Below are 286,254 nucleotides of genomic sequence, written 5' to 3' on the forward strand. Positions count from 1 at the left end.
CTAAGAACAAATGTCACTGAAGAAGGAGGGAAACCCAGAGACTGTTTTGCCCTAGAAGCAAAATAAGAATATATTTTAAGGAAACATAAATCTAATACCGCTCAGAGTAAAATAAAAACAGAAGTGACTGTTATATCTGGCAGAATGGAAACCATTAGTGATTTGGAAAAGAGGAATCTCAGGGGAAACGGATTGAGGAGAAAATGTGGGGTAAAAGACTAATCAGCAATTATGGTCAACTCAAGAAATGTTGTTATGAAGGGCAGCAGAGAAACTTGCCTGGGGCTGGAGGGAGATATGCGGTCCAGATATCTTTTTGTCTCTCTTAAGATAGGAGCCATTATGGTGGATTGTTTAATGGTGGAAATAAACCATGAGAGAGGTAGAAATTGATTATACATGTGAGAGGGGATAATTTCCAGAGCAAAGTCCTTGAAGATGCAAGATTTACATGGGTTCTAGAACACAAAGAGAAGGGCTAGCCTTCAAAATGAACAACACTAGATCCATGGAACTAGGAGGTAACTCACATACAGAAGCAGACTGTAGTTTCAGTGGTCCTTGTCTGCTTTGATTTTTTTTTTTTTTCAGACGGAGTCTTGCTCTGTCAAGCAGGCTGGAGTGCAGTGGCACGATCTTGGCTGACTGCAACCTCTGCCTCCTGGGTTCAAGTGATTCTCCTGCCTCAGCCTCCCAGTAGCTGGGATTACAGTCATGAGCCACCATGCCTAGCTAATTTTTGTATTTTCAGTAGAAACAAGGTTTTACCATGTTGGCCAGGATGGTCTCGATCTCCTGACCTCATGATCCACCCACCTCAGCCTCCTAAAGTGCTGAGATTACAGGTGTGAGTCACCACACCTGGCTTGAAATTAGTTTAAAAAGAGACACAGAGAGAGAGAGAGAGAGAGAGAGAGAGAGAGAGAGAGAGAGAGAGAAGAGAGAGAGAGAGATGAAAAGGAGAGCAATGAGCCAGGTGGGGTGAGGACTGTTTATGTCTTGACTCAAGGCAGGCCTGGGCTTCACATTCTTTGACTTTCTGAGGGGAGGACATCTCCAAGAAAAAAAGTAAGAGAAGCACAAAGCAAAATGAAAGGAAAAAGCCAAGAGGATTTGTCCCAGCCCATGAACTGCAAGTGCATTTTAATCTTAACCCAGGAATGCTCAAGTCTGAGCACTCGAGTAGGGCCGCAGTGGACGTAAGAGCACAGTTCTCAGCTCATTCTCCATATGTACATGTGGGCTTTTTTACCTGCTGGAAGTATCCACAGGCGTCATTAGACTCTCAAAGTGAGCATGACTCCAAAAAGTCAAGAGCCATCTCAGAGGTCGGAGTGTGTTCCCTCTAAAGTGGAGATGAGCAAAATCACAGTCAACTGCACTATGCTATTAATGATGATAACAATAATAATGATAATGGCTGATATTTACTGAGTGCTTTCTTCCTTTTTTGTGTGTGTGTAAGATGAGGTCTTGCTCTGTTGCCTAGTCTGGAGCGTAGTGGCACAATCGCAGCTCACTGTAGCCTTGAACTCCTGGGCTCAAGCAATCCTTTTGCCTCAGCCTCCCAGGTAGCTGGGACAATAGGGACTAGGTACGAGCTACCATGACTGGATAATTTTTTTTTTTTAATTTTGTAGAGACAGGGGTCTCACTTTGCTGCCTAGGCTGGTCTCGAACTTCTGGCTTCAAGCAATCCTCCTGCTTTAGCCTCCCAAAGTGTTGACATTATAGGCCCCAGCCACTGTGTCTGGGCTTTATTATTTTCTATGTGCCAGATCGCATGCAAAAGAGAACATGCCCTGAGCAAACACTGTGAGCAGTCTGGCCTGTGTCACTGAAGTGTCTCACAAGAAATGAAAGAAAAGGCATTCCATTTTAAGTATCAGTCTTTGGTGAGTTGGTTACCATGAGTCCTTTCATCAGAGACCAACCAACTCTCTGAATCACCAATCAAATTTACTTTCAGGACTTACATAGTTAACTTCCCTTTGGTGACCACATTGATAGAAAGTAACCAAGTGAGGCCTCTCTGGAGTAGTCACCCTGTCTCTGTAAATCTATATCTTATTGGTTGCTTCATTAGGTTGCTTTCTTCAAAGTATTTTCTTTCAATGGCAATTTACCCTGTGAGGCAAAATAAGTGAGTACTTCATATAGAAAATGAAAATAACATTAAAATTTGAGATTTTTGGTTGGGTGTCCTGGCTCATGCCTGTAATCCCAGCATTTTGGGAGGCTGATGCAGGAGGATCGCTTTAGCCCAGGAGTTCAAGACCAGCCTGGCAACATAGTGAGACCTCATCTCTACAAGAAACTAAAATGTGTGTGTGTGTGTGTACACACATGTATATATACATGTATATACATAATTTGAGGTGTTTAAGATACGGGGACAATTTGGTTATTTGACTTAATCTATCAAAAACTTCTAGGTTTGAGATACCCTTCTGACAAATCATTGATAAAATATGAATTCAAAATTTGTCAAGATTTTTAGATGATAAAATCCAGCTTTAGTAAGCATATAAAGAAACTCACGCTCTTGTACGTTGCTAGTCAATTAATATTGTAAGGTATATTGCAGAGTCAAAATGAGGAAACTGAGGCCAGTGTGAGAAAATGAGAATTTAATTTATTCAGCTCCCAGGCGAGGTTCTGTGGTCCGGGAAGGGGCCAGAGAAGTCGCACTGGGCTTCTCAGGGCATAGGGTTTTATAGGGAGTGGAGGTAATTGATTGGTCTTTAGGGAAACAAAGAGCAGACAGTTTCATTGGTGAGGAGGGTTGACTGATTATTAGGGAAACAAAGAGCAGACAGTTTCATTGCTGAGTTTCATTGGTGAGGGGGTTTGATTGATCACTAGGGAAACAAAGAGCAGACAGTTTCATTGGTCAGGGGAAGTTAAGGTGCCGATGGGGCGAGCTACCATTGGTTGCCAGGCGGGACTACTGGTGGATTGACTGGCTGGGGAGGTCAATGTTAAGCTGCCGTTGGACAAATTTTTGGCAGGCTTTTTAAATTTTGAAGGGGTTGAGTGAGGAATGCAGGAGTGGGTGTGTGGAGCCAGCATAGAGAGACCGGCACGGGGAGAGATAAGTGTGTTAGCACGGAGAGGCCGGCACGGGGAGAGATAAGTGTGTCCATTTAGCTCCCGGCAAGGCAGCCGGCCTTACAAATATAATAGCAGTATTTTTTTAATCAAATGCTTAAAAATATTTATACTTAGAAATTTTCTTTCTAGGTTTTTTTCTTATGGTGTAATTACTGTTACAAATAGAGCTATATTTTTGGGGGTATTAATTAAGTTAAAGATATTATTCTGAAAACAATCTGTAAGTATTCAATAAGAGATTAGTTTAATTATTATACATCTGTACAATGGAATATAATGCAACCATTAAAAATTAGTTTGATCAGTCAGTCACACCACTGGAAAAAAAAAAAGAAAAAAAGAAAAAAATTAGGTTGAATATTTAATGACATGAGAGGATATTAGTGGCCTATTAAGAGAAAATAGTTGGCAGGCTCAGTGGCTCAAGCCTGTAATCCCAGCACTTTGGGAGGCCAAGGCAGGTGGATCATGAGGTCAAGCGATCGAGACTATCCTGGCCAACATGGTGAAACCCGTCTCCACTAAAAATACAAAAATTAGCTGGGCGTGGTGGCATGTGCCTGTAGTCCCAGCTACTCGGGAGGCTGAGGCAGGAGAATTGCTTGAACCTGGGAGGCGGAGGTTACAGTGAGCCAAGATTGTGCCACTGCACCACTCCAGCTTGGCACCTGGTGACAGAGTGAGACTCAGTCTCAAAAAAAAAGAGAGAGAGAGAAGTTAAAAACTGCATGCTTGGTATGACTCAATGGTTTTGAAAAATAAATGGGAAAAAAATATATATGAAAAAAGATGAATTCATAGCAGATACTGATAGTTGCACAAGGATAGACATATAGGTCAAAAAAATAGAAAGTCCAGAAATAAACCCCTACATTTATGGTCAATCAATTTTGAACGAGGCTGTCTAGACAAATCAATGCAGGTAAAGAATAATCTTTTCAATAAATGGTGCTGGGATGACTGGATATTTATGTATAGAAGAATTAAGTTTAACCCCAACCTCACACTTACCAAAAATTAAATCAAATGGATCAGACTCTAAGGTCAGAGCTCAAGTTAGAAAATCTGTAGAAGAAAATACAGGTATAATTTTCATGACCTTGAGTCAGACAAAAGCTTCTAAGATACAAAACTAAAAGTGTAAGTGACAAAAGAAAAAAACAGATAAATTAGACTTTGTCAAGTTAAAAACTTTTGTGCTGCAGGTGATACACTATCATGAAAATAAAAGACAATTCACAGAATAGGAGAAATGATTTGTAATTAATATATCTGATAAGAGACTTATCAGATATATATATCCAGAATTTATATATATCCAGACTATATCCAGAATTTATAATGAGGTCATAATAACTCAATAGTAAAAAGAAAAATAATCAAATTTTTAAAAGGACAGAGCATCTGAATAGACCGTTTTCCATAGAAGATACACAGATAACCAGTACATGAAAGATGCTCAACATCATTAGTCATTAGAGAAATGCAAATCAAAGCCACAATGAGATACCACTTCACACCCACTAGGATAGCCATATATATATGCACATATATATGTCTTTCATTTAAAACAATTCTTTCACACATGTGTATATTTATATGTATGTATATATATACACAGTTGAGACAATATAAAGGTTGTCAGGATGTAGAGAAATTGGGAGAAGTTGGAACCTTATACATTACTGATGGGAATGTAAAATGGTACAGCCATTTTGGAGAATAATTTAGCAGTTCCTCAAAATGTTTAACGTAGGGATACCATATGACCCGAAATTTTAGTCTCCTAGATTCTAAGAGAATTAAACACAAGTATTCAAACAAAAACCTGTACATGAATATTTATAGCAGCATTATTCATGACAGCCAGAAAGTGGAAACAACCCAATGTCCACACAATAAATGGATAAACAAATTGTTAAACGCATACAATGGAATACTATTCAGCCATTTAAAAAAATTAAGTACTGATACATGCTACAACATGGAGGAATCTTGAAAACATTATCCCAAGTGAAAGAAATCAGTTGCAAAAGACCACATACTGTGATTCTATTTATATGAAATATCCAGAACATGCAAATCTCTAGAGACAAAAAGTAGCTTGGTAGTTGCTTAGGGCTGAGTGGGGGGAAATGTGTGTTAGGGGAACTGGGGAGTGATGCTAATAGGTTTCTTTTCGGGGCGATGAAATGTTCTAAAACTAGGTGCTGATGATGGTACAACTCTAAATACACATAAAAAATTGAGTTGTACGCTTTCAATGGATGAATTATATGGGATGTGAATCTCAATAAAGCTGTTGAAAGTGTTAGTAGTAGTTATCTCCGGATGGTGGGCTTGTGTTTTCTTTTTGTCTTCATATATATCTTTTAGAATAAAAAAGTGTTTTTAGTTGTAAGAAAAAAGAAAGTTATTGGTTTTAGTGGATTATCTCAACAAGGCAACAGAGTTAAGCAGAAAGTTTCAGGGGTTTGAGAGCATTCTTAAGAGCATTCTTTTTTCTTTTTCTTTCTTTCTTTCTTCTTTTTTTTTTGTGAGACAGAGTATCACTCTGTTGCCCAGGCTGGAGTGCAGTGGCACAATCTCGGCTCATTGCAATCTCCACCCATGTTCAAGCGATTCTTTGCCTCGGCCTCCCGAGTAGCTGGACTACAGGTGCATGCCACCACACTTGGCTAATTTTTGTGGTTTTTTTTTTTTTTTTTTTTTTTTGTAGAGACAGGGTTTCACCATGTTGGTCTTGAACTCCTGACCTCAAGTGATCTACTGGCCTTGGCCTTCCAAAGTGCTGGGATTACAGACATGAGCCACTGAGCCCCGCCAAAAGTTAAGAGTTTTATAAAGTATCAAATATTATCATTATTATCACATGAAGTAAGAGACTATGTGTTCTTAGAAAGGATGAACATAAGCATTTGCAAGAAATATTCAAGTTAAAGATTTTTGGTTTTAATTTTTATCGGTGAAGTCAGCATTCTGAAAAACAGCAGGAGTTCTGCAGAGGTGCTTAGAATCAGAAATGAGGGTAGCAGCCTTCAGTTTTATATCGAAGAGTGATTTCATTTAAACACAAGATCTGGAGTTTTAAAAAGGGGGGAAAAAGTGGAGAATTCTAAATTGGAGAATTTAAAAGTGAATTCTAAATTCTTGAATTCTAAAGTGGAGAACTGGAGGCTCTTCTATGGTGAGGCAGGCAGACCCATAGCTGGGCTGAAACCCACTGTCAGGAGTCTTAGCTGTGAACCATAATGGCCCAAGTTTATAAGAGCCAAGGATGTAGTTGTGTTTGTATCCCTTGGAGATTAGATGTAAGCAAAAGGACAGTGATGGGGGTGGGAGGAGAGTGCACTTGGGGTGTATGTTTGTCCTTATAAGCAAATGTACGATCAGATTTTTCACTCAGTGTTATAATGCAATAATTATTTTGGAAGAAAAATTTCACACTGGGGCTATATCAGAGTTTTTCACAAGGATTTCCTGCCTGTTTCCTGGGCTGTCTTACTCACTCGACTGTAAAATCCTTGAAGGTAAAGACTCTGGATTGTTTACCTTTGTGTCACCAGCACCTTAGCAGTACCTGTCACAAAAATATTTGAATTACTTACAAGATTTAATTATCTGGCAAGTTACCAACAAAATGGTAGAAAGCATTAGCAGGTGCCATTGGTGGATTTTTTTTTTTTTTTTAGATGGTGTCTTGCTCTGACGCCCAGGCTGGAGTGCAGCAGTGAGATCTCAGCTCACCGCAACCTCCACCTCCTGGGTTCAAGTGATTCCCCTGCCTCAGCCTCCCAAGTAGCTGGAACTACAGGCATGCGCCACCACTTGAGTAGAGATGGGGTTTCACACATACTGATCAGGCTGGTCTTGAACTCTTGACCTCATGATCTGCCAGCCTTGGCCTCCCAAAGTTCTGGGATTACAGGTGTGAGCCACAGCATTAAGCCCATTTGCAAATTCTTTTTGGAAAATAATACAACCAAAGGGAGCTCCTGGCCCCAGTATTCTCCATCTTAAACATTCTCATCCCTACACCTAGAGTTTCCGTAGTTTTTATAAAGTTGAGTTATTCAAAAGATTGTACTGTAAACCTGGATAGCCTGTTTTTCTGGAAGGTCACAGTTTTAAATAAATGTGCCATTTGAATTATTCCTAAAATAACATTTCAAAAAAGTGTTGCAAATATTTTCTGCTTTGAATCAGATTTTGAGAAACGTGAAGATGCTACATTTTCTGAGTCAAACAAAATTTTACTATTAATATGGCTGATACATCTTAACCTAATTTGCTTTCTACAAATAGACAAGTATCAATTTGTATATTTTCTTAATTTTCATTTTTCACCTTGTCACTAAAAAAAATCAGTAGTTTACTATTTAATTGCTTTTTAAAATATCATAGTAGTGTTAAAATAATCATAGTAGCATAGTAGTATCATATAGTAGGCTGTGGAACTGATTTCCTTTCATATGTAGAAATTGAAAAATGAAAGTAATCAATAATAATTTTACCTAGCCTTACTTATGTTCATCTTACATGTACATAGATTTCATAATGACCAAAAAAAGAAAAAATCTAAAATTTTCATGGATTACTTTTGGAGGATGCTAGGGAACCAACTTATAATTTTAAAATGTATATAAAAAGAATCAAACAACTGTCTGACCTTTCTGTATAAACTGTACCTCAAGGTAACCATTAGTTGATGAAACAAAGTTTTCCCTATGGGGATATTCTAGCTAATAAGTAAAGCAGGCATAATAGAATTGGAATATCACAGTGCTGTAATCTCTAATGAAATAATGAATGCAAGCAAAGATCACCAATGATTGCTAAAAGCTGACAGAGAACTTTATAGCATATGCTTTTTTAGCTGACAGAGAACTTTACAGCATATGCTTTAGCTTGGCAAAGCCTAAATCCACTGATCAATCAGCATCACAGAAAGAGGCAACCACATATTCTATGTCTCTAATGAAAGTACACAAACCACTTACAAAGGATCTCACCAAAAAATTGAACCTAACTTAATTGAGCCTCTAGATGTATCCATTTACAGAAAATATAACAGACAGAGGAATCTTTTAAACATCAGTGGGATGCAATTAGCAAAATGCAGACTGTGGGAAACCTTACAAGAAAAACAAACACATTTTGAGGAAAAGAGAGTGAGAGTGACAGAAACAGAGGAGGAACCCATAGTTTAAAAGAAACATATTAACTAAATGTAGTATGTGATCTTTATTTGCTTCCTGATTCAAAGTGATGGAAAAAAAAATTCAAGACAAGAAGCTCTTCCCTACCAAAGGCAAAAACAATATCAAAAACCCCTCTCTTACCGGCTTTTGATGGTGTGAATCTTACAATTATAGAAGTGTGCTTTTTAGTTAAATCTTTTTGTCCTGAAATGAACACTCCTAAGAGTCAGCACATTAAACCTGTCAGTCACAAACTTTACTGAGTTTATGAGCCTGTTTCTCAAGGGCAGGCATTAAGATGATGATTAAAAAAAAAAAAAAGTCTCCAGAAAAGAAGAGATAAGATAAAGATAGAGAAAACTCAGAAATCAAAGCAGTCTCCCTCATCCAGTTTTTCTTTCAGTGATTTCAATTACCCATCATTAACCACAGTCTGAAAATATTAAATGAAAAATTCCAGAGGTAAACAATACTTAAGCTCTTAATTGCTCTATTTAAATTTATTTAGAAACTTATCTATAATTATTCTATTTTATTATGTCATTGTTGTTCATCTCTTACTGTTCCTAACTTATAAATTAAACTGTATCATAGGTATGTATGTATAGGGAAAAGCAGAATATATTACTACCTGTGGTTTCAGGAATCCACTGGGGCCTTGGAACCTATTTCCCTTGGATAAGGGGTGACAACTGTATGTTACGGAGTGGCCCAATGCACTTTCCTTTTAAGGTTACAAGCTGAAAGTTACATGTATCACCTCTACTCATGTCTCATTGGTTTGAACTGCCACATGGCTACACCTACCAGTAACAGAAGTGGGAAACATAAGGATTATTCTGAATAGCCATGTTCCTGGATACCAATTCTCTGACTCCAGAAGAAGGAGATAATACGTAGAAGTGGACTATTGGCATTTTTTGCTACAATAACTCAGAAAAAGCTACGTGACCAGATTATCATAATGGTAATGTGTTCTAAACTAAGCGTTTCACTGAAATACCCAAATACAAGTAATATGTGTGTGATGGATATTTGTCCTTGACTACCTAACATCCGTTCACTCCACTTTCAGTAACATCCTCATTTTCATATGAGAATTCATTCTCCCTCACTCTCAGCCCATGGGGCTCTGCAGGTATGACTCCATTCTCAGCTCTGCGTTGACTTGTGACCAACTCTAAGAATGACTTGTGACCTAGCCTAGCCAGCCAGAACTTCACATTCCCTAGACAACAACGACTATTTCAAGAATGGGCACATGACTTCATTACAGCTGCGAGGAAAACTGACTTGCTTTTAAGTTTACAGCCATCTTGCTACATGGACCCTGATAATAAGACCAATTTTATGTTATTTTATTTTTTAATTTTAATTAATTAATTTATTTTTGAGATGGAGTCTTGCTCTGTCACCCTGGCGGAGTACAGTAGCACTATCTCAGCTCACTGCAACTGCCACCTCCCGGGTTTCAAGCGATTCTCCTGCCTCAGCCTCCCGAGTGGCTGGGACTACAGGCACACACCACCACATCCAGTTAATTTTTATATTTTTACTAGAGATGGGGTTTCACCACATTGGCCAGGATGGTCTTGATCTCTTGACCTCGTGATCCACCCGCCTTGGCCTCCCAAAGTGCTGGGATTACAGGCATGAGCCACCACGCCCGGCCGTTATTTTACTTTTATCCTAGGATCCAGGCATATTTGGAGTCCGCTCTGCACTCTACACTGGGGCTTCTTCGGCACAAGATCCAGTAAGCCCTCCCTCCTCCTCCCCACCCCTTTTTTCTTTACACTGGTGTTTTCTGTAAACCTACAATAGAAAGAATCCTAACGAATATATTTTTGACCATTTCTAAATCTCCAAAATGTAAAATTATACAATTAAGAATTAAAATCATTTTTTAAAACCAAGTGAAATATCTGACTGTCCTATGTATTTACATGATAAGTTATTATCATATTGTAAAGAAACACAAAGCATCATTGTTCTACTCTGTATTTCCAAAATTTGAAGCACTGGTCTGATTACAGGCTTCAAAATCTAGTTCAAGAATTCAATCTCACACATTGCCAAGTAACATTACTGTAGATTCGAGAGTTTAAAACTTTGTTCATTATCAAGAATTCAGCCTTAAGTTCTTTTTGGAGTGAAATAGGAATATAAATAAGTTAAAAAAGTCATCAAGCAATTTTTTTCTCCTTCAAATGTCTTATTTTCTAAGAAGTCAATCTCTATTTTCACACAGACTCCATATTCTCATCCTGTAGTACTTTAAAAGCACAAATATTTCTTACCACTTAGAGTGAATAAATAATTCAGAGTAACATAATATCAAATGTAAGATAGAACTAATCAAACATCTTGCCCCTTGAGAAGTATCTTTGAAAGAAAACACTGAGGGACAATTTTATGGATTCCTGTACTTTTTCCAATAATGTCAAAACAATAAGAAACATTCATATTTCATCTTGTCTTTTTGGAAAAGTCCCATTTGATCAACAGGGTAGCTCTGGTGTTCAGTAATGCACATGAAGCCCAGACAGCTCCTGCACTTTGCCAGACAATAGAATATATGCTAAAAGGAGCTTAGAGGTCTTCTAGCACATCTTCTCTAGGGAATGATCGCAGCAGAATTATGCTAGAAATGAGAGATTTATCTCACTTTAAAGACCAGCGGAGAAAGGAATTCCGTTCTTTTCTTAGCAATCCATTTCAGTGCTTAACAAGCCTCACAAGAAATTTATCGAGTATATTTTATCCAAATCGTTTGAACTGAATTTTTTCTTTTATCAGTGAAAATAGAAAGCTGCTAATGACTGTCACCAGTGTGAGAGCACTTCATATATTTCGACATTGTAAGAAAAAAAAAGCTCTTATTTATGATGAATATCTTAACCCCTTTGACCTAGTAGTTCTCAGCTGGGGGCAATTTTATCTCCAAGGGATAGTTGACAATTTCTGTAGACATTTTTAGTTGTCACAGCTGGAGGGGGAATGCTACTGGCATATTATGGGTAGAGGCCAAACATGGTGCTAACCACTCTACAATACACAAGACAGTGTATCACACACACATGCAACAAAGAATAATCCCCAGATGTTAAAAGTACCAAGGTTAACAAACTCTGCTGCCTTTCCCTTTCCTCACAAAGTTTTATTTTCTAGACCCTTAATAATAATTTAGTTTTTTTGAGATGTAGTCTTGCTCTGTCACCCATGCTGGAGTGAAGGTTCACAATTTCAGCTCACTGCAGCCATGACCCCTGCTCCTGCACAACCAATCCTTCCACCTCAGCCTCCTGAGTAGCTGGGACCACAGGCACTTGCCACCACGCCTGGCCAGTTTTTGTATTTTTTGTAGAGAAGGAGTTTTGCCATGTTGCCTGGGCTGGTCTTGAACTCCTGGGCTCAAGTGATCTGCCTGCCTCTTGGCTTCCCAAAGTGCTGAGATTACAGGCATGAGCCACCGCACCTGGCAAATTTTAATTTTCTTTGAGTCTCCTCTCAAACTTAAATTAGATTTGAAGCTATGAATTACACATGGGCCTGATTGTTACTGAACATTAAGGACAAATTTCTTCATAATTCCTTCAGTCTGTGATTCTTGTTAAGGAATAATTAAAAGTGACTATATACTGCGTGAAGGTTATAGACACAGAACTCTCTGGGGATATAGATGATCCACATCAAATGTTCTAACCTAAGAGTTTCACTGAAATCCTCAAATACAAGTAATATGTCTGTGATGAACATATGTATTTTGATGAATTATAGGGGCATACCCAAAGCCAAATAAGATTACCACAATATCTGAGACTGATAGGAAAGATGGGCTGAGTGTGGTGGGAGGAGAAAGCTCCCTTTGATCTTCTTCAGCTACAGCCAAAGAATAAGAGTGACAGAAAAAGGAGGTCTCCCGAAGCTCACTCTTACAACTCCCAATGAAGGTGACCAAAGAAAGGGATGGAATAAGCCTTCTTAGCTTCAAATTTATTTGTGGCCTAGGGATAGGTATTTAAGATAACTTTTGGCCAGGTGTGGTGGTTCACACCTGTAATCGAAGCACTTTGGGAGGCCAAGGTGGGCAGATCACGAGGTCAGGAGTTCAAAACCAGCCTGGCCAAAATGGTGAACCCCCTTAGCGGGATGTGGTGATGCACACCTGTAGTCCCAGCTGCTCAGGAGGCAGAGGCAGAAGAATAGCTTGAACCTGGAAGGAAGAGTTGCAGTGAGCTGAGATCATGACGCTGTACTCTAGCCTGAGTTACAGAGCAAGACTCTGTCTCAAAAAATAAAAATAAAAATAAAGATAAGTTTTGGTGATTCTGAACTTTTCTAATGTTAATTTCAAATCTCCTATTTCACAATAATACAGAGCAGTAAAAGCCCTTTAAGTGCACAGATTTGTGAGTCTGCTTCAAAATAGCAGAAGCAACCCCCTTTAAGGCAAATCATGGAAAAAATGGATTTCCGGAAGAAAAACTGGGCTGACCATAGCTAGGAAGAGAATCAATCTGGGAGAGTCCCTGAAATGTGCAAGAAGAAATTTGGGATCCATGCAGGGCTAATGCTGGGGTTGGAAAAAGTGCTTCATGTCTTCAAATATGGATGCTGAGTTCTGCTTTACACAGTGCTTCACTCATGAGAGCATTTAATACATGTTTTTCTGATTTTGATTAACGTTTTGCTTCTAAGTACTGCTCTTAAATTCAAATTATAGCTTTCCAGAGGATAAAAAAAAAAGTTGAAGAAATATGCTGAGGTCTGCATAGAGATCAAATGACCATTCCACTGTAAAACCATAGATTCTGCCATTTGTTGGGTTTTCGTGCCAGGTTTGACATTTTTCACGCTTGATGTCTACATACAAACATTCACATTGGAGAGTTTGAACAAAAATCACTTGGTTGGTTTGAACTCTGTAAGGAATTTATAAAATGTTCCTTGAAATTATAGTTCCAAGTTTGCTTGGAACTATACCCAAATCTCATCTTTGAATTATAATCCTCATATGTCAAGGGAGAGACCAGGAGGTAATTGAAGCATGGGGGCAATTTCCCCCATGCTGTTCTTATGATAGGGAGTGAGTTCTCATGAGATCTGATGGTTTTATAAGGGGCTCTTCCCCTTTCACTCAGCACTCCTCTTTCCTGCTGCCTTGTGAAGAAGGTACCTTGCTTCCCATTCACCTTCTGCCATGATTGCAAGTTTCCTGAGGCCTCACCAGTTATGCTGAACTGTAGTCAATTAAATCTCTTATCTTTTTAAATTACCCAACCTCAGGCGGTTCTTTATAGCAGTATGAAAGCAAACTAATACACTCACAAAGACTTTATTTGCACACTATCCATTTAGCATGAAAAATGATCTGGATGAATATGAAAAACAATTAATTTCAAATTTATGTAAGGAAAAGATGGCAGCTTACTGTCTCTCACATTCTCTCTCCTTCCAGCTCCATCTTGACTCCATCTGCTGGGGCCAATCAGTAGGCAGGAGGGACCTGGAAGGGGAGACTCATACACCTGACATAATGGTGTCTTCACAGTGGGCAGGACAGGAACTGGGGATCAAAGCAGGATAGTCTTGACCTGAAGATCTAAAAATGGTGGTTGCTGGCAGCTGGACCCTCTGGTGGTGCCATGATAGTTGACCTGCCAAGAAGTCGATTTCTGCTCTAAGTAAGTATATGCATTCTCCCTGACTGCAGCTGCTGGGGAAGAACAAGATTGAGGCCAGGAGAACATGAGATCAGGGAGCTTCTTTTCTTCCTGAAAAAACTATCTGCTATTATACAACATGAAACATTCAGAGACCGCTGTCTTTCCACCCTCTCAGGACCAGTGACACTGAAGCTACTTCCAAGGTACCCAAAACCAGAAAGAGAAGGAGCAAATTGAACAGAATAAGTCTTGTCAGAGTTGCTGAAAGAGACAGATGATAACTTGTGCAGCAAGAACAAATTAATAAGAACACCAAGAAGGTCTAAGAGCAGCACAAAAGAAATACTCTGGAGATAAAGAAAACCATAATTTGTCATACTCTAAGTGTAATAATATAATAAAGGCCAGTGCTGAGAATAAAAGTAGAAGCCTAGAAAATCCAATGGAAGAAATATGTCAATTGACAGAGCAGAAATACGGAGGGATAGAAATTATCTCACACACACAGACACAAACCAAAGATCAGAAATTTGGAGGATAGACCCTAGAGGATAGATTCTAGATAGAGAAAAAAAAGCAGATGGAGCAGGGATAATAGTAGAAGACAATATTTTTTTGTTGAAGAAAGACCTGAGTCTACAAATTCAAAAGGCTCATTAAGTTCCCGGCAAAATTAATGAGAAACGTATCTAAGCATATGCTGGTAACATTCTTGAACTTTAAGACAAAAGGATATCTAACAAGTTCCAAGTGGTGAAAAAAAATGATTAAACTGAAAAGAAAAACAATCAGACACGTAATTTATCTCCGACTTTGGAGGCTAAAAGAAAATGAGGCATACTCTACAAACTACTGAGAGAAAAAGACTACAATCCAAGAATTCTGTATTAAAGCAAGTGATTTGCCTGTCCGTGTGAATGATATTTGTAAATATACAAGGACTCAGAAACTATATCACAGACATGCCATCAGTTAAGAAAAATATTTAAATAACAAATGATTAATTTTTTTTTTCTTGGGACGGAGTCTCACTCAGTTGCCCAGGCTGGAGTAGAGTGGTGTGATCTTGGCTCACTGCAACCTCTGCGAGGGTCAAGTGAATCTCCTGCCTGAGCCTCCCAAGTAGCTGGTACTACAGGCATGCCCCACCATGCCTGGCTGATTTTTTGTATTTTTAGTAGAGATGGGGTTTTGCCATGTTGGTCAGGCTGGCCTGGAACTCCTGACCCAAGGTGATCCATTCATCTCAGACTCTTAAAGTGCTAGGATTACAGATGTGAGCCACTGCACCCAGCCATAACAAATTAACTTGAATAAAACTTTATATATACATATATATGAAGTATATAAAGTGTATACATATATAACGTAGAAATGCAATTAGTTATCTGTCACTGCATAACAAATTATCTCAAAATTTAGTGACTGAAAATAACAATATGCATTCGTTATCTCTGTTTTTGTGAGTCAAGAGTGGCTTAGCTAGGAAAGGCTGTCTTGAAGTCTCTCACAGAGATGAACTCATGATGTGGGCCCAGGCTGCAGTCACTTGAAGGCTAAACAGGAACTGGAGGATCTGCTTCCATGGTGGATCATTCATACAGCTGTCAAGATGTTTAGTGTTTGGCAGGAAACCTCAGTTCCTCTGCAGGTGGGCCTAGGGCTGCGTGAGTGTCCTCATGATATGGTGGCCAGCAGGACTCAGAGCTGGTTATCCACAAGAGAGGAAGCCAGGTGGAGCCTCGGAGGTTGCACAGTATCATTCAAGAAACAAGTCACTAAATCCACTTTACGTTCAAGGAGAGGGCAATTAGATGCCACCTTTGAAAGGAGAAGTGTTCAAATATTTGTGAACATATATACATAGCAAATAAGCACATGAAAAGGTGTTCAGTATCATTAACCATTGGGAAAATGCAAGCTAAAACCACAGTGGGAGTTTACTACACACAGGTCAGGATTGTGAAAATAAAATTTAATCAAAGCTGGAACAATTTGAGCAACAAAATAAAGTAGTACTGGATTATAGTAAAATAGTGAAAACACCAGATGCTGGCAAGGATATGGAGAAATTGGACCACTCATATTTTGCTGGTGGGAATGTAAAATGGTACAACCACTCTGGAAAACAGTTCAGTAGTTTCTTATAGAACTGAACAAGCAATTACCACACAACCCAGCCATTGCACTCTTGGGCATCCATCCCAGAGAAATGAAAATTTATATTCACACAAAAACCTACACATAAATATTTATAGCATTTTTATTCCTACTGGCCCCAAAACTGGAGCAGCCCTCATGTCTTTCAGCAGGTGAATGACTAAACAGATTGTGGTATATGTTCATTGTAGCATTATTCATAGTAGCCAAGATCAACCTAAGTGTTTATGGATAGATGAATGGATAAAGAAAATGTGGCATATACATAGAGTGGAATACTGTTCACCCATCAAAAAGTAGGAAATCCTGTCATCTGCAACAACACAGACGAATCTGAAGGACATTAGGTTAAGTGAAATGAGCCAGATACAGAAAGACAAATACCACAGGATCTCACTCACATGTGGAATCTAACAAAGTTGAACTAATTGAAGTAGGGAGTAGAATGGTGGTTTCCAGGGCTAAAGGGGTTGGGGAGTCCAGGCACAGTGGCTCGTGTCTGTAATCCCAGCACTTTGGGAGGCTGAGGTGTGCAGATCATGAGGTCAGGAGTTCGAGACCAGCCTGACCAACATGGAAAAACTCTGTACTAAAAATACAAAATTAACTGGGCGTGGCGGTGCGTGCCTGTAATCCCAGCTACTCAGGTGGTTGAGGCAGGAGAATTGCTTGAACCTGGGAGGTGGAGGTTGCAGTGAGCCGAGATCATGGTGCTGCACTCCAGCCTGGGTGACAGAGCAAGACTCTGTCTCAAAAAAAGAAAGAAAGAAACAAAAAGGGGTAGAGGAGATTGGGGGGATGTTGGCCAAAGTATACAGAAGTTCAGTTAGCCAGGAGGGATAAGTTTTCAAGAGACCTACTGTACCGCATGGTGACTATAGTTAATAACAATATATATTGTATACTGGAAAATTGCTGAGATTTTAAGTGTTCTTGCCCCCCAAAAATGTGTATGTGAGATAATACATATGTTAAGTAGCTCAATTTAGTCATTACACAATGTATAGACATTTCAAAACATCATCCTCTACATAAAAAATATATACATTTTGTTTCTCAATTAAAAATTTTTTAAAGTTGTGGTATATCCACACTATGGAGTAATACTCAGCAATAAAAATGAACAAACTATTGATAGATACAACAATTTGGGTGAGTCACCAGGGAATTATGCTGAGGGAAAAAACCCAATCTCAAAAGGATATATACTATATAAGTTCATTTATATGACATTTCTGAAATGAAAAAATTTTAGAAATAAAGAACAGTTTAGTGGCAGCCAGGGGTTAAGGACAGGTGTAGGAGGTCAGTGTCATAAAAGACCAGCATGAAAAATCACTGGGGTGGTGAAACCTTAGTATCTTGACTATGATGGTGGATACACATGGAATAATATTATACAGAGCTAAATACACACACACACACACACGCACACATACACACACACACACACGCACACATACACACACACACACACAAATCAATACAAGTAAAGAAAACTGGGAAAGCCTGGACAAAATCGGTGGACTGTACAATGTCAGTATCCTGGAGCGATATCTAATACTGTACTGTAGATTTCCATAATGTTACCATTGGGGAAATTGGACAAAAGGTACAAGGCAGCTCTCTGTACTATTGCTGATAACTGCATGTTAATCTATGATTATCTCATTACAATTTCAATTAGAAATACATAGCTTCTGAGTTTCTATTTTTATTTATATTAATTTTTTTTTGAGACAAGGTCTCACTTTGTTGCCCAGGCTGGAATGCAATAGCGCAATCATGGTTCACTGCAATCTTGAACTCCTTAGCTCAAGCGATCCTCCTGCCTCAGCCTCTCAAGTAGCTGAGACTACAGGTGTGTGCCAGCATGACCAGCTAATTTTTAAAATGTTTTTTGTAGAAACAGGGTCTTACCGCGTTGCCCAGGCTGGTCTCAAACTCCTGAGCTCAAGTGATCCTCCCACCTCTGCGGGACTTTCCCAAAGTGCTGGGATTACAGGCATGAGCCACCGCACCTGGCCTGAACTTTTAAAATATTTCAAAGGGCATGAAAAATGAGAGAAATAAATGCCATGTGTTATTGAAGATATGTAGCTATATGTAGACTGTCTATCCATCTGGAAAAATAATACAGTCAGACCCTATGTCATATTATGTAAATTATACCACATAAATAGAAGAAATCATTAGCTTCATCTTTTATGTATGTTTGTACCATGTTATTTTAGTTGTTACTAGGAGCATGGGTTACTGCTGTAATGTTCAAAAAATCAAATAGATAATTTTTTTAAGTCAAGCCAAAGCTTTCCCTTTCAATACCTCAAATGTTTACCACAATCTGCATGGAGTGCACATATCAGAAGAATATGCGAAGTGCCCATTGTGGAGACAGTATACAGGCATATATTCGCTTAAAAATTACTTTAGGCTGGGTGTGGTGGCTCATGCCTGTAATCTCAGCACTTTGGGAGGTCGAGGCAGGCGGATCACCTGCAGTCAGGAGTTTGAGACCAGCCTGGGCAACATGGTGAAGCCCTGTACCTCTAATAATACAAAAATTAGCCGAGTGTGGTAGCATGTGCCTGTAATCCCAGCTACTCGGGAGGCTGAGGTAGGAGAATTGCTTGAACCCAGGAGGCAGAGGTTGCGGTGAGCCGAGATTGCGCCATTGCACTCCAGCCTGGGGAGACAAGAGTGATACTCTGTCTCAAATATAAATACATATATATATATATATATATATATATATAACTTTAAGGAACATAACATAGAAAGAAAATAATACTCAAATTTAGGTGCAGAAATATGTATTTAAGCTCATCTTGAAAGAATATGGGACAGCAACTGATAAAATATAAAGCAAAGCAATGCTCCCTAATGCAAAGCAAGAAAGAGACTGACTCAACGTGGATGGGAATATGACACTGCCCGTAACACACAGCGGTGACCATTCAGGCCTGTGGGCACTACCTGTATTAGTTCAGACGGCCACAGCACCAGGAAGAGCCAAACTCATCATTTAAGACGGTTTACCGAGGCCTGCAGGAAGACCACCAGGGCCTTAGGTAAATTGTAAAACAGAAAAATTTAAGTGCATTCCCTTTCTCTATGTCTTCCCCTTCTCCACACTCCCATTGCCCATGTCATTGGATGTAGAAAGAGATTTTGTTGTCTGAACACTTCAGCACCATCCTCAAAGCTGTGGACGACAGGTAACAAATGTGCCTGTGTTTAAAAGAGAGATGTTATGTACATTCATGAAAGGTCACCGAACCGATCCTCATTTTTTGTTTTTTGAGATATGGTCTCACTTTGTCACCCAGGCTGGAGTGCAATGGCCACATCATGGCTTACTGCAGCCTCAACCTTCTGAACTAACAGATCATTCCACGTCAGCCTCCCAAGTAGCTGGGACTACAGGCACACACCACCATGCCTGGCTAATTTTTGTTTATTTATTTATTCATTTTGTAGAGACTCGTATTGCTTTGTTGCCCAGGCTGGTTTTGAACTCCCAGCTTCAAGTGATCCTCCCGCCTTGGCCTCCCAAAGGGCTGGCCAAGCGGCATGAGCCACCACACTGGGCTCCTGATCTTTAATAGTCACTACTATTACTCATTTCCAAGTCGGTAAGAAAAAGAGAGCTTTATTAATGAGCATCTTGGTACTAAGATAATTCACGTGATTAGAATGCCATATTAACATGCTTCCTCTCCACCAGCAAGTCAAAAGAAGCAGTCCCACCTGGAAAGGATCCAAATGATCTACTTTAGAGAGCGGCGCTATCTACAGGAGAGGAGACTGGCATCTCGTTTTTCCATCTGGAAGCTGGATGTCTTGCTGCCACAATGAAATATAGGAGCATTTGGGGAGAAAAATGTCTCCAGGAAATTGGGTCGTACAAGATAAAAGTAGAGACTTAACTCTCCCCTCCTAGGGTGGGAACCTAGCTAGAGTTGCCCATGGCATCAGACAAAATTTTCTAACAAGCCAGCCCAGATTCTTAAGAATCGCTCTTTCCTCTGAGTTTCATATTGCTGATTGGCAATGAAATAAAATATTCTGTCCCTTAAGTACCCTCAGACCACAAAGCCTAATTTTCAGTTGAAAAATGTGGTCACCCTACACCTAGTCTTTCTACTTTCTGTTACCATTTATTTTCATGTTTATGGCCTACATGTCACTACAAATTCCTTGACGGCAGGGTTATTCTTCTTATTTGTCTCTTATATACCCAGATTTAGCATGCAGCCGATTCTAGGTAAATGTTTGCTGCTGGTGTTTATGTTGCTGGTAACTCAGTTCTTCCCTCTTCCTTTTCTACAGTCTTTTCCCACCTCCTTTCTGGGGACCTCTCCCAAATGCTTGTTGCACTTACGTTAACTTCCTAATGGACTGGGAATCAAAACTATAGGCTTACTGTTTTACCAGTGATCTGTGGGCCAGGTTTCTGGAAAGGCTTTGTTCCACTTTCTCTGTTTTCAAAACAGGAACAACAATATATTTTCCTCTGTCTAATCACTAAGCATATTAACAGAATCAAATGAGATGATGTGAATCGTGTTACTCTGTAAATCTGATTATGTATTATTAGCCCTTTGCAAGATCATTTCTGGAGAGATACAGAAATAACTTATCTAAAAGGATACTAGCTTCTCACAGGGTTTTCTTTTTTATCCTCTTATCAATCTAGAAATCAAGATTGACAAGATTTTAGTCCTTTAGGAATGAGATAGCTGGGCCATGAATCAATTATGACTTATTTCAAGGATTTAAACAATGTAAAGAAAGCTTAGCTCCAAGGCTTCTCATTCTCTAAAGGTTAAAATTTGTATCCTAATTTCCATTTCTGGAATCTCTATTAGTCACAAGGAGGAGTCTACTGTGCCCTATTTTAGCAGAAGGCAGATTAAGCACACGATTGAAATTTGCTCTCAAAGAAAGCAAATGGCCATATTTTTATCTTGAGAAACTACTATCTTGAAAAAAAAAAGAAAGATAATAAGATTATCTGGTGGATTTTATTTGCCATGTTAGTGCTCTGGATGATTCAGGAAAACAAGCCCAGAAACTGAATTGTCTAGGTTATTTGTCATCATCTGAATCTGAATTTGCTTATTCCACAGATAAATCAGCCAACCCTTCATTTTCCAGTTGGTTGTTTAAAAGTAGGGCAATGAGTCTAACATCCGATTTTTCTTCTCTGGTAGTGGAGAGTACAGGGCTCTGACCTCAGCTAGGATTGTGGGGGTGCAAAATCGGAACTGCCTGGGGTGAGGTGAAGAGCAATGGGGGCCTGAGGTGGGGGACCCAATGAAGGAGTCTCGGGAAGCAAAAATAGAGAGCAAAGAAAGATCAATGTCCCGGACAAAGGGCCACTGGATTCCAAACAAACATCAGCAACAGTGCACACAGGATGGAGTGACTGATGACAGAGTGTGTGGGCACCTGAAAGGGCAGCAGGCGGAAGGACATTGTACACGGTGCCTACTTCTCAGCACCGTTAGCTGCTGCAAGTCAGAGCCTGCACCCCAGGCTCCGAGCAGCAGCCGTCACTTCACATAATACGTTCCCAAGCAGAACTGAGATTATCTAGTGATCTCCAAAGTACCACAGAGAAGTCAACTAATAGAATCCTTGCTAATGTGTTCGCTCATTCGTTCCTTCATTCAACCAACACTAATCGAGTGCCATTCTATGCCAGATCTGCTCTGAGCTATTAGGATATGGCAGCGAATGACACATGTGGAGCTTAGAGTCTAGTGAAGGAAGACTACAACTACAGGCAGTAACTAACAAAGCTACGTAGTATTTCATATGTAAGAAGATATTAAGGGCTATGGAAAAAATTACAACAGGATAAAAGGTATTGACGGTGCCAAGAGTGGAAAACATTTGCCATTTTCAGCAGAATACTCACTGAGAAGGGGACATTTGAGCAAAGACTTGAGAGAGGTGAAGGAGTTCAGCATGTGGATATCTCAGAACACAATGGTCCACGGTGTTCCAGGCAAAGAGGACAGCCAGGTCCTGAGTCAGGGAGGTGCCTGGTGTGTTGGGGGAACAGCAAGGAGACCAGTGTGGCTGGAGGTGAGAGAGTGAAGAGGAGAGGGTCAGGGATGAAATCACAGAGGTAAGGAGGGGAGCAGAGTTGCGGGTCACACCGGGCCTTCTAGGTCTTTAGAAAGACTTTGACTTTTGATCTTCAAGACACGGGGAATTGGTGGAGGTTTTTGCAGCAGAGGAGTAATGTGATCCGATTTAGCATTCAAAAGGATTTCACTGGAAGCTGTATTAAGAAGGGACTGTAGGGAAACAAGGGTGAAAGCAGAGACTGGTTAGGAGGCTTTTGCGTTATTCCAAGGGAGAGAGATGTCAGTACAAGTGATGGGCAAAATTTAACCTGCTGTTCCTCAGTGAACAGTACATTTGGATATTGTGCCTATATTGATTCTTTTTTTTTCTGTCACCCAGGCTGGAGTGCAGTGGCACAATCATGGCTCACTGCAGCCTCCACCTCCCAGTGTTCAGTGGGAGGTTGTGCTCAGGTGATCCTCCCATCTCAGCCTCCCAAATATCTGGGATTACAATTTCTTCATGGCTCAGGCAGTCAGCAGGGTTCACTGAGACGGGGCCTGGTGATGAGTCAAGCTAAAGACCCAATGGTAAATTGATGAGGTCTATTATAGAATCTAATAGACGTCTAAACACAAAGCAAAATATTCAAAATATCTAAATATCTCATCTGTATTTTCTTATCTCTATCTATATTTCATCTATATTTGCTTACTCATTCTTGTTGGGGAGTTCCTACTTCTTTTTACTGTCATATTTGCTGACACTTCACATGTATTTTCTGAGGTATTATATCCACAAGTTATCTTGAATCTCAAGAACCCATATGATGAACAGAGTCTGGAGCAGCATGGGTCTTGCACCTCTTCCTACCTTTATTCTTCCCTCAGAGCTGCTAGGTTCACCCCAGCTGGCTGATTTCAGGACCCACCTTGTGGCAGGTGGAAAATACATGGCAGGAAGACTTAAAGCTGGACCCAGATATCCTTATGGAAAAAAGACCACTGCAAGAGCTGTCTAGGGCCTGTGAATGGGGGGTGAACTAGGCAGGTATTCCTCTGGTGGGAGATGCCAGCGCTGGCAGGAACCAGACATGCATCACCTAAGACAGGCTGCTGTGGAATTCACATTGCCCCAGACTGTGCTGAGGAGGATCCATTGTCTGAAGGTAGTGATGACTCAGTTTCTGATGCAGCAAACGTCAGTGATAAAGTGAATCCTCTGGATACCAGCAGTGACAAAGGATTTCATCTTCTAGAGTAAATGATTTTCTTGCTTTTCACGATTAATAAAAGATTAAAATCTTTTATTAATTATTAGATTTTTGTGACCGATTTTCCTCTACTACGTGGAGTGAAATATCAGCTTTTTAAAAAATTCACTTAATTTTCTCTTCTTTGCTTACTAGTATCTAATGTGACATATGAAGGAACATTACAACATAGGAATCTTTTCTTTTCTTTTCTTTTTTAAGACAGAGTCACTTTATTGCCCCAGCTGGAGTATAGTGGTGCGATATTGGCTCGCTGCAACTTCCTCCTCCATGTCAAAGCGATTCTCGTGCCTCGGCCTTCTGAGTAGCTGGGACTACAGGCACATGCCACCACACCTGGCTAATTTTTGCATTTTTAAGTAGAGATGGGGTTCCCCACGTTGGCCAGGCTGGTCTCGAACTCCTGGGCTCAAGTGATCCGCCTACCTCAGCCTCTGAAAGTGCAGGGATTACAGTTATGAGCCTCTGTGCCTGGCAGGGAATCTTTTAAACATTTTCTGTTTTTATAATTCTTGTGACAAGTTCTTTTTTACTGTGATATTTGTTAGTCTACATGTACCGAAGTCTGCCAAGCAAGAATCTTAGATTTTAAACATCAGAAACAGACTTTAGGCCAGGCACAGAGGCTGACCCCTGTAATCCCAGCACTTTGGGAGGCCAAGGCAGGCGGATCACCTGAGGTCAGGAGTTCGAGACCAGCCTGGCTAACATGGTGAAACCCTGTCTCTACTAAAAATACAAAAATTAGACAGGCGTGGTGGCAGGCACCTGTAGTCCCAGCTACTCCAGAGGCTGAGGCAGGAGAATCACTTGAACCCGGGTGGCAGAGGTTGCAGTGAGCCGCGATCGTACCACTGTACTCCAGTCTGGGTGGCAGAACAAGATTCCATCGAAAGAAAGAAAGAAAGAAAAAGCAAGCAGGCAAGCAGGCAAGCGAGCAAGCCAACTTTAAAAAACATATCTGTTTCATCTACATGGGCTATTAAAACTTCATGCAAACATATATTTATGTTGATGCTTTTGGTTATGAATATTTGCTGAAATTACTACTGGTATTTGTTTTGATAGCATTTGTCTTATAAGGCTTCTATTGCTCAGTAAACATATGCGTTGTTGCCTGTTACCTACCAATATTCCACATTGCAAATATATTTCTTTTTGCTAAGGGAGTTTATACTTATTTTAGGGTTTAGTCAACTATTACTGCAGGTCTAGAACCTAAGATTGTTGACTTTGGATTCCAATATTCTCTGTATTGCATTTACATGAATAAAATAATGTTTTCTTTTATTTAAAAAAACTTTATTTATTTATTTATTTATTTTTTGAGACAGAGTCTTGCTCTGTGGCCCAGGCAAGAGTGCAGTGGCACGATCTCGGCTCACTGCAACATCCACCTCTTGGGTTCAAGTGATTCTTCTGCCTCAGCCTCTTGAGTAGCTGGGACTACAGGTATGTACCACCATGCCCAGCTAATTTTTGTATTTTTAGAAGAGACGGGCTTTCACCATATTGCTAGGCTGATCTTGAACTCCTGACCTCAAGCGATCAACTCACCTCAGCCTCCCAAAGTGCTGGGATTATAGGCATGAACCACCATGACTGGGCTATTAAAAAGACTTTAAAATGACCCTCAATACATGTATTAATTAATTTTTCCAAAGAAAGTTTTCTTTGTGAAATTGGAGCACGTCTTATATGGCGGTAAGCGTGGTGGTTTGGGGAAGGAAATCCTGCCATAGCCATCACATTTCCAATAAATTCTCCAAATTTAAACAAATATAGGAATAATTTTACATCATTTACTTTACTTCTAATTGCTTATATTGGAGGTTTTCTCCAAGACCTCTGAGAGAAAATGTAGATTACTCATCATATGGGTCCCACTCAACATTTTCATAGAAATTATCAGGGCATTTAACATTTTTTTTACCAATTTATAGTTATTAGAGGTCAAACTGCTCAAGCACATAAGACTGGAAGATATAATTTGCTCATGTTTACAAAAGTTTTAAGTAATAGGGGGTTGACATGGCAATACATAAAAGTAGGAATCATTTCAATGTATCCCATATGATAGTGGCATTAAATAAAAAGAATATCAATTAACTAGTGAAAACAGTCTTTTTGATGTTTCTGCTTTTTAGAATATAAAATGACAAATCTACTACATTTGCTTTTGTATAACAAACTTTCTCTTTAAATATAATATGCAGTCACGAAAGTGTACAAATGAAATGTATGGCTCAATGAATTTTTATGAGGTGCATTTTGATAACTTCTGGAAGGCATCTTGCTGACCTCTAAACACGAGGAGGCTAACTGACCACTGCGCTCTACAATTCATTATTGTACCTGGGATGAGGCCACCCTCCCTGGGGCTGCTCACAGTCAATGACTGTGATACTGAGGCAGGCCTGTTACTGGGAGACACAGGTCTTCCTTGATGGTCAGCTTAGACTTGAGGACTCCCCAGCAGTCTTGCTGAATCTTCCCCTGACTTCATGATGGTCTAGGATACTTCCACCCAACATATCTTCCCTCTCTCTTTTACTGAGAGTCAGACTTGCATGTGGCCACTCTCTCAGTCTTTCCAGCTCCTTCTCTATGTTCTCACACAAGCATTTTCCTAAGAAAAGCCTTGAACATTTAATTTTGTGTTGGTGTCTCCTTCTTAGAGAACTCAAACTAACATATGAACCCAACTATGTAACCAGCCCCAGATCAAGAGACAGAATGTAACCAGTATCTTGAAAGAGCCCTTTGTGCTTCTTCCTAAAAATTACAACACAACCAACCCTCTACCAAAGGTAACCATTATCTTCACTTTTAATTCCATAGATTAGTTGTGCCTGTTTTCGAATTTTGTATAAATGAATCTTACAGATTGTATTCTTTTATGCCTGTCCTCTTTAATGCAACATTATGGTTGTGGCATTCATCCATGCAGTTATACATAGCAATATTTCAGATAGATTTTTGTGTCTTATTCATTCTAGTTGTTATTGATAGGAGTATTGATCTACCACATTAAGGTGATAGTGAATGTCCTTCACTAAATTTGTATTTAGTAACTGTAGTGCACCAAAGAATCTATCACCTAAAGAGTACTTTGTTAAATAAATGAGGTCTATTTACGTCTTCACTGACTTAAAAATGAAGTTTCATTGACTTTTACCTTTAAACGAATGTAAATCCTTGGAGAATGTGCACGTCAGCGTGGGACTTCAAATAGAAATGAAATAGACTTCAAAAAATGCTTTATATTATATAAGTACAAATAATTCACAATGTAGTGTGCCTTTCAGCAGCCTTGAGTTTATTACTCCAACCCAGTAAAAATGCTCTCTTAAGATTACTAGTGACCTTATAATTGATCACTTTGATACTTTTCAGCCCTTATTTCATTCGATAATACCGAATAACACTGTTAAATTTGGCCTATGTCTGTCTTGATAAGTAGTGAACTGAAACCTTGAATAGGGTTTGGATTTATCACTGATGGCTTTATGTAAAGAACTATTTAAACACCCTTAAGAGTCCGGTGTTTGTTTACTTGAGAAGCTGTTTCCCAAAACAGAATCTGGAATGACGGGGAACTATCTTCCTTTAACCTGATTTACCAGCAGCAATGTTATATTCACTATGAAGCTAAAGAAGCATCAGCTGTAGGGACACTCACTTGTGTGAGCCCTTTCCAAGGCCCTTGGAGAAGCAACATATGCTCCTGGTCAAATGTTTTTATAAAATTTGAACAAGAAACATTTTTTGGTATTCTTTTTCTATGAAGGTCTCCCCGACACCCCATCCCTATAAAATTATGGGAGCTTCAAATCTATGTGAAAGCCGACTCTGACACTGTCCCCCTACAAACAACAAACTTTAAAAACATCTGCTGCTCTAATGAACTTGCCTTCACTTTAAACAAACAAACAAACAAACAAACAAAAAATCTGCATTGGAGGCCGGACTTGGTGGCTCACGCCTTAATCCCAGCACTTTCGGAGGCTTAGGTGGGAGGATCATGAGGTCAGGAGTTCAAGACCAACCTGACTAACATGGTGAAACCCTGCCTCTACTAAAAATACAAAAATTAGCTGGGCGTGGTGGTGTGTGTCTGTAATCCCAGCTACTGAGGAGCCTGAGGCAGCAGAATCGCTAGAACTCGGGAGGCAGAGATTGCGGTGAGCCAAGATGGTGCCACTGCACTTCAGCTGGGGCAACAAGAGCAAGATTCTGTCTCAAAAAAAAAAAAAAAAAAAAAAAAAAATCTGCATTGTACACTACAAGGGAAAAATGACAAATCAACAAGCATGGGGGAGATGATAACACCCTTTCTCAGCGACTGATACATAAAGCAGACAAAAATCAGAAAGATGTTTGAAAACACAATTAACAAACTTTACCAAATAAACATATATAGAATCTTGCAACAAATAATTAGATAAACTGATTCTTTCCAAGCACACATGACACATTTATAAAAGTCACATAAAATGACAAAATAAAAAATTTTTAGCAAATAGCAGAGAATTAATGTCATACATAGGATGATCTCTGAACATACTATCATTAAGTTGGAGTTAGACATCATTAACCAAATTAACAAAAATGGATAACTACAAACTCCACACATTTGGAAATTTAAAAATACACACCTATTAATTTGCCAAAATTTTGACAGTTTTGACTCTGGGTGTCAAGATTCATTGAGGATGTTTGAAATTTTTCATAATTAACACATGCTTTTAAATGATTCTCATGTCAGCCGGGCGCAGTGGCTCACGCCTGTAATCCCAGCACTTTGGGAGGCCAAGGCAGGCAGATCACAAGGTCAGGAGATCGAGACCATCCTGGCCAACATGGTGAAGCCCTGTCTCTACTAAAAATACAAAAATTAGCTGGGTGTGGTAGAGCGTGCTTGTAATTCCAGATACTTCGGAGACTGAGGCAGGACGATCACCTTAACCTGGGAAGCAGAGGTTTCAGTGAGTCGAGGTTGTGCCACTGCACTCCAGCCTGGCAACAGAGCAAGACTCCGTCTAAAATAATAATAATAATAATTCTCATGTCAAAAAAAGAAGTAATAGGCTACCAGTAAAGGACACTCAGAGGTAATCTCAATTATGAAAATAAATGCGAAAAATAATAGTTCATACCAGAACTGATAATATTCACCATGATTAAAACAAAATAAAAGCTCTTGGAGTAAAAAGGAACTTCCTTAATCTGATAAAGGTTGTATTCCAAAACCTATACAGACAGGATACTCACTTGTGAATTTATACATATTACTTTTAGAGTCAGGAATCATCCATGGAAGCCTGTAATCACAATTTATATGCATCATTGTACTGGAAGTTCAGGTCACAGCAGTAAGACAAGTCTAACAAGAAAGGTATAAAGACTGAAAAGACAGAAACTAAATTATAACAATTCACAAGTTACCAACTATCACAATTAGCATAGAAAATCCAGAGAATCAATAAATTATTAAAACAATAGAGTTTTAAGAAACTGAACTGCATCTACATATATCAGCATAACAGTAGCAAAACCCTTAAGATTCTTAGGGTAAAACTAACAACAACAACAAAAAAAACTCAGGGACCTTTTAGAAAACAATTCTGAAACTAATTGAAAGAAATGAAAGAAAACCTACATAAATGCAGAGATATACTTTGCTCATTGGAAAATTCAATACTGTAAAAATGTCCATTCTTCCCCAATTAATCTCTGAATTCCTTGTAATTCCAGTGCAAATCACTACAGAGTTTTGGCAAGTGAATTCTGAAATTTATATGAAGAGATGCTTTTGAAGAAAAAGAACAAGGTAGAGGAATTTCTCCTATCATATAAGAATGCATATTATAATTAAGCTTTACGTGATAATAAAGACTGTGGTATTGATGCAGGGATAGGAAAATAAATCAATAGCATCAAATAGAGTTGCAAAGAGGCGCTTCGGGAACCGCGGCTTAGGTGCAGACATGGCCAAGTCCAAGAACCACACCACGCACAACCAGTCCCGAAAATGGCACAGAAATGGTATCAAGAAACCCCGATCACAAAGATACCAATCCCTTAAGGGGGTGGACCCCAAGTTCCTGAGGAACATGCGCTTTGCCAAGAAGCACAACAAGAAGGGCCTAAAGAAGATGCCGGCCAACAATGCCGAGGCCGTGAGTGCATGTGCCGAGGCCGTCAAGGCCCTCGTAAAACCCAAGGAGGTTAAGCCCAAGATCCCAAAGAGTGTCAGCCGCAAGCTCGATCGACTTGCCTACATTGCCCACCCCAAACTTGGGAAGCGTGCTGGTGCTCGCATTGCCAAGGGGCTCAGGCTCTGCCCGCCAAAGGTCAAGGCCAAGGCCAAGGATCAAACCAAGGCCCAGGCTGCAGCTCCAGCTTCAGTTCCAGCTCAGGCTCCCAAAGGTGCCCAGGCCCCTACAAAGGCTTCAGAGTAGATATCTCTGTCTGCCAACGTGAGGACAGAAGGACTGGTGTGACCCTCCGGGGCTGCCATCTGCATGGGGCTGGGGTCCTCCTGTGCTATTTGTACAAATAAACCTGAGGCAGGAAAAAAAAATAGAGTTGCAAAATGAAAACATTTATGCATGGAAACTGTACATGACGTTACAAATCAGTGGAGAAAAGACAAACTTTTCAATGATTGGTGCTGGAAAAAACCAATTAATCATATAAAAAAACTAAAATTAAATACCTATCTCACACAATCTGCAAAGGAAAATTTTACGTCTAATAAAGACAACACAAAAGCAAAAGGGACAAAAGATAGAAATAATCAGTCACAGAAGAAGAAATAAAAACGCTCACACTCACTTTTAATTCACTTGTAATCAGAGAGATGCAAATTATAACCAAAACGAGCTAGCATTTCATCCTACCAGAAAGTCTGATGATACCAAATGCCAGTATGGATGTGAAACTGGAGAAGCCCATACACTGCTAGTGTGAGCTTAAGTCGGATCAAACACTTTTGAGAGCAATTTATATATATGTGTGTGTATATCTTTGTATATATAGAGAGAGATTTAGGTTAAAGATGCACATATTCATAACTCTTAACAACACTTACATGTGCTCAAGAAAATAAGTACAAGAATATTCTAACACTGTTTGCAACAGTGAATAACTAGGACACCTAAATATCCACTAGCAGCAAAATGTATAAACAAATGGTGGTGTATTTGTATAAAAGAATGCTACCAAGCACTGGAAGTGAGTGAACTTGAGCTAAATGTGTCAACATGGGTAAATCACAGCATTGAAAGGTAGTATGACATCGTTAATAGGAAATTTAACATGTCAGTACATGTTTTACTTACTACACATTCCTATATAAAAACATTATAAAAAGGAAAAACATTTAGTGTTTGTGTGTATGTAATAGTGCGTACACGTAAGGTCGAGGGTGAGGAATCGAATGGAGAAGAGTGTACAGAAGATCTCTTTCTCTTTCGCTCTTTCTCTCATTCTCTTTTCCTCCTTCCCTCCCTCCCTCTCCCTCCCTCTCTCTCTCACTGCTGCAACCTCTACCTCCTGGGTTCCAGGGCGGGTTCCAGGGGTTCTTGTGCCTCAGCCTCCCGAGTAGCTGGGATTACAGGCGTGCATTACCATGACCAGCTAATTTTTGTATTTTTACTAGAGATGGGGTTTTGCCCATGTTGTCCAGGCTGGTCTCAAACTCCTGGTCTCAAGTGATCTGTCCACCTCAGCCTCCCAAAGTGCTGGGATTACAGGCATGAGCCACTGCTCCCCTCCAGAAGGTTTCAATTGCATCTGTAACATTTTATTTTTAAAAGTTGAAGCTAAAAAAGAACAAAATATTCAGATTTGACAAAAGTCAATGGTCAATACAGTATTACTTTCTGTAAGTTTTAGTAAGCTTGAAATATTTTAAAATAAAAAAATTAAATACAGTAGAACCAATATGGACTGATTTATACCTTCAAATAATTACATTAGTGTCTTAATATGGTAATGACATTGCATGATGTTAGAAACATTTTTCTAACATTTTCAACTTGATTAAAGATGTCTTATGAAATATTGACTTAATAAGAGTATCTTCTTTTCTTCACAGCAAATAATGAAATAATTTAAAATCAAGCAGTACGGGCTGGGCACAATGCCTCTCGCCTGTAATCCCAGCACTTTGGGAGGCCAAAGCAGGTGGATCACCTGAGGTTAGGAGTTCAAGCCCAGCCTGGTGAACATGTTGAAACCTTGTCTCTACTAAAAATACAAAAATTAGCCAGGCGTGGTGGCAGGAGCCTGTAATCCCAGCTACTTGGGTGGCTGAGGCAGAAGAATCACTCCAACCCAGGAGGCAGAGGTTGCGGTGAGTCAAGATCATGCCATTGCACTCCAGCATGGGTGACACAGTGAGACTCCGTCTCAAAACAAACAAAACAAAACAAAACAAAACAAAAACAAGCAGTACTTGCTGAAATTGCTTCACTAAAGTAAAATAATGAAGCCAGCAGTGTTTAGCGAAAACAAGACAATGACAAAGGAAAAGGTGAAATAGGCCGAGGGTAGAGCACAGGGATAGAGAGAGGACCACTGCTGAGCAACCAAGAGACAGGATCCAGGGCAGAAAGGACCAGAATTAAAAGGGGTGCATGCCCAAGACCAACAATAAAGTGACTACATTGGAAAGAAACAAGTCAGCCTGGGCAACATGGCGAAAGCTCGTCTCTACTAAAAATACAGAAAAGTAGCCGGGTGTGCTATCGCATGCCTGTAGTCCCAGCTACTCAGGAGACTGAGGTGGGAGTATTGCTTGAGCTTGGGAGGTGGAGGCTGCAGAGAGCAGAGATCGCACAACCGCACATTAGCCTGGGTGACAGAGCAAGAGCCTGTCTCAAAAAAAAGAAGAAAAAAGAAAAGTAACAGAGAGTAATAATTTATTTACTTATTTTTATTTATTTATTTTTTTGAGATGGTGTCTGTCTCTGTTGCCCAGGCTAGAGTGCAGTGATGCCATCTTGGCTCACAGAAACCGCCGCCTCCTGGATTGAAGCAATTCTCCTGCCTCAGCCTCCCGAGTAGCTGGGATTACAGGCACGTGCCGCCACTCCTAGCTAATTTTTGTATTTTTAGTAGAGATAGAGTTTCACCATGTTGGCCAGACTGCTCTCAAACTCCTGACCTCAAGTGATCCGCCCGTCTCGGCCTCCCAAAGTGCTGGGATTACAGGCGTGAGCCACCACACCCAGTCAATTCTTTATATAACTATAGAAAGTAATTTAACCAGCCTGGCCAACATGGTGAAACCTCGTCTCCACTAAAAATACAAAAATTAGCCGGACGTGGTGGTGCATGCCTGCAATCCCAGCTACTTGGGAGGCCAAGGCAGGAGAATTGCTTGAACCCAGAGAGATTGTCTCAAAAACAAAAAAAAAGTAAACTAATTTAAAAGGCAGACCCAGATGCTGAATGTGATTTGATTTACTTAGACTATAGTATTTTACTGTGCCTGTTTTCTTCAACACTCTTATTTCAGAATGGGGAAACTGAGTCTGAGTTAAGCACATTTCCCTGTGGTTAAGTGTAGAGCTGAGAGTAAAACTCATCCCCTGGAGGCCCCTTGTTGCAGTGATTCTTCCACTTCACTGCACTGCCTGATGTTACCAGGGTCTCCAACATGCCATGCTGGGCTGCTGGGTGGGAGTGCGGTGTGAGAGGGAAGCACCAGGGACTCCCCAGGGCAGGAAAACTTCAAAAAATGATTGCAGCAGACAGACAGAAACAGAGCCTGCTTCTTAGGCCTGTATAGTCCTCTTCTGTTTTTAACCCTTTAAAAAAGAGGTTTGTGGGACATGCTTCTCCTGTTTTAGGTATTTTAATAGACAAATGATATGAGAAATTTAAAATGGGGAGTTGAGACTGAAAAATGTTGAGAACGGTTATACTAATCTATTCTTACGCTATTTTTATTTTAGTTTTTCTGGCAGAACATTCTCTATAACATATTCCTTGTAATCCAGTAGAGAAAGTATCAAAAAGGAATCTTCTCTAACTAGGCCCTAAAATAAGATTACAACCCACAAAAGAGGAGCTGGTCTATAAACGGGTTCTATTATGATTACTCTGATTTCCCTTTTTAAGTGTGAATTATACCACATTTGAACAGTAAACCTTGGCTTTTAATGGTTGTTTGATGTTTCTAGCTAAAAGATGGTTATATATATATACACACACACATATATATGTATTTTTTAAAAGATAACACATATATAAAATATACGTGTATATAAATACACATACACATATATTTTACACATGTGTATAAAAACCAATCATACTCTTTTAAAAAGATACATATATAAACTACATATGTGTATCTCCTTTAAAAAGATATACATATACAAAATATATATATTTATATACACATATAAATATATATACACATATATAAAATATATATGTATATCTTTTTAAAAGATAACATATATTTTAAAGATGGTTATATTTTTAAAATTGTTTTTTAAAATTTACTTCTCTGGGGATAATGCTGGGTCTGTTTTATTTTTATTTTTGTAGAGACAGAGCGTCACTATGTTTGGCTGGCCTCAAACTCCCGGCCTGAAGCAGTCCTCCCACCTAGGCCTCTCAAAGTGCTGGGATTACAGGTGTGAGCCACTATGCCTAACCTGGTTACATGTTTTAAGACAGAATATGAAATTTAAAAAAACAAGCAAACAAAAACAAATTGGTTGTGTGATACGCTGAACTTTAAGTTTCTCAGTTTTGCGAAACTGTAAAAGCTCATTATTTCCTAATGAAATGTATATGACCAAATAATTTTTTATTTATAAGAAGTGTGATATATAGGAAGATGCCCAGTACATTTTTGTATGTTTCTTTCCATGCCTTTGAGTTTTCCCGATAAACTTCACTAACAGCTCTAGCAATTTCATATTTAGCTGGTGACAGACTCAAGCATTAAGTGGCTGACTTGACTCATGAATGAGTCTTTGTTTGAGCAGAGAAGTTGTACTGCAGTGAGGGCACTGTCCTGCCCAACACTTGCCATTTAAACCTCCCTTCTCTGAGATTTATAACTTGGCTGGAACACTTTATTCATCATACCACTCGGTGTCAAAGGATTACTTTTTATAAATTCTAAAAACACACACACCAAGTAAAACAAATCGAACATTTTATAAATGGTAGAGCCTGATTTTCACCCTTTATAAGTTGTGCTCTCACTTTTTGGAGAAAGGTTGCAATTAGGGAAGTGGGTGTTTCAGTGAGACCTTGGATTAAAAACCAATCATACTCTTGGCAAGCATTTGTTATGTAACATAGATTTAGTTCCATTTGGAATCTAGCAAGAGCTAAGACATTTGTTTGGAAAAGTGTGGTAATTTGTTTTCTTTTACAGCATTTCCTCTTAGAAAAGGTAACTGAGATCCTACTGAATCAGTTTAAAAACTGATTGTGGTAAAAATCACTTAGTGTCTAAACTGCAATAATTAATATATTTTTTAAATAATGCAAAACTCAATTTATAAGAGTTTCCACAAAACTGTCAGTATCCACTAACATGTTTCAGAATTCAAAAATGAACTGGCCTATGGGGTCACTTGGCCCGTCTTTCCACCAGGCAGGACTATCCCCTGAATTGTTTCCTTCAGCATTTTCTCCAGTGTCATAGAATGTCTAAAGCAACTCAACACAGTCCTTTGAATTATAATTGTTTTTTTGCAGTTTTCTTCAACTGGAGCAATGCTGAGTGGAAATGATTTTTTTAAATTGAATGTGCTTTTAATCTTCATTAAGAGATTTAAAATGAAGGCAGTGAAACTTTTTAAATGTTATTTGGGAGTCAGAGTTAGCCTGTATGCAACTTACAGACTAAGCAGTGGTTCAAACTTTTACCATAATTAGTTATGTTTCAGAAGAGATAGCTCTATATAGTCATGCTATAATGAGATGCTTCTGTAACACGTAATGTTTTGAAAATGTATTGTTTTATCACATACAATTATTCCATAACATGCTATACTATCTAAGTATTCAGCTAGCAGTGTTTGGAGAATAATAATTTATAGAGTGAAAGAATTACCTCAAGACACAATGCCTATTACAGATGATGGACCCTAGAGGATAATTGCTGAGACATTTATTGAAAACAAGAGACAATTAAAATGCTTTACTTGTGTGAGTGATAGGAGTAAATAAGTTGAAAATCATAAACTACAAACATATCCTCTCTTTTATAAGCATTGAGTTCTAAGTAGAATAGAAATTGCTATTCTATAAGCAATTTCACCGCACCAATGAAAAACTTTTGAAAAGAAGTACAAATGGCTTTTACTTTTGTATTTTCAGCTGTTCATCTCTGTCAGCAAGTTTTCATGGCAAAATACATTTTGTGTCTGTGGATCCACTCTTTTTGTTCTGTTCATGAATAAAAATCAACTAACATAATCTGACTACTTAAAATCACTGTTTCTGTAGTATAGTTGATTTTAAACATTCCCTGAAGTTTGACTGTAAAATAACTATTTCCCCAAACAGTTCATTTGAAATCCTTGGGTTGCCCACCCGAAACAGGCACAAAATAAACGAAAAGGCTGCTGGAGGATTGGGAGGAGTAGAGAATCTATTACATACAAATATGCACCGTGGAAGTAATTTGGATGGAGGAGGTGGTGGTAATATGTAATAATCAAAACTGTTTCCTTTTCACGCATGCACAAAAAAAATCCAGACCAATTTATACAGCTCTTTTCATTGCCATCTGATTGGGAAGAGAAAAGGAACGGAGAGAGAGAATGGGGAGGAAAACAAGGGTAAGGACAGGAAGGTAGAAAAGTAGGGTTGTAAGGAGAAGGTCTGGTGAGGCAGGTGGAGGAGCAATACAGAGAGGGCCATTTATTTGCTTCAGCGCTAATGGTGGAGAGCAAACTACCGTCCAAGTGCCATCTCTGGGAAGTCTTTTCTGACTCCTCCTCCTGACTCACTGGCATATCCCCTTTATTAGCCATCTATTGCTATTAACAAATTAACTCAAAACTATCTCACACAGTTTCTGAGTGTTGGGAATCCAGGAGCAGTTTAGCTGAATCACTGTGGCTCAATCTTTCATGAGGTATTGGCTGCACGGGCGGCTGTCTGCTGAAGGCTTGACAATGACTGGAGGATTTGTCTCCAATAATGGCTCCCTGACATGGCTCTTGACAAGCAACCTCAGTTCCTTACCAAATGGGTCCCTTCATAGGCCTCTTGAAAAGTCCTCCCAACATGACAGTGTGATTATTCCCGGGGCTTGGCAGGGGTGGGTACTTCCACAGAGAGTACGAAGGAAGCTGCAATGCCTTTTATGGCCTGTTCTCCAGTGACTACGTTATGGACGCTATCTCTTATTTTTTTAAAAAATTCTTTGGAATTGTGTTCCAATTCCTTTCCCTGGGAGGTCCAGCCCTTGCTCAGGGAAGAGGAATCAGGCTCTACCTTTTGAAGAGAGTATTAAATAATTTGTAGACATATTTTAAACCATCACATCACTTACACTGCCTGGGTTGACAGAGAGGTCCTGCTCACTCGTGTGGTATAGTAGCATACACATTTACAATATCAGTTCTCAGCTCATCGGTCTTTTATTCAATTCATAATAAAAACTGCTGGTAGAAATAATCCATACAAACTAAAAAGGACAATGGCCCAGATTGCATAAAGTAAAAGTTGTAATAGATAAAAAGTTTTGCTTGGAGAATCACATCTTTTTAACACAATTAGAGCTATGAAAATGTGACTGAGGAAAACTGAATTTGTTAAAAATAATGGCCAAAAAGGAAGATTTATGATAGCAAAAGCTCTTGCTGTTAGAATTTGATGTGGACAAAAAAAGTTGTGCAATACAATAAAATCTTTATTGTAAATTGACATGAAACATAACTAATCTGTCACACAGAAATAGCTGTTAAAATTTAAAAAAGAAGAAAAAACATAACCAATTCCAATAAAAATATTCTCAGTAAAAAAAAAAAATTCTCAGTAAAATAGCAAAAGAAAATGGAAAAATGAGAACAGTGTAACTGCAGAGTAGAGAAAATTGATCAAAGAAATTAGCCTAATGGTGCTCACCCTAAAAACACTGTCTTCACAATCAACATATTCGGTAAAATTCTGGTTTAAATGTTTGTGTTGGTATAGAGAGTTAAAATGTTCTTGAGATCAAAACAGAGGTGTCTAAATATCTCAGGAGACGAAATTTCTGTATCAACACATGTATTCATTGATTATATGAATATTTATGTATTCAGTTATATAGCCTTTTGGGTGGGGGTGGCAGTGGAATAAGGGCTTTTCTAAGGTTGACATCTAAGGTGGAAGTTTTAAAAGATTGATAGACTTGACTATAGAAGAACAAATGCAACCCAAAATGCTAACAACACTAACACTGAAAGAGAAATGATAAACTTGGAAAAATTACTGCATTTCAGAGACAAAGAGTTGATAAACAAATTTATCCACATCTAAAAATAATCAAAGATAGATGTTCAAGGGTATTCTTCACAGTGTCACATTTTTATGCCATAAAACCAAAAATCCAGGAAGAATGAACATATCCTTAACAGGTGTTTTGTTAAAATTAGAAAAAAAAAGGATGTATCCCTGTAATGAAATTATATTATGCATTAAATTTATGTTTTAGGTGAACATTTCCCAATAGCAAATGATATTAGTAATATTGTTTTATGAAAGAAGTTATAAATGGGATATACAATATGATACCATTTGGGCACAAATGAATGGAAGGATATACAAATGATATCTGTAAGTAATGAAATTATAGATGTTTATTTCCTCCATTTGCTTTTCTTTTTTAAATTAAATAAATGAATAGAGATTGCTTTCATTATTAGGAAAAAAAAGTGTGATTTTTTAAGTATAAAAAATACACTCAATTGTGATTAGAAGACATCTAACTTTATTTGTAGTATTGATGTAGGGTTCTTCAAATTATTTATACTGTTTTTGGTCAAGCATGTTGGCTCATGTCTGTAATCCCAGTACTTTGGGAGGCCGAGGCAGGAGGATTGCTTGAGCCCGGGAGTTTGAGACAGCATGGGAAACAAGTGAGATCCTTGTCTCTACAAAAAAAAAAAAAAAAAATACAAAAAATTAGCTGGCCATGGTGGCTTGCACCTGTGGTCCCAGCTACTGCAGAGGCTGAGGTGGGAGGATCGCTTCAGCTTGGGTGGTTGAGGCTGTAGTGAGCTGTGATTGCACTGCTGGACCCCAGCCTGGGCAACAGAGTGGGCACCTGTCTCAAAACAACAACAACAACAACAACAACAACAAAAACAAAAAACATTTATACTGCTTTTCCTCTTCCTGATTAAAAAAATAACATACTTTTACAAAAAGAAGCCGGCTAAGATTTGGGTACAGGCTGTAACTACTGCCACTTCCTTTTCAACTCTGCTAATCCACTTTTCTACTCCAATCTCCCATTCCTACCCTCACTCTGAAAAGTTAACCAGACTAGCCAAGTGGCTATGGAAGGTAAAAAATAGTTAAATGATTACAGGTATACAACCTGCTTGGACCAACCCCTTTATGTGAATATGAAAGAAAACATAGAAGGCTTGGTATGGGAATAATGGTTTACTATTAGCACATGTCCAGGCAGTCTTCAATTTCCAATTTTGTTAATAAATAAATAAAAATTTCCTAGTTCTATTTACACATGGTTGTTATTCTGAATTGTATTTCAAATAGCGGTAATTATTCTAGATTGTGTTCACTAATTTCATGTAACAAAAATGTTTTAAAATACAATAAGAAAAAAGAGAAAAAATGCACTGAGAAAGGGGCTTAAGCCGATTTTAAATGGATTAGTAAAAGCACTAGAGTATTTCTTCTGGTTTTCAAGAAACCCTTTACGTTGGACTTGTGAAGGGCTGGGTCAGCACATTTTTACCCCACTAGGCTTTGTTGCTGCTGTTGCTTTGCTTTGCTTTCCAATTCCTGCTTTCATTTTGAATGATCTAAAAGTAAAGTGTTTCTCATATGGCAAAAGTAACATTCTGAGTTATCCAAATTCTATAAAGAATATCATTTTGGATGCCACAAGCTTTTGCCTTTTAAATTCTCAACGTCAAGCTATAATTTTCCCTTTCTAGTTTTATCCAGAACCTTTAAATTAACAGCATAAGAAAGTAAACAGGAAGTTACATTGCTCTGATGCAGGAAAGTAGGAGGAAGATGGGGAACAGATGAGAAAGCTAAATCAGGAGAAGGACACCACCACGTTTTGTTTCTGTTAATCAAAATCATATATTCAAAATCCTCCTGGTATCCTGACTAAAAAGATCAAGTATCAAAATGAAGTGTAATATATTTTTCCAGCTGTCTATAGGTCATAATGAAAGGAAGAAAATGACCATTTCCTCTGATGCAGTGATGGTTCAAAACCTATTTAAAAAGAGGTCCACAAAAGTTAAAGCATAGCTCCTAATTAATGTTTCAGAAGATTTGATTTTTGTTTTTAGAGACTTAAAAAGAAAGAAAATTTAGCCCATATGCTATGAGTAGTTCAAATACCAACATATTTGAAACTACAACGACTGTTTCCATAGCAAATATGATACACAGAGATAACAGATTTTTGCTTTGTTTTTCTGAATGCTACTAGGAGCCAGTTTTGTTAAAAATGCAAATCAGTACTAAGTCACTTAGTTCAGTTAATTAGAGCAATGACCTCCACACTCTGGGACTTCACAATGCAACCAAGTTTCTTGAATGAATGAATGAATGAATGAATTGGAGAGAAGTGAATATAAGGGTATTAACTTTTTCATTTTACTAAAGGAAACTACACAAAAGCTCAGTTAGTATCTACAACAACTGTCATTTCATAAGAGAAAGGACATTTTAACAGAAAAAAGCAGAAAGAAAATTATCTCATAATAAAAAATAGTCCAGAGGAAAAAAATCAGGTATATTAAAAAATCACTACATTTTCTCATAATACATTGAGTAAGACATAATAGCTCTGTGTTTAGGAATCACTGGGAACCACTCAGTACAGCATTAAGGAGATCAACGTTCCATTTTTAATTCCCATATAAGCTAGTCAAGATATATTGATCTATTTCGTGGCCCTAGAATGCATGTTAGTACGTATTGTTTTGTTACCTGTTAATTCACTGATTTTTTCGTCTATTCAAGAAATACTTGGCCGGGCGCGGTGGCTCATGTCTGTAATGCCAGCACTTTGGGAGGCTGAGGTGGGCAGATCATGAGGTCAAGAGATCGAGACCATCCTGGCCAACATGGTAAAACCCCGTCTCTACTAAAAATACAAAAATTAGCCAGGCGTGGTGGCACGTGCCTCTGGTCCCAGCTACTCGGGAGGCTGAGGTGGAGGAATCGCTTGAACCCAGGAGGCGGAGGTTGCAGTCAGCTGAGATTGCGCCACTGCACTCCAGCCTGGCGACAGAGCAAAACTCCGTCTCAAAAAAAAAAAAAAAGAAATATTTGCTGTGATCTCTTATATAGTAAGCACTGCTAGTGAAGCAGAATAAGATTGTCTCTTCCTTTATGGTGCACAGAAAGAAGTGCAATTCAAGACAAAACATACTACAAGAGAGCACAGATATATCGGAGAGCAAAGAGTGGGGCAGGGAAAGCTTTATGGAAGAGGGGGCATTAAAGTCATTATTGAAAGGTAAGAAGATTTCCATAGCTCATGTTGGGTGCATGAAGGGCATTATAGAGAAAGGTTAACAAAGGCCAAACCAATAAGCCTTAGAAAGGCTTAAATATGATGAAGGTCCTTAGAGTCGTTTGGCTTGATATGTATAGGAGGATACTAGGGAAATATGAATGTAAGGATAGGACATTTTGTATTGGATCTTCAAAATCAAGGCAAATGTTTATATCTGGTAATCAATGCATAGCCACCAAGCTGTTGAGTGAGCAGTTGAGTTCAAGTTCAGGAAAGATTCCTGAACTTGATTTCAGCAACCATTAGTTTGAGTGTCATTTCTACTCTTTATCATAAAAGCTTGAGGTCTTTCTCAACTTCCATTTTTCATCTATAAAATGAGGCTAATCTCTACCGTCAAAAAAAAATTTAGACAAATTTAGCAGAGTTTATTTGAATAAACAAATGATTCATGAATCAGAGCAGCACCCTAAACCCTTAAAGGGCCACAGGGTTCCACTTAACAATGTGTGCAGTTTCACTCAACAGTATTTATAGACAGAAAAAAAAAGTGACATACAGAAATAACCTGATTGGTTACAGCTTGGAGTTTTCCTTATTTGGACATGTCTCAGCCTATTGCAGCTTGTGATTGGCTGAAAGCTTGGTGGCTATGATTGGCTGAGATTCAGCTACTTGTTACAAGAATATACTCTCAAGTTAGATTGCAGTTTGTTTATATACTTAATTAGGTTGCAGTTTGCTGTGTATGGAGGCAGCCTTAGGCTAAATTTAACACTAAGTTACATGCTATTTTACGATTAATTAAATAAGATTCAGTATGTGAAAGGCCTAGTACAATCTCAGACACATGGTCTGAAATCACTAGTTTGCTGACTGGATATTTGTTGAATCCTCAAAGTTGGGTTTAGAAAGATTAAGGTGTTAACGTGTAAGTTCAACAAAGAGGAACACTGGGAGTATATGAGAGGAAAGAAGATATTTGTGGGAATGGAAAAGGGTACATGGAAGTGAGAGATATTTGGATTGCTTGCATGGGGTGAGATGAAAGAAAGGGGGAGCTCAAGGATGACACATTTTAAGCAGAGAAGAGTGTCTTACTAGAATTTGGGAGATTGGGACTGGAAGCCTAGTAAGAGGGAAATCTCATGAGTCTGCTTTTGATCATGTTGAATATGAAATCCTAGAACTATATGTGGGTGAAAATGTTCAACAAGCTTTAGGAAGTTACTCAGAGGGATCAGGAGCTGAGCTACAGATTAGGGAACCACCTGCATAGAGATGAGAGTCGAAGCCAGAAAGAGATCACTGACAGCCAAGTTGGGGACGGTAGAGGACAGAGGGAAATGAGGATGGATGTAGTTGAGTAGCTGCCCTACTGGGAAGGCAAACAAACAAGGAGGTAAGAAAGGCAGTAGAAAAGGGATTTGAAAAATGATAGAGAACCAGGTGCCCAAGGGAAGACCCTGGAACCACAGAGAGAAGATAGTTTTAAGAACTCCTGCCTGGGCAAAATGGCAAAACCCCATCTCTACTAAAAATACAAAAACTAGCTGGGCATGGTGGTGCCCACCTGTAATCCAAGCTGATCGGGAGGCTGAGGCAGGAGAATCACTTGAACCCTGGAGGCGGAGGTTGCAGTGAGCCAAGCTCGCACCACTGCACTCCAGCCTAGCACCTGGCGACAGAGCAAGACTCTGACTCAAAAAAAAAAAAAAAAAAGAAAGAGCAGCACTGGAACCCAGAGTCCAAACTCCTAGCCTAGTGCTTTTCTTGTTCTTTCTTTTCTCTCTTTTTTTTTTCTTTCCTCTTTTTTTTGAGACAAAGTTTCACTCGTTGCCCAGGCTGGAGTGCAATGGTGTGATCTCGGCTCACCACAACCTCCGCCTCCCAGGTTCAAGTAGTTCTCCTGCCTCAGCCTCCTAAATAACTGGAATTACAGGCATAGGCCACTGCACCCGACTAATTTTGTATTTTTAGTAGAGACAGGGTTTTTCCATGTTGGTCAGGCTGGTCTCAAACTCCTGACCTCAGGTGACCCACCTGCCTCTGCTTCCCAAAGTGCTGGGATTACAGGTGTGAGCCACTGCTCCTAGCCCCTGGTGGTTTTTCTGTTACCTCTCAACACCCTAACCAGCCTTCAATGATGTTAAAAATAATAGAAGCTTTGCCCATTGTTGGAGGCTAAGGGCGCTTGGTTTGAGTAGGGGATTAATCAAGGAAAATGTTTTAGGAGTCTGGGAAAATACGGTGCTATACCTGGACACCTGAGAGCAAGGTTTCTCTGTTTGGTTCAGACACTGACTCACAGTGTGACTCTGGAAAGTTATGTGGCCTCACAGTGTGTCAGTCGTTCCAGCCACACACTTGGCATCATACTACATAAGCCTCGCTAGAACTATTGTGAAGGTTGATGAGGTAATCCTTATAAAACTGTGCTAACTATTCCAATGAAAGCCACAAGTGTGTCTAGAAATGATAGACTGTCAGATATACAGCACAGACTCTTCTATCTCATGTTGGTTTATTAGAGGTGGTTATACTTCAACCAACTGAACCTCTTATTGCCCTCAGCTTAGCATTCTCTCTCCCCTCTTCACCCCCACCCTTGGCCATTCTTAACCTGGATGATTTGAAGTTTACTTATTCTAGTCCCTTGAGTTTCAAAAGGACGTGAGGTCTTCACCACTTAATCAAGTCCTCTGCCCCTTGGTTTCTCCAGCCACCAAATGAAGATAATAATAGGGACTGTGGTGAGAATTAAATAAGTTGATACAGAATAGGAACTGCTACATAGAGAGTGCCAAAAACTGTTAGCTGCTATTAGTGTAACTAATTGAAAGTGAATGATAGTATATGTAAATATGTCTTCTATTTAAGAAAACAATGTGAGGTCTTACTGTAGTGCTTGCTGGTTTAGTACTTCTTTGCTTCTGAGGGGACACACTAAATTAGACACCTATAGGTGAAATAACAAGGCTTCTCACCTATGGAGGTTAAGACATGACCATGAAGGAGAGCCGGGCTGCTCAGGCCATAGGGTTTCCAAGCGTTCTTACTAAAAATGTGCTTCTTCAGCTGTCTGTTTAACATCGCATCCTCAGCACCAAGGGGCTCTATCAGTACTGGCTGATGAATGAATGAATAAGCTTATGACTCTATCAGACAGAAATGGAGGATAGCCATAAGAAAGGAAGTCTGGCTGGCATTTTGAATTCTCCAGGAGAAAAGAGAGAAATACATTTAAAACAGAGAGAAGGAGGGTTGTCTATGTGGGAATGAGGGTAACTGTGGCTTGATGCACTGAGCCCCTAGGCCTGGAGATAAAGTAGAGGGATAGCTGTGCATTTGGACAAGCAGGTCCAGAGAACCATTGGGTTTTGTTTTTGGTTTTGTTTTGAACAAAGTCAGATATCTTAAGGGGAAGTGGAGAGCATTTCTTTTTGACAGTGATATTCTGCAGAGATTTCCAGGTTTTAAAAGGATCATTCTGAAGGTGACACAAAGAACATCCTATTAGAGTGTCTGTCTCCCTGAAAATGAATCCTTCTTCTTTGTACTCAGGGTGTTTCCCTCTTAATAATAGCCTCCTACCATGACCCCAAGTTGTTTCACAGCCTCCCTGAAAGTAAAAGCTGCTCATTGTTTAGGCATTTGTTTTTTCCTATTCCTAAACATACTCCTTCCCAGTTGGGGTTCTAGTAATGCCATCTCTACTAAATGCATCACCACTGAATCAAGGAACAAGTTGGAACAACTTACTTTGTTTCCTTCTCTTTCTTGTTCATTTAAGTTAACATAGTTTTGAGTGAAATCCAACAAGTATTTACCCAGCACCCATTGAGAACAAACTACTGTGCTAGGTCACATGCAACATTAAGGTGATTAGGGCATGATTTCTGGCCCTGAGAATCTTGTACTGGCTTGCAGATTATTATAATGACTGGTAAAATGTTTCAGTATCTCTCTTCAACCTTCCTGGGCTATAGGTTTTCCCTTACATGATTTATGTGCTCTAGAATTCAGTCAAAGTTGAATTTGAGAACATTAGGTTCAACAGAAGTCTCCAAGAAACATTCCCAATCCCTCCACCTATATATAGTCTGTCTGCACTTTTTTTTTTGAGACAGAATCTAGCTCTGTTGCCCAGGCTGAAGTGCAGTGCTGCGATCTTGTTCACTGCAATCTCTGCCACCTGTACTCAAGTGATTCTCGTGCCTTGGCCTCCTAAGTAGCTGGGATTACAGGTGTGCACCACCATGCCTGGCTAATTTTTGTATTTTTAATAGAGTCAGATTTTCGTCAGGTTGCCTGGGCTGGTCTTGAACTCCTGACCGCAAGTGATCCACCTGCCTCAGCCTCCCAAAATGCTGGCATTACAGGCATGAGCCACTGTGACTGACCCCTGACTGCACTTTATATCTCTTACAGCACTTACCACTTTTACATTGTATTATACATTTATTTATGTACATGTTAGCCTCCATGATCCGGAAAGAGAGCAGGCACAGGAAAAACTGCCAGAGGAGTGGAGCCCGAAGACCTGTGCTTGAATCTGAAGCTGGACTCAGATATGAATCAACCATGAAATCTTGGCTGTGCCACTTTGCAATTCTCAGTCCTGCATCTAGAATTGGAAGACAATAATAATGCCTACTTCATAAAATAGATATGGAAATTAGTTATATGAACATGCTTTGTGAACTGTTATCTATATGTTAATTTTATTATCCCCCATGTGATATAGCAAAGGGCTTTGCCCATGAGAAAAACCCTATTAATATTAATTAAATTATTGAAAAAAATTACATCAACCACCCTGCGGCATATTATTGTTCTCACATTATTTTCGTATCCCACATTGTTAGCAAGCCTTATCTATTGTGCCCTACTAGGTTTAGGAAAGAGTGTTTATAGGGATTAATCAGAAATAAAGGGACCTGCTTCTTGACTGCGCTTCCCTCTTAAATAGTAGGGTACAAAGCCTCTCCTCTCATGCATCGTGTATCTTGTTTCTACCTTGAGGGTTGGTAACAACAGGGAGGCCCTAGTTGTTCAAAGCATGGGCTTCGGAGTAAGACAGTTCTAGGTTCAAATCTTGGCTCTGCCTTTAGTATTTGTGCAAAATAAGAGTAATTAAAATTTTTGGTTGGGTGCGTGGCTCATGTCTGTAATCCCAGCACTTTGGGAGGCCGAGGTGGGCAGATCATGAGGTCAGGAGTTTGAGACCAGCCTGGCCAACGTGGTGAAACCCCATCTCTACTAAAAACACAAAATTAGCTGGGTGTGGTGGCACACACCTGTAGTCCTAGCAACTCGGGAGGCTGAGGCAGGAGAATCGTTTGTACCTGGGAGGCGTAGATTGTAGTGAACCGAGATCATGCCACTGTATTCCAGCCTGGACGATGGAGCGAGACTCCGTTTCAAAAAAATTTTTTTTTTTTTCCTGAGCCTTAGTTTTCTTATCTGTATAATGAAGATAATACAGGATTTTATAAATATTAAAATTAGATAATGCTAGGGCTTTGGGAGGCTAAGGTGAAAGGATCCCTTGAGTCCAGGAGTTTGAGACTAGCCTGGACAACATAGGGATACCCCATCTCTACAAAAAATAAACAAAATTAGCTGGGTGCAGTGATGTGTACCTGTAGTCCCAGCTATATGAGAGGCTGAGGTGGGAGGATTGCTTGAGCCTGGAAGGTTGAGACTGCAGTGAGCCATGATTTCTCCATTGCATTCTAGCCTGCACAACAAAGCAAGACCCTGTCTCAAAAAAAAAAAAAAAAAAATAGGCTGGGTGCGATGGCTTATGCCTGTAATCCTGGCACTTTGGGAGGCTGAGGCTGGTGGATCACTTGAGGTCAGGAGTTCAAGACCAGCCTGGCCCACATGGTGAAACTGTCTCTACTAAAAATATAAAAATTAGCTGGGCATGGTGGCGCACGCCTGTAGTCCCAGCTACTCTGGAGGCTGAGGCAGGAGAATCTCTTGAGCCTGGGAGGCAGAAGTTGCACTGAGCTGAGGTCTCGCCACTGTTCTCCAGCCTGGGCCACAGAGCAAGACTCCATCTCAATAATAATAATAATAATTTAAAAATAAAATTAGATAATGTGTTAAAATGAGATGTGAGGAGCTAGTGATTTAAGTAAGCTCAGCGTGTGTTAACTTTGATAATATTCACATGTAGTCCATTAATTGAGCAATTATACTATGGGGCTGGGCACCATATAGGTGCTGGAGATATACCCTGCCATCGTACCATTAATGGGGAAAACAGACAAGTAACTGATGATTGCCACACGATGTGACAAATGACAAATGCTTTGACAGAAATAAGAACAGGGTGCTCCGGGAACAATAGGAGAGGTACCTATGTGACAGCCCTAACTGGAAAATTGTCAGCAGCTATCAGGGAAGGTTTCATGTAGGGAGTGACTACTATGGAGTCTGAAGGTACAGTAGGAGTAAGCTGGGTGGACGGAGGATCCACCCTGAGCAAGGAGTTAGAGATCTGAGAAGGCATGTTCATTGAAGAAAAAAGCAGTTCTGACAAAACGGCTTGCAGATGCCAGATCACAAAGGACGTCAGCTTGCTTTGTGAAATAATTTATGCTTTTTTTTTTTTGAGACAAAGTTTTGCTCTTGTTGTCCAGGCTGGAGTGCAGTGGCACAATCTCAGCTCACTGCAACCTCCACCTCCCTAGTTCAAGCGATTCTCTTGCCTCCTGCCTCCGGAGCAGCTGGGATTACAGGCATGGCATGCACCACCACACCCGGCTAGTTTTGTATTTTTAGTAAAGACGGGGTTTCTCCATGTTGGTCAGGCTGGTCTCGAACTCCCGACCTCAGGTGATCAACCCGCCTCGGCCTCCCAAAGTGCTGGGATTACAGGCGTGAGCCACCGTGCCTGGCCAAGAATTTATGCCTTTTTCTGAGCGAATTGATGGATGTGTGCACTCTCACTTAGAGATAAAATTTAAGTGGAGAGCATTGAGTTAAGAAAGTATCTAGGTATCATGAAATTAACACAGGTTTGGAGCCTCCACAGATCCTCAATCCTGGTTAAGTTCCTTGTATGAGTTCCATGTATGACCTAATCAACTCACATCACCTCTCTTCCGTGGACAATCAGCAATGACATGTACCCCTCAGGGTTATTGCGAGGGCTAAATGAGATGGTGCAGGTCAAATTCGCTGCAAAGCTCGTGTCACATAATGATCATTTTAATAAATATCAACTCTCTTCGCTGAAGCACCGTGTAAGTAGAACATGAAAGCTATTGCCAGGCCTCTCTGTCTCTTCTCCCTTCCTTCCCTTTCCTCTCTCAGCAGTGCAGGCAGCAGCAGCCAAAAGCCAGAGACGTGGAGGATGTCCACTGAAGCGAGTACTCCAGAGCGATGATTAAAAGGCAGCCGCCCCGAATCCTGGGCGCGGGCGGGGAGCGAGGCTGGGCATGCTCAGTGGGCAGGCGGCGGGAGGGAAGCGGGGCGGGGGCGGAGGCGGGGGTCGGAGCCGAGCGAGGGCGCATGCTCAGTCCCCGCATTTGCTCTTCGGTCCAGTGCCGCAGCCGGAAAACCGCAGCGGCGGCGGCGGCGGCTGAGGGGGAACGACCCAGCGGGCGGCAGAAAGGAGGGCAGGAAAAAATTACAAGGACAGATGTGATAAGACAGGAACTGCGAGCTTGGAATTCGCGGCCTCTCCCAGGCCACTACCTTCGCCGTCAGCAAGGGACGAAGACCGGGAGGCGGCGGCGACGGCAGGAGAAGGAGGAGACGGCGACGGGAGGGAGCGCAGAGGAGGGGACGGGCCGGCGGCGGCCTGCGAGCCGCAGTGATTTTGACGTTTTCCGCCGCTGCGTCTCCCGCGGGCCCCGGCCGGGCTGCGCTGGGTGGGCCACCCCGCCCCGCGCTCCCCGCTCGTCCTGCTCGTCCCTCCGCCCACCCGGGACGTGAGGGGTCTCCCCGCTCCGAGGAAAGGGGAGAGGGAGGCGAGGGCTTGCGGGCTGTGCGATGGCAGGGACATTTTCCACAACGTGATTGTTGAAGGCAACCCCCACCTCCCTTAAAATTCCGGGCCCTTCCAGCCTCCACCCTCCCCCAAGCCCGTGTGACTAAACCGAGACAAAGGGGAGGCGGCCTCGCTCACACGCGCGCTCGCGGGGCGGGTGGCTCGGAGGGGCGCGGGCGCGGGGCGGACCGACGGACGAACAGACGGACGGACGGACGGAGACGGCGCCGCCACATTCCTATGCCCGGGAGCGGCGGCGGCGGCGGCTCCCGCGGGAGGCGGCAGGCGCGCGGCGCGGACAGCTGAGCTTCTCCTCCCCCGTCGGCGCTCGGGCGGACCTCGCCCGGGCCCCGATGGTTTGAGCTTGCCTCTCCCTCCCTCCCGACCCCTGCGGCGGCGAGGCCACGCCATGTGAAGGTTAGGGCCTGGACATCCCGAGGAGCCACCGTGAAAGATGGGGGATGCTGCAGACCCCAGGGAGATGAGAAAGACGTTCATTGTTCCAGCCATCAAGCCCTTTGACCACTATGATTTCTCCAGGGCCAAAATCGCCTGCAATCTGGCCTGGTTGGTGGCCAAAGCCTTTGGGACAGGTTAGTGGTGTCACCCCTTCTCTCCCCCTCTTCCTCCTGATGTGGTCCACATCCCGGTTTTTGTTCCCGATTCTCGAATCCCTCTCCATGCCGGTCTTCTCGTACAGGTACAGGGAGATGATGGGAGGCTAGGAAGAGGAGAAAGAAAGGAGAATAAGGAAAGCAGGTTTGGTCTTCAATGAAGGGCCCGTGAATGGTCAGGTGGGATTTGGCCAGATTCCTTTTATTGGATAGCAGAAGTGTTCCCTTCCCCGCCCTAGTGAGCAATTTTATCATGTTTTTACATAGAGTGGTTTTAATAGAGTGGTATTTTCTTCATTGTGCTGCATACATTTCTGCCTCAGTCAAAATTGTGATTACACCACCAAGAATTCTGAGTTGGTTTCTTTATTATTGCAAGAAGGTGGATGGTGCATAGTACTATATTGACTTTGACATTTGTAATGATGGCTGCTATTCAGGCTCTATCGGATATAAGGTGGCCTGTGTCGAGTGCAGTATTAATTTTTGCTGTTACTCTTTAAGGCTGTATCAGCCTTCTGCACACATTTTAGGTTCTTACTAAATCAGTTATTTAAAACCGATGTTTAGTTTGCTGACTGTAGGGTGCTATTTTCATTTCATATTATCAGTGAGGCATAGTGTTTTTTCCAAATGTATTTTGGCTTCATAAATTAAAAGAAACAAAAATTCCAAGAAGAGTTTTTTGAAGGCATGTGCTGTTGACACAGAAATTGAATAGTACAGTAGCAGTTAAGCACTCCCTCCATAACCCCGTCTTTGCAAAATAACAGGAAAAGGGCCTCCCGTTGTGATTCTTTAGTGTTGCTTTAGGAGCCCATGTTGTGAAATGCTGCAAAAATTAGGGAGCTGCTTTTCATTGGAAGATGCTTCTGTAATTTGGTAACTTTTAAGAGTAATTTTCCAAGATTTCTATTCCCTTGTTAATGAATTTTAGATACATGCAATATTTGTTGAAAAGTTCCTTAGTACTCACAAACTTCCAGATGTTAAATATGGGTTTTTTTGTGGGGAGGGTGGCTAATTTCCAATTTTAGGACTATGTAATTAATGTTTTGGTAAATGGTTTAGTTCGGTTTTACTGCTCAAACTTACACACAACTGAGTATTTTCAGGACTTACACATCCTAGTTAAATAGTAGATTAATCTCAGTGTTTGGGAAATTATTTGAATTTGTTTTTGGGGAAACTTCACATTGATGTGATTTTATGTTTATGGCAGCCTTAATTTTACTTGAATTTTCATGCTTTGATATTAAACTGGCATCAGGAATAAATGTAATAAATCCTTTTCAAATAATTTAAATTTTAAACATCTCTTTGAAATTAAATGTCTAGTGTAACTCATAGGAAGAAGCACAAAGTGTTACTGCCTTTTTATGAAAACATTCTGGCACCACTGATATAAGCAGTGAGAATAATAGATGTATTTTGGTTTTAACTTAAGCAGCACACTGAAGCTAGTATCTATTTACATGGCAAATGAAGGCTATTTAAGTGCTTAGAAAACATGGAAAGAGGGAAATTTACATAGTCACCTATGTGGAAAAGTAGTATGTATGAAGTGGAAGGCAAAGGGATTAAGAGAAGTATTTTCTTTCCATCTGGAACTGAGAGGACACTTATAGTACAGATGTCAAAATTTTGCTGTGCGTACACAAAGGACTAGAAAATGGCCTACTTTCTGGATATGTGTCAGGCAGGTTGGTAGATTGTGGACCACTTGAACACATTGAACACACCTGAAGAAGAAAGGAAATGAAGGGAATCTGGTATCGGTGGAATCTGATGTCTGCCAGGCACTCTGCTGGATGCTTTGCATTAAGTTGTACGTTAGGGATGCATAACAACTCTCTGATGTAGGTAGTGTGTTCCCCATTTAAAAAATATGAGGAAGTCAGTGCATAGAGAGGTTAACTTTCCTACTATCACAGTGTTAGTAAGTGGCAGAGATGAGTTTTGATTTGAGGTCTGACTCCAGAAGGTAATAAAATATTGGTGGAGGTGGGACACTCCTGTTATATATCCAGCACTCTGAATGCATTGCTTCATTTATTCCTGCAGCAACCTTGTAGATACTGTTCTCATTTTGCAGATAAGGTAACTAGCTCACAGATTAATTTGCATGAGATTAAACATCTGGCAAGTGATGTATTCTGCTTGTCTGCCTCTGAAGTCTTTGCTTATTACTCTATACCATTCTGCAGAGTAACCCTTTTATCTGCAAGTGTGAAAAATGTGCACATAGTACCTATTGAAGTCTAACATTTTTTCTTTAAAAACTGTACAAATCTTAATTTATTTTCAGATGTTTTAGATTATATTGTTGGTTATTACTTTTGCCTTGGCAGCAGTTGGAATGGATGAAAAGACTGTATTCACATGGGATGAAAAACAAGTTTAAAAGACCTTAAGTGACTTAGTAACAATATATTAATACATTATTTAGAATGTTATGTTTGTACATTTTGTTTACAACAGTCTTTATCAACAGTCTTTCAAAAGATAAATTTATATGTGGTGAATAGAAAAAAATTAGGAATTTTAATTTTTTTTGGATGTAAATATTATTTATTTTCTGCAGATACTCTTGTGCAGGAAAGGTTAATAGACAGTATATTTCAAAGATATTACCTAATTATATTCAGCTACTCAAAAAATTAGCCCAGCTTTCAAGTATGGTTTACTAAAATCACTCCTTTAGCAATGACATACAGGGTCTTCAGGCACTGATTTGGTGTTTTCTCTTAGAAACTTTCTAATTTTTGATGTACTGAAAAAGTAGTCAATTTTATAACCATATATTGTAAAAGTCTTTTAAAATGATAGCTTTTAAATGACTATAAATAAGTTGTGAACAGAGAACAAGGTAATTGAACTTAAAAAAAATAAACACTGGTAGTGTAATACCTAGAAAGCAGATATGGAATATTTACGTAATTTGAAGTCTTATGTCAAGAGCTTTGAATCATTTTCTTCTCTTTACAGTAGTATTACAAAAGTATTACAGATAGCCCAAATTTTAATAGTTTATTTTGTGGAAGAATGCAGATACATTAAATGTTTGATTAAATGAAGAATAAATTTTTATAGATGAATTTGAAACAGTAAATAGATCATCTAAATTGCAAAGGAGGAAGAAGTTCAACTATTTGTGTCTTTTCTATATTTGAAGAGCTTAACCCATTTAAACAAAGATTTTACTGAATTTTCTTTAAATGTTCTGTTCCTTTAATTCCTTTGGGGGAAATGATAGGTGCAAAAGCTCTTGTGACACTCTTGCTAAATTCTTGAATTTGGAATTCAAGGCCCATTTCCTAGTGTCAGTTTATCACTTCAATCTTCTCAACTGTTATTCCCCTTTTTATCCTAGTTTAGTGATATAAAATATTTCCTATTATAAATATACCTCGTTACAGTTGTCTGTCTTAACAGATCTTGCTGTCAGAGTCCTATGTAAGATCTGACTCTTGTGCATACATGAAGATTGTTGAGAGTAGTGGGTAGCATTGTGGTTAAGACAGACCCGCAGCAGAGCGGTCCATTTGGGACATTATTGCAGTAGTCTGGGCAAGAGATGAGGTCCTTTGTCTTTGACTTTGTAGTCAATAGAAGAATTTATAAAACCAATATGGAAAAAAAAGAGAGTTCATCAAGTCTTGAAGTAGGAGGGGGTATGATAATAAAGCTGCTAATATAGGCCAGGCGTGGTGGCTCACGCCTGTAATCCCAGCACTTTGGGAGGCCGAGGCTGGTGGATCACCTGAGGTCAGTAGGTTGAGACTAGCCTGACCAATGTGGTGAAACCCCATCTCTCCTAAAAATACAAAAATAAGCTGGGCGTGGTGGCAAGCACCTGTAATCCCAGCTACTCGAGAGGCTGAGGCAGGAGAATCGCTTGAATCCGGGTGGCGGAGGTTGCAGTGAGCCGAGATCGTGCTGTTGTACTCCAGCCTGGGCGACAAGAGCGAGACCTCATCTCAAAAAATAAAGTAAAATAAAATAAAGCTGCTAATACTTGTTGAGCTCTTACTGTGTCTCAAGCACTTTACACATACTGTATCATTTTAATCCTTACGACAGCCTTATGAGGTGGAACTGCTCATTCCAATTTTACTGAGGAGGAAAGTGAGGCCCAGGGCCATAGGAACTCTTCCAGAGTTACCCAACTGATGGAGTTGGGATCTGAACCCAGGGAATTTGATTTCAGTCTATACTCATAACTACTGTGCTCTATGGGTAGAAGTCAAAAAAATGGAAAGGAGGCAAATGATAGAAAAAATGTTGCAGAGATTTAATCTCTAGTATTTCTAAGTGACTGGGTACGTGGGAAGTGGTTTAAATGAAAAGGGAATCTATAAGAAGACGAGGTTACCTGAGGTTTTAAGAAGTATGAGGTTACCTGAGATTTTGAGATTTGGTGATTGACAGGTTGAATTGCGATGCCATTGACAGAGAAGAAAGTGTAGTAACACTGAAGCCCTGGAAGGAGAAAGTTTAGGAGAATGGTCTGATTCAACAGCGTCTGTGTGTTTAAGCTGTGCCTTTAAGAGTTTATGCTTTAGTAGGGAAGGTATGATAAATGTATAACTATAGTAGAGGTCGGAAATAAGATAAGAGGCATATAATTGGAACTATGACAGTCAGAGGGAGATTGGTGGGGGTATGATACAGTCGAGTGGCAGTGGGGAGGTCTCTTCCAGCCTCATCAGTGGTCTGTGAAGGAAGGCCTCTCTAGTGGCGGTGGCATTTAAGCTATATCCTGAAGAGAGTCAGGCTGAATGGAAAATAGGCATTGTAGATGGAGGAAATGGTTTGGGTGTAGGTATGGAGTTGTGAACCCCAGGTAGTGCTAATGAACAACATAGACCAGATTGATGGGATGAGGTTTATGTAATGAAGCAGTGAGAGAGCCAGCTTGAAAGACAAACTAGGACAGAATTGTGTGAAGGGTGAGGTGAAGGAATTTGGTATTTATTTAGTAAATTATCCTAAGCACATTGGATTAAAAAGAAAGAAAAACTATTAAGTTTATTAAACATGTACTTTGTGCTAATTACTCTTCTAAGCATTTTAATATGTGTTATTTCTTTTAATTCTGAGTGAACATATTAAGTAGATATTATTTTTTTATTTGTTCTAAGACTCTAAAACAGGATTTCTCAACTGCAAAACTATTGGCCAGATAATTCTTTGTTGTTGGGGTCTGTCCTGTGCATTATGGGATTTTAGCAGCATCTGTGGCCTTTACCCACTAGATGCTAATAGTGTTCCCTACCCCTACACCTACTCCTACCCTGGTTGTGACAACCTAAAATGTCTCCAGACATCTCCAGATGTCTCCTGGGGAGCAAAAGGAGCCCAGGTTGAGAATCACTGCTATAAATATTATAAGACACACTATTGTGATCCAAGAAGGGTTTTTTTTTTGGTGCGTTGACGTACAAATTAATTATAAGACATACCGGTTTCACAAAGATTCAAGTTGAAAATAAGAATTTAGGAAATATATGATAGTTTGCTCTTTTTTAAATAAACAATGAGACAGATTTAGAGGTGTTAACTAACTTGCCCTTGATCATACAGCTTGTAAGCAGTGGAAACAAAATTAGAGTCTAAGCCTTTGTGATACTGAAATTTGTATCTTAACCTCTGTGTTGTACTCTTCCTGGATTTTTATTAGAGATGAGGTTGGCCAGGCTGATCTCGAACTTCTGGGGTCAAGTGATCCGCCTCTCTCAGCCTCTCAAAGTGCTGGGATTACAGCTGTGAGCCATTGTGCCTGGACAATGATAACATTAAAAATAGATTGCTGACCATGTAAACTTACTTTCTAATTTACATGTTTTCTAGAAATTTGTCTCATATCAGATTTTGAAACAGCAGAAATATTTTCTATTATCTACCCTTTAAAAAAATAGATGCTAGAGCTCTTGATTATAGATTCTTGAAAATTTACTGAGTTAAAAATATTTTTTAAGTATGTATACAGGTACAGATTCAAAACTTAGAGGTATAAAAGAGTAGACCTTGTGAGAAGTCTCCTTCCCACCTGGACCCTGAGCTACTCAGTTTCTATTTCAAGCAAGGTGATATCACCAGAAGATTTGTTTTTAGAAAATCTCTTGGAATACACTTAAAAATGGCTAAAATAGTAAAGTTTACATAATGTATATTTTACCACAATTTTAAAAAAGATGTCTTGGAAACAGTGGAAAATAAATTGGAGAAGGACCAAGAGTTATGAAGGAGGAAACCAGTTGGGAAGTTATTATGGTTCAGGTGAGAGATGATGGCGTCTTGAATGTGATGGTGGCAGTGCGTATGGAAAGAAGCGGAAGAATGAAAAGGATAAAGCTTAGTGATTGATTGGATATGTGGAAGAAAAGGTGAGATCTTGGGAAGTGTTAAGGTTGATTCTGTTTGATGAGAAAGGGAGCAACGGAAGAGGGCCAGTGTATGTGTTTAACAGAAAGGGGTCAAAGAACCGTATTGAGTTTGAGGAACATATAAAATGGTGGTGTGTGCATTAGGCCTGTGGAAATTCATGTATGGAGCTTAGAAGACTTTAGGGATGAGAACTATAGGTGGTAATTAAAATTTAAAAAGTAGGTGACTACCAGTCACAAGTCACTTGTTTGTTTTGTTTTGTTTTTTCGAGACGGAGTCTTGCTCTGTCACCCAGGCTGGAGTGCAGTGGCGCCATTTCAGCTCACTGCAACTTCCACCTCTCGGGTTCAAGCAATTCTCTTGTCTCAGACTCCTGAGTTGCTGGGATTACAGGCGCTCACCACCACACCCAGCTAATTTTTTGTGTTTTTAGTAGAGATGGAATTTTCACCACATTTACCAGACTGGTTGTGAACTCCTGACGTGGTGATCCACCCGCCTTGCCCTCCCAAAGTGCTGGAATTACAGGCGTGAGCCACCTCAATTGGCCATCACTTTTTTTTTTTTTTTTTAAGAGATAAGGTCTCACTGTCACCCAAGCCAAGTGCAGTCATGTGATCATATTGCAGCCTCAAATTTCTGGTCTCAGGTCATCTTCCTGCCTCAGCCTTTTGAGTAGCTGGGACTACATGCCTGGCTAATTTTTTTGAAAATGTTTTGTAGAGATGGGATCTCACTATGTTGCCCAAGCTGGTCTTAAACTCCTGGATTCAAGCACTCCTCCTGCCTCAGCTTCCCAAAGTGTTGGGATTACATGTGTGAGCTACCCTACCCAGCTGACTGCCAGTCTCTTAGAGGGAGAATTTGGAGAAAGAAAGGACTCAAGACAGGCGAGCCAACAAAGGGGATAGGCATAGAGTAATTAGAGAGAAAAAAAGAAAACCAGGGCAATGTGGAGTCTCAGAAGACAAGGGAAGAGAACATTGAGGATGAAGGAATATAAGGTGTAGTGAGAAAGGTTATGCGAGAACTCTCAAAGAGATCCGTTGGATTTAGCAAGAAGGAAGTTTTGATGACTTTGCTGAGAACATTTTGAGGGGAATATAGAGACAGAAACATGATTAGGTTGAAAGTAAATGGGAGATTGTATCAGTTATGCTGTCCTCACTTGTAGTAACAGAAAATCCACCTCAAATTGGCTAACAGTAAAGAGGATTAAAAAAAAAAAGGAAGAAAAACAAGATTTATTGTTTATGAAAAAGTCCTCAAGTGGGGTGGGCTTTGGTTTTGATTTCATCAGGGCCATAGCTTCATTTCTCTGTGATTCTTTTAGCTGCACCCTTGTTCATGTGTGGACTTCATTGTCAGGCTGTCTAGTATCATGGTAGAAAATGGCTGTAGTGGCCAGGCATGGTGGCTTATGTCTGTGATCCCAGCACTTTGGGAGGCCGAGGCGGGCGGATCACAAGGTCAGAAGTTCAAGAGCAGCCTGGTCAACATGGTGAAGCCCCGTTTCTACTAAAAATACAAAAATTAGCTGGACATGGTGGCACACGCCTGTAATCCCAGCTACTCTGGAGGCCGAGACAGAAGAATTGCTTGAACCGGGACCCAGGAGGCGGAGGTTGCGATGAGCTGAGATCACGCCACTGCACTCCAGCCTGGGCTACAGGGTGAGACTCCATCTCAAAAAAAAAAAGAAAATGGCTGTAGCATTTCTAGGTCTCATATCTGTGGTAGGTACCACACCGTTCAGAGCTCTTCCCTAATGAAAGTTCTACACTCTTCTCTTGCTTTTTTCTTTCTCTTTAAACAGACAGAAGCATTGATTATAGAAAATCTCAAATATATACAGTAACAATAATCTTTCTTGTATCCATCATCCAGCCTCTGCATTCATGAACTTATGGCCAATCTTGATTCATCTCTAAACACCCCCCTTCACTGTCAATTATTTGAAAGAAATTCCAAACATCATGTCATCACATCTATACATATATCAGTATGTATTTCTGTAAGTCCGCTCCCTTTTTTAAATGTAATCATGGCACAGCTATCACAGTACTGTTGCCATCACAGGATTCCATACCATCAATACTAGTATTTCTGATTGTCTCGTAAATATTTTTTATTTTTATTTTACAGTTTCATTGTTCTAGTCAGTATCCATCTAAAAGCCATGCTTTGTAATTGGTTGATGTCTCTTTACATTGTTTTTTTTTTTTTCTTTTTCAGGTTTACATGACCAGAAGATTTTTTTTTCTTTAAAGTATAGGCTCCTTCTCCATCTCATTTTATCTTCCTTGTAGTTTATTTGTTGGAGAAACCAGACTATTTGTCCTATAAAGTTTCCCACAGTTTGGAGCTCCATTATATTAACAAGTTTCTGTTTGTCCTCTGTATTCATTATAAATTGATAGTTGGATCTAGAGGATTGATTACATTTACTTTTTTTTTTTTTTGGTATATGTTATAGTTGGTATGTACTTCTACCACAAGATACTTAATGTCTGGTTATCTCTCTATCATGACTTCTCTATTTATTAGCTGGAATGCTGTTTTAAAAATAATTTTCCCTTTATTATTTGATTACCCTGAGTGCTGTGTGGGAAATCACCTTGATCCAATGGTAGCCTCCAATCACATGCCGTACAAAACTACCGTAGAGCAGAAAGCTCACAGTACAACTTAAAATGCTCAAATTATGTGATTTGTTAAATCAATTTATGGTGAGAAGCAAGAGGAAAGAGATAGGATGGGTTACAACACTTAGGATAAGGTGCAAACAAAGAGGAAGGACCACACTCCCTGAATCCTGCAGTATATACTGTTCATATGTCCTCTCTCTACTACACTAACCTTCTCTGTTGATAGTTTGATCACCAGGACCAGAGCCGAGGTTTGAACAAAGAGGCCCACAGGGACACAGACCAGTGCCACACACACTTGCTCTATTAGACAGACATGGGACAAGGAAGCCTGCCACAGCTGTAGCTTGCCGTAAGCCTGGTGATAGCCATGGGCTTTGTGTTCTTTGGGCAGAGGACACATGGGCCAGAGTGGCATCAACAATGGGTAGCTGAATTAAGGACTCATGAATATTGTGCTCATGTGTTCATTGACTCTTGTTTAGTGTCATGCATATTTACTATGCCATGAATATCTAGTACTTTGTATATTTAGTGTATGGTGAATGTTTAATACATAGATGCCTCATAAATATTAGATATCTTGTTTTCCTCATCCCTTTCTATGTTAATGTATGTGTTCTATTAACTGCTTACCTTTATTTAACACATTCTATCAATTATATGTTTAACAAACTTTTAAAACTAGCTCCTTTATATACTTAAAATATCTCCAAACATTTCACCTACATTTTACAAACTTACTCATCTTTTATAGTAGAATTGAATAGTCTCAAAAGTAAAATTTTATTAGACTGAGGTTCAGGGAAAACAGGATAAATGCTATATTCTTTCTCTTTACTGGGGAGAAATTAGACCATAACTGAATGGATCACTGGCCCCTGAGAATTTGAAATGGGGTTAAGAAAAGGGAGAAAGAGCATTCCAAAGCAAGGGCTCAGAACGTACAGAGGCTCTGTAATAAAAGAGAGCATGGTTTCCGGGAACTGAATGTGACTGGCAGGGATATGATCATTCCATTCTTGGAGGCCAGAGGAAGGATTTTAATCCTTAGAGAAGTCATTGGAAACCCTTGGGGATAGGGCTGGTGTGTGTGACATGACCAAATTTGCTTATAGGAAATAAGCAAATTCTGGCTACAGTAGAGAATGATTTGGAGCGCAGAGCAGAGTGAATGTGGAAAGATGAAATTCGGAGTAAATGTAGTAATTAAGATTAAAAAGTGTGGGTTGCCTGAACAAGCGAGAACCAGAACCTGGAGTTTGAAATTGTGAGAAGGGGAAGACTTTGGACTGGATTCTGTAATGGATTTTTTTTAGGAGTTAAAGGAGACAGAGGCAATAATGATGACTCTTAGGTTTCTGGTTTGTGCAACCCCATGGATAGTGGTGTACTTGATTGATGTAGGGAACACTGAAAGATCAAGTTTGGGAGAAAAGATTGGTTTGGGGCATTTTGAAGTTTCATAACTTTTTTTCAACATAATTTCAAATGTATAAGAATAGTATAAAGAATTCCCAAATAATTTCTACCCAGATTTACCAACTGTTAATATTTTGTCCCATTTGTTTTATTCTCTCTCATTCCTTTTCCCTGCCTCCCTCCCACACACATACATATATACTTTTTTTTTTTTTTTTGAGGTGGAGTTTTGCCTTTGTTGCCTAGGCTGGAGTACAGTAGTGTTATTTTAGCTCACTGCAACCTCCACTTCCCAGGTTCAGGCGATTCTCCTGCTTCAGCCTCCTGAATAGCCGGGATTATAGGCGCCCACCACCATGTCCAGCTAATTTTTTTTTTTGTATTTTTAGTAGAGATGTGGTTTCACTGTGTTGGCCAGGCTGGTCTGAAACGCCTGACCTCAGGCAATCCATCTACCTCAGCCTCCCAAAGTACTGGGATTGCAGACGTGAGCCACTGCACCTGACCTTTTTTTTTTTTTTTGAGACAGAGTCTTGCTCTGTTACCAGGCTGGAATGCAGGGGCACGGTCTTAGCTCACTGCAATCTCCAACTCCTGGGTTCAAGCAATTCTCCTGCCTCAGCCTCCTGAGTAGTTGGGGTTACAGGTACATGCCACCACACCCAGCTAATTTTTGTATTTTTAGTAGAGACAGGGTTTCACCATGTTGGCCAGGCTGGTCTCGAACTCCTGACCTCAAATGAGCTGCCTGCCTCGGCTTCTCAAAGTGCTGAGATTACAGGCATGAGCTGCCATGCCCAGCAATGTATATATAACATGTGTATGTGTGTGTGCATACATATAGGATATAAATATATATAGTATTTCTGAACCCTTTTAGAATATCTTAGAGATATTGTACCTCACTCTCCTTGAGTGTGTATCTCCTAAAATGAAGGATAGTTCCCGAACATAATCTCAGTTAAAAATTGGTAAATTTAACCTTGATGTGATATCATTATCTAATTCACAGCCCATATTCAGATTTGCTAGTTGTTTTGATTTCCATTATTGCTATTTTGTTTCCCAATTCAGGATCATGCTTCACATTTAGTTGTCATGTCTCTTAAGTCTCCTTTAACTTGGAATAGTTCTTCAGTCTGTATCTTTCATAATACTAACACTTTTGAAGATAAAGCACCAGCCTGGGCGTGGTGGCTCATGCCAGTAATCCTAGCACTTTGGCAGGCTGAGGCAGGTGATCACTTGAGGTTAGGAGTTGGAGACCACCCTGGCCAACATGGTGAAACCCCGTCTCTACTAAAAAATACAAAAAATTAGCCAGTGGTGTATGCCTGTAGTCCCAGCTACTCGGTAGGCTGAGGCAAGAGAATTGCTCGAACTCGGTGGGTGGAGGTTACAGTGAGCTGAGATTGTGCCGCTGCACTCCAGCCTGGGCAACGGAAGTAAAACTCCATCTCAAAAAAAGAAAAAAAAGCACCCTTAGCTGTATGCTGGCTGGATTTTAAGCCCCTTTCTTAGGCATTGTCTTAGCTCTTGCCAAAATTTTGCCTTGTGAGTCTGGTATAGACAGCCAGTTCTCTGCAGAAGCTGACTGGGTACCTCCTGTGTGTTCCTCTTCTCTGTTCTGGAGTTTTGGGCCCTGATTTAGCAGATATCCCCCTCCACCCTTGGTCTAAATGACTGGGACAATGATGCAGTCCTTATGTGGGTACTGGTATTGATAGGAATACCTAGAGAGTAGGAAGAACAACAAATTACACAGAGTCCTGCTCTCAGACAAGAGCTGATGGAGACCCAGGGACTGGAGACCATCTCCTAAACCCTTACTACTTCTGCCCACTGGTGCTGCCCTACCTTTGGCCTTCTTCCCTCTTTCCTACTTCCCTTATCCTCTCTCTTCCATTCACTCCTCCCTGCTCCCCTCTGACAGACCCACTGCTGTACTGCTCTTGCTGTCACTGCCACTACCATGACCACCAGCTGTCTCTGCGTCAGCAGATGTGCCCTGTTGCCTCTGTATAGCACCAGCCCTGCATTCCCCAGGAGACTTGGGCAAGGGTGCCTGAGAGGCACCCAGAGACAAACCACTTGGCAGCCAGTCAGCCCCAGAACAAAGATACTCAGACAAATGAGTCTCCTTACTCCCCATGTCTTCCAAGATCAGAACAACTTGACATACTCCCTCATACATAGTGGTGCCAGGAAGGCAGGGGAGGCATGGGAAATCTTCGTTGTGTTGATTTTTTCCCTTTATTAAAATATACTTCTTATAAAAACAATAGGTCTGTTATTTTATAGACTGTCTCTAAATTTGGATTTGTTTAAGGTTTCTTTATTCAAGTTAGAATAGGTTCAAGTTATAGAAGCCTGATAGACTACTGCAGAAGAGATGTTGTATTCTCAGTAAGTCATATCAGGGGACACATAATGTTTGTTCCAGTATAGGTGATGTTAACTTTGATCACTTGGGCTAAGTAGTAGCTGCCAGTTTTCTCCATTATAAAATTATTTTTCCACTTTAAATTAGTAAGTAATTTATAGGGAGATAATTCAAAATATCCTGTTCATTAATCTGTTACCTACCATTTTAGAATACAGTAATGATTCTTGCCTGAACCAATTATTGCTATTATTACTATCCTTTTTTTCCCCATTTATTAGTTGGTATTCTACCACAAGAAAGAGCTTCCTTTTTAATTTGTTATTTATTTGTATCAGGATGGACCCATTGAGGTGTGTTTTATTCAGTGGGTTATAATTCTTTATTATTTATTCTGATGCTCACATTTTCCCAGTTTTAGCCAATGGCATCCCCTTCCATCTGGATCCTGTGTTCTTTTGACATGGCTCCATTATTTGTTATCATTTCCTTACTTTCCAGCACATACACACAGAAAAGATGTTCTAAGCATATCTTGTACTTTCCGTGCTCCAGCCCTGGAAACACTTCTTCAAGGAGCCCTGTTGCTTTTGGTGGCAAAGGTATTAGAAACCAAGATATAGCTGCTAGACTTATTGCTAACAGTGTTATTTAGCAGACAGATAGCAAACATACACATATATACATAATGTATAGCTAAATCTATTTCTTTTGCTGTCCATGTATATAAAGAGATATATATCTGAAACATCATGTGTTTATACTGACACTTCCCATTCCAACCAGTGCCACAGAGTTCACTCTCGTCTTTCCTTTTTCCATGTTTGTAGCTTCCCTGCTCACTGAGAAACCCGGCTTCCATTTTGAGTTAGGTGTCTTTGTGACACCCAAGTGAAGAGCTGAGTAGGCTGGTGGCTTATAAAGATCTGGAGCTCAGAAGACGTGCTTTGGCCTCATAGGGTAATGGGAGGAGTGGAGGTGATAATTTAAGCTCAGGAATGCTGTACTACACTTACCACGTTTGGTAATAATGTGGAGGGCCGGAGGAGCTAACCTTTAATTGGTACCTTCTTTGAAGGCAAGGTTCTGTGTAGGTACTTGTGTACATTCTTTTGGTAAATATTTGAGTGCGTGCTGTGTTTCAGGTACTAGTGACACAGGACAGATAAGTGTCTTGCTCTCCTTGAGGTACCTTATAGTGAGAGGAGGAAGATAAATAAACATAATATTATGGGATAGTAGTAATTGTTCTCTAGAGAATTAACCTATAGTGAGTGATTGGGCGATCAGGGCAAGTGTGTTTGAGGAGGTTACATTTAACTGAGATCTGAATGGAAAGAGCCAGCCATTCATCCAGTTAAGGGGAGAAACATTAGAGGCAGAAGACCTCTAGTGCACGGGCCAAAAGGTCTGAACCTGGCATGTTCTAGCAAAAGCAAGAGTTGGGTGTTCGGAACATAGTGGCCTGTGGGAAGTGGAGGAAGTTGAGGTCAGAGTAGGTGTAGGCAGCATATTTGTAGAATATGAAGAAACTAAAACTCAGAGAAGTTAATTACTGAACTCAAGATCCTGTATCAAGTAAATGATTGGGCCGGGCACAGTGGCTCCTGCCTGTAATCCCAGCACTTTGGGAGGCCAAGGCAGGTGGTCACCTGAGGTCAGGAGTCCAAGATCAGTCTGGCCAGCATGTTGAAACCCCATCTCTACTAAAAATACAAAAATTAGCTGGGTGTGGTGGTATATACCTATAGTTCCAGCTACTTGGGAGGCTGAGGCATGAGAATCACCTGAACCCAGGAGCTGGAGGTTTCAGTGAGCTGAGAGCAGGTACTCCATCCTGGGCAACAGAGTGAGACTTTCTCAAAAAAAAAAAAAAAAAAAAAAAAAAAAAGAAAAAAATAAATGGTAAAATTAGGACTCAACCGAATCTTTTGAAATCTAAAGCCTAAACTTTCTCAAAGCCCAAATTTTTACCAAATTTCAGAATGAATGTAGGTAGTGAATGTAGGTAAACTGAAAACATACTTGTTTTTGGGAGGGATTGCTATCACAGAAATTAAGAGTGGCCCAGAGAAAGCTAAAGTTTTTCAAAGCATGTACAGGGAGTAAATAATGATTACTAGTGCAGAATCAAGTAGTAAACTTGAGGGGAGATTTGAAATCTGGGCGTACTTTCTGGAAAAGCCTAGTGACTAGAATTTTTTTTTTAATAACATTTTTAAAAATTCATCGGATCTTTGTTTACCATGTACCAGGCACTGAGTTAGACCCTAGAGATCCATATCATGTTAAATAAGGCAGACATGATCCTTGCCCTTTGGTCCTATATGAGAGTATTCATGTTAGTACATCCTTGTCAACAGTGGGTTTGCCATTTTGATAACTTTCTTTGATTACTGGTACTATGAAGTTTTAAATGTTACTGATCATCTTTATGTCTTTTGGTTGATTTCCTTTTTTTTGTTTGTTTGGTTTTTTTTGAGATGGACTCTTGCTTTTGTCACCCAGTCTGGAGTGCAATGGTGCAATCTCAGCTCACTGCAGCCTCCACCTCCCGGGTTCAAGTGATTCTCTGGCCTCAGCCTCCTAAGTAAATGGGATCACAGGCACACACCACCACAACTGGCTAATTTTTGTATTTTTAGTAGAGGCAGGGTTTCACCATTTTGGCCAGGCTGATCTCGAACTCCTGACCTCAAGTGATCCACCCGTCTTGGCTTCCCAAAGTGCTGGGATTACAGTCCTGAGCCACCTGTGCCCAAATATTATTTTGGTAAATACTTGAGTGCGTGCTGTGTTTACTAGTGACAGAGGACAGATGAGTATCTTGTTCTCTTTGAGGTACCTTATAGTGAGACGAGGTAGCCATCTTTTGGTTAATTTCAGGTTCAGAATCTGTGGCTTACTTTCAATTGGAGTTCTTTGAAACTTACAAGTTCTATAATAGTAATTATTTTAGAAACTGTTTTTTAATTTGGAAAATAAGGCAGTGTCCCCATGATTTAGTGTGATGATTTCTCTGAAATGCACTCCCCTCTTGCCTCCTGCCCCTTTATCGTTTTAAAGAAATCTGTGTCACTTGCTGAAATGTGGCTGCAACTGGTAGGTAACCCAGTTTTATAGAAAATTGCCTTGAGCAATACTGTCTTTGCTCCCTCTACCTGTATCTCAAGCATTTCAGGTGTATGTTAATTTCAAAACTTAGATCTAGTCAGGACTTACAGTAACACGATTAAGTTATGTTCTGCTTAAGTCATGGTATACAAGAAAAACTTGTCTCTTACCCTTTGCAGTTCTAGCAGTGGTATTTCACTCAGCCTTTCTGTCAGTATTAATTTCTTACTTTTTGTATTCTGAGGTTAGGGAGAGAGTGAAACCTCTTATCTTTGATTTTGCTGTTCATTTTCTAATTTGCTATTTCAGTTCTTTTTTTTTAAATGTGGTACAATTCCAAACTGTTTTTTTAAATAATACTCTTGTGCCATTGGTAAAATGATAGTTACTTTGAAGTTTTAAGTACATTTAGCTCTTGAAGACTTGTTTTTAAAATGACTTGTTTCATATTCAATATGAAGTTTTACATTCTCTTGAGTGTTGAAAAATCTGTTTTTGTTGTATTCTTGAAATAGTCTTTGATTTGCTATGGATCCTTCCCTTTTCCTTGCATTGGGGTCTTTTTAAAACTTACCCTTTCACAACTTAGGTTAGTGGGTGTGGTTTAATGAAATGGAAGCAACCCCTGGTCACTTGTCTTCCACCTTCCATCCTTGTGATGTTAGCAAATCATTATTATGTTTGAGTCTGTTTGGCAAGATGGTATAGAGCTAGAATTGTATACTTATCAGCTATGTGCCCCTAGGCAAGATGTCCTTTCTTGAGTTCTTTATCTGTAGAATAGGGTAGAAGGGTTGTCAGGATTGAATGACAGAATGCATGTTTAGGACAGTGTCTGACAAGATATTATAAAGGTCACGTACGAAAATGTATGTAAAAGCAGTAAGTAAATGCTAGGTGGATGTATAGGTTATGATAGATAAATCTGTAATCCTGATAATGAGCATTTACTTTTCACAGCTAATATTTAGATGCCAGATAACCTATATTAGCCATTTTTTTATTGATACAGGAAATAAAAATCCATTATTAACATTTTTTTGTAGTTATCTTAAAATCAAATAATTTTCCTTTTACAATTGTTCTACTAGAAGTTTCTGTTTATTTCGTACAGTACTCAAATGTAGATGAATACCAGCACTACATTCTGCAGTTTAAAACTGAGCTTCACCATCATGCTGAGGCAGCTATATTCAGTTTAAGGCCGGCTCAATACTGGGTGATGCAGTTATGAAGAAAGGAAAATGTTTTCAATTATTAAATGAGGATGATATTTTTAGATGTCACCAAAATCCCAAATTGATACATCCACTCTTGACCTCTTTCCAGAGTCCTATATCTCCAGCTGCTTATTGGATATTTCCACTTGGATATTTTTGCTTTTATTTCAAACTCAATACGTCTAAAACAGTTTTCAATCTTGCCTTTGGAATTGGTGCTGCCTCTGATTTTCATTTTTCTATTAGTGATATCACTGTTTCCCTCAAAATGTAGGCTTGGTTATTCTTGATTTCCATCTTTACCCCCCTCTTTGCTTTATTCCTGGGTATGTTTTGTCTTTAGCAGTTGGTCTCTTATGTTCTGTACTTTCCATTTTTGCTATTGCCTTTGAACTTCATTTCCTTATCTCTGTACAGTAATTGTCTATCTCTGATTTTTATAGCTATCAATATTAAATACCAGATTGTTTCAGAACATCAGTCTTAATGTGACACTCTCCTGTGAAACTGTCAGCACCTCCTTGTTAGCTAGTATACCAAGGCCTTGTGTTTAAAAGATAAATGCTTCTTTCAAGTCTTCATCACCAGCCTCTCCCATTCCAGCTTTGCCTCTTACTGCTTTCTCACATGAACCCTTCTCTCCACCCAGATTGTTCAATTTGGTGTCTCTTCACATTTTTTTACCCTCCTCTTTCTCTCATCTCTCTCCTTACATTTAGAAAGGCTCTTTTTTCTGACTAAAATTCTGCCTATTCTTGCAATTCTGTTTTTTTTTTAAAGATGAAGTTGTGTACCCCCAGTGTGATGCTCCCCCTTCTGAACTTTTCAGTACTTAATTGTTTATTTCTTTCATTTGGTGCTTAATCATTTCCTCCTTAGTATTGTCTCTAATTTCTGAATTGCTTAACTCTATCTGTCTGTCTGTTTAGAGTTTTGTAAATTACTGGCTCCTTGAGGGTGGAGAGATTATTTCTAATTCCTTGAGTTCCTTAGAACCATGCTGGTATAGAAAGTGAACATTCAAGGCTGGGCACAGTGGCTCACACCTGTAATCCCAGCACTTTGGGAGGCCAAGGTGGGTGGATCACGAGGTCAGGAGTTCGAGATCAGCCTGTCCAACATGTCAAAACCTGTTTTCTACTAAAAATACAAAAATCAACTGGGCGTTGGTGGTGAGCACCTGTAGTCCCAGCTACTTGGGAGGCTGAGACAGGAGAATCGCTTGAACCCGGGAGATGGAGGTTGCAGTAACCTGAGATTGGGCCATTGCACTCCAGCTTGGATGACAAGAGTGAGACTCCATCTCAAAAAAAAAAAATAAAGAAAATGAATGTGCAATAATTATTATAATATTGTGTGATGAAGATTTTTTTTTTTAGTAGTAGGAACTTTTTAAAAAACATTAAGGTGAAAATTGTTAAGGAGTATATTCATACTTTGTGAACAGATTTTTCAAAGTACCAGTTTTGGTTAGTACTGTGGTGTTGTTGAGCTTATATTAAAGCTGCTTATTAGGAAACAGCTAAGATCAGTGATGGGATCGCTGGCTTCAGAACCTTACTTTCCAGAGAGAAGGCAGGTGAGGGACTGGCTAAGTCTCAGGACAGAGCTATCAGGTTCTATAGTTGCAGCTCCATGTTAACCTCTAACTCAGAAGCCCCACCTCTGTGGGACATACCTCATTCTTGTCCTGCTTCCATGAGAAGCATTGAGCCCAGGTAAGAAACGGAGAGGAAGAGGAAGAGATACAGAGTAGAATAGGCAAGAAAACTTGTAAAACACTGAGAAGTTATTTTGTTTCTCTTGTTTGTTTTGGTAATTTTGCTGCCATCAAATACATATGCCTGTGCTTAAGTTGATTTGGGAGCAGACTTTGGAAGTCGGGGTGGACATTGGAATAGTAGGGTTAGCATTCTTTTTTTTTTTTTTTTTTTTTTTTTGAGACAGAATCTTTCTCTGTTGCCAGACTGGAGTGCAGTGGTGCGATTTCGGCTCACTGCAACCTCCACCTCCCAGGTTCAAGGGATTCCCCTGCCTCAGCCTCCCGAGTAGCTGGGACTACAGGTGTGCGCCACCACGCCTGGCTAATTTTTAAAAATACATATATTTTAGTAGAGATGGGGTTTCACCTTATTGGCCAGGATGGTCTCAATCTCCTGACCTCGTGATCCGCCCACGTCCATCTCCCAAAGTGCTGGGATTACAGGCATGAGCCACCGCGCCCGGCTAGCTTGGCATTCTTAAAGGGAAGCGGCTAGCAGGAAAGAAAAACTTTGGAGGAGATTTTGGTTTCCTTCCCATCTCCCATTTCTAAACTACTACTTGTGCCTTAGTCTTACTTGTCAGTTGGGTGCCCAGGAAGTCTTTCAGGTAGGATGGGGAGTGGTCAGTGGTACTGTGGAGATATCAGTGGTTTACTAGTGTAAGGGATTTTTTAGAGTAGATCTCTCCTAAACAATTGCTGTAATTCTTTCTCAGTGGTGTCAACAAGCTAATAAGCACAAAGGAAGAGATGGCAGGAGTCTTGAGGCAAAGAGATAGAATAAGTTAGGCAATCTCTGTTCCGTAGCTCATTAGGTATAAAACTGGGCAAATGATTTTGTATTCTCAGTTGGCAAGGACTAGCGGTCTCCTGAAATACCTATTGTGGTGCATTTCCATGTTGACCTCTTGCTTGTGAGGAGTGTCATTGAAATTAGTTTTTGGAATCTTAGAATTCATTCTGTAGAGCTGACTTATGAATGTGGGAATACTTTGCCAAGAGCCGCTAGACTCAGAAAACTTTTCTCCTTGTCTTGTAGTCCCTTTTTGGCATATACTCAGAAAATAACTTCTGTAAAGGAAATTTGTATCTTTGTCTCATTCTAGATTATATGTCAAGGTCTAATGAGTCATCTTTTCAGTTAAAAGGTTATTGCTATTTTTTTAGAGGGAATCTTAAATTTTATGACATAAATAATAATTATTAAATAAATTTTGAGTTTCTTTTGATAAAAGTCTTGTAAGAGAATTTTTTCCATTAATCTTTATAGAAAATGTGCCAGAGGAACTTCGAGAACCATTTTACACAGATCAGTATGACCAGGAACACATCAAACCACCTGTTGTTAATTTGCTTCTGTCGGCTGAACTATACTGTCGTGCTGGGAGTCTCATTCTCAAGAGTGATGCTGCAAAACCCCTTTTGGGCCATGATGCTGTAATCCAGGCTTTAGCACAGAAAGGTCTTTATGTCACTGACCAGGAAAAGTTGGTAACTGAACGAGATCTCCACAAGAAACCCATACAGATGGTGAGTCTTTATATACCCAAGATTATTTTAAGTTTGAAGTATATACTTTTGAGTGTGAATGATATACTGTAAAACAGAGGGAAATGTTTTGAAATTGGATTGTGTTTTTGCCTAGAGTTTAAAAATCATCTTTTTCTTAACCTTGTTTCCAAATTAGGAAGATTTTAACTATTTTGGAATGTTTGATGCCATCTAATACCTGGGAGAAACAACTACATAATTTCCAACTACCTTAATGTAATTTTAATTAAAAACTTTTATTTTTTCCATCGTAGAGGCTAGCAGATGGTAAATGCATCCTTGACTTCATTATTAAGAAAGAGTTGAGATTAATAAGTGCTCATTTACGTACTTAAATAACTTCTTGGTAAATTTCTGCATATCAGATATTTTCGTTTATTTAATAGCTTTGAACTCATTCTTGTAGAGAACACAGAATGCCTCTAAGCTGGCCTGGAGCAATCATGCAGGAATTCTCTCATACATAGGTAGTCTCAGGAGACATAAATCTAAATGTTTAAGTTCATAGTTTCACAAATTGTGGACATCATCAACAATGATATTAGAAAGAAAATTAATTTTTCATACTCAAATTATGTCATAATTTGATCAAAGAGTAGTAGTCCTGCTTGGGAGGAAGGTAAGGGGTATATTAGAAAAGTATATTATAAAATTTATGAAATTATGAAATTTAGGAAAGTGAACAAAAATTATTTATTAAATCTATTACTAAATGAGATGATGACCTATTTTGTTTTCTGCTTTTTTCTTTAACTATTTTAATATTTCTAAGTAATGGTAAATAATGTATCAAATAATTTAGTTAATGAAATTTAGTTATAGATTTACAGTACAGTTTTTAAGGATAACTAGAATGTTTATTATGCAGTATGAGATTGTCGTCTTTCATCGATGGCTCCAGAATCACCTTATAGTTACTCTCTGACTTTGGCATACCTGCTTTGCATACATATCATATGTGAACAGTTTGCCCACACCAGGCATAAGCAGAATCTACTTAGGTGTGTTTTAATTGTATACTTTCAACTTTTGTCACAATTTGATTTAAAGTTTTTCAATTGCTGTGGCATTTTGGTTGATGATATGTAATATTACTATTTTCCTGAAACCCGTGTGAGAAAATTTCTCAGATTACTAGTAAAAAGTTGTTCCTTAAGAAACTATTTTTTTTAAGAGTAAAGTAAGAGTTAATGTAATTTATCAGGTTTTTTTCCTTGCTTTTTGGGAAGTATCATGAAAAATAGTGTGTTTAATTGTACTGAATATATTGACCCCTCCCCTTTCTACCTCTAAATTATCTTAAATTTGGGATATTTTATTTCTGTATGCCAGCCTTTTGGGAAAAAAAAGTGTGGTGGTAGCAAAAGATCATCCTGATTTTCAAGAAATAATGTTAGTACTAATTCTTTTTCATCAAAGTCTCAGACAGTATGAAACTTCCCAGTAAAATAATGTATATGAAAACAGTAATTCTTAGAAGAATTTACACTAAACTGTTAACTTTGATTTCTTCTGTGAACTGGGATTAAAATAGGATTGGATAAATAAATGATAACTTTCATTTCTTATTTGATATATTTCTGCACTTAACATTTTTATATGATTTTACTATTTTGAAATTTAAAATGTAGAGCAGAAATTTAAATTCAAATAGAAATTATCATTATCTGAAGTAACATTCCTTGTATGTATACTATTTCTGATAGTTAAATTTTTAAAGAGAAATAAGTATCCTGCTTTTAGCCTTTAAACAGATGTAGGAAGTAAGAGTAAATATTGAAGACTTCTCTGAATGGTTAAATTCAAGTATCCCGTAAATGGCGATTCAAACCTTTAAGTTGTCTTTTCTATATTTCCTTTTAGTTATCAATCTTTAAAAAGAAAAGATGTATGACTAAGGCAAGTTTGACTGATAAGCATATTGTATGATTAATTCTGGGTTGGAGATTGAGATTGAGAGGAATGTTTTTGTTTTGAGAAGTCATGTGGGAGAGTATTTTTTGTTTTTTGGAGACAGAGTGTCACTCTGTTGCCCAGGCTAGAGTGCAATGGTGCGATCTCAGCTCACTGCATCCTCTGCCTCCCAGGTTCAAGCAATTATCTTGCTTCAACCTCTCGAGTACCTGGTATTACAGGCAAATGCCACCACGCCCAGCTAATTTTTGTATTTTTAGTGCAGACGGGGTTTCACCACATTGACCAGGCTGGTCTCGAGCTCCTAACCTCATGATCTGCCCATCGTGGCTTCCCAAAGTGATGGGATTACAGGCGTGAGCCACCACACCTGGCCATATTTTATGTTCTATATATCCAGCTGACCACTGACACCTCCACTTGAATGATTTTTTTTTTTTTTTTTGAGATGGAGTCTCACTATTAACGCCTGGGCTGCAGTGCAGTGGCACGATCTCAGCTCACTGCAACCTCCATCTCCCAGGTTCCAACAATTCTCCTGCCTCAGTCTCCTGAGTAGCTATTACAGGTCCCCGCCCCCCCACCCCCCAATTTTTGTATTTTTAGTATAGACAGAGTTTCACCATGTTGCCTAGGCTGGTCTCGAACTCCTGACCTCAGGTGATTCACCCGCCTTGGCTTCTCAAAGTGCTGAGATTACAGGTGTGAGCCATTGCTCCTGGCTGAATGATGTTTGAACTAAAAATCTAATGAGGAAGAAGACTGGGAAAAAAACTAATTAGCATGAAATAAGTGCTCTAATTTTAAGGAGGAGACATTGGGATCTTAGAGGTGGATGTGATCATCTCTGCTAGGGAGGATCAGGGAAGCCATTATAGGGTAGAATGATAAATGGGATTTCAGTAGTTGGGAAAAGGGATAGGAGGAGAGTGGTAACTGGGTTGAAGGAATTGTTTGACTCGAGTTTGAACTTTGAAGGTATGTTAAATATTAGAAATTAAAGTATTAACTGCATGGAGGAATCAATGTGAGATGAGGCTAAAAAATAATTTAGAGGTAGATCAAGAAGAAACTGTAAGTGTGAATTAAGGATTTTTAACTTTTTATGGGTTACAGGATCATGGAATAGATTTTCATACTATATTGCAAAACACCTGAAAACACTGAACTGAACCACTATACTGTCAGCTTAGTGTAAATAATTACTGCAGTCTATTAATTCTCAGATTTTATCTGTTATTTATGAGAATATTAAGTAGTTCTTTTTTTTTTTAAGACGGGATCTCAGTCTGCTGCCCAGGCTAGTGTGCAGTGGCACGATCACAACTCACTGTAGCCTCAACCCGCAGGGCTCAGGTGACCCTCCCACCTCGCCTGCTGGGTAGCTGAGTCTTCAGACGTTCACCACCACACCTGGCTAATGTTTTAAATTATTTTTGTAGAGACAGGGTCTCCCACCTGGGCGTGGTGGCTCATGCCTGTAATCCCAGCACTTTGGGAGGCCGAAGAGGGTGCATCATTTGAAGTCAGGGGTTTGAGACCAGCCTGGCCAACATGGTGAAACCCCATCTCTACTAAAAATGCAAAAAAAAAAAAAAAAAAAAAAAAATTAGCTGGGCGTGATGGTGGGCTCTTGTAGTCCCAGCTACTGGAGGTTTAGGCAGGAGAATCGAGAAGGTGGAGGTTGCAGTGAGCCAAGATTGCGCCACTGCACTCCAGCCTGGGTGACTGAGCAAGACTCTGTCTCAAAAAAATAAATAAAATAAAAATTAAAAATAAAAAAAGAGACAGGATACTATGTTGCCCATGCTTGTCTCAAATTCCTGGGCCATGCTTGGATTACACCTGGCCTGTCCGGTAGCTCTTTTCATTTAGTTTAGTGTGTGCCAGGCAGTGCGCTTACACTTGAACACTCTATCTTACGTAATTTATTATTATTTTTTTTTATAAGACGGGGTTTCACCATGTTGGTCAGGCTGGTCTTGAACTCCTGACCTCAGGTGATCCGCCTGCTTTGGCCTCCAAAGTGCTTGGATTACAGGCGTGAGCCACCATGCCCGGCCTACGTAATTTAATTCTTACAAAACTCCAAGAGGAGAGGGTTATCCCTGTTCTGTTGATGAAGAAACAGGCTTTGAGAACATAACTAAGATCACAGAGCAAGTATAGTAATAATGAGGCAGGATTCTGAAACATCTCTGCTTTAACTACTTTTTTTGTTTTTTTCTTATTTTATTTCTCTTTTATCTGATAACAGGTTAAATCCTATGTTCTTAACTACTAAGTTGTATTTTTGTCTGCCTAGGTAATAGGTAGATGAGAAGTAGTGAGGTAGAAGGAAATAGAAATGGTGTGCTACCCAGAAATCTGCTTGGTGGTTTGTTTGAAATCTTGGTAATTTGCGTAGGCTTCTTCTCAAAGTAATTTACCCACTCTGTTCCATTTACCCACTCTGTTCCTGTCTTAAAGGCTATGTTAATTCCATGTACCTTGGGAGTAATTATAGCAGTTAAGTAGAATGACTGCTAACAGCTGATAGAGTTGTGACAGAGTCTGGGTGGATATGAGTTAATTGATACAGTATTTAAGAATGTGCAGGCTGGGTGCGGTGGCTCATGCCTGTAATCCCAGCACTTTGGGAGGTTGAGGCGGGCGAATCACTTGAGATCAGGAGTTTGAGACTGGCCAACATGGTGAAACCCCGTCTCTACTAAAAATACAAAAAAAGTTAGCTGGGCATGGTGGCACACGCCTGTAATCCCAACTACTTGGGAGGCTGAGATGAGAGAATTGCTTGAACAGGGAGGCAGAGGTTGCAGTGAGCCGAGATTGTGCCAGTGCACTCCAGCCCAGGCAACAGAATGAGACTTTGTCTCAAAAAAAAAAGAGAATATGCAGAGTAAGTCTCTAGTCTCTAGTTACCATTATTTTTGCTGGATACACAAAATGTATCAGGAACAGAGAAACCAATCCAGGAACTCTGTGTTGTCCGTTTTTTTTTTTTTTTTAACATATCAGTCCTATTTGGCAGCTATGCTTATGAGTTTCCATGGTGTCACCATCTGTTGGAACTCAAGTGTAATTTACTCATGTAGAGATTTGTTAAAAAAAAAAATCCTTTCTCTGTTTAAGAAGAGGATTATATAAATGTAATATTGTAATAGTAGGTGAGGAGACATTAATTTTTGATCACCCTTGTATATGAATGGCTTGCAAATTTATAAGCCAAACCTATCTTTGAAAAATTAATTAAATTCTCATAGATGTTGTTGAACAGGGTTTTCTTCTTCATGCACAGTGCTGGAACTCAGTTTTCTGTTTACTACTCATCATGTGCCTAATTTGGATTTCATTATTTCTAGGTAACATCTACACCTCTGTTACAAATTCACATTATCTTTCAATACCTTAAAACCGTGTTTATCGTGTTAGAGTTATTCTTATTTGTAATCATTTATTTGGAGCTCCAAGTTTACTTTCCCATAGAAATAACTTGCTGAATCATACTTTACTAGATGACCTCACAAAGACTCTTAATAATAAAAGTGAGCTGTCAGACCATTTATTAATTTATTTAAGGAGCTTCTGCAGTGTTCTTTGTATTTTCTACCATGATTAGAAAGAGTTCATGTCCTTCAGTGTCTCACTTTCTATCAGGGTCTTATAGAACACTATCCAATGTTTTAGGAGTATAAAGCCATCAACTCTGTACTACATTTAAACTGAGTTGTGAAGGATGCGAAGGAGTTTGCCAGGTAGAAATGAAGGCTATGTTGGACGGTATTGTATATGGGAGTGTAAGCGGATGTTAAAAGGCAGTGTGAGAGCATGGTACCCTCAGGTCAGAGGAAGCAGCTTGGTTGTAGCATTAGTACTAGCTGCCTTTTGAGGGATGATAAGAAACGAGATCACAGAGTTAGATAGGGACAGGGCATGAAGGGCCTTATATGCCATGCCAGGTGTTTACGTTATCCTGGAAGTGATGGGAACCCTAGTGTAGGGTTTTAAGCCAGAGGGGATCATCAGATTTGTGTTTCAGAAAGTCACTGTGCTGTATCATAGAAGAGATACCACTTCAGAGGCTGTTGACATAGCTGGAGGCCTGAACCTAAGGTGCAGGCCATGAAGATGTATTAATAAGGTTGAGTGGGAGAGACATCTTTAAGGCAGAATTGAGATGATACCTTGATTATCAAGAATTGGGAGATTAGGAGAGAACCCAGAATGGGACTGGCAAGAGATATTTTATCCCTTATGTCAACTCTAATTAGTTAGTAGTTAACTACTGGAAGGTGGGAAAAACTAGCTCCTTGGTTTTCACTCTGTTCCTCTGGGAGCCTTGGGGTCTAGATAACTCTCTTTCCTATCCTGTGTTGCTCCTGGTGCTTTTGAACCCTGATAATTGTTACCTAATAATGGTGGACAAAAAAAAACAAGGGACAGTTTTATAAGTTTGAAGTCTTGAGATGCTATTGCTAAACCTCTTATTTTTGATGAGAAAGATAAAGGCTGCTCTCTAAGTCTCATACTAAGTTTCTCTTTTCTTCTAGAAAAAGAGTTGAAAAGAGATTTTCCCCCACACACCAAGCAAGGGGTGTCCGCTAATTCAGTTCCAATATTATCTATCTGGAGATCGTATCAGATCAGTGTCAGATCCCATAGGTTGAGGGCTTAGTCCCCAAGACTTCCCCATCACCACAACAGTCACAAGCCCAGGCCTCTGGAACTTCTGACTGACCGGCTTCAAGTTGGGGTTCCTGTGACCCCCTCTTTGGGTTCAGTTAATTTGCTGGAGCAACTCACAGAACTCAGGGAAACTCTTACTTACATTTACTGGTTTATTATTAGGGATATTGCAAAGGATTCAGATGAAGAGATGTGTAGGGTGAGGTATTGGGGAAGGGATGCGCCAGCCTCCAGGAATCTCTGTGTGCTTAGCTGTCCAGAAGCTCACTGAATCCTGTTCTCAGTTTTTTGAAGATTATAATCTGGGCATTCCTTTTCCCAGGGTACAGGGTGGGTCTTAAGACCCACAATCAGAAAGGCAGGAGTAGGTTAGAGTCCTGCCTGGGGGCAGGTGAAAGGAGGGCAGGGGATTCTGTTTCTGGAGGCCTAACACACCCAAGATTATAACAAAAGACTGTAGCAAGGGCTTTAGAAGTTATGAACCAGGAACTGTAGATGAAAAGCAATATATATCATAACACCACAGTGATCAGGTCGATGATTCTGCCCTATCACATCTTGGAAGTTGTGAGGTGTGGGATTAAAAAGGTGCAGTGTGGAAATGGAATAGGACTGAAGGTGCAGAATTACAGGGATGACGTGAGGGATGAGGAAAATTGAATATACAAACATTATTAATGTAATGTGTGATACAGGTGGTGGTATTCTTACCCTATAGATGAGGAAACTCATCTATAACTGACTCCGAAAGGTGAGTTAAATTGCCCAAAGCCAAACAGGTAATAAATTATGTTCAGATATAAACTTGGATCTGCTGATTCCAAAGCCCATGCTTACCGTGTTTATGCCATATGGCCTTCCCAAACCAAAACAAAAAGTCCCCCTACTATTTCTATAGTACTTAATAGCTTGTAAAGCATGTATACATAATTATTATTTTCTGATAATAACCAGAGAAGGCAAATGGGGCAGTTATTACCATCTCTTTTTTTACAACTAAGGAAACTTTACGGATGGGTTTATTTAGTAGATACTTATTCAGTTCTTAGTGGAAAGAGATGTAAGAAAGAAAAAAATGCCTATCCTCTTACTTCTAACCCAGTGCTTATTCTACACATTTCCTGTCTTTGTGGATTATACCATGTATTGATTCTGGAAAGACTAGCAGAGAATATGAGCATGGAGTAGGATGTCAAACAATGAGAGGGGATAGCAAAGGAGGGGACAGGAAAGCAGGGCGAGAATTCCAAGCATAGGAATAGAAGGGAGAAAAGGGGATTGTTTTGGTGACCTGACTAAAGCATTCTTTTCTCATGTAAGAGATATATCTCATTTAGTGACCACTGACAGGAAGAGATTTAGATCTACAAAAATAATTTACTTTGCAAAGTAATTTTTTAATTTAAAAAATATTTAGGATTAATTTTTACATTGTTTTAGGAAAATAGAACTTGAAGTAACAGGCTTTCAACAACACATGTGAAATGAAAAATACTATATTCATTATAATGTTTAATGTTCATTATATTAATAATCTTTTTTTTTACATTCTCCTTTAGTGATAACATTTTATATTTTTTAAATTGAACCAAGTATTATGCCTGGTACAAAAGGGCTTGATAAACTAAGTATTAATTTCTGGTCATAAAGAGATGTTTTAGACAAATTGGGGAGGTGGAGAATTCCTTATTTTTCCAGAGACCATATCTATGCTTCTTACTTTGCTCTTGGCCATTGATGATTGATCTCAGTATTAAGAAATCAGATGTAAGATGGGCTGATTAGATTGTTTTCTGGAAAACTGGAAACCCAAAGGGAGGGATAATCGCAGCACAGTGATGGAAGGTGGTTGGAACCACCCCGTCTTACAGAAGCAATGCCCTAGGGAGAAGTCTGTGAGCTGCTGCTGAAATACTGGGGCTGCTCAATTTCCATGCTTCCTGAGCTTAGTGTTTCAGCTCTTCCTTAGATTCTGTGAACTACTTTAGTGTTCCCTCAGTAAATTAGAGCTAACTTAACGGTTAGATTCTGTTGCCTGCCATTAAAAAACTGTAGCTAAACAATAAAGAAAGAAAAAGCCACCTGTTGGCCATTTTTACTCACTTGAGGACAGATTTCATTACAAAAGTGTAGTTTTAGAGCTTAAAGAGACCCTAACAATCATCTGGTCTCGAGTTTTGAAATTCTCTTAGCTATGACTCACAGTTAGGAATACATTTTACTTCAAGATCCACACCTAGTTTACCTAGTTACACATTAAATATTACAGAAACAAAAGTACTTATCCTTGTAACTTAAAAAAAAAATTCTATTTGAATAAAAATATGGCTTGTGACCAACTAAATTGACTTTATGCATGACCCACGAATGGATTATAAACCCATGTTTAAAAAATACTAATGTAGGCTGAGCGCGGTGACTCATGCCTATAATCCCAGCACTGTAGGAGGCTGAGGTGGGTAGATCACTTGAGGCCAGGAGTTTGAGACTAGCCTGGACAACATGGCGAAACCCCGTCTTTACTAAACATACAGAAATTAGCTGGGTGTGGTGGTATACACTACTTGTAATCCCAGCTACTTGGGAGGTTGAGGCACGGGAATTGCTTGAATCCAGGAGGCGGAGGTTGCAGTGAGCCAAGGTCGTACCACTCACTGCATTCCAGCCTGGGTGACAGAGGGAGACTGTGTCTCAAAAAGAAAAATAATAAAAATAAATAAATTAAAAATACTAATGTAGTTAAATTGCTTTATTTTATAGAGAAGAGTGGTAAAATGACAGTGTTGGTACTAGAAACTAAATACCATACCCATGTTTTTCTTTAAAAATGTATTTTCATTTTCAAATTATCACAGCAACTATTTGTTTGAAAAATTTGTACATAGACTTATTCCTTGAAATTATCTAATCTCTATGGCATACTACTGCCAGATTAATTTTCCTGAAATATCATTTTGATATCCAGCTTATTTCCTAATTCAAAAGCTTTTAATTATTTTTTGACTTAAAATGCAGTATATACTTTGGTTTCAGACATACATCCTTTTAAATTTGTCCAATTTCAGAGATAGCAACTATAAGTATGAGGGAAGAAATTGCTGCACACTTTGTCCATGAGTTAGATCATTCACTTTTGAATAGTGAAAGTTTTTTTTCTTTTGTTTGTAATCTTATGTTTATAAGAGACAATTCAAAGTAACAAAAGCTAAGATACTTAGGGGGTTGTCTGATATTGGAGACCTGCCAGCAATAATTTTTATGAGTATAGAAGATGAATTAAGCATATATTAAACATGACTTTTCACTTTTTAATTTTTATTTATTTATTTATTTTGAGAGAGAGTCTTGCTCTGTTGCCAGGCTGGAGTGCAGTGGTGTGATCTCAGCTTACTGCAACCTCCGACTCCTGGGTTCAAGCGATTCTCCTGTCTCCGCCTCCCAAGTAGCTGAGATTACAAGTGCCCACCACCACACCTGGCTAACTTGTGTTTTTAGTAGAGATGGGGTTTCGCCATGTTGGGCAGGCTGGTCTTGAACTCCTGACCTCACATGATCTGCTTGCCTCAGCCTCCCAGAGTGCTGGGATTACAGGTGTGAGCTGCCACTCCCAGCCTCATCTTTTAAAAAGATAAAAGATTTCTATGCATTCATTGCAGATTAATAAATTTAAATAGATGGTATATTATAAGGTGAGTTAGCTTCAGTGTCTGGGACCTGGTCTATTCTGGAGTAATAATGTTCTCCCAGTTTAAATATCTAAACTAACAGTATACACACACATATAAATAATTGGAGTGGCTGGGTGGAGTGGCTCAGACCTGTAATCTCAGCACTTTGGGAGACCGAGGTCAGATTGCTGGAGCTCAGGAGGTCAAGCCATGATTGTGCCACTGCGCTGCAGCCTGGGCAACAGAGCAAGACTCTGTCTCAAAAAGTAAAAAATAAAAATAAATAATTGGAACACAAAGTTGAGATGTTTTAGAAGGTTTGGTATTAAAACTACGTATTTTTCCAATTTGCAAAATACAGTGTAGTGCTGTAGAACAGCGGACAGTCACAGCGGTTGTCTGTGGCCAGCCATACCCCAGTGTGTGTTGAGCAGATTGATGCCCCAACACTGCCATGATATGGAACCATTTTTGGAATTTGTTAGGTTATTTGTTAGTGGTGAAGCAGATTGTTTTTAATTAATGTTAGTGATATGATTTAATAAAAGAAAATAGATGATCATTAAAACAAAAACTTTAGTAACTGTCATTTGGTTGCTTGCTTGTTTTCTGATAGCTGCATAAATGAGCTTCTGTAATAGAAAAAAAAATCTTTACAATACTCATTCCTTCTGAGGCTGTACTGTTCCTTGTTTTAAAAGAGTGTAGAATGAGCTGTGTTACAAAGTGCACTAGGTTACAAAGCTCTCCCAAGGGCTGTCTTTTCAAGAGATTCTTTTGCTATACTTGTAGGATTGTGAGAATACTGATTATTGTTTCCCTGAAGCTAAAAATGTTAGTTCGTGGTAAGCAAACAAGTAAACAAATATTTAAAAAGTAACTAGAGAGTGGTGAAAGCTATGAAGAAAGTAAAAGCAGGATAATATGAGTGATCTGAAGGAATGTGTTATTTTATTATAGTTAGAGTGGCTAGGAGCGGTCTTACGCAGGAGATTATATTTGAGCAGAGATTTGAAAGATGATGAGGAGCCATTTAGGCAAAGATCAGAGGCTAGCGTATTGCTGACAGAAGGAATAAATACAAATACCCTGTGTTAGTATATAATTTACAAAATAAATAAACTTCATGGCTGGGTGATAAAAGTCCTACTAAGAATTTATTGGAGGTAACATCTTCAGGAATTTGAAAGTGTAGAGTTATATTTATTTACCATATAATTTGTGTGATAGTAAGTACTTGACTCATTCAATAAGTACTTGGTAATGGGATGTAGTAATGAGAAGACAGACCAAGCCCCTGCTTTCATGGAGCCACTATTTTAGTAGTAAAGATGACCAGTAAACAATTAAGCAAATTGTAACAATTTCGGAAAATGGTAAATGTCGTAAAAAAAATAAATTAGTAAGGAGCTACAAGGAGTAAAACATGCTCTTTTCATAGGAGGTGGTCAGGGAAGGCCTGTCTCAAGAGTTGACATTTGAACTGAGTCCTAAATACCTGAAGTAACCAGCAGATGATCTGGAAAAAGAACATTCCAGACAAAAGAAATAGCAAGCTTACTGGCTCTGATATAGGAGGAGTTTGGTATGTTTCAGGAACTGAAGGAAGGCCACTGATTTTGGTAGTGGCAAGATTGATAGGGAGAGCGGTAAGGGATCTAGTTAGAGGAAAAGATTGTAGCCAAAGCAAGTAAAGCTCTATACCCCAGATTTTACTGTGAATGTGCAAGGATTTCACTGGAGGATTTTAAGGAGGACAATGAGTTTATCTGGTTTACTTTTTAAAAGTTTCTTCAGAATCATTAAATGCCATAATAATAGTTTTGGTATGATAGAAAAGCTTCCTTTTTCATGAATGTCCGGGTTTTTTGTTTGTTTGTTTTTTGAGATGTAGTCTCACTTTGTTGGCCAGGCTAGAGTGCAGTGGTGCAATCTCAGCTCCCTGCAACCTCCACCTCCCAGGTTCAAGCAATTCTTCTGCCCCGCCTCAGTCTCCCAAGTAGCTGGGATTACCAGTGCACGCCCCTGCACCTGGCCAATTTTTGTATTTTTAGTAGAGATGGAGTTTCACCATGTTGGCCAGGCTGGTCTCGAACTCCTGACCTCAGGTGATTCACCCCTGTCAGCCTCCCAAAGTGCTGGGATTATAGGCATGAGCCACCAAGCCCGGCTGGAATGTTTGTATTTTAATGTAGTAACATTATAGTAAAACAAAATAATTTGGGAAAAGACTTGATGACAAGTATATAACTTTAGTAAGTACAGAGTGCTATGCCAATATTAAATCACTGCTTCATCAAGGCAAAAGCTTTCAAGGATCTTAAAAAAGAAAGAAAGAAAGAAAGAAAAATCACTATTTCTTGCATAGTGAAGCAGGGAGTCAACATGAGTAATAATAATCCAGATAAGGACATTCAAAAGCTTTTTTTTTTTCATGCCAAAATGTTTTGCCAACCTTATTAAAAAAAAAATTAGTTGTTTTTGATGTTGAAAATGCATAGCTTTAGATGTTATAACCATAGTATTTGGTCAGGGAGCTTGGGAACATTTTAATTGTCCTTCTACCCAGCCTTCAGGTTGCTTTGTGGAGAAATACTTGAGAGAGAACTAGGCACAGAAAAGGCAAAGAAGACAACATATTTTAGCGTTAGCTCAGGTTAGGTTCCAACCCCTGATGTAGAAATCTGGTAGGCGAAACTGGACCAAGAAAAAAGGCTTTTTGTCCTGAGCTAGAATGATCTAGAACCAAGTGTAGTCATAGATATCCTTTATTTTCCTGCGACAACCAAACGTGGAACTTACTATTCCAAAAATAGGGTCAATGGTCATCCTGCCGGTTTCAGAGGAAGAAGAGCTCGAGGGCAAGAGAGAGAGAAACCTGGGCAGGCTTGTGCATAGGAAGGGCAGGAAAAGATAAGAGAAATGGGCATTGGTGGAAGACTGGGGAGAAGAGTGAGAAAAAAGGAAGAAGGAGAAGTGATGAGAAAGGAAGGAAAAGAAGGAGCTAGAATGGGGAGGAGACAGTTGCCAGGCAGGTGCTTGCCTCAAGACCCCTTACGTGGAAAATCTTCAAAGGAGAGTGAAAGACAAAACACCCCAAGTTTTCGCAGGGCTCCTCTTAATACCTTATTTACTGATCATAAGGAAGAGAGAATGAGAAAAGGATGACCAACCCTTCCCCTGAGGGAGTAGGTCCTGGGCTTATCAACACTGCAGCCACATGGGAAGATGGCAAAGAAAAGGTCATGACTCAGCACTGACCTTTGACTCCCTTGAATATACTAACCCTACAAAATGTGGGGCCCGGGCTGTGTTTTGGAGTCATTCTTATTAATATTTCTTTTTCCTAGATATGGAATAAAGGGATGGACCCCTTTATTCCTCACGGTGCTTAGAAAAGTTACTTCCTTCCCCTTGAGCCAACTTTATAATGAAAAGGATTTAGATGTTTTGATTTTTGTCTATATAATAAAGTTACTTCAGAAAAGCACATAATGGGAGGAAGCATGGTAGGACATCTAAAGAAATAGAATGTTGCATTTATCTCTAATTGCCTTTTTTTCCTCCCTGGTAAATGAGGAGAGAAAATGGTATTGGAACAAAGTGCTAAAAAGTACTAAACAACACTTTTATGTCTTTAAGTGTTTCTTTTTCTAACTTCTAGGAGTCATTTTTAGGAAAGATGGATGCCTGTAGATTTCAGTTTATTTTTATATAATGGAGCCAAAGTGAAATTCTTCAAGTTCTTAATAGGAAAAAAGGTGTACTTTACTTCTGCCACCCAGCCAAGGCTAACATATATTCTCTATATATGCATTCTCTATATGCATATATAGAAAATATATATAAATATAAATATATATATTCTCTCTATATATTTATAATGTAGTCTATATTTTAAAATGTGATTTTGGAAATAAAAAATTAGCCAGGAATGGTGGCAAGTGCCTGTAGTTCCAGCTACCTGGGAGGCTGACGTGGGAGGATTGCTTGAGCCTGGGAGGTAAAGGCTGCAGTAAGCTGTAATCATGCCACTGCACCCAGCCTAGGTTACAGAGTGAGACCCTGACTCCAAAAAAAATGTATGAGGCCAGGCACAATCAGTGGCTCACACTTGTCATCCCAGTGCTTTGGGAGGCTGAGGCCAGAGGATCACTTGAGCCCAGGAGTTCGAGACCAGCCTGGGCAGCATAGTGAGACCTTGTCTTTTTTTTTTTTTTTTTAAGTGTGCTTTTTATAGAATCAGAAAACAATTTTATATAGAATCTTATTATATAGAATCAACTCCAAAAGAGGAGGCCATATTTGTCATTGTATTCCCGGTGCCTGGCCTAGAGAAGATGTTGAATCAGTAAACAAATAAGACATATTAGTGAATATTTTAATTAAGAATTAAATGTATTTTTTAAGAAAAGAAAACCATTCAGAATTATTACTGAGAGAGTGGTGAAGGTTCTTTGTTTTGTTTCTCCCCCTAGACATTTGAATAGAATGAGCAGTAATTATTAAAATACGTATTTATTGAACTTTGAGAATTAAGTGTTTTGGGGGAGGCTCCTGAATACCTGGAGTTTATACGAAAATCTAATTAAGTGATTAGATGGTTTGTTTTCTACTTTATCATTTTAATATAACAAGTACCTTTATATTTTCAAATACCCTTGGGGAAAAGAGTGTGGACTTTGGGTTTCACTTAACCGATGGTCACTTACTTGACTTTCCTCTCTACCTTTGCTTTTTATGTCTAGCTGTGTTGTTTAAAATTTAACAAATAATTAGTCATTTAAATATATAATACCTACATTTTTACTAGTTTTTCTCATGAAGTGAAGCATGATTGAGATATTAATACTGTAGATCTATTTTTTTTTTTTTTTTTTTGAGACGGAGTTTCGCTCTTGTTACCCAGGCTGGAGTGCAATGGCGCGATCTCGGCTCACCGCAACCTCCGCCTCCTGGGTTCACGCAATTCTCCTGCCTCAGCCTCCTGAGTAGCTGGGATTACAGGCACGTGCCACCATGCCCAGCTAATTTTTTGTATTTTTAGTATAGACGGGGTTTCACCATGTTGACCAGGATGGTCTCGATCTCTTGACCTCGTGATCCACCCGCCTCAGCCTCACAAAGTGCTGGGATTACAGGCGTGAGCCACCGCTCCCGGCCTTGTACTGTAGATCTATTTAATACCAATGATATACTTTAGAAACTAAATACAGCTACAGTAGATTCTAGGTTGTTGCTCTTTTTTTCATTATATATTAATTGTTGCATTGTATTGATCTAGAAGTCTTTTAATTATATGTTAATTAAGAATTTTATTGTGTGGAGTCAAAGCCATTTTTTGGAAGATCAGATAAAATCCAAAGAGTAGCTATGACATACGGCTCTTGGTGTGGGGGCCGGGCACAAGGCGATGAACGAGGCCAATCAGATTCTTTGCCTCAGAAATCTGAACAAATCATGGAAGGAATTTGCTCGTTAGCAAATTGGGAAATTAAGCAGAGTCACGACGTAGAGTTAGGACTGGAGGAGCTGTGAGGGAAACCATGGAGTTTATGATGGGGAGGGTGCCTGGAAAAGCTTCGTAACCATTTTTCCATATTAATCAATATGTCTACACCATGATTTTTGAAGGCTGCACAATATTCTATGATATGAAAAGCACCACAGTTTATTTGCTCCAATCCCTTGTTGATGAGTGTTTAGGACCTCCCCCGAGCAAAGTTTTTATTCACAACAATAACATCATCAGAGTTCAATTTTTAAAAGATAGAAAAGACTGTGTAACCTAGGCTAAGCAAACTGGGTATGTTTTGTAGTGACCTTTACTGACATAGGAAAAAGTGAAGAGGAAGGAATTAGGGTGGGGGAAATGGCCATGGTAGAGTGCAGAGATAATACATTCAGTGTGGGACAGGTTTAGGATGCATTCAGGACACCCAGGAAAAGCTAGCTAGGGAGGTATGGGCTGGAGATAGAGATCTGGGAATCAGGTGAGAGTAGTGGTTATTTGAAGTCATGGAAATTGTGATGCCCAGGGAGGGCATGTTTTAGAGTGAAAAGAGAAGGCCAGGGACAGAACTGTTAGAAGCACAGATATTTAACTAACGTGCAGAAAATACTGTGGAGAATAGTCAAAGGTGTAGGATATGGAATTGAACACTCTGGGTAACATCTGAATCTTCTTGTTCCATGAAATGCCTATTTTTTTTTCCTGAATTTTTCCCCCATTTTGCTAGTTGATCATGTTTTTGGTCTTATATCTCAGATAGGGAAACTATCTTAACAGTGTGTTTAACAACTATAGAATATCAGGATATATTAAGAGTGATCTCATAGATTTTTCATAATTTTGAAATAAAAATGGAAAGTTCTTGAAAATTGTTTTAAAATAATGAGGCAGACAGGTTCAGAAATTCTTTGACTATTTTGACATTTTAGTATTTGTAATAAATACTATGCATAGGTACCATGTGTCTACAATAAGCCTTTTCTTTTTATTAATAGAGTTTATGCCATACCATTAGTTTCCGTGTCACTAAAAGAATATAAGAATGTTATTCAAGGAAACCTGAAAATGCAAGGAAACTAGTTTTTTTGTTTTTATTTTGTTAAATAGCATTATTGGTAAATAATAGTATTATTTATTGAATTGTTAATGTTTATAACAAAGCTTTCTGTGCTCTGGCCATATCTATGTGTAGAGGCAGTGAGGTGTGGGTTAGGTAATGTTTGGTCTCTTAGTTCCACCTCTAAGGCATGTTAATGTGGTAATTGCTTGCCAGCACCAATGGTCTGGAAAGAAATGGGTGGCTTCTAGATACTTGGTAGGTTGGAGGAAAGGTGTTCATACTTACTCTGCTGTTAGAGTGTCTGCCATAGATATTTATGTTCAAGTCTCGTGAAACTCCCTGCTGTTTCTCAGCTGTAAATTGTCTTTGTAGTTTATACAAACCTGGGATGGCTACTTAACGGGGGGGATATCATGAGTTTCTTTTTACTCTTTCTCATACATAGTGCTTGGCAACTGAAGCCTGACTGAGTGGTAGAGGTAAATTAGGGAACAGTTAGGATTATGTCAAAACCTTGTGTAGTTCGGTTTCATTTTCTTCTAATAAAACTAGTGCCATGAGGCACATTTTTTTATACACACCCAGCTGAAAGAAATGTGCTGTCAAACTTTTTTTAGGGAATTTTTTGAGTGTTAATTGGAGCTTTTACTGATGGTTATTTTTATGTGATAAAGTATATTTCAGTGAATTTAATATAACTTGTTTTGGATTTTTAGATTTGAAGAACAGTTTTTGGCTCAGGACCAAATATGCCTGGAAAACTTTCAAATCTGGAAAGCTATAAAACACAAACATACTTTGAAGTATGACATATGTGACTGTTTAAAATATACTAGGAATGTCTTTATTGGTTAGCAAATGAAAGAACATAGCTATCATTTTTATATTGTTGGCATAGGGTAGCAGCAATTATGTTGAGTGGTGGTGGACAGGCCTGAGCTGCCTTATGGAAATTATCATAAAAATAAATTTGCCCAGGTCACTATGGTTAGGACATTTGAAAAATACATATGTTCTGTACTTAAATCTTGATTTATTGAATATAATCATCTACTTTAGTGGGTTTTCTTAATAAAGTCCATGTTGTGTACTCTTGTTTTGTTTTTTTTTGAGACAGGATCTCGCTCTGTTGATCAGCTTGAAGTATAGTGGTGTCATCTCAGTTCACTGTATCTTCAACCTCCTGGGCTCAGGTGATCCTCCTACCTCAGCCTCCCAAGTATCTGGGATTACAGGCATGCTCACTATACCCGGTTAATTTTTTGTATTTTTTGTAGAGACAGGGTTTTGCCGTGTTGCCCTGGCTCGTCTGGAACTCACGGGCTCAAGCGATCCTCCCGCCTCGGCCTCCCAAAGTAGTAGGATTACAGGTGTGAACCACTGCCTGTAATCTCATGATTACATCATGTATGCTTTTGATAGTTACTGTTTTTTTCCTGCTTACATGTCTTTGATGGCTCATTGGCATTTCCATTATTAGTGAGCCAGGCACATGAAGAAATCTCCTAATTTATTTCCTTTAAGTGTTAATTGATATAACATTTTGGGGAGAAAATATAAAAATAAATGATTACAATGAAGTTTGAAAATTATCTTCAGATTTTATTCGTTATTGTAATAAAATTATTCTGTAGGCTAATTTGATAGCCATACAGTCAGTGACTGTATAATGCCTTAAGTAATAAAAACACTGAAAATCTTTATAATACTGAGAAATTTTTAGAGCAGTTTGATATACATCTCATTTGATGCTGTGTGTGGTAAAAAATGAAGTATTATCCCACATTCAACAGATGAAGAAGATGAGGGTAAGTGAAGTCCATTGATGTCCTAAGGTCAGAACTTTCTTTTTTAAAAATCAACTTTATTAAGGCATAATTTACATAAAATGTACCCATTTAAAGTAGTTTGAAAAGTTTTGACAAATGTAATGCACTCTTATAAATACCACTCCAGTTGAGATACAGAATGTAAGCAGCCCCCCAAATTCCCTTGTGCCTTTTTGCAGTCAGTCCCGCAGCCCCACCCCACTTCAGGCATCCATTAATCTCAGTTCTGTCATCGTAGATTAATTTGCCTGTTCTAGAATCTCATATAAATGAAAGCAAACTGTATGATCTCTTTTTTTACTAGATTCTTTTGCTCATATTTTCAAGATTCATCCATGTTGTTATGTGTAGTTTATTCCTTTTTATTGCTGAATATTCCATTCTTTGAATACCACAATTTGCTTATTCATTTACCTGTTGACGGACATTGATGCTGTTCCTAGTTCTGGTGTGTTAGAAATAAAGCAGTTGTGATTTGTATGTAGACATGTATTTTCATTTTCTCTCTCTTTTTTTTTATTTTTGAGACAGGGTCTCTCTGTGTCATCCAGGCTAGAGTACAGTAGCAGTAGCATGATCACAGGCTCAACCTCCTGGCCTCAGGTGATCTTCCCACTTCAGCCTCCCAACTAGCATGTACTACCATGTCTGGCTAATTTTTTTGTAGAGACAGGGTTTCACTGTGTTGCCCAGCCTAGTCTAGAACTCTTGGAATCAAGTGATTTGCTTGCCTCGGCCTCTCAAAGTATTGGGATTACAGGCCTGAGCCACTGTGCCCAGCCTTATTTTCATTTCTCTTGGTGGGCCATATGTATGACTATTAAGCTATCAAGCAATTTTCCAAAGTGGTTGTACTTTCTATTTCAGCACCAGCAATACCTAAGTGTTTCAGTTGCTTCACTTCCTTGCCAACACTTTTGCTATTGTCAGTCTTTTTAATTGTAGACATTCTAGTGTGAATTAGAGTCTCCTTGTGGTTTTATTTTGCATTTCCCTGAGGACTAACAGAATTTAGTGTTTTTTTGTATGGCTTATTGGTCATTCATACATCTTTTATGAAATGTCTGTTTAAATATTTTTCTTAATATCTTATTGGGGTTTTTATTTTCTTAGTAACTATAAGAGCTCTTTATGTATACTGAATACAAGTCCTTTGACAAATACATGCATTGCAGATACTTTCTCCTAGTCTGTGGTTCACATTTTCTTTTCTTTTCTTTTTTTGAGACAGGGTCTTGCTCTGTTTTCTAGGCTGGAGTGCAGTGGCATGATCATGGCTAATTGTAGCCTTCACTTCCTGAGCTCAATCAATCCTCTCTCTTCAGCCACTTGCTGAAAAAAAAAAAATTTGTGGAAACAGGGTCTCACTATGTTGCCCAGACTTGAACTCCTGGGCTCAAGCAGTTCTCCTGGCCTCCCAAAGTGCTGGGATTACAAGTATGACCACCATGCCCAGCCTGTGTTTCGTTTCTTTGTGGTGTCTTTCAGGAATTTTAAATTTTGATGAAAACCAGTTCATAATTTTTTTCTTTTATAGTTAATACTTCTATGTCCTAAGAAATCTTTCCTTGCCTATATTATGGTTGTAAAGATTTTTTCCTTGTGTTTTCTTCTGGAAGTTTATAGTTTTAGCTTTCTCATTTAGGATTATGATTCATTTTGGATCAGTTTTTTTTTGTATAGTGTGGTTGAGGTTCATTTTACCCTTTCTTTTTACTTTTTTCTTTTTAAGATTATCTAGTTTTTTTTTTTTTTTTTTTTTTTTTTTTTTGCAAGATTATCTAGCAGTCTTTATTGAGGACTGTTGTCTCCCCATTGACTGACTTTGACACCTGTGTCTCTTCCATTGATTTAGATGTCTATTAGGTTGTGTCACACAGTCTTGACTTATGTAGTTTCATACTAAGTCTTGAAACCTGTTAGTGTAAGCCATCCAACTTTGTTGTTCTTTGTCAAAATTGTTTAAGTTATTCTAGATTATTTGCATTTCTATATAAATTTTAAAATCAACTAGTCAATTTCTATTAAAAAAAGCTTGCTAGGATTTAGATTGGAATTGTGTTGAATATATAGACCATTTTGGGAATAATTGATATTTTAACAATTTGTGTCTTCCAGTGAAAACATGGTTTCTCTTCTCATTTATTCTTTAATGTATTTCAGCAGTGCCTTACAGTTTTTAGCATATGACATTCATATGCACTTTGTTGAATCTTACTTTCATATTTTTGATTTTGGTTATAAATGGAATTGTGTTTCAGATTTATTTATTTATTTTTTTTTGAGATGGAGTCTTGCTCTGTTGCCCAGGCTGGAGTGCAGTGGCGTAGTCTCGGCTCACTGCAACTTTCGCCTCCCAGGTTCAAATGATTCTCCTGCCTCAGCCTCCTGAGTAGCTGGGATTATAGGTGGATGCCACCATGCCCAGCTAATTTTTTGTATTTTTAGTAGAGACAGGGTTTCACCATGTTGGCCAGGCTGATCTCGAACTCCTGACCTCATGATCCGCCCCGCCCCCCCAACCTCCTAAAGTGCTGGGATTACAGGCATGAGCCACCGTGCCTGGCCTAGATTTAATCCATAAGTTATTAATTGCTAATATATAGAAATACAGTTGAATTTTGCACATTGATTTTCTTTTTATCTTGTGAACTTGCTATATATACATTTATTCCTAGTATATTTGTGTGGATTTGTCAGAATTCTCAACATAAGCATCATGTTGTCTGTGAATAAACAGTTTTACTTCTTCCTTTTCACTGTGTATGCTGTCTGCTCCCCGCTTACTGCACTGTCAAACACTGACAGACAGTGTTGAGTGAAAGTGGTGAGACCAGACATTTTTGTCTTATTCCTCATCTTATCGGGAATCTGTTGAGTTCTCGTTGTTAAATGTGATATTATCTACAGGATTTTTTAAGATGTTCTTTTTCAGGTTAAGGGAGTTCCTTTCTGTTTCAAGCTATGAAATGTATGTGTGTGTATGTTTTTAAAATCATGAATAGGTGCTGTATTTTTCAAATGCTTTTTCTGCTTCTATTAAGATAAACATGGTTTTTCTCATTTATCCTGTTAATATGTGAATTACATTGATTTTTCAAATATTAAACTAGTCTTGAATTCCTGGAGTTAAACTCAGTTGGTCACAATAAATTATCTCTTTTATATCTTACTAGGTTTAATTAGTTAATACTTTCTCAAGGTTGTTAACAGCCATGTTCATGAGAGATACTCTTCTTTTCTTCTCATTTCTTAGTCTTATGTTAGCATCAGGGTAATACTATCTTTATATAACAAGTTGCAAAGTGTTCCCTACTCCACTAGTTTCTGAAAGACTTCACTTAAGATTTCTATAATTTCTTCCTTAAATGTTGGGTAGAATTCACTAACTAGGCCACCAGGGCTTGATGGTTTCCTTTTTTTTTTTTTTTTTTTTTGAGGTGGAGTCTTGCTTTGTTGCCTAGGCTGGAGTGCAGTGCCATGATCTTGGCTCACTACAACCTCTGCCTCCTGGGTTCAAGTGATTCTCCTATCTCTGCCTCCCAAGTAGCTGGGATTACAAGCGCCCGCCACCATACCCAGCTAATTTTTGTATTTTTAGTAGAGATGGGGTTTTGCCATGCTTGCCAGGCTGATCTCGCACTCCTGACCTCAAGCGATCCACCTGCCTAGGCCTCCCAAAGTGCTGAGATTATAGGCATGAGCCATGTTTTCTTTTTTTGAAACAGAGTCTTGCTCTGTCACCCAGGCTGGAGTGCAGTGGCATCATCTTGGCTCACCGCAACCTCTGCCTCCCAGGTTCAAGGGATTCTTGTGCCTCTGCTTCCCAAGTAGCTGACATTACAGGTGTGTGCCACCATGCCTGGCTATTTTTCTTTTTTTTTGCATTTTTAGTAGGGGAAGAGGTTCACCATGCTGGTCAAGCTGGTCTCGAACTTCTGACCTCAAATTATCTGCCCACCTCAGCCTCCCAAAGTGCTAGGATTACAGGCATGGGCCACCTTGCCCAGCCAATTGTGATTATTTTATACCTTTTTTTTGAAAGAAAGAAAGAAAAAGAATAAAGAAGACGAAGAAAAAGGAAGAGAAAGAGAGAGAGACAATGAGAGTATTGCTTTCTTGCCCAGGCTAGAATGCAGTTTAGTAATGGGTATTGAAAACCTCTTTTATACCAATAATTATACTTGATGTAAACAGGAAGGAATAAGGGAAGAAAATAACAAACGAACAGCCAACCAATATTTCATTTAAACCTATGAAATGCTATGCGATTACTGAGGAGTGATTTACTTCCAATTATGTAGTCACTTATGGAATAGGTGTGAGGTGGTAATGTATGTTTTATGTATTTGAAGTGGAGAGTTCTATAAATGTTTATTAAGTTTACTTGTTCCGGGTCTGAGTTCAAGTCCTGGATGTCCTTGTTAATTTTCTGTCTCGTTGATCTATAAAATCGTTAGCTCTTCTTGTTACATTGATCCTTTTGCCATTATGTAATGTCCTTCTTTGCCTCTTTTGCTCTTTGTTGCTTTAAAGTCTACTTTATCAGAGGCGAGAATTGCATCTCCTGCTTTTTATTTATTTGTTTATTTTTACTCTCTGATTGGTTGATAAATCTTCCTCCTTCTCTTTGTTTTGGGTCTTTATGTGTTGTTGCATGTGAGATGGGTCTGGATGCAGCATACCAATGGGTTTTGGCTTTTTATCCGGTTAGAATATATATAACTTTAATACTGGCATTTGATGCTAGCTGGCTGTTTTGCCCATTAGTTAGTGTAAATTTTTCGTTGTGTTAATGTTCTTTTCTTTTTGATATATTTTTGGAAAGGCTGATATTGGTTGTTCCTTTATATGTATAGTGCTTCTTTCAGAAGCTCTTGTAAAGCAGGCCTGGTGGTGGTGAACTCTCTAAGTACTTGTTTGTTCGCAAAAGATTTAATTTTTCCTTCGATTATAAAGCTTAGTTTGGCCGGATAGGAAATTCTGGGTTGAAAGTTCTTTTCTTTAAGGATGTTAAATATTGGTCCCCACTCTTTTCTGGCTTGTAGGGTTTCTGCTGAGAGATCTCCTGTAAGTCTGACAGATTTCCCTTTATGGGTAACCTGACCTTTCTCTCTGGCTGCCCTTAGTATTTTCTCCTTCATTTCAACCCTAATAAATCTGGCAATTATGTGCCTTGGGGTTGGTCTTCTTGAAGAATATCTTTGTGGTGTTCTCTGTATTACCTGGAGTTGAATATTACCCTGCCTTGCCAGCTTGGGAAAGTTTTCCTGAATGATATCCTGAAGAGTATTTTCCAACTTGGATTCATTCTCTTCATCACATTCAGATACACCTATCAAACGTAAATTAGGTCTTTTCACATAGTCCCGTATTTCCTGGAGACTTTGCTCATTCCTTTTCATCCTTTTTTCTCCAATCTTGTCTTCTCGTTTCATTTCACTGAGCTGGTTCTCGACTTCTGATATCCTTTCTTCTGCTTGATCAATTCGACTATTTAAACTTGTGCATGCTTCACGAAGTTCTCGTGTTGTGTTTTTCAGCTCCATCAATTCACTTATATTCCTCTCTAAATTGTCCATTCTCGTTAACATTTCGTCAAACCTTTTTTCAAGGTTCTTAGCTTCTTTGCATTGGGTTAGAGCAAGTTATTTTAATTCACAGAAGTTTCTTATCACCCACGTTTTGAAACCTGCTTCTGTTATTGGAACACCCTCGTAATCTATTAAGCCTTGTTCCGTTACTGATGAGGAATTGTGATCCCCTGTAGAGGGAGAGGCATTCTGATTTTGAGTATTCTCTGCCTTTTTACGCTGATTTCTTCCTTTCATTATATATTTATCCGTCTGTTGTCTTTGTAATTACCGACTTTCTAACTAGGTCTCTGAGCAGACGTCCAACTTTTTGATTCCCAGCGCTGAAATCTGAGCAATCCACTGCGCCGGCCAAAATAGCGGTGTTAAGATTGATGGTGCTTTTCTGCCCGGGAATCTCCGGAGTCTGCACCAAAAACTGGCACGCTAAGGCACCAGCAAAACTGCCGCGCCGGCCACAAGAGTTGCCCTGGCGACATGTGGGGCTCCTCTGCTGGGAATCTCCTGGTCCGTGAGCAACAAATATTCGTCTGAAAGTGTGGCGTCCTCTCGTTCTCTGTGCTTTCACTGGGAACTACGAGCCCGAGCTGCTAGTGATCAGCCATCTTGGATCTCTATTTTATATCTTTTAAGACATTTGTCCATTTCATCTAAATATGTCAATTTATTGGCATTACATTGTTTATAATATTCCTTCATTATCTTTTGAATATCTATAGAACCTGTATTGACATCCCTTTTTTCTTTCCTTATGTTATTAATATGTATGGAAGTTTATCAATTCTGTTAATCTTTTCTGAAAACCAGCAGTTTGTTTCAATTTTTCAAACTAATTTTTGCTTGTTTTTTGTTTCATTGATTTTTGCTGTTTATTATTTCTTTTCTTTTTCTTATTTTGGCTTTTAAAAACTAGTTTCTTAAGATGTACTCTTAGGTCATTTATTTTAAAGCTTTCTTTTCTGATACAAGCACTTAAAGCCATAAATTGTCTTTTTTTTTCTTTTTGAGATGGAGTCTTGCTCTATCACCCACGCTGGAGTGCAGTGGGGAGATCTTGGCTCACTGCAACCTCTACCACCCAGGTTCAAGCAATTCTCTTGCCTCAGCCTCCTGAGTAGCTGGAATTATAGGCGCTTGCCACCATGCCCTGCTAATTTTTATATTTTTAGTAGAGATGAGGTTTCACTGTGTTGACCAGACTGGTCTCGAACTCAACCTCAGGTGATCCGCCCACCTTGGCCTTTCAAACTGCTGGGATTTCAGGTGTGAGCCACTGCATCCAGCCTAAGCAACAGATTTTCAATGTAGATGAAATAGCCTTCCTTTAGAAGACAATGCCATGTGGGACTTTCATAGCTAGAGAAAAGAAGTCAATTACTTGCTTCAGTGCTTCAAAGGACAGGCTGACTTTTATGTTATGGGCTGTGTGGGCTAATGTAGCTGGTGACTTTAGGTTGAAGCCTGTGCTTGTTTATGATTCTGAAAATCTTAGGGCACTTAAGAACTGTGCTAAATTGACTCTGCCTGTGCTCTATGAGTAGAACAACAAAGCCTGGATGATAGCACCTCTGTTTATAGCATGGTTCATTGGGTATTTTAAGCCCATTATTGAGACCTTCTGCTCAGAAAAAAAAAGATTCCTTTCAAAATATCACTGGCTTGAATGCTTTCATGCCTGCTAACACAGCATCTATTGTGTGGTTGATGGGCCAGGGAGTAATTTTGAGTTTCAAGTCTTTTTATTTAAGAAATAACATTTCCTAAGTCTATATCTGCTATAGTGATTCCTCTGGTGGATCTGGGCAAAGTAAATTGAAAACCTTCTGAAAAGGATTCACCATTCTAGATGCCTTTCATGATTTATGGGAAGAGATCAGAATGCCAGCATTAACATGAGTTGGGAAGAAGCTGATTCCAACTCTCAGGAATGACTAAGGGGTTCAGTACTTCAGTGGTAGAACTATATGCAGATGTGGAAATAGGGAGAACTGTAATTAGAAGTGAAGCCTGAGGATAGGACTGAATTGCTATAATCTCATTATCAAACTTGAATGGATGAGGACTTGCTTCTTATAGATAAGCAAAGTGGTTTCTTGTGATGGATCTACTCCTGGTGGGGATGCTGTGAACATTGTTGAAATGACAAACAATGGATTTAGAATATTGTATCAAGTTAGTTGATGAATCATAGGCAGATTTGATAGGACTGACTCCACATTTGAAAGAAGTTCTGCTGTGGGTAAAATGCTATCAAAAAGCATCATATATTATGGAGAAATTTTTGGTGAAAGAGGAGTCCATCAACACAGCAAGTTTTGTTATCTTAAGAAATTGCCACAGCCATCCCATCCTTCAGCAGTCACCACCCTAATTGATCAACATGGAAGAACCAAGACCCTCCACCAGCAGAAATACTGCATTTCACTGAAGTCTCGGGTGATTGTTAGCTTTTTTTTAGCAATACAATATTTTAAAATTAAGTTAGGTACATTGGTTTTTTTAGACATAATGATATTGCATACAGACTACAGTATAGTATAAGCATAACTTTTATATGCATGGGGATACAAAAAAATTGTGTGACTCGGATTATTATGCTGCTTGCTTTATTGCAGTGGAATGGAATGGAACCTGCAACATATCCAGGGTATGCCTGTAGTTGGAATCATAAAGAATGTAGCCTTTTCAGATTGGCTTCTTTTATTTAATAATGTGCATTTAAGTTTCCTCCCATGTATTTTTATGATTTGATTGCTCACATCTTTTTAGCACTGAGTAATATTTTGTTATCTGAATGTGCTACAGTTTTAAAAATTCATCTGTCAACTGAAGAATATTTTGGTTGCTTCTAAGTTTTGGCAATTATGAATAAAGCTTACATAATCATCTGTGTTTAGGTTTTTGTGTGGACATATGTTTTTAGCTTCTGTAGGTATATACCATGGAGTGTGATTGCTGGATCATAGAGTAAGAATCTGTTTAGTTTTGTAAGAAACCACCAAACTGTCTTCCAAAGTGGCTGTATCATTTTGCATTCCACTAGCAATGAATAAAGTTCCTGTTGTTCCACATCCGGTCCAGTATTTGGTGGTATCAGTGTTGTGGATTTTGGACATACTAATAGGTATGTAATGGTATCTCATTGTAATTTGCATTTCTCTGATGACGTGACTTAGAACATCTTTTCGTATGCTTACTTGCCATCTTTATATCTTCTTTGGTGAGGTGTTTGTTAAGGTTGGCCTGTTTTTTAATTGGGTTGTTTGTTTTCTTTTTAAGAGTTCTTTGTAAAAATGTTTTGGATGACAGTCCTTTATCAGAGATGTCTTTTGCAATTGTTTTCTCCCAGTCTGTGGCTTATGTTTTCATTTTCTTGACACCCTTTCGTGGAGCAAAATTTTTTATTTTAATAAAGTCCAGCTTATCAATTATTTTTTCATGGATTGTGCCTTTGGTTTTGTATCTAAGAAGTCATTGCCAAACCCAGTATTTTCTAGATTTTCTTCTGTTATCTTCTAGAAGTTTTACAGCTTTGCACTGTACATTTAGTTCTGTGATCCATTTGAGTTAATTTTTATGAAGGCTGTAAAGTCTGTGTCTAGAGTCATTTTTTTTTCATGTGGATGTCTGGTTGTTCTAGCACCATTTGTTAAAAAGACTGTCTTCTCCACTGCGTTGCCTTATTTGCTTCTTTGTCAATGGTCAGTTGACTTTGTTCATGTGCATCTATATCTGGGCTCTCTCTGTGCTGTTCCAGTGATCTGTTTGTTCTTTTGCCAGTACTACAGTATCTTGATTACTGAATCTCTGTAGTGAGCTTGGAAGGTAGGTAGCATCAGTCCTCTAACTTTATTCTTCTTCTTCTTCAGTATTGTTTGCTATTCTGGGTCTTTTGCCTCTCCATATAAACTTTAGATCAATTTATCAATATCTACAAAATAACTTACTGGAATTTTGATTGGGATTGCACTGAATCTGTAGATCAAGTTGGGAAAAACTGGCATTTTGATGATATTGAGTCTTTTTATCCATGAACATGGAATATCTCTCCATTTATTTAGTTCTTTGATTTTGTTAATCAGTTTTTATAGTTTTCCTCACATAGACCTTATGCATATTTTTAGATTTACGCTTAAGTATTTATAATTTGGGGGTGCTAATGAAAATGATATTTTGTTTTTAATTTCAAATATCACTTGTTCATTGTTGGTATATAGGAATGTGATTGGCTTTTGTATGTTAACCTTGTATCCTGCAACCTTGCTATAATTGCTTATAGCTTAAAGTCTTCATTTCTCTTTGATTTTCACTTTTCTATTGATATATCCTCAAGTTCAGAAATTCTTTACCCAGCCGTGTACAGTCTTCTGTTACAGCCACTAAAGGCATTCTTCATTTCTGTTACAGTGTTTTTGATCTCTAGCATTTCTTTTTGTTTTTTTCTTAGGATTTCTCTCTCTGTATATACTTTGCTCATCTATTCTTGCATGCTGTCTACTTTATCCATTAGAATCTTTAGCATGGTTGTTTTAAAATCCCATACTGATAATTTCAGCATCTCTATATGTCTGGTTCTCATGCTTGCTGTGTCTCTTCACATTGTGTTTTTCGCCTTTAGTATGCCTTGCAATTTTTTTCTTGATAACTAAAGATGATGAACTGGGTAAAAGAAACTGTTTATAAATAGGCCTTTAATAATATGGTGGTAGGGTGTGGGGGAGAGGAGCAGCATTCTATAGACCTATAATTAGGTCTCAGTCTTTTAGTGAGTCTATGCCTCTGGACTCTGGACTTCATAATGTTTCTCAGGTTTTTTCCTCCCCCTTTAGGTGGGATATAGGAAGGCTAGAGGGAACTGGATTTGAATGTTTCCCTCTCCCAGATCAGTTAGGCTTTGAAAGTAAAAGGTTAAGCTCTGGTTAAACCTAATCTCTTTCTCTATATGTAATGGGTAATTTGATTTTCCTTAGCTGCTTTTAAGATTTCTTTTCTTTCTCTCTCTCTCTTTCTTTCTTTATTTCTTTCTTTTCTTTTCTTTTCTTTCGGAATTTGGTTATGTTGTGCATTAGTGGATTTTTCTTTGTGTTTACCCTGTTGGGAGTTTTAAAGCTACTCATATCCATGAGTGTATAGTTTTCATCAAAACTGGAAAAATTTCAGCCTTTATTTCTCTGAATATTATTCCCCACCACTATGTTTTTTGTACTCCGTTTATATAACTGCTTGCTATTGTCCCACACACAGGTCAATGATGAGGCTCTGTTCATTTTTTTTTAAGGCTTTTTTTCTTTTTGTGCTTTAGTTGGATACCTGAAGTATCACTGGAAGTTGGGAACAGGAAAATCTGTTATATTTACAACCTTATTCCTGTGGTCCTTTCAGAAGTGTATTCTGTTGCAGTTAGTGCCTGTGATTATTATTCTTTTCCTTTAAGATCCTCTTAGAGATTTACTTTTTGTATGAGCTAGTTAGATATGTTAAAAATTAAGTTAATACTGAGTTTGGTCAATATGGTGAAACCCTATCTCCACTAAAAATACAAAAATTAGCCAGGTATGGTGGCACGTGCCTGTAATCTCAGTTACTCAGGAGGGTGAGGCAGGAGAATTGCTTGAACCCAGGAGGCAGAGGTTGCAGTGAGCCAAGAACACGTCTGCACTCCAGCCTGAGTGACAAAGCAAAACCCTGTCTCCAAAATAACAATAATAATAATATAATAATAATAATAATACTGACTCAAAATAATTTTTTTATTTATGCCATATGACGTGAGTTCTTCTTTTTGAGACTATGAACTTTAATTTCCTTAGAATTTTAAACATACATAAGAAAGGTAGGTTAAATTGAGAAAATTAGTCTGCCCATGATATTAAAAGATTTAGTACTTCAATTTAATATATTTGGTAATCCTAAAAGCATAAATGAGAGAGTTTTTGTTGAATGTTCAGTGTGAAGCTGATGTATTTAGATTTACAAACGTGTTTGTATTTCATAATCTGAAATAATTGTTATCTTAAGACGTCTACTGGAATACTACTCAGCAATAAAAAGAAATAAACTATTGATACATATAACCGCTTGTATGAATACATATAGACTTGCTAAGTTTAAAAAAGTCAATCCCAAAAAGTTACCTACTATATAAATCCCATTTATATAAACATTCTTAAAATGACAAAATTATAGAAATGGAGAACAGATTAGAGATTGCCAGGGATTGGGGATAAGTAGATGAATTTACAGATCTCAATATTCTTGTCCCACAAAACTATGTTTACAAGCAAGCTGTTTTTCAAACCAGCGGCCAATCAAAGATCACCTACTGCTCTTTGTTCTTCTTATATAGAACAGTCGTCTCTTCTCACCTTATTTTATTATTATATTTTATGACATTAATATTTTGGAAAAGTGCAAACAGGTTGACTTGTAGAATATCCTGTAATCTTGTTATGTGTGTTTCCTCCTGATTGAATGCTATATAGATGGTGATGTATACTTTTGACTGAATATTATCAGGACACATATCATGTCAATTGGTCCTATAATTGGTGATACTCTGTTCGCTTTTCCCTTTGCTCCAATTGTAATTAAGAAGCATTATGTCGAGTGATACTTTGAGATTAAATGTATATTGTTTGCCTGTAGCATTCCACCTAATAGTTTTAACATCTATTGATGATGTATGCCTGAATTAATTACTGTATTGGTTGTTACATTATGATAATTTTATAATTTGTTATTCCTTTTATATTTCTTAGCTGGCATTCTTCTGTAAAGAAAAGCTTTCTTTCTCTCCTTTCCCCTTAATGATTAATACTCGAGACTAATAGATACTTTTTTTTTATTCATTGTGTTATAATTCATTATTGTTACTAGTCTTTTTTATACTTATGTGAGCCCAAATTTGGCCAGTGATTATCCCCTTCAAGCTGGCTTCTATATCCTTTTGACATATTCCCATTGATCTTCGGAAAATTTTTTATTTATGACATAACCAAACATTACAGATTCACTTTCTTCTTTCCCTGTCTCTGACCTGGAACCAGCCATTTTCTGTGATGCCTTGGGTTTATATTAATGGGAAATGTTATTTAGAAACCGTGATCTGGGGATAGATGTATTTATTGCTGCTGCTTTGGTGTTACTGCCAGGCACTTTCATCATGACAATGCCAGGAGAAATATATAATCATAAGTTCTTACTGCTGTCTCCATAGGATTCTTCCATATTTGAATCTTAAAATGAACATCTGCCCCATGCCCCCTCCCGGAGGTATGCATTCCCAGCATATTGCAGTTCTTGGCTAGGATCAAGTTGTATTGCCTCCTGTGCCTGCCTTAATCTGGCTCTGCTGGCTGAGATCCATGTCTGTCTGGATTATCTCAGCATTCATTGTCCATTCTCAGATTAGAGTCCCAGCCGCATTTGCACACTGTGGTTTTGTGCATTTTTCAGGATGTATTGTGGCAACCCCCAGCCATGTTGATCATTCTACCTGGGCAGTCCTCATTACCTCCTGGTTATAAAGTTGTATGGCTTTTGAGTGATTTATCCTAATCCCATTCTTGACATAAACCGTGTTATTTTTAGGGCATGAAATGCGTTGTACTATTATTGTCACTCCATTTTATAGTTGAGGTATTGAAGCACAGAGAAAATAAGGAATTTGCCAAAAATGACCTAGTTAGTAAGTGGCAGAGTTGGGATTAAACCCAGGTACTCTGCTTAAATTGCTTTTGCTAACCTATGCTACTAGACTGTAGGATTTATGTGGGGAAGTAGAGAAGACCTGAAAAGAGTGATTATTTTAAGATCTTAAAGAACGTTAATATTATTTAAATAATCTTGGACTTGTTTGGTAGGCCTTGGGAAGTCACTGAAGGCTTTTGACTGTAGTAGAGTGATGTGCTTGGCAATGTCCTGTAGAAAGGTTAATAACTTGTAGCTGTGAAGGACTGTGAAAGCAAGATTCCTGGTAGAATGCTATTCTTGGGCCTCTCTCTAGAGATCTAATGAATCAGTTTCTAAGATTTGAAGCCAGGGAATTTGTTATCTTTTTGATGATCGTCCATATTTGGAATGACTGCTCTAAACTGTTTCCTTTGTGCACTGCATTTATTTGACTGCTAGTATGCAATTCCTGTATGTGTCCATCCAGTAGAGTCACATTAAATGCCCTTAATTTGCCCTTTGAAGTTACATATAGTCCAGATGAAGTTGATGAATCTGCTCAGGAGCCATATCTTTCATCTGTCTGGGTTTTGCATTTTAATAGATGTTTGGTCTGTACGGTTTTTTATATATGTTAAGTTTGCAGTAAAGCTTAATATCAGTTTGTTTGAGCAACATCTTGGAAACACTTCTTCCTTGGGTAGTATGATTACTAAATTCACCAAATGCAAATGACAAGATGTAAACCAGATACTCATCTACTTGTACATAAACAGATGAAAGAGAACTCTCAACTACTTCCTTGTCTGTAATATTTGCTTCCTAAAAATTTGGGTAGAATTAAATAGCATCTAAATCAGTATCAGTGTGCTGATGGTCACATGCTAGCCATCATACTTCTTGACTTGCTCTCTATACTTCATTCATATATCTAACCAGGGAGGTCCAAATAAAATAAAAATAGCAGTTTTGTGCCATCAGTTGTTTAACCATATGTCATGTTGTTAAGATTTTGAAACTCTTCAGAGAGGTGTTTTGAATCTCATGAAAGTCACCCCTCTTGCCAGGGCGGCCACATGCACAGTTCCACCTGGGTGTAGCAGAGTAGCAGTGGCACTCTTTGGTCTTGATTATGTTTAATACAGATTGGATATAATAGCAGTATGTCTGGAACAGCAATGCCGTAATCTTCTTATAGGTTACTACTAAAATATTTGCTGTTCAGTGTATATTCCTGACCTGTATTTTAAAAAAATCAATTGGCCATAGATACATGGGTTTATTTCTGTACTCTCAATTCAGTTCCATTGATCTGTTTTTATACCAGGACCACATTGTCTTGATTATTGTTGCTTTCTAGTAAGTTTTAAAATCAGGAAGTATAAGTCCTCCTACTTTGTTCCTTTTCAAGATTACTTTGGCTATTGTGAGTCTCTTGAGTTTTAATATGAATTTTAGGATCGGTTTGATGAATTTTAGGTCAGTTTCTACAAAGAAGCTTCTTGGGATTCTGATAGAGATCCCATTACTTCGTACACTAATTTGGGAAAGTATTGCCGTTCCAGTAGTATCTAGTCTTCTATCTATCAATATGGGATGCCTTTCCATCTATCTTCCATTTCTTTCAACAATGATTTTTAGTTTTCAGAGCATAAGTTTTAGACTTCTTTTAATGTATTGCAAAGTATTTTATTCTGTTTGATTGTAAATGGAATTGTTTTCTTAATTTCATTTTCAGATTGTTTATTGTGAATATATGTGTTTAGAAATGAAATTGCTTATTGTAGATTGATCTTGTATCCTACAACCTTAGTGAACTCTTTTACTGGTTCTAATTGTTTCAGCGGATTCCTTAGGATTTTTTATATATAAGATCATGTCATTTGCAAATAGGGATAGTTTAACTTCTTTCTTTCTGATCTGGATGCCATGCCAGATATTTTTTCATTACTGCAATTTGAGCAGTATTATTATTTTACCAGAAAAAAATAATTACTCTCAATATGTGGTTTGATAAAGTTTCTAGATTCTTTGGGTTATTTTTTATTTATTTTAAATCACTATTGGAAATTTTACTATGCAAAATTGTGCAGTAAACACCACAGGATTTATGAAAAAAGCTGGTGAGATCACTGTTTTCTTGTTTTAAAATATAAGGAATCTAATAAAAATGGTGGTACAATTTAATGGTTAAAATATACATACATACTGTAATATGTATGGCATTTCATTTTGAAAAAAGCTGTTTTCTTGTGGAAGTAGCATTAAAGGTCACAGCACATGAGTTACTGCGAAGTGTCCTGTCTGAAATAGGACAGAAAGTGATAACACCAGAGAACGTTATAATACCAGATGAGGAAGATGAGGGTATAGTTCATATTACACATGGTGAACTGAAGTAAGTGGTAGATGGCTGAGATGTGTATGCATTTATATATTCCTACATGTCTCAGTACAGCTGTGAGTGAGTTTTTGCATTCACCTAGTGTTTCTGGTGAACAAAGCTATGCATAAACAAACTGCAATTCATGTTATACTCAGATTGTTCCCTAATATTCCAGTTGCATTGAAGCAAATGTGTATTTTCAAAACAGAACTATTTCTGTCAAATATTTGCTCCTCTAATTGGAGCAAAAATGAATGCCAAACTAATTCAGTTTGCAAAAATTTGCTTTATACAAAATTTATCCAGAAAAATCCCTCTAGTACTAAAAGGCAAGAACATTGTAAAATATCTGAAGGTTATTAAAGCTTACACCATCTAAATTACATTTAGATGAGTTACCCATAAGCTAAAAGCTAGAGTCAGATGGCAGTATCTAAGATGAAATCTTGAGAATCGATGGTATCCTTGTTTTCTTTCTCATAATCTCTTTAACTCGTCTTAGTACTTATTTATTTGTTCTGGGAACAAATTTGAGCTTTGAGAGGTAGGAGGACAGTGCTTGATGTGTTAGCAGCTAGTACCCCCTAGCTTAGCTGAGCTGAGGAGAGTAATAATACTATGGTGGTAATAGCAAGGTTTTTATCTCTGCAGCCTTATAGTAAAACTGTCTTGGTTTAAAACTGGATTGTATTTTAACTAAATTCCGTTTTGAACCAAGATAGTTCTATATAAGCATGTCTTTGGACTGGAAACCTTGGTTTTAGTTTATTCTTGAATTGTCAGTATCAGAAGTTTAGAAATAGTAATTCAATGTGTTGTAATTCATCACATACTTCTTTGGCAATAACAAAAGATTTATTGTGAAATACTGGGGCCAACATGGAGGAATGGCAAGTACATGAGCTTTGATAATAGACTGGGGTTTTGAATCCTAGTTCTAACTCTTACTAACTCTTTGACCAAATGTAGATACTCATCTTGAGATTTCCTAATTGATAAAATGATATATCACCTCAGTAGGGTTGCACATGGTGTTTTACTTTTATCTCCATGTAAATTAAAGATAAATGAAACGTATGGAAAACTGTTTATATAAATAAATATGTAAAATATTTTCTAAATTGGAATAACTTTGAAAAACTATAGAGTATAATATGAATATGTGGTATGTACCATTTTAGCAGAATAACTAATCCCTCATGTTCGTGATTAAGTATTGTATTTCCTCTTAAATCCCTGTGGGAGTACTTGGGTATAGAAGGCATTCTAGCCACTTCATTAGTCCAAGACCTAAGTTCATTTTAGGATCTTTTTTTTTTCAGTTCTGTGTCTAAATCTGATGCAGGAATAATAAAAGCCATGCAGTAGTAGAACTTCTATCTTAATTTATGAGGCTAAGAAACTTCTTATAACACTTAAAAGCTTTCCTTTCTTTAATAGGTTTAACCTTCATTTCTAATACATAAATGTAATTTATATTTTTGCTTAGACTCCACTGGTTGCAGATGATACAAATATAACCCTTGTAACATAGATATAGAAGCTAATGGTGGCCTTTGGATGGTACTTCAGCTCTCACCTGGTAAAGTCCCTGGGATTCCACATTCCCTAAATCCTTTGCTTTTCGTTGAAATGCCAAGTAGCTCTCCTGTTTTTTCTTCCATAACTAGAATTCCTACTGCTGCTCTTAGATGCCATGCTGTGCTCTGCCACCTGGTGGTCGCAGTGTACACTGTTATTTCTGTTGCTGCTGCCGTTGCCTACTACTGCAACACTGAGAGTCAAGGTGCAGAGGTTGGGATTCAGTCTGCAGGTGTGATGTTCGGTGATACGGGCTCTGGAGGCAGAGTTCCAAGTTTGAATCCCTAGATCACTGCCTCCTTGCTGTGTAACCTTGGACAGGTTATACAGTTTTCTTATCTGTAAAATAGGTATGGTAATAGTGTTTACCTCACAAGATTATTTTATTAAATTAACTTTATACAAATGTTGAGAACATTACATGCTGAAAACAGTAGGTGACACATGACAGTGTTAGCTATTGGTTTTTCATTTGTTTGTTTTTTTGTTTTGTTTTGAGACAGAGTTTTGCTCTTGTTGCCCAGGCTTGAGTGCAGTGGCACAATCTTGGCTCACTGCAACCTCTGTCTCCCGGGTTCAAGCAATTCTCCTGCCTTAGCCTCCCGAAGTAGCTGGGATTATAGGTGCCTGCCACCACACCCAGCTAATTTTTTAGTGTTTTTAGTAGAGATGGGGTTTCACCATGTTGGCCAGGCTGGTCAACTCCTGACTTCAGGTGATCCACCTGCCTGGGCCTCCCAAAGTGCTGTGATTACAGGCATGAGCCACTGCGCCCAGCCAGCTATTGTTATTATTCTGATCTGAATGCTTTAGGTAAGCAATTAAATGCATATATTTTATTTGGAGCTATCATAGCTCCAAACTGATTGATTTTAGCCTTGAGTTTATTTTTTAAAATCCATTATGTATATACTTCCTGTTATACATAATTTTAAATTATCACTATCTCATATTGTAAAGTTAAGAAGTAAAAAAAACACACACACTAAAATGTAAGTGTTCTTAAAGTGAGTGAATATCATGTGGAAATTACTATAGCACAATAGTAGAATTTTTTAGAAACTTGTTTTTTAAATTTAGGAAATTAATCAGTGAAATGAGCTTTGTTCTGAAAATGTATTATTAATTGTACTTAGTGTTTATTATCCCAGTTCTTGAAGTAAACTATAGATTTTATTTGTGTTTCTTACATACTATAACAAGGTAATTTCTAAGTTTTACTTTTATTCATTCATTTTCCCTTTCTGGTGTGTGTGTGTGTGTGTGTGTGTTTGTGTCTGTCTGTGGTATTCAAATATTATGATGGTATGATATTCTGCTTTTCTTGTTTCTGTTCTGTTCCCTTCTGTTTCCTTCCTTTTTTATATTTTTATTTATAGATATAAAACATTGTTATAGGATGGTATTGTTTTTTGCACTCAATTTTATATTGTACATATTTCCCTTATTGTTAAATAGTTTAATATATCATAAATTACTCATTTTGATTGGATATTGTTTTCTTTTTGTTGTATAATATAATAATGGTCATTTTTATTCATATAGCTTTTTTCTCCTCATGTATTTGTAAAACAAATTGCCAAAAGGAGTCTTAAGAGTACATGAATGATTTTGTGGTTCTTGAAATATTTTCCCACATTTTTATCCAAAAGCATTGTGCTTTTTAATGCTATGAAACACAAATTTACTAATCCTATTAAATACGAATTTACTTTCACCCATAAAACATTGTCTAGGAACAAAAGTGAAAAAGACAGGATCCCTGCTCTCCAGGGCTGGAGTATAATAGAGAGGATACATACAGATGAATGACTAAAGAGAAAGGCAGCAACATTGTGAGTCTGAAGGAGGAACTGGGATAGTTAGACAGTAGCAGTGTAGAAAGTACTTCTTAAGAGGAGATAGAATATGAAAATATGGTTTAAATTTGAAATAATTATTGACACTAATTTTTCTGTCTTCTGTGTTATGTTTGTCATTTCCGAAACGTATTGTTTTACTTTGTAACAAAATGACCTAACTCCTGCCAACTGCATGATATGGTAGAAAGAGCACACAGGTTTGAACAAATTGCTTAATTGTCTAAACTTCAGTTTCTGCACATATAAAATATGAAGGATACTTCCTTTAGAGAGTTTTGAGGATTATAGAAACTGTATTTTATCTGTTTTCTCCAGCCTTATTTTAAAAAATATTTGAAATGAAAGGGCTAATATATTAATAAAGTATTTAGTACAGTATATGACACATAAGTTAGACTTAGTAAGAAGGAGTCACCATTGGTTTTTTGATTGCCAATGTTAAGCATTCTGCTTTATACAAAGCCTCAGCTTTCCTGTAAATACTGCTAAGTTTTCTAGAGGCTGGAACCGCACCTCCTAAAGGATCAGAATTCACTTCCTCAACCTCCGGAGTAAACCCAGCTCTTCAGTCCTTTTTTTTTTTGTTGTGTTTTAGGTTTTGGGGTACATGTGAAGAACATGCAAAATTGTTGCATAGGTACACACGTGGCATTGTGATTTGCTGCCTTCCTCCCCTTCACCTATATCTGGCATTTCTCCCCATGCTATCTCTCCCGACCCCCCACTGTCCCTCCCCTATTTCCCCCCAACAGACCCCAGTGTGTAGTGCTCCCCTCCCTGTGTCCCTGTGTTCTCATTGTTCAACACCCACCTATGAGTGAGAACATGTGGTGTTTGATTTTCTGTTCTTGTGTCAGTTTGCTGAGAATGATGGTTTCCAGGTTCATCCATGCCCCTACAAAGGACACGAACTCATCGCCATATTATGGCTGCATAATATTCCATAGTGTATATGTGCCACATTTTCCCTGTCCAGTCTATCATCGTTGGTCATTTGGGTTGGTTCCAGGTCTTTGCTATTGTAAGCTGTGCTGCAATGAACATTCGTGTGCATGTGTCCTTATAGTAGAACGATTTATAATCCTTTGTAATCCAGTAAGGGGATTGCTGGGTCAAATGGAATTTCTATTTTTAGATCCTTGAGGAATCGCCACACTGTCTTCCACAATGGTTGAGCTAATTTACATTCCCACTAACAGTGTAAAAGTGTTCCTATTTCTCCACATCCTCTTCAGCATCTGTTGTCTCCAGATTTTTTGTAACCAATAGGCTGGCTTCTTTCCTTCCTTTTCTTTCTTCAGCCCCTGCTAGTTGCCAGGTATCATGTTAGATGTAGGGAATAGGAAGATAACTGAGATAACGTCCTACACTGTCTACCTGGAGGGATAGAGTCACATGTCAGAGAAATCAGTGGTTCTCAACCCTGGCTGCTCATTAGCATCACGTGGGGAAGCTGTTTAAAAATACCAGTGCTCATGCCGTACTTTAGATAATTTAGAAGTCAATGCAAGCAGAAACAGTATTCTATAGGACCCTATACTCATTGATAGGATGAGTGAGTCTTTTGATTGGAAAGAGAATTGGAAAAAGCTTCACAATTAGAGTAACATTCAAACCAATGACAAAACTTTGTATTGTTAAGAGGACAAAAAGCCAGGGCACAAAAGCTTGAAAACTGGTAGCCGATTGGAGAAGGAAGTGGTAGATTATAAGGATAGACTAACAAGTACAAACCAGCTAATAAGAAAGAAACTTTACCTCTGTTAAGGAGTTCAGACTTCATTATGTAGAAAATGAGGTAGACTTTATGAGAGAATGATATGATGCAGTCTCTGATTTGGAAAAAAACCATCTAGCCGCTAGTTTATAACATTGTCAAAAAAATTCTAGATGGAATTAAAGTTATAGAAAAAATAGTGGATAATATTTCTATATTTTGGGGTTAGAGAAGACCTTTATAAACATGTTATCTACTCCAAAGCCATAAAGGAGAACATTGAGATTAACAGATTTTACCAAGTAAATATTTAAAACTCTACAACAAAAGGTACTCTAAAGTTGAAAGTCTAGAGACAAACTAGGGGAAAGTGTTTGCTACCTGAATGACAGAAGGCTAAAGTACCTAATATATAATGAGTTCTTACATATCAATGAAGAATAGGCAAAAGAGTTGAGCAGGTAGCTTTCCAAAGAAGAAATACAAATTGTTGCTAAAGCACATAAAAGGATGCTTATCTTCAGGAATAATGAGGATTGTAAAGTCAAACAAGAGTGGGATCTTTTAAACTTTCATGTTGATACAGATTTTTAAAAGTGAATAATATCTAATGTCAAAAATGTATAGAAACAGGCTGATAACATTGTTGGTGGGCGATAAGTTGGTGTAACCTTTCTAGAGAGTAGATTAACGATTATCTATCAAAACTTAAACTGTGGTTGTCCTTGGAACCAGTAACCACAACTAAGAATTATCCCTGGGGAAATACAATGTTGTAACATTGTTTGTAATGCCAAACAGTGTAAATGTATACATACTTGATAGGCATTAAACTTTTTTGTAGGAATATATACTAGACTGAAGAAACTGCTGGAGGAGGGGCACTTTATATACTTACGTGATGTTTGGGATTTTTTTTAGAACCATCTATAACAGTTTTTGTGTGTCCTAGATGAATTAGATGAGGAAGAAGTTGGAGGCAGGAAAATCAATTAAAGAACTTTTTTTGCCTTGTTCAGGTGTAGAAGTATTTTGGTCTGAATTGGAACTGTGACAGTCAGAATGAGGAAGAGGGAAGATTTGAAAGATATAGAATCTATACACTTTTACTATGTGGGTGGGAAGAATGAGGAAGGACCATCAAAGATGGTTCTGAAGTTGGTAAGTTGTATTACTGAGTAAGCAACTATGACATTAAAAACATAGGAAAAACAGAAAAAGAAGCATCTTTGGAGTCGAAGATAATGAGTATTTTAAATATAGATCCTCAATAAGTATTTGAATAATAAATTAGTTTGGGTCAGTTAGCAAATCTTTAGCATGTACAATTTATGCTTTCTTATTAAGGCTTCTGTGGTTTTTCTGCTGCTTGTTAAGAGATGTCATTAACATTTCAAAATATATAAACAGCAATTTCTAAGTATAATTTTAAAACTATTTTTTCTTGTTTTATGTTTTCAGAGTGCACATTTGGCCATGATAGATACCCTCATGATGGCTTACACGGTAGAAATGGTCAGTATAGAAAAAGTGATTGCGTGTGCTCAACAGTATTCAGCTTTTTTCCAAGCCACGGATCTGCCCTATGATATCGAGGATGCTGTCATGTATTGGATAAATAAGGTAGGATTATACTCACTTGAGTAAATTGCATCTCATAGCCAGAAAACATGAAATTCTAAATTGTACATTGTCATTTCATTACTCTTTTTGTTTTAAATCAATGTGCAAACTTAAGTTGTAAAATATATTAAAATTTCTTTATTAAAAAAAGCTTAAAATGATGAAAATAGATTTCTATATACTCAGCAATATTTATAATTACTCTTTTTTTTTTTTTTTGAGATGGAGTCTTGCTCTGTCAGCCTGGAGTGAAGTGGCAATATCTTGGCTCACTGCAACCTCCACCTTTCAGGTTCAAGCAATTCTTGTGCCTTGGCCTCCCAAGTAGCTGGGATTACAGACATTTGCCGCCACCACAGCTAATTTTTGTATTTTTAGTAGAGATGGGATTTTGCCATGTTGGCCACGCTAGTCTCAAACCCCTGGCCTCAAGTGATCCACTGGCCTCGGTTTCCCAAAATGCTGGGATTATAGGCATGAGCCATGGCCCCCTGCTAATATTTATAATTACTCTTATTAATTAATCTTGTTCATAGCAGATAGTGACAAAATTCAGAACACTCCTAATAGTGAACTATACAGTGGGTGTTCAGTAAATACTTTTTGAATTCATTTCAAGAATGAAATAATTTTCTTTCATTCCAATTAGAGGATTCTTAGGTTTGCTTGAACAATTTGCACTAGATTGAATTGATTGTGGATTCCTCTTCTTGGAAATTTTTATGGAACTGTGATTTGTGCTTTGAAGATGCTTAAATTGTCAGCTTATCTCCCTTTGCCAATTTGACTAATTAATTTGTCTTGATCCACTTTCACTTACAATTGTCACCCAAGAGAAAATTAAACCTTATTTGAAGACAAGCACTAAACAGATTTAAAAGAAGTTATATCTCCATGTATCCTTTCTTGAAAGCTTGCATGAAGCTTGTAATAAAAAGCTAAATGTAAACACCACTATTACAGCTATCTTCATTCTCCATGATATCAGTATCATTGTAGAAGGACTGTTTAATACTTTGCCGCTCTGGAGTTCCTTTATTTCTTCATCTCTAGTAATCTTTTCCCCACTCCTTCTCGGCTATAGAGAATCACAGTCTCATTCTAGACCTGTTCATCTTGAGAAAATATGCAACCTTCACATCTCATTACAGACTTCCCATTCTTGAACAATTTCTCCTATCCTCCTAGCTCACTTGCTTTAAATATTAATTTTTAAAATGTTCAACCTCATTATGACTTCCAAACCATTGAGCCTGTTAATTTCTCACAATCTTACTGGACTTCATATTTGTCCATCTAGAACTTAGATTTTTGTAAGTACTGTCAGTTCTTAATGTTTCCCCTTCCCTCCCTGTTACTCATTTGGTAACAGCTTAGATGGTTTAGCTCAGTTACCCATTTTATTTCTAATCTGCACTTGCAGAGGCAAATATTGCTGAAGAAATTTCCACAAGGAAGTTGGTTTCACTTAAAGTTCATGAGCACAAACTTCACATAGACACTCAGCCACTCACTGCCAGTCCAACAAATGTGTCCCCAAGTTTGCTTTCCCACGCTTCGTGACAACTATTTTACCCCTTTTTCCTCTAATTCTCAGACCTTCTGTAACCCTTTCCCTACTACTGTCAGCTAAATTTGCCTTTTCTTTTCTTGAGACCTTTAGGTGGGAATTGTCTTGTTTTTATATTGGCAAATCTGTAAACAGTTTTGCATCAGCACTCACTGCCTTTCTTTTGTCCTACTCTTAGAATGGAGAATTTCCCCCCTCACATCAAATGTGAGTTCTCTGCTACTTCCCTTTTTCATGGTCATTCGTCCTCTGCTTCAGTTCTTACATTTTAATGTACATAAGAATCACCTGGTATATTAGTCCAGGTGATATAGCTATAGAGGCTAAAGAATTCCAGGTCAAGAGGCCACTGGTGAGAGCCTTCTTGCTAAGTGGGGACTCTGCAGAGTCGTGAGGCAGCACAGGGCATCCCATGGCTGAGCATGTTAGCTGAGGTCTGTCTTTCCCGTCTTATAAAGCTGCTAGTGATAGCCCGTTAATGCATTAATATGTGAATTGGGTCTGCTCTCATAACCCAATCACCTCTTAAAGGTCCCACCCTTCAATACTGCCACAGGTGAGATTAAGTTTCAACATGAATTTCAGAGGGGGTGCAAATATTGAAACCATAGAACCTGGGCACGTGTTAAGATGCCTGATCTGAATGAGGTGTCTAGGGTGGAGCTGGAGAGTCTGCATTTCTAACAAGCTCCAGGTGATACTAATGCTGCTGGTCTGGGACCACACTGTTATTCGTTCACTCCCACATTGTCTGACTCTTGCTTCCTACTGAATCATTCTCATAAGAATACAGACCTGGGCTGGGCGCAGTGGCTCATGCCTGTAATCCCAGCACTTTGGGAGGTCAAGGCAGGTGGATCACCTAGGGTCAGCAGTTCAAGAGTAGCCTGGCCAACATGGTGAAACCCTGTCTCTACTAAAAATACAAAAATTAGCTGGAAGTGGTGGCAGGTGCCTATAATTCCAGCTACTCAGGAGGCTAAGATAGGAGAATCGCTTGAAGCTGGGAGGCAAAGGTTGCAGTGAGCCAAGATCGTGCCACTGCACTCCAGCCTGGGCAACGAAGTGAGACTCTGTCTCAAAAAAAAAAAAAAAAAAAAAAAAAAAAAAAAGAATGCAGACTTGGAGGCCAGGTGCAGTGACTCATGCCTGTAATCCCAGCACTTGGGAGGCTGAGGCAGGTGGATCACCTTAGGTCAGGAGTCTAAGACCAGCCTGACCAACATGGCGAAACCGTGTCTCTACTAAAAACACAAATACTAGCTGGGCGTGGTGGCACACAGCTGTAGTCCCAGCTACTTGGGAGGCTGAGACAGGAGAATCACTTGAACCCAGGAGGTGGATGTTGTAGTGACTCGAGATTGCAGCACTGCACTCCAGCCTGGGCAACAAGCAAGACTCCGTCTCAAAAAGAAAAAAAAAAAACAAAAAAAATCAGACTTGCTCTAGTGTCTTCCATCCTAAGAAACAAAACTTCCCCATCCAAATACAACCCTATTTCTCCATACAACAGGGCCTCTCAAAAGTTGTTTGCCATTTCTTTAGCCTACTCTCATCTCTCTGCCATACCCATTCCTACCCTGAAATTGTTCCTAAGGCGAATGAATTGAACCAAAAGAGTTACTTCTTAAAGAAATTGTCCTAGTCTGTTTGGGTTGCTATAACAAAATGCCTTAGCCTAGGTAGTTTATAAGCAACAGAAATTCATTGCTAGTAGTTTTGAAAGTTGGGAATTCCCAGATCAAGGTGCTGGCAGATTCAGTTTTTGGTGAGGACTTGCTGTCTGCTTCAGAATGGCAGCTTCTTGCTGTGTTCTCAAATGGCTGAAAGACCACTGTGCTCTTTCAATTGCCTTTATAAAGGAACCAACCCCATACACCAGGGCAGAGCCTCATGACTTAATCATGCTCTGAAAGGCTCCACCTCTTTTTTTTTTTTTTTTGAGATGGAGTTTTTTGCTCTTGTTGCCCAGGCTGGAATGCAGTTAGCTCACTACAACCTCTACCTCCCAGATTCAAGCGATTGTCCTGCCTCAGCCTCCCGAATAGCTGGGATTACAGGCACATGCCACCACGCCTGACTAATTTTTGTATTTTTAGTAGAAATGGGGTTTCACCATGTTAGCCAGGCTGGTCTTGACCTCCTGACCTCAGATGATCTGCCCACCTTAGCCTCCCAAAGTGCTGGGGTTACAGGCGAGAGCCACCTCACCTGGCCATCACCTCTTAATATTAACACATTGGGGATTAAGTTTTAAATATGAACTCGTGGAGGGCAAACATTTAGACCAAAGCAAAGGCCTCGTCTGATAAAACCATCTTTTCTAAAATAGGTCTTCCCGCTCCCATTATTTTCTGCTCACATTTTAATTAATTTATAGTGTTTACCAATGATTTTGTTGTTGTTGTTCTATCTCCCCTGTTTCATGAGGACAGGAATTATTTTGGCTTTGTACTCCATTGTATAGTTAGCTTCTTAATACCATATCTGGCACATAACAGTAAATATCTGTTGAATGTGTAATAAATGAGTGGTGCTTTAAAATGTTAATTTGTGACCACTTTGCTTTTTGGACAGATTCAGATAAAAATTTATTTAAAAATGAAGATATTTTCTCAGTGGGGAAAAAAAATAAAAACAAGGATATTTCCAAACTGGCAGATCAATTATGACTCTCTGACAATGAATTAGGAAGTATTTGCTTTTTAACTTAAAAAAGAGAATGAGGCTGGGTGTGGTGGCTCATGCCTGTAATCTCAACACTTTGGGAGGCTGAGGCAGGTGGATTGCTTTAGTCCAGGAGTTTAAGGCCAGCCTGGGAAACAAGGTGAAACCCTGTCTCTACCAAGACAAAACAAAACAAAATAAACAAAAAAACAAGAATTAGCCAGGTATGGTGGTGCACACCTGTGGTCCCAGCTATTCGAGAAGCTGAAACGGGAGGATTGCTTGAGCCCAAGAGGCAGAGGTTGTAGCAAGCCGAGATCAGACCACTGTACTCCAGCCTGGGTGACAGAGCAAGACCGTGTCTCCATAAAAAAGAGGCAGGTGGGTGGTGGTGTGGGAAATGAAAATACTACAAAACAAACAGATAGAAAACATTATAAACTTTCCCAGGATTTGGTCCTGTCTTCCTCCTTTCCCCCAGTAGGTAAAGAGACCAAAATGCTTAAAGATACATGGGTGTTACAAAACTGCTTTTAACACATATATTACCATGATAGAAAATATGGGGCCACGTGCAGTAACTCATGCCTGTAATCCCAGCACTTTGGGAGGCTGAGGCAGGAGGATCACCTGAGGTCTGGAGTCCGAGACAATCCTGGCCAACATGGTGAAACCTCATCTCTAACTAAAAATATTTTTAAAAGTTAGCCAGGCATGGTGGTGGGCAGCTGTAATCCCAGCTACTCAGGAGGCTGAGGCAGGAGAATTGCTTGAACCCAGGAGTCAGAGGATTGCAGTGAGCCAACATGGTGCCACTGCACTCCAGCCTGGGTGACAGAGTAAGACTCTGTCTCAAAAAAAAAAAAGAAAGAAAATATGAATGATTTTGTCAACGTGTCAGACAAAAACTACAATCTTCCTGTTAGGAACACCTGACATGCTTGATAAATATAATTAGAAAAGTTTATACCGCAGAGCTGAGATTACAGGAAGAAAAGGGAATTACCAGATGCCAGAAACAAAGTAGGGACTGAAAGTTTTGGTGGCTAATGGCATTAATATTTTCTACAGTGCCATGATTAATAAATTTGAATTTTTATTGATTGTTACTAAAGTGACCTTAAAATCATTAATTCAAAACCCAAAATTATCTAAAGTCTTCTCAATAAATAATTTATGCCCCCTGTAGACTGTTTTAACTATTTTTGAATTATGGACTGTTTGAATAATCTGATGAGAGATAAATTAGGCTCTCTCCCCAAAAAGTTTTCATATGCCAACATTTTGCATGTGTTTTAACTGGCAATATGACTGCCCTAAATTCCCCCATGATCATGGACATGTCTGAAATCACACCTTGAGAACTTGACTCACAATGTTATTTATTGATAATAAAAACTTTAATTTTAGGGGAAATAGTTTTCATTTACTAGTTCTAAAATAGATTGCAAAATTTTTACTTGATATTATTTTGTTTCCTAAGCATTAAAACTGACATTACTGAGTACCTTTTTTTCCTAGCACTCCAACAATTCCTGACATATAGTAGGTGGTCAACAACTATCTGATAAATTAATGAATTCTAGAATATCAAATAAGCACCCATAAACTATTTTTTTCTGGTTGTGAAACTGAAATTTTCTTTGAGTGAGACTGATATTTGACATCAGGGCTCTGACGTGTTATTTTATTGTTATATTTGAATATAAATTCAAATTGATATTTTTATATTTTAAGGTAAATGAACATTTGAAAGACATAATGGAACAAGAACAAAAATTGAAAGAACATCACACAGTTGAAGCTCCAGGAGGTCAAAAGGTATATATGAGACTATATATATGTTCACATACTTGTATTATTTTGGAAAATGTTAATAGTTGTGTTTATTAAATTATTTTTTAGTGGTGTTAATTGTACCCCAGAAAGCCATGCTGTAAACACTAAGTAAATAGAAGTAAAAATGAAGGTTAATTGGATGATGGGGTTTGTAAAAAACATTATTAATGACTAGAACTCAAGTTCTGAGGTTCTTTAGTCAAAAATAACAGTTTGTCTTTCTTTAGTAAAATGTATAAAACAACAAGAAAACAATTTTAAATGTTCAGCCTTTATAATGGCTTGCAGCAAAACCAACATTTGACTAACATTTAAAACAATATTCCCAGAATTTTGCCGGGTGCAGTGGCTCATGCCTGTAATCCCAACACTTTGGGAGGCCAAGGCCATTGAATCACGAGGTCAGGAGTGAGTTTGAGGCCAGCCTGACCAACATGGTGAAACCCCATCTCCACTAAAAATACAAAAATTAGCCAGATATGGTGGTGTGCTCCTGTAATTCCAGCTACTTAGGAGGCGGAGGCAGGAGAATCGCTTGAACTCTCAGCAGAGGTTGCAGTGAGCCGAGATTGCGCCACTGCACTCCAGCCTGGGCGACAGAGCGAGACTCTGTCTCAAAAAAAAAACCATATATATAGTATGTGTCAAAGAAAAACATACATATATATGTGTTTTCACATATATAAAAATATATATTATGTATATAATATATTTTTAATATATATTTTTATATATTATATATAATTACATATTTATATGTATAATTTTATATAATGTATATACTTACAATTTCAAAATGTACAGTATGGTTATTCTGTGAAGAAAGAAGAAACATTAACATGGATTTATTCTTTAAAAATGTTCAAACAGACTTAGAGTTTTCTTCTCTGAAAACTCAGTTGTGTGTTTGTCGTATGTTAAGATCAAAAGTGTATTTTCTACGATATAGTATATCATATGTCTTTTAAAATGTATTGTAATTGGAGCCCTTTAAACATGTTATATAGTATTAGAATTGAGGTAGTAGAAATTGTAATAATTCAGAAACCTTATTCTCCATTTGGATTAAAATTTCTTCATTATTACACAGTACTTCTATTATTTTGGGTGTATTCTTATTCTGTTAGTCACTGATATCTCCATAAAAAGAGAAAGGAGGAAAAAGGGAAGGAAAAGGGAAGCTGTTCTGTCTCTTATCAACTTTACAATAGAAAAATTCTACAGAGAACCACCTACAATTTTGTCTTAATTTGATGTTTTGGGATCACAATGCTTTCCCCCATCTGGTTTACTGACTGGCTCCCGAAAATACGATTTGTGCTTAATCCTTCATCCTAACTTTGTTGAGGTCCTTTCCCCTAAAGGTGGATGGGAATGGAATTCTCCTCTTTTCCTATCCCCTAGATTGTTTCATTTTCATGCTCCTGCCAATTTCTGTCCTTGACTCTTCCCTGTTACGCCCCCTAGTCTGTTCTTGTCACCTTCCTTCCCTGTCTCTTTTTCATACCATAGGAGCTGAAACTTTTGCCTTGGAGATACGTACAATTCTGCCCCTCAATTTTGCTCCTTGCTTTTGTCAGTAATAAGGTTGAGGTGGCATAATTCTAAGTTATAAGACTAATGAAATTTCTCTATAGAAATCTCATTTATTATATATGATGGTTAAATTCTGTCGTATTGCATACATATTGTGAACCAAAAGCGGATTTTATATGATAACAGAGGGCCCAATAAACATTTTTTTAATGAAAAAAATGCCATTTGTATTTCAAACAACCAAATAAAGTGATCTTGAAGAAAAACAAACTGTATGGAATATAGACACTACTTGTATTACATGGGTTTTGCTTTTTCACAGCACTTAGCTCCATGCAGTTGCACGTAATAACTGTACAACCAGTTTTTGTTGAATTTGTGACTTAAGTGAATAAGTAAATGATTGTGCGAATTATTTTTAAATATTTGAATTAGTATACATTTTTAGTTTAGCACATACATAGCATTTACCCATTAATTTTCAAATGAATTTTATCCTTTTTTCCCCATTGTTTTTGAAAATTATATCATTGTGAAAATAAGGGTTAATTTCACATAATCTTACTGTAGGTTCAGATGTCGTCATTATGAAGAAACACACTATCACAGGATAAACTAGGAAAAGGAATCTTGCTCTGTTACCTAACAGTGGGATTTTTGGCGTTTGAACTATGTACTTGGTTTAGCTGGAAATATTATCATTCCATTCTTGATTTTTAATTCTGTAAAAGCAAAATTCACACTCCTTTTCTTCTTTTACAAATGAGAGAGAAAATAACTTGTTCTTTCTTGTTACTATGCAGTTGGTAAGAAGTTGCGACTCTTTCCATCTACTTCAGCCAGCTTTTCTAGCAGGAGCCTAGCCCTGTTGTCTATTGCTTGTCCAGCTATAGACAGAGTCCATGGTATTGGATAATAAAATATCTTACCTTTTGTCCTTACCTAACTACTCTTAACTCAGATGTCCAATAGAATTTGTTTTATGAAATATCTTTTTATGACTATACTGTTGGTAAAATATGTGCACATGTTGAAGAATACTTTCACTATATATTATTAGGGTTAAACTGAAATGAAAGATTTCAAAGTTATTTCTTTAGGATATTAGATCCTCTGATGATGTATTTCTAATCATTAGATTGGTTGGTGTCCTAAGAGAAAGGCATTTTAAATAATGTCATGTCCTAGGAAAATATTTTGTTTAAACAGTTTACTAATGTTATTTTCTCTTTTTTTTCCCAAGTTGCTCATTTTGCTTCTAATACTCCTTTTGACTGTAAATTAGGGTGTCCAATTAAATTTGAATGCCAGAGAAACAGCAGATAATTTTTTTTTTGTATAAGTTGCACAGTTGTCTTGTATTGTGTGAGCATCTTGTATTTATTTGCTAAATCTGGCAACCGTACTTGAAAGATTTCTGAAGTTTATAGTGAAGATGACATTAAGTCCAACATTCATTCCTTTGAAGAATTTGTATAAAGTACTATGGTAAAATGAGTATTGCATATAAAGTCAGAGTAGTTCTGCCACTAAATAGCTTCATGATCTTTACAAAGGCACTTGACCTCTCTGGGCCTTGTTTTTGTTGTTGTTTTTTAATCTGTAAAAATTAAAAGATTGGATTAAATGGTTTCTAAAATCTGTAATTTAAAAAGATGCTCAGTTTTTCCCTTCTCAGTACATTAAACATGAGACAAAAACAAAAGGTTGGCAAAAATAGTAAATAGTTATCATAGACTTTTCTGTATGCGTATTACATACAAACGTATATTACTAGTAGATTTATGATAACTGTTTGCATGAAAGATCTAGGAATGCCTTCTACAGGATGTGGACTTTTAACAGGGCCTTAGAAGATTTCATGATACTATGTCATAGGGAACAATATAAGCAGAAACACTACGTTGCAAGTGAAGCCACATGTGGGAATTACTGAGTAGACAAATTTGGCAGGATCAATTTTGAAAGAGCTATGAATTAATGAGTTTGTATTCTAATACTAACTACGTAGAGAGTGAAGTTTAATGTTTCTAAACATTTTTTTTTGAAATGGAGTTTCGCTCTGTCACCCAGGCTGGAGGGCAGTGGCATGATCTTGGCTCACTGCAACCTCGGCCTCCTAGGTTCAAGCAATTCTTGTGCCTCAGCCTCCCCAGTAGCTGGGATTACAGGCACGCACCACCATGTCTGGCTAATTTTTGTGTGTGTGTGTGGTTTTAGTGGAGATGGAGTCTCACCATGTTGGCCAGGTTGGTCTTAATCTCCCAACCTCAGGCGATCTGCCCGCTTTGGCCACCCAAAGTGCTGGGGTTGTTAAGTGTGAGACACCACCCCAGCCAGTGTTTCTCAAAGTATTAAAGATACATGTTTACTCAGTGTGGCATTTGCTACTTTTTTAAAAATAAATATTTGTGAGGTATTTTACACGGGAGTAAGAATTAGATGAAGGAACTACCTTTGGAGAAAAGATACCCACAGAGCTCTAATTGCTTTTCACTTTAAGATGTATCTCAATATAGGCTACACTTTCCCCTGTGGGAGAGTAGGTAAATGCTTATACCTCTTTGCCTGATTATTCAGCCCTTATGAATTTCTCCCTCGACTAAAATTCCTTAGCAATTAAAAACTGTAACCCACTTTTTTCTCCCTCAAATGCTGTTTCTTCAAATAGTACTATTTGAGAGGACTCTGAAGTAAAATACATTTGGGAAATGCTGTCTAGTCTCTGCCCCTTTAAGAATGTTGCCATCCATTTTAGTACATTAAAGGCCCAGTCAAGGAGACTGTCTAGCCATTTCCAAATGATTTTGATCTTTGAACTGTTTTGTGAATGACTTTTACTAGCATCCCATAGAATTAGTGTTCTTCAGTGCATACTATAGAAAACGATAATTTGTAACCTATAACTTTGTACTTGTCTATTTAATATGTATATAAATTTATAAAACACTCAATGTTCAAATACAGCACATCATTCTCAGATACATCATTTCATTTGACTCTTAGATTTACCTTGATTTTATACCATTATTTTAGTTAACAAACTGTGAAGATATGGCCTGCCTAAATTAGATAATTTTTGTTTTGAATCCTACCCCTTAAGATTCTGTTTTATAATTATAAATCTATCCATATGTAGGCTTCTTTTTGTTTCCTTTTTGGAGACAGGGTCTCCCTCCGTTGCCCAGGCTGGAATAAAGTAGCAAGATCATGGCTCACTACAGCCTCGATCTCCAGGCTCAAGCAATCCTCCCACCTTAGCCTCCCAACTGCTTGGGACTACAGGCATGTGCCACCATGCCCACCTAATTTTTTTACTTTTTGTAGAGTCAAGGTCTCACCATGTTGCCCAGGCTGGTCTCAAACTCCTGAGCTCAAGCAATCCACCAGTCTTGGCCTCCCAAAGTGCTGGGATTACAGGCTTCTGTGGTCAGTGCTAATTCATTTCTTTTTTTTTTCAATCTTCTTCATATTAGTAGGGATGGGGTTTCGCCATGTTGGGCAGGCTGGTCTCAAAACTCCTCCAGCGATCTGCCCACTTCAGCCTCCCTAAGTGCTGGGATTACAGGCGTGAGCTACCGCACCTGGCCTTTTTAAAAATCCCTATTATCGACATATCTTTTCTCTTTCATAATAATTTACTTACCCTTACAGGAAACACAACAATCTAGAGTATGTCCCTGTTCTATTATTAACTCATTTAGTATAGTGAAGAGGACTTGTCATTTTAAACATTTTTTTGAATTCAGAGATGGTACCATGGTTTTCATCTTTACGTAAGAGTATGATAGCCGTTAGAGTTCTCAAACAGTTTTATAAATTAATAGTCTTATGCATTTGGACACAAAATCCTATAAAGACTTGGATTGGTATAGATCTAATATAACTTTTAAGGAACTTTTATTTTATTTTGAAATAATTTCAGCCTTACAAAAAGTTACAAGAATAGTAAAAAGAATTCTCGAACTCTGTATTCAGATTCATCAGTTTTCAGCAGTTTGCCACATTTCCTTTATCATTCTGTCTCCCTTTCTGTCTCTCTCTCTACACACACACACACACACACACACACACACACACACACACGTAAATTGTTCTACCACATTTGAAAGAAGGTTGCATATATCATGTCCCTTTACCCCTTAATACTTCAATGTATATTTCCTAAACACAAGGCAATTCACTTCTATAACGATAGTACAGGTAATTAAATGTCAGTATAATACTTTATGTCCCCATTTTATCATTAATTTATTTAGTTGTCATATCCCTAGTCTTCTTTAAACTGAAGCAGTTCTTTAGCTTTTCTTTTCTTTGTGGCCTTGATATTTTTGGAGAATCAGGCCAATTTAATAGAATATTTCTTAATCTGGCTTTTTCTAATATTTCTTCATTATTAGATGAAGGTTGTGCTTTTCAGGCTGGAATACTATGTAAATTGTGTCCTTATCACAATGTGATATCCAGAGGTACATGATAGCTGTTTGCCCATGCTAGATAATGTTCATTTTGATGAGTTGATTAAGATATTCTCTGGTTTCTTGACTACATGGTTATCAGTAGTCCCCTAGTCCCCTTTTATCCTCAGAGAATATGTTCCAAGACCACCAATGCATACCTGAAACCTCAGATAGTACTGAGCTCTGTCAACACTGTTTTTTCCTGTACAGTAATGGGCAGGTAGCATATAGCACATGGAATGCTGGACAGAGGTGTGATTCCCTTCCCAGGCTGGATGGAATAGGACAGCATGAGGTTTCCTCACACTACTCAGAACAGCAAGCAATTTAAAACTTATGAGTTGTTTATTTCTGGAATCTTTCATTCACATTTTCAGACCATGACTGTGAGTAACTGCAGATAGCAAAATTATGGGTAAGGGGGGACAGATATATTATGTCTCCTTTTATAATAGGTAATTTGAGAGGAGTTAAGCCTGTCTTGAAAGTTTCCCCTCATCCTAGATTTAGAATTCATTGATTGTACCTACCTGAATTAATGTACTATGATGGTCACAAATTTATAATTTTCTAACTCCTTCGTTTATTCCATGTTTATTAGTTAGCATTCTGTTATAAGCAAGTTTGTCCTCTTCCACCCATCTACCTGAATGAGCTAATGGTTTCTTATTATATGTAATGAGTTATAATCAGTTTTTATCCATATGTATTTACTTTTCAAATTATGGATTATTTTAGATTTACAGGAAAGTTTCAAAGACAGTACAGCTTCACCCAGTTTTCTCCAATGTTAACATCTTACATAATTAGAGCCCATTTGTGAACAGTAAGAAAGTAACACTGGTACATTATTATTGAGTACATTTACAGACTTTTTTTAGATTCTCCAGTTTCCCACTAATGTCTTTTTTGAGTATTTGTCAGGCGTTTTGTAGTGTTCCTTAATTTGGGTTTGTCTGATGTTTCTCATGATTAGGCTGGAGTTACAGGTTTTTTGAGAAGACTACCGGAGATGTCATATATCACATCATACATTGTATGAGGGGGCACATGACAAGAACATGATTATCACTAGTGATACTAACATTATTTAAGATATATCTCTTGGTTAAGGCAGTGTTTGTCAGGTTTCTCCATTATAAATTTACTGGTTTTCCCTTCTTATTTTTGGAAGTAGGTCACGAAGTCCATCCTACATTCTAAAGGAGGGAAAGTAAGCTCACTCCCTGAAAGGGAGAATGCCTGCATATACTATTGAGGATTCTTCTGTAAGGAAGATTTGTGTCTTCCTCATTTATTTTTTACATTCAGTCATTTATTTATATCAATATGGACTCGTGTATTCTTATTACTATTTTATACTTGGGTTATTATCAAATACTGCGTTATTTATTTTGTTGCTCAAAAGTTCACAGCATCAGCCATGAGAGCTTTTTTGGGTTGGGTTTGATATCTCTTGGGTATTCCCCAATCCTTTGTTTTTTGAGTACTTCCTTACTTTCTGGCACTACAGGGTGCTCCAGGCTCATCTTGTTCTCTTTGACCTAAAATTAGCTGTTTATTTATTTTGATGCTCAAATGGTCTCAGATTTGACCAACAGGAGTCCCTTCAGACTGACTCCTGTGCTTTTGATATGCCCCCATTCATCCGTCTCTTTTTTCTTTGTGTTGCTTTTTTTTTTTTTTTTTTTTTGCCCCTCTTTACTTAATTTCTGGCTCAACAAGATATTTCAGATTCATTTTGTAGCTTCCTTGCCATGGTCCTAAAAGTCAGCCACTTCTTCAAGAAGTCTTAATTCTTTTTGATGGAAAACAGTATTTAGCAACTGTAAAATCTGGGCACTAAGCGGCTCATTACTACAAGAATATCATTACTTCTAGGCCCTATTTCAGTAGACAGAGTTCAGAAATAAAATTTTAAAAATACACAAACATGAGCTAATATACAAACCTCCAATTCCAGTTAAACTCCACAGAGTTCTTCCTTGCTTCCCCTGTTCCATATGGGACTTCCCCTTCCACAGTGAGAACTCAGGCTTCCAAAAGTATTGATATATTTTACTTATTTGCTCAATCCTACAATACATATAAAATAGTTTCAGAATTGCTATACTCATACCAATATGAAAAATAACCTACTGGCCGGGCATGGTGGCTCACCCCTTTAATCCCAGCACTTTGGGAGGCCAAGGCTGGTGGATCGCTTGAGGTTCTTGGATCACTGAGGTCAGAAGTTCGAGACCAGCCTAGCTAACATGGTGAAACCCCATCTATACCAAAAATACAAAAATTAGCCAGGTGTGATGGCACACGCCTATAATCCCATCTACTTGGGAGGCTGAGGCAGGAGAATTGCTTGAACCTAGAAGTCGAAGCATGCAGTGAGTTGAGATGATGCCACTGCACTCCAGCCTGGGTGAGAGTGAGACTCTGTCTCAAAAAAAAAAAAAAATAAGCCTACTAAGAAGAGTTTAAAATTTGTTTGCGGTTCTTTTTTTTTTTAGACTAATAGTATATAGTCAAAGTACCATGTTTTTAAGTTGTTTCCCTCTGCCCCCACCTTCACTGTGGTTATATTATTCCTTTGAAATACATTTGCGTTAATTGGTTTCTGTATTCATTCCATTTGACCCCATCCTTGTTGACTTTTGTTTTTTGAATATGTAGAACATTGACGTAATTCCAAAAGTCAGAACTATATAAATGGTATACTCAGAGAAGTATCAGTGCCTCCCCTATCTCTTCTACCCCTTACCTACTCCACGTGTACTCCCGCCAGCCCTTCTAAATGGACCAAGCACATATGTGCATGTTTGTTTCTCCTCCTTTCTAACACAAAACATATTCATTATTTTGTACTTTTGCTCTTTTCAATAATGGTATATCCTGGAAATCACTCCATACAGCCCCTAGAGATCATCATTCTTTCCTTTTTTTTTGGAGATGGAGTCTTGCTCTGTTACCCAGGCTGGTGTGCAGTGACACAATCTCGGCTCACTGCAACCTCTGCCTCCAGGGTTCAAGCGATTCTTCTCCCTTAGCCTCCTGAGTAGCTGGGGCTACAGGTGAGCGCCACCATGCCCGGCTCATTTTTGTATTTTTTTGTAGGGATTTCACTCTATTGGCCAGGCTGGTCTTGAACTCCTGACCTCGTGATCCACCCACCTAGGCCTCCCAAAGAGCTGGGATTACAGGCGTGAGCCATTGCGCTGGCCTATCATTATTTCTTAAAGCAGCATAGTGTTCCCTTGTGTATATGTGCCGTAGTTTCTTCAACCACATACCTATGTGTAGGCATTTAAGTAGTTTCCAGTATCTTGCAATTGCAAATTGTGCTACACAGAATAATGTTATAAGTGACCTTTGGTATTTTTGGATATGTATTTTCAAGGTAAATTTCCTAGAAGTTGGATTGCTAGATTGAAGGGTAAATGCATACTCTATGTACTTTTGTTAGATATTGACAAAATCCCCTGCAAAAGAGTTTGTACCATTTTACATTCCATCAGTGATTCTGTACAACTTTGGACCTGTAACAGTTAAGAGATTAATTCTAATGGCCAGGTGTGGTGGCTCACACTTGTAATCCCAGCACTTTGGGAGGCCGATGCAGGAGGATCACTTGAGGTCAGGAGTTCAAGACCAACCTGGCCAACATTGGTGAAACCACTTCTTTACCAAAAAATGTAAAAATTAGCCAAGTATAGTGGTGCATGCCTGCTGTTCCAGCTACCTGGGAGGCTGAGGTGGGAGAATCGCTTAAATCTGGGAGATGGAGGTTGCAGTGAGCTGAGATTGCACCACTGCCTTCCAGCCTGGGTGACAGAGGGAGACTGTCCTAAAAAAAAAAAAAAAAGATTAAATCTAACAAGGTAACAAGTCATGCAGTGACAAGTCACAGCCATGATTAACTCCCCGAAGGACTCCCAACTTCTTGAGGTCTCCAATAAAGACCACACCAAACCAGTATCTTTCTAGAATGGCCTGAGAGCACCTAGAGGTAGTTCAGGAATTATCCTACCTTTCCAGAATGTTGTAGATACCCAGAGGAAGACAGGAACTATTTGGAGGATATTAGTGGCAGGTCCTAAAACAACTAGCCAAAATTTAGGGTGAGCCAAACATGTATTATAAAGACAATTGAAAAGAGTACTTGAAATTAGAACTATTCCAGAAAATCTGGACTGCCTAGGTTGGCCCCCTTGTCAGTGGAAACTTAATAAAAGTTTTTTCACCTGTTATCCATGGTTTTTAAAAAAACATTTGTTTCTTGCCTGGTGGTCCTGGTAAAAAGGAAAAAGAGGGGGAAAAAAATCCTTTGTCCTTATGATTATTTACATCTTAAAACAGAATTTGATGTTGCAGTTTGCCTAATTCTTTCCTGAAAACCGAAAGGATAGTTGCTGATCACTTCAGAAATGGAATCATTCTTCAGCAAGGAACTTACGCTATGTATTTGAACTTTTTGAAGCATAAGTATATAAGTATGCATAGTATAAATATTTATTTGTTCTTTTAGTACATTTACTTTTTAAAAATTTCCTTCAAACAGCCAGTCTGTGGGCTTCCATTTTCCCCTAAGAGGATTGCTGTTACCAATTTAGATCAATGGAGGCGCAAGAGAAAGGCCAGAGCAGTCTGAATTAGTAAAAAAAAAAAAAAATCCAATTATTGCATACTTTACAAGAAATACGGAATGACTTGAACCATTAGAGACTCCTTTGTACACCTGCTGTTAGGAAGAGTCCACAATGATTTCTTGTTATCACCAGTTTCTATTTAATGGGTTCTTCTAGTCCAGAAAACAAAAAAATCCCTGTCTTTTAAAATTTCCGTTACAAATTAGAAAGCCTGGCACGTTTTCAGTGGCTTCCTGCTCTTTGGTCCTCCTCTTGTACTTTCTGTGGCTATTGTAACTGCAGCTGCCAAAAATGTCCCGTTAAATGGAAGATTTAAATACATGCCACAAAATTACTGAGGCTATTCTTTCTATTGCTATAAGAAACATTTTATGCTATGTATCAGAAGCTGGTATATTTCTGATTCTTCAGATGACATTTTTCTAATTGTTAAAGTTCTTGAAAATACTTTATTCATGTTTTTCTAAATAATCTTATTTTTCTGTTAATGTATACAGGAAAAACTTTCTACATAGAAATTTTGAGTGTGAATTTTAACTCAGGTCCTATTTACTTTGGTTCACTTCAACAAATATTTAATCAGAGCTAGAAATTGTTTTAGCAGATACAGAGGTAAACAATCACAAATTATTAATTCATGTTATTTGAAATTATGGGTTTATTATATTTGCTTTTTTAAAGAAGAAAATTAGGTTCTTTGGGACAGCCCTAGATAGTAAACTTAATAGGGTTTGTATTCTGTTTATGTGAGTAGTTACTTGCTTAACTGGTAACAATTGCCAAATAGGTTTTTTTCTATTAATTAAAAGAAACTTTTTATATAGTGAAAGAAAGGATCATCTTGATATATTCTATATTATTCTTTGCTTTATACTTGTTTTTATTGAAATTATCTTTCTACTTTGCTTTTTGGGGGAGAATATTGCTTTATCAGTTATAGTCTACTAATACCTAAGAACTAGATTGCAAACCTAGCTGTAGAATCTTTTTACTTCCCTTTTGTGACATAGATTTATTTTTTAATGTGATATATGATTCCAAAACTCAGAAATAAAATTTTTGCTGCTAAAGTATACAGCATATTCTAGGTATCCTAAACTGGGGATACCTAGTTTGGGGAGAGGAGAGATACAGGAGAAGACGGTGGTCTTTATCATTAGCAACCTATATATTTTAACTAAACTACTAACATATGAAATGTCATGAGAACTATAAACTTGGAACTCCACTATCAAAAGCTTTACTATAATTTGTTAACTGAAGATAATTCTGATGAATTTTCCCCTTACCTTTTGCTTTCCCCTTTTTCCCCCACCCGCTGCTTCCTCTGAAGTCTCCTTCCAAATGGTTTTGGAAACTGGTTCCAGTAAGTTTGCTCAGCTACTTCAGTTTGCTCTCCGGAATTGTAATTGTAGAATGGTATTGTTTGTCTTGCTGGTAAAGTTGTTTTATGTAACTCTGTTAGTCACTGAATGGAGATTGGATTTTAAGGTATTTTGTCATGTACTATGGAAAGATAAAAGATGTAGCCAAGGTTTAGAAGTTCTAAAAATAATTTAAAGGGTAAACATGCTATTGCTAATCTTGTCAGTATTCACAGACTATCAGTAAGTAGGATAAAAAAACTTATGGGTGTAGCTTCTCATTAATTTAAATAATTTTAGTAAATATGAATTTGAATTGCAAGTCTAAATTGTCTGCATTTAAAATCATCTTTGTGGGCTGGGTGTGGTGGCTCATGCCTGTAATCCCAGCATTTTGGGAGGCTGAGGCGAGCAGATCACCTGAGGTCAGGAGTTCGAGACCAACCTGGCCAACATGGCGAAACCCCGTCTCTACTAAAAATACAAAAATTAGCTGGGTGTAGTGGCAAGTGCCTGTAATCCCAGCTACTGAGGAGGCTGAGGCAGGAGAATGATTTGAACCCGGGAGGTGGAGGTTACAGTGAGTCAAGATCGCACCACTGCACTCCAGCCTGGGGGACAAGAGCAAGATTTCGTCTCAAAAAAATAAATAAATGAATAATTAAAAAATAATAAAAATCATCTTTGTGGCCAGGTGTGGTGGTTCACGCATGTAATCCCAGCACTTTGAGAGGCCAAGATGGGAGGATTGCCTGAGCCCAGGAGTTTGAGACCATCCTGAACAACATATTGAAACCCCATCTCTATTTTTTAAAATTATCTTTTTGACAGAATTGTTTCCTTTTCAGGTTGAATTGTAGATGACACTTCACTTTTTGTGTGATTTAAAAAGCAGGAGGTTTTCTGTGACCTCACCAGTAGTGGACCAAAACCATATTCTGATTTGACTTAAATTAAGATTGATCTTTCAGATTTAAATATGGGGATGGGTGTGTTAAACCACTTAAGAACTATTTTACACCCTCAGGAATAAAACTCTGATTTAGAAATATACCATAATAGCCGATGCGGTGGCTCACACACATAATCCCATACTTTGAGGGGCCCAGACAGGCAGATCCCTTGAGCCCAGGAGTTTGAGACCAGCCTAGGCAACTTGGCAAAACCTCGTCTCTACAAAAAATACAAAAATTAGGCAAGGATAGTGGTGCAATTGTGGTTCCAGCTACTGAAGAGGCTGAGATGGGAGAATCAGCTAAGTTCAGGAGGTCGACGCTGTAGTGAGCCATGATCGTGCCACTGCATTCCAGCCTAGGTGATAGAGTGAGATGCTGTTTCTTAAAAAAAAAAAAAAAAAAGAAAAGAAAGAAAAGAAATATACCATAATGTTGAAATATAAAAATATAGGGTATTCAATCTAAATGCCAAACTTCTAAGTTTGCAGAAAGAAAAGGCGTGTTTCCATGCAGTGAGTTTATAAAGCATATATAAAAGTCTCTTTCATGAATTGCAGATGAACCTTCTGAGAGTTGCACATAATGTCAAGATTTAAAGTTGGTTTACCTAATATATCTTCTAGAATATAATTTTTAGGAAAATGTTTTGGCATGCCATTCATAATTCTCTGATTGTCTAGTCTAAACCATAGATATGGCTAATGTCATATAAAGCTGTGTGTGTATGTGTGTATGTATGTGTACATGTGCTTGTTTGCACACACTTGTACAGAAGTGCTACTTTGCAGGAGAGAATAGAACAAATCACATAATTCAGTTCTTTGTTCCATGACCCTGGGTGCTTGGCTCAGTCCAATTGAGGTTGTAGGCAGAAAACAAACTTAGTCCCAGCCCAATTTAGAGGATATCCAAGAGGCAGACTGTTTTGATCCTAGATAACCAAAGAAAAGAGTGTAAGGATCTGGAACAGTAATAATTGTGAGAAAGGCAGCTTAAGCCTAGAACATACCACTGTGCTGGTTGATTTCTTTTTTCTTTCTTCCTTTCCTTTCCCTCCCCATGGTTGATTTTAAACTGTCTCTTAGCAGCAAAGTGAGTAATTTTTCTAAGGATTATGTAAAAATCATAATCAATTAAAGAATCTATATAGTACCTGCAGGTAATTTTTTTCTGAATATAGTTACCCCTGAATTAGGGATGTACTCTTAAATACAGAGTCTATTATGCACTAATTAATAAGAACCTTCAAAAATCTTCAAGAGGAAAACACGTTTCGTGAATTTTGTCCTTGGGTAGCCAGTGAGAGAAATGCAGTAATAAGTATCTCCTTCTTTATTAATGCTGATGCTTTTCTGAGAGATAGCATTGAAAAGAAATCTAACTTCACTACCAAATGTTAAGGGTTCTCTTTCAATAAATTTTTATTTTTCTATTTTTATTCTCACAAAAGTGTTTTATCTCATAATTATATTTTAATCATAAAATATAGAGATGACCAATTTAGATGGAATTAGAAGAAAATTTAGTTTTGATAACCTTTTAAAAAACTATCAGTAACTTACACATTTTGCTAATAAATACTTTAGTGTGTACATTCACTAAATCTTCGGCATTATTTTTCTTGGCTTTAGAGGAGCTAACAGCTAGTAATAGCTGACCTTTATTGATTGCTTGCTGTGTGCCCAGCAGGGTGCATAACACTTTGTGTCCATCATTTTACTTAATCTTCTAGTGGTTCTATGAAGTCAGTATTATTACCCCAGTTTTCAGATGGAAAATGAGAAATGAGAGTTTAAGTAACTTGTCCAAGATCACAAAACTAATAAATGGCAGAACCAGGATCTGAATCCCGGTAATCTGACCCAAGACTTTTTTGTTCTCTTTACTACTTTTACAGCATGTCTCAGTTTTTAGAGAACTATTTTAAAACTTTCTAGCCACACCAAGCAATCTTTAGAAAACAAAGGTTTCTTCTCTGTTTCTGAGGGGGAGCAAGAACCCATATACTTGCTCAATTATTAGTTCAATGAAACTTAAGTTGAGAGGGTTTGTTTTTTTTTACTTTCAAAGTTGTTAACTATTTGTGCTGCCTCAGCATTTAAATGATAACCCAGAATGTCTTGGCGATACTATTCCAGTTCCTCAAATTTCTCTTAAGAATAGTATATTCTTCTATCTTCCCCCTTATTTTGATAACTTTCTACTTGAATGGTATTCTTGCTCTTCCCATATAAGAACTTTCAGTCTAAATTAAGTCTGACTTTGAAGTAGATGAATTTTATTATCTTCAAAAGAGGAAAACTGATTATTTGGATGCACAGTGTTCAAAATCTGTTTTGTGATGCTTTTATATTGAAATATTTAAGCTAAATGTCATAAATTAGCAGTATGTTAAGTATTGAGCTTCAAAACTATAGCTGTTGTCGTGTGTATTTAACTTTGGTAATACCTAGCGTTATTTAGAAAAAAGGAGTATTGGTGCGTGGTCTTATTTCTCATGATTTATTTTATTACTGATACGTTAGAACTTATGGTACTGTTTTTCTTCCTGTGCATTGCTTAGTACTTATTTATTTTCATGTCTTTTTTTTATATTGTAGGCTCGTTATAGGAAAGAGCAAACATTGCTTAAGCAACTGCCTTGCATTCCATTGGTAGAAAATTTGTTGAAAGATGGGACAGATGGCTGTGCGTTAGCTGCCCTTATTCATTTTTACTGTCCTGATGTTGTCAGATTAGAGGGTAAGTGTTCCAGTTTAATATTTCTGAACTGTAGACAGATGGTAACCAATATTTAAGACAATATTATTTTGCCCTCCAGCCTAGGTAACAGAATGAGACCCTGTCTCAAAAAAAAGACAACAGTATTTAATAAGTAATGAAGACTTTTTAAAAAAAGAACGTTTATATATAATTCTAAGGGAGGTAGTTTAAAAAAATAGTGCTTGGTTTCTAAGTCTTTCTGTATAATGACTACTATATTTATAAATGTATGTTTGTTAACCAGAATTGTATATTTGTACTAATTACAAGATGGATATGAAATATTTATCAAATTAATGCAAAGTTACCACCTTGCTCTTTTCTTATTTGAAGATATTTGTTTGAAAGAAACTATGTCTTTGGCTGATAGCCTGTATAATCTGCAGCTGATTCAAGAATTTTGCCAAGAATACTTGAACCAGTGTTGCCATTTCACCCTGGAAGACATGCTCTATGCTGCTTCATCCATAAAGGTAAATTAAATTATTCCTTTTTTCCCTTTGCTTTGTTAAAATATGTTGTTGTTATTTAAAAAAATAATAATAATACAAGACCAGGCACAGTGGCTCATGCTTGTAATCGCAGTACTTTGGGAGGACAAGGTGGGGGGATGCTTAAGCTCAGGAGGTTGAGGCTGCAGCAAGCCTGGGCAACAGAGCGAGACCCTGTCTCAAAAAATAAGTAAATAAATAAACTTTTAAAGATAAAAAATAAACCATAGAACAAGATAGATAAATGACCTAGCAACTTTAAGTTTATAGATCAACTATATCAGTCAAAAGAGCTTTTGAAGAAACAGTTTTTGTTTTATTTTTATCTTTATTTTATGTTTTTGAATACACTATTATTAGCTACAAGTTTCTTTTATAGTGTAAAGCCAAACTTAAAGTCATATACACAATTGGCCAGGCGTAATGACTTGTGCCTGTAATCCCAGCACTTTGGGAGGCCAAGGTGGGCAGAACTTCTGCCTGAGCTCAGGAGTTTAAGACCAGACTGAGCAACATGGTGAAACCCCATCCCTACAATAAATACAAAAATTAGCTGGGTATGGTGGCATATGCCTGTGGTCCCAGCTACTTGGGAGGCTGAGGTGGGAGGATTGCTTGAGTCTGGAAGGCGGAGGTTGCAGTGAGCTGAGATTCCACTGCACCCTAGCCTGAGCAACAGAGCCAGGCCCTGTCTCAAAAAAAGAAAAAAAAAAATCATGTACAAAATTGATCTGTTGTCTTAACATTTGCAAAATAGAGAATAAGCCATTAAATGTTTCTGGACCATGCTTACAAATAGTAAGATTCTTTATAAATAGTGAACTTTCTTTTTCTTAAAGAATTTTTAATTTTTAATTAAAAAATTAATTGAAAAGTAAGATTATGTACTAGTTAACTACCATTATGGATTAATATGTGATATGTATAGTTACATGAAATGGTATGGTATCCTTGAGCATTTTTATGTGTAGAATGAGTCATTGAACATTAAATTGAAATTTAGTTTATTCTCACTAGATTATATATAATTGTTCTTTAGCTATCAGACTATCTGAAATTTGTCACTTTTGTTGTCCTTTGACTGTTGGCTAATGTATGCTGTCAGATTGTGTTAAAAGAATACAGTTTCACCTGGATAGTATTATTTTCTTAATTTTAATGAATATATTTTATTTACATTTGATGTTAAATGTTAAAAATAATAATCATGGCCAGGCATGGTGGCTCACACCTGTAATCTTAGCACTTTGGGAGGCCGAGGTGGGCAGATCACTGAGACCAGGATTTTGAGACCAGCCTGGCCAACATGGTGAAACCTCACCTCTACTAAAAATAGAAAAATCAGTCAGGTGTGGTGGTGTGCACCTGTAGTCCCAGCTACTCTACAGGCTGAGGCAGGAGAATCACTTGAACCTGGGAGGCAGAGGTCGCAGTGAACTGAGATGGCACCACTGCATTCCAGCCTGGATGACAGAATAAGACTATATCTCAAAAAATCATCATCATCATCATCAGGAATAGATTTTTGAAAATCATTCCATTCCCAATTTTGAAAAGTTGTGTTATGAATACTATTATTTGTAATACTTCAAGAATTATTATGCTCCAGATATTATTTTAGTAATATTAGTGTTGTATTTTATGTGAGTCAATAATATAAAGTCAATTCAGAAATCAGAAATGTTTTCTAGTTGAGCCATATTAATTTATGAAATACTGAACTACAATATAAAAACTTGAGGCTAGGAGTCGTGGCTCATGCCTGTAATCCCAGCATTTTGGGAGGACAAGGCAGGAGAATGGCTTCAGTCCAGGAGTTTGAGACCAGCCTGGGCAACATAGTGAGACTTTTATCTCTACAGAAAATAAAGTTAGCCAGGCATGGTGGCACACACCTGTAGTCCCAGCTACTCAGGAGGCTGATGTTGGAGGATTGCTTGAACTTAGGAGGCTGAGGCTGCAGTGAGCCATGATTGCATGACTGCACTCCAACCTGGGTGACAAAGCAAGACCCCGTTACCAAAAACAAAACGAAAATCATAGGGGCTTTCTCTTTTAATTCTTAAAGGTTAAAAAAAAAAGTGTTTAAAATAGTAATTTATTTGAAGTTCAATATTTGCTCTTGCTGAAAACATGGTGGGTATCATATGCATGTTACATAAACTCAGGCAGACCCCGTGGATGCAGTTTTTGTTCTGGTAGACCATTTGAAATAGGAAAACTAACTGGATACATCTATTGCTTTTGAAGAATTTTAGGATTTGTTTGCAGCTACTCTAGATACCAAGCATCACATGTGCATCATTGCCCAAGCCCTAATTTAAGACACTGTCTGAAGAAACTACAGAATGCAAGTGTGTAAAAGTTACTAAGATGAAAAGAAAGGAGCATTAAACAAGTTTGTCAGAAAAATATAAAATGGCCAAAATTGGAGATTATTATAACTTTTTTAGAACATTTCAGGACCCACAGTAATATTTGAAAAATATTTTAGCAAGAAGCTATTATGTGCTAGACACTGTGCTGGGCCTGGGGATTTGGTCATTTATTTATTCATCAACAGATATTTACTGAGTATCTCCATGTGCTGGACCCTGTTCTCAGCTTTGGGGATGAAGCAGTAAATGAAACAGCAGGGTAAATGATAGAGCCAGTGGGAAAGGCATTTCCAAAATAAGCCACTACTCCAACTGACCCGAAGTTGTACCCAGTCTCTTGTGTCTGACGTATCAAAAAAAATATTTTTAATTAATGTTGAAGGTTTACACCCTTGCAATTTATATCAGAATGAAAGTTAGGAGATATCATTTCCATATATATCTTGTAATGTTTTTTCTGCTCTTTTCAGGCAATATCAGAAATGTTAATTTTTGTTAATACCAGAAAAGGCATTAACAAGATATCTACATTGTTTATCAGCTAAAAATTTAAATGCTACTTCTATAATCTCAAAGGAAAAAAACTGACTCACTAAATACATGGAGACATAAAATTTGTTTAATTTGGTATGTGGTATACTTTGGACTTCCAATACATAATATACACTCCTGATGTTTAGATCAATTTTGTATGGGTATGATCCATATAAAAGTATTTTCTTAAATTAGGTATATTTAAACTAGATGATAATCTACAGAAAAGGCTTTGGTCACTTTCTATATTGTTTACTTATTAGAACCAAAGCTTTGACTTCATTTGAATATTTTTTTTGAATTCAATATTATTTTAAGCTTTTAGCTAAAGTTCAAATGCACATGTCCAGGTTTGTTACATGGGTAAACTTGTGTCCTAGGAGTTTGTTGTATAGATTTTTATTTAATCACCCAGGTATTAAGCCTAATACCCATCAGTTATTTCTCCTGATCCTCTCCCTCCTTCCGTTTCCTTATTAGATCTTGTGGATAGGCAGCAGTTTCTGTTGTTCTCCTCTTTCTGTCCATGTGTTTTCATCATGTAAGTGAGAGCATGTGGTATGTGGTTTTCTGTTTTGGCGTTAGTTTGCTAAGGATAATGACCTCTAGCTTTATCCATGTTGCTGCAAAGAACATGTTCTTGTTCTTTTTTATGACTGCATAGTATTCTATGGTATATATGTACCACATTTTCTTTATCCAGTCTACCCTTGATGGGCATTTAGGATGATTCCATGTCTTGGCTATTTTTTTTTTATACTGAGTCAGAAAATTATTTTAATAGTTACAAAACTTTTATTTTTATAGAATCAGTATAAAATAGCAGTTGATTTCTCCATAATTATCAGAAATATGTATATTTGAGGTCTTGGCTAAGTGGGGCTGAAATCAGCAAAAGGTCTTGGACTGGTGGCTCAGAAATCATCTTAGGAAGCACACCCTGTTGATACCTGTCATGCTTAGCTCTTATGAGATGATGTGGTCCTTTAAAAAAAAAAAAAAAGTATCTCTATTCATTCTTTGGAGGCTTGAGGTGAATTCAGCAGTGTTCATTAAACACTTTCAAGCTCCTGTCATTTACTACTTCAACATTCAGTTCTGACTGCATCCATTTCAACGTTGTCTGCTCTTTTCTAAGTTGTTTTAACAACATTAAAGTGTCCAGATTCTTTTCTCTCTCTTCTTGGAGGTTTTTTACTACTTCTGACATCTGGGCTATACAGTTTTTTATGACTCCGTCTCTACTGGCATGAGCTGCCATCAAAGACTCATAAAGTTGTTTACAGGTTTGGCTGGCATCAGTTTTCCCTGCAAAGGAAGCTGTTGGAACCATAGTGTTTAATTCATGTACTACTCTGTCATCAGTTGTCCTCATCACCTTGAGTAATTCCTGGAACCCGGTGAACTCACAGTTCACACCCCCACTGGGTGCCGCCATATTGGACTTGGCTATTGTTAATAGTGCTGCAGTGAACATACACAAGCATGTGTCTTTTTGGTAGAACGATCTATGTTCCTTTGGGATATATATACCCAGTAATGGGATTGCTGGGTTGAATGGTATTTCTGTTTTTGGGTCTTTGAGGAATCACTACACTGTTTTTCACAATGGTTGAAGTAGTTTACACTCCCACCAACAGTGTGTAAGTCCTAGGAGTTTGTTGTATAGATTTTCCTTTTTCACCACAACTTCGTCAGCACCTATTATTTTTTGACTTCTTAATAATAGGCATCCTGACTATTGTGAGATGGTATCTCATTGTGGTTTTGATTTGCATTTCTCTGATCATCTGTGATATTGGGCTTTTTTTCATATGCTTGTTGACCGCATGTATGTCTGTGTCTTGTTTTGAAAAGTGTCTGTTTATGTCCTTTGCTCACTTCTTAATGGGGTTAATTTTATCTTGTAAATGTGTTTAAGTTCCTTATAGATGCTGGATATTAGACCTTTATCAGATGCATAGTTGCAAAAATTTTATCCCATTCTGTAAGCCCTCTGTTTACACTGTTGATAGTGTCTTTTGCTGTGCAGAAGCTTTTTAGTTTAATTAGATCTTATTTGTCAATTTTTGCTTTTGTTACAATTTCTTTTGGCACCTTTGTCATGAAATCTTTGCCCATTCCTATGTCAAGAATGTATTGCCTAGGTTTTCTTCCAGGGTTTTTATAGTTTTGGGTTTATATTTAATTCTTTAATCTATCTTTAGTTAATTTTTGCATATGGTGTAAGGAAGGCATCTGTTTTCAATCTTCTGCATATGGCTAGACTGTTATCCCACCACCATTTGTTGAATAGGGAGCCTTTCTCCATTGCTTGCTTTGGTCAACTTTTTCAAAGATCATATGGTCATAGATATGTGGCCTTATTTCTGGGCTCTCTATTCTGTTCCATTTTTGTACCAGTGCCATGCTGTTTTGCTTACTGTAGCTCTGTAATATAGTTTGCAGTCAGGTAGCATGATGCCTCCAGCTTTGTTCTTTTTGCTTAGGATTTCCTTGGCTATTCAGGTTCTTTTTTGGTTCGATGTGATTTTTAAAATAGTTTTTGTTGTTGTTGTTGTTATTTTTAGCTCTATGAAGAATATCATTGGTAGTTTAATGGGAATAGCATTAAATCTATACATTGATCTGGGTAGTATGGCCATTTTAACAATGTTGATTCTTCCTATCCATGAGCATGGAATGTTTTTCCATTTGTTTGTATCATCTCTGATTTCTTTGAGCAGTGTTTTGTAGTTCTCCTTGTAGAGATCTTTCATTTCCCTGGTTAACTGTATTCCTAGGTGTTTTATTCTTTTTGTACCAGTTGTGAATGGGATTGCATTGCTGATTTGACTCTCAGCTTGACTGTTGTTGGTGCATAGGAATGTTAGTGATTTTTGTTCATCAATTTTATATCCTGAGACTTTGCTGAAGTTGTTTATCAGCTTAAGGGGCTTTTGGGACAAGAATATGTAGCCTTATGACCATCTTAACTAAAAGAAGGAAAGAAGAAGCTTTTAAATGAAATTAATTTGGATCATTCCTGAAATATGGTGACAGATTTATTGCTTTTTAATCGTCATAAATTTAGAAAGACATAATCTTCATGAGCTTTAATTACTGGGAAAATTATTTCTCACTGTACTGACACCTTGTGGCCAAATACAGTACAATTATGTTATTAGGATGACTATCTTACCAAAGTCCTTAAAATATTAACTTACTTTCTGTCAACAGATAATTATTGAGCACTTAAGCAGTATTTTTCCAAAATATAGTCAGCTTTCAGTTAACTATGCTAGTAAAATGGAACCTAGCACCAGTACTTAAAAACCAATTTTATTCTTTGGCTTTAGAAAGTATACAATAAAGATAAGTTTAAGGAAAAAATACAAAGCACAGTAATCTTATTACTCAGAAATATTCTCTGTCAATGTTTTGATGTTTTACTGACTGTTCTTTTTTTAATGCATAGATCCATTCATTGTGCATTCATTAAATAAATATTTATTGAGCATCTATCATGTACCAGGCACTGTTTTAAACACTGAAGATATAATGATGAGGATAAGCTTTGTCTTTTTAGACCTTATAGTCTGGTGGGTAAGATGAGGAACTCTGGAGAATGTAGTAAGAGTTGAATCTGGAAAGACAAAAAGGGACGCCACCAAGTAGCCTCTAGTAAACCACAGTAAGATTCTCTTTACCTCACGAGTATGGAAAGAGAGTTGCATTTTGAAAAGTTTATTTTCTTAACAAGCCAAAGAAAAAGCTATTGTGTTCGAAACATGGCAGAAACATTTGAATCAGAGCAATTATGATAGAGAGAAGTTGGCGGATTCCAGAAAGATTTAGGATGCAAAATCTGCATGCTTTGGTGATGAATTGGACATGGGAAGGAAGAGAGAAGAAGGTGTCAAGGATGACTGCTAAGGAAGAGAGAAGAAGGTGTCAAGGATGACTGCTAGGTTTCTGGTCTGCACACTGGGATAGTGTTGCCATTTAGTGAGATAGGACTGCAGTAAGATCACATTGGTAGGGAAGGTCACTATTTCAATTTTGGACATAGGCCTTTGAGATAGCCAAAAGAAAATACTCAGTAGGCCACTGCATATGTAAGTGCAGTCAGTACCTTTGAGACTCATTTAGTAGCTGATGGACAAGGCATGGCAGTGTTCCAGAGAAGGGAGAGATCAGGAATATGAAATGCAGCTGAGAGGTCAAGTAAGATGGGAAATCTGTTTGATTTAGCAACGTATGTACATCATTGGCGACTTGAGCAATAGTTGTTGGGGAATGATATGACTCAATGCCAAGAGTGAAGTAAATTAGAGAGTAAAAGGGATGAAATGGAGAGTATCAGTAGAGGCCTGTTCCTAAAAGAAGTTTGTGTGAAGAGGCAAAAAGATGGGGACGTGGGGAGAAACTAGAGAATAGTTATTGAGTGAAGGTTTTGTTTCATTTATTTTGATGGGAGGGATTTGAGCATGTTTAAAAGACAAATAGGAAAAATTCCATTGAGAGGGGAAGGGTAACTGTGTAGGAGAGAAAAGTAAGATTGAGAATATAATGGCACTTACAGCAATTTGGTTGGAATTGGAGATCATTATTCTAAGTAAAGTAACTCAGGAATGGAAAAGCCAAGCATCCTATGTTCTCACTTGTAAGTAGGAGCTAAGCTATAAGGATGCAAAGGCATAAGAATGATACAATAGACTTTGGTGACTCAGGGAAAAAAGCAGGAGGGAGGTGAGGGTTAAAAGACTGCATACACACTGAGTACAGTGTACACTGCTTGGGTGATAGTTGCACCAGAATCTCAGAAATCACCTAAAGAACTTACTCGTGTAACCAAACACCACCTGTTCCCCAAACACCTATTGAAATAAGAAATAATTTTTTTTTAATGTAAAGTTTCTGAGGAGTCAAGCAGGGATGAGATCCACTGCATAGTTTTTAGGGATTATAAGCATTCTCATTACTTTTTTAGTCACAAATATTAACAGCTGCTTCAATTAGTATGTATCCGTATATCAACATTCTAAAATTCTGAGAATTTACAGTAAAAGCAAACAGTGAAGGTAAAGTAGAAACCTACTAAATGCTCTTCACCACTGTGCATTATCTTCTGTAACACTCTAGACTCTTGCACTCAGCCACCTACATAACACAGGTCCACATAAGTGTCCAGTGAACATCTCTAACAGTAACTCTTGATTCCTTTTGTTACCTGTTTCTCCCAGTCCTCTCCGTCACACTATTAGTTGCCCAAGACAAAAACCTAAGAGTCGTCACCCTTGATTCTTCTCATTTCTTCACTTTCTTTTTATTTTTGTACAGACAGAGTCTCACTGTGTCACCAGGCTAGATTGCAGTGGCACGATCAGCCACATCCTAGGCTCAAGCTGTATTCCTGCCTCAGCCTCCCAGGCAGCTAGGATGACAGGCATGTGCCACCATGCGTGGCTAATTTTAAAAATTTGAATAGAGACAAGCTATGTTGCCCAGGCTGGTCTCAAACTCCAGGCCTCAAGCAGTCCTTCCTCCGTATCCTCCCCAAGCACTGGGATTACAGGCATGAGCCACTGTACCCAGCCTCTTTTCTTTACTTTTTGCATACACAATAGCCTTCCAGAACCATCAGATGAGAGATGGTATTTGAAAGTCACCAACTTAAATATGAGAAACAAAACCAAGAGAATGCATGCACTTTAATGGAGAGCATATAGAGTTTAAGGATTATTCATAATTAGCAAGTAGGAAGAAGGTAAGACATTAGAAAATAACCATATCCAGGATAATCTTATGAAATAAGACCTCACTTATTAAATACTAACAAATTTGATAGTTACTATTTTATTAAATGCCAAGTGCACAAAATTTAGAAAACATATTTAAATACTTATGAAAACAGATTTTGTACAGTTTTTAAAAATTTACCAAATGCCTAAAATTGAAATAATCCTTAATGCTTATAGCATTTATGATAGACACATTTTAAAATATAAGCTTGTAGTAAAAATGTGCTTTTGAGGACCCTTAATCTTTTCCATTAATTTTAAGCCATTTAAAAAATTATTTACATTTTAAAATAGAATAATAAAAGGTAACATTGTTGACTTATTAATAACTTTTCAAAATTAGGTAGATACATTCATTGCATAAGTAATGTTTTATACATTTCCAAATTATTAAATACTAGCTATAAAAATTCAGAGTTTTGGTGTTATTTAGCACCTGGATTACTGTTGAGTTTAGCATTATTGAACACATACATATACTGTTTTTTAACAATGTATCTAATTAGTTTTTGGAGAAATTTCTAGGGATCTGAGTAGAGCTTACTCAGTGATTTTTTTTTTTTTTTTGAAAGTGATAACCCCTCTTCAGAGTGTCAGAGGATTGAATAACTTTTTAAGTTGCCTGTATTTACTTTGGAATGAAAGTTTCTTATATATTATCTGAGCATTCTACACAGTTAGAGATATTCATGCCTGCTGGATAAATTGGACCGCCATTTTAGAACTATGGACCAAATCATCAGCAAAGAGGTTTTGAATAGTTGTTGTAATTTTTACGCATAAGAGTTAATATTCCATCCCATGTTTAATAGCCTGTAAGTGAATATATGCCAGTGATGAATGAATGAGATTTAAACCTATGTTTTAAAACAATAAAATTCTGTTTAACATTAAGTTTTACCTAATGTAGGCTTTGTCTTAAATTTCCTATATAGAGTAATTATTTGGTGTTCATGGCGGAACTGTTCTGGTGGTTTGAAGTGGTGAAGCCGTCTTTTGTACAGCCTCGTGTTGTTCGTCCTCAAGGAGGTAATCAATCTCTTTAATTTTAAATGTTCCTATGAACAGAACAAAGTGGAATGTTGACATAACTTCACCTGGTTACCTTTTTAGAAAGCAGACTATTATTATTATTATTATTTTAGATTTCAGCTGTTACCCTTGATAGATTCTCCTAACCTCTTAAAATGGTTAGAAGAGGAGAAACAGGAAATTGAGAGAATGGCTTTAAATTTGACTCATGATGTGGAGCTTTTAGCTTTAACTGCTCATTTCTTTTCCTTGCATCTTTTATCCCTACCCCAGCTTTTATTTCCTTTTAGATTCTTAGTTTTTAACATTGTGTTACCCAGAATCCTGCAAATTATTGTTTGGCAGGTTTGGCCTTAACCTGCAACTTGAATTTGCCATTAAACCATAAGAATGTTTGTATATATTTTTAAACCTAGTGGATTTTGTGACTGTTATAATATAATGAACTATTGATTATACATAATAAGAATAAAACTAGCAAGAAATAAGGGGGTTACTGTAAAGACCCCTAGATATAAGGAACAAAAAAACTTACTAAATTTTCTGTAAAGCAGAATTTCACGTAGCAAAACCAATTTTCTCTTGGCTCCCATTATAAAGCTAGTGGTTTATTTCTACAGGGAAATAAATGATCTTAAATTATAAGCTTAGCCCCACTAAAGAACTTTCTTCCAGCATAACTTATGGAACCATTTCTTTCTGCTACCAATGGCTGCCCCACGCAACACAAAACATGCTTATTGTATATCTCAAATACTTAGCAGCTTTCCTTGGCTCCAGAGTTTGTTGTTTTTGTAACTGCTATGGTTACCTCTACCCTTCCCACCCTGCAACCGCCCGAAAAATAAAAGAGAAAGAGATCAAGAAGGAGGGAAAAAAAATGTAGCCAAAGGGGAGGCATATTCTAGTGAGTACAATGAACTTACTTCAGGCAGCTCACTGCATCTCAAGCAAAAATCTGTGACATAAGCAATAATTCTCGTATCGCTAAGCTTCTTAAGGCAGATTCTGAATATTGAGTCATTATATAACATTATGTAACTTCTTTACTTGCCTATAAAGAAATTAAGATGCTCCCTAAGGCCACTGAATAAAGTCAGATATTCTTAGTAATTTTCATAACCAATATTTGCATAATTTTAAAAAATATTAACAGGGTTTTCACTACATTGCTTTCTGTGATTTTGCCTGTGTAACCCACTATTCAAAATATCAACAGCTGTTGCATCAGATCTCAAAGTAAAAAAGTAAATTGAGTCTTCCCCCAGAGTTTCTTATAAAAATGAAAGTATATCAGCAAGTTTAATTATTTTTTAAAGAAATTCCGTTTTTCTTTAATTGACCAAAATACCAGCTATTTCATAAAGAAGCAGAGCTGACCATATGTACCTGAAGTTCTATGAAAGCGTTGACAAAATTAAACATTCAAACCTATTTTTATTTTAAATATATGTATTTATTTTATGTTAGGCTTTTTTCCCCCTAATTATCCTTAATCAGATGATTTTTTTAATTAAGATTTTTTTTTTTTTTTTCTGAAATGGAGTCACACTCTGTTGCCAGGCTAGAGTGCAGTGGTATGATCTTGGCTCACTGCAACCTCCACCTCCTGGGTTCAAGCAATTCTCCCGTCTCAGCTTCCCAAGTAGCTGGGACTATAGGTGCACGCCACCACACCCAGCTGATTTTTGTATTTTTAGTAGAGATGGGGTTTCACCATGTTGGCCAGGATGGTCTGCATCTCTTGACCTCGTGATCCGCCCACCTCGGCCTCCTAAAGTGGTGGGATTACAGGCGTGAGCCACTGTGCCCAGCCAAGAAGAAAGCTTTATGCCATGATTTCTCAGTATGTAGGAAGGGAAATAGAAGTTTAATTTTATTATAAATTTATTTATGGTCCAGAATTTTTAATAGAAATATGCTAATTTGAGGATCTTTTTAAAAATCTTTTATTCCAGCTGAACCTGTAAAAGATATGCCTTCAATTCCTGTCTTGAATGCTGCCAAACGAAATGTCTTAGATAGTAGTTCAGACTTCCCTTCAAGGTAAACTCAATAATGACTTTACTTTCACTATTTCTATTCTACTTACTAATGAAACCAAGTAACATTTTATTGCATTAAATAAGGTTTTTAATATTTTCAGTTGGATTTTGAACTGTTATAATTAACTTGCCCTATTAAGGCCTGTTTTAACTGAAATAAAATTGTAATATACATTGAAATGAATGTTTTTATGCACCACACTGAAAAGTGGGAGAATATATTCTAAGTTCGCAATAACCAACTTAAAACCAAACTTTTGATGCATAACTTGTTCATAGTTGAGAATTGCCTAATAGGTAACTCTTAGCCCTCGGAGGGAAATCTTGAAATTCTATTAGGATTTTTACATATTTTCTGATTTTTAAAATCTTTGAAGGTTTTTTCCTGCTGACTTTTTTTTTCTGGTTTGGATAGCTATTGAGAGCTCACAGTGTTACCCATACAACTCGTGGGTTTGATCTCTTGGCAGATGGCAGTCCAAGAAGACAAGAGGTTTTATTACTTGCAGCAAGTACGGATGACACCAGAATAATTCCCCAAAGCAGTGCCCCCTCAAACAAAGGTGAAAATAGGGCTTTTAGCAGGCTGGTTAGCTGAGTCGTGTGCAGAGGTGGAGTAAAGGCAGTAAAGGTGCAGTCATCAGTCAGCTTCTGGCATGTCTAGAAAATGGGGAATAAGCTCCTTCTTGGATGGGATTTTTTAGTGTGGGTAATAGCAATACATCTCCCACTCAGCCATCTCTGCATCCACCCAGTTTGTGTCATTTTTGTTTTGTAATATGGGGTTGGGCTGCCTCCTGGAACTTTCTGAAATAACAAAAATCTCAAGGTGCCACAGTTACATGTGCGTACCTTTTCACAATGTATACCCGAAAACCCAGGGACCCTTCATTACAACAATAGAATATTTATTACAGTATTGAATCTTTAATGTTTTAGTACATAACATTAGGAACTAAATTGAAAGAAAAGTAAAAATGTCCTGTCATTTAATACCTAAGTAATCCTGACTTCTCACCCAAGTGTATTAGGGATACCCAAGTATGATAGGGATATTAGTTGGTTTAAAAATGTATTTCAGAGCTTTTTATTTATATTTATTAGAACCTACAATTTATATTGACTCTGGACTCCCTAATCTGATTTTTTTAAGCTAAAAGTACTATCTTTTGTGGGTTTATGGAAATTCAGACACATTAAAAATACATTTTAAAAATTATGAGTAAAACATTCAAAGTAATTTCCGTATGAGTTCTTGGCTTAACAGAAAAATATGAAATTTAGCAGTGGCACGGTGGGTCAATGGTAGCATTTCCTTCCTTGAAGATTTAGAAAACACTCAGTGTTCTAGGTCACCGCTCTTACTCTATTACATCTTTAAAGTTCACTTTTAAAGAAGAAAGTAAAGCTTTCCACTCGAAGAGTAGATTACTCCATAATTATTCTAGGAGCCTAAATGGACAATCTCCCACATTTCTGAAACATGTTTTAATTCATGTCCTCTGAAAGACTCATTTCTTTTCTGTCTCTCAGACATGTCAGTGGCTCATTTTTCCTGTTTTTCCCAGCAGAAACTCTTTTCATAATGCAGACGGATGTCTACATTCTTTTCCTTGAAAAATTATTGTGTAGCCATTATTCTAGGCTATTCTGGGTTCCTAGTCATCCTCTCATTTCTGTGTCTCCATGTGGTCCATTGTAGTTCTCCAACACTGTAGAACTTTTGAGAATGAATTGAAGTATTTTTACTCTTCCTGGGTATAATGTAGCCACGTCTACAAATGCTAGTGCACCTAAATAATGATTTTATAGAAAGAAAAAACAAAGGAAGAAGACAGGCAAAGCAAAAGATGTTTTCAGCAGCTACACCACATACTTGGCTACCAGCTGTTAGACAGACTTAGGTCCATGAACAGAGAAGCTATCAGGGTCTTTGACTAGGGTTTATTGTACCTATAGGTTTTAAAGATTTAGATTTGACCAAAATATTTCAAATTGGTTTCATTTTATGTTTTTCTATATCAGTTTTTATGTTTATAAAATGAAAATAATTCATCATTTTTCACAAGGACATTGAGATGTATATGAAAGTACTTCAAATTGTTTGACTAAAAGGCATAAAATAGATATAGATGCATACTGTAATCACAGCCATTCTTTGGTTTAATCAATATGTTTCCATATTTTTAAAATGTAGGCTATAGAATCAGAGGTGATAGTGTTGTTTCTAACTTCAGACATTCTACATAAAATTTATATTAAACAGCTAAAATATAACATTTTACATTTATTTTCCATTGCAGTGGGGAAGGAGCTACATTTACACAGTTTCATCATCATTTGCCTTCTAGGTATTCACGTCCCCAAGCTCATTCTTCAGCCTCAGGTAATATATTTGAAAAAGCCTAGGAAAATACCCTTTTAAGTAGGTTACCTGGGAAGTGATTGAGAGTAAATACAAATAAACAAATATCCAGGGTTTTGTTTTGTTTTGTTTTGTTTTGTTTTATTCTGAAAAATGGCTATTGCAACACACTAAAGCATGGTTGGTTTCACTGTGCTTGCTTTTCTTGATAAAGTGATCTCAAATTCTCCATATGTACCTACTTAATTTGTATTGCTATTAATTAATCCTCAAAGACGTGAAATCTAAGTTGCTGTAAGTTAACTTTTTACGTGGTTTCAATGGCTTTTTCTTTTTTGCATTTGAAGGAGGAATTAGAAGGTCTTCATCTATGTCTTATGTTGATGGCTTCATAGGGACATGGCCCAAAGAGAAAAGGTAAACAAAGAGAATTACTTTAAGTGTATTTAGATCATTAAGAAATGCAAATTGTGTCTGTCTGTCTTTTATTGATAATCAAATTGCTAAGACTTTTAATTAGTTCCTAAATTTGAAAAAGGCTGTATAGTATAGGCAGATGATAGAGAGGTGAAAGAGGCTAACTTTAAAAAGTAGCTAGATAGCCCTCCCCTTCCCTTGAAGACAGTGTGATTATGAGAACTGGGGAAAGAAAGGAAATGTAATTTCAAATAATTCTTATTAAATGATACTAAAAATCATTTCTTTTCTAGGATTTTTAAAGGATTTTTCTCTTTAACTTTTTTTTAGATCATCAGTACATGGCGTATCATTTGATATTTCTTTTGATAAAGAAGATAGTGTACAGAGATCCTCTCCAAACCAGGGAATCACTCGTTCTATTAGTAATGAAGGACTTACTCTGAACAACAATCGTGTATCTAAACACATTAGGAAAAATTTGTCCTTCAAGCCAATAAATGGAGAAGAGGAAGCAGAGAGCATTGAAGAAGAACTTAATGTAGATTCTCACAGTGACCTCAAATCTTATGTGCCCCGTAACACAAATGAACTAAATTCTAATGAGAATATTCATTACAAGCTTCCAAATGGAGCTTTACAAAATAGAATACTTCTAGATGAGTTTGGCAATCAGATTGAGACACCAAGCATTGAAGAAGCATTGCAGATAATTCATGATACTGAAAAATCTCCTCATACACCTCAGCCAGACCAAATTGCTAATGGCTTCTTTCTTCATAGTCAAGAAATGAGTATCCTAAATTCAAATATCAAGCTAAATCAATCTAGTCCTGATAATGTAACTGATACAAAAGGTGCCTTGAGTCCCATAACTGACAATACTGAAGTAGACACTGGAATTCACGTTCCTTCAGAAGATATACCTGAAACTATGGACGAAGATTCTTCATTGAGAGATTATACTGTAAGCTTGGACTCTGACATGGATGATGCATCTAAATTTCTTCAGGATTATGATATACGAACCAGCAGCACCAGAGAAGCTTTGAGTCCTTGTCCAAGTACTATCAGTACCAAGTCTCAGCCAGGCAGCAGCGCTTCTTCTAGTTCCGGAGTTAAAATGACCAGCTTTGCTGAACAAAAATTCAGGAAACTGAATCATACTGATGGAAAAAGTAGTGGAAGCAGTTCTCAGAAAACTACACCAGAGGGCTCTGAACTTAATATTCCTCATGTCGTTGCCTGGGCACAAATTCCAGAAGAAACAGGGCTTCCACAGGGACGGGACACTACCCAGCTGTTGGCCTCTGAGATGGTGCATCTTAGGATGAAACTAGAAGAAAAGAGGCGTGCTATAGAAGCCCAGAAAAAGAAAATGGAAGCTGCTTTTACCAAACAGAGACAGAAAATGGGAAGGACAGCATTCCTTACTGTAGTGAAAAAGAAAGGGGATGGGATTTCCCCTCTGCGAGAGGAAGCAGCGGGTGCAGAAGATGAGAAAGTATATACTGATCGGGCAAAAGAAAAGGAATCACAAAAAACTGATGGACAAAGGAGTAAGTCACTGGCAGATATAAAAGAAAGCATGGAGAATCCTCAAGCCAAATGGCTAAAGTCTCCAACTACACCTGTTGATCCTGAGAAGCAGTGGAACCTGACAAGCCCCTCAGAAGAAACTTTAAATGAAGGAGAGATTTTAGAATATACAAAATCCATTGAAAAGTTAAATTCATCCCTGCATTTTCTACAACAAGAAATGCAACGCTTGTCAATTCAGCAGGAGATGTTAATGCAGATGAGAGAGCAACAGTCTTGGGTGATTTCACCTCCACAACCCTCTCCACAGAAACAGATTAGAGATTTTAAGCCTTCTAAGCAGGCAAGCCTGTCATCAGCCATTGCACCATTCTCCTCAGACTCCCCTCGTCCTACTCACCCATCTCCACAGTCTTCTAACAGGAAAAGTGCATCTTTTTCTGTTAAAAATCAAAGGACTCCTAGGCCAAATGAGTTAAAAATAACACCTTTGAATCGAACCTTGACACCCCCTCGGTCAGTGGATAGCCTTCCTCGGTTAAGGAGGTTTTCACCAAGTCAAGTTCCTATTCAGACTAGGTCATTTGTATGTTTTGGGGATGATGGAGAACCTCAGTTAAAAGAATGCAAACCTAAAGAGGAAGTTAAAAAGGAGGAACTGGAATCCAAAGGGACTTTGGAACAGCGAGGACATAATCTAGAAGAAAAGGAGATCAGACCTTTTGAGTCAACAGTCTCTGAAGTCCTATCACTTCCTGTCACAGAGACTGTATGTCTGACACCAAATGAGGACCAATTGAATCAACCAACAGAACCCCCTCCTAAACCCGTTTTCCCACCCACCGCTCCAAAAAATGTTAATCTGATTGAAGTTTCCCTCTCAGATTTGAAACCCCCTGAAAAGGCTGATGTACCTGTTGAAAAATATGATGGAGAAAGTGATAAAGAACAATATGATGATGACCAGAAAGTATGCTGTGGATTCTTTTTTAAGGTGTAGTATTAATCTGCATAGTTTTGGGCATCTTCATTAGATGAGTGTGGTCATGTTGGATTTTTTTTAGTTGACATGCTTACTTCTTTCAACAGCAGTCTCTTTTGATACAAGTCCATCCCCGTGGACTATAGTAACATTCGAGCACACTGTGGTTTCCAGTATGGACTCAAAGCTCTAATAAATCCTTTTATCACATGTTTAGATATATTCCTTGGTTTTGCTCCTCTACTGCTCTTTCTTACTTTCACAAAAGCCTTTTAAAAATTAAGCTACCCAGATCTCTTCAGAGAGTGATCGCATTTTGTCTCTTAATCATGTAACACTACCATTTTTTTTTAACAGAATGCTACTCTAGACACTAATAGATACTAAAATTTACTGTCTAGAGACTGTTCCTTGCAGAGAAAGGAAAACAAAGGGGAAGAAAATTATTAGTATAAAACAGGCAGTACCTCTGTTCCTTCGTTTCTATTCCATTCATTTCCATATCTTCACCACCCCATTATTCATCTGTTGGACTGTGGTTACTGCTTCTTGACTGGGCTGTCTGTCTCTGATCATGCCATTCCATTCTTCATACTGTTAGAGATGATTGTTCCAAGAGCACAGCTCCAGCTGAGTCTCTTTCTAGTCAAAAATCTTTCCTATTGAAAAGAGTTCAAACCCTTCAGCATAACATTCAGGGACTTTCACAGATTAACCTAAATCTTTTTGTTTAGCTTCTTCCCCAGTACAAAATAAATAACTTTATTTTGTGCTGTTCTTTAAGATTAACTTCAAGCTTCATCTAAAGCCTTATAATTCTTTCAGTTGAGGTCAGATGTTTCCTCATTTGTATATCTATTGTATCCTTAATATACTCATACCTATGTCCTGGAGTTTTCAACTATTTCATATGATTTACTTTGTCTCTTAGACCATGACCTCCTAGAGGTGCTGCATCTTTTTATCCCCATAGTATAGTAAAGTGTCTGGCAAGCTGCAACATAAGTAATTTGATAGATGAAGACATATATGAATGTTTGAACTAATTGCTTGAATGGTATCTTCTGACTTTCTCTCTCTTAAATCTCTTAAGTCTGTCTCTGGGTTTCTATACAAAGCTTGTTGTTTGTACCTCTTCCCCTTGTGATTTTTAGATGCTTGACCTGAGGTACCATATATTTTAATATTTATAATATTTGACACTATGTTGTGAATATATTAGACACCAAAGAAATGCTTATTGAATTAAACATTGGCAAGAACAGTTGACAAGGAGACATTAAGACAGTGAATCACTTCTACAGCAGCTTGTTACTTTGCTAAATTCTGAAGTATTTTGGAAGCCCCCTGAGAACTGGGCTGTCCCTAAGGATTCAAGTAGAAACTAGGGCAGGCCCAGGAGGCCTATAGATAATGAACTAGCTCTCCAATTAAAAGAACTGTAGAAGAGAGTATAATTACGCCCATGTTTTCTTCAGTGGAAAAAGATTTTAGTATAGTTCAGAACCTATCAAGCAAACTCTCAGTACCTCAACTTAAAATCATTCAGCTGTAGTTTCATTTATATGATATAACATTGGTTGGCTAATTTTGAGGTGTTTTTACTTGAGATCTTTTTAATGAGTTTATATTTTAAATATAATTTAAATGCAATTTTAAAAATTAGTGCGGGAACTCCCTACTGTAAGTTATTAAGTTGGGGTTAAAAAAATCTTTTGTGTTTTTTTGTTTTTATGGTTGTTCTTTGCAAACCTCATAGGTTTTGACAGCGTATAATTAAGTAAGTTTGCATGTCCTCTTTTACTGGATGGAACTGTTACCACTGTAGTTCGGTTCTTCCTTCATAATTTCTGAACCACGTCCACATTCAGAAGGGTTGTAATGGAGAGTTCAAACTTTCAGTTATAAGACTAACCATAAAATGTGACTATAGCAATTGAAAATGAGAATACTGGTACCTTAAATATTTCATCTTTTTCTTTTTTTTCTTTTTATGTTTCATTTTCAATAAAATTTGTTCTTAGGATGATCAAAAAGCAGAAAATGATATGGCAATGAAACGGGCAGCTTTGTTGGAGAAAAGATTAAGAAGGGAAAAAGAAACTCAGCTCCGGAAACAACAGCTGGAAGCAGAAATGGAGCATAAGAAAGAGGAAACAAGGTAAAGGAGATTGTTGGGCCAGTGCTAGATCTGAACTTTAATGATGATGCATGGGCATATTTAGGAAAATTCGGTAAGTACTCAAAGGGGTAGTTTCTCATTAATCTTTATTAACAGATTTTTTTCAGAGAAGTTTATAGTATAGACAGCTTGATCAATGCTACTTTTTGGTGCTTTGTAGAAATCAATTTATTTTCCCAAAGTTTAAGGCATCTCATGGTAAAGTTCTCTAGAAACAATATAAATAATTAAATGTTTTAAAAACATTTAAATAACTTTACTGGGGGAGATATACACACACACACACACACACACACACACACACACACACACACAACCTAAATTATCTCAAATACCTTTTAATTTTTTTCTTAATTTCTTGGGCTCTTCTTTCCCGCCTTCATTTATTTATTTGTTTGTGCTTAATCCCATGTCTCAGCAGAATCATCAAATACCTTTTAAATGAATCATTTATTCCCCAAGGTGATGAAATAGAATTTTCCCTTTCACATCAAATGCGTAAATCCTTCCCGTGTGATTTGTCTTTGGTGTGCAGAATAAGAACTGTAACCACTTGATTTCTTAGGCGTAAAACTGAGGAAGAACGTCAGAAGAAAGAAGATGAGCGAGCACGCAGAGAATTTATTAGGCAAGAATATATGAGGCGGAAACAACTTAAACTAATGGAAGATATGGATACAGTCATTAAACCCCGTCCTCAAGTAGTAAAACAGAAAAAACAGCGACCAAAATCTATTCACAGAGATCATATTGAATCCCCCAAAACACCAATAAAGGGTCCTCCAGGTAACATAGCTTATTATGAAGAGTCTGTTCATAAAAAACACCAGCTTGGTTGGTTTGTCATACTAACTTGGTTGTACTCTGATATGCAAAATTGGATACACAGTTTGAGATTATGCATGCTCCTTTTTGGAAAACCAAAATGAGCAAATGAAGTTTTTGATAAATTAAATGTGTTATGTATGCATGCATATATTCAGTAGAACAAATGTGAATGCTAAAAATCAAATTTAAATATTAATCTTTTAGGGAACTCTGGCCTGAACTATTAATCTCCCTGAACTATTAACTACCCTTTACATACTTACAAATTTAAAGAAATGTTATATGCATGAAATGTACAAGAAACATGTTGGTACAATAAGGAATGTAAGATCAAGAGTTCACAAGTCCCTCCTTCAAATATAAATGGTTGAAAATCCAAACTTACAATATCTGGAGTTGAGAGAGTATGTGTTTTTTTGTTTCTGTTTTTGTTTTTATTTTATCCCCTTGGCTCTTTCCAGAGAGTATATGTTTTTTAAAAGTCAATATGCATACTCATTATTATTATTATTTTTTGAAATGGGGTCTCACTCTGTTGCCCAGACTAGAGTGCAGGGGTTTGATCATGGCTTACTGCAGCCTTCACCTCTCTGGGTTCAGGTGATCCTCCCACCTCAGCCTCCTGAGTAACTGGGACTACAGGTGAGTGCCACCACACCCAGCTAATTTATTTGTATTTTTTGTAGAGATGGGGTTTTGCCATTTTGTCTAGGCTGGTCTCAGACTCTTGGGCTCAAGCAATCCGCCAGCCTTGGCCTCCCAAAGTAGGATTATAGGCGTGAGTCACTGCGCCCAACCATACTCTTATTTTTAAAAAATCTTGGGGGAAGGGATAAATATTTAAAAAGAAACAAAAAATCTTCATTAAAACCAAAAATAATACAACATTGACTGTGTAGAGAGAACTCTGTCTTTTCAAGCCTGTAAAACTAATTGATAAAATTTTCTACCTAGGATTTAGATACTTTAAAATTTTTTTCTTTTTTTTCTTTGGGATCACAGTATCATGTCTCACATTAACATTTTCCTTTTTGAATGGAAGTTAGTTTTATCATTGTTTCCTAAAAGTAGGTTTCTTGCTAATTTTAAATAAATTGTATATATATGCATGCAAGCATATTATGTGTTTAAATTAAAAGCACAGAGAAAAGAAAAAGAAACTACAGAAGCTCAATTTTTATATGCTGGTGTTATCTAATGAACAGACTCTTTGCTAGTTGCTCCTTTTAAATTTCTAATTTTGTTTTTATTCAGGATCATGAATTTATCGTGTTTTTTCAGTCTCTAGCCTTTCTTTGGCATCGCTGAACACAGGTGATAACGAGAGTGTGCATTCAGGCAAGAGGACACCAAGGTAAATCCATAACATATGAATACTTTTATAGAAAAGAATATCGTACTTGTAATTATACAAACTCCAAGTAAAAACTCTTTAGCGTTTTTAGTTTATATTTTATAATGAGCAAATTATAATCACAAATTTTTCTAAGCTTTGCTGACTTAGGTCTATTTGAGTTTCTGTTAAAAGAAATGATATAAAGAAGTCTATTCATCTTGCAGTGCTTTTTATCTTTTAGAATATAGAATATAGAATTTAGAATATAGATAATGTACTTTTTATAAGCTATGAAACATTAACAGTAATTATACATCAGTAATTACTAATATGATTAGGATTAAATCACAGTCAGTAGAATGAGAGTTCCACCTTCTCTAATGTATATCCCACTAATACAAGGAGGGTTTCCCCATCAGAGTAATTCCAGAGTGGGTTGCCTATGACTTAGGAACGATCTCTTTTGTATTTTCTTTCTCTCGGATATAGATGAGAAGCTAAACGTCAGTATTTCATTACCTTATACTGTAATACGTGTATCAGAAAACAACATTTCTAGTGACAGTCATCATCTTAGAGTTCTTATCTTTGTATTACCATCCTTTTGTTTTATTTGCTAATTTTCCCATTGAAAAACATTCATTCTTTCAACAGATATTTATAGAATGCATACTATGTTCTAGGAACTTGGATGTGTAGCTGTGAATAAGACAAACAAACAAACAAATCTTTTTTTTTTGAGATGGAGTTTTGCTCTGTCGCCCAGGCTGGAGTGCAGTGGTGCGATTTTGGCTCACTGCAACCTCCACCTCCTGGGTTCAAGCGATTCTTCTGTGTCAGCCTCCTAAGTAGCTGGGACTACAGGTGTGTGCCACCATACCCGGCTAACTTTTGTATTTTTAGTAGAAATGGGAGTTCCCCATATTGGCCAGGCCGGTCTTGAACTCCTGACCTCGTGATCCCCCTGCCTCGCTCTCCCAGAGTGCTAGGATTACAGATGTGAGCCACCGTGCCCAGCCTCATCATATCATGTTTAGGCCGTTGGGCTGAATTTTGGTTGGTACTTTCACGTATACCCTCTGGCCCCCATTTTTTCTCCGTTTGAGACATAAAATGTATTTTATTTTCTAATTAGATCAGAGTCTGTAGAAGGCTTCTTATCTCCAAGTCGTTGTGGCAGTCGAAATGGAGAAAAAGACTGGGAAAATGCATCAACAACTTCTTCAGTGGCTTCTGGAACAGAATATACAGGTTAGTGTTTCTACAATTTTAGAGAAACATTTGAATTTAACACTCATAAATGGAGGCTGTGCTAAAGAAAATTTTATTGGCTCGCCTTTGGGTCTTAAACACAAGCAGCTAATAAACAGTGAACACAGGTGTTCACTTTCAGGTAGTTCAGTAAGTTTCTGACAAAATCAGTGATGCCACTTATATCTCATCCCTCTAACCACTGTTAGCCATTTCTGTATAGGTCGGGTCTGAAGAAGTTTTAGAGAAGTTCTACATAGTTCCTTAGTACTGAATAAGGCTAGAATCCACAAAGTCCTCTCCCTAATATTGGGATTTCAGGTATCCAGAATTGTGCACCTTTAGCAAGTATTAAGAGGCTCTAAAAGATAAGAATGCATTGAATCTAGGAAGGTATCCAGCCTCACATATCCCCCCAAGTCCTCTTCTAGCGTCTAGGTAGGCATGATGGAAATAAAAGCAATGAAGAATAGAATGTGGGTTAAGGACACTTCTAAATAAATGAAGCAGGAGAGAAATCAGAAAAAATGTCAGCAGCATGTTGAGAGAGAAGATAGGAAGGCCTGGGAGAACATGTATGGGGAAGAGCAGAGGGGAAAGGAGATTGCTTCCATCTATCCATGATTGAGTGGAGTGGAACCCTATAAAGGCCTAAAGAGGGTAGAATTTGCTAGAGACTCACTCTGTGGCTTTTAATGCAACCTCCTACAGCCAGTCTGACAGCCTTTAAGGCCTGGGATTTGACCATATTTCCGTGTTACTCCCTCTCCTTCTCTGTGTTAATTTAGTTGAACAATCTGAAAAAGAAAGGTTTTTCTTGCCTTTTGAAAAGGCTTTAAATTACTCACAGACCCATTCTACTCCAAGCTAACCACTAACCTTATAAATTTAAGAAAGAAGATTAAATAGGCAGTATGACAGTTATAGCAATATTTTATTTTTAGTACTGCTCTCACAGGGCACTCCAAAAGGCCATAGGAACATTTTCCAGGTGTATCTCTGGGTGGATAAAACAATGTTTTGGTTGGATTGCAGTCAGTAAGAGGCCTTTAAGCACAGAATTCATTCTTCTATTATAGTATTTTTGCAGTGTAGGAACAGTTACGTCATTTTAAAATAGTATTTCTGATGTAGGAATGTTATTTTTATTATTGTTAAATCCTTACCATAGGACCAAAGCTCTACAAAGAACCCAGTGCAAAATCCAATAAGCACATAATACAAAATGCTTTAGCTCATTGCTGTTTGGCTGGAAAAGTAAATGAAGGTCAGAAGAAAAAAATACTGGAGGTAAGCATGTTTGCATGAAAATTACATTTGGCAAACTGTAGGAGTCTTTTATCCATTCAAGAGAATGTACTGAGATTGGCCTAGAATTTTAACAGCAGGCAAAAAGATCTGTAGCTAGATATTTTAATTATTAGATTTAGTTCACTTTCACATTGGGTTCTGGAAGCTTGGAGATTTAATTAAAGACTAGCAATAGGCTTTAAAATTTGTCATTGCAATAATGTTATAAAATGTGACTAAGAAATGTAACATAATTCTATCAACTTTATTCAGCAAAATAAAGGGTTTTTATTGGTGTGTTATATTTTTTATTTTAAAGGAAATGGAGAAGTCAGATGCCAACAACTTCTTAATCTTGTTCCGGGATTCAGGATGCCAGTTCAGATCTTTGTATACTTACTGCCCAGAAACTGAAGAAATCAGTAAACTGACTGGGATAGGCCCTAAATCTATCACTAAAAAAATGATTGAAGGACTTTACAAATATAATTCTGACAGGAAACAGTTTAGCCACATACCCGCTAAAACTTTATCTGCCAGTGTTGATGCAATTACCATTCATAGCCATTTATGGCAGACCAAAAGACCAGTAACACCCAAAAAACTTTTACCCTCTAAGGCATAGAAGTTGGGAAATATTTGCTTCAGAACATTCATGGTAAGTTTGCACTTCATCTTTCCTGCCTATAGAAAACCTTTCTAATTGCCAACAAGACTTTTATTAATTAAAACTGGACATTAAGCTCTGTTGTCATGAACAACTGGAATGTAAACCACAGTATTTTGGAGTGCAGAAGATTCTCTCTAAGGTGATAAGTCCAAGTGATGAAGGAAATGTTTTAATTCACAAATGGAGATTTGTATGTGTTATCAGGTTCACCTGCTTGATATTAGATACATTGAAGCACTGAATTTTCATGGATATTAGTTGGATTTATCGTTGAAATACGGTTAAGATTACAAATTATGTGTTTTATTTGTTGCTTTTTTTTTAACTTTTTAATGTATAGTCTTGTCTTCAGATGGTTTATTTTGCTATTTTTCTCTCCTGGGGGTTTATCCTAAGATACCTTTGTATTTTGTTTCATGCGGAGATCATGAAAGTAGGAAACACACCTTCAGAAGTAACTCGCACCTTTCTTATGATGTTAAGAGAAACACTAGTGTTTAGTTTTACAATAACCCTCATATTTTAATGGTGTTACAGAATTTGCAAAAATTATTCTGCTAAATATTTACGACTCTGTATTTATTATTCACTCAAGTATTAACATTCTCTATTAAATAAGAGGAGGTGTTGTAAAGAGCTGCTAGGTTCGCTTTAAACCACATGAGCTTAACCAAGAATATGTTACGAGAAGTTGCTGATTAAATCAGTGCTGTTTTGCCATCACTTCTGGCCAACTCAGAATAATTTAGATTGTTCTTTTAGCAAAATAGCTTTCTATTTCTTTAAAGTGAGTCACTTTATAAGTTGGCAGAAGTGAATGACACTTTGAGAGTAGTCTTTCCGTCTGAAGATCTAAGACTTCCTGAAACAAGTTATCAAGAAGTCTTTACATTATATTTATAACTCATATAAAAATTATATTTAGAATTTTTAAACATGTACAAAGGGCTACATTTTAATTTTAAAATAGCTTCACTTTATTTTACTTATATTGGGTTTTTCTTCTTCGTTTTAATCCTTTTCAAGTGGATGGCTTAGATTAAGTATACACTTGAAATCTCCTCCACGTGATCTTTGTTCTTTAGCAATGTATACCAGAGGGTTAGTTGGGGAAAAACTTCATTCTCAGGAAAAGACTTGAATGATTATGTGACCCTGTTATGTTTCAGTGTTGTGACAACTGTGTAAACTAGGGGGAAGACAGTATTGTATCATAAATGAGATGCGTAGTTTGTTTTCTTTCATGGGAAGTAGAGATAAAAATATATACGTTTCTCTAATTGAGTTGTTTAGAGAGAGAACTAATGTCTCATATGATGTATTTACTTATTTTAAAAAAAAGAATAGGAATGAGATGTCCCTGAGCTGTACTTTTCTATTATTATAAGGCCTGTAGGCATCAGTGCATCTGGGTTATCAACATTTTCTCAAATGCTGTCAATATTTTACTGTAATTTATGTTCTTATATTTATGTATATTTGTTAAAACTGTAAAAAAATTTCAGATTTTTTTCCAATACCTGTGCAAGATACATGTGTAGCTCAAAACTATTTGTGATCTACTGTTTGCATGTAAGAGACCAGGATATGTAACTCTTATATTTTAAGTGTATACATATTGTGTATATAATATGGGTATTAAAAATGGGGAATTGCACATTTTACCTTTTAGACAACAGTTTCTATCACAATTAGAAGGAAATGATTGTCAAATACATGTTTAGATTAAAACCAGTTTTAAAAAGTATAAACGAATATAATCAAAATGTGAATAGTAGTCAAAAGGATATTAATTCATAAGCATTTTACATTACTAAATTTGTTCATTTCAATTAACTAAATTTCCCTCATCAAAGCAATCTTTATGATCTTACTTGGCTATTAAATGAAGAAAATCAGATGCAAGACAATGGAGAAACTATTTAAAACAAAACAGGACCACCCTTTATTTTTAATCTGTGTGTGTCCAACAGGTGAATTGAATGTCTATGAGGTCTAAAGGTAGAATGTGAATATTGCCACAGAGTTCATTGCTCTCAGTATAAGATTTTACTTTATTAATGCAGAAGGAATATGGATATATTTCTTTAAGTCTGCAGATTTTTTTATTATGGTGCAGCTTTTTTTTTTGAATTATGTTTTTAAAATTATACAGTTGAAAAAGATGACATTTCATAAAGTCTGGGGATTTTCGTCAACCTTACTGAAACACACTGGTGCTTTCATCATCAGAGGTCAAATTATTATGATAACTATTCCATTAAATTTGCCAAACATGTGTCATGGTTACCAGTGCGGCCTGTCAAATTCTGCGATTTGACACAGCTTTGGAAAGCTTTTAGTTCTTGGTTTTTCAATTTTGTATTAGAATGACTGTTACAGTTTTATTTGGCTGTTTAAAGCCAAATTCAGCTATTTAATTACGATTTCATGGACACTGTTGAGCAATGTACAGTGTATGATGTGCTTACCTGTCCACTCTAGAGCATTGCTTACAGGTTTTTTGTTTTTTAAGATGCTGTGCTGTAAAATACTGTCATATTTGCTATTCCTGGTACAGTGTAGTTTTTCCCCTTTCATTTGAATAAAAGCATGGCACCAAATGACTCCTTTTCTGTTTCTTGAATAAAATGTAGTTTCTGGTAAAATTATTTGAACTTGGGAGAACTCATTATGTAGGCCTGTCCCCTAACCTATGTTTAAATTTAATCACTTGAATATTCGTAAGAGGCAACTTGAAATAATTAGACTTTTAAAAATACTAACTTAAGGCAGTGTTAAAAAGTCTGTAACTTTCTATGGTTAGCTCAGACGATCTACATAGTATGATTTATAAATGTGCTTATCGTACATTAATCTTGCTCATATTAATTTACTGTCTTTTGGTGAATCGATAGTTAAGTTGTACCAGAATTAATGCTCTATGTCTTTGAAATTGAATGGCCAGTGAACTCACTGATCTAGAGTAGCCATGAGAAGCTAGTTCTCGACCATTATTTTGTATGTTTCACTTTGATTTTGCCGATTCTACTTATTCAGAACAGAAAAAAGAAGTGTTTTTTAAGAAAAAAGATACCTGATAAAACTATAAATAATACTCATCATGCATAATTATATACCTGAAGAAATATCTGGTTAGTAGACATTTGTAGTTCTCTACCTTGGGACCTTTTTGGTAGGTTTTGTAACTTCAGAACACAGCTATACTTCCACAATATTTTGTAGTACTTTAATTTTCAAAAATAAAAATATTTAACCCTAAGACCCAGGCAACATTAGAAAACTGTACACAAGGCCATGTACGGTGGCTCATGCCTATAATCCCAGCACTTTGGGAGGCTGAGACAGATGGATCACTTGAGGTCAGGAGTTTTGAGACCAGCCCGGCCAACATGGTGAAACCCCATCTCTACCAAGAAAATACAAAAAATTAGCCAGACGTGGTGGTGGATCCCTGTAATCCCAGCTACTTGAGAAGCTGAAGCAGAATTGCTTAAACCCAGGAGGCAGAGGTTGCCGTGAGCCAAGATTGTACCTCTGCACTCCAGCCTGGGTGACAGAGCGAGACTCTGTCTCAAAAAAAAAAAAAAAGAAAAGAAAAGAAAAGTGTACACAAATCCTAGAGCCCCCACACAATAAGAATGTATTGCCTTATGACTGAAATTGATACCTCTTAACTAGGGCAGAGGAAAATATTCTGTAGTGAATAGGAACAGACGCCTTTATTTCATAATTTGTCTACACAGAAAGAAAGAATAAAAATTTAGCAAAGGAAATGTAGCTGTAATGTATGACCTAGGAATTGGCTATTGGAAAAACACATCTATAAAATGAGTGTGAAATTCTGTCATCCCTCAAGTATATAGATGCTTGAGAAATAGATATCTTCTTAAAACAAACAAATGAGATATTAATGATTTTGCCTAATTTGACGAGGGTGGGGGAAGTACACAGACTGGCATGTCAGAGTTGCTCTTTAAATAAGGAGATAGAATCGAGTTTCAGTCACTTCCTCTTTGCCCCTGTGGGCATACAGGTCTTCTATCAACTCAAGGCCACATGCTTAGACAACAGGATTAGTTTTGTACATGTGTTTAAATCACTGTGGTATTCATAACTGGGGTTATCTCCATCCTCAGTAGCTTATATATGTCAGGAAAATAGGGGCAATTATTACTTTCCATTGAAGAGGTGAAAAGCAAAGTAAAAAAATGTTTTAAGACCCACTAAGATTTTTTTTTTAACACATTAAGCAAAGCCACTGTGGTACCTTAGGCTACTAATGCATTTGATTCTTAACCCCAGACTGTTGTTTCCGGTGGTTGAATCTGTGATTCAGCCTTCCATAGGTGTTAGAGGCATCCCAGGGATAAAGGACACAGGTGGCATGTTGGCACGTGTCGTCTGTGGCACCTCTGCTTCACTGTTTTGTTCGGCTGCTGTGATTCCTGGCAGACCCTGTTATTCATCCTTCAGGTTTGTGTGTTTATATAGAAAAGGAAATGTGGCTCTCAACCCCCGAACAAAGAAGTTATCCACTTAAATATTGCTTCGTAATTGAAAAAGTTAACTTGCTTTGCTTTCTCTTTTAACTTACTACTGCCTGGGAAGAGGTGAGCATCTACATCTCCATTTTACAGATGAGGGAGATGAGGCTTTAACAGGTTAGTAGCTGTCCTAGGGACTCAAAGCTAGTAAGTGACAGCATCACAACTGGCGTCTAAGCCTTCTGGTTTCAAATCCCCTTACTGGGCCATATGGTACAGAGTTTTCCACTGCATTGTACATGCTGTGGAATAAGAGTATTTCAAGGTTCACAGCTGTACCAGTTAATAATGTATTTACCATGGGTAGAAACCAACCTCAGAACTTGTAGTTAAAGTGGATTTTGTTCTCTTGTCCGAGACTCTTAACTAGCATCAACAGGACAACAGCTAAAATCAGAGTTACGCTTACCTACTGTTTAATGTCTAACTTAATAAGGATGAAAGAATGGAGAAACTGCAAACGTGGTGAAAACAAACTGATTATGGTAACACGTTGATCAGAATTATCTAGGAAATAGTTATGAGATGAAAGGGGCTAGCCAGGTCACAAAGATAAGGTCTCTTCCGTCAAGGAACTCTCTTGAAGTGGATGCCGTTAGACTTTTACAAAGAACTGATACACTGTGTGCTGTAATAGAGGTACGGAACCAAAAGGGAAGGACAGATCAGCCCTTTTCTTGTCAACAGTAAGAGGTTCTTGTCCATCAAGAAAGTTCGTGTAGTAGATTATCTTATTAAAACTGACTCTATAAAGAACTTAAGACTGCTCTTCCCAGGGACATTGTCTGCAGGCACTCAGAATGGTCCAGCATTTGACATACCATCGTAGGCATTCCTACAATACAGCCTCTCACAAAATTAGGCTGCCCCAACACCTTGCTGATAGAATTGTTTACCTTTTACCAAGAAAGTTGGGAAAGCACCAAAATCTCCCTGTGGCGTGTGCCGAGGCAGACTTCGGAGGGGTTCGTGCTGTAAGACCTCAAGTTCTATGAGATTGTCCAAAATAAAGAAACGTGTCAGCAGGGCCTGTGGTGGTTCCATGTGTGCTAAATGTGTTCGTGACAGGATCAAATGTGCTTTCCTTATCAAGGAGCGGAAAATGGTTGTGAAAATGTTGAAGGCGCAAGTACAGAGTCGAGAGCTAAATAAAAAATGAAACTTTTTAGTAGTAAAAATGAAAAGACTTGCTGTATGAAAAGAAAAAGAACTTAAGACCATCTTACATTGTCAGCCAATAGGATACCACATCCTAGTTTTCTTTTCTTTGAGATGGAGTCTTGCTCTGTCACCCAGGCTGGAGTGCAGTGGTGCAATCTGCTCACTGCAACCTCCACCTCCCGGGTTCAAGTGATTCTCCTGCCTCAGCCTCCCAAGTAGCTGGGATTACAGGCGCCTGCCACTACGTCCAGCGAATTTTTTTGTATTTTTAGTAGAGACTGGGTTTCACCATGTTGGCCAGGCTGGTCTCGAACTCCTGACCTTGTGATTCGCAACTCCTTGGCCACCCGAAGTGCTGGGATTACAGGCATGAGCCACTGTGCCTAGCCCTAGCTTTCTTTAAATAGTGAATTTTGAATTGCAGCGACATCAGTTCTGTTGATAGGCCGTGAGGTCCTAATTTATGATTAGAACAAAGCTAACTGTAAACTGCATCCTCTTTCTTAGCCAGAGGCTAAGTACAGATATTTTTGTATACATTAGGAAATTAGTTTGTGCTTTATCCTTACAGTCTCAACACAATCGGTATTCAATAAATATTCATCAAATGAATACATGAAAGGAAGATTATGCACTCCTGGTCCAAAATTCAAAATCAAATTCAAAACATGTTCTGATTTCTGCTAGGTCACCCCTAATTTCTTACTACAGATATTTTTGCCCCCAAAATAGAAACCCGAGGTTGGCTATTCTGCTCTGACTCCCTCTGGTTCATACCCTTTCAAAGGAGCCAGGTGCAGCTTGAAAATCTGAACAATTGGTCACCATGACACAATGATGTACTGTTCCCTTTTGCCTTCTCTCCAGCTCCTCTCACAAATTATGGGCCAGTCTCAAGGCTCAGTTATTTATGTTCTGCTGCCTCCACTCTTTTTCCAAGAAGGCCTTCAATATCAGCTTCAACTGACACCTCCATTCAGAATCTACATCTCTAGCCCTGAAAGCTCCCGCTGGGCCCACTCATGCATCTAACTCCTTCTCAGCATTTTCACCTGGGAGTTCCAATGTCATCCTCAACTCAACCTGTTTAAAAACCAAAAGTAAACCTGATTTTACAGCGTCCCATAAAATCAACTCTCCTTCCTGAGAGCCCAGCCACCAAGACTGGAACAAAGGTCTTATCCCTTCCTCTCTACAGAAGACAGCCTCATGTCCAGACAGTCACCAAATCCTATCAAATATTTGTACTTTCAAACTGCACCTCATCCCTGCTGCCACCAGCTTCAAGTCTAGGCACCAAAAGCTTATGCCTCACTCTGCAAGAACCTTCAAGTGGTCTTTCCCTAATTCGATTTCACCTTCCAAAGTATCTTACAAAATCTAACTTTCTTAGACTGATCTTACAGTTCAACATTGTTTTTATTTTGAATTGCAGGGAGAATGGGGGTGAGGTGTTGAGGCGGTGGTAATCTGTTCGGTGCTTAGAACCACTAAAGGTGGTTGATCCTGTTTTTCAGGCTGCTCCTATACACAGACCTTTTCTTCAGAAAAGCTGACCTGCTTCAATCTTGATAGAGGTCAGGATTTCACAATCTGCATCATATCAAAGTTATTTGTACATTAGAACTAATCTCCAATAATGTATAAACTTCCCGTAAGGATGTACCATGTCACATTCTTTGTATCTGTTAGATTACCCGATAACAGTGCCCCACGGTAAGAAGGGTCTGTTTACAAAGTCAGTTGGAATCAAATGTGATATTAAGAGTTGGTTTTGGCCCAGGCACAGTGGCTCATGCCTGTAATCCCAGCACTTTGGGAGGCCGAGGCGGGCAGATCACTTGAGGTCATGAGTTCAAGACCAGCCCGGCCAGCATGGTGAAGCCCTGTCTCTACTAAAAATACAAAAACTAGCCAGGCATGGTGGCACATGCCTATAATCCCAGTTAGGAGGCTGAGGCAGGAGAATCACTTAAACCCGGGAGGTAGAGGCTGCGGTGAGCCTAGATTGCAGCACTGCACTCCAGCCTGGGTGACAGAGTGGGACTCCATCTCAAAAAAAAAAAGGGTTTCACTAAGATCAGTAGCAGGATCACAGCACTGTAGAGGCTGCCCCAGCCAATGCCAAGGGAATGCTGCCAAATTCCTGCTGCAAATACGTGGAAATTTACATTAACTTTCTGTGAAATCACTGAAAAGTAATGGCAAATCATAGTTTAGAAGCTTCTGTGGGCAGAATAATTGCTACAAAGAGAAAATGTTACTTCCTTTCCAAACAAATTTTGGGGCCATTTTTATATTGGGGACGTCCCTAATGCTTGCCTTTTAAGTTTCTGATGAGTTTATTTTTTACCTTTAAAAGAACCCTTGAGCTACAAAAACCTGCAGTGGAAGAAAGGAGTCTCACTTTCCTTGAAAGCTACACTCTTCTCCAGCCGCCCCACCCTTTCCTGACTCCTTCCCCCATGTCCCCTAAAAGGCAACAGTGACCTCTGGGGTAGATGGGTGGCCCTGAGACAATCACACAGCTGCAGGCCATAAGGCTTTCACATTGAGTCATCGTCTTAGCAGTGTGGGCTGACGCGGAGTCTCATGTCTAACTCAGATGGCGTCCTTTCCCAGCTACCCCATATTTAGTACCTGAAAGTTTCTGAAGTGAATGAACATCTGAAACGTTCTGCAGGGCCTCTGGCATCCAGGGTGGGGCTCCTCATCTGGTGTGTGCCAGCCCTCCCTTAGATGGTGAGGCATGTGGTGTGCGCGCATGCGTGCGCGCGCGTACACACACACACACACACACACACACACACACAGAGTCTCAGGGCTATGCGGTCTATGGGAAACCTCATCTTGGTAGCCAGTCAGTAATGGTGAATAAAATAGAGGACTCCCCATTCCCAGTTCAGTGCTTATCAATAGAGGTTGTAAAAACAAGGAGATGTGGCTTTGCAAGATTTTCCTCACACTCAGGACTCAAGTTACTGTTTACCTCTCCGTCAACCGCAACTGACTTGGCATAAGGCCACCTGTCAGTCAGTGCTTCAGTCCTGTCAGCAGTTTCTCTGCAGCATCCAGACTGTCACCTTGTTGAAATCACCATTAGGGTGATACCAGGCACCAGGCACTGCGGTGGTCAAATCTTGAAGACCTCCAGATTGGGAGTCTCTCTTTATAGATTCCCAGTGCAATCCCCGAAACATTTACTGACCACCCACTATGTGGAAAGAAAGCACCATGGCCTGGACGGTAGGCGAAGCAGTGCAAGCAGCTGAGTCCAGCAGCAGGATCGCAGAAACGAGCCATTCTTCGTGATGCTGCCAGCCAGGGAGCGGAGTGAGCCCATTAGCTCAGACCCAGCATGGGGAGCAGCTTCCACCAAGGGTGCCTCATTTGATCTTCACAACACCCCTATCAGGTAGATATTATCATCCTATTTTAGGGTGTGGAAACTGAGATCATACAGCTATCAAATTATAAAGCTGACACTTAAACTGGACTCTGACCACTAATAATCTGATCTGCATGGTCACTGATTAGAAACAGACAAAATGACATATAAGGAATTGATACTGGCCGGGCACAGTGGCTCACACCTGTAATCCCAGCACTTTGGGAAGCCAAGGTGGGAGGATCGCTCAAAGCCAGGAATTTGAGACCAGTCTGGGCAATATAGTGAGACTGTGTCTCTAAAAAAAGAAAAAAGAAAATAAAATTAGCCAGGCATGGTGGCGAGCACCTATAGTCCCAGCTTCTCAGGAGGCTGATTCAGGAGGATTGCCTGAGCTGAGGAATTTGAGGCTGCAGCGAGCTGTGATGGCACCGGGCTACACTGCAGCCTGGGCAACAGAGCAAGGCCCTGTCTGTAAAAAAAAAAAAAAAAAAAAAAAAAAAAAAAAAATTCGTATCATAAATTCTGTATCACAACACAGAGCAGGGTTTTAAAAATATATTTTAAATTAAATGATGTTAAGAAAGCTGGATAGCAATTGAAAAAATCGATTACACACTAGGTAAATTTTAAAAGACTAATGAAAATTATTTTTAATGATAGTTTTACATTGTCAAAGAGAAAGTAGCATTCTAAACTCTGAAATTGCTAACAGCAACAAATTTGACTATATGAAAATATAAAACTAAAAAAATAGCTAAGAAAAGAATTTGGAAAAACATTTGAATCAAGTGGAATGAATAATTCATTCTAAATATTTAGTTTTACAATTAAGAAATATAGATTATAATAAATATGTGAAGGACATCATTAAAATGGTTCACATAAGAAAAAATAGATTTTTCATCTTATTTATAATCAAGTGCAAACTGAAATGAGATGCCATCTTACCTCAGTGCCTATTACTGTGGAAAATCTATGTTACCGATGGACACCTCTGACGAGACTGTGTTCAGTCTTACACTCTCATACAATGCCAGTGACGTTCTAAATTACTAATCACTGTAAACATTTGTATCGAGCAATCAAAATTTTTGTAGCCTGGATCAATACAAGGGCATCTATGTAATGAAATCAGTATAAAAGAAAGAAGTCCTAAGCGCAATTATTCATTACAAATTTCTATAACAGTTTAAAAAAATATATCAGAAACATCCTCCATGTCCATATTTAAGGGTTTAGAAAATTAAGCAGCATAGACTAATGTGGATCTCTATGCTATTGAGAAAAACAGACAATACTGTGTACACTCCAATTACAGATAGGACTTTGAAACAGCTTTGTAAAAAATGTGAAGAATATCTGAAATGTAATTTGAAGAACAGAAAATCTAAAAACAATGGGATTTCGAATGAATTCTTTACTTTTGAAAACATCATTCGCTGGCTAAGTCTGGTTGTGTTTCAGGAGCGAGTCCAAGATGACGGCTTCTTCTTTGTTCTGTAATGTGATTAGATGGCTTTTATGATTTAAAAAAAAATGGCAAATTAACTTTCCTAAAATGTTAAGGTTCTTTGTACAGAAAAATTAAAATTGGAAAAAATACGTTATAAGAACTTATATATAACCTGTAAAGGGGCAGAAATAAACCTACTCCCAAAAACAATTGAGCTTAAAGCACTGGATATTTATTTGAAGTATCTCCTCTGTTCTCAGGCTTGTGCTAATCACCCTGATGGATAGAGAGATGCTCCCCTCGCCCTGAGAAGTTCATAATCCCATGGGCAAGGCAGGATGAAGACACGGGACAGTCGCCCTGGTGGCTCCAGCAGTGCAGAGAGAGGAAGAAGTCCTGTTAGGGATGGAGGTCAGAGAGGCTCCCCAGGATGGGATGAAGGAATAGGGAAGACCGCTTCCGCTTTGGCCACGCCTGTGGGAGCGTGGCCAGGATTCTCAGCCAGGGAAGGTGTTTCTATTAGCTGACTTGCGTGTAATCCTGTGGGGAGTCCTCCTGAGGGGTGAAAGAGCAGTAATGTAGAGTTGGCCTTTGCCACTGAAACCAGGCTGGGCACCCTGGGAGGCCAGGCCCAAGGCAGTGTCCCTGGCTGTAACCTTTGCTACTTCCTCCCATCCAGACAAGTTCAGTAAGGCCCACGGACAGCACCCAGGCCTCAGCAGAGAAAATTCAGCATAAGCTGTGGGCCACAGACTTCCCTTGGGTATGAGATGACGGCCCAGAAAGCAAGTATCTCTGTTTTTTAAATAAACAACCTACTTCTACTTCCCCTCAACCCCCTTCTTATAGTCCCCTTTGGTCTGCTTGCCCCATTCTTTGTTTTCACCTGGCGGTTTCTCTACTGTTCATCTCCAGCTTTCAGGATCACTCATGCTTTCTCAGCCTCAGACTGAGGTGTGCTGGAGGGGTGAAGTCCAGCAACACTGGGCCTGTCTCTGATGGTCTCCGGGCTCTGGCAGGCAAGCGCTGCCCCTGCCGGCCTTCTAAGGGAGGAGGCTGCAGCCCCCTACTCCACCCCGGATGTGGGCACCACTCACCAGCAACCACATGCCCAGACATTAGAAAAGCAGCTCTGGGGTGGGTCTTCAGGGGAAAACCAGGCCCGGAGGCCGAAATGGCTGTGAGGGGAAGGTCCAGACCATTCATTCCCTGCCCTCTTCCCTGCCCATCTTGTAATTGGTGAGGGAGAAAAATTCTTGACAGGAGCAGCCTAACCACTGCATACCAACTCTCTGTGAGCTCTAGGACCAATTTCTTTTTTTCTTTTTGAGATAGAGTCTCGCTCTTTCATCCAGGCTGCAGTGCAGAGGCTCCATCTCCACTTACTGTAACCTCCGCCTCCCGGGTTCAAGCAATTCCCCTGCCTCAGCTTCCCGAGTAGCTGGGATTACAGTTACTCGCCACCATACCCAGCTAATTTTTGTATTTTTAGTAGAGATGGGGTTTCACCACGTTGGCCAGCCTGGTCTCCAGCTCCTGATCTCAAGTGATCTGCCTGTCTCGACCTCCTAAAGTGCTGGGATTACAGGTGTAAGCCACAGCGCCCAGCCTCTAAGACCATTTTCCAAATCCTCCCTGGGATCTCCGTGTGCCAGAGAGACCCTGAACAAGGGTGACCTTATGTCCCAGTTTGCCCAAAATAGCCCTGGTTTATGGTCCAGGTTAATTGCGATAGGGCCCCTTTCACTCTCAGAAACATCCTGGTTTACGTGGTAAATTATTTCGTTACCCCATCTCAAACCAACATCAAACTGAACACATACACACATGCGCCCCTCTGTGTTCTAGGCAGTTAAGGGGATGGTGTCCATACAGTCCCTAAGCAGAGGAACCTCAGGCTTATCTTTGACTCCTATTTGTGAGACCTGTGATGTTACAATTATCTCTTGAATATATCCTCTCCTTTCTGTCCCCACTGCTCATGATCTAGTTCAGACAAATAATTACAACTTACTGTGGGATCTCCCTGGCTTGAGCCTCTCCCCTCTCCACAGTTCTGCCGGGGATCTTTTCAAAACACAGATTGATGCCTCCCGGCTCCCCATGACCTTTAGATTGAAATCCATATCCCTTCACGATCCTTTCCTGCTTCATCTCCTGCCCCTTCCCCCCGCTTTCTACCCTGGACTCTGGCAGACTGCTTGTCCCCTGAAAAGCCCACATTCCTCCTCATTTTGGTATACTTGTTCCCTTTACCCCCTCCTAGTCTGACCCTTTCCTCTCTTTTCTGCTGCTCTTATTTGACTTTCAACTCCTTCCTGGGACTGATCTCAAGTGTCACCTCCTAGAAAGCCTTTTCTGATTCAGCCTTCCCATCGGAAATGATCACCCCCCCACTCCTCGAATCCCTGAGAGGACCTGGCTTTTAACATTTACTACAGTTTAGACTCCTGGCATGTTGGCCATTGCACATTCTGCTTAAGTAACCATCTCTCCTGCCTACGCGACAAACGGCTAAGGTCAAGAATGGCATCTCTTGCAATGCCTGAAACAATGCCTGCTTCATGGAGGAGTTCACTGTTAACAAGTCTGAATCGAACAAAATTGATAATCCACCTCAAATTTTCCACACCAGGTTGCCCAGCACATCAGCCCCTCATTCCTGGGGACACTGGGGACAGACTCAGAGGGCGCATGCACTGTGACATCGGTTCCACCACAATATCTTGTGGAAGGGATATCTGCTAAGAATTCAGATGTAAGTGGCTGTATGCCTCCTTCAGCAGAAAGAGCAAGCTTTTCCTCACCCATCCTGTCCTCCTCAGGTCCCACCGCCCCCTTCAAGGTGAGACTTCACTCCCCTGCCTTACTCTCAGTTTCCCAGTTCACAAAGGACCTTGCCGCCTCCAAGCTCCTGACATATAATTTAGGACAATGAATCTGGTGTTTCATTAGGTGTCATCTTTTGAACTGAGCTTACGTCTGTGTTTGGCTTAATAGGTAGGTTTTGTAGGATAGAGAAGACAGGGAAGAGCCAGATGTGGGTCCCAGGTTTCACCCCGTTCCAGCAGGATGATCTGAATACACACCTTCCTCGCTACCTTAAAACCCTTCTGCATGGCTTCATGAGGATCTGATTGGGTCAGAGGAGCCACTCTTGGGATGAAGACACTAGCCCCACATCTCAGGACACTAACAATGACTTGAGTGCCCAGGGCAAGCTCCCCTACCCACCCAGATCTGCTGTGTCCTGGCAGTGGACTCTTTCCTAGGAGACAGGTGTTTTTGGGGTGGGGCGTGCCTTAGGCTTCATACTCTTATAAAATCCCCGGGCTCTGTCTTCTCACCTCTAAAACCAGAGAAAACAGCAGCCGGTGGGTGCCAGTGGGTGCAGGTGGGTGCCGGTGGGAAGGGGCGAAGTGGAGGCTGAGAAGAGATTAAGGCCGTCGGGCACCCACCACCTCTTGCAACCCAACCCTGAGACAGTGGAGCAAGTATCCCGATTTCATGAACAAAGAAAGTGAACAACTAATAGAGGCATGGGCCGTGCTCCTACTGGGAGGCAGGGCAGGTCTCCCAGCCCTGAGGACTCTACTCCCGAAACTTAGTTGTGAAGCCCCTTCTGCCTGTCCCTGCCCTTACCCCTCGGGTCAGCGCCAAATCGGAGGCCACCATCTCTCCCACAGGAGCCCGCCCCTCCCACCCCACCACCTCCTCCCTCCCCTCTTTCCTGCCCACCCATTTGCCTCGGCCTGGGGTGGCAGGAAGGGAGGTGCTGGGTCCGGGCGGGCGTGAAGAGCAACCCCCCCACCCCTGCTCAGAGCTGCCGCCGCCTGCGCCCAGGACTGCATGCCGCGCAGGCCTTGTGGCCAGGCCATGGCCCCCACCGAGCCCTGGAGCCCCAGCCCGGGGTCCGCGCCCTGGGACTACTCGGGGTTGGACGACCTGGAGGAGCTGGAGCTGTGTCCGGCCGGGGACCTGCCCTACGGCTACGTCTACATCCCCGCGCTCTACCTGGCGGCCTTCGCCGTGGGCCTGCTGGGCAACGCCTTGGTGGTGTGGCTGCTGGCCAGGAGGCGCGGCCCTCGGCGGCTGGTGGACACCTTCGTGCTGCACCTGGCGGCCGCGGACCTGGGCTTCGTGCTCACGCTGCCACTGTGGGCCGCGGCGGTGGCGCTCGGCGGCCGCTGGCCGTTCGGCGAGGGCCTCTGCAAGCTCAGCAGCTTCGCGCTGGCGGGCACGCGCTGTGCGGGCGCGCTGCTGCTGGCGGGCATGAGCGTGGACCGCTACCTGGCCGTGGTGAAGCTGCTCGAGGCGCGGCCGCTGCGCACCCCGCGCTGCGCGCTGGCCTCGTGCTGCGGCGTCTGGGCCGTGGCGCTGCTGGCCGGCCTGCCCACCCTGTTCTACCGGGGGCTGCAGCCCCTGCCCGGGGGCCAGGGCAGCCAGTGCGGGGAGGAGCCCTCCCACGCCTTCCAGGGCCTCAGCCTGCTGCTGCTGCTGCTCACCTTCGTGCTGCCCCTGGTCGTCACCCTCTTCTGCTACTGCCGCATCTCGCGCCGCCTGCGCCGGCCGCCGCACGTGGGGCGCGCCCGGAGGAACTCGCTGCGCATCATCTTCGCCATCGAGAGCACGTTCGTGGGTTCCTGGCTGCCTTTCAGCGCCCTGCGGGCCGTCTTCCACCTGGCGCGTCTGGGGGCGCTGCCGCTGCCGTGCCCCCTGCTGCTGGCCCTGCGCTGGGGTCTCACCATCGCCACCTGCCTGGCCTTCGTCAACAGCTGCGCCAACCCGCTCATCTACCTCCTGCTGGACCGCTCGTTCCGAGCCCGGGCGCGGGACGAGGCCTGCGGGCGCACCGGCCTCCTGGCGCGAAGGATCAGCTCGGCCTCGTCGCTCTCCAGGGACGACAGTTCCGTGTTCTGGGGCCGGGCCCAGGCCGCGAACACTGCTTCGGCCTCCTGGTAGCTGCCCCGGGCCGCTGGAGGTGGGCGGCAGTGGAGCACTGAGAGGCGGGGAGAGGCCCCGGGAGGGGGCCTGAGCTCCGCAGACGCGCCTGTCCTGGCGGCAGCAAGCTGCTCCGGCCGGCCTCGCATTGCCTCGCGCGCTGCCTGGACTCCCACTGTTTCCTCCATCAGCTTCCCCGGAACCTCAGAGCGATTGAACTTCCCCAAACCAGGCTGCTGAGACTAGCTGTTCCCTCTCAGCCTGCCGGATACCTGAGCTAATTTTGTCCCGTCCAAGATAGCTGTTAAGAGACGGAGCAGGCAGCAACTCAGAGACCCGCAGATTCACCAAGTAGACAGAAGGGAAGTGAGTTCCCTTCTCTGCCGCATCAGGAAGAGCACAGACCGGAATATCTAACCCAGACCCCCAAACACCACTCTTTGTTTCTGGCTGTGCTTTCTCCCTCCCACAATAAACTTTGCTTTCAGAGAAATACCTTCTCCAAGTCAGACCCCCTGCCCGTCTCTCTCTAAACCCAGGAGTTGAATCTGGTGACACTTCTCCCCCTGTGCAGCCGCAGGACTCACCCTGGAAGTTGTTCTGATCTTTCACTCTGGACAGAAGATCCTGAAGTCTCTCACCAGGCGTTCAGATTCTCCATCATTCAGCCGGGGACTCCAAAATCTTCTCTGCAAATTCACCTTTCTTAATAAACACTCTTGCTAGCCCTGTCTTGACAGCCGTCTTTACTTGAGCAGTGGGAGTGAAATGCGTTTCAGGGGGCGGGTCGCACACTGGGTGAGACAAAACTCAACACAGTAGTTGAGGTTGACCTCAGGATGCTGAGGATTGGGGTGATGTCTGGAACTATGAGAGCCGGCTGCATTCTGCAGGTGCAGTAATCCCACAGGAGGCAGCAAATCATTTATTCTTATTTTTAAGGACAGTTCACATTTTGAAAGTTACAGAAAGAAAATGTATTTGTATAGGGCGTCTGCCAGCCAGGTGTCACCTCCAAGAGAAGATGTGTCATTTTTTTCAAATGTATGCCAGGCCTTTTTTTTCTATCTTTTTTCAGACCTTCCAGTACAAATTTTGGGGATTCACCATTTTCTGACTCTGTGGTTTCTCCTTTGAGGTTTCTGTAGGGCTTGGAAATTCACTGTTTATACTTTTGATTTAAGAGGATTTGGCCAGCCGGCACCGTGGCGTACACCTGTAATCCCAGCACTTTGGGAAGCCGAGGCGAGCAGATCACGAGGTCAAGAGATCAAGGCCATCTTGGCCAACATGGTGAAACCCCATCTCTATTAAAAATACAAAAATTAGCTGGGTATGGTGATGCTTGCCTGTAGTCCCAGCTACTGGGGAGGCTGAGGCAGGAGAATCACTTGAACCCTGGAGACGGAGGCTGCAGTGAGCCGAGTGGCACCACTGCACTCCAACCTGGCAACAAAGCGAGATTCCGTATCAAAAAAGAGAGGATTTGGCCTAAAGACATTTCAGTCAGTGCACATCCTAACCAGATCCCCACAGGCCAGTCATAATGTCACAAGCACTGACGGAAGGGGTGGCTGTGCACACAAATCACCACCTCAGTGCTAGGTTGGGTCTGAAGCCTGGCATTCTGTTGCAGGCTATCCATCCCATCCCCTCATCGAGTACCCCTGCATTCTTTTCAGCATTTGGAGCTGCTGGATTAGAGCAGATTGAACATCATACCCCACTTTGACCCCACCTGTCAGCTCTCCTAGGTGAGCCTGCTAAAAAGTGGGTCTCTGCATGTTCCTCCCATATACTCCAAGAGAGGCAAGCCCTGCAGCCTATGAGGCCACCTGTGCCAGCAGGACACATTTCAGGGGCTTTGGTGTTTGAGAGCGTGGTTAAGTCTTGACCCTTCCTATCCTCACTGTTGTTCTTTGAGGCAAGAAGTTATTTTTTCATGGGGCTGAGACCTCAGAATTTCCAGGACAGGGAAGCTGATTCTCATCTGGGTGTGTGTGTGACAAGATCTCAGAGTACAGAGGTGGCACTTTTCTAGGGTATTGGGACTGAGCCCCCACCTCCACCCCTGCCAGGTTTCTGCTTCTGACTTACTGACTGGTTGAGTTCCCTGAAAAAACAGACAGGAAGAAAGGCTTCTCCATGCCCTGGTGGGTTTTCGGCTCCCCTCCTGCAGCAGCTATTGAAACTCAGCATTCCCCTCCTGCTGTGGAACTCTGTGCGATGTGGAGAGACAGTCTCCACCCTTTGTTTGAGTAGATCATGGAATCGATCTACCATGTGTCCCTTGGAAATGTTCCCTTAAATTCAGACAAAAATGAAAGAGGACCAGTGAGCTCCTGTCTCCCACTGGGGAAGATGAGGCTCAGATTCAGCAAGGAACTGGTTAAGTGAGCATGCCAACATATATGGCCAGTGGGAGTAGATTCCTTTAAGAAGTAATTGTCAATGTTTACCAAGAGCTTTAGAACTTCTCATATCTTATTTCTTTAAAATGTTTATACCCTTTGGCCCGGTAGTTTTACTTCTGCCACTCTCTTCTTAATACTACAGTACTAAATTTAAACGTTTATGCACTGAGTTATAGAGGTTTTTAAAGAGTTAAACCTGAAAGGAAACAACTTTAATATCTAACAATAGCGTAGCGTCTTTGTTAAGATGAATGACTATCATGCAAATTTAAGATGTTCTGTAGGACTGTGGGCCCCACAGGGTCATGGGGTGGCCCTTATGCTGTGCTGAGGTGCAGGATCTGAGAAGTAAAGAGACAGGACACTGAAGAACTGGTGAAGAGCATCTGGACTTGGGGGGCCAAGCCACCTATGAGCGGAGATAGGCAAGGCCCCGAACACGCAGAAGCATCTGTATTTGTTAGGTACAGGCAGGGGGAAGGGTCATAAGTGAGGTCATCATTTATAGGCTTAGTGATAGAGCATACATAATCATGTGAGTCTCAAGCGAGGGGGCCACCCCATATGTCACCTGGGCAGAGAGGTGAGCCGTGCGCAGTAGGGGGCCATGCCATGTGCAGTAGTAGAGGGATGTGTACAGAAAAGGAGTCTACCCCCATTAGGTCACCGAGGCAAGGAGGTGGGCTGTGTGCAACAGGTGTCGTGCACCACACTTCTTATCTGGGGACTGGAGACTTCAAAGGATTTCTAACAGAAGGATACTGTAAGCCAGTGCAGTGGGAGCTGACAGACTTGTGCTCTTCTCTTAAGATATTTATGGGAGGATTCTTTGAGCTAGCACAGAAGCGAGAAAAGACCGACAGGGTGTACACCTGCCGTGACTGGTCACACCAGAGGGGTTCTTCTCCCTCGGTTATTTCCAGGATCTCAGGCCTGAGGCCTACTTTCCACAGGAACTGGATGCAAGGTACTACAACTCCTTTATCAGGAGGAGAGGTTCTTGCTCCAAGCCTGCCATACAGCGTAGCCCTTTCAGGCAGGGATGCCACCGCCTGGGTCGGTGGTTCTTGGCCTGGTCTGACTGTTTTCCCATGTACTGCTTCTGTTCTGTGACTGCTCTGGGCATTCCTCCTACTATAAACTACTATATGGTTATATAGAAGGATTATATAAATCAGCACTAAATGTGTCAGTACAGCTCCGACTACATCCGTTATATGATTACATAGAAAGATTATGTGGAACTAAGTATGCTAGATATAAGTACTAAGTATGTTTATATACGGTAGATATAAGTAAGCGGTGAGTTGTACTTCAGGCACTAATCGTGCCTGGGGTCTGCACGGTTCTTCCTTGGTGACCATGGCGGATGTCACTCACATGTTCTTTAAAGAGAGATTGAAAAATGTTGATGATAAATTAAAAGGGAAAGAAAGGTAAGATCTTATCTGTTAAACACACCCACACACTTCAAGTCTGGAGGATGTAAAATGGTTAGCACTGGTTTTGTTAAGTAAAACATAACATGCTTCACAGTCCTTTTGATAAAATGATCTTTTGATCAGACGCAGTGGCTCACGCTTGTAATCCCAGCACTTTGGGAGGCCGAGGCAGGTGTATGACAAGGTCAGGAGTTCGAGACCAGCCTGATCAACATGGTGAAATCCCGTCTCTACTAAAAATACAAAATTTAGCCGGGCGTGGTGGTGGGTGCCTGTAATCCCAACTACTTGGGAGGCTGAGGCAGGAGAATCGCTTGAACCCAGGAGGCAGAGGTTGCAGTGAGCCGAGATTGTGCCACTGCACTCCAGCCTGGGCGACAGAGTGAGACTCCATCTCAAAAAGAAAAAAAATCAAAAAATGATCTTTTGCTCTTTTATTTCTCATGGCTCAAGTTTTGAACACTACAGGTATATCTCTTTTCTCTAGGTGCTAATGGAATGCCATCAATTTATTTCTTTGCTCCTTGCTTGCCTCTCCCATCAGAATGTGAGCTCCACGCATGCAGACAGTTAGGCTGTGTTCCCAGTGCCTGGAACGTGCCTGTGCATCGCAGGCACTCGCTCGCTACCTGTGAATGAATGATCATCAGGGCCATGTCATGATATGAAATGATGTCATAGAATGTGAAGAGTAAAAGGAAAGCTATTGGATTTTATGTGTAACAGCTCTGTCTTATTAAAGGACTTACAAAAGAAAGGCTAGGAAGAAACACGATAATCATTAATGATAGTGATTGTATTAGAGGAAGTAGATTACAGATCCTTTTACCCTCTCCATTTCTTTATTCTTAAAGTTTCTATAAGCTTTTTTTTTTTTTTTTAAAGAGAGTTTTGCCTGCAATCATAGCTCACTGCAGACTCAACCTCCTGGCCTCAAGCGTTCCAACCACCTTGGCCTCCCAAGCTTTGCTGAATTACAGGTATGAACCACTGTGTCTGGCTTTCTAAGATTTTTTTGTTTGTTTGTTTGACGTAGAGTCTCGCTCTGTCACCCAGACTGGAGTGCAATGATGGGATCTCGGCTCACTGCAACCTCTGCCTCCCAGGTTCAAACAGTTCTCCTGCCTCAGCCTCCCAAGTAGCTGGGATTACAGGTGCCCACCAATTTTTTGTATTTTTAGTAGACACGGGGTTTCGCCATGTTGGCCAGGCTGGTCTCGAACTCAGCCTCAGGTGATTCACTCACCTCAGCTTCCCAAAGTGCTGGGATTACAGCATGGGCCACCATGTCTGGCCCACTATAAGCCTCTTTTAAAAGGCAATTAACAGATAGCGGTGAAGCTGCCAAAGCGCCGGAGCTCAGTAACCAGCTGCCTGTCCGTGGCCACCTCGCTCAGCCGTCTTGAGCCTCAGTTTCTTCAGCTAAACGAAGAAGATGATAATATCTGCTCAGACTGCCTCACAGATCAAAGGAAATCATCTTGAAAGTACTTTGTAAGCTGTGTCGTTTTAGACAAACACACTGCAGGAGTTTTAGACAACATACCCTCAGGATTAGCTTCCTCCAGGCCGGGCTACCCCCTCCCCATCTGTGTCGCCTTGGAGAGGAGACAGGGTGGAGCCGCTCTGGGTTTTCAAAAGGTCAGCATCTGGGCCAAGGCTGGGCACTTTGGCTGTGTGTGATTCTGATTTGCTTCTTGTGACTAATTCTAGGCTTCCTCCTCACCTTCCTCAACCCCATGGGTGCTTTCTTGGGGCACAGTGTGGGAACTCAGGGCCCTTGGGTTGATGAGTGATTTGGGGAGTTCAGCAGAATGGCAGAGCTCCAGGGGTGGCACTTGGTGATATGACTCAACCCCACGCCATTCTGAAGGCACAGTGAGGACTCTAGACACTTTTGGGGACATCTTGCTTGTTAGAGCTTACTGGGTCTAACTCCCTGTCCTACCTGGGCCGAGTGGCCGCTAGAAGTTCTTATCCCATCACCCCCAGCCTTCGTCAAAAGGGGCAAATGATGAAAAGACCAGGAAATGCTTGGGAAATGAGAGGAAAGGAGAAAGTAGCGATGTGAAATCACCCTTCTTCTTCATCATCATAAAAACCAAAAAGTATTTATTGAGTGTGTAACTAATTACATCTTCCATGAAAGTGGGCACTGCCTGAGATTCATATTTACATTCACCACAAGGTTTTAGGGCCAGAAGCTCATTTGGTCCATTCTGAGAACGAGGTCCCTTCTGAGGGCCAGAAATGGGAGTCACTTACAGTAATAATCATCACTTACAGTAATAATCATCACTCACAGTAATAATCATCACTTATACTTGTGTAGCATATTGCATATTTTTTTTTTTTGAGAAAGAGTCTTGATTTGTTGCCCAGGCTGGAGTGCAGTGGCATGGCTCAACCTCCCAAGTAGCTGGGATTACGGGCGCGTACCACCACGTCTGGCTAATTTTTGTATTTTTAGTAAAGACGGGGTTTCACCATGTTGGCTAGGCTGGTCTCCTGAGCTCAAGTGATTCACCTGCCTTAGTTTCCCAAAGTGCTAGGATTACAGACATGAGCCACCACACCCAGCTGCAAATTTTTTAAAGCACGCCAGGCATGGTAGCTCACATCTGTAATCCCAGCACTTTGGGAGACTGAGGTGGGAGGATTGCTTGAGCCCAGCAGTTTGAGACTAGTCTGGGCATCATAGTGAGACCCTGTCTGTAAAAAAAATAAAAAATGGCCAGGCGCAGTGGCTCACGCCTGTAATCCCAGCACTTTGGGAGGGCAAGATGGGTGGATCACTTGAAGTCAAGAGTTCAAGACTAGCTTGGGCAACATGGTAAAACCCTGTTTCTACTAAAAATACAAAAATTAGCTGGGCGTGGTGTTACATGCCTGTAGTCCCAGCTACTTGGGAGGCTGAGGCTTCACTTTAACCTGGGAGGCAGAGATTGCAGTGAGTCAAGATCACGCCACTGCACTCCAGCCTGGGCAACAGAGCAAGACTCCATCTAAAAGGTAAAACTAAATAAAAATTAAAAAATAAAAATTAGCCAGTTGTGGTAGCCTGTGCCTGTGGTGCCAGCTACTTGAGGAATGGAGGTGGGAGAATCGTTTGAGCCTGGGAGATAGAGGCTGCATTGAGCTAGGATCACGCCACGATACTCCAACTTGTGCTACAGAGCGAGACCTAGCTCAAAAAATAAAATAAAAAGTACGTACATGTGATTTTATTGATTGTCGTGACCCTGTGGCAGGCAGGAATAATTAGCTTTGCTTTATTGCTGATAAAACTGAGGTTCAGAAGTAAAGTGGCTTGGACAAGGTCACAGACCAGCAAACAATGCAGCTCAACCCTTGTCTCTCCCTCTTGCCTTCTGTCACCGCTGCTACCCTGTCCTGCATGACACAGAGGCGCTGTCTCCATTTCAGACCTGACTCACGCCCGGTGACTTCCTGACCCAGGCTCTTTCTTAAAAGTTTGGAGGTTCCTCCCGCCAGCCCCTGGTTATTAAATTTATACAGCTTCTTTGTTTAAAAAAAGAAGAAAAGATCAAAGTGGAAATTATAAAGAAAAACATGAAAACACCTATTATTCCGTATATATCAAAAATAAAAAATCTATATAAAAATATAAAAATACTTATGTGCACATTTTTCCAGCTAAATTGGGATCAAGCTATGTAATCTAGATACACTAAACACTGAGTCGATTGTGCTCCCAAGTGTAGACACAGCACCTAGACACAGTAGGCAGTCAGTAACCATTTGTTGAATACGTATTATCTACATTATTTTGTAGCCACTTTCTTCACTTAATAATATGCTGTATTTTACCATATCATTACATATTATTCTAAAACACATCTGTAGGACTACACTGCATCACTAACTGTAAACTTGTTTATTGAACCAAGCCCCTAAACTTTTTAAATTTTTTTTTTTTGAGACGGAGTTCCTCTCTTGTCATCCAGGCTGGAGTGCAATGGCACAATCTTGGCTCACCGCAACCTCTGCCTCCTGGGTTCAAACGATTCTCCTGCCTTGACCTCCCAAAGAGCTGGGATTACAGGTGTGAGCCACCACACCTGGCCAGTTTTTTTTACCCTTATAAATAGTTCTGTGTTGGCCTGTAATCCCAGCAATTCGGGAGGCTGAGGCAGGAGAATCACTTGAACCCAGAAGGTAGAGGTTGCAGTGAGCCGAGATGGCACCATTGCACTCCAGCCTGGGCAACAAGAGCTAAACTCCATCTCAAAAAACAATAATAATAATAAATAAATATAAATAATTTTGTGTTGACATCTTTATTCAGAAATCTTTACATTCATCTTTGATTCCTCAGGACAAATTCCTGGAAGTGAAATTATTAAAGATTATGAGCAATTTAAGACTGAAAATTATGCCAAATTGTTGACAAATTTACATTCTCTTTAGAGTTCTATGAAAGTGCCCATTCACCACACCTTTAACAAACAGCACTAGCATTATCATTTTCAAAAAATATTTGTCAGCTGGGCATGATGGCTCATGTCTGTAATCTCAACAACGTGTGGGAGGCTAAAGTCGGAGGATCAGTTCAGGCTAGGAATTGGAGGCTACAGTAAGCTCTGATGGCACCATCGCACTACAGCTTGGGCAACAGAGAGAGACCCTGTCTCTACAACAACAGCAACAACAAAATTAGCTGGACATGGTGGCATACACCTGTCCCAGCTACTAGGGAGGCTAAGATGGGAGGATCCCTTGAGCCCAGGAGCTGGAGGCTGCAGTGAGCTATAATGGTGCCACTGTACTCCAGCCTGGATGACAGAGTAAGACCCTATTTCTCAGCACTTTGGGAGGCCGAGGTGGCGGATCATCTGAGGCCAGGAGTTCGAGACCAGCCTGGTGACCATGGAGAAACCCTGTTTCTACAAAAAATACAAAAAATTAGCTGGGCGTGGTATCAGGCGCCTGTAATCCCAGCTACTTTGGAAGCTGAGGCAGGAGAATTGCTTGAGCTGGAGAGATGGAGGCTGCAGTGAGCCTAGATTGTGCCACTATACTCCAACCTGGGCAACAAGAGCGAAACTCTGCCTCAAAAAAAAAAAAAAAAAAAGACAAAGAAAACCAAGTTTGTCAGTTTGGTGTCTGCCCAACTTAAAAGGAAAATATTTACTATCTTGTTATATTATTTCAAAGACCAAAGCCCTTTTATGCATAATATCTCATTACAATATCCCTCTGAAGTAGGTGTCAATAGCTAATATTTACCAAGCAAAGATGAGAGGCTCTGAGCTAAAGTTATTGCTATATATATATATATATATATATATATATATATATAATATAACTACTTATCCTCACAATAACTTTATGGAGTATATAATATTATTGTTCCTGTTCTACATATTAAAAAAATGAGTTCTGGACAGTTTATAAAACTTGCCTAAACTATCTTGCTTAAAGAACCTGTGTTATTATCCCCATTTTACAGATAGGAGAGCTAAAACTCCAAGAGCGTGGTTGACTTGCCAGGATCACACACAGGGCAGGGCTGAAAATCGTTGCTTCCTGGGCCACAGCTCAACCCACCTTCCATCTTCCACCAGTTTGCTAGTGCCCGGCTAACCCTGTTTCTCACTAAGTGGTACTAAACGAAATGCGCTGGAGTGAAGGCTGTTGTTACTGACTCAGCATGGAAATTACCCTGCTTCTGTGTTCACAAAATCAGAATCCCCGTCCTATGGACACGGACAGTCAATTGTTGGGGCATCGAGAGAAATGAGCTCTTCTCAGGAGTGCTAGGCGGTAGGACTGGGAGAAACCCACCAACCCCAGGGTTGCCTGGTAGTCCCAGCAGTGAGTAAGAGAGCCGGGAACAGATGGGCTGAGTTTCGACGGGTTCAAACCTCAGACAACAGCTGCCAGTGTCTGGTTGGAGACTGTGGTTTGCCCCAAGGAGATGTGCTAGACAAGGAGTGATTAATTGCTACCCTGCTCTGAAAATGACTGTCTTCACGCTGTGCATGCAACCATTTCTCTCTGTTCATCACTGCGTCTGAACCACCAAAAGCAAGCAGGTTGTGCCTTGGGCTGCTCCTATTCTGGTCCCACCAACACAGAGTGGCAGGACAAGGAAGGTCACAAGGCTCGCTGAATTCCGTTTCTTTTTAAGCAATGTCTTGTCCTTTATATAGCCCATTGTCCCAAATCCTCTCAGTTTTCTTTTTCTTTTTTCTTTTTTTTTGAGACGGAGTTTTGCTCTTGTTACCCAGGCTGGAGTGCAATGGCGCCATCTCGGCTCACCACAACCTCCGCCTCCTGAGTTCAGGCAATTCTCCTGCCTCAGCCTCCTGAGTAGCTGGGATTACAGGCACGCACCACCATGCCCAGCTAATTTTTTTTTTTTGTATTTTTAGTAGAGACGGGGTCTCATCATGTTGACCAGGATGGTCTCGATCTCTTGACCTCGTGATCCACCCGCCTCAGCCTCCCAAAGTGCTGGGATTACATCAGTTTTCTTTTTCTAAGAGATGGGGTCTTGCTTTGTCGCCCAGGCTGGAGTGCAGTGGCACAATCATAGCTCACTGCAGCCTTGAAATCCCAGGCTCAAGCGATCCTCCCACCTCAGCCCAAGTAGCTGGAACCACAGGCACACACCACCACTCCTGGCTAATTTTTTAAAAATTTGTTTTGTAGAGACGGGGTCTCTCCATCTTGCCCAGGCTGGTCTCAAACTCTGGGGCTCAAGCCGTCCTCCTGCCTTGGCCTCTCAAAGTGCTGGAATTACAGGTGTGACCCACCGTGCCGAGCCTTCTCAGGTTTCAATTTCTAAAATTATTATTACCGTAAAGAGAGAAAATATAATATGAAGAGTGAACTAACTCAAGATCCTGCACTCTAACTGCAGTGATTTTCACTTTTGCCCATCCTCTCAGCCCTTCACACGGTCACATTTTACACTGCTGTGATCACATCATGTCCTGCTTTATTATTTTGCAGAATATATAATAAACATTTGTCTGTGCCACTGTATAGATTTCATAGTCATCGTCTTTAAAGGCTTCATTCAGCGGATAGACCACGGTGTAACCAACCATTCCTCTGTGATTAGACATGTACGTTGCTCAGGAGCTCTGCTTTTATAAATATACCATAGCAAATATCATTTCCGTCTAGTTTGGGACTAATTTCAAGCGTCTGCTTCAAACTGAAAAAACTCCCCTGCATCCATTACCCTCTTTTGGCTCTTCCCCGTCAGCACCCTGTGTGAGTCTATCACTTGTTACGTTCTGTCTCCTTCGAAAGACTGAAAGCTCCTCAAAAGCGGTATCGTGGACTTGCGGAAAATGCATTTTTGAAAAGAAATAGAGCACCGTGATGAGTGTAAGTGCTCGTTAGTAACCACGTATAGGTGTTCAGGGCACGAACTCCAGTCCACTAGCCGGGTTCAAGTTCCAGCTCTGTTCGCCATCTTTGAGATCTTGGCGAAGTTATTCACCTACTTTTCCCCTCAGGATCCTCCTCGGATCACAGGAGGAGGGGATGACACTTATCTGACAGAGTTTGTGAGAGGGTGAAATGTATTGACTATCTAGCACATATTAAGTATTCTATGTTTGCTATAATTTTACAAGTAAAATTGAATTCTACCACAGTTGTGGATTTCTCCTCTTTTTTTTTTTAGATGTGTCTCTCTCTGCTGCCCAGGCTGGAGTGCAGTGGCGTGATCTCAGCTCACTGCAACCTCCACCTCCCAGGTTCAAGCAATTCTCCTCCTCAGCCTCCAGAGTAGCTGGGATTACAGGCACCCAACACCACACCTGGCTAATTTTTTTGTATTTTTAGTAGAGTTGGGGTTTCATCGTGTTGGCCAGGCTAGTCTCAAACTCCTGACCTCAGGTGATCTGCCCCTCTTGGCCTCCCAAAGTGCTGGGATTACAGGCTTGAGTCACTGTGCCAGGCCGGATTTCTCTTCTTAAATTCAGTCATTCAATAAACTTTCATTTTGCGTTACTACTGTGCCAGGTAGGGTGCCAGACCATGGGGCGACAGAAATGAAAAGGATGGCTGGGCGTGGTGGCTTACACTTGTAATCCCAGCACTTTGGGAGGCTGAGGCAGGTGGATCATGAAACCCTCTCTATTAAAAATACAAGTTAGCCTGGCATGGTGGTATGCAACTGTAGTCCCAGCTATTCAGGAAGCTAAAACAGAAGAATTGCTTGAACCCGGGAGGCGGAGGTTGCAGTGAGCCAAGATCTTGCCACTGCACTCCAGCCTGGGCAACAGAGAGAGCCTTCATTAAAAAACAAAAACAAGACCGGGCATGGTGGCTCATGCCTGTAATCCCAGCACTTTGGGAGGGATTTCTGGCCAGAGCCCAGAGCACTGAAATGACTGAGGCTGAGTGCTTAACCCACAGTGACAGTTCTGTGACGGTGCTGTCTACAGACAAGCTCCCAGCACTGAGCGGGGGTTGGATAAGGAGACCTCTGATCCCTCTCAACCCAAAGATCCCCAAATCCTATGATTATAGGCCTAGCCTGTTCTCTAGAGACTTGTCTAGTTTATTGTCTAAATTTTTTTAACATTTAATAAAATGGACCCATCAAAAAGCTAGAAGCAGACATTCATAAATTAAAAATCAAACAATCAGGAAAAACAGTTAAAAAAAATCCATCCATTACTATGAACAAGCCCATCAACAGGAGACCAAAGAAAGAGAAATAACTTACAGCACTAATGCAAGTAAAAGACACTTACCAGCCTACCTAATACACGCTTTGTGACATGTAAGAGCCTGATTCTATGTGGTCCTGTACCAAGACAGATATGTGCACCCGTGCTTTATGCATTCTCAGAGGTTACAGTCTAAGGAAGATAATAGGGCAGAGTTGGCAGAGGGGTCTCCAGAATGCGGTACTAATAGGATAGTTATTTTTAATATGTAATAAATCAGTATGGGCCGGGCGTGGTGGCTCATGCCTGTAATCCCAGCACTGTGGGAGGCCGAGGCAGGTGGATCATGAGGTCAGGGGTTCGAGACTAGCCTGGCCAACATGGGAAAACCCAGTCTCTACTAAAAGTACATAAATTAGCTGGGCATGGTGGCAGGTGCTTGTAATCCCAGCTACTCAGGAGGCTAAGGCAAGAGAATCGCTTGAAATCTGAAGGTGGAGGCTGCAGTGAACCGAGATCATGTTACTGCACTCCAGCCTGGGTGAAAATGTGAAACTCTGTTTCAAAAAAAAAAAAAAAAAAATCGAATGTCTTTATGGGGTTTCCTTATCTCACAAACTGAATTTGGAAGCAAGATCAATGAGAAGGTGATTGATCATATCTTATGAAGTTTATTGCTTTTTAACAGTAAAACTCATTTTAGTAGAAATAGCAAATCACCTTTTGCAACCTCTAATAAAATAACTGATTCAGGCAAAAATCATCAATGGCTGCTAAAACCGCTGGGTGAGAGGCTTCTGGGGCGCCGGACTGTTGCAAGATGCCAACATGTTGCCCCACAGATTCTTTCCCAGTGACAAGGGGAAAACTTTGCAAGACGATGATGGAGGGGTCAGGCTGTCACCAGCTGAACCCACAGATCTACTTTGCATCGCTGTAAGAGGACAAACAGACATGACATGCTTCAGAGTAGGGCAAGGATGAAGCGCCCAGCACCACCTGTGAGGTACTTGCCAAAAACCGATAAACCTCAATCTATGCAAGCCTTTGGCGCTAATTTCCACATTATAGGAAATATAGGGGTTAGGAGGAGTTAAACAACGTGAGGACACAGGCAGATAAAACAATTCAGGATGTTTCATGAGGCAGTTGGAGACAACTGACCTGATTTCTTTAAATGAGTCACTAGCATGATTTTAAAAGTTGGAGGTGGTGGGGCAGGGAACAATACCGGATTAAAAGAGCCAAATGCCATGTGTAGATTGTACTGGATCTAGATAGAAATGAACCAAAAATTTTATTTTATCTTTTTTGAGATGGGGCCTCACTCTGTTGCCCAGGCTGGAGTGCCGTGGTGGGATCTCAGCTCACCGTAGCCTCGACCTCCCTGGGCTCAGGTGGTCCTCCCACCTCAGCCTCCCAGGTAACTGCAGTTATAGGAATGTGCTAACACACCTGACTAAGTTTTGTGTTTTTTATAGAGACAGGATTTCTCCATATTGCCCAGGCTGGTCTTGAAGTCTTGAGTTCATGCATGGAGGCCTTCCCAAGCCTCCCAAAGTGCTGGGATTACAGGTGTGAGCCATTGTTCCCGGGCTAACCAACTTTAAAAGACAGTATGAGGACAATTGGGGAATGTGGAATACGACTTGGTATTAAGTGATATTAAGAAGTGATTGTAGTCCTGGTGCAGTGGATCACGCCTGTAATCTCAGCACCTTGGGAAGCCAAAGTGGGCAGATCATGAGGTCAGGAGTTCGAGATCAGCCTGGCCAAGATGATGAAACCCCCATTCTACTAAAAACACAAAAATTAGCCAGGCATGGTGGCGCGTGCCTGTAGTCCCAGCTACTCGAGAGGCTGAGGCAGCAGAATCACTTGAACCCAGAAGGTGGAGGTTGCAGTGAGCCGAGATCGCACCACTGGACTCCAGCCTGGACACCAGAGTGAGACTCTGTCCCCCTCCCTCCCATAAAAAGAAAAGAAAAAAGAAGTGATTGTGATAATGGCAATTATATAAGAAAAATGTCCAATTATATTCAGAGATACATTCTGAAACGTTTAGAAGTAATATGTCACCATGCCTGTGATTCTCTTTAAGATATTTCACTAAAGAAAAATACAGTCCTGGTGCAGTGGCTCACACCTCCAATCCCAGCACTTTGGGAGGCCGAGGTGAGTAGATTGCTTGAGCTTGGAAGTTCGAGAGCAGCCTGGGCAACAAAGTGAGACCCTATCTCTACAAAAAGTATAAAAATTAGCCAGGCGTGGTGGCTTATGCCTGTGGTCCTAGCTCTTCGGGAGGCTGAGGTGAGAGGATGGCTTGAGCCTGGGAGGCAGAGGTTGAAGTGAGCCAAGATCATGCCACTGTACTCTAGCCTGGGCAATAGAGCCAGATCCTGCCAAAAAAGAAAAGAAAAGAAAAGAAGAAAAGAGGCCGGGTGTGGTGGCTCACGCCTGTAATCCCAGCACTTTGGGAGGCCGAGGCGGGTGGATCACAAGGTCAAGAGATTGAGACCATCCTGGCCAACATGGTGAAACCCCGTCTCTACTAAAAAATACAAAAATTAGCTGGACATGGTGGCGCGTGCCTGTAGTCCCAGCTACACAGGAGGCTGAGGCAGGAGAATTGCTTGAACCTGGGAGGCAGAAGTTGCAGTGAGCCGAGATTGTGCCACTGCACTCCAGCCTGGCGACAGAGTGAGGCTCCGTCTCAAAAAAAAAAAAAGAAAAAGGAAGGAAGGAAAAGAAAAGAAAAGAAAAAAGAAAGAAAGAAAGAAGAAAACAAACTATGAAAAAGAAAACAGTAATATAGGGAAACGTTAATCTTTACTAAGAGTAGGGGAGGGTAAATGGGAGTTCATTCCATAGAACCGACTTTGCTACTGAGCCCTGTCTCACCACCCCCTGCGCCCGCAGAGCTGTGAGAACACCTAGAACCCTTCGGTGCACACATTTTTGAACAAATGAATGAAACTGCATTGACCTAAATGAACCACTTGCAGAGGGGTGTGGATGAGTGTGCGCTGGGGGCAGAGCTCTGAGGAGAGAGTGGGAGGAGGTCACACATAGCGGGGTTTATGGACCATTTCAATGGATTTAGACAGCATCTGACCTCAATTAAAACCCTCCTTCCTTCAAAAACACACTCCTTTCTCATCGCTTTGGGTATTTTAAGACAAGGCAAAGGTATGACATAAGAATTTGTTTCTATATAACCCATGCCAAGGCCATGGGCCCAGGCCGATCACAGGGGGAGATTGGCCTTTTGAAGCCTCGAGTTGTTAAACCACAGGAAGTGGAACTTGGTCACCAGTAAACAGGTTTGGACCATTTAACTTGTAATTATCATGAGTAAATATTATCTTGTTTTTCCTGGGGGTTCGATGTGAAGAAGAAGAAAAACTTAAAAAAAAAAGACTACTTGGAAAACATCTTTTTAAAAAAAATCCTGCCATTTTATCTGGTGTTTACTATGTGCAAAGCACAATGCTCAAAAGCATTTTATCTGCATGATTTTGTTATCCTCACCACACTCACATGAGTGGGTCTTCTCATGCCCATTTTACAGATGAAGAAACCAAGGCAATCTGACTACTAAACACATATTTTAAAAGTCTCCCCCAGATTATGTACCTGAGCCATGCACTTAACATCCACAGGGTAAAATTGTGAAAAGCCCCAAATGGGTAAGGTGCTATTTATTTATTTGTTTTTAATTTTATTTTTAGATGGAGTCTTTCTCTGTCACCCAGGCTGGAGTGCAGTGGCGCAATCTTGGGCTCGCTGCAACCTCCGCCTCCCAGGTTCAAGCGAGTCTCGTGCCTCAGCCTCTCGAATAGTTGGGGTTACAGGTACCTGCCACCACTCCCGGCTAATTTTTGCATTTTCAGTAGAGACGGGGTTTCACCACGTTGGCCAGGCTAGTCTCGAACTCCTGACCTCAGGTAATCTGCCCACCTCGGCCTCCCAAAGTGCTGGGATTACAAGTGTGAGCCGCCACACCTGGCCTGTCAGATGCTACTTTAGAGGGCACTTCCAGCCCAAGGTCTTTGAAAAATGCAACTGTTATTAGCAGTATTAAATTAAATTTATTTAATTTATTTAATTTAGACCTCCTGCTCTAGGCTCAACAGAACAAACCAAAAAATGGCATCACTTATGCTAAAGTTTCATGTCACCAAACTGAAACTAAGTTGTTTATCTGACTTTCTAAGAAAACAGGAGAGAGAGAAAGAGAATAGCCAAATCCCCAAATAGGCCAGTTTTAGCCAGCATGATAAGGAAGTCCCCTCTGCTTTAACCCTTACAAGGAAAGTTACCTGACGCTAACCAGTCGCTTTTTGTTCTAATTCTGCTTTCTTCAGCCCTTCTCTGCCTGTAAAGCCAACCTGCTCTGCTCAGCTCATCAGAGCACCTTTTCTCAGTTTTGAGAGAAAAATGCTACCCAGATTCATGAATCACAAATAACACCCAACTAGATCATTTAACTAAATTTGTCATAATTTTGTGTTTTGACAGAGGGCTAATAATCATCCAGCCTTCACAGCCCGGCCACGATACCTTCACCTCCTGCCAGCGCTCCAGGCTTCCTGAAGTGCAGCCTGGCTGGGACCTGGAAATTCCTGACCCCACACACCACCACCCCGGGAAGGAAGCAGGGACTGGCCACAGAGTGTCTTTACTGTGTGCCATCTGATTGCAAACAGAACTGGGCTTTCCAAGAGAAACCGAGGAGGGCAGTGGAGAGCTTTTATCTTTGTAACTGAATTGTTTTTCACCTGATTCACTATTTTTCCTTAACATTCCAAATTCTTATCAGGTCTCCAGAAACAAGAAAGAGAATGGCCACAGAGGCCAGGGGCTTAGGGCATGCTGGACCAGGGATGCTGCGGGGGGATTGGGCTTGCTGTGAGAGAGGGGCTGGCTTTTACTGTCCCCAAAGCAGGGTTGCAAGTCTCCCCAAGCAGGGCCACAGAAAGCAGGGGGTCCCAGGTTAGATTAGTGCCTCCAGGCCAGCCCACCCCCCACGCTCTACCCCCCAGCACTTTCTCCCTTAGGTTTTCTTCCTCCAGGGCACAGAGAAGAGTGGACTTCTGGCAACTGTCGCCCCCTGGGGGTCCCGCCCAGGAGAGCGAGTTACAAGCAGGGCAGAGAGAAAGTGCAGTCAGGGGCCAGCAATCCATGGGCAGTGTAAGATCACGGTCCTGTGGTCCCTGAAATCTTCTGGGAGCCCAGGTGGCCAGGATAGAGGAGCAGTAGAGGAAGGAGAAGGAGGAAAGAGAGAACAAAAGAAAAAAGAAAGTGACCAAAGAGAGGAGGCTTGGAGGCTAGGAAGAGGACAGAGGACCCTAACTCCCTGGGGAAGACCTGGGAAAGCTGAGAAAGTAGCTCAGGATTGCTGGCCAGGAGGATGCTGGTGTGTCTCTGGGGAGCAGACTCCTTTCCCACCTTATGCAACTCCAAGGTCTGAGCCTCAGGGATGGGCTTGCCCCTGCCCTCCAAGCAGCTCTCTAGATTCATTGTCCTGGACCCACTGCGGGGGTTCTTCCTTTGAAGCAGCTGAGTGAGGCCCCCTGGTTGGACCTCCTAAGTCGGCTGTACGCGTTTCGCATAGCTACTCACCTGCCTGCAGCCCAGCCTGCACCCCATCAGTCGAGAGGGTCTGGTCCACAGAGGTGAGGCCTACAGAGGGCAGTGCCCCTCCTGCACCTGCCTCTGGCTGCGAGCTGCAGGATGTGGTCGGGAGAGGAAGCGAGGCCTAGGCCCGAGTCATTCTGGGGTTTCCAGAGAGCTTCTCACCGAGGGCATTGCCAGGGCACTGTCTGGGTCTAGGCGCGCCTCCCTCTCCTCATCTGGCCCCTGGAGCAAGAGGGAGGTGAAGGAGAGAGTGGAGAAGTTGAACCTCCTCCCCATCTTCCTCTGCCTGGCCAGAGGGCCTGAGGATTGCGAAGCTGGACCAGGATAGCTCCCTCGGGGTAGGGAGAGGGCTGGGTGAGTCCCTCTACCGTGTATGGGGGAGGACAGTGCTTCAGAGTGTGTGCAGCTTTCAGAAGCTCAGCTAAGGACATCCAACTCTGCTCCCTTTCTCCTCCCCAGCAAGAACTCCAAGTTTTCCCCACTCCACCTCCACTTCCCAGAAATCCCCACCTGATGGGGAATGCTTGCCCCTTTAGACAAAGTAGGAAGGAGAGAAAGCTGACGGGGGCTTAGGGGCCTCTCCCAAATTGTACCTCCTTCCTCCCCCTCCATGGGCTGAGCAGTCAGTTTCCAGTGAGGGCTCCGGTTTGTGCCTCCCTGACGCCTGTTTCTCAGGCCCTCAACCTCCACCCTCCACCTTTCACCCACTCTCGCCCCACTGGCACGACGGGGATCTAGGCCCCATTGCCCTCACCTACACTCCTGCCTGCCATGCTTTCGCCCCACTGCACCACTCACACACCGTTCATCTTCTAAAGGCGAATCTGCCCAGTTCATCTCCTGGGTCAACATTTGTCCGCAGTGTGATGGTTAATCTTACACGTCAACTTGGCTAGGTCTGGTGCCCAGATATTTGGTTAAAAAACAATTTTTTAGATGTTTCTTTCTTTTTTTTTGAGACGGAGTCTCGCTCTGTTGCTTTGGCTGGAGTGTGATGGCGTGATCTCGGCTCACCACAACCTCTGCCTCCCAGGTTCAAGCAATTCTCCTACCTCAGCCTCCCGAGTAGCTGGGACTACAAGTGCCTACCACCACACCCGGCTAACTCTTGTATTTTTAGTAGGGACGGGGTTTCACCATATTGTCCAGGCTGGTCTCAAACTCCTGACCCTGTGATCCACCCGCCTCAGCCTCCCAAAGTGTTGGGATTACAGGCGTGAGCCACTGCGCCCAGCCTTTTAAATGTTTCTTGAAGGTGTTTTGTTGTTTTTGTTTGTGTGTGTGCATTTTTTTTTTAGATGAAATTAACATTGAAATCAATAGACTTCGAGTAAAGCAAATTACCCTCCAATCTGTGGAAGGCCTGGTTGCAACAAAGTCTGACCTCCCTGGAGCAAGAATGAATCCTGCCAGCAGGTTGCCTTCGAACTTGAACTCCAGCTCTTCCCTGGGTCTCCAGCCTGATAGTCTATCCTGCAGATTCTGGATGTACCCGCTTCCACAATCCCATGAGCCAGTTCCTTAAAATCAAACAATCTCTCTCTTTCGCTTTTCCTGTCTAGATACAGCTATCTATTTACCTGTCTATAATACACATCTGACTGGTTCTGTTTCTCAGAGAACACTGATTAATTCAAGTAGCTTCTCTTCAATTTCAATATAAAAATCTTAAATCCTCACCTAGCCCACAAGGCTCTTAGTCAACTTAACCCATATAATGCGTTTGTACAAATTAGAAAAAGCCATCCCCTCTAGGCAGATACAGCTCTGACCAAACACAGGGTGGGGTGGGTGGAGAACGTGAACCTTCGCTCTTGGTATGGTGCACAACCTGGACAACCACATGGAGCTGCCTTACTTTTGCTTGTTTGTTGTGTGTGTGTCTGTTTTTTTAATTGAGACAGAGTCTCGCTCTGTTGCTCAGGCTGGAGTGCAATGGAGTGATCTCAACTCACTGCAACCTCTGCTGCAGGGGTCCAGTTGATTACCGTGCCTTAGCCTTCCGAGCAGCTGGGACTACAGGCACCAGGCAACACCCGGCTATTTTTTTTTTTTTTTTGTATTTTTAGTAGAGACGGGTTTCGCCATGTTGACCAGGCCATTCTCCAACTCCTGACCTCAGGTGATCTGCCTGCCTTGGCCTCCTGAGGTGCTGGGATTACAAGTGTGAGCCACCTCGCTGGGTGTTTGTTGTGGGTTTTTTTTGTTTTTGTTTTTGTTTTTTTGTTTTTGAGATGGAGTCTTGCTCTGTTGCCAGGCTGGAGTGCAGTGGCGCAATCTCAGTTAGCTGCAACCTCTGCCTCCCGGGTTCAAGCGATTCTCCTGCCTCAGCCTCACGAGTAGCTGGGAACTACAGGTACTTGCCACCATGCCCAGCTAAATTTTGTATTTTTAGTAGAGACCGGGTGTCACCGTATTGGCCAGGCTGGTCTTGAATTCCTTACCTCATGATCCGCCTGCCTCAGCCTCTCAAAGTGCTGGGATTACAGGCGTGAGCCACCATGCACGGCCTGTTGCGTTTTTTTGAGACAGGGTCTTGCCCTGTCTCCTAGGCTGGAGAGCAGTCTGGGTATGTCAGCTCACTGCAACCTCCGCCTCCCTGTTCAAGTGATCTTCCCACCTCAGCTTCCCAAGTAGCTGAGACTACAGGTGTGTGCCACCACTCCTGGCCAATTTCTTCGATTTTTCGATAGAGACAGGTTTCACGATATTGCCCAGGCTGCTCTCCAACTCCTGACCTCAAGCAAGGCCTCCCAAAGCACTGGGACTACAGGTGTGAGCCTCTGCGCCTGGCTGCCTGCTTCTCCATGAGCCCCGGACTGCCGCAGTAGCCTCATCTCTCCTCCATGTGCTTTCCCTTTACCCCTTTGTCTTCCCAAACCCTAGCTCCGCTGCAGCTCCTAGAACCCTGTGTGCTCCCTTGCTGCTGTGCTTTAGTACACCTGTCACTGCTGCTGCGAGTTCCCCTCTTATCTTACGGTATTGCTTCCTCTGGCCAAGCTTTGCCGAGGCTCAGCCTGCGTCAGCCTCGTCTCCTGGCCCGGGGTCCTAGCCCTTACTCAGGTACTGTGCTGCTTCCTCACTCGTCTAGACTGGAGAATCCTCCAGTGAAGGGGCTTGAGCTTGGATCCATCGTGCCGGGCACTAGTAGGTGCTCAATAAATGTTTATTGAACAAGTGAATGAATGAATGGATGGGGACACAGCAGCTCGCAGCGGGCAGCAGGAGGCGCTCGCCGGGAGGGTGCCCCTTCCCTTTAGCCAGCCCGAGTTCAGCCAGCGGGCCCGGCGGGAGGAGTGGGCCGGGGCCGGGGCTGGGGAAGGGCGGCCAAGTCCGCGCCACCCGCATGCCGGGGCTCCGCGGCCCGCAGCGCCGCACAGCGAGGGGGAGGGCGCCTGCGGGGAGGAGCGGGTCGGGGGAGCGCCCTTCCTCGGGCTCCTTTCATTCTTCCACTCGGGGGTCTCCAGGAATGAAAACGCCCCAGCCAGGCCGGAGCGCGCGAATGAAAGGCGGCACTGGGACCGAGAGAGGAGCCTCGTCCCGCCTGGGCTGCGGAAACTGGAGGCGCCGGGGGTGTCCCGCCGCGCAGGCGTCCGAACGCGGGGGAAACGGGACAGCCTGTCCCCTCGAGCGGCTGCCCCCGCCGTTCGCGGACCTCTGAGGGCACCTCGTCACTCCCGCGCGCGGCCCCGCCCCGACTCTTGGATCTGACTCTCCAGTCCCTCCTTGCGTCTTCCCCTCTTTCCTCTGGGCCTTGGTACGCCCCAGGGGACAGATGTCTTGGGATCTTTAACATTTGGGATGCTGCAAATGCCGAAGTTAAATGAAATACCTCCGGGGAGGGCAGGCCGCGGGGAGGCTCGTGGGGAGGGACGATGGCCTGGACGGACAGGTCCTGAAGCTGCGAGGCTGGAGCGGAGGGAGCAGGGGCAGGCGGGCGGCGCCAGTGCTCCATGGGACAGGTAAGCGGGAAAACTTCGGGGCACCCAGCGCGGGTGAACTGGGGAGAGGGATCGGGCCCCTGAGCCCACGGTCTTCAGCCTCAGCGGAGGGCGCCCTACAGGGAATGGGGTAAGTTTATCAAGGGGGCGGGAATTCTGAGCTCCTACCAAAAATGCACGCTTCCAGTCCCTCCACCTTTCTCCTTCGACCTTCTTCGTGCCTGTGGATCTTCCTGGCCAGGTTCCGGGAAGCCAGAAAGCAGCCAAACAAAAGGAGCAAAGTCTCGGGCCAGGCTGGATGTGGAGGGCGCGGTGGGGGAGGGGAGCAGGGTGGACAGGACAAAGGGGCTTTTTAGAGAAAGCCTAGAGGTCTCATTTCAGGGCGCATTCCAGACTGGCTTGGAGTTGCCCTGTCCCAGCCCACTCCACCTTCGCTTAGTGGTGGCGAACACCTTTCCTAGTGGGCCGGGAGCAGAGGCCAGTAAGAAAACCGCGGAGGAACCATCTCCCACCCCCACTGCCTGGAGGGTCCCGGGCTATTTCACTCCTTCCTCTTCACTGTTGGCTCTAGCAGCTGGCCATCGATTCCTTAACTCATGAAGTAAGATTTTAGCGGGATCTGAGACTACTTTGCTGGGGGCTGTTGGGGATGTGAAGATGGTAGGACCAGGCCCTTGCTTTAAAGAACTTCCAATCTGGTTTTATCAGAAGATGCTAAAAGAAGGAACTTTTCAAAAATGGAAAGTGGATGGCTACAGCGCTGGGGAAGAGTTTTCTGATTTGGAACTTTTCCTTAGGAGATGAAAATGCTAAAGAGGTCCAGTTTATCTTCCCTGGGGAAGGGCTCTTGTCTGCAAAGATCAGATTCCAAGTACTGCAATGTTTTGCAAGGAAATACCACTTCCTCACCAACTGGTGGTCTGGACGGCGCTCTGGGGTTTGGGGCTGGGGCATCAGTCCCCTGACCCCCTGGCCTGGCTGGAGTGCGGGCTGTTTCAGACTCCCAGCTGGCCTCTGGAGTGCCCACTCCACCATCGGTATTTTGAGTTGAATGACATGGCTGTCAGAGAGTTCCAGGGATGGTTCCTGGGGTTCCTGGCAGGAGGGTGGGAGCAGAGGCCAGCTCCCTTCCAGACCTCAGATTCTGCAGTGTGAATTTGGGGGAGCAAGGCGTTTCTGAGATTTCCAAAGGATCCAGCAAACAGTGAGATTGAGCATCTGTATTAACCTCCTCTGAAGTCAGACGTGGTGGATTACCTGAGGGCAGGGATTCTTAACTGGGTTCAGGGGAGACATTAGGCGTCAGTAGATAGCATTCAGAGGGTTTGTAACCCAGGTGAGGAAAAAAAGGATATCTCTGTTTTTCACCCACCTTTAACAGATGTTAACATCACCTTTAGTTATTAATAAGACAACAAATCACAGTAGCATTGGCAGTACCTGTGACTTTGCCATTAATAGAAGTCACAGTTCAGTATCACATGGCAGTCGTGGCTATCTCGAAATATTTACACTCAGCCGTTGTATGAAATTACCCACTGCTAGATACTGCTTAATGTTAATATAGAAGCATATATATTGCTATATTTTTAGAACTGTATTTCATATAATTTATTTTTAAAGTGATCTTCTTAATTTTATGCGTTAAGAAATGCGAGCTATGAGCCTATTCTAGAAACTTCCACCAACCCCCACCTGGAGCTGGGGGTAGACAAGGTGGAGGAAGGGCCGCTTATACCCAGAGTCAACCCCTCTCTGTTTGACTTTCGAAGAAAGTGCCAAGCCTCGATGGGGAGGGACTGTGTGTCGCGGAGGACGGGGGGAAGGGCAGGGCTACAGGCTCTTTGGGATACCCAGAGAACAAGCTCCCCATGGGGTGAGGAGATGAGAATCTGTCCCCTGTTAGGGCCCCTCAGCCTCAGCCTGGGGAGAAAGTGAGGTGGTCAGCCTGGTGTACTCTGGGGCTAGCATTGTTTGGAAAGTGGGTGTGTACAGGAATGTGAAGGTGTGCTGGGTGTGTGTACAGGAGCAGTGGGGGATGCTGGCGGACTCCAGCCCCATGAGTTCTGCTCCACAGGAGATGCTTGCTGAAAGCAAACTTCCTCTGTCATCCCTGCGCTGGGGGTGGGGAGTGGGGCAGGGCTCTTTAGGGGCTGGGGGAGGGGAAGCAATCCAGACATATATTGAGGCACTGGAATCTGGGTGGGGGGAACGGTGGGAAGATCAGGGAGTGGGGTGAAAGGGAGGTGGTGGGGTGGGATTCAGACTTAAGGGGTGCAGCCTGTGTATTCCAGCATGTTGGGGACAGGTAACAGTCAGCTTTACCTCTGCTTTTCCCTATGAAATGGATTCCAGTTTTCCATTTACTTGGGGGTTGGTGGGATGGGAGACCTTGAGGCTTATTTTTTTGTAGGAAATAAGTTCCATTTTGGTCTCTGGGGCCTTGCGTTTCAGGGGTGGGCTTGGGGTCCGGGGTCACAGTGGACCTCCTGTGGAGTAGGGAACAGGACTTGGTCCCAGGTCAGTGCCTGTCATTGCCCCATGAACAAGCGTTGGTCGGGGATGGATGTAAATAATAAACAGGGAAGTGATGGCCTTGATACCCCCAGGGGAAAATGTCTGGGATAAAAAGAACAGCCTGATCCTCCCTTTCTAGGATTCTAGAGCTGCCTTCACTGAGGTTTTAAAATCCTCATTCGGGAGAGACAAAACCCAGGGCTTGGTCTCCACTTCCGTGTATGGAGAAGAGCAATGACCCATCCTTGTCAGTTCGTAAATTTCCTACTTGTTTTTTCCATGGACAGTGAACGTTTCACTCTTCTTTTGTGGGGCTTAACAGGCCTCGATTTTTGGAAAGAGAAACGGAGGTCAAAGGAAGGCAGGGAGAGCCAGGGTCAGGGCTGAAGGGTACTCAGGTACCTCACCGCTCAGAACATTGTACTAAGGTCTCTTGAGGCCACGAAGACATGACCCTTGTTTTCTTCTTCGGGGATCCCTCCATGGGATCCCCTTTTTCCCTGCTACCCTCCTGCCCCCCGGAAGTGCAGAGGCCCAGGAGCTGCCTGCCGGCACCAGTTGCACGGGATTAGTTCAGGGAAGGACTTGCTCACCTGCTCCTCCCCTCTGACTCAAGTCATAACAAGTAATCTGGTTCCCCTGGCCTGGCAGCCTGGGAGGGACGGCCAGCAGCCCTGTCGGTCGGAGGGAGCGCACAGGCCTGTGGCCCGGGAGACCCTGAGGTGACATGCGAGGCCCCTGCACCCCCTGACTGGGAGCACGGGCTGTTTCTGGAACTCCTGGACTAAAGCCCAGAAGCAGGTGAGGGCGGGGTAGGTGGAACGGGTCTTTGGGGCTGAGAGCAGGCTGGGCTAGGCATGCTGGAGCCCAGGCAGTGGCCATCACCCGCCTCTGACCCCTCACCACCTCCAGCTATGTCTGGGGTGTAGGGATGACAGAGGGGTGCTGGTGGGCTTGGACAGGAGCCTGTTCCTGTGGTTCCCCAGGCCTTAGTTTCCACCAGAGAGAGGGCAAGCGGAGATGAGCGGGGGGCAGGCGGGCCGGAGACCTGGCTTTGGGGGACACTTGGGATACAAGAGGATCCCCCATGGCCCTGCCTGAGGGAAGGCGCTCTGGAGTTTCCCTCCCTCCCTCTGTCCCCCTTCTGGTCTCCTCTGCCTTTTTCTGGAGACATTGTTCAGCCGGATGGGCTGCTTCTTAGGGCCCAGTACTGGGGCTTGAAGAGGCCCAGGAGGGATCCCTGTGTTGGGGAGGGGGTGGGGATGTCACCTGAACTGCCTTTATCTAAAAGCAATGCCTTAGACACCTAAGACTCACAGCCTCCTGGGTGGGGGTGGCGCCCTCGCCCTCGCCTGTGGCCTCGGGGAGGTTCCCTATAGCTGTGGAGGGTGACCTCGGCAGAGGCAGATGTGGGGGTCTGCTACGTGGCTGTGTGGGTTTCCTTCTTGGCCTGATGTGGTCCAAGAGGTCCAGATTCAGGCCAGGGTCCTGGAAAGGGCCTTAGACACTGCGCACAGGAGGAAAGGAAGCGCAGGGAGGCCCGGTGACTTCCCCAAGGGAGCACACACTGCAGCAGAACCGAGCCTTGAAACCACAACCCGGCTCTGGGCTTCCGATGCTGCTCTCTTTGCTCTACTTGGGGAGACAAGTCATCCCAGAGGGGACCCAGCATCAGCCTGGGACCACCGGGAATATCAGTGCCTCCCCTTTGACCCCGGCAGTGAGAGACTGGGCTGAGCTGGGAGAAGAAGAAGCTGGCAGAGACACGAGGCGAGCTAAGGTACCCCTCTGTCCCTGTAAGTCCCCGCTTCACTGCAACAGTCTCAGAACCCTGAGAAGCAGGGGCTGAGTTGGCCCAACTTTCCAAGGAAACTACTTAGTGGTTAATAATTAATTAGCAAGCGTGACTAATTAATGGCTTCCCCTCCCACATTGCTTCCTCCTCTTGTCCAAAGCAGACACACTCTGTGCTAGCTGAGACCACCTTGCTTCCTAGCTGTGGCTGCACGCTGCCCTTGGCTTCTGGGGAGGGTGGGAGGATGGCTAGGGTAGGTGGGAAGAGGGGTGAGCTGCCTGCATCTCTGTCTGTTCTTATCTCTAGGAGGGATAGAATTTGGGACAGATGGACAGTGCAGAGCTAACAGTCATTCTAAGTACCCTGGCAGGGTAGGGTCCCAGAATATATGGCCAATCTTTCTCTTTGGCATGTTTGCAAAGGCCTCCCATAAACATTAAAAAAAAACAAAAAACCAAACGTCTCCCATGCATTCTCTGGACTGCCTTGGTTAACTGAAATTCCGAAGTGCAAGGGACATGTTGCTTTCAGGGTTGTGTGTTCGATTGTTGCTGCCTGTGGTTGTTTATGTAGGTCTATAAAAGTTCTTGATTGTCCTGCTCTTTCCATCTTGATGGGTGAGAGGCATCTCGGGAGACCCAGGACACCGGCTGACAGCAGCCCCCTCTCTCTGTGGGCCTTGCTTTGTTACCAGCTTTCCCAAGGCCGACTTTTCTGTTGTGTTAACTGCCTGCAGAAGGGTGGAGCTCACCTCCCCCACCCTGCGGCCCCGCGCTCTGAGGAGGCAGGATAGGCTCCAGACAGAAACTCGGAAGGACTTTTGGACTCTTGCTCAATGGGCTGACTCAGTGAGGAGGTGGCTGGGCTCTCTTTCCAAGACCCGACCGCCTGCACGGGCCCCGCCCACCCCTGCCGCAGCTAGCTGCCAGGCCCCGTCCAGCTGGGACCCCAGTCTGGACTGTGGGTTGGTGAGGAGGGAGAGGGGGCGGGCACTGGTGTTATTTGGGTGACTGGTCCCCAGCAGAGCTGACACAATAGGATGCCACCTGTACCACCCAAGTGCTCTCCAGCCCGGAGCAGGCAGCGAAGCAGGTGATCTCCTTCCTGTCCCTGAGAAGCTTCTGCTGTAGTCCCTGCTTGCTCCCCACCTGTCAACTCCTGGAAACCCTGACGGACACAGCCCTGGGTCTCCCCTGGCTGCAGGGTGTAGGGGATCCAGGCTGATTCCCCTCGAAGGGTCTCCTAAGAGTAATTGGTGGCTTGAAAGTTGTTTGAGGGCTTTGGGACAGCTCTCCAGCATAGAGTGGCTCACGTGTCTACAGATGTGAAGTTCAGAGTCTGGGATGCCAATTCAGAGAGCAGGCATCCTGGGCTTTGGAGGCCCCAGAGCAGGCTCTTGGCCATGTGCCTTCCCAGTGCCCAGCTACTTCTTGAAGTGCCCTCGGCCACTGAGGCAGTAGGATATGCCTCACACCTCCTGGGTTCTTGGGTTGAGGATAGCTGTGCCCCATGACGATGATGATGTCTTCCCCTTCCTCTTTTCTTTTTTTTTTTTTCTTCTTTGGAGACAGGGTCTCTCTGCTCCCCAGGCTGGAGTGTGATGGCACGAACACAGCTCGCTGCATCTTTGACTTCTCCAGGCTCAGGCGATCCTCCTGCCTCAGCCTCCTGAGCAGCTGAGACTAAGGTGCACGCTGCCATGCCTGGCTAATTTTTATTTTTGTAGAGATGGGCTCTAAGTTGCCCAGGCTGGTCTTGAACTCCTGGGCTCAAGCAATCCTCCTGCCTTGGTCTCCAGAAACGCTGGGCTTACAGGCGTGAGCCAGCATCCTGGACCCCCTTCCTCCTTTCTTTGTCATCCCACCTCACTTTTTTGTCCCCTTTTTGTCCTCTCTCTGCTCTTTTCCTTCTTGCCCTTCTCCCCAGTCCAGCGGCTCTTGTGACGGCCACTGCCGTCGATCTCCTCGGGCCTAGAGGACTTTGGCCCAGAGGGGAGCTAGGCTGGGCCCCTGAGAGCCCACTGAGAACAGGGTTTGCTGGTGAGGCCACAGCTGCTTCTCTCAGGCAGCACCCCCAGTGCCAGAATCTCCCACCCTAGATGGTTCCTGAAGTGCAGCCCTCCCTTCCACTCTCCTGCTCTCAAGCATCTATTAAGCTTTCTGTAAGCGAGAGGGTTAATATCTGGCTTTTATGTTCTTGTCTTCTTTTCTCTTTAAAGCTGGGAAAACTCCAGGCTACCTACACATCCTGGCCCAGGCTGGTCACGGTGTCCCCCCTCCCTGCTCTGTGCCTTCTCCTCCCAGAAATCCACCATGGAGAGTAAGGATGAGGTCAGCGACACCGACAGCGGCATCATCCTGCAGTCTGGTGAGTGTTTGGGGAAATCCCCCTGCCCTGGTCCCTGGCCCTGACTCCTGAGTCCTGAGTCCCCAGGCGCTAGGGCTGGCGGGGCTGAGACTCCCAAGGGCTGAGAGGAAGGGGAGGGAGAGGCCTCTGCTGGGAGGAGGGGGAGGTTCTGGAAGGGCTGGAGCCTCAGGGACATGTGGACTTTTCCTCCCTGGAGAAAACTGGCCTGGAGTTTTGTTTCCATCTGGAAGAGGGATCTGCAGTGTTCCTTTAGCCAAGGTTGAGAAGTTGAAAAATCTCATCGGGGCAAGGTGAAGGTCTTGCCTCTCTGTTTGGCCAGACCTGTGGGCCTAGTCTGGCCTAGTCTTGACAGAGGACAAGAAAGAAGAGGCTTGTGTGTGTGTAAGAGAGAGGGGTAGTGGGGAGAGGGAGAGAGTGAGAGAGGAAGAAGAAGAAGAGGAGGAAGAAGAAGGGAGGAGTGGGGGAGACTGCATAGGCAGAACTCTGTTCCTTGCACGCCCTCCACTGTAGGTCACCTGGTGGGACAACCCTCCCTTCTAAGCTATAACATTTGTGCCTTTGTGCAGAGAAGAGATGTGGTGTTTTGTGGCTGCGATGCAGGCCACAGCAGCCAGCCTGTAATTTGTGGGCAGGCATGAGGGGTGTGTGTGTGTGTGTGTACATGTGTGTTCCCCTAGGGTGGTCAACAAGTACAGAGGAGGCTTCCACCCTCAGCCTCCCTGAGCATGTGCCCCCAACTCCTGCAGGCCCTGACAGCCCGGTCTCCCCAATGAAGGAGCTGACCCATGCAGTGCACAAGCAGCAGAGGGCCCTGGAGGCGAGGCTGGAGGCCTGCCTGGAGGAGTTGAGGAGACTCTGCCTGCGGGAGGCGGTAAGGCACCAGCCAGCACACACAAGCATGGGGTTCATCTGAGGACCTGTGGAGCCATGTTTGGGGATGCAGGGGCTGGGGAGAGGGACCCCCATTCTTGAGGGAATTCTGGATATCAGGCTGGGGGCTGGGACCCCAAGTCCCCATTACGCAGTGTTTGACCTCTCGCTGGACGGAGAAGAGTCAGACCAAGGTGGGGGCCCAGGCACAGAGGACAGAGGTCCTCAGGGGCTGCAGAGGGACTGCGTAGAATAAGTGCATGTGAGTGTTTTATCTGGGTCAGTGTAGCTTCTGATCACTTGGATCAGAAGGAGGTCTGAAGGGAAAGGGGAGGAGGTGCAGAGTAAGCCTTAAGATGGGAGAGACAGCGTGGATGGGATGGGATGGGCGGAGGGTGGTTGTACCAGGGCATCTGCGGAAGGCAGGCACATGCAGTGCGGGGGCCAGTGGCCAAGGCTGGGCAGGTGGAGGGGGCCTGGCTTGACTCTGCTTCCTCCCCAGGAGCTGACGGGCACCTTGCCGCCGGAGTATCCCCTCAAACCAGGGGAAAAAGCCCCCAAGGTTCGCCGCAGGATTGGAGCAGCTTACAAACTGGATGACTGGGCCTTGCACAGGGAGGTGAGGATCCTCGGGGGGCTGCCAGTACCCCTCCATCCCCAAGGTTGATCACTGAGGCGCGGCACCTCAGCCCGGTACGCTGGCAGGCTCCCTTCCACCCCCTCACACTCAATGAGGGTGCCTGGCTGCGTGTTGGCGAGGGGCACTGTGAATGTGTAGCCCAGATGGTCATGGAGAAGGGGCGCCACCATGGAACCGAGAGCTGGAAGCTCAAGGGAGGACACTGGGGTTTGGCCCTAGTGGGCAGAAGATCAGTTAAGAGCCCCAGCCACCAGCCCAGTGGGCAACAGCCTGCTCAGACAGGTTACTCTGGCCCCTAGGGCTGTCCTCCTTTCTCAGGAGGAGGTGGGGGCAGTCAGGCCCTGAGTGCCCTGCCCTGTGGCATCAATGGCAATAGTTTCCCATGGGCTGGCCTGCCCCACCCTTTGGGGTCAGGAGGGAAAGTGTCCCACTTGGGTTCCCAGCCTGCCCGGTTCAGCAGGCGGGCTGGTGGGTGGGTGCCCATGCCAGCTTTTCAGGCTGACAAGTTTGCTCTTCGGCTCCTCCCACCGCTCCACCCTCTGCTCCACGTCTGACCGTGGGTGCTGCTGTCTGCCTCTCTTCTGTCCTCTGGGCTTCGGGCTGGGACCCGGAGCCCTGTGTCAGGGCTGCTCTCTACCCTCTGGGCCGCCAAGCTCCCTGCCTCTCCCTAGCCTCACTCCTGCCCCCTCTCTCAGGACCCCCTAAGCAGCCTGGAGCGCCAGCTGGCCCTGCAGCTGCAGATCACGGAGGCAGCGCGTCGCCTGTGCCTGGAGGAGAACCTGAGCCGGCAGGCCCGGCGGCAGCGGAAGCACTCCATGCTGCAGGAGGAGAAGAAGCTGCAGGAGCTCCAGCGCTGCCTGGTCGAGCGGCGGCGCAACAGCGAGCCCCCTCCCGCCGCCGCGCTCCCCCTGGGCCGAGGTGAGCCGGCCGGCCCAAGGGCCTATGGGCCATGCCCCTTGAATGAGCTTTTGAGGGATGGTGGGCGCACAGCCCCGTGCCACCGCCTTTGCATTTGGCTCCAGCTGGGTAAAGCCGCTTCTTGGGTTTACCTCCACCCCATCCTGACTCTCTGTAACTTCAGCAAGGCTTCCCCATCCCATGAGGCCCTCTCCCGGTCTCCTTAGAAAACACGACTCTTTCCTTCCGCATCTTCCTCAAAATACGCTACCTTCAAAAGACTGCGTAGGCAGAGGTATTTCTCAGCTGACCCTGAGCTGAATCCAAGGTGTATTCAACTGGGTGGCCCAGGCCGGCCCCGCTGCCCTCCAGGCCCACAGGGCGATGGCTTGTCTGGGTGAGGGTAGTGTGGGGCTCATGTGAGCCTGAGACTCTGAGTTGATGCACAGTCCCCTGGCCTGAGTTAGACAGCAAAGGGGTTGACCATCGCTATGCGTTACTGATCCCTGAATTGTTTCAGAATGAAATCCAGCGGCACTGATGCCACACCCCACAGCCCCTTAAGTATCTACAACCACCCTGGTCAAGGGTGGGATCCTTCCACGTGTGTTCTCTGCCCTCCTGGTGTCTGTAGTTCAATCCTGAGCTCCTTGGCCCAGAGCCTGGTGGTCGTGGGGCACCTAGTGAGCTGTCGACACCCAGGGTCCGGCCACATCACCTCCGTGTGTCCAGCCCAGGTTAGCTTCCAGCAGGTGGTTCTGAGCCCGTAGGTGTGACTTTTCCTTTGTCCTGACCCAAGATCAGCCTATCAGATCAGGACTTGCAGCGCTCCATTTCAGGCTCCACCGCTGCAGGCCCATGACCTAGCCCTGCCCCCAGGTGTCTCACGTGAGGCTCAGACCTCCCTGGCTGCCTCGGAGGGAACCAGGAGGGAATGAGGCGTGGCCCTGCATCAGAATTGGACTCAGAGGTCTCGGCCCTGGCTTGGAGAGCAGCTGCTTTGCTCACATTCTCAAGCTTCCATCCCTGCACATCGTGTTAGCGTTTTGCGAAGACTACTCCTCAGCTGGGAACAGTCATGGGGAAGCTGGAAGGCCCTTGCTGGTCCCTGTGCCCTGTGGCCCATGCCTCGGGTAGGGAGTTATCTCAGCACAGGTCTCAGGAGTCCCTGCTCCCACCCATGGCCTCTAATTTAGGGTAGAAAGTGCGTGACCAGACACCACCCAGGTCACCTTCCGCAGCCAAGAGTAGGTGATAAAGGAGGAGATGCTTCCGTGCGACAGCTGACCAGTAAACTCAGAAGACAGTGGGGCTGACCCAGGAAAAATGGCCAGACTCCTGTCTGGTTCCAGTGGTTCTGGCCTGGCCACAGAAAAACACTCCCAGTCTCTGAGGCTCTAATGGAAGACAAGTTCTCCATCCTTACTCCACTCTCAACAGGGATCCCCAGACTTGACAGCAACCTTCAAAGGTAGCTGCTGATTTGAGCATGGAAGCCCCTAAGGGCCAACTCGCTCTGTGCTTGCGGGAGCGGTCAGGGTGGGGAGATATGCCAGTTGGTTGCAGTGCCTCCTGTTTCCCGCTCCAGCCTCACGCTGCTCAGCAGCCTCCCCTGCCCACCAGTGCTGCGGTTGCTGGGAGCTTCGCCCATGATGGGTGGAAGAGGCTTGTTACCCAGCTGCTGCCATTGTGATGCATAATGCTTCTCGTTGGGAGTTGGGAGCAAGCCAGGATTGGCCTGGGGCTCTGTGGGAGGCAGGAGGCTGAGGTTCTGAAACCTTGGGGCACTTAGCCCAGGTGAAGACAGGGCTGTGGAGAAGAGACACCTGGCGTAGCTGCTGACTTTCTCGCATCAGGCATCAAGACCCCGCTTGCCAAGTTCAGACCCTGGGATCTAAAGTCCTGTCGTGAGAGCACAGAAGGGGTCAGTTTTAGACGAGTAATTTCTGAGACCTCCTAGAAAGGAGGAAGTAAAGAGGGATTATTATTAGCTGAGGTGTTTTGAATTAAAAAGGGAAGGCCGGGTGTGGTGGCTCACACCTGTAATCCCAGCACTTTGGGAGGCCGAGGTGGGTGGATCACGAGATCAGAAGTTCAAGACCAGCCTGGCCAACATAGTGAAACCTGTCTCTACTAAAAATATAAAAATTAGCCAGCCATGGTGGTGCATGCCTGTAGTCCCAGCTACTTGGGGAGGCTGAGGCAGGAGAATTGCTTGAACCTGGGAGGTGGAGGTTGCAGTGAGCCAAGATCGCACCACTGCACTCAGCCTGGGCAACAGAGCGAGACTCCATCTCAAAAAAAAAAAAAAGGGGAGAAAAACAAACAAACCAAAAAAAATCCATGCTGCCCCCTTGGGCTCCATACAAGGGTTATTCAGTTTGGGACGGTAACTGTGCCAGGTGAGTCATCAGCCATACGCTGCAGTGGCAGGGAGCAGCCAGGTGTTGAGCTAATTTACTAGGGTGAACCCCTGAGGGCCACTCAGCACCCACCAGTCTAATGTAATAGGCTCTCTGGATGCATTTGCTGACCAACAACACCAGCCATTAGCAACACCCTTATAGCATTTTTTTTTTTTTTGAAATGGAGTCTCGCTCTGTCACCCAGGCTGGAGTGCAGTGGCACCATCTCAGCTCACTGTAACCTCCACCTACCAGGTTCAAGCGATTCTCCTGCCTCAGCCTCCTGAGGAGCTGGGACTGCAGATGCGTGCCACCACGCCCAGCCAGTCTCGAACTTCCTACCTCAAATGATCCGCCCGCCTCGGCCTCCCAAGTGGCGGGATTACAGATGTGAGCCACTGCACCTGGCCGGCCAGAGCATTTCTGAGATGAGGGAAATGTTCTGTATCTGTGCTGTCCAACGCAGTAGCCACTCGCTGCATGTGGCTACGGAGCGTTTGAACTGTGCCTGGTGTGACTGAGGAACTAACTTGATTTAATTTTAATGAAAATAGACACATGTGGCTAGTGGCAACTGTGCTGGACAGCACAGCCTTGGAGGAGGCTCAGCGTTTGTGAGTATAATCTCTATTGTTACCTCTGCCTAGGGTGCCCTGAGATGCTGCTGCGGGACAAGGGGACATTCAGCCAGGGCAGGGTTGGGACAGTGGCTGAGACAGTGAGCGGCTCTCAGAAACTGGAATTTTTTTTTAATTTAAGTTTTTTAGAGACAGGGTTTGTTCTGTTGCCCAGGCTAGAGTGCAGTGGTGTGCTCATACCTCACTGCAGCCTTGAACTCCTGGACTCAAGGGATCCTCCTTCCTCAGCCTCTCTAGTAGCTGGGACTACAGGCATGTGCTGCCACACCCAGCACATTAAAAAAAACACACACACACACAACTATTTTAGAGATGGGATCTTGCTGTATTGCCTAGGCTGGTCTCAAACCTCTGGTCTTAAGCAATCCTCCTGCTTCAGCCTCTGGAGTAGCTGGGATTACAGGTGTGCCTGGCCCAATAAAAATCTTTATTCCCAAGGTTTTTATAACAGATCAAAGGCAGGAGACCAGAATTCAATAAGAGGGTGCCTCTTTAATTGAACCCTAAAGCAATGGCTAGTTGTAAGCCAAGCAAAGCATGGGCTGTCTGGCTACTCAGGAGTCAGGCCCGGCTCCTGGCACCGTATGCGCTACAAATCTAAGACCTGCTCTGGGTAAAGTTTTTATTTCATTAAATTGCGGTGCAGGCTGGGAATGGTGGCTCAAGCCTGTAATCCCAGCACTTTGGGAGGCCAACCAAAAGGATCTCTTGAGCCCAGGAGTTTAAGACCTGCCTGGGTCGCACATAGGGAGACCCTGTCTCTACCAATAATTAAAATAAAAAGATTAGAGAGGCATGGTTGTGGGCACCTGTAGTCCCAGCTACTTAGGAGGCCGAGGCAGGAAATTGACTGAGCTCAGCAGGTAAAGGCTGCCATGAGCTGTGATTGGGTGCTGGACTCCAGCCTAGGCAACATGGTAGCACACCATCTTAAAAAAAAAGCTGGGGAGCAAAGGTTAACATAGTTTTCTGTAAAGAGCCAGATAGTACATATTCTAGGCTTTGTGGGCTGTTTGGTCTTTATCACAACTGTTCAACTCTGCTACTTCAGTGATAAACAGCCAGACATTACATAAAAAATTCAGAGCAGTGTTCCAATAGACCTTTATTTACAAAAGCAGCTATTGCACTGGATTTGGTCCCTGGGCCATAGTTTGCTAATCTCTGTTGTAAGGGATTTCAAAATGGTTGGAACTTTTTACTTTTCTTGAAACTTCCTGGGTAATGACCCATGCATCTGAGATGCAAGCTCACAGGGGAGAGCCCATAAAGGGTTGTGGTTAAGAGCAGACTCCAGTCAGATTGTCTGGGTGTGAATTCTGACTCAACCACCTTTGGTGAATGTAGAACCTAAACCATGTCACTCAACTCCTCTGAAACGTGGTTTCCTCAACTGTCACTTGTAGTTGATGATATCTACCTTACGTGGTTATGAGAATTACCTAAATGAATATATATAAAGTGCTGTACTTAGAAATATATTGGCACAGTAGAAATATTAGCAATTACTACTTTTTCCTCATCTTCCTTCTCAAACACAGTTGAAAATGTTTTGTGAGTTCCATCCAGGTCTCAGGTTTATTCTTAAGATCTTAAGGCTTGGCCAGGCGCGGTGGCTCACGCCTGTAATCCCAGCGCTTTGGGAGGCTGAGGCGAGTGGATCACCTGAGGTCAGGAGTTCAAGACCAGCCTGGCCAACATGGTGAAATCCCATCTCTACTAAAAATACAAAAATTAGCCAGGCATAGTGGTGGGTGCCCATAATCCCAGCTCCTTGGGAGGCTGAGGCAGGAGAATCCCTGAGTCCGGGAGGTGGAGGCTGCAGTGAGTAGAGATCGCACCACTGCACTCCAGCCTGGGCGACAGAGTGAGACTCCATCTCAAAACAAAACAAAATGAAAAGATCTGAAGGCTTAAGTTTGCTCAAGAACAATAGCAAAAATGAGTTCCCTCTGACTGCATAGGTAACAAGTGCTGCTGTATCACGCAGAAAAGTCACACTCCATTTCCTTCAGGTGACTTGCCATATTACCAAGAACCTTCCCTGGGGCCGGCTGGCCAGACCCTATCTTAAATTAAAATTCCTACTTTGTGTTGCTCTTGTTGGTAATGCAGGAGGTCTCAGATTAGAATCTTTGAATTGTATTTGTGATGTGAGATGATTATACGACAGTTGGAGTGAAATTCTTTTTTTTATTTGAGACAGGGTCTCACTCTGTTACCCAGGCTGCAGTGCAGTGACGTGATCATAGCTCACTGCAGCCTCGACCTCCCAGGCTCAAGTGATCCTCCCATCTCAGCTTCCTGAGTAGCTGAGACTAGAAGCACACACCATCATCCCTAGTGAATTTTTGTATTTTTTGTAGAGACCAGATGTCACCATGTTGCCCAGGCTGGTCTTGAACTCCTGGGCTCAAGTCATCCACTGCCTTGGCCTCCTAAAGTGCTGAGATTACAGGCTGAACCACCACGCCTGGCCATGAAATTCTTTTTATCCTATGGGCCTTCCAAAATGACCCTTTGTCTTCCCTTTCCACTGCCAGGAAGCCCTGCCAGAGGATGCCTTTTTTTTTTTTTTTTTTTTTTTTTTTTGACAGGTGGGAAAACTGAGGCCTAGAACATTGAAATGGTTTATTCAAGGTTGCATAGCTAATATGAGAGTCAGGATTAAAATCAGGTCTCCTATCTTCTAGCCTCTGACTTCTATTTTTTTCTACTTCTATGTAATATGTTTATAGCCAGGCCAGGCTCAGTGGCTCACACCTATAATCCTAGCACTTTGGGAGGCCAAGGTGAGATGATCACTTGAGCCCAGGAGTTCAAGACCAGCCTGGGTAAAACAGCAAGACCTCTTCTCTACAAAAAATAAAAGAATTTAGCTGGGCATAGTAGCATGCACCAGTGGTCTCAGCTACTTGGGAGGCTGAGGTAGGAGGATCCCTTGAGCCTGGGAGGTCAAGACTGCAGTGAGCCATGATCACACCACTGCACTCCAGCCTGAACAACAGGGTAAGACCCTGTCTCTAGAAAAAAAAGAAAATCACTCCCAGTGTGTATTTCGCACACAGTGGGTATTTCCTCATAACGGATGCTGTCCTGGGGGAGTGAGCGGGCCTGAGCGCTCAGTACTGCTCGTTACTCATATCTGTTTGTTCTTTTCTTCAATTCCTTCTCTTCTTTCCCCTTTGACTTTCCCAGAGCTCAGTGCCTCTGATGACAGCTCCCTGTCAGATGGGCTGCTCCTGGAGGAAGGTGAGAACGACATTTGGGGGACTGTTGTCAAGGCTAGACTCCTACTGCAAGACCATGGGGTTTGGGCAGAGTTTGCTGGTGAGGAATTTAAGTGGGAGTGAAGGCAAGGGCGCCAGGCTCAGGGTTTCCGCTTGGACCTCATGTCAATTTCCATGTGCCCCTGCACATGCTTAGTTGAAGATGGCAAATGTGCTGATCTTCTCCCATTCTGGAAGCTCATTATTTTTACAGGGAAAGGGAAGACGAACTCCAAGAGAGATGATGAACCCCAGATGTCCCTCCTTCACCCTGGGGTTTGATTTCAAGATGCACCAGTCAGAGCCAGAGAGCAATCTGTCCACAATCATTGCCCTTTTTGACAAGAAGGGAGCACTGCGGAAGCAAACACAAGTCTAAAGATTAAGAACCCTGTGTATAAACCCTGAGCATGCCAGGGTCAGGGTGCATCAAGAAGCTGTTACAGTCCTGCCCAGGGGAGTGCCCAAGCCAATAAGGAAATAGGCCGTATGGGCATGGCAGGAACAAGAAAAACAGATAAACAAAAGATAATTGCAGACATGATACCAGGAACAAAGGTTAGAAAGTGGAGCACTGTGAGCCCAAGAGAGTCAATCTGGGAGGCTTCTTGAAGGAGGAAGGCATAAAATAGGGCTGTGAGGGAAGGACTAAGTCCCAAAGGAAAAGAAAACATGTTTGAGCATCTAGGGCTGGAGCCATGGCCGGCCGTGGGAGGGAGAGCGCAGCATGGGCTGTGGTCTGTGAAGGTTCTTGTTGGGCCGGTTCCCCCAGCCTCTGCCCTTACCAGGTTTCTTTTACTCTTGCAGAGGAATCCCAAGTGCCAAAACCTCCTCCAGAGTCCCCAGCTCCACCTTCTCGGCCTCTCCCACCCCAAACCCTTGAGGGTCTGCAGCCAGCAGGACCTAAACCTGGGGGCCTGGAACGGGCTCCAGTCCAGAATAGCCCCTGGAAGGAGACCAGCCTGGACCACCCCTATGAGAAGCCGAGGAAGTCTTCTGAGCCCTGGAGCGAGTCCAGGTCAGGATGCTGGGGGGAAGGGAGAAGGGGACGGCTGGGAGTCGGAGGGGAGCTGTGCTGGGGATGGTCATGGGCTGGGCAGATGGAAGAGCAGAAAGGTGAAGGAGATAGCTCCTGCAGCTGTGTGATGGAGGGGTGCACCCCAGCAGTTCCCCAGGGGTGCTGGCAGTTTGCCACACTAACTTTGGGAGCCCCTTCCAATGTGTCCCCATTCTTTTGCAGCTCTTGAGCCCCTGAATGGAGGCATTCTTGCCACTGACCTGTCTCTAATCCCTTTGCAGCAGCCCGGCCACCACACCACAGGATGGGCCCAGCACTTCTAGCCTGTGGCTTCTGGAGCCTGCCTCCTATCACGTAGTTCCCATCCGTGGTGTTCCTGGCCAGTGGCAGGGTCGCACCAGTGCCCCAGCTACCCCCGAGATGCAGGGCAGGAGGGGCCAGTCGCAGTCTCTGAGGTAAGAGTCAGCTTCCCCAGAGAGATGGGGGACCTATCCGGAGCTTACAGTTGGAGGGTGGGAGCTCCTAGGACACAGGTGGGACAACCGTGAGTGACACATGGCTAGTGCCTTGCCTTCTCTTAGGATCTCTTCTTGGGGACGCCTCTTGACAGAGACTGCACTGCAACCTGCAAAGCCAAAGGCCATCCACGAAGCAAGTTATTTTCTTCCAAAGACCCTAGTTTTGTCTTTTTGCATAACTTGATTGACATGTTCTACCCTTACCATGTTTCTTGGTGCTGGTAGATTATTATTAGTCGCTGGCAATAGGCAATTCACTTCTTCAATTGACGTAGAGTGGCTTCTCATTATTTGTGGTAGTTGCATTCTATAAAATTGTTGCAAACCCTGAATTAGCAAATACTGAACCATTGCCCCTGGGGAAATAGAAGGTTCCTGTGAGCCTTCGCTCACAACATTTTCCATCAACTGATTAATATATAACCTTGTGTTATGTGAGTTTCTGCTTAAAGACATCTTACTTAATATGGATTGTTGATTCATTAACTCGTGGCCAACAGCACTGTAACTCATACCCAGATGAAGTTTACCTAGCAGACGTATTTTCTCCAAAAGGCACATCACGGCCTTTTCCCAATATGCCTTATGGAGAAACAGTAGACGGCACTTTAACACTGTATTTGTGGCCATTTTAAACAGCAGAATCACCAATCAAAGCAAAAAACATACACAGAGGCTGAGGCAGGAGAATCATTTGGACCAGGCAGGTGGAGGTTGCAGTGAGCCCAGATCGTGCCACTGCCATTGCACTCCAGCCTGGGCAACAAGAGTGAAACTCTGTCTCAAAAAAAAAAAAAAAAAATGCCTGGGTGTGGTGGGAGGCCGAGGCGGGCGGATCACGAGGTCAGGAGTTCGAGAACAGCCTGGTCAACATAGTGAAACCTTGTCTCTACTAAAAATACAAAAATTAGCTGGGCATGGTGGTGCATGCCTGTGACCCCAGCTACTCGGGAGGCTGAGGCAGGAGAATTGCTTGAACTTAGGAGGCAGAGGTTGCAGTGAGCTGAGATCGCACCATTGCACTCCAGCCTGGGTGACAGAGGAAGACTCATTTCAAAAATAATAACAACAATAATAAAATAAATAAATAAATGTTAACAATTAGGCCAATTGCAAATACTGAATCTGCAAATAATGAGAACTGACTGTATGTAATTTTCTCGAACTCCTGACCTCAGGTGATCCGCCTGCCTTGGACTCCCAAAGTGCTAGGACTACAGGCATGAGCCACCCGCCTGGTCTGACTGTATGTTATTTTCTAAGTCATCTGCTAGTTGGTAATAGTTTAAATGGCTTAGTGTTGACAGGCAGTATTGGACATACCATACGGGGGCTGGGGCACCATGAAGGCATTGCCGAATTCTCCGCCAGCTTAAATTTGCTGGTCAGGCAGCACTGAACTCGGTGCAGCCTGGGACAACTGCTCTCCAGTAAAGCAATGAATTTTTTTAATTTTTAATTTTTTTTTGAGACAAAGTCTTGCTCTGTCTTCCAGACTGGAGTACAGTGGTGTGATCTTGGCTCACTCCAACCTCCGCCTCTCAGATTCAAGCAATTCTCCTGCCTCAGCCTCTTGAGTAGCTAGGATTCCAGGCATGCACCACCACAAACCAATGGATTTTATATTTAATGTGCTCCCAGGGCAATTTTACAAACCATGCCTCTGTGCAAATTAGGAACAGGTGGACACAGCCCCATATGTGGGTGCATTGGCAGAGTGAAGTGGAGCCTGGATTTCAGCCCCTGCTGGTCCTGGGCTGCATGCACCTGCCCTAGACTGGTAGCTTTTACATGTTCAAGTCAGATACCTGACAGTGCCTACCGAACAGATGCTGTGGACGATATGCTACTGGACACGGTGTACCTAAGCTGAAAGTACTTAATGTAATACTTTAAAAAAAGTGCTTCATGGCTGGGTGTGGTGGCTCACGCCTGTAATCTCAGCACTTTGGGAGGCCTAGGCGGGCGGATCACGAGGATAGGAGATCAAGACCATCCTGGCCAACATAGTGAAACCCCGTCTCTACTAAATATACAAAAAGTTAGCTGGGCGTGGCAGTGCGCACCTGTAGCCCCAGCTACTTGGGAGACTGAGGCAGGAGAATTGCTTGAACCCGGGAGGTGGAGGCTGCAGTGAGCCGAGATCATGCCACTGCACTCCAGCCTGCTGATAGAGCGAGACTCAGTCTCAAAAAAAAAAAAAATGCTTCATGCCCTATTTGATGTAGCACACTTTATACAAATTACAAGCTTGTGAATGCATCAGGAACACATCTGCACACAGTGAGGGAGTGCATTGCACCCACACAGCCCAACAGAGGGATTGTTGGTTTGCTTTGGGAAGTTTGACCTAAGATCCTTGCATGAGGACCATGCTTGGACATTGAGGCAGAGCAGGACTCACCTGTTTTAACTCCACCCCTCAACCTCCCATGCTCAGAATGCCTCTCTTTCCCTCTTCAGGGTGGATTCATTCCGGGCGGGTCCGGAGGGCCGAGGGCGCAGCGCCTTTCCCCGCCGCCGCCCCACTCACTACACGGTGACAGTGCCAGATTCCTGCTTTCCCCCGACCAAGCCCCCGCTGCCCCATGCCCCACACGCTGCCTGCCACTCCTGCTCAGAAGACAGTGGCTCTGATGTCTCCAGCATCTCCCACCCCACCTCGCCCGGCGGCAGCAGCCCTGACATCTCCTTTCTGCAGCCTCTCTCCCCTCCCAAGACCCATCGTCACCGCGGGGCCTGGGGCCCGGCTGGCAGCAGAGAGCTGGCCGCCTACCACCCCAAGCTGCTGCTGCCCCCTGGCTATTTCCCGGCGGGGCGGTACGTGGTGGTGGCTGAGAGCCCCCTGCCGCCTGGCGAGTGGGAGCCGTTCCGTGCAGCCCCGGGCCCTGCCTACGAGGAGGACGGCGCTCCCCTGCGCTACCAGCGGCTGGTGCCCTCCCGCAGCCGCATCGTGCGGACGCCTTCCCTGAAGGACAGCCCAGCAGGTCGGGGGCTCAGCAAGGCCGCCGTGTCCGAGGAGCTCAAGTGGTGGCACGAGCGCGCACGCCTCCGGAGCACCCGCCCCCACTCACTGGACCGCCAAGGGGCTTTCCGGGTCAGGAGCCTGCCCCTGGGGAGAGAGGGCTTCGGGCGAGCCCTGGGACCCCGGACACAGGTATGGCTGCTCTGGAGGGACCCTGGGGCCAGGCAGGAGGGCTGTCTTGCTGGGGAGGGGCCGCAATTCTAGCAAGTCCAAGGGCAGGGAGGTATCAAAGCAGCAACCTAGTGGCCGGGTGATCCCCAGCTAGGAAGAACAGGCCAGAAAATCATTTCCTCCTGGCTTTGGAAGGCACTCTTGGCTTCCCTGAGGCACCTCCTAATTTTGCCGGCCGTGTCCAGCTCAAGAGCAAATACATTGGCGGAGATGATCCCCGAAGATAGCTGAGACTTCTTCCCTCCCTAAATGATGATCCACAAAGCAGACGAGCCTCTTCTTCTTCTTCTTTTTTTTTTTTTGAGACGGAGTTTCGCTCTTGTTGCCCAGGCTGGAGTGCAATGGCGCGATCTCAGCTCACTGAAACCTCCGCCTTCTGGGTTCAGGCAATTCTCCTGCCTCAGCCTCCTGAGTAGCTGGGATTACAGGCACGCACCACCATGCTCAGCTAATTTTTTATTTTGTATTTTAAGTAGAGACGGGGTTTCACCATGTTGACCAGGATGGTCTCGATCTCTTGACCTCGTGATCCACCCGCCTCGGCCTCCCAAAGTGCTGGGATTACAGGCGTGAGCCACCGTGCCCGGCTGAGCCTCTTCATAATCAAAAGTCCAATCCAAATCAGCCTCTCAAATGTCCATTTGAAGGTCTAGGACAAAGGGAGAGTAGGAAATGTGTTGCAGAAGCCAGACCCTGTGATTTTCTGTGCATCAGCATCCTCCCCAACACCCCTCCTCAGCACCAAGCCGAGAAGAAGGGTGGCATCAGAGTTAAGAGCACCGACCCTCGGTGGGGCGCAGCGGCTCATGTCTGTAATCCCAGCACTTTCGGAGGCTGAAGCGGGCAGATCACCTGTGGTCGGGAGTTCGAGATCAGCCTGCCCAACATGGCAAAACACCGTCTCTACTTACAATACAAAAAAATTAGCCGGGTGTGGTGGCAGGCGCCTGTAATCCCAGCTACTCAGGAGGCTGAGGCAGGAGAATCGCTTGAACCCAGGAGGTGAAGGTTGCAGTGAGCCAAGTTCGCACCACTGCACTCCAGCCTGGGCAACAAGGCATTTTTTTGAAACTATCTCAAAAAAAAAAAAAAAAAAAAAAAAAAAAAAAAGAGCACCGACCCTCAAGCTAGACCACCAGATTGAAATCCCAGTTCTGCCACTTACGGGCTGTATGACTGGGCAGGTTACTTAACCCCTTTGGACTTACTCTTTCCTCCCCTGTGAAATGGGAGTAGTAGAGTACCCGTCTCACAGGGCTGCCAAGAGGCAGAAGTGATTAGAGCAATGCATGGTAAGCACTAGATATGTGACATTATTCTCATCTGGGGCTGCAGAGGCCAGGGGGCAGGCTGGGGGTAGTGCAGAGGATAGAGCACTCTGATACTGGGTAGGGTGGCAGCCTAGGTTTCCTTGGTCCCTATTTCTTCATTCTGGAAGTGGGGAATCACACACAGGAATCCTTTCTTCATTCTTTCTCCCTGGTACGGAGGGCTCTGCAGGGGACGTGCTCCAGAAGTTACCAACAAGCTGCTTCTTTGAGACCCCAGGTTCCCAGCAGGCCCAGCTGCGTGTCCCTCCCCCACCCACGGTACTCTGGGCTGCAGCTGGCATCCTGGGCCTGGCAGCACCCTGGCCCCAGTCCCAGGCCTCGCCCTCTAGCTGACGTGATTTTCCCTTCCTGCACGCTTGGGCCTGTCCTTGGCTGGATAGACCCAGCCCATCCCAACCTGCCAGACAGGGAGGGTGATGAGAAGTGAGCGCAGGAAACGTGGGGAGGAGGAGGTCGGGGTGCCTGTCACACCCCAAAGGAACCTGGAGGAAAATGTGTAAAGGGGATCCCTGGAGGACAGAGCCTCCTGGGGAGGAAGGGGCTGAGTGCCAGGGCCTGCTGCTGCTGCTGCTGCTGGTCAGTGCCTCTAAGGGATAAGGATGGTGTAGCTGTGCCTACTGTCCCCGCTTTTCTGCCTGGTTCGTTTACCCACCTCCCCTTTCTTCCCGACCCTGGCAGGTGCCCACAGTGTGTGTGCTGCGGAGATCGCCTGACGGGGCCCCTGTGCAAGTCTTTGTACCTGAGAAAGGAGAGATCATCAGCCAGGTGTAACTCTGTGCCCCACGCTGGAAAAGACTGTTTCACGGAGGGGCTGGGCTGAGACCCCCACCCCTGAGTGCCTCTTCCAGCTCCCCAATCCCCATCGCAGGCCGATGACCTGGAGCTGAGACTTTTTATTTTGTTTTTTTTTACACGACTTTTTTCAGAAGCCCTGACCTAAGGATTTATATATGTGGATCGTCCTCAAGATCCCTGTGATATGATTATGCTTTATCCCCCAGAGTTTGGCCTACTGGACTTAAGGCCTTGCCTGTCTCACTGACAGCATCTGTCTCCTTAGGCAAGACAAGTGGCAGGGGACACGTGAAGCAGAGTGGGCCACCTTGGGAGTTCTTCAACGCTCTGTATTCTGGTTCTAAGAACTTCCCTGGAGAACTGCCCCGGCCCTCCTGTCTCAATGTTGCTGGAGGCTGGACATGGTACATACTCATGCACATGACTCTCCCCCATGTCTCAGGTCTGTGGGTGCCTGGGTCTGGGCTGGGGGAGAATCCCTTTCCCCTTTCTAATGTGCTCTGTGATGCACACCAAGTGGGAGGTCAAAGATCAGTATATCCTGGTGGTGTATTGTCTTGGTAGACCGTGCTATTTTCCTGACCCCGTAAATCCTCTTTAGGGACCCAGTCACTAGACCCTGTCTATGCCCTGTGGGCTCCCGGACTTCTGAGCTTTGAGTCGGTGGCATCACAGATTGTAGCCTCAGGGGTCCGGCTGGGGGCTGGCCCATACTTGTTGTTAGCGGACAGCAGCCACCCTTCGACAGCCACCTCTGGGCATCTCAAGGGCTTGCAGCCCCACTGCTCCTTCTAACATTTTATTTGTTTGTTTGTTTTTGAGATGGAGTGTCACTCTGTGGCCCAGGCTGGAGTGCAGTGGCAAGATTTTGGCTCACTGCAACCTCCGCCTCTGGGGTTCAAGAGATTCTCCTGTCTCAGCCTTCTGAGTAACTGGGATTACAGTCACGCGCCACCATGCCCTGCTAATTTTTGTGTTTTTAGTAGAGATGGGGTTTCATCATGTTGGCCAGGCTGGTCTCGAACTCTTCACCTCAAGTGATCCACTCACTTTGGCTTCTCGAAGTGCTATTACAGGCGTGGGCCACTGCACCTGGCCCTTCTAATATTTTTTCATCATAGTCCTAAACACCAGTTCTTTACAGGTGGTTTTGGAAAGGCACTACTTTTGTGGCATGTTCTGGTTGGGGAAGGGGGTCACAGTTCCCACTCCCCCCTCAGCTGTGGTTCTGCTCTGAGAAGGTGCTTATTTATACAAACATGGGCATACTCCCTCCCAAGCACTGACGAGATGCTGACTCTTCTTTGAGGGCATTCATTCATTGTCCCAGCTGCAGCAACGGGAGCAAGTCTGGAAGCTGCCTGTGCTAAGATTACCCAGCAGTCCCTGGGTTCTCATCCTAGGGCCTTCTTTGCTTCCAGGTCAGGGGTCCTGCTTCAGTGAGAAAGCAACTGAGTTGACGCTAGGAGGTGTAGGGAGAGCTGAATTCTGACTTCACCTGTGCAGAACTCTGCCCCATGTTACCTGGACTGGAATGGACTGTGAATACAGCAGAAAGCTCCAAGAACTCTTGCCTGACTGAGAAGAGGCACAGTTCTCCCTACTGGAAAGAAAACAGTGTAGCCGAGTGCACAAGGGTGCTGAGGGAAGACTCAGGATGGCCCATCAAGGAACATGGGGGAGGACGCGGGAGGTGAAGGGATGCACCTGGCATTTCTCTCCCTGTGCTCTTACCACATCAGCAGCCCCGCCCCCTTTTGGGCCGACCCTGCCCCCGAATGTGTGTGAGTGCCCTGCTTGGATGCTGTGCTCTTCCGGCTTGTCTCTGCGCCCCTTTCCCCAGGGCATGATGGTTTCCCTGGCCCCTCAGCGTCCTCACCACAGCCCAGAGCCCCTTGGTCTGAGCCAGGAGACTGCTGAGCCATGGGCCCCCATACTTGAGTGTCCTTTACATTAACTTATTGGTTCTGTATAATACCTGGTGCCATTGCCAAGTGGCTGTGTCCTCAGCTACAGGGCTGGAACTGTGTGGGGGTTAGTGCCAAATGCTTCAATAAAGTCTGTTGTGATTGGCTGAGATGAGGATGAGGGATTTTGTGTGTGTGTGTGCGGGGGGGGGGGAGCGTATGTGCCAACTTTCTTGAGCAGAGGCTGAGCCCAAACCCTTGGGCTGCCTGCCAAGGCGGCCGAGTTCCCTGGTTCCTCCAGCTGGTCTGGCCAGGTCCCTAGGGAGCTGGTGTCATGGGTGGGGTTGTAGAAGGAGGCTCTCAGATTCTCTGCTTCCGGGGCAGGGCGGAAGCCAGCACAAACCCTGTCAGAGCTCCTGACGGCCTCCTCTTCAGCCTGAGGAGCTGGCCTCTGGGAGTCACTTCCCCAAGAAGGACAGGGGACTAGCCAGGCAGAGGGTAGAGATGGGTGGATTAGTGCCTCCAAGCCATTCCTGGAGCTTGGACTGCCCGGAGCCCAGGCTCACGAGAAACAGCCCCTTCTCCAAACCCGAAAGACTGAGGCCCCTCCTTGGGGTGGTGGGGAGGCGGGGCTCTCCGCAGGCCCCTCCCCCGTCTCGGCAAGCGTGCCCACAGCCCCTCCACTGCATGGGGTCTCACTGCAGCCAGGTAGGGAGCACCACCTTGGACCCTTCCATGCCTGCCCTGCAGGGGCCGCTCCAGGGCCTCGGAGCGCAGCGCCCCCTGGAGAGGCTGTGCCCGGACCTGAGAAGCCGGCTTGTCAGGTAAAGGGATCCCCCTGCCCTAGGGGGACCAAGGAAAGGGCGGGACAGGGCACAGAGGGCCCGGGCCCTGGCCGCAGAAGGGGAGCCTCCAGCCCTGCCTGGGTGCAGCCCTGGGGGCCGCGGGGATCTGGGGGCCTCCGGGGTCTGGGGCACTCCATGCTTGGGGAAGGCAGGTGGGGAAGAGAGGCGGCTCCAGGGTCTCTGGAGAAGTTGTGGGGCATCCTGATCTCAGACCTGAGCCCTTCCACCTATGACTTGTGGGGAATCAGCCGCTGGATTCTGTATTTTAGACGATGGTGAGTTAGGCCCAGGGAAGCCTGACAGGGTGGGCGAGTTCCCAGGGAATGACCTGTCCGAGGGGCAGCTCCCAGCGATAGGACCGACAGAGACCAGCTAAGAGCGGGGATACAAAGAGACGGACGCAGGGACAGAGCAAGGCCCTTTAAGGCAGTGAGCGATGGGACGCGCCTGTTTGGGGACCCGAAATGCAGGGCGGTGAGAGAACCAGGTTGCCCGCAGTTTCTTCCTGGTCCACGAACAGGCTTCCCTGGGCCATGTCTGGGAGGGGCAGGGGCTCTTAGCTCCCCAGCCATAGGGCAGAAGTGAGGTTATGAATTAGGGAGTGGGGACAGAAGCCTCTGGGAAGAGGGTGCTTCGGGGCTTTAGCAGCAAGACTCCCAAAGGCAATTTGGCCTGGACGAAGAGGGACTTGAAAGGCCACTGTGACCTGGGAGCTCGCCTGTGGGTCAGAGATTCCCTATACGGGGAGATCCCAGGATGGAAGACTCCTAGGCAAGTCCGGAAGGACCAGGGCCTTTCAGAGGGTCCTGAATCTTCCCGTGGGGAAGAAATGAGAAGCTGACCCTGGGACCCGGCACTGGCCCTGCTCAGCCAATTTTTTTCGTGGTAAATGGGCAGGATCTGCCTCGGGCAGCTTGCCCCTGGAGAGGCTGCATCCCTAGGAAGGACTGTCTCGTGCCTGGCCTGCCCACCATTCTTGTCGCAAGCGCAGTCTGCTGCCCCAAGCGCACAGATGAATCCGAGTTCTAACAAGCGAAAACTAAGCAGAGTAATCTTTGATCCATCGACATCACAAGTGTCTTGGAAGTCCAGCTTAGCGGGTGAGCAGTTGGTCCTTTCTCTCAATTAACTGCGGGTGCTCAGAAGTGGTGGGGATTGCTCACGCCCTCACTTGAGGTATACTTAATGGGCACACATCTGCCCACTTCTGACTACCCCGTCACAGCTCTAGACTCTGCATGCCTGTCCTTTTTCAGGCCTGCCTCCCTGAGAAGCCTGGAGCTGGGCCAGGAACAAGACACTGTCTGAGACTTTGAGTGACACCTCCTCTTAACTTTACTCCCAACCCCAAATATGTTCTGTTCCCCATACCAATTAATGGCAACTCAATCCTTTCAGTGTCTCAAGGCTGAGATTCTTGACTTCTCTCTCTCATACTCACATCTGGCCCATCAGCTATTCCTGTTGGTTCTACCTTCAACATGGATACAGAATCTGACCATTCGCGTCTAACCATTTCCCTTGGTGTGAACCACGGTCGCCTCGCCTCTGGCTTATTGTCACAATCTCCCAGCTGGTCTCTTGCTTCTGCCTACACCCCATGCCATTCTCCACCTCTGCTCCTGATCTATTCTCACCTCAACAGCCCGAGTGCTGTTGTTAATCAAAGTCAGACCACTTTTATTCAAAACCTGCCCAGGGCTGCCATCCCCAAAGCCAATCATCTTTACAATGAGTCCCTCACGATGTGCCCATTACTGCTCTACCTTCACCTCCCACCACTCTTCCCTGCTCCTCCCGCTCCAGGCACCCTGTCTTTCTTGCTGTCCCTCAAGGTTGCTAGGCACGATCTTGCCTCTGGGTCTTCATATTTGCTGTTGCCTTTGCTTAGAATGCTCTCTCACCAGATACATAAATGGCTTGCCATTCACGTCCTTCAAGCCCACTCAGATTCAATGAGATTTTCTTTGACTTCTGTGTATGTACATATACAAACCTATATGAGCAAATACAAAACAAAAATTCTTTTAGAAAGGTAGTTCCTGTGAAGGAACTCCCTGGTGTGTAAGAAGCTCTGTGACAGCAAAGATTATTGTCTCTTTCGTTCATTGATGTGCCTAGGAGAGTGCTTTTACATAGTAGGTGCTCAATAAATGTATGATGAAGAATGCACTTATTGATTTCCTACTATATGCCAGGAAGTATTCTAACATTTTTTTCACATATTAATTCATTTAAATCCACAACAATAATAGATACTGAGATGATCCCCAGGTTAAGATATCAGAACTGGAGCTTGGGGGAATTTAATTTGCTCAAGATCACTTCTTACATATATTAAGACTCATTGTTGTTTGGGCATGGTGGCTCATGCCTGTAATCTCAGCACTTTGGGAGGCCGAGGCAGGCAGATCACAAGGTCGAGAGATCAAGACCATCCTGGCCAACATGGGGAAATCCCGTCTTTACTAAAAATATAAAAATTAGCTGGGCGTGATGGTGCGCACCTGTAGTCCCAGCTACTCCGGAGCCGAGGCAGGAGAATCACTTGAACCCAGAAGGCGGAGGTTGCAGTGAGCCGAGATTGCACCACTGCATTCCACTCCAGCCTGGCGACAGAGGGAGACTCCTTCTAAAAAAAAAAAAAGACTCATTGTTCATTTAATCCTCAAACAATAACAGATACTATCATCTTCCCTGTCATACAGATGGGGAAAGTAAAGTTGACAGAGTTTAATTTGCCAAAGATCACAGAGGTGATGAAGCAGAGGAGCTGAGTTTTGAACACATGTGGTTTGGTGCCAGAGCCATTGTGTGTAGCTCCATGCCTTGGCTCCAAGTCCTATTGCGAGGGGCTTTGCTTGCAGGGCAATGTGAGAGGGAAGCAGCAACTTGAACTGAGATCCGTGGCCCATGTTGCTTTGGAACCCAGTGGTGTCACCAGCTCCTTACTCTTGCTTTATCTCCTCCTGACTCCACTTGGGTGAACAGGCTCTATTCCTGGCCTCAACTGTCAGGCTCAGGGAGGCATGCCTGAAGGCTATGCCGGTCCAGTTGGCACAGAAGCTTCCTGGGCTGACTTGGGGTTTCAAGTCCATTCACAACCCAAACTTTCAAAGGCAGTTTAGGACAGCCCTAGAGATCTGTGGTCACTGGGAGTGACTCAAAGCTCTCTCTCCTCCCAATTGTTCTTCTGTGGTCACTGGGAGTGACTTAAAGGTCTCTCTCGGGCCGGGTGCGGTGGCTCACGCCTGTAATCCCAGCACTTTGGGAGGCCGAGGTGGGTGGATCACGAGATCAAGAGGTCGAGACCATCCTGGTCAACATGGTGAAACCCCGTCTCTACTAAAAATACAAAAAATTAGCTGGGCATGGTGGTGCGTGCCTGTAATCCCAACTACACAGGAGGCTGAGGCAGGAGAATTGCCTGAACCCAGGAGGCAGAGGTTGCGGTGAGCCGAGATCGCGCCATTGCACTCCAGCCTGGGTAACGAGTGAAATTCCATCTCAAAAAAAAAAAAAAAAGGTCTCTTTCCCAATTGTTCTTCCATCCCCGGCCATGCCTGATTCAGAAAATATCTTAACTAAGTCCCCACATGATGGCCTTTCCACTTTGGCTTCCATTGGCCTAGAGAAGTCAGTTCTGGGAACCCTGGTAGCTTCTGAGCCTTCTTGGTGGACAGGAAGGGAGAGGAGAGGACGGCTCTGCCTTCCTGTTCCATCTGGTGGAATCAGCTAAACTCCCCAACTACATCCCTTTTCAGGATTGCGCCAATCAGAAAGAGAAGCCTATGTGTTCATAGTGAAATTTCTAGAAGAAGAACATATGGTAAGAAAGTGCTCTGATCTCTTTTGTGAACTGAGGAGGAAAGTAGAAAAAAAAAAGAGAGCTAATGCCTCATTGGGTTTTGGGTACTAGCCCTGGCTTGGAAGCCGCCAGATACTCAGCCCATTGTTGCCCCCTGACCAGGTAGATCTTAGGTAGCTGGGCCACTGGACGGGCTGTCTGGGGCTATCTTGCAGTTCCCCACCTGTAGGAAGGATCTTCATCAGAGATCCCTATTCCCACTGTCCCCCAGAGCCCTACGTAGGTGGCCAGACATGGATGAGCAGCAGTCCTGGGGACAGGGACATTGTGCTGAGAAAATCGAGTGAGCAATCCATCCTTTGGCCTAGCTGATCAGAATCTGGGCTGGATGTGAGGGGCAGGGGCCGGGTGCAGGTCTCAGGTGCTGCCCTTGGGTGGAGCTAAGGGCTGAGGCCCAGCTTATGGGCAGCGGTCTGTGTATTGTGTCCTAGTCCGAGTTCACCAAGCTGAAGTTCCTGAGGGCTGTGGAAACCTTGAGTAGTGCTGTGCATGCCCAGGCAGATGGCAATATGGACGATTCCTACCCCAAAACCATCCTGGCCAAGAAAATTGAGGTGAGAAGCACCCAAGCTCTGCTGGGAGTTGGTCATTCAGGGATGAGGATGACAAGTCCCGGACCTGAGGACTGGCATCTCTCTCTGAGCGGGAGTTCTTGTTTTTTTTTTCTTTTCCTGGCCTTTCTAGATACTAATTCTTGAAGAATCCACTGAGAATGTGATGGGCAGCGTGCATCAGCAAGCCATGCTCTGCATCGTGGCACTGAGGTGCCTTTCCTGCTCTTACCCCTTCAGAGCCCCTAGGTCTCTGGTGCTGAAAACTTTTGGGTTGGGAGGAAGGGCAAGATTTGGGGACTTAACTTTTGGCTTGTGGGTGGCAGAGCCCTGGTGGCTGCCACTTTATCTGCCTGTGTTCTGGGGTGGAGGGTCTGTGTTCTCCAGCTGTACTTTTGGGAGCGTATTAGGACATTCAGTGAGGGAAGCTTCCCCAGCAGCCTGGCCCTCCTCTCCCGGAGGAGAGGCCATTGGGAAGTGTTTGGGGGCTCAGGTCCCCACTGTTTCCTGCACCTCAGAGAAAGCAGCAGAGCACATTCTCCCAGAGGGTCCCAGCAACATAACCCAGGCTCTCCCAGGGATGCCTGAAGCCCCTTGTCATTCCCCGTCTCTCCCAGCAGCCGGGTGAATCCACCATTCCACTTGTCCCAGAAACTGGACCTGGTAAATGTGGGCGTCTCCAGCATGTTCTCTCTGCCGCTCATCGTGCCCGGTCTGTGCCGAAGAGACAACGCGAGTCTCTACCTCCAGGTAATCCCCACCTCTTCATGGAGAGCTCCACGGGGAGGGTTTGTCTTTGGAGTCACCTCCTGTCTTTTAATTTCCCCGCTCTTCTCCTGCTCTGAACTCTCTGCAGAGCTCTTGGCCCATGGCCCTCAGGCTGCTAAGAGGCGCTCCAGCTGTCTTGCCCTCGCCTGTCTTTCTGGGGATCCGGCCCATGCTCCTGCCCTATCCCTGTCCTTGCTCACTAAGGCTCACAGCAGCCTCAGTCGCGGGAGGAGAAAGTCTAATAATAAAACCCACCGATACTGTGGAGCAACTGACCAGTAGACTGCCAAATCTCAGGGGCCTGTAGTTTTTTATTCTATTTTAATTTTTAAATTTTGAGACAGGGTCTCACTTTGTTGCCCAGGCTGGAGTATAGTGGTGCAATCATAGCTCACTGCAGCCTCGACCTCTGGGGCTCAAGCTATCCTCCCACCTCAGCCTTTGTAGTTTTAAAAATAGATGTTTCCTAAACCCAACAGAATGACTCTAATGCAGAGAGTCCCATGGGGTCTGGCTTTCCTGGGGAGAATGGCCCAGTGCCTACATTTTACCACTGGGCCTGGTCCAGTCTTCACTGAGGCCAAGAAAGGTCAGCACCAAGGAAGATCAGAGTGTGGCTGGCCATGAGAGAGGGAATGCAGGGGGAGGGAGAGCCAGGCTGACCCTACTTCCTTCCTCCTGAGGTAGGGGACAAGGAGATGGGGGAGTGTCCCCAGGGAGCCGAGCTGGCACTGTGGCAGTCTGTTCTGGACACTCCCTGTCTCTTCACTTGTCAGATGGTCCAGGCCTTAGATGACATGTTGCAGGCTCTTGTGATGGATGACATGAGGCCCAACGTGCTCATACTGCAAAACTTCCTGGAGGTAAGCGCCCGTGGAAACTGAAAACTGGAAAACTGATCAGGGAAACTGAAACTCCATGTTAATTCCAGCATGTTTGGGAGGAAAGGAAAAGAAGGTCAGGATAGCCTGGGTGTCACTCTAGTCCAAAGACCACTGGTTCTCAAGCCTCAGCGTGCATAAGCATCACTTGAAGACAAATTTCTGTGTCTCCCATTACATATCATTTCGAGGATCACATTTTGGAAGCGCAGCCAATTAAGCTGAGGACCCATTTCCCACCAGAACTTGGACGTACTGGGGCTTCAGCGGTAATAACATTTATATCCATGTCAGACTTTAATCTTCAAAATATTTTCCCCTGTGGCAAAGTCTGCCGTTGCTCTGTGATAAAGATCTCAGCGCTTCACCATCCAGGCTACTATTATATCCCTTAATGTAATCCTCACCAGAGACTCAATGTACTTCCTTAACTGTCTTTAGAGCTTTAAAACGTTTCAAATATTCTTAGTTACAATAAATTGTTATCCCCTGAGAGTAGTTTGAGTTGGGGAAACAGCCAAGAGTCACTTGAAACCGACTTTCATGAACAGGATGGTAATCAATTAGGGCAATATAATTTTGCATGAAACATCGGATGTGACTGCAAATAAGGAGACAAGATTGCCCAGGCATCTTATAAAAAGACCTCGACAAGGGCTTTAGCTAGAGGGAGATTTGTCCACATTTGGATGCGTGACACAGTTCTTTTGGAATGTGCCATCCCTGGTATGTTTGTTGAGGAGGATTTTTGTGCTTTTTAGTCAACCTCGCTATAAATGTAAGAACAAATGTTCTGTTGTTCTTGGAGTCTGTGGGGAGCAGAGATGCAAAACTCTGGTCCTGGTCAGGGTAGAGTCTTCAAGAGATCCATTACTAAGGTTCTCATTATCCAAAGATAAATGGTGCCCTGCGAAACTGCCACCTGAAACAGGTTCCAACATTTGGTAGGAGAAATCAATTTATCTTGATAAATGAAATACAAAGTATAAAAAAAGTTATTTTTATGTGTAATAAAATTATATTTGCGCTGGACACGGTGGCTCACACCTGTAATCCTGGCACTTTGGGAGGCCGAGGCAGGGAGATCACAAGGTCAAGAGTTTGAGACCAGCCTGGCCCATATGGTGAAACCCTATCTCTACTAAAAATACAAAAGTTAGCCAGGCGTGGTGGCAGACAGCTGTAGTCCCAGCTATTCAGGAGGCTGAGGCAGAAGGATAGCTTGAACCCAGGAGGCGGAGGTTGCAGTGAGCTGAGATCATGCCATTGCACTCCAGCCTGGGCGACAGAGCCAGACTCCGTCTCAAAAAATTAATTAATTAAAATTTATATTTGCACCAGATGCTGTGGCTCGCGTCTATAATCCCAGGATTTTGGGAGGCTGAGATGGGTAGATCTCGAGGTCAGGAGTCTGAGACCAGCCTGACCAACGTGGTGAAACCCCTGTCTCTACTAAAAAAACAAATTAGCCAGGCGTGGCAGCACACACCTGTAATCCCAGCTACTCGGGAAGCTGAGGCAGGAGAATCGCTTGAACCCGGGAGGTGGAGCTTGCAGGGATCCAAGATCACACCACTGTACTCCAGCCCGGGCAACAGAGGGATACTCTGTCTCAAAAAAAAAAATTATATTTGCTGTCTTGAGATAATTCTCAGTCAAGTATGTATACTTTAGACATGTTTTTTCCTACAAGATGGCATGATAGCATAATACAACATCATTTATTTCACATTTGACTTTGCATAGCTGGATCAGAAAGGTCAAATTTGAGGGCTATATGTTTTCTTAAGAGCCCTCCTTTTCTTTTGTCTTCTTTTCTTTTTCCATTTTTTTTTTTAAGGGGGGAATGGAGTCTCGCTCTGTCGCCAGGCTAGAGTGCAGTAGTGTGATCTTGGCTCACTGCAACCTCTGCCTCCCGGGTTCAAGTGATTCTCCTGTCTGAAGCGATTCTCCTGCCTCGGCCTCCTGAGTAGCTGGGATTACAGGTGTGCGACACCACGCCCAGCTAATTTTTGTATTTTTTAGTAGAGACGGGGTTTCACCATGTTGGCAAGGCTGGTCTCAATCTCCTGACCTTGTGATCTGCCCACCTTGGCCTCCCAAAGTGCTGGGATTACAGGTGTGAGCCACTGCACCCGGCTTTGTTTTCCATTTTTAAATTAAGGTATAAGTTCCATATGGTATAATTCAGCTTTTATACCATATGGAATTTGGTGTGTAGATCTGTGTAGATCTTTTTAGTATGTAGATCTGTGGGTTTTGACAAATGCATGCAGTCCCGTAACTATAGCCACAATGAAACTATGGAGCAGTTCTATCGCCCCCCAAATTCCCCCATGACTCTTTATGGTCAGCCCCTTCCCCATTCCCCACCCCAGGCAATGGCTGATTGGTTTCCTGTGCCTATATCATCTAGGTGCAGTGGTTCATGCCTACGGTCCCCGCACTTTGGGAGGGTGAGGTAGGGGGATCATCTGAACCCAGGAGTTTGAGACCAGCCTGGGCAACAAAGCTAGACCCTGTCTCGAAAATAAATAAATAAATAAATAAATAAGGTAATTAAAATGTTATCTAAGGCCGAGTACTCCAGCCTAGGCAAGAAATCGAGACCCTGTCTCAAAAATAAATAAACAAAATAATTAAAATGTTATCTAAGGCTGGGTACAGTGGCTCATGCCTGTAATTCCAGCACTTTGGGAGGATCACTTGAGCCCAGGAGATCAAGACCAGGCTGGGTAACATAGACTCCATCTCTACAAATAATAAAAAAGTTATCTGGGCATGGCGTTGTGTGCCTGTGGCCCCAGCTGCTTGGGAGGCTGAGGTGGGAAGATCACCTGAGCCAAGGAGGTTGAGGCCACAGTGAGCTGTGATCATGCCACTGTACTCCAGCCGGGGCAACAGAGGGAGACCTTGTCTCAAATTAAAAAAAAAAAAGTCATCTAAATGGAGTTATCCAGTAGACAGTCTCTGGAGTCCGTCTTCTTTCATTTAGCGTGATGAATTTGACATTTGTTCACGTTGTTATGTGTATCAGTACTTCGTTTCTCTTTATTTTTTAATTGAGTAGACGGATCACAGTTCGTACATTCATTTTCCAGTTGATGAACTTTTGGGTTGTTTCCTGATTGAGACCATTACAAATAAAGCTGCTATAAATCTTTGTGTACAGGCTTTTACATGAACATAGGTTTTTATTTCCCTTGGGTAAATCACTTGGAGTGAGATTGCTATGTTGTATGGCATGTGGATGTTTGACTTTATAAGATTCTTCCTCCAGGCTGGGCACGGTGGCTCATGCCTGTAATCCCAGCAGTTCGGGAGGCCAACGTGGGCAGATCACCTGAGGCTGGGAGTTTGAGACCAGCGTGAACAACATGGTGAAACCCCATCTCTACTAAAAATACAAAATTAGCTGGGCTTGGTAGTGGATGCCTGTAATCCCAGCTACTCAGAAGGCTGAGGCAGGAGAATTGCTTGAAACTGGGAGGCAGAGTTTGTGGTGAGCTGAGATCACGCCGTTACACTTTAGCCTGGGCAACGAGCGAAAAACTCCACCAAAAAAAAAAAAAAAAAGATACTTCCAAAGTGTTTTCCCAAGTGGCCATACCATTTACATTCCCACTAGCAATGTGTAAGGGGTCCAGTTGCTCTGCATCCCTGCCAGCATATGGTATTGTTAGGGTTTCCTTGTAGTCATTCTTACAGATGTGTAGTGCTATCTCTTTGTGGTTTTAACTTGCATTTCCTAGTGACTTATGTTGAGTACCTTTTCATAGACTTATTTGCCAGCCATCTGCATGTCTGCTTTGATGAAGTGTCTGTTTAAATCTTTCGCCCATTTTTTTTGTTTGTTTTGAGATGGAGTTTTGCTCTTGTTGCCCAGGCTGGAGTACAATGGCACGATCTCCACTCACCGTAACCTCTGCCTCCCAGGTTCAAGCGATTCTCCTGCCTCAGCCTCCCAAATATCTGGGATTACAGGCACCCACCACCATGCCTGGCTAATTTTGTAATTTTTTTAGTAGAGACAGGGTTTCTCCATGTTGGTCAGGCTGGTCTCGAACTCTCAACCTCAGGTGATCCGTTGGCCTCAGCCTCCCAAAGTGCTGGGATTACAGGCATGAGCTAACACACCCAACCTGCCCCCTTTTTTTTTTTAAGGTTATTTTCTTATTTGGGGATTTGAGAGCTCTTTATTTTATTTTATTTGAGATAGGGTCTTACTCTGTTGCCCAGGCTGGAGAGCAGTAACACCATCACTGCTCACTGCAGCCTCAAACCTCCCCAAGAGACCTTCCCACCTCAGCCTCTTGAGTAGCTAGGACCATAGTTGTGTGCCACCATGCTCCACTAATTTTTGAATTTTATGGGCCAGGCACAGTGGCTCACACCTGTAATCCCACCACTTTGAGAAGCTGAAGCCCGGTGGATCGCTTGAGGTCAGGAGTTCAAAACCAGCCTGGCCAAGTGGCAAAACCCCGTTTCTACTAAAAATATAAAAATTAGCCAGGCATGGTGCCATGTGCCTGTAATCTCAGCTACTGGGGTGGCTGAGGCAGGAAAATCTCTTGAACCTGGGAGAAGAGGGTTGCAGTGAGCCAAGATCACACCACTGCACTCCAGCCTGGGCAACAGAGCGAGACTTTGTCTCAAAAAAAAAAAAAAAAAAAAAAGTAGAGATAGAGTCTCCCTATGTTGCCCATGCTGGTCTTGAGCTCCTGGGCTCAAGCAATCCTCCTGCCTTGACCTCCCAAAGTGCTGGGATTACAAGTGTGAGCTACCACGCCCAGCCTTAAAAGCTCTTTGTATATTCTGGATATAAATCTTTTGTCAGATATGTGATTTGCAGACATTTTCTCCCATTTTGTGGCCTGACTTTATATAGTGTCTTTTTTTTTTGAGATGAAGTGTCACTCTGTCAGCCAGGCTAGAGTGCGGTGGCGCAATCTCAGTTCACTAAACTTTCCATGTTCAAGCAATTCTCCTGCCTCAGCCTCCCAAGTAGCTGGGATTACAGGCGCACGCCATCATACCTGGCTAATTTTTGTATTTTTAGTAGATACAGGGCTTCACCATTCTGACCAGGCATTCATTGAAAGCCCACAACATCTTGAACTCCTGACTTCGGGTGACCCACCCGCCTTAGCATCCCAAAGTGCTGGGATTGCAGGTGTGAGCCACCACTCCCGACCCTGGCCACTCTTAATGGTATCTTTTGAAGAGCAGGTAGTTATTCATTTTGATAAAGTCCAAATTGTTATTATTTTTATAGCTATACTTTCTTTGTATTATGTAGGAATTTTTGCCTTCCTTAAGTATTTTCTCGTTTTCTTCTAGAATCTCATCATTTTAGATTTTAAGTCTGTGGTCAATTCTGAATTAACTTTGGTATTGGATGGTTGGGTATACATTGTGGTTCATTTTTCTTTCTTTGGCACATGGCTGTCCATGATGGGGTTCAATGCCTGGGGAGAAAGTCTACCCTGAAGGACACCTGTCCAGCAGCTATGATACAGGACACACTTTTCCAAAAGTTTGCAGCAAGCAGGGCACAGGCCTCTCTTACCTGGCAGGATCTCAACCTGGTGTAGTAATATAATGCTTACAGGGCTTCTGGGAGGATAGAGTGAGTTATTCTGTTCAGAATACTTACCTGTGTCACGATTATTATTAACCTCTAGAAATGAACGGCTCTGAATCTCATCCTTCAGAGACCACTTTACCCCTTCCTCTGGCCTAGCAGGTAGGGGTTTGTATGGACATGCTGTCAAGAGAGCGCTGTCTCCCCACCTTATCCCATTCCTGCTTGTCCGCTGCTTTGTAATTCTACATCTAAGGCACAGCACTGTCTGTGAGAAGAGACCCAGAAGGTAGCAGGTGAAGCCCCAGAGACTTTTTTTTTGAGACGGAGTTTGACTTTTGTTGCCCAGGCTGGAGTGCAATGGCATGATCTCAGCTCCACAACCTTTGCCTCCTGGGCTCAAGCGATTCTCCTGCCTCAGCCTCCTGAGTAGCTGGGACTACAGGCATGTGCCACCACACCCAGCTAATTTTGTATTTTTAGTAGAGACAGGGTTTCTCCATGTTGGTCAGGCTGATCTTGAACTCCTGACCTCAGGTGATCTGCCTGCCTCAGCCTCCCAAAGTGCTGGGATTACAGGCATGAGCCACTGTGCCTGGCCAGCCCTGGAGACTCTTAAACACACCTTTGCTTTGCCAAGTTCATGGGGCTGTGAGCTCTGGCGCCTGCCATGACTTCCTCCTTTTTGTCTTTCTGACAGTCAGGAATGTGGAATCAAGAGAAGGAAGGGAGCGGCACTCCCACAGAAGGTGTCACAAACTCTCTTTGCTCCTTTTCCGGATCACCTTACCTTGGTCATTACTGTCAGACAAAGTGCACGAACAGACGCGGGCCTTGGGCACTGTTTCCCGGCTGCTGAGGTTTGTTTGCAATTTCCCTGAACTGTCAGCGAGTGCTTGGAGTGGGGGAAAAGGCTGACCCAGCGGGCCCTGCTTCTCTGCACATGGGGTACCTGAGAGCCTGTGGCTCCGCAGAGGGTTACTGGGGGGTGGGTTGTCAGAGCGTCCCCCTTTTTTTTGCACTAGTGCCTTTTCTGTTCCTATGGGGTAAGAGGCTTGACTTGTTTGCTTGGTCTGCTCTTGGCCAAGTGAGTTCCAATTGGCTGGACACATCTCAGCCTTGTTGGGGAACCTGGGTCTGAACAGCTGGGTTGGGTCCACAGCTTCCCACTGGCTACATGTTTCAAGGATCTGGCTGCCCCATTTCCCTGGGTGCTGCTTTGAAAGGTTTTTCTTGGCCGGGGAGAGAGTGTGGAGCTGGTGAAGTGAGGTGATGCATGCAGGCAAATGATTTAGTGGTGTGGAGGGGTGGAGAGGTTGGACAGGGGTGGTGGCCACAGTGCGGGGAAGTCCCTTTTGGGATGGTGGGGAGTTAACCAGTTTCCTCTTCCGGGCAGCATGTGGAGGAATTCGCGGTGAGTGGGGAACTGATGAGCATCTTGGGCCTTTTCTGCGTGGGCTGCAACCATGAGATCAGCAAAGAGGCATCAGAGGCATTGCATTACCTGTTCAAAATCCTTGTGCTTCAGAGAAGTAAGCACAATGAGCCTGGGTGGCCACTGGGCTGCAGCCGTGGGTACCCATGAATAGCAAAAGCATATACGCACTACTCACTGAATGCTCGCATTGTGTCAGGCACATGATAAAGGGCAGTTCCTTCTCACGAGGGCACTGGAGTAAATATGCTAAGATGCCCCAAGATGAGGGAGCCCCGTTACAAGTAGATCTGGAAACTGTCTGGATGAGCTACACCCCCTTTGCTGATGCAATGCCCTCTTGTACAAGATTCTCGGGGAAAAAGGGAGCTAGACTTGCAGCCACCTATGGAATCAACTTGGACACTCAGTATTTCCCAGTGGTCCCAGCCTTACTGCTAGGCCTAAGACTGAGAAAATGAACATATTTTCTTAGGGAACAAATTGAGCCCATCTTTGCTCGAGGAAAACAAAAAATACAAATAGCCATACATACTTACAGAGGTGCCAGGAGGATTTGCAAATATCCCTAAGAGGAGTCTCAGAAACTCTGATTTCTCATGGTTCCACAGGGCATACTTCTCATGAGGGCATTTGCTCAGCATCCGTAGGTAGAACAGTCCATATTCTGGCACAGCGCAGGGACAGCTGCACGGATCAGACTGAGTCCCCAACCGCATTCTCCCTCCACCCATTGGCCTGGTGCTGGGGAAGTCTCCCCATTCTGTTGAGCAAATGTTATTTCACCCATTTCACTCTGTTGATCTTCTCTGAGGTTTGGAGGGAAAACTAAGAAGGGTGTATTCCTTTTTCCCTGTTAAGGCCCTGCCCCTTAATTGTTGTTTTTGGACTGTAGGTGAGAAACAGAAGACAGAGACTATCCTGAAGGATTTACAGAAACATTTCCGTGGGGAATGGTTTGCCAGCCTGCAGGATCTAACACTGGTAACCCTCACTCTCCACAGTGCATGAACCGCCCAGATGGGGACCTATGGCAGGGAAGAAGGAGAGCTGGGGTGGAGAGATTGTAGAGGGCCTGGGTGGGGCCACAGAGGAGTAATCCTTCACCCAGGGGAGTGTCTCCAAAGCTCAAGGTCTCCTGGACAGCAGGCTGGAGGGGTAAGACCCATCCTCTAGCTGCACTTGAGTTGACTGAGGCTTGAGGTCACTGAGAGAGTTCTTTTTTGAGACGGACTTTTGCTCCTGTTGCCAGGCTGGAGTGCAATGGTGCGATCTTGGCTCACTGCAACCTCTGCCTCCCGGGTTCAAGCAGTTCTCCTGCCTCAGCCTCCTGGGTAGCTGGGATTACAGGCCTGTGACATCATGCCTGGCTAATTTTTTGTATATATATATATTTTTTTGAGACGGAGTTTCGCTCTTGTTACCCAGGCTGGAGTGCAATGGTGCGATCTCGGCTCACCGCAACCTCCGCCTCCTGGGTTCAAGCAATTCTCCTGCCTCAGCCTCCTGAGTAGCTGGGATTACAGGCACGTGCCACCATGCCCAGCTAATTTTTTGTATTTTTAGTAGAGACAGGGTTTCACCATGTTGACCAGGATGGTCTCGATCTCTTGACCTCATGATCCACCCGCCTCGGCCTCCCAAAGTGCTGGGATTACAGGCGTGAGCCACCGCGCCCATCCTTGTTATGCACATTCTTACTCTAATATTGTGTTTAGATTTATAGGCATATTTACCATCCTATTTGCTCACCATCCTTTGCTCCTTGAACTTTCCTTAGGAAATTGTTTTTCTTTTCCCTAAAGGTGTTATTTAGAAGTTTATCCTCTAGTGAGACTCTATTAATCAAACCATCTATTTTTTTTAATCTATAAAGTAAATCTGCATTAAATGATAGATTTGCTGGGAACTTGTGGGTTGATGTTTATTTTTGTTCAATGCTTAGAAGGTTTATTCCACTGTCTTCTGCCTTCCACTGTTTCTGTGGAGAAGTTGGCTGTCAGTCTCACTGCCATTCTTTCATCGACAGCCCATTTTTCCTCCTTGTCTCTGTCCCCAGAGCATGCTGTGTATCGTTTGCCAGCTGTGAAAGTCTGTCTTCACCTTTTATCTCACCTTCACTTCCTCATTGCTTTCTCCTCCTGTTTCAAAAAGGCCATGACTTCTTTTTGGAACTAAGCGGATTTTCCTAACATTTTATGTTATTTGTAGCAAATGCTTTTCAGATATGTACTTGTCTTCTGAATGTGATTTTGCCAGGTAAAGGTGAGTGGGGAGACATGCCAGGCAAAGGGAAAGGCACGTGTCTGATGGTAGAGGAGAGTGAGTGGGTGCATGATCAGGCATGGGTGCTGTGCAGGGCTGGTGGTCAGAGCCAGCCTGAAGAGGGGTGCAGTCATGCTGGGTATTAAGGATGACAGGGGAAGCCTGGAAGACAGATGCAGTGGTCTGAGGGTGGGTGGGTGGTGAGAGCTTGGACGGGCCAGAGAGAAGGGACCCACGGGATGTTCTTCTCACCAATCTGACGCATTCAAGTGAGGCCAACAAGCTTTGACCTCAGGTATTTTCTCAAACCAGGCTCACAGAGCAAGTGAACATTTCCAGATTTGTGTGAGATGACAGGGAACAGGGAGGTCTGGAGGTGATGGCAAGATGAAAAGGACAGAAGGAGAAAAAGAGAAGGGTAATGAAGAGAGAGCAAGAAAGAAGGAAGAAACCAGGGGACCTAGGGGCCTAGTGTCACCTCCCCTGGAAGCACTGTGGGACCTGTGGAGAGTGGGCTACCTGAAGCGGGTAACTGTGTTGGTGGGTTTCTGACTCTGCAGAGGGGTTTGCAAGCCCTGGGACATCCTGGCATCCTTCCCCAAAGGCTGCGAAATGATCATGGAATATCTGCTCCAGAGGCTGACTCCACACCAGAGATCAAAGGACCAGGAGCCCAGCCACAGGGGAACAGAGATCTCACCATTGATTGTATGGAAAGGCCAACAGAGGGGGGCCGGGGTAGGGAAGGGGACTCCCTGCTGTCCTGTCCTCGGCTGTCACGGGCTCTTTGGGCTTTGACCTTTTAGGTATCAGTGTTTGGTGGAACAGTCTAATGGCAGTCTTAGAGTTGGGTTGCAGGGAGGGTTTTCCAGTTGACTTTGCTTTGTCAGGGAGATAGAAGAACTGGATTCCCCAGCCCCTCTTTAACTCTCAAAATGATAAGAGACTAAAATAACCACCATGATTAGAAGAGCGCTTTTAAAACAACGACATTCTAGAAATTGCCCTTGATTTTTCTGGCTCACACTAATTTAGTCTTCACCTGCTCTAGCAGCATGGGTTTTACTGGGCAAGTCTGTCATAGTGATGGGTTGTGGAAAGAGATTTTCTGGTGACAGGACTTATGAGTTGAAGATACGATAATGGGTCACTCTCCTCCTCCCTCCCAGGCCACCAGGGCCGTCCATGAGCTCCTGCGGGTCCCCAGTCAGCAGATGGAGGTGCAGTCCTTCTCCTCCTTGTTCCTGCGTCCATGAGCTCCTGCAGGTCCCCAGTCAGCAGATGGAGGTGCAGTCCTTCTTCTCCTCCTTGTTCCTGCGTCCATGAGCTCCTGTGGGTCCCCAGTCAGCAGATGGAGGTGCAGTCCTTCTCCTCCTTGTTCCTGCGTCCATGAGCTGCTGCGGGTCCCCAGTCAGCAGATGGAGGTGCAGTCCTTCTTCTCCTCCTTGTTCCTGCGTCCATGAGCTCCTGTGGGTACCCAGTCAGCGGATGGAGGTGCAGTCCTTCTTCTCCTCCTTGTTCTGCATCCATGAGCTCCTGTGGGTCCCCAGTCGGCGGATGGAGGTGCAGTCCTTCTTCTCCTCCTTGTTCCTGCGTCCATGAGCTCCTGTGGGTACCCAGTCAGCGGATGGAGGTGCAGTCCTTCTCCTCCTTGTTCCTGCGTCCATGAGCTCCTGCGGGTCCCCAGTCAGCGGATGGAGGTGCAGTCCTTCTTCTCCTCCTTGTTCCTGCGTCCATGAGCTCCTGCGGGTCCCCAGTCAGCGGATGGAGGTGCAGTCCTTCTCCTCCTTGTTCCTGCGTCCATGAACTCCTGCGGGTCCCCAGTCAGCGGATGGAGGTGCAGTCCTTCTCCTCCTTGTTCCTGCGTCCATGAGCTCCTGCGGGTCCCCAGTCAGCAGATGGAGGTGCAGTCCTTCTCCTCCTTGTTCCTGTGTCCATGAGCTCCTGTGGGTCCCCAGTCAACGGATGGAGGTGCAGTCCTTCTTCTCCTCCTTGTTCCTGGCCCTGCTGTTCCAGATCTCCCTTTTTGTGCTTGAAGGGGGCGCTGAAATAAGCTAGGATCAGCAACACATAGCTAAATGGGTGGACCTGATGAGGTACCTTTGGCGTTTGCTAGTGATTACGCTCCAGGAGCCATCAGCTCAGCACCTTCGCCTGACTTGTTGTCAGCCTGCTGAGCCTGAATACCCTTTGTACACTCTCCTGCCAGGGCACTTCACCTGTTCCCCGCACTTCGTATGAAGAAGTCTTCCTGGATTAAAAAAAATTGTATTTTATTATTTTATTTTTTTAGAGACAGGGTCTTGCTATTTTCCCCAAGCTGGTCTTGAACTCCTGGCCTCAAACCATCCTCTTCTCTCAGCCTCCTGTGTTGCTGAGATTGCAGGTGGGAGTCCAGCTTTCTGGACTTTTTAGAAAAGACTCCTTCTTTAAACCTGGCCTACTAGGCTGATGCACAGATTCTGTACCAAAGTGAGATCAATACCATATATAAAACACACATTTGCGTCCACAGACCTGGACTGCATTCCCTACCCTTCTGCCAGCTCGCTGTGTCACCTTGCAGCTGTCACATCTCTCTTGGTCTCAGTTGCTTCACTTGTAAAATATTAACTGGGTCTCTGAGGGCTGTCCCACCATCAGCAGTTCACGATCCCGAGAAAGCTTTGGGAGTCGGGCAGGTGGCCGGTGAGGGAGAGGAGAGCAGATGGTGAATGACTTCTGTTTTCTGCTCTTTCTCCAGTTCTACCGTGGAGGCCCTGAAGACCTTGATGCAAAGTTGTGGGTATGGGGACCATGTGTCTTGTATTCAGAGACATAGGGACTGGGGGCTGCTTGTCAATCCTGAAAGACACTATGATGGAGTCACTCTGCTGGCCAGGTGAGCTGCACCTGGGTCCCCGGCTGGAGGGCCATCCATTCACTTGGCCCTCTCCTGCGGCCCAGACCTCACTTGAACACTGTGCTCTTGTCGGTAGGTCCCTGGTCATCAATAACTGTTGGCACAACCGCCTGCTCTTCGGCTCCTTCATCAGGTTCCTCCAGGACCCAGACTGCAAGAATCACTTGACAGCCCTTGTGCTCCTGACAGAGGTGACTGGCTCTTGGCAGGAGGGGAGCCGGTGAGGGTGATCCCCCTGTAAGACGGCCATGCCCAACAGACACCTCCCAGGAAGGCCACTGACTCACTGCTAGGAAGGGTTGGGGGACATGGCTAATGGCACTTGATTTGGTTACCTTGAGTTGGGGGCTTTGGTGCCTCCTTAAATCTCTTGGCAGTTTGACTCTGCCCTGACTTTATGGAACAACACAGCTCCCTCCTTCAACCACCTCAGCCTTGAGCATCCTTTTAAAATTAATCTTTGCTTAGGGCCCCTGATTGACTCAATATAATTCAGCCACCTGCAGAAAAAAAAATAGGAAATTTCAAAAATATGGAAAAGTATATCAAAAATTATAAAACCATTGTTAAGCATAATCCCCAGAGGAAACCACATTCATTCAGGTTTTTGCCTGTATAGAGGTGTGTATGTGTGTGCTGGTTGAAATCATTTTCTTTCTTCCCTTTTTTTTTTTAGACAGAGTCTCCCTCTGTCGCCCAGGCTGGAGTGCAGTAGTGCAATCTCGGCTCACTACAACCTCCGCCTCCCAGGCTCAAGCGATTCTCCTGTTTTAGCCTCCCAAGTAGCTGGGACTATAGGTGCACACCACCACGCCTCGATAATTTTTGTAATTTTATAATTTTAGTAGAGATGGGGTTTCACCAAATTGGTCAGGCTGGTCTCAAACTCCTGACCTCAGGTGATCCATCCACCTCAGCTTCCTAAAGTGCTGGGATTACAGGTGTGAGCCACTGCATTAGTAGAAATCATTTTCTACTAATATTCTATATCCTGCTCTATTCAAATATCTGTCTATGTCATTACATGTTCTTTGTAACATACATTTTTCTTTTTTGAGACAGAGTCTTGTTCTGTCGCCCAGGCTGGAGTGCAGTGGCATGATCTCGGCTCACTGCAACCTCTGCCTCCTGGGTTCAAGCAATTCTCTGCCTCAGCCTCCTGATTAGCTGAGATTACAGGCACATGCCTGGCTAATTTTTGTATTTTTGGTAGAGACGGGGTTTAACCATGGTCAGGCTGATCTTGAACTCCTGACCTCATGAGCCACCCACCTCGACCTCCCAAAGTGCTGGGATTATAGGTGTGAGCCGCCACACCCAGCCTGTAACATACATTTTAAAATTTTGTTTTATTTTATTTTTTGAAACAGGGTCTCACTCTGTTGCCCCAGGTTTAAAGGTATGTTCTATGCTAGAGTACAGTGGTATGATCATGGCTCACTGCAGCCTCCATCTCCTGGGCTCAAGTGATCCTCCCACCTCAGCCTTCTGAGGATGGAGGTCTACAGGCATGTACCACCACGCTTGGCTAATTTAACATTTGTTTTTTTTTAATGTAGAGAAGGAGGTCTCATTATACTGCTCAGGCTGGTCTTGAACTCCTGGGCTCAAGTGATTCTCCCACCTGGGCCTCCCAAAGTGCTGGGATTACAGTTGTGAGCCACCATGCCTGGCACATAAACATAAATGTTAGTGGTGATACAATGTTTCATCACAGAGATGATCTATAATTTATTCGACATTCTGTTTCCAATTTTACACAATTATAAATAACATTGTAATGAATAGCTCTGTCAAAAGTTTTTGCCCATATTCCAGATTATTTCCTTAACTATTGAATATAATAAGTGGAATTATTGGATCAAAAAGTATGAATGTCTTCTATGACTTTTAACAATAATGACAAATTGCTTTCTGGTAGAGCTGTACCAATTTAGACTTCCACCAGTAGTATTTGAGAGAATTTCAGAGTTTCTGACCCATTACAGCCTTAAATGGGATCCTTTTAAAATTCAAGCCACCCGATTTTTTTTTTTTCGAGATAGAGTCTTGCTCTGTCGCTAGGCTGGAGTGCAATGATGCGATCTCGGCTCACTGCAATCTCTGCCTCCTGAGTTCGAGCAATTCTCCTGCCTCAGCCTCCTGAGTAGCTGGGATTATAGACGTGTGTCACCACACCCAGCTAATTTTTGTATTTTTAGTAGAGACGGGGTTTCACTATGTTGGCCAGGATGGTCTCGAACTCCCAACCTCAGGTGATCCACCAGCCTCAGCCTCCCAAACTGCTGGGATTACAGGGGTGAGCCACTGCACCCAGCGGAAGTCTTCATTTTCTTCATTGTGCCACAGGTAGTCCTTGGACCCAGCTTGGAGAAACAGTACAAGGCACAAGCCCGAGTGGGCAGGAGGCCACCATGAGATGGCTGCCTCTCTCTTTAGAGCAGTAATTCTGAACGCTGCTGCATATCGGAATCCTCCTGGGAGGTTTCAAAAATGCTAATGCCAAGCCTCCACCCTGCCCCTCACTGTCTGTCTAGTTTTTCTATTTGAATTGATCTGGCATGGGTCCAGGTATCAGTTTGTTTTAGAAGTTCTCAGGATTAAAGGTATATTCTAGAAATATAGCTTGGATTGAGAATCACTCTAGAAGTTTCTCCAAGTGTCTGATACCCAACTGAAACAAGGAGACACACGATACAGCCTTTGCTCATCTGCCACCCTGATTGGGGTTTTGGGCTGACAATGGGGAGGGGAGGTCAGCATGCTGGGGAGAGGCTGGAGGGAGCACCGCAGTAGGGGGACGGGTGAACCCCATTTTCAGCAACCAGAGAGAGAAGCAGTAGATTCTAAAGTGGAAAGCCACTGGGGTTTTAGGTACCAGGTAAGTAAGTAGGTCAAGATCCGTAAGTGAGAGACCATGGCTAAGAAAGCTTTCTAATATTTCAGAGCCTTTGTCTCTCCATGTGTTGCTTCGTTATCTTTGTTTTTTTTTATACAGACGGGGTTTCACCATGTTGATCAGGCTGGTCTCGAACTCCTGACCTCAGGTGATCTGCCCGCCTCGGCCTCCCAAAGTGCTGGGATTACAGGTGTGAGCCACCGCGACTGGCTGTTACTTCATTATCTTTATTAATTTCCTTGAGATGATTACAAATAGAAATATTTAAAACAGAAAAGGTGTGTGCTTTTCTTCAGTGTACTCAAGAAACAGCAGAGCTCTGTTATTTTAATTCTCTCTAATTCTGTGAAAAGGGTGTTATTTACCTCTATTTTGTAGAGAACGAAAGTAAGGCAGATAATTTACTCTCTAGCTTACTTACTCAACTAGAGAGTAAATTAGGGTGGATCTGCCTGACTGCCAATCAAAGTCAGATGAAAACTGCTGAGATGTTAATGAAGACTTCTTTGCCATTAGTTACATGCAAATGTACATGCATATGTGCATGCATGCATGCATGCTAAAGCAAGTACATATATTTTAAATGTATCTGATTGACTTTTGGTTTTTTAAATGTCATTTTATTATTTAAAATATATTTTCTATATCACAAGTCATCAAGCAAAAATGTTATTTAAAATAATCTTTTTTTTTTTTTTTGAGACAGAGTCTTGTTCTGTTGCCAGGCTGGAGTACAGTGGTGCAATCTCAGCTCACTGCAACCTCTGCCTCCCAGGTTCAAGCGATTCACCTGCCTCAGCCTCCCAAGTAGCTGGGACTATGGGCGTTCACCACCACGAACACAAATCCAGCTAATTTTTGTGTTTTTAGTAGAGACGGGGTTTCACCATGTTGGCCAGGATGGTCTCTCTCTCTTTTTTTTTTTCTTTCTTGAGACAGAGTCTTGCTCTGCCACCAGGCTGGAGTACATGCAGTGGTGCAATCTCGGCCCGCTGCAACCTCCGCCTCCAGGGTTCAAGTGATTTTTTAAAATTTTTTTGAGACATCGCTCTTGTTGCCCAGGCTGGAGTGCAATGGCGCCATCTCGGCTCACTGCAACCTCTGCCTCCCAGGTTCAAACAATTCCTCTGCCTCAGCCTTCCAAGTAGCTGGGATACAGGCATGAGCCACTACACCCAGCTAATTTTGTATTTTTAGTAGAGACCCGGGTTTCTCCATGTTGGTTAGGCTGGTCTCTAACTCCTGACCTCAGATGATTCCCCCACTCGGCCTCCCAAAGTGCTGGGATTACAGGCATGAGCCACCACACCCAGCTGGAGCAACTCCAGAAGATGACATGCTGGTCTCTTTCCTTCTAGGACCTTCGGTCAACCCAACACATTTTCCACATCCAACATTCCTCACCAATGGGATTCTCTGGAGTGGGGTCAGCACCCACTGCCCTTCCCTCAACTACATTACACTTATTCCCTACATTTTTCTCTTGTATTGCTATACCCACCTTTTCCCGTTAAACACACACACACACACACACCCCCCATGTTCCCCTCCCATCTGCTCACTGAAGTTCTCTTTATTTAAGTTCAGCTCCAGTTTTACCTCTTTCATAAACCTTTCCTAGATAGAGCAATACCTGTTTATAATAACTTTTTACTGGCTTTGAATTTCTGTAGTATCGTTATTGCCTTGAAATGTTCAATAGGTGGTTCGTGTACCTAAGTCTTGACTCTCCAGCTGAATTGCTAGGATCTTTGAGGGCGGAGTGCATTTCTTACTTTTATCTTCTACAGTTTCCCTTATCAAGAATGCTTAAGGGGGCCGGGTGTGGTGGCTCATGCCTGTAATCCCAGCACTTTGGGAAGTGAGGTGGGGGTATCATCTGAGGTCAGGAGTTTGAGATCAGCCAGACCAACATGGTGTAACCTGTCTTTACTCAAAATACAAAATTAGCTGGGTAGGGTGGCACATGCCTGTAATCCCAGCTACTGGGGAAGCTGAGGGAGGAGAATAGCTTGAACCTGGGAGGTGGAGGTTGCAGTGAGCCAAGATCGTGCCACTGCACTCCAGCCTGGGTGACAGAGCGAGACTCTGTCTCAAAAAAAAAAAAAAATGTTTAAGGGGCCAGGTGCGGTGGATCATGCCTGTAATCCCAGCACTTTGGGAGGCCAAATGGGTGGATCACCTGAGGTCGGGAGTTCAATACCAGCGTGGTCAACATGGTGAAACCCCATCTCTACTAAAAGATACAAAAATTAGCTGGGTGTGGTGGCACACGCCTGTAGTCCCAGTTACTCAGTAGTCCCACCTACTCAGGAGACTGAGGCAGGAGAATTGCTTGAACCCTGGAGGCAGAGGTTGCAGTGAGCCGAGATCACACCATTGCACTCTAGCCTAGGCAACAGAGCAAGACTCCTTCTTGGAAAAAAAAACAATGCTTAAGGAAAACTTGGAGAATGAATATATGACTTCTGGAATGACAGGTACGAATTTACACTTTAACTAAGCTTTGGCCTCTCTACCAATTCTAAACCCCTGAGAACATTTCCCTACTAGTGAGTAGGAACCCAGATCCAAAGTCATTGAGGATTTTTTTCTCCTTGCCCGCCTGTCTTTCTTGGTCTCCCTTCCGCAGCTGCTCCGGTGCCCAGATGTGGCAGCCGTAGTGGATGACATCACCACCTGCATTCAAACTGGTTCAAGAGTGAGGAGCCAGCCACAGTGAAGCTGTTGCTGCAGATGCTGGAGGTCTTCACGAAGCATGAAAACATGGTGAAATGGGGCAGGGGCCACGGCTGTGCTCTCAGGAGACGTTGTCACCAGGGCAAGGAACATCTGGTGTGTCCAGTTATAGATAGGGTGGGACGCACTCTTGTGATCAGAGAGCAAATCCTCATGAGGCCAGCTCACCACAGACAGGAGTTGGAGCTGGAGCCAGTCACAATTTCTCCTTCCCAGGAAAGGTCTCCTGAGGAAGTTTTCCCATGGGTCATTTCAGAGAACAGGCCAAGCTAACCCCAGGATCTCATACGTGTCATCCAGGTCCCTTGGAGATTGCTGTTGTCATCAGGGATGAGAAAGGCAGCAGAGATGGAAACTTATGGTGTAGTGGGAGGAGGGGGCCTCCTCTGTCCTCTCCCCGTTTCTCATGATGGGCACAAAGTATCTCCCCAAATGTCCTCCTGGGCAGCTCATTCCAACTGCTACCCAGATGCTGGACCAGTCCCTGCTCCAGAATGAAAAAGCAGAAGAATGTGGTGTTCATTTGTGGGGCTGAATTGACTTGAAATGAGAATTCCTTGGCTTGGCAGGAGTCATTTCCTCAGCTCCCCGTTCCCTGAGCCGCTGTTGCCCGCAGGTCAGACGGCTCCGCATTCTCCAGCCCTACGTGCTGAACTGCTGCTACTCCTCGAACAGTGACATCGTGCTGGAGACTCTGCTGGTGCTGAAGAATCTCCTGAGCCACCTCACCTGGCAGCACTCATCCTCCTTCCTGATCCAGCTCACCTTCACCCTGGTGCCCTTCTTTGAGGAGGTGAAGGCCTCTCTGGGGTCATTTTCTTTCTCTAGGCATCTGTAAAATAAGAAAGTTGGCTGGGTGTGGTGGCACACACCTATAATCCCAGCACTTTGGGAGGCTAAGGCAGGTGGCTTATGTGAGACCAGGAGTTCAAGACCAGCCTGGGCAACAGGCTGAGACCCTGAGACCCTGTTCTAACAACAACAGCAATACATCAGCTGAGTGTGGTGGTAGGTGCTTGTGGCCCCAGCTACTTGGGAGGCTGAGGCAGGAGGATTGCTTAAGCCCAGGAGGTCAAGGCTGCAGTGAGCTGTGATCAGGCCATGCACTCCAGCCTGGGTGACAGACTGAGACCCTGTCTCAAAAAAAAAAAAAAAAAACACCCACACAGAGTTGGCAGAATGATTCAAGGCCCTTCATCTTGAATATGACACCATTCTGTAGGGCCTGCTAGCTTCTGCCTTCCTTGTATCTTTCTGACAGGGTGAGATGGAGCGAGAAAACAGACCACAGCCGGCGGGGATCAGAGCAGGTCACGTGAGGGAGGGAATGCACACGGGAGTGTGGGGTTGGTGGGGTGGAGCTCGGGACCCCCTGACCCTGGGCGGCCGGGTGAAAAGACAGACACAGAGGTGTCTTCCCCACACAGGTGTCGGAGCATCTGCGGTTGGCAGCCTTTGAGATCTATGGGAGTGTCTTGGCCAAGGTCAAGAAGAGGAGCCTCGTCTTCCCCTTGAAGCATCAGATCCTCAACGTGCTAGTCCCCCTAGTGCTCCACCTGCAGGACGTGAATTCCCACGTGGCTCTGGTGAGAGGCCAGGCCATGGAGCCTGGTCTTCAGTCCCTGTTTTCATGGGAGGTAAATGCTAAGCATGTTGAGTGCTTAGGCAGGGCTGTGGCAGGACTGGATGGTGCTGAAGGAGTCAAGTAGTCCCGGACCTTGCAGAGTTTCAGGGAGTGACTAGAGACTGACAGATGCTTGCACTGAAGTTTTCTCCAGCGTCTGGCTCCATCTGATTGGCTGCTGACTCCCAGTGGTGTTATTCCCAGGAGGAGAGTCTCATCGACAGGCACCAGTCCCTCTCTCTGCTTCCCTGCCTGTGGCTCCAGGCGCCCCCCTCCACGCTGCTGTTTGCATACTCTCTGCCTGTGAACGGAGACAGGGCTCCCTGGGCCGGGAAGCCCCTGTGGGAGGCAGTGTGGTGGGCAGAACAGAGACGGCCTAGAACTGGCCTTCTTTCTGGAATGAATGAGTCCAGCTTTGAGCCCAGGAGCCCCAGGAACGTGAATTGCAGCTTCAACACTTGAAGACTGGCTGACTTACTCTGTGACAGGACACCTTGTTTCCACAGAGCAGGCTACTTTGTCATCACTGAGGCCTCTTAGGCGCATCTGAGGCCGGCTGGGCAAGCGATTGAATGGGGATATTATCTTTGTGCGGGAGAGTCCCACCGGTGAACTCAGCCGTGGTATCCCGACAGAGCCAGCCCTGATTTAGAACAGTGACCACCCAGTTGGGGGATTAAGACTTTGGGGAAATTTGTTTTCAGAGAGACTGTTTTGTGGGGTGGAGGGGGGGCAAGGGCGGGGGCGTGGGAAGCCATGTGGCCAGTGAATAAGGCTCTGAGCTGGATAGTTCCAGTGCGCTGGGTCTCAGTGTTACACCACAGCAACTGGGAAAATGTTAGAACTGTAATTTTTAAACTTCTCATTAGTGGGAAAAGGAGGGTGTAAGTAGAGCCACGCTGCCCGGACCCCTGCCTTTTCCCTAAGATTCACCAGCATTTCCGTCCCATTGAGGCTGAATGTGATGCTGCTCGTCTCTGTTCTTTGCACCCTCCGTGTCCTTGCCCAGGCCCACTCCCCAGCTCCTCATGCCGAGCCTCCTTCTCTCCCAGATTTGCTGGTCTGCGCTCTGCCACACAGCTGCTGTGCTGGGCTGGTCAAAGCTGAAAGCAGTATTTGCAGAGAAAGATGTGTGGAACATTCTCGGAGCCCTGGTAAGCCAGCAACTTGCTCACCTTCTGCCCCTATGCGAGGGAAGGTGGCATCCCCAGCAGTCTAGGTCCTTTTCCTGCAGCTCTGGGGTTTGCAGCAGTAGGGGCAGTGGCAGCAGCAACAGTTCAATGATGAGATATCATTAAGCATCTACTTTGTGCTCGGCACCTAGATATGGTTCCTGCCCCCCCCTTGCTTCCTGTGTGAATTGGTGAGCTAGGCACACAAGCAGGGAATCTCAGCATACCTTGGGAAGGGCAAAGGAGGGGTACCCAGCACAGTCTGGGAGTCGAAGGAAGGCTTCCTGGAAGAGGTGTCATCTTCAGAAGGAGAAATGGAAGGCAGGGTAACACTTAGGCGAAGGGAAGGAATCAAGAATGCAGGCCAAGGTGATGCTGTACCCAGGGGTGTGGAGCAAAGCACTCACTCTATTCCAGGGACTTTGCACACATTATCTGGTATGATTTGATCCTCACAACCATCCTGAGAAATAAGGGCAGAAGGGCCTGGTGTGTGGGGAGTTATTAATATAAGTGCCTTGGAATCATTAGAGCAGGGCAGAAAAGGCAAATGCTGGCTGAGTGCAGTGGCTCACGCCTGTAATCTCAGCACTTTGGGAGGCCAAGGCGGGTGAATCACGAGGTCAGGAGTTCGAGACCAGCCTGGCCAACATGGTGAAACCCCATCTCTACTAAAAATACAAAAATTAGCCAGGCATGGTGGCAGGCGCCTGTAATCCCAGCTACTCAGGAGGCTGAGGCAGAGAATTGCTTAAACCTGGGAGACGGAGGTTGCAGTGAATCAAGATTGCACCACTGCACTCCAGCCTGGGAGACGGAGTTTGCAGTGAATCAAGATTGCACCACTGCACTCCAGCCTGGGTGACAGAGTACGACTCCGTCTCAGAGAAAAAAAAAAAAAAAGAGCAAAGGCCTGCGAGGCCACGCAGGAAACACCAACCAGAGATCAGACTGGGTGGCCCGGAAGAGAACGTTAGGCCCCGAGGCCCAGCGCAAGCAGCCTTCTCAGCGTGACCAGACACCACACATCACTGTCACAACACACATTCAGTAGCACCGCCTTTACTCTCCTAAAGGGAAATTCATAAATAATATCCTCTACCTTTGCGTATTTCCAAAATAAGTAATATAATGCCCTAACTCCAAAGGAAAAATGAAAGTAATCTACAACAAAATAATCTGTATCAATATATGGAACACAATGCAGCAAAACACAGCATAATAATAGAACATAAATACTATATGTAAATGCTTGGGCCCAGTTACTTTATTTTGTGTTTTTTTTTTTCAAGACGGAGTCTTGAAGCCCAGGCTGGAGTGCAGTGGTGCGATCTCGGCTCACTGCAACCTCCACCTCCTCCCGGGTTCAAGCGATTCTCCTGTCTCAGACTCCTGAGTAGCTGGGATTACAAGCGCCTGCCACCAGGCCTGGCTAATTTTTGTATTTTTAGTGGAGACGGGGTTTCCTCATATTGGCCAGGCTGGTCTCGAACTCGTGACCTCAGATGATGCAGCTGCCTCAGCATCCCGAAGTTCTGGGATTATAGGTGTAAGCCACTGCGCCCTGCCAGGGCCTAGTTACTTAAGAAGACAATGATGTGCATGAATCCTTGCCCCTCTTCAGGGAATCACTGTGAATGGATCCGCTACAAATGCAGAATGATATAGGAGCATTGTGTTGGAGACTCAAATATCACAAGAAGGATTGCCGTTGGTGATGGGACTTCCAAAATGATGAATCATTTCTGGTGACTTTCTGAACAAGATTAAGTACAGTCTTTTTTTTTTTTCCTTTTTTGAGATGGAGTTTCGCTCTTGTTACCCAGGCTGGAGTGCAATGGCGCGATCTCGGCTCACCGCAACCTCTGCCTCCTGGGTTCAGGCAATTCTCCTGCCTCAGCCTCCTGAGTAGCTGGGATTACAGGCACGCACCACCATGCCCAGATATTTTTTTGTATTTTTAGTAGAGACGGGGTTTCACCATGTTGACCAGGATGGTCTCGATCTCTTGACCTCGTGATCCACCCGTCTCGGCCTCCCAAAGTGCTGGGATTACAGGCGTGAGCCACCGCGTCCGGCAAGTATAGTCTTTGATGTCTATTGCAGATGCATTCCTAGAAAATCCAGTATGTAGTTGAACTGTGAAAAAATACTCCGTTGGCCAGACGTGGTGGCTGATGCCTGTAATCCCAGCACTTTGAGAGGCTGAGGCAGGCAGATCATGAGGTCAAGAGATCGAGACCATCCTGGCCAACATGGTGAAACCTTGTTTCTACTAAAAATAGAAAAATTAGCTGGGCATGGTGGCATGCGCCTGTAGTCCCAGCTACTCAGGAGGCTGAGGTAGGAAAATCACTTGAACCTGGGATGTGGAGGTTGCAGTGAGCCAAAATTGTGCCACTGCATTCCAGCCTGGGTGGCAGAGCCAGACTGTGTCAAAAAAAAAAAAGTATTCTGTTTTCTAAAAAAGCCAAGTTCTAGGCATGGATTATTATAAGTAGGGTTTTGATAGACATAAATGTATAATGGGATATTAGAAACTGGTGTACCCCGTCATCATTTTGAAAACATAAACATCTCCCAGTTTCATAATTTCCTCCACATAGTACAGTCCCCAGCTGAGAACTGACCAACTGTTTCTATGAGAGAAGTGGCTCAGGGTTAAGAGAAGCAGGAAATCCATGCCAGGTGCGGTGGCTCACACCCGTAATCCCAGCACTTTGGGAGGCCAAGGTGGGCATGTCACTTGAGGCCAGGAGTTTGAAACCAGCCTGGCCAACATGGGGAAACCCCATCTCTACTAAAAATACAAAAATTAGCCAGGCGAGGTGGCAGGCACCTGTAATCCCAGCTACTCAGGAGGCTGAGGCAGGAGAATTGCTTGAACCTGGGACTTGGAGGTTGCAGTGAGCCAAGATTATGTCACTGCGCTCCAGCCTGGATGACAGAGCAAAAGTCTGTCTCAAAAAATAAATTTTTTTATTTTAAAAAGAAGAAGCAGGAAATCCTGATTTGGGGTGAAATTTCCTGCATTAATGTTTGCAAATAATTTAAAATGTAAGCTATTATGTAGATCGAACAAAAAAAAATATCTTCAGGTGCTTTTGTTCATAGACTGCCAGTGTGCAGTCCAGGCAGCAGATGCCAAGCAGGAGGCAGGAGGCTGGGCCACGCTGTGCTGTGGCGGTTTGGGCCCAGTGAGGACTGGGACTTGCGGCTGTAGGCAAGGGAAGTCGTTGAAGCATTTTGAGCAAACAGGTAGTATGGTCAGAGAGCCGTGCATTTCACACAAATCACGGAAGCTACAAATCAGAGAAACGTCCCCAACGGAGGGAATTGGAGGCTGTGCTGAGAGTGTCTGGGGAGAGACGGAGTCAGGAAGACAAAGACACGGGCGGGACTAGCCAGTTGTGGAGATCGATACGATGTGAACTGTGGAAGTACAAGTTGAGAGGCTTCTGATGTGGATACACGCTGGTGTCCCAGACTGGGGTCAGAAATACAAAGGGAGGAACAGGTGTGGAGGGGAGGGTGGTGGCGTGCTTTTGTGCACGGAGACCTTGTAAAATCAGTGAGAACGCGAGGTAGATAGGTGTCGCTGAAGCTTGGAAGACAGGGCTGTTTGGTGAGCGCCGAGCAGCCTGCTGGGTGGTAGATGGACATTGCAGCCCTGAGCGCAGATGTGCTCTCCTAAGGACACTGTGTGGTGGGGGCAGCATAGGAGTCAACATGGAGATCCCAGGAGACACCAGTTCCAAGGATCCAACAGAGAAGACGAGGAAAGGAAATCTGGCAGAAAGTCAAAGGAGGGCAACGAGAGAGGAGGGTTGTGGTCACCTAGGAAGGACCATGACCAGTTTCAGGAAGCAATCAAGGGTGCAAAAACCCCCGAGGGTTTCTTGCGTAACTTCAAAAGACTGGAGAGAAGAGCAGGCAGACTAGGCTCAGCCTTCCCACCTCCTTCAACCCCAGCAGAGCCCTTCTTCTTTTTCCTCTTCCTCTTCTCATTTTCCTTCTCTTCCTCCTCCTCTTCCGCCTTCTTGTCACCCAGGCTGGAGTGTAGTGGCGTGATCTCAGCTCACCGCAACCTCTGCCTCCCGGGTTCAAGCCATTCTCCTGCCTCAGCCTCTTGAGTAGCTGGGACTACAGGTGCATGCCACCAAGTCTGGCTGATTTTTGTATTTTTAGTAGAGACAGGGTTTCACCATGTTGGCCAGGATGGTCTTGATCTGAAGCCCAGGCTGGAGTGCAGTGGCGCTATCTCAGCTCACCGCAACCTCCACCTCCCAGGTTCAAGAGATCCCCTCCCCCTCCCCCTCCCCCTCCTCCTCTCCTTCTCCCTCCCCCACTCCATCCCTCCTTCCGTCCCTCCCTCCCTCCCACCCTCCCTTCCTTCTTCTTCCTCCTCCTCCACCTCCTCCTCCTTCTCCCCCTCCCCTCCTCCTCCTCCTTCTTCTCCACTACCCCTCTTCTCCTTCTCCTCCTTCTTTTTCTGCCACTTCCACTTCCTCTTCCTCTTCTTCTCCCCCCTCCTCTTCCTCTTCTTCTTTCTTCTCCTCCTCCTCCTTCTTCTTTCTTCTTCTTTCTTCCTTCTTCTCAGGGTCTTGCCATGTTACCGGGGCTAGTCTGTAACTCCTGAGCTCAAGTGATCCTCCTGCCTTGGCTTTCCAAAGTGCTGGGTTTACAGGTTTGGGATATTGGGTTACCAGTAAAGATTTCTACTTGAAGAAAAGATCCTGACAAAAGAAGTTGGGGCAAACCATGGATGTAGCCTTCTGTTTTAAGAACCGACTGCAGAGGGAAAAAGGAGGGTTAGGATCGGAGCTAGGAAGGAGATGCAGGAGACGGGGCTTGGGTTAGTGGTTGTTGCAAAGGGAAGGACACACCATCCTTTGAACCTTCAAGGGTGGAAGTCTGAGGAACGCAGAAGGGGCTGCATTCCTAGGCAGGCGACGGAAGGTATGAAAACACTGAATTACAGGCAGCACTGCTAGGCTCTGTTTATTTTTATTTATTTCTTTTAAGTATTTTATTTTATTTTATATATTTATTTTTTTAGAGACAGGGTCTGGCTCTGTCACTCAGGCTGGCGTGCAGCAGCGCCACGTCAGCTCACTGCAACCTCTGCCTCCTGAGTTCAAGCGATTCTCCTGCCTCAGCCTCCTGAGTAACTAGGTGTATAGGCATGTGCCACCACGCCCAGCTAACTTCTGTATTTTAGTAGATATAGGGTTTCACTGTGTTGTCCAGACTGGTCTTGAACTCCCAAGCTCAGGCGATCTGCCTGCTTTAGCCTCTGAAAGTGCTGGGATTACAGGCGGGAACCACTGTGGCTGGCCTCTTTTAAAAATTTTAGATTCGGGGGTATGTGTGCAGGCTTGTTCCATGGGTGTACTGCGTGATGCTGAGGTTTGTTCTAACATTTCCATCCCCACCAAGTGAATGCACTCCATGGGTAGTTCTTCAACCCTTGCCCCACTCCCTCCCTCCCCCTCCTCTTTTTTGAAATTCTCAGTGTTCATTGTTCCCATCTTTGTGTTCATGTGACTAAGGCTCTGCTTAAACAGAATTCTGCAGGCATGATCTTCTGCAACCTAAAGCCTATGACCTGGAGATTGAAGGTTTAAGATAAGACAGAAATAAACGGGATTTAAACAATAGGCTTCACTCTTCTATTTTTTTTTTTATAAAGACGGGGTTTCACCATGTTGGTCAGGCTGGTCTTGAACTCCTGACTTCAGGTGATCTGCCCGCCTTGGCCTTTCAAAGTGCTTGGATTACAGGCGTGAGGCACTACACCCGGCCTCACTCCTCTATTATTGGGAGTAGGAGAGAAAAAAATGTATGAGCCAAACACTGGGGCCAGTCTATGAGTTTCACACTCAAACTGAGTCAAGGCCAGGGAGTGTGATCCCTGCGGCATGGCCACTCCTGGGGCCAGTCTATGAGTTTCACGCTCAAACTGAGTCAAGGCCAGGGAGTGTGATCCCTGCGGCATGGCCAGTCCAGGAAGGCTTCATGAAAGAAAGAAGATTTCAGGAGCTGGGGTAGGAGGGGATGGAGATGGCGAAGGTTTTGATGGATTTTTGCACTCAGGGGATGGCTCCAGTGTAATCTGAAAACTGTCCGAGGGTCCCTTCCATAATCTGACCTCTCTTGTTACAGCTGGAGCAGGAGACGAACAAAGCCCTCTGGTTTCTGAAGCAGTGTGTGGTGCGCTTCGGCAGCCCCCAGGTTCCCGTCCGCAGGGCAGCTGTGTGGTTTGCAGGTATGGCCTTTCGTCTTCTGGGAGCCACTTTGTCCTTGTTGTAGGGTCCCTTAAGCAGACTGAGCACCCAAGACATGAGGAAAGACAGAACCCATGGGGATTTTGTTGGGGGTTGGGAGTGGAGGTGGGAGTGCCTACCTGAGCCTCCTGCTCCCTCCCCTGTAGGAAGCTCCTAGTTGGGTTGGGTGCTCACCTTCCTACAGCAGAATGTGCCAAGTCCTAGGAGACCAGTCAACAGAGAGCCAAAGGGTAGGGCATCGGGGTCTGGGAGCTACTCAGTGGGGGCAGTTCAGAGGTAGGTGGGGGACTGCCTCAGATTACCCCAGGGAAGAGCTCTTCGGGGAGAGGCGTGTCCGCTCCTTCACCCAGCCCAATTTGCTTAGAACCCTTCAGAGAAGCAAGGGAACACAAGTTCAACTTGGTGGGAAAAGTCCAAACCTGAGGCTGGTGGCCAAGGGAGGGGAAGACAAGAAAAAGGAGGGAATGGTGAGTGTTTTGGGAGGGGGACACCTGCAGCCAGGGCCCCGCTGATTCCTTGTGGGGCTCTCAGGTGCCTCTGTGTGCCCCTGTAGGCCAGATTCTCCAAACCCTCGACTTGGAAGAGATGGATGAAATTGACGAGGCGCACACAGGTGAGTGGCAGCCCGGGCTCCTCCTCCTTGCGTCTTTTGGCAGCACCAGCGTTGGGAAGGAATGCTCAGAAGTTAGGAACAACGGGCAGATGGCCTCACAAAAATGATCATCCAGAAGAGCGAAGAGGCAGACTCATCCCCAAGGCGCTTCAGTTTTGAGGTGCCGGTCAGAGCCCCCTGCCCCATGTTCACTCACACCCTCGCCACCACGGAGCCCAGCCAGCAGCCAGGAGGGTCCCTTGGGCTTCTCGTGGGAGAGACAGCATTGGGCCCCCATGTGTGGTTGAGTCCCTGGCTGCAGAGGACTTCATACACAGCTATTCTATGGGGAAGAGGGGATGCAGGGCCGGGGGGGCCAGTGGAGAGGAGTGAGGGGTTGGTAATGGGTGCAGGGTGAGGAGCACGTGGGCCTCGCATCGCCCTGTGTGCATGGCGGCTGTGTGGTCTTGCCTGTGACGGAGCACTGTGGACTCCCAGAAGAAACTCTTGCTCAAAGTTTCAAATCCGCCAGTCCTGACCCCATGGCCCGGTACCTCTCTGCACCGCAGGGCCTAGGCCCTCCTGCCCAGCCCACTAGCCTTTCTATGTCTTTGTTGCAGCTCTAAGACACATGCAGAGGGACTCTGACCCCACGGTCAGCTGCCTCACCACGCAGACTTTCTATATCCTGGACGCCAAGAAGAAGCTGCTACTGGCTAAGCAACCCCCATCCTGCTTCTCCAGGAGGAGACCCCGAAGGCGCTACTTCTGAGCCTGCATCCTTGAGTCTTAGATGTAGGCCTGGTCATTAGACCCTGTGACGATGGGGCCAGATTCCTGGGTCCTGTACTAGAAATGGAGGTGTATCCCTGCAGAATCTTCGTCATAAAAGGAAAAAGCATGCACCTTTGTGAAAATAGCTATCGTGTTATCTTTCCAGTCAATTCTTGGCCTTCTGGGGTAGAGCCACTTGTGAGCTGCCTTTTCTCCAACAAACATCTGGGTCTGGGCTGACCTCTCCTGCTCCGCCTCTCTGTTCCCTTCTCCCATTCAGACACGTGGTCTGAGGCCAGAGCAAGCAGTTTCTTTTGAACCAACTTCAACCATGAGCCGTGGGGAAAGTAATGTTGGCACGCATGAGGTGTTCTAGAACGCAGTTCTGAGAGTCAGCAAGAGTCTACTCTGGTGGGTTGAAGCAGGAGAGTGATTTATTAAAGCTTTGTCAGTGAGCTCACAAAACATCCTGGAAAATTGGAGAGTTTGGGTAACACAGAGCCAGGGACAGCGCTGCTCTATAGAAAACCACCATGGCAGGCCGGGCGCGGTGGCTCACGCCTGTAATCCCAGCACTTTGGGAGGCCGAGGCGGGTGGATCACGTGGTCAAGAGATTGAGACCATCTTGGTCAACATGGTGAAACCCCATCTCTACTAAAAATACAAAAATTAGCTGGGCATGGTGGTACATGCCTGTAATTCCAGCTACTTGAGAGGCTGAGGCAGGAGAATTGCTTGAACCCAGGAGGCGGAGGTTGTGGTGAGCTGAGATTGAGCCATGGCACTCCAGCCTGGGTAACAAGAGCAAAACTCTGTCTCAAAAAAAAAAAAAAAAAAAAAAAATGGAAAACCACCAAGGCTGGCCCTGGCACAGCCCAAACCACACCCCAAGTGTCCACACTGAGGCCCGGATGCTTGCCCTGCAGTGCCCCGCCTCTGCCAGGGCAGTTTTGCTTTGTTATAAGCAATGATAAAAGGTAGCTCTTATTCAAAACTTATTAACAGGTCAAGTGCATTGGGGTGAAGCCCACCTCATAGACTGTTCTGACACCCCCACAAGCCACCCCCTCACTGTGGTCCAGCATGACGTAACAAATACGAGGAAATGAATGCATGGAAAGCAGTGGCTTCAGGGCCATCTCTGTCCCAGGGTGATTTTGGCCAACTCCGTGGGCCTCTCCGGGCCTTCACTCTGTAAAATGTAAATGTGTAAACTGAGAGAGTTGGAAAACATTATCTTTGTTTTTAAAACTCAACTTCGCTGGGTGCGGTGGCTCACGCCTGTAATCCCAGCACTTTGGGAGGCCCAGACAGGAGGATCACAAGGTCAGGAGTTTGAGACCAGCCTGACCAACAAGGTGAAACCCTGTCTCTACTAAAAATACAAAAATTAGCTGGGCGCAGGTGGTACGCTCCTGTAATCCCAGCTACTCAGGAAGCTGAGGCAGGAGAATCGCTTGAATCCAGGAGGTGGAGGTTTCAGAGAGCCGAGATTGCGCCACTGCACTCCAGCCTGGCGACACAGTGAGACTCTGTCTCAAAAAAAGAAAAAGAAAAAAAAACTCAACTTCAGTGGCTGAGGAAAAATCACCCCTTAAGATGCCACCTAGTTCTGACAATGAATGGCTCTTACCAAATTCCGAGAGGTGCTATTCCCTTGTGCCTGGGAAAGTTGCCTCATAGCTTATATCCTAAATGGGATTTTTCTTGACAATTTCTTGCTTTCCAAATTTTCTAAAGTAAGCAGATATTATGCATGTAATCTGGAAACAAAACAACACCCCACATTAAAAGAAGAGTCTCTTAACCCTCTGTTCCTGTCCCCCACCACACCCTGCAAGAGCCTTGGCATCCTCGAGAGACAGGGTGACCTGCATTTGGAAAAATTACCTTGTGCTGTGAAACTTCTTAGGGGGTATGGGGAGGAGCACAGTGGCAGGGAGGAACCAGCTGGCTGGAGTCCACTCCAGGGCCGGCCCCTGACCAGTTCCTCAGCGGCCGGTCTCTGGGTCTCGCCCACACACCCTGCCCAGCCTGCAGCTGGCTGTGGCCAGGTGTCACTCCCTGCAGTTCACAGTGGACTCTGTCCCACTGTCAAGCAGCATCCCATGTAAAATATGGGCCTGTGGGGATAGAGGGTGGGGCGGGGAGTGGCATGGGTAATGCCAGGTCAGCCAGCCAAAACAGCTATCCAAAAGAAGCCACCCTGCTCCCGGGGCAGGCAGCTCTGTGCCCGCCAGCAGGGCTGGCAAGTCAGGGCAACTCTGCCCACTTGCGTCTCCCTCCATGGCTCAGGGTCCCTCTCTCACTCGCCAAGGCCCTTCTGTTTGAGGACTGGAAGCCTCTCTGGAGGAAACCTTCCCCAGGAAGCCCTCGCCCTCCCACCCACGGTGACTTCTGCCTCCTACAGACTCCAGGAATTCCCTGGCCAGAGCACCCGTCCCAGCCATAAGTCTGGACACGCAGCGGGGGACTCGTGCAGGCTGAGGAAGGAAGCAATTTGGTTTTATATTTGGGTAACAAAGCAAAGAGAGACCCTATTGTATTTCTGACATAAAAATCAGAAATTAAGCTTTTTTTTTTTTGTAGACAGAGTGTTGCTCTGTTGCCCAGGTTGGAGTGCAGTGGTACAATCTCAGCTCACTGCAACCTCTGCCTCCCAGGTTCAAGTGATTCTCCGGCCTCAGCCTCCTGAATAGCTGGGACTACAGGTGCATGCCATCACACCTGGCTAATTTTTTATATTTTTTTGTAGAGACAAGGTTTCACTGTGTTAGCCAGGATGGTCTCGATTTCCTGACCTCGTGATCCGCCTACCTCAGCCTCCCAAAGTGCTAGGATTACAGGCGTGAGCTACCACGCCTGGCCAGAAGTTAAGCTTTTTAATCAGTCACGGTCTGTGATGAAGATTTGGATTCTCCCCGAGGGGCCTCTCTGCAGAGGGGATGGGCCGGAATCTCCGGGAGTTGGTGAAACAATTCGTGGTTATCAAAAGGGAATATGGGTTCTTAAAGACTGAAAAGCACTGATCTAGAAAAAAAATCCTGGCCAGGCATGGCGGCTCACTCTTGTAATCCCGGCACTTTGGGAGGCTGAGATGGGAGGAGGGCTTGAGCCCAGTAGTTAAGAGACCAGTGTGGGCAACATAGTGAGACCACATCTCTATTAAACAAATAATAATAATGACCTTTGTGGAGCTGTTTTCTCCTATGATCTTTTTATAGTCTTGCCTTTCCATAAGTGGCAAGGGACTGAGACATGTCTGCGTGCACCACAGCGCAGCGCAGCCCTGGGGAGGCGTGTGTTACATTAGCCAAAGGCAAAGGCTGCTGTGGTCAGGCAGCTCTAGATGCAGATCCCAGCTCTGTCCTTACTAGCTGTGATCCTGGGTAAACCACTTCCATCCTGAGACCTTTCTCATTTCATAAAATGAGACTGTTACCTGTCACACAGGGCAGTGAAGACACAATGAAAACTGCTCTGAACAGTGCCTAGAATATAGTAGGTGGGCCAGAAATGCTGCCCACTCTCCTGGCTGCTGCACCAGCCCCCGGAGGCAGTATCAGGAGCCTGGAGGAGAATGTGACGCTCTCAAAGCTCTCTGCTTCCTAAATGGTGAAGCCCCAAACTCACAGCTCAGGAAGTTCTCATCAGGCTGGGCCCAGCCGCAGAGGCCTGCTGTACCCACTCACCCACTCACCCTGCCACCCCGCAACCCACTCCCTCTCCAGATGCCCCAGCCAAAAGTCAGCAGCCCCCCAGAGGGGGCTCCATGGACATTGGTCATTCAGGTTTTATTTATGACAACTTAGAACACTCACATCCAATCTAGGAACAGAAATGTACAACGTGAGGCTTAAATAACTTTCATACACTATGTACAGCCATTGGCAGAGGTACAAAACATATATACACCTTGTGCCAGCCACATCTCGGGGGGCGGCAGGAGCCAGATGAAACCCTGCAGCCTGGGCAGGGCGCGATTACTGGAAGAGCTGGTGGCAGGGCAGGGCCCCGATTCATCTCAGGGGTCTTCTCTGACCCTCAGCTCTTGGTGGAGCAGTTTCTACTTCCTACTTCCCTGCAAGGCCCTCAGGACATGGTTCACAGGACTCAACTAGGGTGTGGTGGGGGCTTCAAGATCATGAGTGCTGGGGATGGGGCAGGGGACAGAACAAAGATGTCAAAGAAGAAACAGAACTTTCCCTGCACAATTTGTCCTCGCACATGAGGGCAGGGAAGGATCTGGGAGTCGGGAGAGGAGGGCCAGGCCCAGGAAGGCCTGCGCGGCAGCGGCCGCTGACCAGGAGGCTATGCCAAGGGAGGAGAGCAGCACAGCCGCCTGTTTGGGATGGCAAAGCAACACACCCCCCAGGACCAGGACGGCCTGTGAGGAGAAACGCACTGCTCCTGCAGGGTGGCCTCTGCCCACACACACACAATGGCGAACAGACAGGGCACAAGCAACAACCAGGGGCTATGCCCGCTCCCAGCCTGGACATCGGGGATGCGGAGAGCTGGCAGGGCAAAGCAGCGTGAGGTTCCCTAACTTCACCGCGGCTGCCTGCCTGTCTCCACCACATCAGGCATAGGAGAAAGTCCCAGCGACCTCGCCTTTTCCTCATGCGGTTTTGTGCTTTAAACTGTCCTCTGCCCAGGCCACACTGCCCCGGACTGGCAGCAGGGCTGGACAGCTGAGGGTGAAGGGTTTTCTAAGCTGCGTCTGGGGTGAGGCCGCTCCCGGACCCACAGCTGTCCCTTCCTAAGGGGCTGACCACCTCAAAGGCTCGGGTGTGCCAGCCTCCTCCTGTCAGCCTTTCCTCCTTTCTTGGAAATCTTGCAAGGCAACTCCAGGCGCTGCCTTTGAGAGTTCCGGCTGCCTCAGAGGAGTTAGTCACTCACAGGAAAGCAAATACTGACGTGGCTGATGGTGAGGACGGGCCCTGGCACAGGACTGTGCTGAAGAGACCCGAGGGCAGAGGGGACGAGACTCCTATCCGGGGAACCCGCTCAGAAGCTTCACAAGCGGGGCTTGACCCAAGAGACGGAGAATCTGAGTCCAAGCTCCTTAGGCTCACTGGCGCTAGGACCCAGCCTGAACTCAGGCAGTTAAAGATTTGGGGGGCGGGTTTAGAGAGGACTTTGCTCCTGCTCCCACAGCGGAAAGATGTGGCGGGGCCTGATGGGGCTCAGCCTCAAGTCTTAAGATGGGCACAGAAGGGCACGAAGTAAGATGACGAATCCCAGAATTAGGACAAGCCATGGGCCAAGGCCTGGTCTGAGCAAGGACAGACCCCTGTCCCAGATATGGCCGTCCCCAACCTCACTTTGGACAGAGCCAGGCTGGGAGGAGCCTCCGGGGGGCCGGGTCTGCCCAGCGTGCCTGCGGGACCCTGCCATTGTGCTCAGTCACACCATTTTGTGCTTCCAACACTTAGGGCGCTTGTGCAGTGAGTGGAGCTGGGGGCCTGCCCCCTAACTATGGACCTTGGACATCCCTGAGTGGGCAGAGACTCCAACTCTCACGGAGTACAACTCGGGGTGTCTCAGGGATGTCGGGCTCAGGGCTCCCCAAGGACTTCAAGTTTACAGAGTCAATGACACATGCCAGGACAGCAGAGCCTGCCCCGCTGTGAGGTAGCTGACCCATGGGAAACAGCAGAAAACGGGCAATGATGATGAGCACCTCTCGCGGGGCCAAAAGATCACACGTGGTGCAAGACCAGGCCTTGCAGCTACAGTGCAGTGCCCCAGGTGGGGCGTCCCCGGCCCGTGCAGGAGCTCGGGGGACAGAGTCTTATGTGTTTCTATAGCTTGTAAACAGTCATGCGGACGGATTCTTTCTTACAGGTTGCAAGGTCAAAACTTTCTGTTCAGGTAGGGAGGGACGGAGAGGAGAAAGAGATTCGCGGCCACATCTCAGAGCTAAAGGGGTCACCCAGCACCTCCGGGGTGGCCAGAGGAAGAAGGATCTCCAGTCATTGCAGACAGACTGTCCAGGTCCCGGGAGACCAGCATCCGAGGGGTTCTCCTTCCTGCCATCAGCTGCCCCAGACTTCAATACCACATCCAGCAGGGCCAGCACCAGCAGGTCAGCCTTCTTCGCCTCTGTGGCAGCTCGGAGGAGGGCACAGGGAAGCGACCAGGCCTCACACAGCTTCCACTGGGGCCTGCCTCCCCCCAACACTGGGCACTACATAGAGAGGGCTCCAGGTGCCCTGGCCCAAGACGGAGAGGAGCCACGGGCAGAAACACAGAGCCACCTCCGGAGTCCAAACGTCACTGTGTCCTCTGAAGTGAGTGGGGGCTGGCTCCTGGCTCCCAGACTGAAGCCAGGAAGCACAAGACCAGTGAAGCAACGGAAAAACAGGGTGGGTGGCTTTGGGTGGGGGTGGGGCAGGGGAGAGGGATGGCGCTTAGTCCCTCCCAAGGCCCACTCCTGTAATTCCAGAGTTTCCCCAACAGGGGGTGCCCGAACACTGATTTAGCAACCTCCCTGGAGCTCTGCGTTCCCAGCCCTGGGGCAGAGAAACTCTGCCAACTCCCTCTTCCTGGATCATCTCCTGCAAGGGAGGGCCTGCGCTCCATGCCATTTTTAAGGCTGAAAATGTGTCTCCTGAATAACCAGAGACAAAGAAGCTGGAGAGACTTCCTCCTCCCCTGCCTAGTGCAGTGCCCAGCACATGTGCCTGGCCCAGCTGGGGAATGGAGGGCTGGGGAGGGACAGGGACCAGAGTGCTGGGTCATCCTCCCCATCTGAGCTGCTTCCCAGCAGACACAGCCCCCATGCTGCTTCCTACATGGCCCACGCAGGACTCTGGGGCAGAACCCTGGGGCCTGGGCTGTGGGGTGAGCGCCCCCGCCTTCCCGGGGGCGCTGGGCACGAGATGTTGAAAGTGAGAAGACACATGTGGTGCCACGGGCATGGCTGGTGTAAGGCTGCCCAGTACGGGTGCCAGGCCCCGGGACGGAGGAAGGCACTGAGCGTCAGGCGGCCTAGAGGCCAAGGGTAAGCTAGAAGGCTCCCTGGGGGCTATGTTGGGGGCTGCAGAGTCGAAGGAACTGTTCCCTCCTCCGCAAAGCAGAGGAGGCGGCCCTGGAGGGCCGGGGCAGCAGACTCCTTTCGGGATTTCTGGCCCCCAAGAGCTGAGGAAGAGAATATGTGGGAAGAAACTTCAAGTCAGTTTCCAGGAGGCAACAGCAAAAAATAAAAATAAAAAAATAATAAATAACTGAAGTATTTCTGACCATCTCCCCAAAGGAATCTTTCTAGCAGCTCCACCTTGGTCCCATCTGAAGGGATGTTGGGAACTGTTGGGCCAGCTGGGACTCTCTGCGGGTGGCCAGAGGTTAAGGGTTAGCTGCAAGGCCCAGCCGCCCACACCTGGTTTCCTTAGCTACCTGAGGACTATCTTTTTGGGCTCAGAGGCAGGTGCAGTGATTTAGAGGCTGGGCTGGGAGATGTGGGGAGGCCAGCTCCTCAGAGGGCAGGATGGGGCCGGGCTGCTGCGCCTCCCCACCGGGCCCCACCTCTGGGCCAAAGGCCTGGAAAGGGGGCAGAGCCGGTTCAGCAGGAGACAATGTGGCCAGGACTGCAGGGAGAGGAACAAGGAAAGATAATGCCCTTTGGCTTCACAGCTTAATTTCCTCCCCAGCCTCTCTCTCACCCAGAGGCTCCTGAGAAGCAGGGGAGGGACGGAGGGAACAGTGTCCTGTGGGAAGGCCAAGGGAGAGGGAGGAGGGCAGGAGTGGGGGCCACGCCCTCTGTCCCCAGGGCAGCCGGCCCCATCGGCTAGGTCACAGCTTCCCTTCCATGCTGTCCAGGCTGCTGGGGTCGAGGGTCCAGGGGCATCCCTCTGACCTCACTCCTAGGGTGGGATGCTGTGGGGTAACCGCCGGACACTCCAGAACTTCACCGTCAGGTCACTGGGGTGGAGGACAAAGTTAGGGGGTGTGGGTCAGCTCTTGTAGTGGGCTCGGCTGTCTGCCCCCAAAAGTAGAGGATGAACTGGATTCCCCAAACTCCCCAAATGTGGTTGGAGCTGGGAGGCAAGCATCGCTTATGGGGAGGTGGGCTGCAGGTGGTGGGGCGCTGGGCAGATGGAGAGGCCTGTGCACTCAGAGGCCCCCGGAGGAGTTTTGTCATGGGTTTTCTTTTTTTATTTTTTTGGTGTTTTGTTTTGTCCAGGCCTGAAGGCTCCCCGCTCTGCTCCCTGCTCCCTGGCACCCATCTCCTGGGGGCCTGTCCCACTGTTCATGCTCGGGGGAGGACGGTGGGAGCAGGAGGGACGGGTGGGGCACCTCTCTGGGCCAGGCAGGACAGGAAGGGAGAGGAAGAAGGAGGAGTAAAATAATCTCATACCGTTAAGAAGCAGCTCAGATCGAAGTGGGGAAAGAGAGGGAAAAGGAAAGAGGGGAAGAATGAGAGAGGAGACAGGGAGAGACGGGGAGGGTCAGGGCATGGTGGTGGCGCGGCCCTTTATGGCCAGGACTCGGCGAGGAAGGCAGGGGGTGAGTCCAGGGACGTAATTCCACAACTTTACCCGGCAGTCACTGTGGGCGGAGAGAGGCGAGGACAGAGGGGAGAGGCAGGAGGAGATAAGAAGGGGAAGGGAGAGAAGGGAAAAGTCGGAACGAGAAAGAAAGCCGTGTGAGTAGCACCCCATGGGACAGAGGGCCTGGTGCTCCCCACGCAGGGGGCGAGCTGGGGGTGGTCTGAGGACTGGCAGGGCTGCTCTGTGCTCTGAGAGATACCTGGACCAGGAAGACAGCCAGGGCAGGTGGGAGGGTAGGAAAGGCTTGGAGACAAGCGGGCAAGGCCTGGCCCGGGGCCCAGTACCTTCCTCCTCCTCCCCTGCCTAGCACAGCGCCCAGCACATGGTGGGCATCCAGTGAAGTTTGGCATGGGCTAGGTATGCAGACGAGGCCACGGTGGAATCTGTTCTGTGAACTGAGCCTGCGGGGACAGCTGCAGGGCCCTGAGCCTCCCAGCCTCCCCTGCCCACACCAGGAGATGAGGGGGAGCAGAGGCAGACCTCTCTGTCCAGCACTCACCTGGAAGCTGTGAAGATGTGCTTGGCATTGGTGCAGATGGCATTGATGGGGCTGTCGTGGCCCTTGATCTCACCGATGGGCGTGAAGTTGTCCACGTTCCAGACCTTGATGACGCCTGCACGGCAGGCGCTCAGCAGCATGGGGCGGCCTGGGACGAAGGCCAGGGCGCACACCCAGTCCTTGTGCGCGTTGGGGATTTGCTGTGGGAGGATCAGGGCTGGTGAGGGCTGGGGGGCTGTGAGGGAGAGGACCTGCCCCAGGGCCCCTCCTGCTAGTAGCAGAGCTATTTCCAGGCTCCCCCGGCCCGTAGACCTGCCACACAGGCAGGCGACACTGGTTCCAGGAGCCATACTGGGGTGGCCTGTGCTGTGGGCTTCATGGGACCAGAGATGGGTCCCTTTGCTCTGCTTTCCAGGTTCAAGCCTGAGATCCTGCCCTGGCGGAGAACCTTCAGCCCTCACATGGGTCAGGCTAAAACAGAAACGCTCCCAGGAAAGGAACGGGGTAACTGAGCTTCACTTTCAAACCCAAGAGCTGAGAGCAAAGGCTTTTCTGAAAGCAGGCTGCCTGAAGGGGAGGTGGGGCATCAGGAGAGGCCCAGGGTAGGCAAGGGAGGATGGACACAGAGGAGGAAGATGAAGAACAGGAGGGTTTGGGAAGCTCTGAAAGCCATCTGGCCTGGGGATCTGTGGGTCCCAGCCCCAGGGTCTCCAAGGCCCTGCATGGGCTCAGGAATCACCCCACCCTAGTCTGCCCTCTCCCCTTCCTTCTGACCTGGATGAGCTCCTGCTGGTCTAGCCACCCCCCCATTCTGCCCGCTCCCTTTCCTCCTGACCCGGATGAGCTCCTGCTGGTCTAGCCACACCCCTCAATCTGCCCTCTCCCTTTCCTCCTGACCCGGATGAGCTCCTGCTGGTCTAGCCACCCCCCTAATCTGCCCTCTCCCTTTCCTCCTGACCCGGATGAGCTCCTGCTGGTCTAGCCACGCCCCCCAATCTGCCCTCTCCCCTTCCTCCTGACCTGGATGAGCTCCTGCTGGTCTAGCCACGCCCCCCAATCTGCCCTCTCCTCTTCCTCCTGACCTGGATGAGTTCCTGCTGGTCTAGCCACCCCCCCAATCTGCCCTCTCCCCTTCCTCCTGACCTGGATGAGTTCCTGCTGGTCTAGCCACCCCCCCAATCTGCCCTCTCCCCTTCCTCCTGACCCGGATGAGCTCCTGCTGGTCTAGCCACCCCCCCCAATCTGCCCTCTCCCTTTCCTCCTGACCCGGATGAGTTCCTGCTGGTCTAGCCACGCCCCCCAATCTGCCCTCTCCCCTTCCTCCTGACCCGGATGAGCTCCTGCTGGTCTAGCCATGCCCCCCAATCTACCCTCTCCCCTTCCTCCTGACCCGGATGAGTTCCTGCTGGTCTAGCCACCCCCCCATTCTGCCCTCTCCCCTTCCTCCCGACCTGGATGAGCTCCTGCTGGTCTAGGTCCCACTTCTTGATGCCGTTATCTCGGGAGCCGCTGAACAGGATGTCTCCCTGGATGGCCAGACACTCGATGCCGTCGTAGTGCGGGGGCTCAAAGTTGTGGGTGGGGCCGATGGTGCCTGTCACACACTCGCCCAGCTCGAACAGCTGTGGGAGGAGGGGCCAGGAGGGAGGAGGGAAGGCAGGACCTGCAGCACCGTGGACCCAGAGGCCTGAAGATCCAGGAGTCTGGCTAGGGTGGCAGCCACTGCCCTCTGGGGAGAGGTGCTTCCCCAAAGGCGTGGGCTCTGGAGGTGGGGCTGCTGCTTCCAAGGGACTGGGAACACTGAAGGTTCAGGGCATGACCCTTCCCATGGACACTGGGGCAGGGGTGGGAGGAGACCAACTCAAGTGATGCAGGGGTCAATCAGCTCATCACCCTGAGACCCCACAGCTGAACAGGCAGCTGCTAAGGAGAAAGGCGGGTTTGGGGTGTAAGCCTCCCTCTATAATTCTTTTGTTTTTTAGTAAAATGTTCATCACAATCCCACCACCCCTGAAAACCCTGCTTCCTTCCAGTTTCTTTTTTGTTGGAGACAGAGTCTCCCTCTGTTGCCCAGGCTGGAGTATAGTGGCGCGATCTCAGCTCACTGCAACCTCTGTCTCCCAGGCTCGTGATTCTCCTGCCTTAGCCTCCCAAGTAGCTGGGACTACAGGCGTGCGTCACCAGGCCTGGCTAATGTTTTGTATTTTAGTAGAGACAGGGTTTCACCATGTTGGCCAGGCTGGTCTCAAACTCCTGACCTCAACTGATCCACCCGCCTTGGCCTCCCAAAGTGCTGGGATTACAGGCGTCAGCCACTGCGCCTGGCTGGCTTCCTGCCAGTTTCTGACTGCATCTGGACAGTTTTCAATGGCATAATCAGAGAGCAAACAAATGAGTGTTGCTTGTACACTTCATGTTTGGTTGAGTATTTATCATTTTAATAGCTGCAGTGCATCCCATTAGGTGGATTTTCCATCATTTGATAGTTATTCTACCCTTCAACATCTAAGTTATTACGAATTTTTCACCAGTTACAAAACAATGCTGCCATCTATAACTTTCTGCACATAAATTCTTGCCTCCTTTGGGGTGATTTCTTCAGCAGACATCCCCCAAAGTCTTACAATTTTTCATGAGTACCCCCAAGGCGACAGAGGGCAAAGACCGGGGAAAGTGGAAGGCAAGCCCCTGCTCGGCCTCAGAGCCGAGGCAGCCCCAGGTACCTTAACGTAGTGGTCCTTGGAGCCAGTCACCACGAGGTCATGCTGGCTGGCCGTCTGGGTGACCGTCAGGCACATCACAGGGCCGATGTGGCCAGTCAGCTTGCCAACAGGCTGGAACCTGCAGCAGAAAGAGGCCCAGCCGGGGATAGGTGAATTAGAGGGGACTCTGGATTGGGATGGGGGGTCTGCCCAAGAACAAACAGACCTGGTCAGGGTACTCACCCTCCCCTCCTGCTCAAGGCAAGATCATGAATCTAGACATGAGCTGCCCTGCATCCCAGCAGCATGGGGGAGTAAAGGTGTTGCTGAGGTCCTATCCGCCCCAGGGTGGGTCCCTCCAAGCTGAGACCTGGGGACCTTGCCCGGGCATGCCAAGCCCTCCTCCTTGCCCAGGTATCATGCTGACCTGCTAAGCTCCCAGATGCGAACAGCATTGCCCGAGGCGGCGTACAGCATGGTGCCTGAAGGGCTGAGGGCGATCTGGTTGATCTGATGCTCCCCCTGGGCGCTGGTGATGGCACGGGTGGACGTGGAGGCACAGGCGTCCCCTGAGATCACCTGGCCTGAAGACCTGCCCATGAAGGAGAAAGGCAAGGCCAGAGGTCAAAATTATCCATGTGCACAGTCCAGGAAACCAATAGAACCTCATTAAGACCAGCCCACGTAGCCCACTTCCCCACTTCTTCCAGGAAGCCTTTTTTTTTTTTCTTTTCTGAGACCCTGTCTCGCTCTGTTGCCCAGTGGTGCAATCTTGGCTGACTGCAACCTGTGCCTCCCAGGTTCAAGTGATTCTCCTGCCTCAGCCTCCTGAAAAGCTGGGATTACAGGCAACTGTCCATGCCTGGCTAAATTTTGTATTTTAAGTAGAGACGGGGTTTCACCATGTTGGTCAGGCTGGTCTCGAACTCCTGACCTCATCATTCCACCCGCCTCAGCTTCCCAAAGTACTGGGATTACAGGCGTGCGCCACCATGCCCAGCCCAGGAAGTCTTCGTTGACTGACAGAGAAGCGCAACAGCTTCTCCTATAAATGAGCCCCAGGGGAGAGCTCCACTCCAGTCCTGGTGAGTCAGCTCCCCATGAGGCCTGCCTGGGTGCCTGGTCACTGGCTTGGAAAGATGGTAAGGCTGTCATGAGACTGGGCGTAAACCTGGATCTTCCGGAAATCAACCTCCCTCAGTCTCAGTTTCCTCATCAGCTAAAAGAGGTGATTATACCCATTCTGTTTATTTTATTTTATTTGAGATGGAGTTTCACTCTTGTTGTCCGGGCTGGAGTGCAGTGGTGTGCTCTCGGCTCACTGCAAACTCCACCTCCTGGGTTCAAGCGATTCTCCTGCCTCAGCCTCCTGAGTAGCCAGGATTACAGGCATATGCCACCATGCGTGGCTAATTTTTTGTATCTTTAGTGGAGATGGGGTTTCACTGTGTTGGCCAGGCTGGTTTCGAACTCCTGACTTTGTGATCCACCCACTTCGGCTTCCCAAAGTGCTGGGATTACAGGTGTGAGCCACTGCGCCCGGCCAGCCTGTTTACTTTTTAAGGATCAAATTAGTAGGCTGTAGCTTACAATGTTAATGTGAGAATGTAGCGTGACTTTTGCTAAAAATCCACTTGTGCTACAAGGCTCCTGGTCTCAGGTCTGCCTCCCCTGCCCTGTGCCTGTGTCTGAAGCTGTCGGGACAGGGCTCAGGGCCGTGGCCGGGTGGTCACCTACACAGGCAGTGGCCAGCACAGCTTTAGGAGCTTGCCCTGTTTCCTCAGCTCCCCTTTCAGACTCGTAGCATGATATCTAACACACTTCAAGAGGTAGGGCTTGGGGGACTGGGCGGTGGGTGGAGGCCAGGCAGGCCAAAAACTCCTCTAGTGGTCCCGCCCCAGACACTGTCCTCCAAACTAAGGATCTCACCTCGTACCCCAGGGTCAAGCCAAATTCATAGGCTGGGAATGGCTTTTGCGCCCATGTAGCCGGGCTGTGCTGTGCTGAGTGGGTCACAGGCTGGGAGCATCTGCACCCCACCCGGCCTGCTGCAGCCCACCACTGTGAGGCAGGCAGCAGATACTCACGTGAGGGTGCGAATGCACTTGGCCGAGTCCCGGATGTCCCACACCTTGATGTAGGAGGTGGACACGGAGAACACAAGCCCTGAGTGGCTGCAGTACTTGATGGAGACCACGTTGTTGGGGTGGCCCTTTAGAGCCGCGATCTCCTGCCCCGTAACCAAGTTCCACATCTTACAGCTTCGGTCTGCAAGAGATGGGAGGAAGCCACAGGGAGGGGAGGGATGTCAGCCACTAGGGGGCGTAGCTCTGCCTCTGCAGGGGCTGCCAGGGTAGGGGAAAGGGATCCAGAGAGCTCCAGAGGACGGAGCTCCGGGTCTGAAAGAAACATGCACATGTGTGCTCACTGGCATGTATGTGTGCTTGTAAAAAACTCAGAGGAGAGAGAATTCTCTAAGAACCTCAGACCAGGGTTCCTCAATCACTCTTCCCACCAACACCAGAGTTCTGTGAGCCACACTGCTAAGGTGTCCAGGGCTAAAACAAAATTCTTAAGCCTTTATGGTGGCTGTTCCTCCAAACATTAATTGCTGACACACTAAATGAACCAGTGCAAGCAAATATTATGGGAAAACGTGGAATCAATCAATCACACTTGGATTGACAGCTATCCCCCTACTGCCGTAGAGAGCTATATTTATGCTTGTGTTTCTAGTACGCATGTCTATTACAGACTAGTTCTTTCTGTTGGTAAAAGAATGAATGAATGAATTAAAAGTAAATAAATAAATTATTTATATATTTGCTCATTGAGATACGGTCTTGCTCTGTTGCCCAGGCTGGAGTGCAATCGTGCAAACACAGCTCACGGCAGCCTTGACCTCCTGAACTCAAACAATCCTCCCGCCTCAGCCTCCTGAGTAGCTGGGGCTACAGGCCCATGTCACTGTGACTAATTTTTTATTTTTTGTAGAGACACGGTCTCACTATGTTGCCCACCCAGGTAGTCTCAAACTCCTGGGCTCAAGCGATTCTCCCGCCTCATCTTCCCAAAGTGCTGCAATTACAGGTCTGAGCCACTGTGTCCGGCCTGTCTGCTGGTAAAATGTTTGACGTTGTTGCATAATTAGGTGAATGTGACTTTGTGGAGTGCTGCTGCTGAGATGATAGGGAGTGCTTAGATGTATGAGCTGGGGTGATGTCAGGCAGTGCAAGTACAGGCGGGGCACCCAAGAAGCTTCCTGAAGATTCCCTGGGAGGTCTGGAAGGAAGCGCTGGATGGAGTCACCAGGTCAGGTGTGAGGAAGGCTTGGCCAAGGATGCACGGGATGGGGGCCTTGAGCCAAGGTAAGAAACAAGGGTAGCAAGCAAATTGACCCCCACATTCTCAACTCCTGGGGGCTGTGTGTTTTTATCTCCTTCACAGACCACTCTGACAACGGAAGCAGGGGTGAGCAGGAGACCCTGACCCTACCTTGCTAGTTGGGGTTCCACGCACCTTTGGACCCTGTGAACAGCAACTCATCTGTAGCATCCAGGCAGAGGATGGGCTTGGTGTGGCCTTCAGCCATGGAGACGCACTGCAGCGGGGCCGTCCGTGCACCCTTGGCTCCTCCAACCGGGGAGATGATGCCCCTTCCCAAGAGAGAGGGAGAGAGGGCACGCTCATCAGCCAGGGAGACTGTGGCCAGGCTGATCGAGGCACGTGCATGGGACGGGGTCAGGGCAGGGAGGGGATGAGGGCCTAATAACAGAGGCTTCAAAGACTCCAGCCAAATTCCACCAAGGTCTGAGAACTGGGAATGGGCTACAGAGTAGACAGCCTGTATTAATCAACAATCTGTCAGCTGCCATCCTGAGCACTTTTGGGGAAGCAAACCCTGTGTGAGGCATAGCTAGAAGGCGCAGGAGGTATGGGCTCCGTTCACAGAGTTCCCGCCTGACGCTGCCTGACCCGATCCTGAGATGTGAATACATCTGGGCCCAGTTGGGCAGGGCAGAGGCCCAGGGGCTGGAACAGGGCCCTGTAGCTCTCACCAGAAGCTGCATGCTGCTTCAGTGAACAAGTGTGAGGGAGGGCTGCTCAGGCTGCCACCCCCATGCACCCTGATCCCAATAAACCCTTCTGCCAGTGACTGCCTCTGGGGCTGGCATCTTCCAAGCAGAGAGCCATGTGCACACATACACACCCCTTTTGGACCAACAGGGACAAACCTGTGACGGGAATTTATAAAGGGCTAAATCCCTTAGGAGTTGGCTTGGCTTCAGGGCAGGTTTGGAACTCTCTGGAATGGGGCTGTATGGACCTGGCACGGCACCTGATACTGGGGGAGCAGGAAAGAGGCTGGCACAAGTGTGAAGATTTCACCACATGCAGCTTCCTGAGGTTCTGAGGATGATTTTTTTCTCAGTGAGGACTTCTGGGATGAGACCCTGGCTGAGTTATGTCTGAAAATATATCCCAGCTGTGTTTTTTCCCCAGAGAACGCTGCTCTTGACAGTGACTCTGTGGCCAAGGATCTATGGAAACGATCATGGTTCTGCCCGTGGCGCTTCTCACTCAGCTCCCCCCGACTCTGCCAGGCCCGCCCTTGAAGATGGTGGTCGGATATGTCCAGCTGCCATCTGGGTGCCACACATGCACAAATAGCTCCCCAAGCTGCCCCAGTGCCCCGATCTGACCCTGGTTTGGCCTCACTGCATGGCCGTGGAACTACGTCAAAGGGACCACGCTCCCCCGGCTGACAGCCTGGCCAGCTGGCTAACGTCTTGCGGTGGCAAAGCCTCATGACCCGCAGTAAACCTGATGTCAACACCCAGGGCTGGAGGCTCAAGGAGTGGAGACAGCCCGCCAGGAGAGCTGAGGAAGCTCTCAGCCCATGAGGGGCCCCTGGCTTGTCAGGGGGCTCGGGCCCCAGGTCCTGAGTCTTGCTCCTCGTTGTGGGGTGTTGTGCTGGGCTGACTAAGAGAACTGGCCTCCAGCCAACCCATAGGCTGCAGGGAGGGGAGGTACCCGCACATCTGTGTGCACCAAGGGGTGTGGGCAAGGGGCGCTGCCCTCTTGATGCCCCTCCCAGAGCCCATGTCTGAAGCGCTCACACCCAGCACAAGCTGAGGTAATCAAAGGACCCAGAGCACACCACCGGCACTCGCAAAAGGAGCGGCCCTAGCATTTCCCCTGCCTTCCAGTCGTGGAGAACTCAGCCCAGCCCAGCATCCTCCAGCCTCCATGCTGCACCCCCTCCCTGCCCAGGTGAGGAGGGAGAAGAGAATAGGGCTTGCGACAAGCAACTGTGCGCCCTCCCCAAGCCCCCAGCTCCAGCCGGCGCAGTCCAAAGCCTTGTGGCCACCCTGAGAGGGAGGAACCATGGGAGTGGGGACAGGGACAGGTCTGGAGAGAGGGCGGCGGGGAGGGGAGCGGAAGGGCTGCATGCTGAGGACACGGGTGTCAGGCGGGAGGGGTGCAGCGAGAGGCAGAGAAGAGAGGGTGCCGAGAGCAAGAGTGGGGAAGCAAACACGAGAGACGTTCTGTGTGTACCTCAGGACCTCCGACAAAGAGGAGTCGCTGTCATCAGACCTGGGGAGGGCAGAAAATTAGCTGGATTAGGGGGTGAGAGGAGACACACACAGAGGGACGCAGAGGCGGCAGCAGCGTGGGGAGGTCAGAGGGCAGGTTATTCTCTTCCAGGGGAGCGGAGAGAGGCAGAGGAATGAGGGCCTCGGGAGAGCAGGGGAGGAGGCGGGGTGGACTGGCCTGGGACCTGGGATTCTCCCCCAGGAGTGGGCCACCAGGGTCTCTCGGCTGGCAGGGGAGGAGCGAGGAGGGGGCCATGGGGAGACGTGGGAGCACCAGCCCCACGTGGGGAGATGGTTCCGGGGCTGTTTGCTGGTTCCAAGCTCTCTGGCTGCCCCATTGCACAAGCTGGGGGCACCCACCCCACCCCAGCAATGCTCGTACCTGCCCAGGGCTGAAGGAAGCCATGCCTGATCCTACCCCTCCCTGGGAGTGGCTTCTTCCAGCAATTCCTCAGGGGCTCACTTATTTAAAAAGCCCACTGTCCCCCGAGGGCCCACTGGGCAGTGCCTAGAGGTTGGCTCTGCATCCTGCACAGGCTCTAAGACCTGGACCACCGGACAAGACCAAGGCTTCCAGAAGACCACCAGGCTGGGATGGGCAGTCCTACCCCAATCCTTCCAAAACGGGGACCTGTCGATTCTAACAACATGGAGATGGGCTAGGAGTGGTCCCTGGCTCCCCCTACAGCAGCCTGAACCAAGATAGGTTTGGAGAAGGAGGTGTCCCGGGTGCCAGGTCTGCAGGGCTCTGCCTCCTGGGCTCAGCATTCATCGAGTAGTATTTTGACCCAGGAAGGGGCATTTTTGTGGGGAGGTGGGGAGGGTGAACGTCAGGCACTATGTACAAGGACAAGGATTTTCTAGTCTGAGGCTCCCCTGGAGGACACAGCACTGTCCCCCTGGGGTAGGGAAGCTTTCAGGAAACTAAGAGAGGAGCCCTCTTGGGGGCTGCAGAGAGCAAATCAGGGCCAGGGTAGGCCCAGCAATGCTGGAAAGCCCAGAGCAGGACATAGAGAATAGGGTCCTCCCTTGTGCTGAGGCACAGCAGGCAGGAGCTGGAAGTCCCGGGCCGTGAGTGCAAGCCTGCCACTTTGTAGGTGAAGGTCCCTGGCTCCCTCTTTGAGCCTCATTCCTCTCGTGTGAAATAGGGAAGACAATTTGCGTGGTTGTTTCTTAGCCTAACGAAGTCACACATATGAAAGCAGGTTGTAAAGCACAGAAGCGCCTTCTGGATGCAGCGGCGGCTGTTAACACAGACCACAGCGTTAGTCATCAGAGCCTTGTATCAGGAGCTGTGAATATAGGTGGACCTGCGCCTGCCTTAGGAAGGCAGTCTGGGGGTCTGCTCTGGTCTCTTTCTGCTGGGAGAGTGCACAGAGTGGAGTGGTTGAAGCTGAAGGGAGGGGCTTCAGAGCAGACTCAAGGCAGCAGCAGAGGTGGATTAAACGGCAGCTCTGGAGAGCCCTCAGGCACCTGCCCCATGCGGCTAGCCTGCCTAACTGCCTAACTGCCCGGCCCCAATCCCTGCGGCCTCCTTCTTGCCCTCTCCTGAGGGCCCAGCACGCTGAGGGGAGGAGAACGGCTCCTGATCAGTACAGGAAGCAGAGAAACGCCAGGAGAGGGCATCAGGGCATTTCTCTGGTGCCCTCTCCTGGCGTTTCTCTGGGAGGGGCTGGAACTTCAGGCTGGGGTTGGCTTGGCTGCCTGAGCCCTCCTCCAGCAAGTAGTGTCTACACGTTCCCCACTGCCACCTCGGTGCCCTCCCTCCTCGCCCCTCTGCCCTGCTTACTTGTCCAGCGCCGACCCCTGGCTCTGATTACTGGTGAGACGAGAGAAGACATTGCGGTCATTGCGGGGCCGAGTGGGAGGGGATGACGGGGGTGTGAATCCCACATCTGTGGACCTGGTGAGCCGGGATGGAGGGCAGCCTGTTAGTGACCATCCCTGTCCACAGGCCCCCACTTGGTGCTGGGCTTCCACCTTCTGTCAGGGCTGTGAAACCCTCAGGGCAGGGCTGGCTGCGCCGTATTCTCAGAGCTCAACCCCCAGCTAAGCTCCTGGATGCTTTAAGCATCGATCCTCATCATTCACAGATTCCATATTTGGGAAGTCACCTATTCGTTAAAATGTACTTGTGGCCAGGTGCGGTGGCTCATGCCTGTAATCCCAGTAAACTGAAAGGCCTTGGTGGGAGGATTGCTTGAACTTAGTAGTTCGAGACCAGCCTGGGCAACATGGTGAGACCTCAACTCCACAAAAAGTAAAAAAATTAGGCGGGCATGGTGGTACATGCCTGTAGTCCCAGCTATTTGAGAGGCTGAGGCGGGAGGATCGCTTGAGCCTGGGAGGTGGAGACTGCAGTGGACCCTGATCGTGCCACTGCACTCCAGCCTGGGTGATGGAGTGAGACCCTATCTCCAAAAAGAAAACAATCCTCCTGCCTCCCACCAAGGCAGGTGGCAAGAGGCCATCTTGAGCCTTGCTTTCCCACTATTAAGCTGCGTGCCACCAAACCTCTTGCTCTGTGGGCCTGGCCCACCTGCGGGTGACCAGCTGGGGACTTCCTTGCCATTCTGCATTGATCTCTTTTTTTCCTTGGAATTTCTAATCTCCTCTCACACAATAAGGCCTTAAAAAGACCTGAAAGCTCCCCAGAACCCATGGTCGTGAAAAGGGGCTGAAGCACATCAGTGCAATGGCCAATCCAGGCCACTCCAAAGCCCTCTGTGTTGGGTGCACATCAGCAGTTTCCAGCATCTGGCTCGGCTATGATGAGGTTTAAGGTATGTTACAGAGATTACATTTCTTTTTCTTTTCTTTTTTCTTTCTTTCTGAGACAGAATCTCTGTCACCCAGGCTGCAGTGCAGTGGCACGATCTCGGCTCACAGCAATCTCTGCCTCCCAGGTTCAAATCATTCTCATGCCTCAGTTTCCCGAGTAGCTGGGATTACAAGCATGCGCCACTATGTCTGAACAATTTCTCTATTTTTAGTAGAGATGATGGTTCACCATATTGGCCGGGCTGGTCTTAAACTCCTGGGCTCAAGTGATCTGGCCATCTCAGCCTCCCAAAGTGCTAGGATTACAGGTGTGAGCCATCATGCCTGGCCCATTTCTTGAGTCCACACCTGACAGGGTGGGGAAGGGACCAGTGGGTGAAGCCGAATGGCTCAGGCAAGCTGGCCCAGTTTACACAGTGCAACATAATCTACAGAGCAGAACATCACAGCCTCTCATGTACCCAAGGACTAGACTGGTGGTGACTCCAGAGCGGATTCTAGAACATGTTCTCACCTAATGGGCTGCCCTCGGTCGTAGGACTTCCTTCTCGTCAGCGGGGACGTCTCTGTGCCTCGAGACTGCCTGGGGCTGGAACAGAAGAGTCCAGTGAGGCCCAGACACAACTTCACCCCCATCCCAATCCACATTCCTGCTTCCGTCCTTACAAAGTGCTGCCCCGGGTAGGCAGGCTGACAGTGCGCGAGACCTTGTCCCGGTAATAGGGGTCTCGGACAGAGAAGCCCACGCTGTCCTCTTTGATCTCAACAAGGGAGGCCAGGGACTTGGTGATGTTCTTGGTGGAGATATCCAGTGGGGGCCCCAGGCACTCGGCCGACACAGCTTTCATCTGGGCAGACAGCTTGGGCTCGCTCTGGGAAAGAAAGAACAGGGTGGATCCACTTATCCAAATGGCATGGCACATAAAGGGAAGCCAGGGGAAATCCTACTTTTTTTTTTTTTTTGAGATAGGGCCTCAAAAAAAGTGGACTGCCGTGGTGCAAAATGGGTCACTGCGGCCTCAACTTCCCAGGCTTATGTGATCCCCTCACCTCAGCCTCCCCCAGCAGCTAAGACTACAGGCACGTGCCACCCACCCGGCTAATTTTAAAATTTTTTTCTGTAGAGATGGGGTCTCGCCATGTTGTCCAGGCTGATCTTGAACTCCTGGGCTCACAAAACCCTCTTGCCTCAGACTCCCAAAGTGCTGGGATGACAGGGTGAGCCACTGCACCTGGCCCGCCCGGAAATTCTAACAAGAGAAGTGGTGCTATCTTGGCCTAAGGTAGAGGACCTGATGGAAGGACCCAGACAGACATCACCTGAGCTCCGCGGCGAAACTCTCAGGGTCTCTGGAGCATCCAGAGCAACTGAAATGGTTTCACTGTCCTTAGTTGGACTATACAAACACAGAATGCCCGGCCTGACTTCTTTGCTGCTCACCAGCTCATCAGTTTACCCCAAAACCATGCATAATTTGCTGTTCCCAGTCTGCAGTTTTCTCCCTCCTTGTCTCCTTAATAAGCCCTGCGTCTTGGTTCAGTCTAGTGAAACTGATCCCTCGATGTTAGGTAAACTTCCTCATTGCTGATTCTCCTATGGTTGAATCAACTGGGTGCATGTAAGGTAACCAGACATTTTGAGTTAGGTTTTGACCCAGGGTGTGAGGCAGAATCATTGGGGGGTCGGGGGGAGGTGACGTTTTTGAACACAGGGACTCTGGTTATGGTGCAGTTGCTAGCAGGGTGGCAACAGAGGCTAGCGGTTGACTCCAGCCACTTCCCCTTCCTTCCACCCACCTCAGAAGAAATGGGCTGTAACAAGTTACGTATCTGAACAACGCCTAATTCCAGGCTAAATTTTCTTTTGCACCTCCAACCCAGCTGGGGACAATCTTGTGTTGTGGCTGAGGGTGGAGCAGTGCCACAGTAAGCGGGAAACGGGCTGTAGGGAGGCTGGCCCTGCTGCATCCACTGCCTGCCTGCCTGCCGGTGGGGCTCACCTTGAACTTGAAATCATCATGGCTGGTGGAGCCTTTCATGGTGAACGACTGGGAGAAGCTGAGGAAGAAGCAGAGAGAGTTCAGGAGGTTCAGCCCTGGGACCTATGGCAACTCCTCCCACCAGCCCCAGGTAGCCGCTGTGAGACGGCCTCTCACTCCCAGCTCGCAAACTCACCTCCCCTCAGAGAACTCTGAGATCTCCTCATCTGTGCTGGCATAGCCGTTTTCTGTGGGAAGGAAGGAGGGAGGGAGAGAGGGTGAGAGGCCCCGTTCAAGAGTTGGGGAGGGAAGATGGTCTCCCTCCTGTAAGTCACCCGCTGCAATCAGACCGGGGCTCCTAGTAGGGGCTGGGGGTGGTTCTGGGGAAGTGAGGGCCTCCTGGGGGTCCGAGCCCAAGAGAACTGGAGTACCGAGGAGCTGGCAGCTTCTGCCCGCCCCTACCCGTACCCTGCTGCACGTTGTAGATGAGGGCCTGCAGCTCGGGGTGTGCCTCAGCCTTCTCACGCAGGGCGTCCAGGAGCAGATGGTTCTGGGAGGACCCCGCCATGTCTGTCTGCCTCAGTCGGCCCTCCAGCAGCCGAATCTGGGCTTCCTTTTGTGCCACTTGCAGCCCCTGGGGGCAGGGAACAAGCCTGGAGTTACCCCTCCTGGCCTGGGGTTGGGGGTTCCCCATACTGCCTAACCTCTACCCCTCAAGATACCTTGGAGGGCTCCCTTCCAGCTCCCAGCATCACCCTTGTACCTGGCACACACCTGAGAGAACTCCCAGCCCCCTTAGCTCCCACATACACACATCAGGGAAGCTCACCTCAGGACACACCCTATTATGGGCCAGGTCATGTCCCCCCAAAACTCATATTTGAAGCCCTAACCCCATTACCTCAGAATATGACTATTTGCAGATAGGGCCTTTAAAGAGGTGACTGGGGTCATACAGGTGGGCCCTACTTCAATATGGCATCCTCATAAGAAGGGGAGATTCGGACACAGACAGGCACAGAGCGAAGACCACGTGATGATGCAGGGAGATGACAGGCCCCAGAAGAAACCATCCCTGCCAACACCCTGACCTTGGACTTCCCACCCTCCAGAACTGTGAGAAAATAAACCTCTTGTTTGAGGCTCCCAGGCTGGTACTTCGTTATGGTAGCCCTGGCAAACCCATAGAGGTCCCAGACACGAAGCAGAGCTGGAAGAAGCTCAGTGGAGCCAGGGGGAGGGGTCAGGTGGCAGAGTCTCCCACCTCCTTCCAGACTTGCACGGATGCACACCATGTAGGGCCTGTCCCCAGAGACCACATGCCCCAGGAGGGAAGGAGGCACATCCTCTGGTTAGCTCTCTGTCAAGGAGAGAGAAGAGGAGCCCAAGAAACGCCAAGGAACACCTGACGCTCTGCTGTGAGTCCCCAGGGTGGGATGTGGTGTGTCTGTCCATCCTTCTCCTGCCCCCACATACACACACTTTTCCCTCTACCTCCAATGGAACCAAGCCCAGCACTGCTTTGAACAGGCCTGCGCCAGACACCCAAGGTCAACTCTAACAGAGGCTCTGCTGTGTGCCAGGTGCCAGGCCATGCCCCCTGCCCCCCACACACAGCATCTTGTTCAAGCCACGCCACAAGCTACAAGCTTGGTATGGTCATCCTCTCAGCTTTACAGCTGTGGTGTGGGAGGTGTGGAGGTTGGGCAGCTTGTCCCAGCCTGTGAGTGATGCAGGTGAGGAGGAGCCAGGCCCCCGGGGTTCGCACTAGGGTATGGCATGGGCATCTGTGCCCGTGGAGCTTCCAGCTTACCTTGTCAATGGATGCCTTGAGGAAGTTGTCTAGCAGGAGGCGGGCTTCGGCCAGGGAGCAGGAGCTGATGACCACGGATGTGTCTGTGGAGTCCAGCTCCTCCTAGGACCGGGAGGCAGAGAGCCTCGTCACCTGGGGCTGCCCCTGCCACCCACCCCGCCCGCCACTGCCCACCAGGCCCAGCCCTGCGGACACCTTGGTCTCCTCCAGCTGCACGATGGTGGCCTGGCAGTCGGTGATGCTGTCGTTGATGTAGTCGATGTTGGCTGCCAGCACCTCGATCTCCTCGGCCAGCTCCTGCAGCCCCTTCTCCTCCTCGGGGCTCTCAGCCTGCAGCCGCTCCCGCTTCCTCCGCAGGGCCTCCTGCAGGAGGAACAGCTCCTCCCTTTTCTGGGGTCAGGAGACGATTGCAATGGAGGAGTGGTCTCAGGTAGCTGCCCAGCCCTGCCCACAGCTGCCACCACAGGCTGGTCTGTGAGGTCCCCCTAGCACCTCTGGATTCCAGGCACAATGAGCAGAGGGAGTGGGGGACGGGGAAAGGTCTGAAGAGTCAGAGAAGTTGGAGGTGACAGAGGACAGGCAGAATGGTGGGATGGGAGAGGAGGAGGAGGGCTCACCTTGATGAGCCGCTCCATGTCGGCCTCCAGGTTGACAATGGTCATTCTCTGCATGACGATGTCAATGATCCGCCGCTCTAGGGACTGCCACTTGAGCCTCGCCGCCTTACTGAAGCTCTGGCTGGCCCCCTTCTTCTGGAACTTCTTTCTGGAAGACACAGGCAAAGGGGATTGGATGGGACTCCTTTTAACCTCTGCAGCTCCACTGAGTTCCCTCGCTGGAGTTGACAGTCGTGGGAACCCAGAGCGCTCTCCAGAGCTCCCCTCTCCCTCACCCTGGTCCTGCCCCATATTCTCAGCCCCTCTGCCTGCCAGTCCACCTTACCGGGCAGGACGGGTGCCATTGACACTAGGCGCAGGGTGGTCCCCCAAGAAGTGGTTGATTTTGCGATTCCACTGGCGCACGATGCTGGAGACAGAGCGGGCTCCTGATTCAGCCTCAGATGAGGTGGTGCTGGCCGACACCTCGGCCCCGGAGTCCAACATGGGTGGCTTGAGTCCTGCACGCCCTGCCACCCTCTCAGACATGGGCTTGGCCAGGCGCCTCAGTGCAGAAACCTGGGGCAGCAGGGAGAAAAAGGGGAGCTGGTGAGCAGGTGGCCTGGAGCCACACAGAAGGGCCCAGGTTGGGGTGCCAGGCAGCAAGAACACAGAGGCTGCTCTGTGCCGGCCCGGGCTTGGGCTGTTAAAGGGCCAAGGGGTCTCTGTGTGATGTGACATGAACACAAAAGAGGCTGCCACCTTCTTTTTTTTTTTTTAATGCACAGCTCAGGCATTTGGGAACGGAGCCTGCAGTCTGCCCTGCAGCCTGAGCTCTTGTTGAGAAAAGCCCATCTAATAGGCTGGACACAATTTGGACACCGACTATGCCTGCTGAATGGAAGGAGGGAGAGCCAGGGTCACAGCCAGGGCTTGCTTCCCCTCCCTGCCGGCTCTGGCAGAACTGGGAAATAGCACCTTTATTCCACTGCCAGGAAGTTGGAGGCCCAAAAAAGAAGGCAAGCAATGTACACATGCACACACGCACACACACACACGTGCAGCAGGAACGGGGCCTCACCAGCCCACGAGTAAGCTCACCTCCTGGGTCTTCCTCCTTAGGACCATCTCCTGCTGCCGCTTCTGGGACTCCAGAGCTCGGATCTGAAACTGTGGGAGACAGAAGAGGGCTAGGGTCCACCCTCAGGCACCTTGGTGCCCTCTGTCTGTACACGGGCTGGCCAGCTCTATAGTTAAAAGCCTGGGCTTCAGGGTGATTTTCATGCAGCCAAACCCTTGCTAAAGTGGGACCCAGAGTTGAGCTGCCCTCCCCAGCGGCTGCAGTGAAGTCCGCTTTCTCCACGAGGGCAATTTCCTTAGCCTCTTCTTCCCTCCAGTGGGGAGGAATCCTGGCACGGAGGGCTCAGCCCTATTGGGCTTCTCTGCAGGGCCTGAAGCTGCACATTTCTGGCTTGCTGGTCACCTTGGGCAAGCTCCTTCCCCCTCTCCAGGGCTCAAGTCCCTCCTCTTTTTTTTTTTTCTTTTTTTTTTTGAGACAGAGTTTCGCTCGTTACCCAGGCTGGAGTGCAATGGCGCGATCTCGGCTCACTGCAACCTCCGCCTCCTGGGTTCACGCAATTCTCCTGCCTCAGCCTCCTGAGTAGCTGGGATTACAGGCACGCGCCACCATGCCCAGCTAATTTTTTGTATTAGTAGAGACAGGGTTTCACCATGTTGACCAGGATGGTCTCGATCTCCTGACCTCGTGATCCACCCGCCTTGGCCTCCCAAAGTGCTGGGATTACAGGCTTGAGCCACCGCGCCTCGCCAAGTCCCTCCTCTTAACATGTGGGGCTGGGCCAGAAGCCACAGGGTCTGGTCTTCCTCTGACAGGCAGCACTGTCCTCCAAGCACGACCATTACCACTTAGGACAGTGGAGACTGAGGCCTGCTTGGTCAGGAGGGGCAACCAGCTGCACCAGGAGGCTGGGAGAGCTAGGGCCAAAGGCTCCCGGGATGCCCAAGGGCCACCCCTCACCTCCTGTCGCCGCTGCTCCTTCTTGAGCTGTGCGATCTCCCGGTTCCTCTTGGTCTCCACCAGCCGCCGCCGCTGCTGCTCCTCACGCATCTGCTTCATCAGGGCCACCTGGGATGGACAGAGGTGCTGGTGCTGAGACAGGGCTGGGAAGCAGCTGGCCCACACTCTCCAGGGAGGGGCCAGCTCTGAGGACAGGGGCAGGGGTAGTGGTGAGCCAGGCAACACTGGCTCAGGGCTGGGATTCTGAAGTGAGGGGTTCCACCTCCCACTCCTCCACAGGACCTGAAGCCATGTGGGCGACCTGCCAAAAGGAGTGGCCTCACAGCCAGCCTGGCAGTGCAGGTGCTCCACTCTGCAGGGCCCAACCGTGGCCCTCGCTGCTCAGAATGCCACAGCCCCTGGTGGCCCTCACCCACAGCCACTGTCCTGTGTCTGGCCATTCCAGAACCGGCCTGGGTTGCTGGAGGCAGGTAATCCTTTCCCCTCCTGAAGGCTGAGCTGTAAACAGGGCTGAAGTGAAGGTCAGGGCCCCCATGGCCAGGCTCACAGTGACAGAAATAAAAATCACCATTATTTACTGCGATCTGGCTGCATGCCAGGCACCCTCCTCATGACAATCATGAGAGAGGCATTATCGTTCCTGTTTTATAAACAAGGAAATGAGCCTCAGAGAAACAAAGGGACTTACGGTCATAAAACTAGTAATGGATGTCCTTATTCCGATAACAAATCATTGCCTCCCAATCTGGCTCTTCCTGCAGTCCCAGGGATGGCTCCATAGGAGGTCAGCAAAGCTAGGGACCAAGTGCTAGGGACCCCAGAGTTGTTGGAAATGTAGCCAAAGGCACAGAGAGCACCATTAGTGTGGCCGGGGCGACCCAATGTGCTGGGGAGCCACTGACCCGGGGCCCTGCGGCATCTGCTCCCTATTCTTGGTGCCCAGTACGTAGAAGTGTAACGTACACAGGGCTTTGGACACCTTCCAAGTGACAGAGGCATGAGAAACACATGACAGTCAATCCTTCCTCTGCCACTGAAGCCTTGGACACTACCAGGAATGTCACCAATCTGCCCTGCCCTCAGAACAGTCAAGAAAGGAAATAGGCCGAGCGCAGTGGCTCACACCTGTAATCCCAGCACAAGCACTTCGGAGGCCGAGGTGGAAGGACTGCTTGATTCTAGGAGTTCAAGATCAGTCTGGGCAACACAGTGAGACTCTGTCTCCACCAAAAACAATACAAAAACTAGCCCGGTATGATGGCGTGTGCCCACAGTCCCAGCTACTCAGGAGGCTGAGGTAGGAGGATTGCTTAAGTCCAGGAGGTTGGGGCTGCAATGACCTATGTTAATGCCACTGCACTCCAGCCAGGGCAACAGAGCAAGACTGCCTTTTTTTAAAAAAAAAAAAAAAGAGAGAGAGAGAGAGAAAGAGGAAATGGCATGAGAGAGCAGGGCTAATGGCTAGCAGGGTTGGCTTCTCTCTGGGAGGGTAGGAGGGCAGGCAGGGTCTATTGGGGTAGATATGCAGAGAAGAGGAGGGATTGCTTGCTGCTGGGGCTTTCGAGTCCAGAATGAGTGTTCTCCGAAAGGACTAGAAGAACAAGTCAGACCCTTGGCTAAAATCGGACCTGAAAACTCCAGCATCCCAGGAGCTGTGTGCAAACCCAAGGTGTCACGTATCTTCCGGGGTCAGGGGCTTAAGGCTTCCTGGGGAGGTGCTATGTCTTCCTGGTCAAAGACCCATCCAATTGACTTTGCATGTGTGGTCAAGCTCCATGGTGGCTACCGCAGTGGCAAAGGTCTCAGAACAGATGAGCACATTTAGGCGCACGACAAGCGGAAACAGGCCATGGTGCCCTAGACCAGCATTCTCTGCAGGTTTAAGGTGGAAGCCATTGTGGCCTCTCCCTGGGAGACCCTGTGGCTGTAGGCCCCACCCTGGTTCCATTCTGTGAATCGCTGGGGTCCTGCAGCTGAACAGCCATGGGAGGACCCTGGGGCACTGGCTCTCATGGCTTCTGGTTTGAATCCTTGGCTGCTGCACCCTCTGTCCCTCCAACAGAAAACCTGGGCCCCTCCTGGGATGACCCAAGGGTGTTCCTTTCCGCTTCTAGCTCTGGGTTCTTAAGAGCAAAGTCACGTGGACAGAGCCGGGCACCTGGCTGAAGGAGCTCAGCAATCTGGAGACGGAAACACAGGTCTACACATGAGCCTTCTGTCCGTCAGATGCATCTTGGCATTCTATTATCTGCCAGGCTTCAGAGCCACAGGGATCTTCCCTCACGAGGCTCTACAGGGCCTCCGCAGCTGAGTTGTGAGCTGGCCGGGACAGGGTGGGACACCCCGCAGAGGGAAACCCCCAGAAGACAGAGTGGGGATGCACATAGGTGCACCCAGAAGTGCTACAGAAGCTGCTGCGGAATGTGCAGGCCCCTGGCGGGAGCGCTGCTCCACCCCGGGGATAACCAAAGCCCATCAGTCCCTCCCTCTAAACCATCAGTGGTACCCGGGGCCCTGGGTGATCTGGGTATTTGAGTCCACATTTGAGTCTCAATTCCCCACAGGGTGGATGCACTGAAGGAGATGGTGAAAATGGGGCTCTCTGGGACCAGCCCAGGCCAAGCAGGTCTGAGCACAGCAAGGCAGGGCCTTCTCTACTCTGGTCAGGTTGATGAAGCCTCTGGACCTGCAGCCCAGGCTTGGGGACAGAGCCTGCCCAGGTGAGGTGGCTGGGCCTCAATGACAGCTGTGGGTCCGCCTCTTCTCAGAATCTACATCGGCCACCACTGCATGGCCTCTCTCCTCTGCACACGGAGTCAGCCATGAGGGTGTAGCTACCAATGGCTCCTAGATGCCCCGTCAGCCCCAAGCACTGGGGAGCACCCCTTTCCTATGTCTCTGTCCCCAAGGCCAGTCCTTCACAGCATGCTGGGGCTGCCACCAGTGCCCAGGGCCTAGCCCAGGGCTGTGGAGAGCTGGGCTCCACTGATGGCTGAGAGTCAGAGCAGGCAAGAATGTAGGACTGGGAGGGCCCGGGGGAGGGAGGGCTGAAAGAGAGCAGGGATCTGCTGAGCCCCAGGCGGGAGCCAGAACACACCAGACACCGGAACACAAGACCCGAGTCCCCGAAGCCAGAAGCGCAGGAGCCGACCCCAGGCCCCAGAGACTAGAGCACTCTGAGTGGTGGCACAGTAGAAAAGGGAGGCTGTGTGCCACCCGGAACACATAGTGGTTAGGAGGCAGAGAACCAAGTTCAAATCCCAGTGCTATCTCTTGGGAGCTGGAATTAACTTCTCTGAGCCTCACTTTCTCATACATAAAGGAAGAATAGGACTTCTTTCATGAGGTTCTTCTAGGGACTGAATGTGATCATGCGTGTGAGATGACTAGCCCGGAGCCTGGCCATAGTAAATGCTCAAACGATGGTAACTGTTACTATTATCACTTGAGGCCAGGGATGCCCCACATGAGGGGCCTCGTTGTGTGCTTTGTGCAGACCCAAAGCGAGTGTGTCCCCAAAGGAGGCAGCACCGAGTGGGGTCCCCTGAGATCCTCACCTGCCTGAACACGACCCCTATGCAGCCCCCATCTCTGCACACTGGTCCCACTACAGGGTGGGTTGTTTCACCTTGGACGATGCTCTCAGCCAAGAGGACCATATCCAGGGCCAAGACGGGGTGATACTAGGCAATGCTGTGTGTCGAGAAGAGAATCCACACTTGATGGCAATGATTATTTTTACCACGGTGAGTGGATCCTAAGATGTCACATGCACTCCAGGCCGCGCTCCTCACACCCTCAGCCCCTACCTTGGCCTTCTTCATCTCAGCCACCTCGGCCTGTAGCTTCTTCAGCTCCCTCTCGTAGCGTGACTGGTTCTTGAGCAGCCGGGCGTGCTCCTTCTGGGCGGCCTGCAGCTTCTGCAGGTCCCGGTTCATCTCCCGCAGCCTCTTCTCGTAGTCCGCCTTGATCTTGTTGGCCTTCTCCTCCGTGTAGCACTCCATGGTGCCTGAGAGCAACCAGAGGCAGCTGTCGGTGCTGGGTCCCCAAGGGCTCCCACTAAACATAGGGTCATCAAGGGGGAATGCAGGAACCTCTGCTCCAGTCTCACTGCATGACCTCAGGCAAGTCACACCCGTCTCTGAGCCTGTTGCCTCATTTGAATGAGGGGGTCCAACTAGCTGATGCCCAAGGCCCCTTCCCACTCTGACATCCTATTGGAATGTGCAGGGGTGTTTTTGTGTTGAGATCTCCGAGCCCCCAGTCCCCAGCTTCCCACGAGGGTCCTGTAGCTCACTCATGCTGGCTGGTTCTGACCCGTGATCCAGTATTGGAGGAAAGGGCTGGGGTCCGTGGGAAGGGGAAAGAGTTAGCAAGAGAAGACAGAGGGGTGTGGGCCAGGGCAGAAGG

The 286,254-nt window shown here is 43.9% G+C and overlaps 8 protein-coding genes across 28 annotated transcripts in view; 6 read left to right on the forward strand and 2 right to left on the reverse strand.

Annotated features, from left to right (window-relative positions):
- The first annotated feature begins 29,488 nt into the window (after positions 1-29,488).
- Positions 29,489-29,967, forward strand: LOC105722016 (large ribosomal subunit protein eL29-like). The gene has a single exon (XM_012459210.3). The coding sequence runs from the start codon at positions 29,489-29,491 to the stop codon at positions 29,960-29,962; it is 474 nt and encodes a 157-aa protein (XP_012314633.2). The 3' UTR covers positions 29,963-29,967.
- Positions 29,968-48,744: 18,777 nt separating this feature from the next.
- On the forward strand, positions 48,745-160,950 carry CAMSAP2 (calmodulin regulated spectrin associated protein family member 2). Of its 4 annotated transcripts, none has more exons than XM_012459556.2 (18): positions 48,745-49,812; positions 70,043-70,302; positions 111,265-111,426; positions 117,401-117,484; positions 129,472-129,504; positions 133,059-133,200; positions 133,555-133,694; positions 143,343-143,436; positions 145,398-145,485; positions 147,788-147,870; positions 148,197-148,266; positions 148,597-150,799; positions 152,812-152,948; positions 153,535-153,755; positions 155,079-155,151; positions 156,269-156,384; positions 157,556-157,674; positions 157,994-160,950. In XM_012459556.2, the coding sequence occupies exons 1-18, from the start codon at positions 49,674-49,676 to the stop codon at positions 158,297-158,299; spliced, it is 4,470 nt and encodes a 1,489-aa protein (XP_012314979.2). In that variant the 5' UTR covers positions 48,745-49,673; the 3' UTR covers positions 158,300-160,950. The 4 variants fall into 4 exon arrangements, with proteins under 4 accessions (XP_012314979.2, XP_064216284.1, XP_012314980.2 ...); XM_064360214.1 differs by having other exon boundaries at positions 147,836-147,870; XM_012459557.2 differs by lacking the exon at positions 129,472-129,504.
- On the reverse strand, positions 137,642-138,062 carry LOC105722207 (protein MIX23-like). Its single transcript, XM_064360186.1, has one exon. The coding sequence runs from the start codon at positions 138,060-138,062 to the stop codon at positions 137,664-137,666; it is 399 nt and encodes a 132-aa protein (XP_064216256.1). The 3' UTR covers positions 137,642-137,663.
- An 11,765-nt stretch (positions 160,951-172,715) lies between the features above and the next one.
- Positions 172,716-173,913, forward strand: GPR25 (G protein-coupled receptor 25). The gene has a single exon (XM_012459555.2). The coding sequence runs from the start codon at positions 172,746-172,748 to the stop codon at positions 173,856-173,858; it is 1,113 nt and encodes a 370-aa protein (XP_012314978.2). The 5' UTR covers positions 172,716-172,745; the 3' UTR covers positions 173,859-173,913.
- A 21,871-nt stretch (positions 173,914-195,784) lies between these two features.
- INAVA (innate immunity activator) lies at positions 195,785-220,273 on the forward strand. 4 transcript variants are annotated; one of them, XM_064360218.1, is made up of 12 exons: positions 198,652-198,702; positions 199,103-199,252; positions 200,173-200,231; positions 202,465-202,613; positions 203,360-203,484; positions 203,986-204,102; positions 204,819-205,041; positions 211,262-211,315; positions 212,140-212,350; positions 212,632-212,805; positions 215,332-216,025; positions 218,074-220,273. In XM_064360218.1, the coding sequence occupies exons 4-12, from the start codon at positions 202,559-202,561 to the stop codon at positions 218,164-218,166; spliced, it is 1,746 nt and encodes a 581-aa protein (XP_064216288.1). In that variant the 5' UTR covers positions 198,652-198,702; positions 199,103-199,252; positions 200,173-200,231; positions 202,465-202,558; the 3' UTR covers positions 218,167-220,273. The 4 variants fall into 4 exon arrangements, with proteins under 4 accessions (XP_012314977.2, XP_064216286.1, XP_064216288.1 ...); XM_064360217.1 differs by lacking the exon at positions 200,173-200,231; XM_012459554.2 differs by lacking the exons at positions 198,652-198,702; positions 199,103-199,252; positions 200,173-200,231 and adding an exon at positions 195,785-195,955.
- A 478-nt stretch (positions 220,274-220,751) lies between these two features.
- On the forward strand, positions 220,752-240,000 carry LOC105722203 (uncharacterized). 9 transcript variants are annotated; one of them, XM_064360220.1, is made up of 12 exons: positions 220,752-220,921; positions 221,840-222,042; positions 224,707-224,771; positions 225,242-225,364; positions 225,495-225,610; positions 225,982-226,111; positions 226,906-226,992; positions 234,925-235,013; positions 236,855-237,002; positions 237,464-238,198; positions 239,038-239,175; positions 239,273-240,000. In XM_064360220.1, the coding sequence occupies exons 1-8, from the start codon at positions 220,785-220,787 to the stop codon at positions 234,952-234,954; spliced, it is 891 nt and encodes a 296-aa protein (XP_064216290.1). In that variant the 5' UTR covers positions 220,752-220,784; the 3' UTR covers positions 234,955-235,013; positions 236,855-237,002; positions 237,464-238,198; positions 239,038-239,175; positions 239,273-240,000. The 9 variants fall into 9 exon arrangements, with proteins under 9 accessions (XP_064216290.1, XP_012314973.2, XP_064216289.1 ...); XM_012459550.3 differs by having other exon boundaries at positions 236,855-237,032; positions 237,464-239,175; XM_064360219.1 differs by having other exon boundaries at positions 237,464-239,175.
- Positions 240,001-244,430: 4,430 nt separating this feature from the next.
- Positions 244,431-255,412, forward strand: LOC105722202 (maestro heat-like repeat-containing protein family member 2A). Of its 4 annotated transcripts, XR_010336476.1 has the most exons (9): positions 244,431-244,575; positions 244,728-244,864; positions 245,451-245,627; positions 246,262-246,420; positions 247,511-247,612; positions 253,796-253,898; positions 254,282-254,384; positions 254,471-254,530; positions 255,130-255,148. XR_010336476.1 is itself a non-coding variant. In XM_064360187.1 (8 exons), exons 2-8 carry the CDS (start codon positions 244,832-244,834, stop codon positions 255,279-255,281), a joined length of 786 nt encoding a protein of 261 aa, XP_064216257.1. In that variant the 5' UTR covers positions 244,431-244,575; positions 244,728-244,831; the 3' UTR covers positions 255,282-255,412. The 4 variants fall into 4 exon arrangements, 3 of the variants coding, with proteins under 3 accessions (XP_064216257.1, XP_012314964.2, XP_064216258.1); XM_064360187.1 differs by lacking the exon at positions 254,282-254,384 and having other exon boundaries at positions 255,130-255,412; XM_012459541.2 differs by lacking the exon at positions 255,130-255,148 and having other exon boundaries at positions 254,449-254,530.
- Positions 255,413-259,059: 3,647 nt separating this feature from the next.
- KIF21B (kinesin family member 21B) overlaps positions 259,060-286,254 on the reverse strand; it is a 53,599-nt gene continuing 26,404 nt past the window's right edge. The window contains exons 15-35 of one of the 4 annotated variants that reach the window (XM_012459537.3): positions 285,654-285,853; positions 281,845-281,952; positions 280,908-280,976; positions 280,153-280,385; positions 279,828-279,975; positions 279,406-279,600; positions 279,211-279,312; positions 277,866-278,031; positions 277,594-277,645; positions 277,419-277,476; positions 276,085-276,290; positions 275,933-276,007; positions 274,427-274,540; positions 272,600-272,638; positions 270,560-270,696; positions 269,128-269,308; positions 267,468-267,632; positions 267,062-267,179; positions 265,790-265,960; positions 264,339-264,538; positions 259,060-263,210 (exon numbers count right to left, since the gene is read on the reverse strand). In XM_012459537.3, coding sequence (XP_012314960.1) covers positions 263,153-263,210; positions 264,339-264,538; positions 265,790-265,960; positions 267,062-267,179; positions 267,468-267,632; positions 269,128-269,308; positions 270,560-270,696; positions 272,600-272,638; positions 274,427-274,540; positions 275,933-276,007; positions 276,085-276,290; positions 277,419-277,476; positions 277,594-277,645; positions 277,866-278,031; positions 279,211-279,312; positions 279,406-279,600; positions 279,828-279,975; positions 280,153-280,385; positions 280,908-280,976; positions 281,845-281,952; positions 285,654-285,853 — 2,795 coding nt within the window. In that variant the 3' untranslated portion in view covers positions 259,060-263,152. Of the gene's footprint in view, positions 263,211-263,652; positions 263,838-264,338; positions 264,539-265,789; positions 265,961-267,061; positions 267,180-267,467; positions 267,633-269,127; positions 269,309-270,559; positions 270,697-272,599; positions 272,639-274,426; positions 274,541-275,932; positions 276,008-276,084; positions 276,291-277,418; positions 277,477-277,593; positions 277,646-277,865; positions 278,032-279,210; positions 279,313-279,405; positions 279,601-279,827; positions 279,976-280,152; positions 280,386-280,907; positions 280,977-281,844; positions 281,953-285,653; positions 285,854-286,254 lie in introns of those variants that run through there. The other 3 variants (XM_012459535.3, XM_012459538.3, XM_012459536.3) reach the window with 3 other exon arrangements.

The sequence above is a fragment of the Aotus nancymaae genome, unplaced genomic scaffold (genome assembly GCF_030222135.1).
Source record: "Aotus nancymaae isolate 86718 unplaced genomic scaffold, 86718_ANA_hifiasm-v0.15.2.pri h1tg000039l, whole genome shotgun sequence".
In the NCBI taxonomy this organism is placed as follows: Eukaryota; Metazoa; Chordata; class Mammalia; order Primates; family Aotidae; genus Aotus; species Aotus nancymaae.

Excerpts from the sequence above, each read along its gene's own strand:
- CAMSAP2 (XM_012459556.2), top strand. The coding sequence starts at position 49,674 with ATGGGGGATGCTGCAGACCCCAGGGAGATGAGAAAGACGTTCATTGTT. Across the intron at positions 133,695-143,342 it reads ATGCTGCTTCATCCATAAAG|AGTAATTATTTGGTGTTCAT; the intron begins GTAAATTAAATT and ends TTTCCTATATAG. Across the intron at positions 150,800-152,811 it reads GCTGTGGATTCTTTTTTAAG|GATGATCAAAAAGCAGAAAA; the intron begins GTGTAGTATTAA and ends ATTTGTTCTTAG.
- INAVA (XM_012459554.2), top strand. The coding sequence starts at position 195,795 with ATGCTGCAAATGCCGAAGTTAAATGAAATACCTCCGGGGAGGGCAGGC. Across the intron at positions 195,956-202,464 it reads GCCAGTGCTCCATGGGACAG|CTGGGAAAACTCCAGGCTAC; the intron begins GTAAGCGGGAAA and ends TTCTCTTTAAAG. Across the intron at positions 211,316-212,139 it reads TGGGCTGCTCCTGGAGGAAG|AGGAATCCCAAGTGCCAAAA; the intron begins GTGAGAACGACA and ends TTACTCTTGCAG.
- LOC105722016 (XM_012459210.3), top strand. The coding sequence starts at position 29,489 with ATGGCCAAGTCCAAGAACCACACCACGCACAACCAGTCCCGAAAATGG.
- LOC105722203 (XM_012459544.2), top strand. The coding sequence starts at position 220,785 with ATGGGGTCTCACTGCAGCCAGGTAGGGAGCACCACCTTGGACCCTTCC. Across the intron at positions 225,611-225,981 it reads TACCCCTTCAGAGCCCCTAG|CCGGGTGAATCCACCATTCC; the intron begins GTCTCTGGTGCT and ends CTCTCCCAGCAG. Across the intron at positions 226,112-226,905 it reads ACGCGAGTCTCTACCTCCAG|ATGGTCCAGGCCTTAGATGA; the intron begins GTAATCCCCACC and ends TTCACTTGTCAG.
- LOC105722207 (XM_064360186.1), bottom strand. The coding sequence starts at position 138,062 with ATGGCGGCACCCAGTGGGGGTGTGAACTGTGAGTTCACCGGGTTCCAG.
- GPR25 (XM_012459555.2), top strand. The coding sequence starts at position 172,746 with ATGCCGCGCAGGCCTTGTGGCCAGGCCATGGCCCCCACCGAGCCCTGG.
- LOC105722202 (XM_064360188.1), top strand. The coding sequence starts at position 244,832 with ATGCTGGAGGTCTTCACGAAGCATGAAAACATG. Across the intron at positions 247,613-253,795 it reads GGAACATTCTCGGAGCCCTG|CTGGAGCAGGAGACGAACAA; the intron begins GTAAGCCAGCAA and ends CTCTTGTTACAG. Across the intron at positions 254,531-255,129 it reads AATTGACGAGGCGCACACAG|CTCTAAGACACATGCAGAGG; the intron begins GTGAGTGGCAGC and ends TCTTTGTTGCAG.